The sequence below is a fragment of the Perissodus microlepis genome, chromosome 15, assembly GCF_051167445.1.
Source record: "Perissodus microlepis isolate ML-2025 ecotype Zambia chromosome 15, ASM5116744v1, whole genome shotgun sequence".
Taxonomy (NCBI): domain Eukaryota; kingdom Metazoa; phylum Chordata; class Actinopteri; order Cichliformes; family Cichlidae; genus Perissodus; species Perissodus microlepis.
This window is the reverse complement of record NC_140475.1, coordinates 26,998,342-27,286,699: the sequence shown is the minus strand read 5'-3', so window position 1 is coordinate 27,286,699 and position 288,358 is coordinate 26,998,342. Positions and strand designations below refer to the sequence as shown.

Genomic DNA, 288,358 nt, shown 5'->3' with positions numbered 1-288,358 from the left:
GGTGTCCACTGTTCATAGACATAAACTATACCTTTATTGGCTGCTATTTCCAAGCACAATGTGCGCTGTCGGTCCTACTTGCTACACAACAACATTCAACATTTAATATTTACTGCTGTTTACACTTAGCTAGATTAATGTGATGGTGTTGTGTTTAGTATGTTGCTCTGTTGTTGTTGTTTTTTTTTGCTTGTTTTCTCTTGTTTTTCTCTCAACAGGTGATCCAGGAGATTTTTTTTTATTTTTTTTTCTCTTCTTTCTCTTTTTAAGTGCCCTCTCTCACTGTCCCTCTTCCCTTCTGTTTTTCTTTTCCTTCATCTTTCTTTCTTCCTTTCCTATCCCTCAGTCATGTCTGTCCCGTCTGTAACAACTGAAAATATAATAAAATAAATAATAACAACAAAGGTTGATCAAATGGACCAATACGGCAAGGTCATGATGATCCATTTGGCAAAGTAAATCCATTGGGTATCCTTGTTGGTCTTCAGACAAAAATTCTGACGGCTAAAGAACCAAATGGGACAGGCAAAAAATAAAAATAAAAAAAATGTCTGAAATTACCATGTGCCTCGCATATCTTGAGAATATCACCTAATGAATTCTAAAGAAGGCAAATTAATTCTCTGAGTGTCCTCACTTGAAGGTATTCCCCTTACACTTTCCTCACCCTTTGATGGGGGGAGATCAGAGCCTGTGTCCGTTTAAGGGCTGGAGTGCTGTATGAGAGGTACTTCTGCCTGAGAGGCACAAGAGGATATTGTAACTAGGTGATGCTTTTGTATTAAAAAATAAAACCGAGATAGAGACGATGATGAGGGCTTAATATCTTAAGAGTGTGGTATTGCCACTACTAAACTTTGGTTCTGGGTCAGACGTTTGTACAGTATCCAGTAGTCCTGTTACCTTTAATTAGGTCTATCACTACTATCCAAGCAGTTTTTTAGAACTGTATGAAACAACACATCATCATCTTTAAGACGACCAACAGTCTCCTCTAAAAAGGACAGAGTCACAGGCTCAAATCTGTCAAAGACAGCAGAGCAGGAAACAGAGACTGAGAGGTCATGAGCACAAGGACAGATTTGAGCCCTTGTGGAGGAGACCTTCTCAATAAAAAAGTGTAAAAAAATTTCACAGGCTTCTGATGAGGGCTCGATACAGTCAGTATATGGTGCACTAAGAACAGAGTTAATAGTTTTAAATAAAACACACGGGTTGTGGCAGTTTGACAAAATAATGTCAGATAAGTGTTTTCTTTTGGCATCTTTTACAGTTCTTTGATATTGACGCCAACAGTCCTTCAGCATCTGGAATGACACTTGTAGTTTGTCCTTTTTCCACTTGCGCTCAGCTCGACGGCAGTCGCGTCTGACAGCTCGGGTCATGTCGTTCAACCAGGGCTCAGATTTAGTTTTAGGCAGTCTGGTTTTTAATGGAGCCACAGTGTCCAAAGCAGTCCGACAGGTGGAATAAAACCATCAGTTCCTCAGTCTGGCTGCATAAAAAATCCGGGATCTTACAGATCTGGTCAAAGACTGTTGAAAAGTGTTCAGCAGTGGAGGAGTTAAAAACACAACAGCGCTGAGCAGCAGCGCGAGGTTTAACTGAGGCACAGGCAAGAGGAACTTCAAACATCACAGGACTGTGGTCAGAAAACACAGCATCACAAACTTTCCCAGGTTTTTCACCCTGATCGTAGAAGGACTGTTTAAGTCGCAGCAGACTGGCCAAAGCTTTAGAGGCAGAAAGTTCATTGTATTGGGCCCGAAGCAGCACTAAATTTCGGTGTATTTCAGGGGACCTTGTTTGATAGTATTCATTTTGTAATTCCTTTATTTTTGTCTCTAACTGTTTTGCCTTTTGGAAAGTCAGTCATGCTTTAGAGCTAGTGATGCTAATTATTTGGCCCCTAATAAAAGCCTTAAAAGCCTCCCATCTTATGCTTGCAGAAGTTTCTGTTTTATTCATTTCAAAATAGAGGCTAATTTGTTCATCCAAAAGTGAGACAAAACTAGGGTCCGCCAACCATTTTTGTTTGCAACGCCAAATCCTAGCATCTTTCACAAGCTTTGAGTCCTGATATACCAATGAATTAGGAGCATGATCTGAGATTAGAATCACCTCATAGGAGCATTCTTTGATTTTATGTCTCAACTCTGCAGATATCAAAAAGAAGTCAATTCTTGAATATGACTTGTGTGCACCAGAATAACATGAGAACTTTAGAACGTCCGGATTTTCTTCCCTCCAGATATCTATTAAGTTCAATTCCTTCATAAAGTGCTGTATAGTTACCCTACTACGGGTGTGAGACTCTTCGGTTCCCGAGCTCCTATCTTTCACCGGCTCTAGTACACAGTTAAAATTGCCTGCCACCACACATTTACCAGGAAAAGAGGACAACATAAGGAATAAGTTTTGAAAAAAGATAGGGTCATCTGTATTAGGAGCATAGATGTTTGCCAAGATAATTTGTTCATTTAGTAAGTTCCCTTGAATGACAAGGTAACGTCCAAATTTATCTTTGGTGACTTTGTTTACCTGGAGTAGTATGGATTCGTGCACCAAAATGGTGACCCCTCTCGCTTGAGAGTTAAACGATGCAGACAAGACCTTGCCTCTCCACCTCCTCTTAATTTTCAAGTCCTCATTATGCATCAAATGTATTTCCTGAAGAAACACAATGTTAGACTGCAAAAATTTTATTCTGTTCATGACTTGTTTAACTTTCTTCAGATTTCGTAACCCTCTGCAGTTCCATGATGTGATTTTGATTTTTATCTCACTAGACATTTCTTGTAGATTGTGTAGTTATATTCCCCAAACAAGTGAAAATATATGTCAAAAAAATTACAAAAAGCTGAGAAATTTCATTATCAGCGTACAGGGTGCAGGATTGTTGTGGTTTCTCTGCCCAACTCTGTGAGCCCTCTCTACCGTTAGTTTTGTACGCCCCAGCGGCAACTCCAGTGAATCCGGCAGCCAACTCTCCAGAAAGGCACAGACATCCTCGCCCTCCACTCCCTCCATTTGGTTGACCATCCTCAAATTGGAGCGCCTTGATCTTGTCTCCAGGTCCAGCAGTTTGTCCTCCAAATCTTTATTTTTATTTTCAAGGACTTGTACTTTTGTTTCGGAGGGAGGCGACGTTATCCTCAGTTGTTGAAATCCTAGTTTCTGCTTCTGTGACGCGCTCTACGCAGTCAGTAATGTCTTTCCTCACACTCTCAACAGCGGACAATATGCCGTCAAACCTGGTGGAAAACTCTGTTTTCATGTTGTTGATAGCGGTCAGGATCATGGCCGATGTGGGGCAGGACTCTCCTGCCGCCATATCCTTGCTTCTGTCTGGCGTATTAATCTCTGGAGTCCCGCTAGCGTTAGCCGCACCGGAGTCCATGGCCTCACTGCTAGCTGGTGAATCCTTGCTAGCCCTCGACTTCGTAAAGTCCGACATTTTAGCTTGGAGAGTTTTGTTCCGCCCTTGACTGACTTTCTTCTGTGACACCAGCATAACCCTAAGTTTATTTGTCGAAATAGGGGTGATTCACCTACTCAAGTACAATATTTTAGCAGGATTTTGCCAACAGGGTAGCAGAGCAGGTTAACGCATGTCCGCTCAGCTCGCCACCATACTGGAAGTCACCCCACATACATATTTTATGAGTTTTTTTTTACTCAGAAGTACCACTGCAGGACTTGGTTGTGCATTAGCAACAAAAAGTTTAATCTGAGCCTGAGAGGGTTAAAAGTAACTTCTAGTAGTGGCTCCATAAAAAAATATGTTGTGGGTTGCCACTACTTTCACTCCAATTATTTTCTCTGCCAAAGGTCTTATCACTGTGTAGCTACAGATCAAAACATCCAGCAGTGTTTGACAGCTGTGGTCAGACTTAGTCATTCAATTTACAGCTTTACTTTTCCACAAAGAAACTCTAATTAATGGGGAAATTGATCTTTCCTCACTGTTTCCATCACTGTCTCTTTCATTTTCATTTATTTGAAAACTCCACCTACCCTATTCTTCACTCTTCTCATCTCTGCCTTAGGCTATCTCTCTAAACATTTCTCTTCTCACTGCTGTTGATACAGCAGTGTGGGGTTTTTTCCCCCCTTTTTTCCTTTATTCAGGATTATTTTATCCTGTAAAAGTGATTGGTAGGCCACTTCTTTGTTCCACATATGTGTGGTTGCAGGATTCTTAACATGCAGTCAAACGAGGACTGCTGTATAGCATATAATCATGCTCAGCTAAATAGCTGATAGGCATTTTGTTCTCCATTTGGGAGTAATATTGTTCAAGGCCTTAGTTCTTTCTTTTCATAATCACAGTATGAATGTGTGTGGGAGGAAGGAGGTCTCCTCTTTCTCCCTCAGCCTCAGCCTGTCTTCTTGTTTGCTTGATGCATCTCTTAATATACTGCTTTCCAGCCCTGCTATTTGTGCTTGGATAGAATTCTTATTTTATCCTATCATTACCATTTGCTTGTATTTAAAGCTAGATTTTTGGATGTTAGCAAACTCTTTTTCTAACAAAGGAAGAGCTTAACCCATAAATATTAAAGGCAAGTCTTAAAACTGAAACAATAGAATCCATGCCTCATTTCCACAAACCATTTCCACTGCGTAATGTTATTAACACATCTTATCTGCTGTGAACAAAAGTCAGTGGAAAAGTCAGAGAGAATTTACTGCTGATCAGCTAATTTATAGAGGATGACATTCAGGAAAAATGTCAGACTGTCATATATTTTATAAAGAGTGTCACTGGACTAATATGCTTAGTTGGGAAAGACAAAACACCAGCGTTTGCTTCTGCTTTAGGACACAGGGAACAATATTGAACAATATTGCAACAAACCTTTACTTGGATAAGAAAATAAAAAAAAAGATACAATACTGCTATATCAAAAAACGTTATTGACTTACTAAGGTTAAGGTTACTTTTACTCATTTATATAAAATATTTCCATAAATTATGTGGATAATCTTTGAATTGAGGTGTTCACAGCTTCATTGACACGAGCACCTAACCATGCAGCAGGCCTTTACAAACATTTGTGAAAGAATGAGTTGTTCTCAGTTCCAACATGGTACTGTGATTTTGTGAAATTTCTTTCCCCCTAGATATTTCAGGATCAGGTAGGAGGCATTATTGCAAAGCTGAAACATTTAAGAACCACAGAAAAGAATCAGCTGCAAATGGATAGACCACAGTCATCAAGTGCACGGTGTGTAAAAGTGTGTGACGCTCTGCTGACTCAGTAACTGTAGAGTTTAACACCTCCATTGGCATTAACATCAGCACAAAGACAGTGCACAAGAAGCTTTATGGCATTGCCAAGTATATTTGGCATACCCAAATGTACATCTTCTAACAGAAGGAGTCAAAAGTGGAATTTATGGCCCCACAAAGATAGCTTCTTCATTATTTGCTCCAGTCTGCCTGGAGAGCTCTGTTGCCAAATGGAGAAAGTGCTCAAGGTAAGTGGTACAACTGGTCTGTGGGTCACTCCTGCTTGTGCTGTTGTTGGTCAACGAGCTTCCTTGTGAAGAAAAATATTAAAAACAATCAAAAGTGTCTACTGCAGTCACTGTCTGTGCTTTTCGTGTGTTTTCTAAATATGTATTTAAAGTTGTTCTCACAGCTTTCCCATTCAAAGTATAATTTGTTATGTGCTAAGTATTTACCTGCTTTTAAGACCTGCTAATGACCAGATGATTTTTATGATGTTTGCTATATGTATGCTATTTTTTCAAGTCTAAATTGTAAGACTTGGTACTTTTCTTTTCCCTTGACTGGATAGAATGCAGAGAACATGGTTAAATCAGCAGCAGCAGCAGCCATATGCTCATACCTTCATGCTCTACCTTTTCATTTTGTTACAACATTACACTGCACACAGTCCCATAAATAGCTCACTGTGCATATTATACAAGCTTGTGCTGCAGCCTCTAGCCTGGTTATAAATCACACAATTATGGTGAAAGCGTGGAATAAAAACATCAAATGAATGCTAAGTCTGACAAAACATTCCATGAAGCGTATACTGACAGAAAGCATGAGGAATGTCAATAAGCAATTTGTGTACTTGAATGAAAAGATTTTCAGGGTGCTGGTTGTGATGATAGTTGGGATGTTCAAATGGCTTTCTGAATATGGAGATACAGCTCTTGATGTGTTTATGTCCCATAGACAATATGCAATGTGGGTTGTTACAGGCATGTGACATGATGCAGCACAGAACATTTTAGTTATTTTATAACTGTAAGGAATGCCTTTACACCAGTTCTATCACTTCCATTTTACATTTCTGACTTTTTGTTTGTGTGTTTTGTTCTTTTGTGTTTTTTTTTTTTTTTTAAGTTTTAAAGTATTCATCAAAACGCATTCAACTGTGGAGAATAGGAGCATCAGGGCTTTGTGAAATCTCTGGGGCCCCATGGATAAGGATGCCAAGCCCTAAGGCTCATCCCAGCTGGATGAGTAATTGCATAAAATTTTCAGTGTGGAGAGATGCAGAGAGCTTCTTTTGAGTGGTGAACACATATGGATATACCTTACATTATACAGTGCATTTTTATGCATCAGTTCGTATCCCGTGATGTCAGGTTTGCACAAGTTAAAATTACAATTTTTGGTGACAGAAAAGACACAGAAAAAAATTGAGAATTTATCAGGAGTAGACAAGTCCAGCTGTTGCCTGCTACCTTAACTGGCTGGTAGCTGTAATGTCCTATTGAACATGGAGATGTAAGATTAGTATCAAGTGTATCATTTAAACACTGAATAATTACACTCTTACCCAAGAACGTGGATTTGTGCTCTTTACACAAGACATAGCTCTGATTATGACTCATGGGATATATTGATAATATACAACCCAACCAAAACCTGATTCGCAGGTGATAAATAATGTTTTAGTGGTGTTAAGAGGTTAAGGGATTGACCTTTCGAGAGACACCCGGAATGGCTAACCGAAGGTCGGACGGTCCTGATCCCCAAGGACCCCAAGAAGGGACCGGTCCCATCCAACTACCGACCAATAACCTGCCTCAGTACTACATGGAAGCTCCTGTCAGGCATCATATCGGCTAAGATGAACAGGCACATGGGTCAATACATGAGCGGGGCACAGAAGGGATTGGCAAGAATACCAGAGGCGCAAAACACCAGCTACTGGTAGACAGAACAGTCAGCCGAGACTGCAAGACCAGGCTGACCAACCTGTGCACTGCCTGGATTGATTACAAGAAGGCCTATGACTCAGTGCCCCACAGCTGGATACTGGAATGCCTAGAATTGTACAAGATCAACAGGACCCAAAGAGCCTTCATCAGGAACTCAATGGGGATGCGGCGTACAACACTAGAGGCCAACTCCAAGCCCATAGCACAAGTCACCATCAAGTGCGGGATCTACCAAGGAGATGCTCTGTCCCCACTGCTGTTCTGCATAGGCCTGAACCCCCTCAGTGAGATCATTAACAAGACTGGCTACGGATACCAACTACGGAACGGAGCAGTTGTCAGCCACCTCCTGTACATGGATGACATCAAGCTTTATGCCAAGAGTGAACGAGACATCGATTCACTGATCCACACTACCAGGATATACAGCAATGACATCAGGATTTCATTCGGGCTGGAGAAGTGTAGTCGGATGATAACAAAGAGAGGGAAGGTAGTCAGAACTGAGGGGATCGAGCTACGAGAAGGCAAAATGGCAGACATAGAGGACACCTGGGGATCCCGCAGGCGAATGGGAACCATGAAGAGGCAGCTAGGAAAGCTGCAACCACCAAGTACCTGCAGAGGGTCAGGCAAGTCCTGAGGAGTCAGCTGAACGGTAAGAACAAGATCCGGGCTATCAACACCTACGCCCTGCCCGTGATCAGGTACCCAGCTGGTATAATAAGTTGGCCAAAGGAGGAGATAGAAGCCACTGACATAAAGACAAGAAAGCTCCTTACCATGCATGGAGGGTTTCACCCCAAGTCCAGCACCCTGAGGCTGTACGCTAAGCGGAAGGAAGGGGGCCGGGGACTGGTGAGTGTCAGCACCACAGTCCAGGATGAAACAACGAACATCCAAGAATACATTGGGAAGATGGCCCCAACTGACTGAGTGCTCAGTGAATACCTCAGGCAACAGAAACCCAAAAAAGAGGAGGGAGCCGAGGAACCATCATGGAAGGACAGGCCCCTGCACGGTATGTACCACCGGCAGATAGAGGAGGTGGCTGATATCCAGAAATCCTACCAGTGGCTGGACAAAGCTGGACTGAAAGACAGCACAGAGGCACTAATCATGGCAGCACAAGAACAAGCTCTGAGTACAAGATCCATAGAGGCTGGGGTCTATCACACCAGGCAAGACCCCAGGTGCAGGCTGTGTAAAGATGCCCCTGAGACAATCCAGCACATAACAGCAGGGTGCAAGATGCTAGCAGGCAGGGCATACATGGAATGCCATAACCAAGTGGCTGGCATAGTATACAGAAACATCTGTGCCGAATATGGCCTGGAAGTTCCGAGGTCAAAATGGGAGACGCCCCCAAGGGTGGTGGAGAATGACCGAGCTAAGATCCTGTGGGACTTCCAGATACAGACGGACAAAATGGTGGTGGCTAACCAACCGGACATAGTGGTGGTAGACAAACAGAAGAAGACTAGAGTCTAGAAATGAATATTGCTGTACTTTTAATTTAAAAGTTTTAGGTTTGAATAAAATGGATTCTGGCCTTGTCTTACCTTTTTTTAACTAAGGATTACATTGGGTTTTGAAGTCTGAAGTCTGGATGAATGAGGTTTTATTTAAAATATAATTGATTGTGGTTTGTCAGTGTTAACTTCCACTGTTAATGGAGAATGGTCTTGGTCCAGCCATCTGCTAGAAGCAGATATACCTTGTCTGTTGTCCTCAGGCTGCAGCAGAACCAATTTCTTTATTGGCTCTACTACTCAGATGCAAGGGAGAAGGAAGCCAGATAAATGAATTCCTCTCGGCTACAAGCTGATATTAACGCTCATGCTATCCTTTGTATCAAGGGCCATGCAAAAAACAATAGAGAGGCAATGAAAGACAGTTAGTGACTAAGAAAGTGGGTTGTGTTGAGGGAAGACAGATGGTAAAAGAGACTGTTTCTCAGTTTGCATGTTTGTTTATGTCTTTGATGCTTTGTAAATAAAAGCTAATGGCCAAAATACAACTCCAAAAGAAAAAAACAAGAGTGAGTTTAATTGGAATATAAGAAATCACTGAACAGGCAGATGAGTATTGAACTCATGAAGTTATTATATGGAGGAAAAGAGATGCTTGTTTTTTTTGGGGGGGGGGGGTTTAAGAGATTTTAATATCGGGTATTAAAATCTCTTAAAAAAAACAAAAAAAAAACAAAAAAAACCAAGCATCAAACCTCTGGAACTGTCAAGTACATTACTTCAAATTAACTGAAAACTGCAGTTCCTCAAATGGCCACTTGATTAACCTTATAACCTTTTTTCTTTTTCCTCTTTTAATTAAATTGAAACTCTATCAATTTTGCAAATATTGTCCAGTGTTCTGATTCAGGTCATTCACTCCTGCTATGTATTGCCAGCAGAGATGGGCAGTAATGCGTTAAAAGTAATGCGTTACTGTAATCCAATTACCCCTTTCAAGTAACAAGTAAGGGATAACTATTGCAAAAAAAAAGTCATTAGATTACTGTTACTTTCCAGTAAGCAGGCTGCGTTACTGCGTTACTAAACCGTGATTTTGTTTGTGAGAGTGTCTCATGGCAATGACGTACAAGTGTGCGACGTCCGTGGTTGCAACAGAGGTGTGTAAGTCAACAATGGATGACAAAAAAGTGACAAAAACATTAGCATCTGCTGTACACTCTGCGTGGGAAGAAAACTTTCTACAGCAAAAAATTAAACTTCAAATCTGAGCAAGCACCTAGCACACTGCCATGGGAATGTGAAATTCACAGAGAAACAGAGAAACACTGACATGACCGCTGTTGCATCAGGCAAACCTCCACCGGCCCCACTCCTGCTAAGCAGGTGAAAATAGATTTAAGAGCGACAAGACTTAGTGCTGCTGAATCTTTGATTTGAATTATTTTGAGTGTATACACAAAAACTTATTTTATTTTATATGCTGGAATATGCAGAAAATAGGTTTACATATTAAACAAATTTCTTCCAGTCAGAGAATGTTGCATATAATTTATTTTTTGCTTGATGCAATGTGCATAAAGTTAAAAAATTCAAACTAATAAAACAAGTTTTTAAAAGAGATTATTTCGTTTAATTCAATTTTATATGATGGATTATGCAGAAAAAACAGAATTGGGCTGAAAGGTCTATTGCTTTATTGTATATTCAGGTTGTGTATCATGTTTTAAAAAAGTAACAAAGTAATAAAGTAACTAATTACTTTTTAAAATAAGTAATCAGTAAAGTAACGGGATTACTTTCTTGGAAAAGTAGTAAATTGCTATTTTCAAGTAACTTGACCAACACTGATTGTCAGTGAGAGTTATTCCATAAGAAAAACTCCATAAGAAAAACTCCTGTATGTGAACCTCCTGTATGTGAAAGGGTTGTCTCAAATAAAGAAGAAAAACCTATTTAGAAATCAGCTCAGAGATAAGTGCCTGGGGGTTTAAGCTGTAAGTCAAAAATTCTATTGAAATCTATCAAGACCTCTATTTAAATTACTACAGCACATTCCCTGGCTTTTTAAAATGTTCATACCTATGACAAGCACAATGTGTGTTCTTACCTATTTTGTTGACAATAGTATGATCAAACACTTGGCTTACTTTAAACTATTATTGTTTTTTTTTTAAATTAAGCATAATTGGTAAACAGACTGGTTCTTGTATAGCACTTTTCTTGGGGTTGTATCTTGCCCAAGGATATTTAGCATGCAGACTGGAGCAGCCATGCATCACCACCAACCTTCTGATTTGTACATGACCTGCTCTAACTCCTGAGCTACTGAGCTATTGCCACCCCAAAAACTATAGCCCTTCAAAAATTCCAGCCTAAAAACCAAAAAGAAACAACTATAGAGAAAGAATAGCTGTAAACACTCTAGCCAAGATATCATAAAATTCATTAAATATGTGGCTATTAATATCTAATCAAATAAAAATGAAAAAAAAAAAGGGAACAATATTTTATTGGCATCAAAGTTTCGATGTCTTGTCAAACTCAAATGATGGGAACAAGTAAAAAGGCAGCAGGTTTATACAAATCTGACACAGTAACAGTCAGCCGCAGGTGATCCGTACTGTATTATTGTGATCTCTGCAGATAGAGAGGAAGACAGATTTGTTTCTCTGTTGGATCAATGGCTAAGCCTCCCATGGCACTCTCTGCCTCATTTATCTTCTCGACTTTGATTTCATTGTTGGAACTGAGTGGAGGGTGTCTCCTTATGAATGCTTGGAGCTCAGCAGTTCCAGCACTCATCCATCTCTGTTGGATTCTTTATTAGTTGTCTTCTTATCTCCTTAGTGAAAATGTCATGATATTGCAGTTTGGCTGTCACAGCACAGCTTCTAAATCCAATCGTACCCTTTAGATTTACTGGGAATCTAGATTACTGTATTGACCTTGTATATCTCTGGCACAAGGTATAGAAAGGGACTCTCCTTTGTGTAGGTATATTCGTATAAAAGGTCTTTCTAAAAAAAAAACCCAACAACAACAACTTTGTGCTACTAGGTGCTATAAATAGGTAAACTGCCATAGCAAAAAAAAGCAAGAAGAATGGCTTTGTGGAAATAGAAATTTGGTGGCAACCCCTTTCTATCATGCTGCTAGTCTTTTGCATTCCACCAGAGCATTTTGGAATTTACCCTTTTATTTTCCAAAATGGAAATGAGGTTATGTTAAAAAGGAAATAAAAAATAATTCAGCTAGATTGAAAGCACTATATATACCACGAGTTTAGTGAAAAACCATTTTTGACTAAGTGTCTGTCACTGTAATGTAAAGTACTCAGGACACAAACTCGAAAGACTACTGACTTATGGGACCTCATTTTTATATATTCCTAGGAAAATGGAAAATAGGTGCAGTGAATTATTGAAATGTATCTGCAAACATACATTGAAATCAAAGGTCAGTCAAAAACTGTGTCTGTACAATTCTAACAAGCTAGAAAGTCACAATTTGGTATGACCACTTTTACTCTTCTAAGCTCCTTTGGACTCTGGTTGGCTGCCTTTTCTATCCAAGTCTGCCTTCATAATTCCATCAAGTTTGACAAAATCCCCAACACCGCTGGCTGAAATGTAACCCCAGACCACGATAGAGCTTCCACCATGTTTTGCAGATGGCTGCAGACACTTACTGTTGTAGCTGTCTCCTGAAATACTCATAACATACATTTGAAGCAAAAATTTCAAATGTTTCCACATTTCAAAGCTGCTGTAGCTCTTCCTTAAGAATGGTTTCTTCATAGCCACCCTTCCACTATTTCTGATGAGGTTTCAGTGAAGAGTAGATGATACTTTTTCATAGATTCAAGTAAAGAAATTGGAACAAATGTATTTTTGTAACAAGCAGCTTGTAACTAAGTGCTTTGTTTTTCACTAACCTTTATGTTACGTGTAGAGACAACACTGGTTAATCCCTAAAGTTAGGTACTTTTTTATGCTTAAATAATTCAGAGGTCAGTGTAGCTTGTGTCTTAACAAATAAAACATTCATCTGAAAATGGGCTCGTACAAAGAGTGAAAAAAGGAACCAATGTCCAAAGCAAACCTTTAAAATATCCTCGGAATTCCTGGAGAACTATTGCTCAAGACCACTTTAAAAACTTAAAAGAAGATCTAAAGAACTGGTTGGGATTCCAAACTTTTGCATAGTACTCTACTGTATAGCAAACTTTTCTCTCAGTTATCTTGGCTGTGTCAGGTTGATTAACAAGATCTATCCACAATATCCATTCTAACTTTAGAAAGTGACATCTTCGAGGAAGACTCTTTAACCTTTTATGAATGACTACAAAGGATGATTGTAATTATGCATGTCCTCATCACTGCACATTATGTAAGCGCTACCTCCCAGCTGTCCCACACAAGGTCATTGCATGTACCGGATTAAGCTTTATCCACAAAAGACGTTACAGCAGGCCTCACTATGGACAAACAAAATATGCTGGATGGAACACATGCAAAGCATTTTAAAGTGGACCTATGATATGTTTTCCACCTTCACATGCTACACTGATGCTCATATTAAAAATGCCTACAGTTTTTTAAAAATTAGGTCAGCGTATTTACATGTATTCCCTGTGAGCCAAAACCTTTGGTTTCTGGCAGCTCGAACACTTGGTGATCATCTCTGGCACAGAGCTCTGGCTGTGAGCTCAGCAGTCCCACCCACCTGATCTGTCTGAGTCAGAAAGTTTGTTGACCATTTTGAAGCTGAGTACTTAGCAAGGTTTGGAAGCTGACCAATAATACTCTTGCTTGTGAAATATAAAACTAGACTGAGTCTTTTTTTATATCATCAACAGCAAAAGCCACTTGTTTACACCATGCACCAGAGAAGTCTTCAGTTATCAGGTAAGCTGGATTTTTATCTAGGCTAATGCTAAAAGACGGGCTGTTCCTTATATAAAGGGCATGGTTTAGGAGTGTTGGGGAGTCTGCTTTAGCAGACTGAAATACATTAGCTACATTCTAATGTATTTCAATCAGTGTTTTTTTCACCGCCCACTGGTAGCCTCTTAAATTGAGCACCAAACTTCACTGACCCTCTATAGTCTCTGGTTGGCCCATCATTGCTAGTCTGTGTCTTGTATCAAAATTCAGACAAACTGAATTGAGAATACAGTTTTAATGAAAATAATTAATATATTAACAATGTACCTAAGCTAGGCTGCTCATTTTCATTCTTCTTCTCATTCTTCGTGTGTGTGTGTGTGTAAAAATTTGATCTAAGTGGCACAAGTGAGATACTATATGTTCACAGCTTGTACAGACTAAAATTTTGCTCACTAGTACCTGAATCATGCTGCCACTGTTGGCTAAATTTAAATCAATAAAATAATACATATGAAAAAGGCCAGTTTACACCAGTCTGCTACTATGACTGAATTATTATGATGATAACAAATTGCCTCCAGTAGCAATAATTAGCTTACTAAACTAATAATTTTCTATAAAGGAAATAAGGTAATATTGGGTTGCATAGGTGAGCTAGCTAGGTTTCTGCTAGCAGTCAAAACAGATGAGCATCGCTATCTTTCTTCAACTGAAACTGAAACATTTCTAAACATTTCTAAAGAGCTAGAACTAAGCTGAGACTTAACTAACTTAACTAATAAGAATGATCAAGCCTGTAAGTCGAAAAATAATTATGTAACCACAGGGGAATTCATTTATTGTTTGCTTCATTAAAATAAAAATAATAAGTGAATAAAATAAAATGAGGCATACCATTCAGGGCAATGTTCCCTCTAATTTTTCATTTGTCTGAGCGAACACCCAAACTCCCTGAGTGGTCCCTTGGACCACTGTGAGCAACAGCAGACGTGTGCACTGTGGCCACGCCAGCATCGAATCCATCCAAGTTACATGGTTTATTAAAATAATCAAATTACAGCATTTACGTTCATGTTAGACTACTTTTAATTAACTGCTTTAGCCCACTTACAATTAAAATTAAAAAAAATCTTGACCTTTGTAATATGCTGACCCTATTGGAAGTAAAAATAACTTGAACTCCAGTTTTGAAAACACAACTTTCTCTTTCTTTTCTTTTTTCTTTTTTATAAAGCTCTGACTTGTATTGTGAGTATGAGTCTGTGGTCTGGGAGAGAGCCTGTAACTCTCTGTCTGCAAAACACAATATATAATGACCAATGTTGGGCAATTAATTATATAGTTACTTCTTTAAAAAAGTAACTGAGTTTAGCAAACAACAACGTTTTTTGCAGCTGTTTACCTAAAAATGCAGCCACGGCGTTTTTTTTTAAATAAACATTTAAAACTAACAATCAGGTGTTCTGCATCAAATTTGATGCCACACAAATTATTTGTGCCACTCCAAAAAATAATTTCTGGCCACTATGAGATAAAGGAGAACATCACAAGCCTGATACCTGCAGGCCTGACAACAGGACATGTATCACTCCTGTAACACCTGTAGCACTCAGTACGTGCTTCGGAGTTTGTACGTGCTATTAAGTTTTTAAGTGTTTTGGAGTTTTTACATGTTTTGGAGTTTGTGTGTGCTTTGTCTCTAGGGGCCACCGTAAATATACTTTTATTTATTCACTCCACATAAAATGTAATAAATAAATCATATATTACAAAAACCAACTATTCACAGTTCAGCTTTTAACTATTTAAATTTTCAGCTTTTTCCTTTTAAACAAATTTAAAGTGAAACAACACAAAACACTGCAAACCACAACACAATTAAATATAAATTAAAATATGAAAACAAAAAGAACATGCATATTCTCTGTCATATGGGACTGCATGAATAAACTTTCTGAATCCTTTATCATCCGCAACTGAAAATAGTTGTGGATGATCTCTATACCTTTCTAATGTGACGTTGTTGTCCCTGGCTCTCTTTATCTGTCTCTCCCTCCCGCTCTGTTCCAGTGCTACTGCGAGTGTAACTACCGCCCCTCCCCCCTCTTCCCAGCGCAAAGCACAAGGCTCGCTTGCGGAGTGAAGCGGAAAAAAAGTGCAAGAGAGAGGGTGAGAAAGAAAAAAAAAACCACGGCTCGCGATAAGGAGCCGGCTCTAAGAGCCATTTCGTTCGCGACTGACACATCACTAGTGGCTATGCGGTGCTTTCACAGATTCAGTAACATTAGCAAGTGGTGGAGGCCAGCAGGTGGATGAGGGAAAGGGGAGGCAGGAGGAGGAGAGACCCGAGGTGGCCTCCGGTCCGAGTGTCAGGTGAACTGAATTTCAGGTAAGAAGTTATGACCTGCAGTCTATCTGGGTCAGATATAAACCAAGTTTAGGTGTAGTTTATTTTCGTTATGCTGACTTTTTCGTACTGGGTACTAACTAGCATGACGGAGTTTCTATAGAGCTGGGTGGGTGCTATGTTACTGATGTTGAACTTTATTTTGTTCATAAGGTTATTTATTAGAGTTGCCAAATCTAATAAATAACCTTAAAAATCCCCTAAAAAATGGAATCATCTGGTATTCAGAGAAAATATTACATGTTTCGTATTGAGGTGAAAAGGAATGCAGTTTGTCCCGTACTTCAGCTAAAATGAAAAAGACACAAAGCTGGAGTTATTCTGTGTCTTTGCTACACAGCTGCCTCTTCTTCTCTCATTCTCTCCCCCTCCCTCTCCTGTTTCTACTTCAATCATGAAACAGATTAATGATCAGCTGATCGGCTTTTCTGTCACAAGTCCCATCTCTCTTGTTTGTTTATCACCCACTTTGCGCCAGAAAGAAGAAACCAGCGGAGGTCGCGTTAAACAACAGCAGCACGTTTAAGATTGATCAGCTGTTGTTAGAATGTATTTAATATTACCTTCTAGTATCAGCTGAGGTTTGCTGGAGCCACAGCTGGAAAAGTTGCTGGTCATGATATCGGTTTGGTTATCTGGTGAGAGGGAAACATGAAGATGAAACCAGGAGATGTCCTTACTGAATCATCAAAACTGAACAGGTGATGGAGAAACAGGTTTACCTTTTGGGTGACATGAATGAGTTGAAGGGAAGTTTTGAACTGTTTCTGAGAGACAAATAACACCAGGATCCTTTTCTAAGTAGCTGACAGCTGGTAACTGTGCAGGGGCGGGCCTAGCAAAGTTTTGCCAGGGGGGCCAGGTAGGGCATTAACAGGGAGAGGGGGGCACAAAGAAGTACTTTTCGTTCTTATTCTCATTTAAAATATGTAGCTTTTAAAAAATAATAATAATTATCTGAATCTTACAACATCGATTGATAGATTGATGCATATATACCATCAAAATAGTGTACATCACTGTCACAACAGCATTTGTTTTCATTCAAAGGCTTTATGGCTTTTCCTATAATGGCAGGCCGGTCTGGATGTGTGCAAACCTAATGACCAACTACAGCTGTGCTTGGCATCAAGGTTTTGTCCACCAATTACTAAATTATAAAATACTGATTTCACTCAATGACATGCCAATCAATGTATTACTTTTATTTAATGTGTTTTGGTGGGGTTTTCCAGATTTTTGTTGAGCTGTCTCTCTCCTTTTAAATAAAACTACCATAAGAATGAGAGACTGTTCATTTCTTTGTAAGTGAACAAACTTACAGATTCTTTTAAATTCCACAACTGATCAAACAATAATTTCCCCCACTGTATCCCAACAGGTATGGGGCGAGATGCAAGGTATATAGAAGGCATTTAAAGACTTTCAAATTTTAGCAAATTCATTCTTTTCTCTCAACATTCTTTTTCTTTCCACACTTTTTGCAGCGAGAGCCTTTCAAATCTGACCGGTCGATATTATTCAAACAACAGCAAGATTGCAAAGAAGAACCCGGTTCCCTTCCTTCCAAATCCTGCACTACATGTGTTTCATTCAATAATACAATGAAATCATCTGATTTTCAGACCCGTGATTTAAAATACAATACTACAATGTACAGTAGTGCAGAGCTTCACAAGAAGAGAGCCTTGAAGTGTTCAAAGTCAGGTAAAAACATTATCAGGGAAACTTTAATTACACCTGGCACTCCTGCCCCGCTCTATTTGGATTCTGACTCTTTTATTTGTACGTACCTGAAAGAATTAATACCTATGACTGCTACTATGGAGGTGGCTATAGCTCAGGTGGTAGAGCAGGTCACCTACTAACCAGAAGGTTGGTGGTTTGCTCTTCGTCTGCTCTAGTCTGCATGACAAATAGCCTTGGGCATAGAGTTGGGCGATAGAACGATAACGATATGTATTGCGAAATAACTTTTTCTCGATAGAACAATTTAACTATTGCGATAGGCCTCACCGCTCTTGTCCTCTTAAAAAAAAAGAAGAGCAGCCAATCCAAATTAACTAGCGCAGAGCCAAACCAATCACAGCCGCAGCGTCACATCACGTGACTTGTTACGTACAGCACAAGTGCCAAGCCGCACATGTGTATTTGTTTGGGAAGCAGCCAGCCGCCGTGCCGCCCAGGTAATGGAGGAAATGAGTGTGCCAACTAGAGAAAAATCAACCGAGAGCGTGACCGAAGGTTACCGAAGAGAAAACAGATGATGGTTCCAATGCCGGAGAGATTATCGAACGGAAGAGCCATAGAAGTTCTGTAGTGTGAAGGTATTTCGGCTATTTCAAGTCTGACAAAAAACAGAGTAGCGCGCACTGTAAATTGTACCGAAAGCAAGTCTGGAAATACAATAAACCGGTGCATGCTCAATCTCTGACTGGAAGCGCTAATTCGTTATTCGGCTTTTGTCAGACTAAAGTAACTGTTAAAACAGTTTGAAAATCTAAGCTATACAACAAGGAGAGATTGAGAATTTCCTTTTAGTTCTCAGTTTATTTGATATTGACAAAAGTTAGTCAATTTTGTCTGTTCTTCTGTAAAACAAACTAAGATTTATTTTTAGAATTAATATTTTGTTTCTAAGTGGAATTGACAATTTAGTAGTCTGTTTTGTTTGTTCTATTTTGAAACTTAAACGCTTTAGCGGCTGCCTTTTGTGTAGTTAGCAATATTTGCCTTTATTTATTGGAAAAAGTCTCATGTTCCTTAAGTACATCTACCTTGTTGAACTTATTATGGGAAATAAATATTTAAATCAAAACAAGCTGCTGATTATTTCACATTTTACTTGTGAGCAACGGCACATTTAAATCTTACAAATATAGTTATTTGGCTTATATCGTGATATATATCGTTATTGCCTGAAATAAAAAAAACATATCGTGACATGAAAAAATCTTATATCGCCCAGCTCTACTTGGGCATGATACTAACCCCGTGTTACTCTCTGATGCATCCATTGGTGTGTGAATGTTAGTTTGGAAGCACATGTTCATAGCCTGTACATAGCTTGTACTCACTACAGCCTGTACATACTTATAGTTATAGCATATTCATAACTTTCACTGTGTGTTATACTTGTATAACTATGCATGTGACAAATAAAGAACCTTGAACCTTGAACATACCTTCATACCGTGTACATTATAACATACCATAATAGACCCATTTCTGTAATATACTTAAATATCTCTATTATAGCTAATATATTTGTAATATATCTATATCATGGCTAAAGCACGTCTGGATGGATGCAAACTGCATTTCGTTGCCTTGTACCTGTGACATGTGCAATGACAATAAAGTTGAATTCTATTCTAATTCTATTCTGTTCTCAGAAACAATAGAAAAGGGTGAATGCACAAGTCAGGTGAACTGGTTCACCTGAGTGCTCAAGAGTAGAAAAGCACTATACAAGAACCAGTTCATTTACTACTGGCAGCTTTAGCCTCTTGGGCAGTGAAGCGTGTAATCTTCGAATAAAGCAAAGTGCAACCATGCATGCAGCACATGTTTTATTTGAACCTGTAGCTGTGAGTGAATTACACATATATGGGGGGGGGGGGGGGGGGGGGGGTTGTTGGGCTTCTTTTGTGGGGGGTGGTGGTTGTAAGAGCTTCTCTTAAATGTTATAATGATTAAAAAAAAAAAAAAGTAAAAAGACGTTCAGAGGTTTCATTCACTCTTATTAATTCCTGCTTTTATTTGATGGAAACACCAAAGGGGAAAATAATTATAAATATCCAGCATAGATGCCAAAAAGCATCAAACTGTGTCAATTAATTTGTTGTTGAAATATCTGAAATGAGTCATGATTCACTTTTCCTTTGTGAATGCGAAATGAATATTTGCTGCATGATTGTAGGAAGAGAAAGGTGGTGAAATTATGTTGATATGGATGAATTTTTAATGGGGCATCAGTGCAGCATATCGGTTTTTCAGCTCTCGGGGGAACAGGTGCAATCAGCTGCGACTGCTTCCACATGAGAAATTTGAAAATTAAGCATAGTTTAAATTGGGAGTATTCCTGATTAGACCGTGTAAATGAGAGGAGTATTCATAGTTTTAAAAGCCACATGCACGCAGCCAGCTGCTAATTAAAGTCACCTTCTATAGATCCGATTTTCTGCAGTTCAGTTATTCCTCATCAAGCCCCAATGAAGGCACTGAGGTCATTGCTGTGGATGTTAAAACACTATATGAACTAATGTGTGTGTGTGTGTGTGTGTGTGTGAATTATTTCAAGTCTCCTCCTCATGACAATATTAATATCAAGTTAAATTCAATTTGTAAAGCCTAGAGTTGTTTATCATGTGATGTTAGGCTCTTGATGCTTTCTCTGACATGTTTTTTTTGTCTTTTCTGTTCTTGCTTGTATTTTTGAGATCATTATTTGTGGAGGCCCTGAATAATGACACTTTTTTCTTATAATGCTGCCTCTATTCAACCTCACAGTGGATTTTAAATCAAGAAAAAAGAAATAAAAAAGCCAAGAAGAAGAAAATCAAAAGGTGAATGAAATGCAGACTTTTAGCTTTAATTCAAGGAGTTTGATAAAACCATTACATTAAGCTTTTAGGAATTTGAATACATTTTATACGTTTCCGATGTTCAGAAACTCAAAATTAATTACACAATCGACTATGCATGTATGGTGAGATGTTTCATAGGGATGTCAGGCAGCAGGTACAGCTGCTTCTGGAATCATTTCAAACAATACTCTGTGAAGGAGGATATGTTCTTTATTTGAGTCAAACATTTTTTTCTTTAAAAAAAAAAGGGGTCCCTGTTTCAGAAAAACTGTTTGTGGGCAGTAACAAACACAAACACCAATTTCCAAGATGATCTCTTGCGAATTATAGATAAAGCAGGGCGTGCTGAAGGGTTCTTGAACACTTGTGCATTGCTATTACAAGTACAAAATCTTTTGATTAGTGAATGTTGTCAAAAATGACAGGTCTCTGCACATTGCAAAGTTGGTAAAATTGGCCCCGTTTCTTCATAATGTGCCCATTTGTCTGCTTTTGTGTCAGATTATATGCACTCTCTTGCTCATCGAAAGTGGCAGCGGATGCTGCTGACTTATACAGTAGAAGAAGAGGGCTGAGATAAATGGCTGCATAAAAAGAGACAGACCTGCATTAGTAGATGGGTAATGGATCTGAGCTGCCCACTCAGCACTGCCCAATACATCAGAGAAGTCTCTGAGCCATTAATTAAAGCATGGATAAATAAATGAACAAAAGCCATTAGGATGATTTGGCTTGCAAATAAATATTATTAAAGATATTGCTTCTCCCTGATTTGTCATACTGTCATAACAGTGTCAAAAGATTTTATTAATTTTTGTTTGATCAACATGTTATGTGAGAGATAATATACTAGGAGTGATATATGGGAAAAATGTCCCAGCTTTATGTAAATAAAAGTTGATACTTTTCTAAATCCAGTACAATTCAAAGACTGTTGTGAACAGTTCTCATGAGAACCACTTTATTTGATATGTCTCAAGCTCAACTCATAAATCAGAAAAAATCCATGCAGTTTATTAATGTAGCTTGTGAACAAAGCTAGTTAGCTTTAGCTGATGACTTAGTAGTCCAACCTCACGTTTGAGAGCACCCAAAATAATGAGGCTTCAAAACACAAGAGTCCAGAAACTAACAGGTAATATTATGGTCCATCTTTTATATACAGTCTCTTATTTGGAGTTTGCTTTGTGTGATGCCTTTGCAAATCCCTGTAGTTTCTTTGTCTGTGTGTGTCATGTTGCATGTTTTTGGTTGTTTTGTATATTTTGTGTTCTTTCTGTGTCTATTTCTGGTTGTTTTACTTGTCTTTACTTGTATAGTTTATGTGTTTCATAGTTGTCTTTGTTGTTAAGTTGTTGTTACTTTAGTCCACCTGGTTTCCTTTAGTTTTTAGTTTTCATCTTTTTTAGGAGTCTTGCACCTCTGGCCAGGAGATCATTTCATACGTATTCATGAATAATCCATGTTACCAACAGGTCCAAGCTAACGTGGAACTCCTAAAACTTTATATATTATCAGGTACCTTTCATACTCACTTGTATTACTAGTACATTGAAAAAACACTGTTTATTACTAATTAAATCAGACACTATAATGCAGTACTTTACCTCTTCATTCTTTAATGTGTTGTTTTATGTTTTTGAACTGGAGTTTTTTTGCACAGGTGTTTTTATCCCTGCCTTAGTTTAACCTGCTGCTTACAAATGCGCAGCTTTTCTCTGAGATCCGCAGTGACAAGAGCTGTCAGCATCCCGACTGGGTGTGTTAAGCTCTGACTTGTAGTGAGCTTCTTCTCTTTAATGCCATAAACAGCCTACTTAAATTCCCTTTTTGGCGGTCCTTTGATCTCCACTTTGACAAACACCAAGTTAGAGAAAATGTTGCACTGTGATGCTTCGTGGATAATAGATTACCTGCTACAAATAAAGCTTAATAAATAATCATTAGCACAGCTGAGAATTTGGCTGCAGGTAGTCTATGTTACCATTTGTAAAATACTTAGAAATGAAGAAAATGATTGTTTTTATATCCTTACAGAAATCTTCCTCAACTCTACAACTGCTGTTTGTTTTCTTGCTTCCTCACACTCATCCTCACCACCGTCCTCGATCTTCGTTTAGCACTGAGTGTTCCTTTAAGTGTCAGACTGATTCTCAACATCAGGACCGAGTTGGAGAGCAATGAGGGCGATGTGTCACCATGGTAACCCGTGCATAATCTTGCAGATATTCACAGACAGTATGCAAACATGCATTCACATGCCGTCTGCTCGTGTTTATGTGGGTGAATGTGGCCATGCTTTTGTGCTGTGCCCATGCTTAGCTACTGTATTACATGCAGACACAGCAAAAACTATTATGAATCGAGGAGAGAAGGATTCTTTGAGAATGAGTCTGATAGAGAATGCAGTCATAGACAGGTGTGGGTGAAGGTCACTTTAAAAAGCCGTTAGTTGTCTCTATAATGAGAGTGGATGAAGGCCTCCGCTTTAAACAGCAAACAACTTTTAAGAACAGGGTTGCAGGTGGAGCAGTAATACTTAACAGCTCTTTAGTCAGAACTGATGTCTGATATGTCCACAACACTTATCTGTAAAAACAGGTGGAAAAAAGTTTACAAAATATAATCATTTTATTAACATAATGATTGTAAACATTTACTTTGTAGAGGACTTCCACAACATCTGATGTTGACTCCATAATCACTGTGATACTCATTGCATATTCAACCCTTTCAAAATCTGTTAATGCAAATGGTAATGACTTTCATTCTACAACCCAAAAGATAGATGTTTCATACAGATTGACTTTAACAGTCTGCCTTTGTGCCTTCATATGATAACAGCTTGTACCACAACTGTTAGGATACCTGGGTCTTTGACCCAGTGTTTTGTGCCGTTTGGTTCTTTGAATCTTGTTTATTTATTAGGTTCTCTGTGTGTTTTATATTTCCTAGTCCAGTATGTGTATATTCTTGAGTTTATTCTGTATTTCTAGTCTAGGTTTTGCCTGTTTCCTCCCCTGTTAGGGCAGTCTTGTCTTCCTGTGCATCTGTCTGTTCCCCCTAGTCATGTCCCTGTGTACTTCCTGTTTTACTTTGATAGTCTCCAGTCGTTGTGTGTCATGTTGTTTTTTGCTCTCCCCCATCTCATCTGTGCAATTAGTGTCAGCTGTGTTTACCAGGTGTTTCCTCTTTGCCCTGTTGTCCTCTTGTATTTAGTGTCTGCGTCTTCTCCAGCAATAAAGCTGTGTTTTTTGAGTTTATCTTTGCCTCCTCGAGCCTGCATTTGGGGTCCTTTCTGGCAGTCGCACACAGCACACTTGATAACAACATGCTGTAGGGTCAGTGTAGCATCCAATCTGCAAAGAAAAGAGAAAAAAGAAAGAAAGAAATCGAATAATCAAAAAAGGAAAAAGTGAATATCAATAATGCTATCAGTCAGATTCAACTATAACTTTTTTTTCGTCTGCACATCCATGATGATCCAAGAAACCAGTTTGAAACCAGATGGTTTTAGCTTTGAGTTTTATCCTCCTGGGAGAAGTAATCGGAAGATTGGTACATTGTGTAACAACCCTTATTATGGCATAGCACCGCTAGGGGGTGTCATTCTATTATTGTAGTAGTTAGAGTGTCTCCTAGTATGAGTGCAGCGATAGCCATTACAGCCAAGCATGCTGCTCTCCGTGCATGTGTTTAGAGAGACCGTACCAATGTAACGGCCTGGCACCGGCGACTACCAAACTCCAGCACATGTACATATGAATAGGGTAGAGCCATGAAGACCTGGCTTGTATGGTCTTGTTCTGTTAACACCAAATAAATGCCTGTTATTCTATCTAACTCAGCGATCCCCAATCCCTAGGCCACGGACCGGTACCGGTAATAACACGGTACCGGTGTGAAATTGATGGTTTTCAGGGTTTTTATCATTTTTTTATCGTTATTTTTTTTGTCATTTTTATCGTTAACTCTGTTTCCCTGGGTCTTTTCACGTGTGTTATGAATAAATCTTTTTTTTTTATACTGGTACTGATTTCATTTTGTTGTTTTCATCCGCAACACCTTGAAAGGAATGAGGGAATGAAAATATTTTTAGACATAAACCGGTCTGTGGCGCAAAAAAGGTTGGGGACTGCTGATCTAACTGACTGGCCTCCAAGCTTTCCGTCTAACCTCCGGACCGCTCGACCTGCTAGCCTCTTCTTCCTCGCCAGACCGCTGTTACAACTGCAGTCATAAAGGCATGGACAGCAGCAGTTCTCAGTTAGATAATGGCATTTAAACTAAAGGGCCCAAAGTGTGCCCATAAAATATCCTGACACTATTACAGGAGATGATCTGAACCTTAACACTATGCTATCCAAATATGAAACTTTTGTTCTTTTTAAAGTCTGAGGTGGGAAATAACAAATAAATTATTTACTGTACTTAAGAGGAATTACCCATGTTTACTTTTACTCTCTATATTTTGAAAAACACTTTTTACTTCTGACATTTTTAAAACAGCCTGGTTACTTTGGGTTTAGGACATTTAAGGAGTCTTATTATTTCAAGTCACTGCGCTCCTTTAAATATCAAACCCATCTGATTGGTGTATGAATCTGTAATTTGGTGTATGAATCACCAGGAGTTATTGATACAAATCGATAAAAAAACAGATAATTAATGAACAATTTCCAGCGCCATAGTCCGGGGTTAAAGTGGGCAAAAATATCTACTCTTGTTTCGCAGCTTGAATGAAAAGGCTGCTAAGAATTCTACGAATATGGGTTTCTCCAGTCCATGAAATGCTAAATAATGAAAAAAGTAATTTTACATGCACTGGAACTGCAGTAAATTATTGATTTTACCAGGCCTTAGCAGGAATTTCTTTGATGCTGGAACAATATGTCTGGTCTGCAGTGTGCACATGTGAACTTAAAAGCAAACCTACTCACAAAGGACCTCCTGACTTCCAAATACATCGAATTATTATCAATGTAAACCTTTTATTTATTTGTTTGTCGGTAAAGTTTTACATTTTTAGAGAAGGGTCATACAGAACAATCCACTGAAACACTCCTTCTTTCTTTAAGAAAGAAGGAATATATGAAAACACTGAATCACTGATTTGCTTTGGGTCTGAAAGGTTCCCTCCAAAATGATCAGCACTTTTTCTTAACTAAAGTGACAGATGGAAGGGCTGACTTAATTAGCATGTTCAGCTGTCACATAGTGGATGATACTTAAGCTCTCTGCACAGGTTGCGGTAAAGAAACGCTGACTGGAGTAACATTTTGTCTCCAGGGTCATGCATTTTTTAAAGTCTTGCTCTCTCTCTCTTTCAGGCCTTCCAGAAAGCGCATAGAGAAAGAGAGGGGCAAGGGAGAAAAACGAGCAAGAGCAAGTGAGCTCGCGGATAGAGGCAGCCATCTTGGACTGGGTTAAAAGCGTAATCCTGGTCACGCTGTATCAGCAGCAGAGGAGAGATAAGAGAGTGAGGGAATGCCTGGGAAACCCCTCTGCATAAAGAGAGGGAAGAAGAGAGAGTGTGTATGGATATTGCAGATACTGTTGCAGGCAAATGAAAAGCCTCAGTAAGAGGCAAATGGAAGTGTGGGGCCACTGCAGGCTAATGTGAGGAATCGTGAAATCTGCATCATATTTTGTACAAAATAAATGTATGAATAGATTAGTAGACCGTAAAGGACCAGAGTCACGATAATGCTCGATGCACGATCTCAAAAGGGGTTTTTGTGCCGAGCAGCAATTTTACTCTGGACTGTTACATTTGGATTTTATGTAAATACCAGCAGAATAATATTTTTAACTTTCACAGCCATTTGGATTAAAGAGTTCTCTGAGCACCGAGCAAGGAAGGTAAAATGTTTGTTTTTTATCCTCTGAGGATAAAAAACTTATCACAGTCTAACTCACCTGTTAGGGTAGGGTTGAGGGTTAAGGGTAACCACCCATGATTACTTCAACCTCAGAGCAAACATCTTAGGTCTAAGTCAGTAATAACAATAACAACAATAATTATTATAATTTGATTCAAAATCCAGCTCCTCACATACAATCAGGCCCCATCTTATTTTAATGACCTTATAGTACCATATCACACCGTTAGAGCACTTTGCTCTCACACTGGAGCCTTACTTGTTGTTCCTAGAGTATTTAAAAGTAGAATGGGAGGCAGAGCCTTCAGTTGTCAGGCCCCTCTTGTGTGGAACCAGCTCACAGTTTGGATTCGGAAGGCAGACACTATCTCTACTTTTAAGATTAGGCTTCAAACTTTTCTTTTTTGCTAAAGCTTATAGTTAGGGCTAGATCAGGTGACCCTGAATCCTCCCTTAATTATGCTGCTGTAGGTGTAGGCTGCTGGGGGATTCCCATGATGCATTGAGTATTTCTTTTTCAGTCACCCTTCTCACTCAACATGTGTTAATAGACCTCTGCACTGAATCATACTTGTTATTAATCTCTGGCTCTCTTCCACAGCATGTCTTTTTTCCTGTCTTCCTTCTCTCACCTCAACTGGTCGTGGCAGATGGCTGCCCCTCCCTCAGCCTGGTTCTGCCTGTTTGTATCCAAACATCATGTCACATTTGACCTCTGACCTCACTTTTACGTTTCACATGTGCCTTTCTTTCAAGTTGACCCCAAAATGTGTTATTTTACTGCAGTACAAACTTCCTGAAGTACATTTAAAAAGAACAAAGAAAACAAAATGAATATATATAAAATACAATAATATACCTTTAAAAGTAAATACATTTATTTAATTTGCTATAAAACAGTATGAACAGGCTGTTGTGTTTATTTCTCAGACAGAGAGTTACTTTATTGATTCTATAGTACGATCTCAGACCTCAATACCTGTGTGCCACATTTACTTACTTCCTATAATATGCCAAAACAAATTCAACAACTGCAAAGAGGATACTAAAATTCCTGTATTGATGAACAGACCGAGGCCAAGAGTTTCCTGCTCTGGCTGATCAGGAACAAAAAGAGCGTGGTTTCTACTGACAGCTGTGGACACGATGCTGGTAATGGGAGGTTTCACAGAGAAAACTACTCATGGCCATCGTGCCTGCAATGACTAATTAGCTTATTGTTTCCTCTGCAGTGTGTTTGATACTGGTGGACCATTTTATCATTACTATAACAGAGATGCACTGTAACCTTTTTAGCCGCTCATTTTAGTTGTCATATGGTCTAATTATCATTAGTGTTCTTTAAGCTGTGAGCTGTTTCCTAAGACAATAGGCACACACATTAAAAGCACATAGTAATGTGACTGCTTAAAGTGAACGACAAAGTATTGCTACTGCTTTTGAAATGTTCAGCCGCAGCCACAGGAGACTGTTGAAAAGGCAGAAGGAGCCTGTGATCACTATTATTTTGACTTGGCTTCTATTTCTGGGATTGGAGGCACGTCTCTTGTATTCCATTTTTACACACATTCTGTCTTCTTTTATCTTTCTGCTGCTATTTTTACCTCCCCACATTTGAACCGAGTACAGGCTGATGCAAACAGGAGGTTGAGAGCGATAGTGGCATAGTAGCACTGTGTTCTTATTGTGGGCTGGATCATCTGCCTTAGCACTCTTTATTTCCGCCTTTTGGAATTAGCCTTTGTAAAAGTGACAGCTCCAACCAAGAGGGCTGATAAATATATATTGCAGCAGTGCAGGTGGTTAAAATCCAAAACTGGGAGCAGAAAAGATTTCTGCACAGGGTTATGTATAGTGCTGTGTCACACTTAAACGTTTCAGATTATCAAACAAATTAGACAAATAAAAATGGAATAAATACAAGATTCATATTTTAAAAGATAATTTAATTATTAAGAGAAAAAACTGACCCACCCAAGAGCTGAAATCAAGTATTTGCTATAACATCTTTGTGGAGGAGTTTTGGCCGACTCTTCTATGCAGAATTGTTTTACAGTTTTTCTCAAATGCTAAAACACATGTCACAAACGTTACCACCAGGTCCCCCAATGTCCAAACACAACACCCTTCTCTAAAGCTACATAAACGCAACCACACCTTCCTACTGCAAAACTCAAACTCCCACACCAAGAGAGCAGCTCGAAGCTGTCAAAACTGTAAACACTATACACAGCATTACACACTACAGCAAAACAATTGAAAACACAATGCTCAATTTGTGAGAAGGTTCTTTGGTTCATAACTGCCAATGCATATTTTTATAAACTGTACAGTAACGGATCGTCATAGAACCCTGCAGAGGATTAGGCATTTAGATTTGTGAGTTTCACATGAAGACTATAAGTCTATAAAAACATCCTGCATGTACGTACACTACTGTAACACAACTCAATGCAAAAACAGAATCTATCGCACACAACAGTACTCTCGGAAACATGATCAGGGTGTGAAGTCTTTTTTTATTGTCTACACGGTCTTTTTACAGTATTACACACAGTCACTGTGCGGCATCATGTCGCCGAGCTGCATTGGGCCACATCACCTTATCCACATCACAGGCTATATTGTCCCTTGCTAGGCACCGCGGGAAAAACGCCCTGGAATGGCGAATCCATCCCTGGAAGGCCTCCACTGGGATGTCAGCACAGGCCAGCTCCATTGCCCGTACGAGGTTCTCTCTTGTGTATGGCTGTCTGTCATACACCTTCCATCTCCATGATGAGAAGAACTCCTCTATAGGGTTCAGGAAAGGGGAGTAGGGTGGCAGACAGACGTTTAAAAAGTGGTCACTGTTGGTGGTGAACCACTCTGATTTGGTGTGTTTTGTGGAAGCGGACGTTGTCCCAAATGATCACATACATGTGATGTGCTAGCCTAGGATGGTGTTGTTGACGGTCCAGGAGGATGTCTTTTAGCTCCTCTAGGAAGGTGAGGAGACGTTGGGTGTTGTAAGACCCAAGGACAGCATGCCGGTGGACAAGCCCCTCCGTACCCATAGCTGCACAAAGAGTAATATTACCCCCCCGTTGGCCAGGAACCTCAGTGATGGCTCTTTGGCCAATGATGTTACGGCCTCTTCGCCTTCGTTTCTGGAGGTTGAAGCCAGCCTCATCCAGGAAGAGGTACTCATGGGGTCTGGCCATCGCGTCCAACTGCATTATCCTCTGTGAACATGGAAAAGCGTACAGGTGTTCAGAACGGTCAATCAGGTAGCACAGTATTGTCCAGAAGTAATGTAGGCCACTAAGCAACACAGTATGTCCACTAACTGTACTGTGGACATGGATGTATACGTACTTGCACATACTCGTAACGTTGTTCTATGTGTCGCGCAGAGTTGCGCTCAAAGGGAACCCTGTAGACCTGTTTCATCCTCATCTGTTGGCGCCGGACAACTCGGTCTATTGTGGACACGCTGACAGCATCAATGTTCTCAAAGTTTACATTATCTGCAATGACTTTGTCTCTGATCTCTCGGAGTCTAATGCAGTTGTTCTCACGGACCATATCTGCAATGAGGGTTTCTTGTGCCGCTGTGAATATGGCAACCCTCCCAACTCTATGTGGCATCCTTTCAGCTCTAAAGAAAGAAACATGTGTTGTCAATTGACTGATTTATATGTAAAACTACATGTAAAGTAACAGACCACTTTCACAGGCCTGTAAAACTGTAGTGTGACAAAGAAAGCAATAGCGTACTATACCTGTTGTGTTGTCTAAATGCCTTGATAATGGTGGCCACGGTGAACCTACTCAGGTTTGGATGTACTCTTCGTCCCGCTTCAGCCATTGTCATGCCATGGCCAATGACATGATCAATTACTGTTGCTCGCATATCATCTGTTATGATGGTGCGAGGTTGTCTTCTTCTCCCACCTGGACCTTCTCCTCGCTCTTGTTGGCCTCCTTCTCTTCCTCCTCTACTCCGAACTCCTCTTCTTCTTAGGCCTTCACCTCTTCCTCCTCTGATCTCAACCCCTCTTCCTCTTTGGCCTGCAGCTCTTCTCCTTCCGCACGCTCGAATGCCTTCATCCATTGTGATTGTTTGGCATCTTCACCAAACTATGCTTTTATAGGTGGGGTCACATCATTAGCAACAGGTGTCTTCAATTTTGAGTCGTTGTGTGTAGTGACTGACGCCAGGTGTGTTCCCTGTGTTCAAAGATTGGTGACTGTGGCAAGCATTTTGCATCACATGGGCTTTCATTTGAGAATATGAGCAGAGTTGTTTTGCAACATGTGTTTTAGCAAGGAAAAATGTGTTTAGATTTATGAGTACAGAGGGTTGTGTTTTGTGAATTGTGTCTTCATGTGACATGTGTTTATGGTACTGGAATATGGTGGCTACATTTAGTAAATGTGTTTAGACTACTGGTCATTTGGGTTACAGGATTGGCTTTTGTGTTTTAACATTTGGGAAAACTGTAATTCAGCCACATTGGAGGATTTTCAAGCTTGAATGACCTGTTTAAGGTCCCTCAGCATCTCAATTGGATTTATAAACCCCCATTTTGCTTTGTTTTTTGTTTGGTTTTCTAATTATTTTGAGGGTTTATAACTTTTATGGAATGTTGTTTTTTTCTGGAATTTTGGCCGAAATTCTCTCTCCGTTAAAATTGAATTACCATAAAAATTCAAGACTTCATTTCTTTGTAAGCAAAGTTACAAATTTAGTAGTGAATTCCGCAAATAATTATTTTTCTCATTATATGTAGAGTTACCAAAAAAATAAATCAAAGAATGGGAAAAAAAAATCCCCTCAGAAAAGCCATTACTGCAGTTTTATTTTGTTTGGCAGAAAACTGTAGTAATGGCTTTTCCGAGGGGATTTTTTTCCCTTTATGTGATGCTTATATATACATATGTGTGTTTTGGTTGAGGTGAAGTACACATAGTTTTAAGAAGTATTCTGGTAAAAGCTGAAGTAGGCTACTGATTCAACTTAGTAGAGCCTCTGAAACTGCATGGTAATTGAACTTTGGGTCATATTAATGTTGATAAAATAATATTGATAAAAGCAAATACAAACTTTATCTTAACTTGATTTCTGATTCTAATAATAATAATAATTTCTACTGTGATCTCCGTTCATCTGCTGAGCTGGGATGCTGCTCTTTTGTGAGAAAATGCTACATAAGCTACGACGACTGATTTCCAAACCCTACAATAGTATAAAGCCAGAAAAGGTGGAACCAAATGAAAAACTGTCAGCGAGCAGTCCTCACCACTAAAACTAATCTCTCTTCGTCCTCTCCTATCTGTCTTAGATCTTTCTGCATCTCACATTGGAAAAAATAGCAACTGCACCAGAAACATTTTGTGTTTGCTGGGATTTGCTGAGCTGTTAAAAAAACACAAGTAATCTGTCTGAAAAAAGCATTATTCCAGATCATTCCAGATCGTGCTATACATGAGCCATAAAATATCTGTTTTTTCCACTTTCATCTCTTCGTGTGCAATAGGAATGAAGAGACTACAGATGAAAACAAGAGCAGAGTCGTCTTTTATGTTTCATTTTTACCTTAATTTCAGATTCAAAGTTCAAGCTCCAAATCAGCTATATCCGATCAAATGTCTTAAAGCTTAAAGCTGTAAAACACACCTGTGTGCTTAAAGCACACCTGAGTAAATATGGAAAATTGTCAGAAAAATAAATACAAAAGTAAAGCGCAGATATCTGAAATTTTTATTTTAGTTTTATTGTGGAAGTATGGTATTTATACTAAATATTTATACTTCATTACTTCTCAGCAGTAATATTTTTTCATTTTTAATATTGTACAGTTATACTCAACTGTACAATATTAAAAATGAAAAAGTATATTAACATGGGGCTCTATGGGAATTTGGAGCCAGCCTTTATTGGTCCCCGGAGAAACTGTTTTTAAAGTTTCCAGATCAAACAGAGATGCTGGGAATAAATAGTGGTTTTGCAGACAGTATACACCCTTGGCAATAGTCCTGCAGGTCTGTGAGTGGAGGTGCAGGTCGTAGCTTGGCTGGTGTCTGCAGCCTACAGTAGCTGTGTTTATCTGAGCATACAACAAGCCGTGCAGTTGGCAAAGTGGGAGGTAGAGCTTGTGAAACCTGCATGTTGAATAATTGATTGGGTACAGAAAGCATGGATGTGGAAGGAAACGCGGGGAAAGGACGAAGGGGAGATGTTTCTGGGGGAAGGAGGGACACTACTGGAAAAGGCCGATAAATACATTTACTTATTTGCCTGCCTACAATGAAGCCCCACTTCACTAGCCTGTTTTATCTGTTCTTTACATTTCTGACCTTTCTTTCCTCTAAGGAGCCCACACATTCAGAAATTAACTGAATGGTTCTCCTAATCTTTTTTTTTTTTGATAACACTGTCAGTGGACATTAAATGTATTGACTTCAGTTAGAAAGACTGGCCCTACATCTGCCAGAGCCTTTCTGAGGCTGTGGAAATGTGACACAGTTTACAGAGGGATCCTGGTGTTGTTACATTCACATAAATTATGAAAGATGTCTCATAAAATTGGCTTTTGGATGATATGAAGTGCAGGTGGATATGTTCGGAGAGTGTGAAGCCATTAATGGCGCTGCTAGAATGGCTTTCTCTCATTTGCTGCCTCAGGTAGAGTGAGGTTTGTGGATCATTATGAGATATTTGTGCAGGCAAATGTTTTACAGGGCTCACTCAGGGACTTCTGTAAATTGGTTTCAACGTGTTTTTGTGAAACAATGGTACATGTGCACATGAGTCTAAAATTCTAAAGCAAGGGGACCTTGATTGCTATTCTTAAAGGACTGGGATACACATATAAAATCCTACATACAGTCCTAGAATTGTATGTATTTGAACCCAGGTTCGTCTTACGTTGAGGCAATAGTACTAACCACCACACCACCACGCTGCCCTGTTTGTTTTTTCAGATGCTATGTAAAATGTAAGTGCGTTCAACTGCTGCAGACAGGCCATGCTGTTGTAACAGATGCAGCATGCAGTATGTCTTCAGAGGTAGAGTTGGGGTCATCATCAGTGATGACTCAGACCTCCTCTAGGTTATTGTTCAATTCAATTCAGTTTTATTTATATAGCATCAATTCACAACAACAGTCGCCTCAAGGTGCTTTATATTGTAAGCTAAAGATCCTACAATAATAGAAACCAATCACACAATCTCCTGTGAGCAAGCACCTGGCAACATCCATCCAGCCATCCATTTTCTTCCATGTATCCAATTTAGGAGCACAAGAAGCCTATCCCAGCTGCTATTGGCAGTCATAAGTACATCCTGGACGGGTCACCAGTCTATCACGGAGAAATAGGCAACCATTCACACTCACATTTGCATCCATGGGTAACCCATATGGAAAAGAAATAGTAAAAACTCATGAAAGTGGCCACTTTCATGAGTGGCCACTTTCATGAGTAAATCATATAAGGCTTACATGATTTACTCATGAAAGTGGCCACTTTCTCATTACTTTCATATATTGTTTTAGTAAGTATCCAAAACATACAAATTTCATTTATATAATTTTTCAAGGGATCTTATATCTGTTTTCACTCTTGTATGCTTTTCATACAAGTTTCACACAAGACAGATACAAACTTTATAAGATTTATATATATCTTTTCCATATGGGAATTTAGAAATTCTTTAGAATCTACAATTACCTACCCTCACCAACTGCAACTCTTTGAACTGTGGGAGGAAGCCAGAGTACCCAGAGAGAACACACACAGTCACAGGAAGAAGATGCAAACTCTATACAGAAAGACGCAGGACAGATTTTTTATTTGAACCAATGACCTTCTTGCTGTGACGCAACAGTGCAAAGCACCATGTCACAGAAGAAACAAGAAGAAACCTCTGTCAGAACCAGGCTCAGGGAGGGGCAGCCAGATTGTATTTAATTGTCATTTTGTCTGTGGTGTCTTCTTTATTACATCTGTGAAGTCTGTTTTGACCCCTCAACCTGAATGTAGGAAATAAACAATGCAACCTTCATGGGAAAATGCAGGTTTGCCTGCATGCCTGACCCGTCAGAGACATGCAGAGCGTGGAAGGACCCATCTGAATCGGTGAATATATAATTACAAACTTTAATAACACAATTTGTTAAATATATTACGTAGATGTCTTAACAGTAGTAATAACAGTAATATTAAGGCCACAACCAACTTTTGCAGATGGATAAGAGAGCGCAGACTGTCATTAGCATCACAGCTGATTCCTTTGTCACACATTAGGTGACCATTCAAACGGCTCTCCGACCATCCACAGCAGGCCAATGATTGCCAAACCCCGGCCCAAGTATCCTCTCTGTGATTTTGACACATGTAAACAGTATTCCAGGAATCACTGACAGAATGTATTTAAGGAACACAGTTATAAAAACATTCATTTTCTTTGTATTTTCCCCAACTTTATAACAAAGTTCAAATGAGGGATTTTTGAGTTTCTCATTTTGGTGCTTGTTGTTCAGCTGCCGCGCTTCATTTGCATATCGCCACCTCTTAATGATGTGAAATAAGAACCTTCTACAGACATGCAGCAACCCTCCATCTCTGCCTGTCTGTGAAACCTTCTTTGTGAATGCCATTAATGGTTTTTGTCCTTTAAAAAATATTCACAAAGGATTTTTTTTTGATTTTTACATTACTGTTAGTATGCAGTCCAGAGTATGTTAATAAAACTGTTGTTAATACATCTGCAAACTTGTTAACATCATGTTGAATTTATAACAGAGAGTAACTTAAAATATGCTTAAGTAATTTCCACTTGATTTAATGACCTGACCAGCCAGAACATGCCTGTTTAGTTTATGTCAAGAAACAGTTTTAAACACAAAGCTGCGTTCATGAAAACGCCGACGTCAGATATCAGTCTTTTTAAAAAATTCTGGGATAACTGTGAGAGCTTTATGCTTGAAAAAGTTGAAGGTTTTAACAGAAACAACAAAAGCTGAATATCAAGTTGGAAAACCTTAAATTTATGGAATTCACAAAGTAGTATAGATTGCTTTTTTTTGGTAGTCTTCTAATGTCCCGTTTTTGGGAAGGCACCATGAAGTTGCTTCGGTTGGCAAGGTCCTGTCCCAAAATTCCAAAGACAGCATTCCAGCCCCCATAACACTCAGCCCAAAAAGCTGATAGGTTACACACCCAGGCAGATGCATCAAGTTCACACTGGATTAACACACTTTCATTAATATGGTTGGAAGGTTAAAAAAGAGCTTAAACAAACGTTCCTCTCTAAGGTATGAGGACAGGACTGGAAATAATTTAAAAAGCAGCTAATGTTGAAAAAACTGGCTGTGAAACACCGCCATAAAGCCTGGAGAAAACTTCAAAAAAGAAAAACTAAGTGAAAGTCTGGCCTCTCTTTTGCAAAATAAAGTCATATTATGGGTCGCTCAAGACGTTTGCACAACATAGGAGTTTAAAAAATAAATGAAAATATGAAGTTGCAACCTACTACACTTCTGCTATATTTTTTTCGTATTTAACAAAATAAAAATGCAGACATAAGTGTACACATTAGGGTTTTTTTTTCAAGTTTATTTATTTATATAGCACTTTTAAAAACAACAGCTGTTGACCAAAGTACTGTACAATAAAATAGTAAAATCAGAAGACATACCAAATAAAATAAAATATAGATTAAGAGAAAATAGAATCATGGAAAGAACAATAGTAAAAGACTCATATTGATTTAAAGGCCAGAGAATAAAAGTTGGCCTTTAGACAGGTTTTAAAAGTATCCAGTGTTGGGGAGGTCCTGATATGCAGGGGCAGCGTGTTCCATAATTTAGGTACAGTCACAACAAATGCCCGGTCTCCTCTGTGTTGTAATCTGGACCTTGGGACAACCAAAAGCATTTGGTCCGCAGACCTCAACGATCTTGGGGGAGAATACCAGGTTAGGAGATCAGCAAGATATATAGGAGCTAGTCCATGTAACACCCGGACAACAAGTCCAGGTGTTTAACACTAAAGTTCCATTTAACACTAAAAACAAGTGTTAAAATCTTAAAATCAATTCGAAAGCTGACTGGCAGCCAATGTAATTATGCAAGTATGGAAGACATGAGATCCCACTTGCACGTGCCAGTTAGGAGCCGTGCTGCAGCCATTTGGACTAGCTGCAGTCGGCCAATTAATGTAGAGGTAATACCACAATAGAGGCTATTACAGAAGTTGAGGTTAAAAGTTAAAAGGTCATTAAAACCTTTTTTTTTAAAAAGCAGTTTCAGTGCTGTGGTGCATTTTTAAACCAGACTGGAATACTTCGCCAATGTCATGTTGATCTAAAAAGGTCTGGAGCCGTAGAAGGACAATTTTCTCCAGAACTTTTGACAAAAAAGGCAATTTAGAGATTGTCTGCAATTTGATACGACTGTTGCGTCCAGATTCTGCTTTTTAGGGATGGGTTCCACCACAGCATGTTTAAAATCAGAGGGGACGGACCCAGACTGAAGACTGCTATTAACAATGGAAAGCAAACATATGCCAACAGAATCAAAAACTTCTCTCAGTAAGCTATGTGGAATGATATCCAAAGTACAATTTGAAGGCTTCAAGTTACTGACTACTTCATTAAGTAATGAAAGGGACACTGGCTCGAAGTAATCAAAAATGGCTGAAGTTGGAGTATAAACACATGGGTCAAAAATGGGACCTAATGTCTACAATTTTATTAATGAAGAATTTCATTAGATTCTCGCATGTTATGTTCGCTGCTATATGAGAATCACTAGTGGGAAGATTAAGAAATGAATTTATAATACGAAATAAAATACGAGGTTTATGATAGTTGTTAGACACAACCTTAGAAAAACACTTTGTTTTTGCTGCTCTTACTGCTTTCTGGTAGCTTGACAAGGATTCTTGAAGTGCCTCAAACAAATCTTGGAGTCGGTCCTTTTTCCACTTTCATTCCGCTTTTCTACATGCCTGTCTGTATTTTCTGGTATCATTATTCAACCACGTTGGGTTTTTGGTTTTAGGTACCTGTTGGTGAACGGATCAATGAAGTCAAGTATTTCCTAACAAGCTGAGTTAAATTGGGAAAGTAGGCTATCAGTGGTCAAGTAGGTGGGCCACTTAGCAGGTAATGCATGATTTAGATTTTTATAGAAGCAGGCGAAATGATCTGCTGATCGTACGAGATCGGAGTTTGGGCATTGCTGATCTACTTGACTGACCTGAAGAGGAAACTCAAATAGTCAGTGTTGGGAAGGTTACTTTTAAAATGTATTCCATTACAGAATACAGAATACATGCCCCAAAATGTATTTTGTAACGTATTCCGTTACGTTACTCAATGAGAGTAACGTATTCTGAATACTTTGGATTACTTAATATATTATCATGCTTTTTACAACTACACGAATGTACTATTGCTGTGTGATTTATTACTTTTACTGAACATTATTCGCCATACCAATAGCAACTAGATTTTTAAATCTTAATATAAAATGAGTAACAGTAGGGTGGACAATAGGTAAGGCTGCACTTTTTGCAGCGATCTCATATAGAAAACTATCCGCAGCTTCGTACCGTAAAGGCATAAAACCGTAAAGAGACCTCTGGCTAATACGTCGGGTTCTGTGTCGGCTTCCATCTCCGTTTCTGGTCAGTGACATCTCTTACTTTTCAACTCTTTTTCGCCCTCCCTGGTGCTCACAGACACATAACGGGTATGGCAGTCCATTCTCCCTGCAGCACGGACTACACTGCCCATGAGGTTACATTCTTTAGGGCTATGCCTGTAACACTCTGCCTATTGCCTTCATATTAAATCATTTTTGTGAATAATTTTTAAAAATATTCACGTCATTATGCGGGCCGCAAGTAGAAGTGACATGGACCGCGAGATTGAGACACAGACATGAGAGCCTCTTAATGTGTGTTTTGTTTGGGTTTCCACCTACATGGACACCAAAAATATAGAGTTCATAGCCTCATGAAACAGGAAAATACCGCCGTGTAATCCATTCATTTCAACAAAGTAACTGTATTCTGAATACCACCTTTTAAAACGGTAACTGTAACGGAATACAGTTACTCATATTTTGTATTTTAAATATGTAACGGCAGTACATGTATTCCGTTACTCCCCAACACTGCAAATAGTACAGGCATATGGTCCGAAAAATTGATGTTACAAATTTCAAAAGTCAGAGAGTGACAGGCCGCAAGAAAGTACAAGATCCAGGGTATGACCGCGTTTATGCGTTGGGCCTGAACAAGATTAAAAGAGTCTATAAGATTTAAAAATCATCAGTCAGCAGAGCAGCGAAGCAAACGTGAATATTAAAATCCCCTATGATTAAAACACTGTCATACTTTGGTAAAATTCCTGCCAAGAATTCAGAAAAGTCTCGTATAAAGTTCTTATTATATTTAGGAGGTCGATACACCAATGCACATAGCACCAGTGTTGGCAGGTGCAATTCAAATAGCTGCAGTTCAAGCGTCAGCTGTTAAGTGTCGACAGTTAAAGCAATTTTTATAAACAGTGGCTAATCCTCTGCCTCGACCGGTCATTCGGGGTGAGTTGAGGTAGTTGCAGTCTGGGGTGACAAGTTCAGAAAATGGGCTCAACTCACCCAAGTTCAGCCAAGTTTCAGTCACCAAGAGAAAATCCAAGTTACGAGAGATGAAAAAATGAAGGTTTTATTGGCTAGCGACCTAGGGTTAACCAGGGCCAGGATTCCCTGCCAGCTGAGATGATCGACATAGGGGGCGAAGGTTTTGATAATCCACTCCACCCCTCCAAAACGTGGGGACCGATGGCATAGGCACTGGACATTAAGATGTGGAATCACTGGTATGATCCAACGGGGAGTTGATTCCAGGGAACGCCAGGAAATAAACCGCTTGTTGTCCAGGGCAAGGTTCTTGAGCTGGGAATGTAGCCGTTCATGTCGCCACACAATTTTTGAGCTTGACCAGTATTCCAGACCATTTCTTTCGGTGGGGTGGCACTTCAGGAGGCTGGCTGCGAAGCCAGCGGAGGCGACGAAGCACTTCAGGAGGCCGGCCGTGGAGCCAGCGGTGGCAATTGGGCAAGTCCTGGAAGGTGGCCGCCAACGCCAAACCAGAGGTGGACGAGGTTCAGCAGGCTCAAAAGACCCAGGATCGTGACAGGCGCCATCTTTCTTGAGTCAAAGCACAACGCTAAGTTATTTTTTTTAATAAATAACTCTCTCACTGAACTAACACAGCCAATCCCTCAACATGTTTGTACTCTCTGCTCATGTTGCCTTCATATTAAATAATTTTTTGCTTTTTAAAGAACTTATTTTAACATTGCACTCAACAAAAGACAAAAAAAGGGCCAAATTGCATTATATTTCTTCACGTCAAGTAGGGGTAACGTGGGCCACAAATGGCCCCGGGCCACAAGTTTGAGACCCCTGTTTTAAAGTAAAGAGCCGACAATAATACTGAAAAAATCATGTGTAGCTAACTATCCAAGTCCAATTTATTTGAAGAAACCGCAATCTCTTGGTGACACTCTGCAATTGAGTAAAAGTGTTGTGTTTATAGTGGAAAGTAGATACGCCTCAAAGAAAGGAGGGTGGTCTCCCAGCCGGCTGACCTCAGTTTTGAGTGGCTGTATCTGTAAGTGGACAAGGATGGATGGATGGATGGATGTTGTCAAATTTTTTTGCAATCAAGGGACAAATTATATTTGACATTATAAAAATACTGAAAACATTTTTCATTATTTCCAAGAAAGCACTTCCTGCTTTTCTCCAAAGGATGGATTGGGGGCTAGTGTAGGGGTTTTTGGTGCTGATAACTTGAACCTGACAGGATTAAAAATCCATTATCATTATTATTATTATTATTATTACAATTTTTCTCATTCATATGCATGTGGTGAAGTTATTCGTTGTGTAAGGATAAGTTTAGTCTTTACTCTTGATATATTTTAAACTGGCATGTTACAAAATTCATACGTGAGTAACAATCCTGATTAAATACCAGTAACCACTAACAGCAGTCAGGCAAACAGTACCCATGTTTAATTTCCCTGAGAGGCTGTGCTTGTGTCTGATAAAAAAAAAAAACAGAGATGTCACATAAACTACGCTCATCGATTACATATAAACATAAAAAAAAACATCCACATCACCCTCTATATAACCAAGCTGACACTAAGCAGAGAGCTTTTGGAACTAATGGAGTTCAGTGAGAGGTTTTTCCAAGATGTTTCCCCTGGGAGGAAGACAGCCGACAACAGTCCATCATTAATCACAGAGCAGGCCTGGGAATTTAGAGTAAAAGACAGTGTTACTTAATAATCTAGTGCATTAACAGAATTGTTTACTTAAATCAATGGTTGCATTTTTGAAAGCCATATGGACTGTAACACAATATATATATATATAAAACAGTAAACAGTTTGGAATGTTTTCTTCTTTTAGTAAATAAAACACGAATGCTGTTTTCCAGTCAGACTTACATTAATAAAGTTGCACTGCTTAACAATGTATTTGTTGCAGATGTTCAAACAAACTCAAATATGGACTTCGCAGGCTTCTCTGGAAAGGTTTAGTAAGCCTCAAACCGACCTGCTGCCAAACAACCAGGAGTCTAGAAATGCAGCCAAGCCCTTCAGTGAGCACAAAGACTGTTATGGGTGGGTTTGAAGGACAGCTGAGAGTAATGTGAAGACAAATCCTTCAATCTGTCTTAATGGGTTTTTTTTAATAAGCCTGTATTATGGATATTTGTTGACCATTGAATCTGCATGGATAGATGGTGATACTTTGTGATCCTTAAATTAATATTTTGGCTTTAATCAGTATAACAAAAAGCATCTATAGGTGGTACCTTTGCCTTTTCATTCTTTTTATCCAGGTTCACTATCATGCCCTTAGGAAGTGTGTGTTAATTATTACATCTACCTGGTCTTTATGGCTCAGCAGTAAAATCATCCCAGTGCTCAGAGAAACTGCAAAAAAGGCTAGTACTACATCTCAGAGTCTACAAGCCTCAGTTAGCAGATTAAATGTTAAAGTTCATCAGAGTACAATCAGAAAAGTCTGAAAAGAAATTGCCTTAAGGAAGCCGCTTCTTTCTAAAAGTTCCTTTGGACAAATGAGACCAAAGTAAGATGTCTGGCTATAATAGACAGTCCCACGTTTGTTAATAAACAAACAAATACAGCATATGAGAACAAATACCTCATAACAACTGCCAAGAACGGTGGTGGAGGGGTGATGACTTGGGCTTTTTTTTTTTTACAGCCACAGGACCTGAACACCTTGGAGTCATGGAGTCAATCACAAAATCCTCTGTAGACCAATAAATCAAAGGTGAGACCATCTGTTCAACAGCTACAGGTTAGACAAGTCTGACTCATGCAGCAGGACAATGATTCTGAATGAGTGAAAAAGAAAAAAAGTCAACATCAAGACCTTAAAAGAGCTGTACAGAGCCCAGAGCAGTACAAACACAGTGGCAAGGCCTGGTTCACTTGTTTTTAATATTTTCTTTTTTAAGGTTTGATATTTTAGAGGAGAATTCTATGGAGACAAGCTCATTTTTAGACCCAGCCTTAAATGGCCATTCGAGAAAATGCAGTTTGTAGTACGAACACTTTATATTTCAGCTCTGGAATTTGGCGCCTGTATTGGCCAGTTCTATTTTTAAACCTGCATATTTGTTGTCAGTTGGCTGCCTGTTTACTGACAAGTGACAGGAAGTGGTTGCTATGGTTACCTGCAGTTTAAAATAGTTTCACCATTGATTCTTAGTGGCTATGTGTAACATGTTCACATATATTATTTCTTAACTAATATCATATGAATAACACATGAAGGCCAAATCTCTAAAAATACACACAAACACACTCACATATAATCACATGCAATGAAATGCACATATTAATTTAACACATATTTACTGACATGTGCACACTCAAATATGCCGTACATACACAATTACACCACTGACATGTCACATTTTTCATAGGTGGGGAGCAGTGTGTGAGAGGCTTGCTGAGAAATGGCACACATCCCAGCCTGATCACACACTGGTGGGGCTATGTGCACCTATTTTCTGCTCCACTGTGATTTGTAAATTATTAATACAGTACTGTGGGAGGCTGTGCAATTTATTTTGACTGCTGCTGAAATTACATGTTTGACAGTGACAAATCTGAATGTGTTGTGTGCCACATGGAGGGATGGATGTGGGTCGCCAGCTTGGTGTTAGTTTAGCTGGGGGGTGTTTTGTGTGTGATTACATATAAACACTTTACTCGTGCCATTTTTTTCTCCTTACCTGTCCATATCTTATTTACCAAGTCATTTAAACGTGTTCACATGTGCATTAACATACATGAGCACATTTATCTCCTGGTTAAGAAGTCAAACAAGGGAAATCGCTCTCAATCTGTGCTTGTCTGAGGCTCACATGCACACTCCACCACCAATTCCACATCCCAACTTTTACACACATGTGCTTAAAGAGAAAGACTTTAATTGTAGCATTTCTTCTCTAATATTTCCCTAGAGCCAGTGTAATTTTTCAGACTCAGGGGAAAGCATACATTGTATTTCAACGTTAATAACTTGCAGCTGATGGACTTTGAATAAATAATTGCCCTTGTTACCTTGATTACTTCTGCATGAATTGCATCCACAGTATGATGTGCAGCCAAAGCAAACACAACAAAATACCTCAAGCAGAGAAAGCTTGATTCTTATGGAGTCAAAGTGCTATTCAATAATCAATTAATCATTAAAAAAAACAGAGAGTAGAAGTGGGACTAATGTATCACCTTGCTAATGCAAATCACTTTATTTAGTTCAAATTTGCAGCCACTTCATTCAGTTTTTCCTTAGACTTAGCATCCAGCAAGTCACTAATGAATTATTAAGAGCTTTGCTGCATTTTAGCCACATGTTAACAAGCATATTTTCAGATATTAGAAGATTTTAGCTTTTTAATCGTCTTGTATTGTATTGTATTCAATTTGTCCATTTCTTCTCATATAAGGTTTTCATTTGGGTATTTCAAAAGCTATGTTTTTACTGTATTTTATTTTAAGTGAGTCATCTAATAAATAAGGCTTGAATTTTGTATTTCAGAATTGAGTGTTTCTCCCTTAAATGCTTTGTATAAGCAAACCTTGGGGTATGGATACATCTTCTGAACTTACATTGCAGCCTGTGCTTGCATGTCTTCAAGTTAATATCTGTCTGTAGGTTAGCAAGAGTTCTTTAAACAGAGAGAAAATTTATACTTCAAGGAGAAAGCACAGATCAGACATCAGCCCACGTCTACAATGCTTCCAGACAGTGTTAATTTTGCTGACCAATAATTTTCCCCATAGTTTTCGTCAACGACCATTTTTGTTTGTTTTTTGGACAAAAACAACCACTGTGGGTTGCCAGCTCTTCTAAAAAAGCTTGCTAGCATTTGCGCCATCTTCTCCTCTGAATAGGGTCAATTCTGTATTTAAATTCTGTTATGGTGGCAGTCAAAATGCTAATGTTGCAGAGTCCAGAAATCAATGGGTGAAGTTAAAGTGGATTTTTCCATCTTTTATATAAAATGTTTTCTTAAAAGCTCGGGCAACACTCTGCAAACTTAAATAACTACATGCAATGTGTGAGATCACACTCCCCTACGTGACACCTTTGTTAGATAAGCTTTCAAAAAGTAACAACACCTTCATCCCCAACACCTTACTTTAAAAATGTGATACTTCCATGTATTCAGCTGGGTCTGACGGTTCCTAAGTCAGAAATAAATTCAACAGGAGAACAGCAGACTAATCTTGTTAACAAGGTAATAGAAACCTGCTTCAGGGGAAATCTGGATTGTAGCTGAATATGAATAAATTGTGTGAATGAAGGTGACGGGGAAGAGAAAATTAGAATCATAATGAGCAGTTCTTTGCTGAGAGAATGAAAGATATTTATAGACAAAGACACTTTATTAATAATTCTAAAGATGAATTAATGGCTGGTCAATATGTCATTTTGCAGAGCTTTTGAGTTAAACTTGCTTATTGTACCATGCAGTAATTTGAGCCTGTACTTGTGTTTTATTGTGACAACCAGATCACTCCCAAGCAGTGTGCGGAATGCCGCAAATACAAATTGATAGTTGTATAAAGCCATGAGTTAAGTGATCCTTAATTGCCAGCCTCGCCTGGCAATTTCATGGTTATTGGTTTTTCCTCTGGCTGTGTCTTCCACCTTGATTTGGTCCTTGACCTCTCCCATAGACCAACCTGTGGTCAGCTGGAGGTTTCTTGAGGCACAGAGCAGCTTTCCCAGAGGCTCCCATACAACACTGCTTCCCAGATGGTGTAGTTCATTAAAAAAAATAAATAAATAAATCAGGGGCCAACTTGGGTGAATTTAAAAAGGAGTAACAGAATATATTAAATCCACCACTCCATGTAAAGGAATAAGCTGTATCGCCAAGCTTCCTCCCACACTATTCAGAGATCAAAGAGAAGCAGGGAGAGCTGAGATTCCCTTTGTGGATATGAGTAGTAAAAAAAAAAGAAAGAAATATGTTCTAATTTAACAGGCTGCAGGGATGAGATAGGCATTGCCATCCTTTGGCAGCTCATCAAAACAAAATCACAATCTGCTGCATTGTCACTTCCTAAGGTCATACCAGTGTACTGTAGATAGCACACGGGCATCAAAATCTATGGAATGACATTTATGTCATAAGTATGCACAAGAAAAAACATAATCTGAGCAACTTAGTTCATTTCACAGGCTTACTTAAATTCCTTGCACGTAAATTTAACAACCCGTGTGTGTAGAACTCCAACCGCGCCCACAAAGAGGCCATTGCACACGCGAGTGTCAGCTTGCCACGCAATGCTGCAGTTTGACGTTCTCTGCGAACATTAATGCACAGTTGTTACGAGTTTTTTTTTTAATCGTAGAAGCTACATAATACCGTATAACAGATTAAAGAGACAGCAGTGCAGAGGGTTCAGAATTTGCCTTAGAACAGACCTTCCCAAAGTGTGGGGCCCGCCCCCTAGGGGGGGCGCAGAGCCATTGCAGGGGGGGCGCGGTGTGAAAAGGGAAAAAAAAACAAACAAGGCTTGGACACTGTTAGCACGGGCTCACACACAAACACAAAGCAGGAGATGAAGCATAGCTGAATATGTTTCCAAACCAACTTCATTTTAAGCCAAAGACTAGAAAATATAATGAAGCATATCTTCCCTTTGGCTTCACCTGCACAAGTGCCAAGGTAGGTCTCCCCTGCAGAATTGGTTTTCCCTTCCTTGGGAGCAGCGCTGGGCTCTCCAAATCACGGACAAACAGTGTTCCACATTCTTGATTTTCAGTTCACAAACACTTGTTGTAATGACTAACTACTCCTGACATTTTGGAGATGTTAGCTCTTTATACAGTAACGTTACAGTGGGATACAAATAACATCAGGCTGATCCTGCCACGATTTGTTCCCCCTGTCTAAATCATGGACAAACAGGATCCCACAGCTGTTTATGTTTTTAAACCCATTTTGCACAGAGAGGCATTTTTTGAAAAATGTATTGATAGCAATGTTGAACATTATTACACAGGAAAAAAACAACTACATGTAAAATAATTACACCGTGAAGCCTCTACCTTTCTAAATAGAGGGACAGTAACTGCGTGTGTATATGTAAGCGTGTAAAACCTGAAGATAGAGACAAAATACTGTTAATCTGACTATCTGCCATTCTGCAATTCATCTCATGTAAACAATAACGTGGCGCACAGCGTGACGTGAAAAAAGGCACATACCTTTGACGTTGCGTGACGAACTCTGTATTCCTCATCCACACGTAAATGCAAAAAAGGAATTTTCCGTTTTCGCTGATTCGAAACGCCGTTTACGTGTGGACGAAACAGCTGCGTTTTCAAAAATACCCGTGTAGGTGCGGACGTAGTGTAAAAGAGTTAGTAGTTTATTTTCTTACTACCTGTAATTTATTGCAGATTACTTGTATTTGCTTAATTATTTACTAAATGTTTGAGGTGTGAAATAAACCGCAATGGAGCAAAATATGGGTGTGTGTGGTTGGAGGATGTGTTTGTGTGCGCGCGGGGGGGGCAACATTTTTCATGTAAAACAAAGGGGGGCCCAGCAAAAGAAGTTTGGGAACCACTGCCTTAGAATCATCTTGTTTAAAGGATTTCTTGAGCAGTGAAGTAATCCTGTGACAGTAGTCAGTATTTCCACTGCCGTACAGCAAACCATAACTGTTGATAATTCATTCGGCAAACTTTATTTTTCAAAATATAAACAAATACAGTTTAAAAACAGCGTTTCTGTCGCTGCCACAGTGTAATGCAGTTTAACTGTCCGTCAAAGTGACCAATCACATGGTCACGTGTGCGCTGGCTTCCAAATTCTACAGGAGCGGTTTGTTGAAGTTATGCGCAAGGAATTTAATTGCGCCTGTGAAATGAAATTATTTGGTCAGATATTTTTGCTCGTGCATATGTTATGACATAAATATCATTCCATACAAGTCCTTTCATATATATTTTCTTATTATTTCTCCTATGTATGTGAAAACTGGGACTCAAACTAATAACTAATATGTGTTGATAATTTGATTAATAACGTATTTGTACAATTCTGCAAAAAATATTATAATTTTAAATCATGCCATTGTCAACTGTAATATGAAGATAACAATAGTATCATATGCATTCATATGAAATAACAGTGCAATAGTTCCCACAGCCACTACTATAGATGGAGAGTAAACACTTATGAGGTTAGCCTTTTAGGGTTAACTGCTAGCGTAGCAGCACTTTTGATAGCAGTTGGGAACAACTGCTATCAAAAGATTTGATTTATGTGTGCTATAGATCCCAAGCAAACCCAATCTAAACGACTCATTAACATAGTCAAAATTAAAATACTTCAGTTTTTTGTGCATAATGACATCAGAAATGAATATCACAGAGCCAAATTTGTTCTGAGCCTTTCATTATTCTTCCAAGCTTTTTTTTAACAAACTCTCAGTGACGGCATTAAAACATCCCAATTCAAGAAAAAGCAAAGACAAGAATGATGGATCCCTCTGAGATATTTTCTCTCATGACTTATTTCATCACACAGTCTCTATCGTTCCTCATGCCGCAGCTCCCCTGCTGTGTCCCTGTCTCGGGCGTACAGCTGACTGTATACTTTATCGCTTGGTGTTTTATGAAGAAAGAAGAGGATAATGCAGTGACAAAAAAAAGTCTGCCTGCCATCTATTTCTGTCCACCAAGTCCATCATCCATTCCAAAATTAGAATGTTTGAAATAGGAAGCAAAGGGCCTATTTAAAATTTAGCTAATTATAGGACAATCCATGAGTAAAAAACAAAACAAATTGTTTGCACAGTTTGCTTTTATTGATTGTTTTCTTAAGACTAAAGCTTGGATATTTAAATGCAAAATTGTTGAATAATGGTAATAGAGTACTGACTGCAGAATTTTAACTCAATACTAGCATTCAGTTTGTTTACATGTTTACATGTCATTTTCGCATAAAGCTTATGCACATGTAGGTCTGAACAAGTATAAAAGTATATTAGCATCTACAAAATTTAGTCAAGCCAAGTAGTTCGTTCTGATTACAGCTCTAGAGGAAGACTGCTATAAGGCAACTTCAAAGCAAACCTGTATTTATGGGGCAATGTGAGACATTTTTAAAAATCGTAATGCATCCCTATGTAAAAGAAAGCAATGAATCTCACTGGCCACTTCATTAGATACACCTTGTTACTACTGGGCTCAATTCTGCTGTCAGATTTGCTTTAATTCTGTGTGGCATAGATTCAAGAAGCTAATTCATTCCTGAGCTTCAGTTGTCCTGTGGTTTGTTAGATATCAGGATGTTTGCATCAGGAAGACCCTGTAGCTGTAAAAGGTGTAACACATGAATGAAGCAACCTAGCATCAAGAACAAAGAAAGGCAGAAATAAACTACATTATCTGAACGTTTAAAACAACCATAGCAGCAGTAAATATAACTTACCCCCTCCGAGTGTGTATCCTTTTGCTTTGAAGTGCAACCCTGGCATTCTCCCTGACTTCACACTACACAAACTATATCATTATGTTATCTGCAAACTCAAATGCAATATGTTTGCATTTGGAAATAAATATTTTCCCTCTTTATGGGTGGTCTGTGTCATTTTTCTGTTATGACTGTAGCTGAGTCTTGAGGTACTTTTATTTTTATTAAATGCTTATAAAGGCTTTATAAGGCAAAGTCCCCACTTTAGATGGCTTGCTTAACTAACAACTAGTAACTGCCTTATTAATCATGAATTTCACTATTAAAATGAGTATTAATAAAATCTCTAATAAGACACTCAAAATTTGCTCATATCTTAATCATTATATATGTAAATGTGCATCTAAATACTTATTTAGACTTTATAAATAATACAATGGTACAGTTATATAACAGTTTATTAAAAAAGAAGAGACATTTATATCTATATTTATAAATTACATACTAAGGAGGAGTAATGCTCCTTACTAGTACCTGACTGATGCTTATTAGTGTGACGTTATTCTAAAGTGTTACCGATTTTAAAACTACTGCTTTGTTCTTAGAAAACTCACGATACATGGACATGCAGGGCAAATGTGTCTGTGTTTCATAAAGGTTACATCATATCTTCAACAATGAATAAGAAAAAACATGACAGGCCTCTTAACAATACATGTAAACACACTCACTGACTGTGCAGCTCAGCAGCATGTCGGCTTCCACCAGCTGTTAAAAAATAGTACTGCTGCAGGAGGAGAGACTGATGTAAAAGTGGATACATCTGTGAACAGAGAGCACCTGACTGTTTTTAAATGGGTTTTGTCACAACACACAACAGAACCCCAAAACATGTGACCTGTTTGCTGTCAGACTTAATGATGTAATGGCAACATTTTAATCAAGAAACACTTTAGCTTTATGTGTGAGTTTTTTGCTCAAAATTAGTTTTTAAAAATGTAAACAAAATTGATTAAACTCTCATTTTTCCCAGTTTTAGATAAAAATAAAAACTATACAGGAACTTCTTCTTGTGGCGTTATCTTTATTACTTAGGTTTAGTTAATAGTAATTATCACAATAGATGTTTTGCCTCTTCATTTTTGTGTGATGGCAAACCTGAAAGTGAGACAGACAAAGCAATGAAGAGGACTGATGATGACAGCGGGCAGTAGAATCACGATGCATGAAGGTATATTGGATAAAATGGCAGTTTACTCATTAACTGAGAAACAACACCTACTGAAAATGCTGACATAAAACTGGTATGGGGAATTGTAAGACTAGGGGCTTACAGCGGAATAACAAAGCCTTTCAGGGAGCTTTTTAGAACAGCATGCTAATAAAAAGTTAGAATAGTTCAGGAGGTCACAAATAGATAAGCTACTTTTTTCGCATCATTTTGAGATTCGTATTTCATTTTAGAGGTATTGCACAGATGAAAGAAGACATATGTTTAAAAAGGACTCCATGGTTCCTCACAACTCTTTAGAAACCATCTTAATGGTCTTGGTGCCTCAAAACTATAAACACTGACTTTGACTCATGCTTTTACTGACTGTGAAGCACTATGGTCAACACTGTTGTTTTAATATGTGCTATATAAATAAATTTTGATTTGATTTGATTTGATTTGATTTGGTTGTTAGCTTTAGGGTCCATCTACAATAGGACAACAACAAAAAGTTGCAAACAAGAAAAGACTAGATAATAAAAACAAATAAACTGAATAAAAAAATTAAATCTAGCTAAGATATTAGTAAGCATTTAGCAGTCATTAGTTTTTGGTGCAAATAATTCTTTGCACAAAAATAATAGTGTTTCACACTAATAGTACCTAGTTGAATTATTAAGTTGATATTATGATTGTAAAACTTAACTGTAAAATGCTAACTGCTAACATTTCTCTGTGATTTAGTCCAGAGTTGGTGTGAAAATTTATATGCTTCTTTTTAGTGAAAGACTCCTCAGCAGGCCGATGACTGGTTAACAATATTTCAGAAGTTGTCTGGTTTAGAGACAAAATGTGTTATTCCATATGACAAACTATCGTTGTTACCATTTCCAAGATATTGAATTTTTTGTATTTAGACTCGTTTTAATGTAAATTTTAAGCTTTTACCTTCTCATCTGTTTACGATGACTTCATGTGATTACAGTGGTGAAAGTTCTTTGTACTTTCTTTGTGGAACCAGCTTCCAGTTTGGATTCAGGAGACAGACAGTATCTCTACTTTCAAGACTAGACTTAAAACTTTCCTTTTTGCTAAAGCATATAGTTAGGGCTGGACCAGGTGACCCTGAATCCTCCCTTAGTTATGCTGCAATAGACGTCGGCTGCCGGGGATTCCCATGATGCATTGAGTTTTTCCTTTCCAGTCACCTTTCTCACTCACTATGTGTTAATAGACCTCTCTGCATTGACTCATATCTGTAATTAACCTCTGTCTCTCTTCCACAGCATGTCTTTTATCCTGTCTTCCTTCTCTCACCCCAACCGGTCGCAGCAGATGGCCGCCCATCCCTGAGCCTGGTTCTGCCGGAGGTTTCTTCCTGTTAAAAGGGAGTTTTTCCTTCCCACTTTCGCCAAAGTGCTTGCTCATACGGGGTCATATGATTGTTGGGTTTTTCTCTGTATCTATGAAGCGCCTTGAGGCGATTTTTGTTGTGATTTGGCGCTATATAAATAAAATTGAATTGAATTGAATTGAATTGAATACTTTTACAGTACTTTCAATGTAATCGTAAGGGAAGAAAATGAAAAAAAAATAATGATAATTGAGGGACATTTTAATCTGCTTAAAGAAATAACATCTAACTTTGTAGCATTTTAAGTTCCCCACTTCTAGGAAGGTCAAATTCTGGTTAAATAAATTTAAATTTTTTCTCATAATTGATACAAGTCCTGTTTATACAAATTCAGTTACATCAAAACTACATGAATAGTTTAGTGAGATTTGCTATCTGAAAATTAGCGCCTAACACCATTTGGGTCAAAACATATTTTTTACATTCTCCTCGGAAGCATTTCGGCTGTAGGCAAGAGACCTGAAACTATGAGCTACAAATAGGCCCAAAAGTTTCACACAGCTCCCTGGAACGACAGAATTAGGTGATAATTGTCTGTGTTTTTTTGCAAGCTTTCTTTGCAAGCTCCTTTGACTACGATGACCTGGATGACTGAGAACCTTCACAGACATATCTGTGTTTTTTTGCTTCTATTTACAGTGCTTGCAAAAGTATTCGCCCCCCTTGAACTTTTCCACATTTTGTCGCATTACAGCCACAAACATGAATCAATTTTATTGGAATTCCACGTGAAAGACCAATACAAAGTGGTGTACACGTGAGAAGTGGAACGAAAATCATACATGATTCCAAACATTTTTTACAAATAAATAACTGAAAAGTGGGGTGTGCGTAATTATTCAGCCCCCTGAGTCAATACTTTATAGAACCACCTTTTGCTGCAATTACAGCTGCCAGTCTTTTAGGGTATGTCTCTTCAAACGAAAACGCATTAGTGTGGACGTAGTCCATATTTTTGTGTCATGCAACACAGAAACAGAGGTGTTCCCATGAAAGCCAAGTCATAATCATGATCTCTCAGTGGTCCCATTTCATTTAAGTTTTTATACCTTAAATACATTTACATACTATACTAAAACTGTCTTTATTATTGACTTTGTATGTTATTAGTGTGAATGCTTGTAAAAGCATTCACAGTATTGTTCTTCTACATCTTTATTAGTGTGAATGCTTGTAAAAGCATTCACAGTATTGTTGTTGTAATCTTTATTAGTGTGAATGCTTGTGAAAGCATTCACAGTATTGTTGTTGTAATCTTTATTATTAGTGTGAATGCTTGTAAAAGCATTCACAGTATTGTTCTTCTACATCTTTATTAGTGTGAATGCTTTTACAAGCATTCACAGTATTGTTCTTCTAATCTTTATACTATTTATACTATTATATACTATTGAGATCCTGTTTCTCTTTTTTCTTTATTATTCCTCTAGTTGCTTCCGTACGTTTTTTGCCGTTTAACTACTCCTTCAGTTTTCAGCCGATTTTCTCCGTTCAAACTCTAAACTGTTCTGCTCTTTCTGCTAATGCCAGCTATGACTTTTGGTGTTTATTGCTATTATACTTTTTAAAATATTACACTTTTTTCCTTTAATTTGTCCCATTGAAATGAATTGAAAACTTCCACAATTCTACTAAAACTTGCTTGTTTTTGAAACTTAACTACTGCCTCATACTTTCACCTAGAAACTCCATTCAAACTTTAAAATGTTCTCAAATTATTGGGCTATTCCTGTATGATTCAGCTTTTTCAGATCTTCTACCGTTTTAATCTTATCCCTCTTTAAGTCTTTAGTTGCAAAATTGTGATTTTTCAGAAAATACATGCGTTGCTATGGTTGCTATGCAATTAACTCACAATGAGCACTGGTGCGTTCTGAATTTTCTCTTCATGTCTAAACAACTTCTTGCTACTCGCTCAATTTCCACTCAACTTCCACAAATTATACATCAAAACGTAGGTATTTTTGCTGGCTTTAAGACAGTGTCACTATAATTATCGTGCGAGTTACGGTTTTTTCACAATTTGCCTCGAAGTGACACAAGGTCTAAAAACTCCCCATTCAAAGTCTATGGGGAGGTTGTGAAACTCAGAGCTGAAATACTGAAACTGAAGGCATTTTCAAATCGTCATATTGTTCTTCTAATCTTTATTATTATTATATTTTATCTATTCCGTACGTTTTTTGTAGTCCTACTCCTTCAAAACCGTTCAACTTAGAAAAACCATTCAAACACCATTAGATTCCTCTTCTTTTGGACATGACTGCTTCTATTTTTCTCATTTTTAACATTTATATTTTTAATTTTATTCAACTTTATTCAACAAAATTTTCCCATGTATTTCAATGGGGAGTCCCTTCAAATCCTCATTTAACTTACTCATTTTTATACTCTTACTACTTCCACATACGTTGACACAGAGCCACCATTCAAACTTTAAAACGAAGACAAGACATTCAACTATTCAACTTGTATTCATCTTTTCAATATCTATTATACTTTTTCTTCAGTTCCAGTTTAAGTTTCATGATGTTTTTTCAGCCGTTTCAGAATTTATAATGGGTGTGTTTGGGACGGAATGTTGGGGCTAGAGTGGGACAGCTCAACTGCTAGAGTGAGAGGAGCAAAAAAATTAATCTTAAAATCTGTTTTAAAACTGCTGCTGTGTCCGCAGTGTTTGCTCTACAGGTATGATTTTACCCTCAAAACGTAGCCATCGCTGTCCTCTTTCGTCCAATGTGTTTATTATTGTAATAGGTGTTATGGTTCTTTCATAAATGTCACCAATGCACAGCCTCCTCCTTCCAACTCTTCCATAGACTCTAATGTTAAAATGGCTCAGAAGGTTCGTTTGAAAATCAGAAGAGCATGGTGTCTTTCCACTGTCACCATGTCCATATAATAAACTCCACAGGCATGACAACTGAGAATTCAGTAGACTAGACATTTCTGTCGCTCACGGTGAAAGAATTTCGTCAATACGACTTGTACTTTTCATTTGGGAACGATTTGTTTCGGCCTGACTTTTCTGTTCATTTTAAGCAGCAAAAGTGAGGTGCATGTCTGTGTCCATGTGTATGGAGCCATTGGGTGCAGTCACTATAGCAACCAGGCTCACACCTGCCTGCTTAACGAGCTCTGCCTGCCACTGTGCCAAGATTCATCTTAAACACTTCTCTTTCAACTGCTGCTGTGTCCACAGTGTTTGCTCTACAGCCATCATTTTACCCTCAAAACGTCGCCATCGTTGTTCTCTTTCTAAGACAGTATCTTTGAAAGCTCAGAAATGTCAACTTTTTAAACTGTGTGGATCCAAGTGGATGGATCACATTTTAGTCATTCAGTGATTCAAAGAATATGAGCTTTTAATATTCATTCAGATATTTTCTGACTCTAAATTTTCTTTTCTCATTTCTTAGGTTTTTCTAATTTACATTTAAAACATTTTCAGCTATTTTCCAACTTCTTCTGTGTGGTCGTCAGCTTTTAGCAGTTCAGCACTTTGGTTTTCAGGCAATATTTCTGTATTTTTCATTTCATTCAACATTTTTAACTTAAATTCAGCAATTAATTCATTTCAGTGCATACATTCAGATTCAAGCATTCACACTGCAGTTTCTTCAGAAAATGCACTTTCTAGTTATTAGTGTGAATGCTTGTAAAAGCATTCACAGTATTGTTCTTCTAATCTTTATTATTGTGTGGATGCTTTAAGGCATCCACACTATTGAGTTCCTGTTTCTCTTTATTCTTTATACTTTATACTTTATACTTTATACTTTATTATTATTGTGTGGATGCTTTAAGGCATCCACACTATTGAGTTCCTGTTTCTCTTTATTCTTTATACTTTATACTTTATACTTTATTATTGTGTGGATGCTTTAAGGCATCCACACTATTGAGTTCCTGTTTCTCTTTATACTTTATACTTTATACTTTATTATTGTGTGGATGCTTTAAGGCATCCACACTATTGAGTTCCTGTTTCTCTTTATACTTTATACTTTATTATTCTTCTACTTGCTCCGTATTTCGCCGATTAACTACTTCCACAATTTTTGTCCGATTTTCACCATTCAAATTTTAAACTATTCTGCTATTTCTGCTAATGACTGCTATGACTTTTGGTATTTTCTGCTATTATACTTTTTAAAATATTAAGCTTTTTTCCTTTAATTTGTCCCATTGAAATGAATGGGAAATTTCTGCAATTCTGCTAAAACTTGCTCGTTTTTGAAACTTAACTACTTCCTCATACTTTCACATAGAAACTCTATTTAAACTTTAAAATGTTCACAAATTATTGGGCTATTCATGTATGATTCAGCTTTTTCATATCTGTTACCGTTTTCATCTTATCCCTCTTCAAGTTTTGAGTTTCATCTTTTTGATTTTTCACAAAATACATGCGTTGTTGTGGTTGCTATGCACTTGGCTTCCAGTGTGCCACTCTAGGTTTCGCCGTCTTCTCTTCATGTCCGAACAACTGTTTGCTACTTGCTCAATTTTCACTCAACTTCCACAAATTATACATCAAAACGTAGGTATTTTTGCTGGCTTTCAGAAAATGTCACTATCATTGTTGTGGAATTTATAGAATTTTGGCAAATCTCTTCAGACCAACACAAAGTCTCAAAACTCTCCATAGAAAGTCAATGGAGAGTTTGTTCAAAATCACCGCTTGATTTCTGTAATGAGAGGTATATTCAAATCGTCATATCTCCTTAACGAAGCGAAGTTCAAACATGAGGCTTGTCTCCGTATATCTTCAGACACTCCTGACGCTCACAATTCAAGAATTTTTTTCTCACCTATTACCGTTCTGAGATGAGTTGGACTTGTTTGAGGGTCGGAAATTCGTCCTTCGCTCAGATTTCTTCAGATTTCAAACTCTGGAAATGAACCACTTTTTTCTCTCGTCATATCTTTTTGACGGTTTTCCACAGAGACCTGAAAATTTCCATGACTGTTCACCAAAGCCTGCTGTCTCTTACGGTGAAAGAATGATATCGATACTCCAAATAGATTTAGAGTTAGAAAGCGTTGTTTGAGGGCAGGTCAAGGCAGTTTTTGCTTCGCCTCTACTCAGTTATGGTGCATTACAAGTCAAATATCTTTAATAATTCATATTTTAATGATAAATTGTCAACACTTGAAGATTCCCCCATCTCTTCTGAACAAAACGGTGTAAGAATGACCGTTCTAGCCCCTACGGTTAGGAAATTATGGTCATTTGTTTGAGGGGAGTCGTCACTATGAGAAATAGACTGCAAAAATCCTGTGTCTCTCTCTGTGCTGCATGCACCTGTTTTGGCGGGAAAAAGTACACAGCCTCTCTGATTGGTGGATTCAAATTCAGCAGCTCCCAGGCAGCTTGACTGAGCTAGAAACTTACTTCTCTCACCCTTTTTTCAGCTGTCCATTTTGCTTTTCCAATTTTTCTGTTTAAGTTATTACTATTGTGCTAAATCATACTATTTCTGCTATTTTATAAGATTTGTGCCAAATATAGTATTTCTGATTAATTATAATTTTTCTGCCAAATCATAGTATAGTATTTTTGCTTTTTATAGGATTTTTATAGGATATTTATATTGCTTAATATAGTATTTCTGCTTTTTATAGGATTTGTGCTTAATATAGTATTTCTGCTAAATTATAGTATTTCTTCTTTTTATAGTATTTGTGCTAAAACATAGTATTTCTACTAAATGTAGTATTTATGCTTAATTATACTATTTCTATATATTTCTGCCAGGTTCCCAGGCAGCCAATCTTCTGTGAGGACTGAGACATTCAAATTTTCAAATCAGGGCCTGCACGGCTTCCCAGCCAATCATATATGTGGGCTGAGGCATTCAAATTTGCATATTGGGGCCTTCATGGCTTCTAAGCCAGCCAATCATATCTGAGGGCTGAGGAATTCAAATCCACAAATCAGGGCCTGCACGGCTTCCCAGCCAGCCAATCATATATGTGGGCTGAGGCATTCAAATTTGCATATTGGGGAATTCGTGGCTTCTAAGTCAAGAAGTCAACCATGTCATATATCTCTAAAAATTCATATTTTAATGATAAATTGTCAACACTTGAAGATTCCCCAATCTCTTCTGAACAAAACGGTGTAAGAATGACCGTTCTAGCCCCTACGGTTAGGAAATTATGGTCATTTGTTTGAGGGGAGTCGTCACTATGAGAAATAGACTGCAAAAATCCTGTGTCTCTCTGTGCTGCGTGCACCTGTTTTGGCGGGAAAAAGTGCACAGCCTCTCTGATTGGTGGATTCAAATTCAGCAGCTCCCAGGCTGCTTGACTGAAAACTTGCTTCTCTCTCCCTGTGTGTGTGTGTGTGTGTGTGTGTGTGTGTGTGTGTGTGTGTGTGCTACAGAGAGAGAGAGAGAGAGAGAGAGAAAGCCTTTTTATGGGATGATCTCATTGTAAGATTCAAATTCAATATATTTAGACTGGTTGACTGAATTGGATCTTGTGTGTGTGTCTCTCTGTGCATGTGTGTAAATTTTCTTTTCTCATTACTTAGGTTTTTCTAATTTACATTTTAAACATTTTCAGCTCTTTTACAACTTCTTCTCTGTGGTTGTCAGTTTTTAGCAGTTCAGCACTTTGGTTTTCAGGTGCAAATTTCTGTATTTTTCATCTCATTCAACATTTGTAACTTAAAATTCAGCAATTAATTCATTTCAGTGCATACATTCAGATTCAAGCATTCACACTGCAGTTTCTTCAGAAAATGCACTTTCTAGGTAGTGTGAATGCTTGTAAAAGCATTCACAGTATTGTTCTTCTAATCTTTATTATTATTATATTTTATCTATTCCGTACGTTTTTTGTAGTCCTACTCCTTCAAAACCGTTCAACTTAGAAAAACCATTCAAACACCATTAGATTCCTCTTCTTTTGGACATGACTGCTTCTATTTTTCTCATTTTTAACATTTATATTTTTAATTTTATTCAACTTTATTCAACAAAATTTTCCCATGTATTTCAATGGGGAGACCCTTCAAATTCTCCTTCAACTTACTCCTCTTTAAACTGTATCTACTTCCACATATATTGACGTAGAGCCACCATTCAAACTTTAAAACAAAGACAAGACATTCAACTATTCAACTTGTATTCATCTTTTCAATATCTATTATACTTTTTCTTCAGTTCCAGTTTAAGTTTCATGATGTTTTTTCACCCGTTTCAGAGTTTATAATGGGTGTGTATGGGACGGAATGTTGCCGCTAGAGTGAGACAGCTCAACTGCTAGAGTGAGAGGAGCAAAAAAATTAATCTTAAAATCTTTTTTAAAACTGCTGCTGTGTCCGCAGCGTTTGCTCTACAGGTATGATTTTACCCTCAAAACGTAGCCATCGCTGTCCTCTTTCGTCCAATGTGTTTATTATTGTAATAGGTGTTATGGTTCTTTCATAAATGTCACCAATGCACAGCCTCCTCCTTCCAACTCTTCCATAGACTCTAATGTTAAAATGGCTCAGAAGGTTCGTTTGAAAATCAGAAGAGCATGGTGTCTTTCCACTGTCACCATGTCCATATAATAAACTCCACAGGCATGACAACTGAGAATTCAGTAGACTAGACATTTCTGTCGCTCACGGTGAAAGAATTTCGTCAATACGACTTGTACTTTTCATTTGGGAACAATTTGTTTCGGCCTGACTTTTCTGTTCATTTTAAGCAGCAAAAGTGAGGTGCATGTCTGTGTCCGTGTGTATGGAGCCATTGGGTGCAGTCACTATAGCAACCAGGCTCACACCTGCCTGCTTAACGAGCTCTGCCTACCACTGTGCCAAGATTCATCTTAAACACTTCTCTTTCAACTGCTGCTGTGTCCACAGTGTTTGCTCTACAGCCATCATTTTACCCTCAAAACGTCGCCATCGTTGTTCTCTTTCCAACACAGTGTCTTTGAAAGCTCAGAAATGTCAACTTTTTAAACTGTGTGGATCCAAGTGGAGGGATCACATCTGAGTCATTCAGTGATTCAAAGAATATGAACTTTTAATATTAATTCAGATGTTTTCTTTTTTGTTTTTCTTAGTCTAAATTTCTTTTCTCATTTCTTAGATTTTTCTAATTTACATTTAAAACATTTTCAGCTATTTTCCAACTTCTTCTGTGTGGATATCAGCTTTTAGCAGTTCAGCACTTTTGTTTTCAGGTGAAAATTTCTGTATTTTTCATCTCATTCAAAATTTTTAACTTAAATTCAGCAATTAATTCATTTCAGTGCATACATTCAGATTCAAGCATTCACGCTGCAGTTTCTTCAGAAAATGCACTTTCTAGTTACATTACAGTTACGATTATGTTGTTACTTGCGTAACAAAGGGTCTCACATTGATGCCTCACACCACCACAGACAATAATTTATATCATACATGCGACAGAGTTTTACACTCCATCTGTATTACTTTTAATTACTTTTAATATGTTATTAATATAAAATATCTTATTAATTATAAATACAATGACTTGGTTAGGTTTCAGTATTAAAAAATGACTTTGTTATTTTTAGAAAAACATCAGGTTTTAAACAGTTTTAAAACACAACTGGTTCAAGTTTACTTTCAGGATGACATGTCCCAAGTGAAGAGTCACTACACTACCAGTCAAAAGTTTGGACACACCTTCTCATTTAATGTGTTTTCTTTATTTTTATGACTGTTTACATTGTAGATTCTCACTGAGACTGGAGGAGCCAGGGATCGATCCAATGACCTTCCGATCAGTAGGTGACCTGCTCTACCTCCTGAGCTACAGCCACCCATAGATGGACACACCGAATTATGCAGTAAACAAAAAAGTGTGAAATAACTCAAAACATGTTTTTATTTTAGATTCTTCAAAATAGCCATCCTCATGAGGTAGTCTCCTGAAATGGTTTTCCAACAGTCTTGAAGGAGTTCCCAGAGATGCTGAGCACTTGTTGGCCATTTTGTCTTCACTCTGCTCTCCATCTCATCCCAAACCATCTCGAAAGGGTTTAAGTCAGGTGACTGTGGAGGCCAATCCATCTGGCACAGCACTCCGTCACCCTCCTTCTTGGTCAGGATGCTGGGTAGCCATGCTAGTTCAGTGTGCCTTCAATTTTGAAAGAATCCCCAACAGTGTCACCAGCAAAGCACCCCCACACCATCAACACCTCCTCCATGCTTTACAGTGGGAATCATGCATGTAGCGACCATCTGTTCACCTTTTCTGCGCTGCACAAAGACAAAGAACAGATTTGTGTGGGTGAAACGATAGATCTCAAATTTGGACTCATCAGACCACAGCACAGATTTCCACTGGTCTAATTTCTATTCCTTGTGTTTTTTGGCCCAAATAAATCTCTTCTGCTTGTCGCAGTCCTGTGTTGTTAACTTGTGATTTCCGAGGCTGGTGACTCGGAAGAGGGCGGTCATCATGTGAGCCAGTTTCATCGTCGCGCTTGATGGTTTTTGTGACCTCACTTGGGGACACATTCAAAGTTTTAGCAACTTTAGGCTTTTTAAGGAACTTCTAGAACAACCTGAATTACAATAGTCAAGCCTAGAAGTAATAAATGCTTGAACTAGTTTTTCAGCGTCACTCTGAGACAGGATGTTTCCAATTTTAGAGATATTTCCTAAATGCAAGAATGCAGTCTGACATATTTGCTTAATGTGTGCACTAAAGGATTGTGAAGAGAAAATTATTAGAAAGGCAAATGAAGTCACACTCAGATATCTAATTTTTACATGCGCATGGGCGGTCACGGTCCGATCTGCTCTGCTTTCAAAGTGCGCACAACAGATGTGACAGAAAAACCGCCCAGGGCTCTCAGCGCATTCTTTATTTATACTCCAAGTGAGCTTTCAAGGAAGTAGGAGTGGTATGTTCAGTATACAAAAACGTTTCCATAATAGGAGAAACCTTTAGCTTATCTGTTGAAACAGGAGATAGCTTGGTATGTATAGAAACTTAAACATTTCCTTAAAAGGAGAGTGAGAGAGGGGGGAGACCGTTAACTCAGGAGGTGGTATCGTATGTCCCCGCATTCCTCTACACATCTGGTTCCACTTTCCTTTCCTGTGGTGGTTCCAACTCACAAGCTCTCCTATCTTAAATGAAGCTACAACTAAACAATAATCACAAAACTAAAAAAATCTCTTATCAAGGATATATCCTGGTCAAAAACGACCAACATCACAGTGTTACTGCAGGCTAAGATAATGCCATCAAAAGTAAGCTGCAGTCAGACTGCCAGTAAGCTTCTCTGTTTTACTGCTTTCTTCATACAGATGCTACCTTCTACAGCCAAGCCTGTGGAATCACATCTCAACTACTGGTGCTGTATTGTAGTCAACAAGAAGCAGAAAATGCAACCAATATCAATTACTTAATTTATTGGAAGACTAAAATTTGGCAAAATAAAATTTGACATCTTTTGAGAAGTGCAGTGAAACAAAAGCTAGCTGCTGCTGACTTCATCAGACTGTAACCATAAAGAGATCATTTAGCAAATTAACCAACTGCTTTAGCGTTGCCACCTTTTAACAAATGGATAAAAGCTGAAGTTTTACTGGACACCTTCCTTGTGTGTGAAAGTGCGAAATGATTAAATTGGGAAGTTGAACGCTGCTGAAACACATGGTATGTGTATACTCAGCAAAGCTTCCCATCATAAATCAAAGTTAAAGGCATGCATATAATGCATCTGGGTAAGGATAAAAATATGAAAATATGGAACATTGCTGAGCAATATGGAGAATTAGTTTGTTCAATCTGCTTCAAATAAACTATAAAAATATGACTAATTTATGCCTCTATAATCACAGTAAGAGAGACTTAGTTTTTCCTTTCATTTACCTCCTGAGGCACATCTTCACATCTACAGACTGGATTTCAGTGAAACTGTGATCTGTTCTTAGTCTATAAAGATGAGCAGTTATGGCAAAAAATAATATATGCAAGGGTAAATAAATAAAATCTCTTCTGTCAAAAACAGAAGAAAGACAAAGAATTCTATATGATACTGGATCAGAATTACAATAGTAGCTGCACTGGAGATGTTTTTTTCCAACACATTGGTAACTCAACAGATAAATTCATGCTTGATCAGGCAGCCACCAATTTCCTGGCCACAAGGAGGATACTGTCCTATTTCTTCTCCAGTATGACTCACCCATTAAGAAGAAGATATTAAGAAGTCTCAGAAATGGTTTCATACACTCTTAAGTTTAGTTTAACTGGGTTTAGGTAGGTTAGAGTTAGGAAAAAAATAAATAATCGAGATAAATAAAATAATTGAGATGCTTCCACATAGACCTTCAGGTAACTGAATGGTTGGTGACTGTACAAATCACACAGCTGTAGCCTTCACAGCCACTACAAGTCAGCTCAGCTGAGCACCACCATCCAAACATCAAATCAAGGAACACATTTGTGGAAGAATGTTGTTCAAGCAGAAGAAATGAACTGGAAGGGAGCTCTGAGCTTTTTCTGGGGGCTCTATTTACCATTAAGTTTACACCACCTGCTTGCTTGTGTCCATGTGCTATAGTAGGGTCTATGCTAGGGTCTATGCTTTTTAAAAAGCAGTTAGATAATGAAGCTAGTCCATCTGGTTGGGGGAAAGGAGACAAGCAGATGAGAAGAGAGAAAGAGAGACAGACAGCAGCTGAAGCCAGCTGAAGCACCTCAATTTGACACTTTTTTCTTTTTTGCCCAAACTGCTTCTCATCCTCTCCCACCTCCTGCATCTCTCCCAAAATAAAATATTCATGGAAGCCCTGGATTTTATCTCCTTATCATCTCGCCAGCTTCCTGCTTTAGCTGGTACTGCTGCAATCGCCACTTCAAAACAACATTGGAGACAGGCGGTATAACTGCTACCTGTAGGTTCACACTGTTATTTAAAGAGCTCCGGCATTCATTCTAGGGCAGGCCTCCTTCCCCTTTTACTTTCTTTCACCCCCAACTTAAGAAAAGCCAAATAATGAAATAATAAACATGTTGGGGTGTGTGGAGGGTTTCTTGCTGGGAGCCAATATCACAGAAATTGGAAGGCGGGAGGGATGAGATAAGGGTGGAGAATAAGGATACTGCACATGGTGCTGTGGGAAGAGCACCGTTATGTGACTGTTATATCTCCTAAAATCACAGCAGCTCGTGTTTTTTTTCCTCCCAGCAGAGAAAATATGGAAAAATATTCAATCACTAGAGGGAGAGAACACTCCTGCTCCATTTTCAGAGCTCTTTTAAAGAAATACAGAGATTTTTCTATCAGTCATGCTGGGGAAGCTGAAGTTGCTTCTTCTGAGCATCAGCAGCTTTTGAGCTCAGAGAGGAAGAGCAATCGCACCACCTAGTGGATTCTCTGCACACTACCTGGTCAGTATGTCAACTGTTCACTAAGGCTCAGAGGTGAAGGAACAAATCAGGGCTGCCACAACGTCCAGTCCAGCCCACTGGATGGCTTCACCAAATATGAAAATTCATGTATAGTACTGCTAGCAAACCAGCAGTACTATACATGAAGCATTTCTGGATCTTAGGTTATCAGGTTTGAAATTAGTTTTATTTCCAAAAACAAGACAGGTGAAGACAGATCCACTCTGATCGATTCATTTTAATGACAGTAGATTGACCAGTTGTAAGTAAGTAAAGTTTATTTATTAAACACTTTTCATTGGCAGGCAGTCACAAAGCACTGTACACAAAAGGAAGAGATTATCTTCAAATATCGAGCTCTTAGTCAGCAGTTTTGTAAATTAAAGAGGTGGCCCTTTAATTTGACTCGATTAAAGGGCCACCTCTAGCCTTTTAAATGGCTGTATAATAACCATCATTAATAAACAGTAATTAGACAGTTTATTAAAGTTAATTATTAAGGAATCATTGTCCTGTTGACAAAAATGAAATGATAATTTTTAGTAAGCAGTTAAGGTTATTTGAAAGTGCAATTAATTTTATGACATTTTGTAAATGCTTAGTTTAACAAACCTGGGGTTCATGGACCAAATTAGTCCCTTTGCAGTTTTTGTCACTTTAGTTTTTTCATTCAGGTTTTGAGAAGGGAGTGAAAAGTTTTGAGGAATGTGGATAAGCAGCTAACTTTTTAAACTACATTGGAAGAAAAGCTATGGAGTCTTCAGTAAAGACACCACAAATGCATCAAATCTGTTTATCATATATCCAGAATGGCCACACAACAATTCTCTCCTTATAGAAATGCATTCAGACAGCATTTTATTCTGTGCAATTTGATCCTTTTAGAATCACCAGTTAACCTAACATGCATGTCTTTGAAGTGTAGGAGGATCCAGAGAACATGGCACATTGAGAGTAAACTCCACACAGCGTTACCGTTCTTGGAAGCTCAGTGGACGATGATCAAAACAATGACTTTCTCTGACAAGCACTGATAGCAGAGCTCATCAGTAGAGGGAACTGTGATTTGACTGATCTAACAGTATTTGTATTGCAACACAATCCTAAAACAGATGGAAGTTTGGGCCCTTTTATGTGAAGGCACTTATCACTAGGTTGAGACCACCTTGGTTAACTTTAAGAGATGATAACTGCTCATTCTGACTGCAGTTGCTTCAGTTACCCTGGGTAGATATCCTGGCTGGATGCTTGTTCCGCAGTCCAGGTTCTAACCTTGGTTGTAATCTGTACGTTGCACATTCCGTGAAGCTTGACACACCCGAGCCTATTTAACTTCATCACAGCAACGTCAGCAGGAACATTTACACTCATTACAGTTTTGCATTGCATCAGAGTTAAAGCAGATGTGATCTTCAGTGTTTTCACTGCTGATTTTTATTAGCTTTTTTCTAAAAAAAAATTCCTCCTCCTCTACTCTACCATTGCGAACCATTAATGTGTGCTGTATGTTTTATTGATCATTTGTCCAAAAAGAGCTGTAAAAAAAAAATTCAACAACCTCACATGTTATGTTATTTAAATGTTTGTTGTCTAAACAAGGTCATGTTGTTCTCCTGGGTGGCCACGAGAGGGCAGTGCATACAAAGCCCTGGTAACTCAAATAATACTGAACTATGTGGTCATTTTCTAAACAGGCTTCTTGTAGAAATGGAATGTAAATGTTTTCTGTATATGTATACCCACCTACGTACTTTAGATGTAGCTGTTTTTTGGGAATGGCCTTTCTTTATCCAGTAAGTTGACTGTTGTAAGACCTTTGAATTTTAAACATTTGTGCTCATAATCATTACTCTGCGCCTCTTACAATGCAACTAGCACTCTGACATGACTTGTTTTATATATTATTAGTATTTCTGCCTCAGAGTTGTGCTGAAAACTAGTTCATGCATTTATTACTTCTAGGCTGTACTGTAATTTATTATTACCAGGATGTCCTAAAAACTCCTAAAAACTGAAAAGCTTTCAGTTAATCCAAAATGCTGCAACAAGAATACTGACAGGGACTAGAAAGAGAGAGCATATTTCTACTATATTGGCTTTTCTTCATTGGCTCCCTGTTAAATCCAGAATTCAAAATCCTGCTCCTCACATACAAGGTCTTAAATAATCAGGCCCCATCTTATCTTAATGACCTTATAGTACCATATCATCCCATTAGAACACTTTGCTCTCACACTGCAGCTTACTTGTTGTTTCTAGAGTATTTAAAAGTATAATGGGCGGCAAAGCCTTTAGTTTTCAGGCTCCTCTTCTATGGAACCAGCTTCCAGTTTGGATTTGGGAGGCAGACACTATCTCTACTATTAAGATTAGGCTTAAAACTTATAGTTGGGGCTGTATCAGGTGACCCTGAATCGTCCCTTAGATATGCTGCTATAGGTGTAGGCTGCTGGGGGATTCCCATAATGCCCTGAGTATTTCTTCTTTGCCACCTTTCTCACTCACTATGTGTTAATAGACCTCTCTGTATTGAATCATACTTGGTATTAATTTCCGCTTCTCTTCCACAGCATGTCTTTTATCCTGTCTACCTTGTCATACCCTGACCGGTTACGGCAGATGGCTGCCCCTTCCTGAGCCTGGTTCTGCCGGAGGTTTCTTACTGTTGAAAGGGAGTTTTTCCTTCCCACTGTCGCCAAAGTGCTTGCATATAATTGTTGTTGTTTTTTCTCTGTGTGTATTATTGAAGGATCTACCTTACAATATAAAAGGCTTTGAGGGGACTGTTGTTGTGATTTGGCGCTGTATAAATAAAATTGAAATTGAATTGAATATTTCTTATTTGTAATAGGCATTTTACGCACTGAGCAGAATAATTCAATTAACTAAACAAAGACAATGATTGTTTTCTTAATAATTACTTGCCTAGGGGTCAAGCTTGTTTCATTTGTGAATAAATGTTATTTACTGGCTCATAATTTTGGTGGATGGAACACTCAAATTCAATAATCAAATAATAAATCATCTTTGGTCATAAATAACCTGCAGATCCATTCTTTCTTAGAGTCCCAGTACAACAATTTGTTCAACCTTTTTTACCCCTCATCCGTAATAGGCTGATAGGTTGTTGTCCTGGACGCTCAAGTTTGTGAAATTGATAACTTGAGAACAACACGATGTAGTGATAGGTGCATCTACAAAATCTCAGATGAGTTCAAAACCCATCACAATTCTGAACATCTTGTGAATATGTTAACGCAAGAAAAGGGCAATGTGGGATTTTAACATTCTTATCACAGACAAATCTACTAAAAATCTCAGACAACTTTGACTCTGACCCTGATCTCAAGGTCAAGGTCAGAGGTCAGGTTTTCTGAAATTTTGTGAACACAATGAATCAGGAAAGACCGAGGATTTTCCAAATGATGCCATAGGTGCATCTACTGGGAGGCTGAGGGGTAGCACCCCATTATTTTCTTTAGTTTACACACTAAATAACTTTTGCTCAAACACAGACATTCTGCACACTATTGCCACACAACAACTGTATTGCAGGTAGCATTATGTTTTCAGAGGTTAAGGTAGAATTATAATGAGAGTGCACAGAAAACAGGTTACTTTTTCTCAAGATATAGATATTAAAGAATCAAGCCAGAGGCCGAGCTGGAAAAAATGGACATATTTGTTTGCTCAGAGAACAAGGGGTGCGGACGGCTTTGATTTGGATATGGTTAAATTACCTCATGAGAATACAGAATTAGTCAGAAATTCCAAAAGCAATGAGTTTACCTCTGAGGATTTTCCAGTTAACCACTGAGGTCTCAGAGAAATTTATAATGTGTCCTTTGCCATCTGAGGCATAAATGGTAAAATTGCCCCTCAATTCAACATATCACATATACTAAATCACTAATCACTAAATCAGAGAAAATGACTCTAGAGTATTCAAGTTTGTGAAAGTCACTTCCATCCGAAAAGACGATGGCGGCATGATTTAGGTTTGCAAAGTTGCATCTGAACAAACCACACCACTTGAAAAATTTCCTTTGGACCAAAGATGTTTAGCCTTAATGCACAGTACCACACTTAGAGAAAACCAAACACAGAATATTAGCACAAATACCTCTTACTGTCAAGCACGGTGGTAGCGGAGTGGTGGAATCTGTTTTGCAGCCAGAGGACCAGAGCATCTTGCAGTCACAGAGTTTATCATGAACTACACCAGGTCAAAGTCACTTCTATGGCCATCTACTGACAGTTAAAACTTGCCACAAATCTACCAATTATTATTATTATTATTATTATTATTATTATTATGATGATGATGATGATGATGATGATGACGACGACTTAGATTTGTAACGCATCTTTCAAGTAACCCAATAATTTTTTACAAAAGAGTTTATAAAAACAAAAAGGTTACAGATTCAAATAGGAGAGAGGTCCAGAGGGTGGGGTCTGCCACAGTGAAGGCTCTGTCCTCAAAGGTATAAATGTTGGTCCAAGGGACAGGTACCAAACCCATAGCTGAGGACCATAGTGTCAGAGACTGTGTGGATGCAGCAGGTCAGACAGGTATTGAGGAGCCAGAGCATTGAAGGATTTATAAGTAACAAGTAGGATCTTGTAAGTAATGTGTGGCTTGACCAGGAGCCAGTGGAGATTTATGATGAGTTTTTCACAGGACTGTGTGTTTCTTAAAGTCACATTGTGCTCAGTATGCTCAAGTTGTAGGAAACTATCCCTCCTTAAGCTCAGAGCAGTATATTTTGCATCACCAAGACACATACTGCAGATGTCATTTAGATTTGGTTTATGTCAAATTCAGTCATGCAGTAACACGAGTATTAGCAGGAGACTTATGCTGACCATAAGACTCTCAATCCCAAGTGGTACAGTACGAACTTCTTTGCCCTGATTTGTTTCCTTGGTTTTTAGACAAGCACACATTCCTTCGTTTAGCTAGCTCTAATTCCTTTAACCTAATTTTGATTTTGTACACAGCATTTCTCACTGGTGTCATCAGGTCAATGGCAGAAGCTTTTAGAGTTAAGTCTGCCAAGTAGTCCATTTCAGGAAGATTTATGTTCACAAATCACCAGTGAGTTATAGAGGGTTATTGATCAGACATGGTCCAGTCAATAACAATAACAGAGAGCTCACCATGGGCCTCTTGGCTGCATTTCTGATCAGCGCTCTCCTTGTTCGGCCTGTGAGTTTAGGTGGACGGCCTTGTCTTGGTAGGTTTACATTTGTGCCATACTCCTTCCATTTCTGAATGATCGCTTGAACAGTGCTCCGTGGGATGTTCAAGGCTTGGGAAATCTTTTTGTAGCCTAAGCCTGCTTTTGTAGCCTAAGCCTGCTTTTGTAGCCTAAGCCTGCCCTGCCCTGCCCTGCCCTGCCCTGCCCTGCCCTGACCTGCCCTGACCTGCCCTGACCTGTCTGGTGTGTTCTTTGGACTTCATGGTGTTGTTGCTCCCAATATTTTCTTAGACAACCTCTGAGGCCATCACAGAGCAGCTGTATTTGTACTGACATTAGATTACACACAGGTGCACTCTATTTAGTCATTAGCACTCATCAGGCAATATCTATGGGCAACTGACTGCACTCAGACCAAAGGGGGCTGAATAATTACACACACCCCACTTTTCCATTATTTGTAAAAAATGTTTGGAATCGTGTATGATTTTCATTCCACTACTAACGTGTACACCACTTTGTATTGGTCTTTCACGTGGAATTCCAATAAAATTGATTCATGTTTGTGGCTGTAATGTGACAAAATGTGGAAAAGTTCAAGGGGGCTGAATACTTTTGCAAGCCACTGTACATAGTCCTCTATGTTCAGATGTAATTGGACAACTGACTAAAAAGGAGTTTCATAGCCAAGTGTTCCCTCAATATTTCGTTTAAAGAGCTGAACTTGGATTTGATAGCTGCTCATAGATATTGGAAAACTGAAATCATCTACTCTGTTCATCTGAAACTTCTCACATCTTCAGAATGCAAAGCAGGTCATTTGTTAAATGTAAGAATTCAACGCACATTAGTCAACGCTCAAAGCAGAGAGAATGTATTTGGCTGAGGGAGCAGTGCTGAAAGATATACACAGTGAGGGGAAAAAAACATTTTCATCACAATACACTGTTCCTTCTTTATTTGCACCATCTTTCAAGAAATCACATAACACAAGAGAGTTGCAAGTTACTGCATGATTGCAATATATAACAGGTGATCAAAACAAGGTACTCAGTGTGCAATACACTTGAAACACACAATTGTTACTCACTGGAATGGCACAGAACTATCGACACACATTTGTTATACAGTCTCATCACTACATGTGAGTCTTGATTAGGGATGGGTATTGTTTAGGTTTTATCCGATACCAGTACCAAACCGGTACTTTTGAAACGGTGCCGGTGCTCGAACCGGTGCTCGAACCGGTGCTTAAAGAATGGAGAACACAAAATTGGTCCAAAAACCTCTCATGTTCAGCTGTTTTTTGTAAAAAGATAACAATGTTAGCCTTTTCTGCAGCTATAGGGGATTTATGGCATCACTCTTGGCTGGAAGCAGTGCTTAAACAATGGAAAAAACACCAACTTTGTCCAAAAACCTCTCATGTTTAGCAGTTTCCCACTTTTTCTTTGGTCATTTTAGCCTTTTTGGCCAGGGTGAAGGGAGCATCTGCCATCAAACAAGAAGACAACCGCATGTAACTACAACGGTGTTTGCTAGTTCACCTTACATGCATTAATGTAATAACGTGGTTAGCCTACTCAACGTACATTACACACGAACACCATTAAGCTACTCACGCAGAGAAGAACGGCTGTTGCTGCCATCATCATCCAGGGCAGGGCTAGGGGCCAGGACTCTAATATTCGGGTTTTTGGGGGATGTTGCTAACTCCGGGTCGATAACAGGCAACCCACCCACAGTAGATGTGCTCGGTGCTCGGTCTCGCAGCAAGCTATCAAATACGGCGCATTTCTCGGCTTTTAACAAAATGCTATACGTCGCCAGGTGTTTCATCAGATTCGAGGTGTTACCTCCTTTGCACAGTATCACCTTAAAGCACTTGTTGCAGGCTGCTGAGTTTGCATCTTTTGCTGTGAAGTACAGCCAGACTTTTGACCGCTTCGCTTTGGGCATTTTTAATCTGTAGCTCTGCTCTAAAAGAACGTATGTACCTGGGCCCGCCTACTATGCTCGCAAAGGTAAAATGATTGGCTAGAATCCAAAGTGTGTGACATCTCAGGAAAAAAAGCACCGAAATGTGCGCTGCTTTTCGGTCTGGTTACTACTGTTTATGTCAGAACCGGTGCCATAATGGCACCGGATACCGGTACCCATCCCTAGTCTTGATGCATGCTCAATCATCCAGGTAAGTAAATTTCCAAAAGTCTTCTTTTCTTTTCTGTTCATCTGGACATCGTTTACAGTGGGAGAAACGTTTCGTCACTCATCCAAGTGACTTCTTCAGTCTCAGCTGACTGCAGGTTTCCCCAACCTTATAAACAGTACATTTGCACAATGACTGAAACATTTCTCCCACTGAAAATGCTATGTTCAGATCAATGGAATCAACTTTTTGGGCACTATATGTGAGCCTTTCGACAAGACATAGAAATGTATATATGTGCATACAGTGTTTATATTAGACTTACAGACCTAGAGACCAGTTGGAAACTGCACAAGAGAAAAATTAGTATTTGCCAACCAGTTGCAAGAGGTTGCTTACTGTCACTGTGAAATCTACTTCTGAACCCCAGGTTGCCATATGGTTGCCAAATGATCTATACTGTAGGTCTGTGTGACTGACACCTTAAAGAGCTTTCGAAATGAATCATTAGAATCACAATTTAAGAAAAATAAAAGAAATAAAAATAATTTAAGTTGGGCTTTTAAATTTAAGTTAGACTAAAAATGAATATAGTAAACCTACAAATTCTACTGACATTGGCATAAGATAAAGGTAATCTTTCCCACTGTAGAGTTTTGAAGGTAGTCAAACCAAGAAAACTGTCACGACCTGCGGGATCGGCAAGGCGCTGATCAGCATCTCTCCACTCCTAGCCCCCCTTCTCTTCTCTTTTTCCTCTCTCTCTCCCTCTCCCCTGTTTTGCCGGGGCGGAACTCATGGCGGGTTCACGCCCTCGGTCCACGCCTTCCCGGATCGTGCACACCTGGGCCTCATCAGACCAGCTGGTATATTAGAAGGAGGAGATCAGCTGTTCAACGCTGGATTGTTGTGAAGGCTCTTGTCAGTACACACCTAGCTCAAGTTTCCCGTGCCTCTGTCTCAGAGACTTAATGTGTTCCTTTGTTCCTAGATTCCCCGGACCCGTCCCCGTGTTTCCCCGTGTGGAGTGTGGAAGGAGTGACAGGTCGCTAGCGGAGTGGAGAGAGGCTGTTCTGAGCGCGTGTGTGATTTCCCCGTTTTCCCTGGAGCCCTGGACCCCTGCCCCTCACGTCTTGTATATAGCACTAACCTCACACTGTCTGTACATACACTTGGTGAAGATCTGTAATAAACAATCTCTGTTTGAACGCTACCCAGGAGTCCTGCGAGTGGATCCTCTAAGGAGTCCTGCGAGTGGATCCTCTAAGCAACCCGTGACACAAACAAAAAAACCACATGTGCCTTATGTATGGTGTCTCATTACTGCCAAAAATATCTCAATTTCTAAATATTTTGCTCTGGTATTATCATTATTAGTAGTAGTAGTAATACTGATAACCGTTTTTCATCTTTATCAATTGATTTAATGTTGTTTTGACTTTTTAATGTAGTTTTAGTTCTGTTGTCAAAGGAGCTTGCAAAGAAAAGCGTCTGGACTTCTTTAAGTTACTTGAAGACGTTTCACCTCTCATCCGAGAAGCTTCTTCAGTTCTAAGGTCAAATGGTGGAGAGTCCCAGATAATATCTGGGACTCTCCACCATTTGACCTTAGATAATATCTGGGACTCTCCACCATTTGACCTTAGAACTGAAGAAGCTTCTCGGATGAGAGGTGAAACATCTTCAAGTAACTTAAAGAAGTCCAGACGCTTTTCTTTGCAAGCTCCTTTGACTACGATGACCTGGATGACTGAGAACCTTCACAGACATTTAGTTCTGTTACTTGCTCAAAACCACATTACATCTATATTTTACTGTGTGCCAATAAACTGCATTACAAACATTCAAACGTTTCAAATTCCCTGTTCTTTCTGCAATACAATTTACACATTTTGACCCCATTCTGAAAAGTCTAGCAAAACACTAAAACAACTAACAGCCAATACCTGAGATTCATCTCTAAGCCAAACAAGACACCAATACAGTCACCATTATCCGACAGGCCAGGCTCCATTCCCAGCATTCAGGATTTCAAATAATTCATTTGTAAACTTCGTAATGGATGCGAAAGATTTTACACATGAATTGAGGGGCAACCAGATGACAACCTGTGTTCGAATTTTTCTCTGTGCATAATCATCAGCTGGATCATTCCTGACTCTTAAAGAAAACTCACCCATGCAGACACAACTGAAATCACAACATCTTTTCAAAAACAAAAAGAGGAATGAAGAAATAAAACAGTTCTCTCAAAAGTATTTAAATAAATTTAAGCCAATGTAATATGTACACTATAAGTCAAATAATTCATAAATACGTCAGCAAGCATTTATAGATGCAAGCAGGGAGCTAAAAACATACCAAGGAAACTGAGAACAAAGGAGAACCAACGGTAATCTAATACAACAGCTTGCAATAAACACCACGTTTTGAATACCTCTGTGAAGATTTTATCAAGAATATATATTGTAAAGTGCAGCTGGTTATGCACAATATAAAAATACATTAAAATACAAAAATACAATGCAGTCCCCTACATCTAATCGCATAAAAGAACGCCTTGATTGGGTTGATCAAACTGTAAAATTGTTGCCGACTGGCTTAAAACTAGTTTTCTCTGTGTTCTGAACTTAAAAATGGTCTAGTTATAAAGACTTGATAAAAAGAAAATAAGTAATAAAATAGGTACATTCTCTGAGTGGTAAACCTCATTTATTGGTTTTCAGCTTTCTAGCTCTACATGTGCCATGTTTAGATGACTTGTAGAGAAGCTAACTGTGATTGACACTGGCGTGTTTTTGTTGAGCACAAAATTGAACTGAATATTGTGAAACAAAAGGGTCAAATATGTCACTTGAACAACAGTAAACACGTACACACACAAAAAAACCCAGTGCTTTCAGAAGTTTCTTATACAGTCAAAGTCATCTCTGCCTGGTAAAACACAAACCGGCTTAGTTTTACATATTTTATAAAACTGCATTTTAACATTTATAAATCCATGTTAAAATTGATTTTTTTCCTTTGCTGAAGTGACACAATTTGACCAAAGGTTAAGTGAACTTGTGATCTTTTTTTTTAGCCAGCTCCTAAACGTGACCAGCATATTGGTTATGGGTGAAACTAACCACCTTTAAAGGTCATTTTTGTAACCATCATCTGCAAATTCTGACAAAAATGTTTACCACCAACGGACGTGTGCTGCTGTTCTTTTAACTTTACATGTTTCTTTTTAATTCTTCTCCCAGTTCATCGAGGGGCTTTGACTTTTCCTAGCACATTCTAAATAATATGTCTTAACAACTTGCTTTGACTCACCTCACGAACTGCAAAATCTTGTGGTAAAATTGGCTTTTACACTGAAATATGGCCCAGCTCTAGTTCAACTTCAGATGATTGACTATTGCGTTGATAGAATACACAGATGTTTCGAACATTAAGTCAGAGCAGCTTATTTCTTCAAATTCTATTGAGTAAAAATTAATTTCTTTAAAATCTCTTTTTTTACCACAATCCAACTTTTGGTGATCTGTTAAATTAAAGCCCTAAAAACTAAAAGGTACCTATAAGTCAAAACGAGGTTCCAGAATCCATCAACTGATCTATAACTTTTTTTTTTTGCTATTTTGCTCAGGAATCTGCTACATTAACCACGATAGGAGACATACATAATTAGCTCTTAAAGTCATACATTAAAGGTAAAAACAACAAAATAGTAAATGCCATTTTGTAACATGTCAATGTAAATAAGCCAAGACAAGTCCTTTTCAAAACTGCTATTAGTGCAGGGCGATATGGCCAAAAATATTTATCACGATGTAGATTTGAAAATCTGCGATAACGATATAACTGACGATATAATTGATGCGAGACTAAATACAACTCCACAACGTTACTAGCGCAAAAAAAACCCCATCCATTTATTTTCACTTAAACAAGCAGCTGTTTTTTATGTGCATTAAACCTATATAAAAATTTAACAGTGCAAATGCAAATTCTTTGCTGAAAGTTTAACCAAAAAACATTTCCAGTAGAAATGGGCTGACATATCCTGATAACCATAACCATGCATAACCATGTATAATATCCACTGAAGTCAAAAACAGGTGCTTTGCAACATTAAACTGCAGTGTGCCAAATAAAAAAGTCAAATACGTATTTTTCGGACCATAAAGTGCACAGGATTATAAGACACATTAAGCGGAACAAAGCAGTCAGATAAATCAAACTTAATCCAACTCATTCTTCTTGCTTCCTCCACTTCTGTACCATTGATTCATTAATGCTGTATTCTATCACAGCTGCTCAATTCCCATGTTGTTGCAGTATATTAATGACTAACCTTCTATTGTGGATGGATTATCTCAGTTATTCTCCTGACTGAAGTTTGGTCCGTTTACAGCATCCTGCCATGCAATTGCATTTGTCTCTAACCATCAGGAACCTTCACGTTAACTTTTATTGAGTGGAAAAGTGAGCGTTTATCCTCCAGCTTCACTGTTTATGTTATGCGAACATAGCTGTGTCGCTAGCAATCACGTAGCACATCATTATATACCAGCTAGCCCAACTTCAGTAACCTTACAAACATCACTGCTGTTTAGTTTCCTGTCTTCATTTATGTTGGAAATGATAGCAGAGCTGTACGTTTGAATTTTTTCAGAAATCTCTCAGTCAGAACATGCTATATCATGCTTAGGTAACTAGCGAAACTAGCGAGCTAACTTCCGCTAACTTACTGCTAACTTCTAACTCCGTTAAATGTAATAAATTCTGTTTTCATGGATGCCTGGATGTTAAACTTCATAGTTACGCCTGGTAAAGCAGCAATGCTGATCGTTTTATTAAAGATGAAAGAATTTAGACAGTTTTTTTGCAGTGTTTGTTTGACGGAGTTTAGGACCTAGATTACTCCCAGATTTACGAGCACCTTAGTCCGACAAATACGGCAATAACGACTGCCCGCTAGCATGTTCTACAAAAAAAAAAAGTGCTTTGGTGTGTATCTGACGGACAAACACCAAACCAGTTCCACACCACTGAAGTTGCACCATTTTTATAAACCAATTCTGGTTCATCCGTTTCACTCAACGATCCGCTTTCTCCCTTCTCATTCTCCGTTGCCGCCATGCTTTTTCGGCCATGTGCGTATGAAAACAAAGGCACTGCGCATGCGCCTTTTACCGATATTCTATCGCGATATTTTATTTTCTTATCGTTGCCTAACATTGTACCGGTATTACCGTGAACGGTATAATATGGCCCAGCCCTAACTGCTATAGTACTTTTTTAACGCAAAAAATGTAAAGGTCATTAGCCATAACCATAACTTTCATTCTAAAAAAAATAACAAATGTTAAAATATGTTAAAATATGAAGATACAGAGTTCAAGTATGCCTGACTCTCATGCAAGACTTTACTAATTCACAGATTGTTGCTAATCTATTTATCATAATTATTAGATTTATTTAATCAGAAATGATACCTCAGCCCATCTCAAAAGATAATTAACACTTCATTATGAGGACTTTCATCAGGTGTAAGACTCACATTATCAATTTATCAACCACTTTGTCTCCATCTTTGTTTGCCAGCACAGTGAAATTTGATTTACTCTAATGATGCAAGCAGATCTGATTCCACCCACTCCATCTATTTCATTTCCAGGTGACTGAATGTTCAGAGCATCAAAGAGATCCTGTGTTTGCCAGTGGAGAATCAACCATTTCAGTCTCATTCCTTCACCCATAACCAAGTAGCTATTGTGGAGTTAAGCTGTGTAAGCTATTAATGCTAAAACAAGTAAAGCACATTTCTTACCATTGGTTATATTCCATCCTGAAACATACATGTGACCTTTAAACATAAATTCCATAAACATTTTCATAAATGAGAGACTTCAAGTATGTGCAGAAACATAAAATAATAAAGCAAATACACCCAAGTTGAGAAGATTGCTGATAGCAACTTGCTTCTAGTCATAATTTCTTCTAGTCATAATCCCATTAGGCCCCCTCTGGGGCCTAATGGGAGATTCATGGTACCATGTTTATATCTCTTTGGGTAGGTATTTGGCTATGCTAAGGGAAGGAATACACAAACATGACTAAGGTCATCACTGATAATGACTTAGAACTCACAGAGTTACATATAAATGACTTCCCAATGCTTGGATGCAATTCCATTAGCATATTAGTAGCAATGGCAAGCAAGCAATTGCTAGCTAGCCAATTAACTGCCAGCAATAGCACTGTCTCACACGATCCTTAAATTAGATGTCTTCTCAGTCAACTGAGAGATGTCACTCTCGTGTATCTATAAGTATGAAGCTACAATTGAGAAACAAAATTAGCTTAATACAAATGTACAAAAAAAAATGCAGTCAAGGAGAAAAGGCTAGATGAAAAGTCTAAAAGTTGAAAATCTAGTCTACAGAGAAATCAAAAGCTGACTAACTGAAATCTCAAACTACATCTTTAACAAATGTTACAATTGGTTTTAGTACACAACTGCCCACGAAACAATAATTTATCACCTTTAACTTATCAACTGGTACCTGGATTAAACAAGTAGTAGTAGTGTTACTTGTTGTTCTGCTAAGATAAAGCTCATTGCCTCTGAGCTATAATTTCATACTTATTACACATATACAAGATTTTTTTAAAAATCTGATTCTCAGCATTACTCTTTAATGAATTTCTTGCATTAGCAAAAAAAGACACCCAACAATGAACACAATAAAAATGGTCCCTGATTTAACTATTATTATTTCTGTGCCCATTACCACAACAGTTAATATTGAAAAATAGAACTAAAAAAAACTTTAGGTGTTGTCACTTTAAATGATTGGTTTCTGCAAAAAATTCACTACAATTAGATAAATTGGCTTTGTTTTAAAAGTAACAATGTTAGTTTAACTACTTTTATGAATCAAAGTGACATAACCGGTTCTGTGTAGTAAAAAGCTGAAGAAAACATAGAAACTAAGGTGATCCAGTGCCTTTTGCCTTTGATATATATTTACAGTATAGAAGCCACACGTGTAAGAGTACGAAGGACAACAGTAAAGATACTTTGAGCTTGAGGCCACACTGGCACATGACTTACATGTGCTAAGGTTGTTGCAGTGTTAAATTGCAGTTGAGCATTTGAAATATGCTTAAATTAAACCTTTGAAATATTTGTAATAGTTTTACTTTTTTTTTCTCCACCAAAACAGGTATATCTTAAGTTTTGGGTTGACAGTGGCGAAGAGCTGGTAGCAAAAATGCTCGTAAGTCAGTAAGATGTGCATTGTTTGCTAATAACATTGACAAACAATGTGTCTGTAATAATGAGGGGGAAGCTGAAAGAGTAGGTTTATCACATTGCACACTGCCAATGTAAAACAACACCATTCAAGTGACCACATGGGAAGAACACCACATAGGAAAGATGTTTTCCAAGTAAGAAGTTGGGAGCTGAGGGTTACATGGATATCCAGTGTGGGTGCAAAACCAAGCTGTGATACTTGGGAACAAATGTATGCAGTCCATAATGTCACAGAAAATGTCGAGAATGATTGGTAGAGCACATAGGACAGGGAACAAGTCCAACTGTCCAAAATAGAAGCGGTAAAAAGAGGTCATGTAGCTTCACATTTGTCTCACACCTCAATGTGGACTTCTTTGGCTGGTGGTGTGTCTTTTAATGAGCCAGAGATGGCATAGAACCTGCAGAGATGTGAACATATGATAGAATAGTCAGACCAAAAAAAGCTCACCAATATACAAGCAAAAAATAAAAATTGTAAAGCAAACCTTTAAGTATAAAACTTTTAAACTATCTAAGGTCATTGTTTACCAGTAGGGTTGGCTTGGGTTTGGTTAATGTCCACTTTTCTGTCAATTTGAAACACCCATATGCAAAAGGTTTTAACAATAAAAACTAGAATCAAAAGATTTGGGATATTATCTGAAAGTTTAACTAGCTTCTTTTAGCTGCCCCCAAGTTCATAAGGGGTAGTCAAAACAGGTAGTTCCGCATATATGATCTGATTTTTTTACACCAGATGCCCATCCTGACGCAACCCCTAAAGGCTTGTGTCTCTACTTTATGAAATGTACCTATTTAGCATGTGGCTAAAATAAAACTCATTCCTAACCTTATAGAGGTTGCTCCAAAACCTAAGGCCCCAGTCACACAAACCTAGAGGTCAGTGGGCAACCAGACCACCTAGAAACCACAGGTCACAAGAGAAAAATGAGTATTCCCTGACCAACTGTAAGTCGTTGCAAAAGGTTGCTTTTCTGTGCAGTGCTGTGAAATAGATTGCTATGACCTAGTCACTCAGGCCTAGAAACCAGTCACTGGCCCTCTAATAAGCACTGATTACTAGGGAAAAATCTGTGGGGGCTGTTCCATACTGTCACTACATGAAACTGGTCACAAAAAGAATACATTGCAAAAATCTCCCTGTGATTGTTTTGGTCACTAGTAGTAGGTTGCTGAGGTTGCCCATAGTTGCTTGTACCCTTACCGCTGTAACCAACAAATTTCACAAGGTCCAACATTGACTTTCATGGTAAATGGTCTTCATGGTCTTTTGTTTCCAGTTTTCATCACATATTTCCAAGTTTCTTGCTGCTGCTTGCTGATTAGTTACTAAGTTTTACAGACATGCTGGCATGGCATGGCAGACAGGCTGTTATGTGCCATGCAAACTATCATTGACAGCAATCCGCTAGTCACCAAAGCAATTGCAAGGAGATTTCTGGTGCACCATACTCTTTGATTTGGAACCTGGGATTTCTCCCAGTAACAGCTAGCAAACTCTAACCACTAACAACTTGCCAATTAGTCAATGAATACACATTTTCTCCCAGTGACCGGAGGTTGCCAGAGAGTTGCTGACTAATCTCAAGGCCTCAGCATTAATCTTATATTTTGTGCTAAACACTTTTCTGGAAATAGTTTTGAGCACAGATTATTTTCTTTGAATCCTGATTGCCAAGGCTTTGTTCGACTCCATAAGAGGTTTTTGAAAGGGTGAAATCCTATAACCATGATCTGTTCTGGGCTAAAGATTGTTTCCTAGCAGAAAGCATCAAGGCAAAAATTTTCCCACTGCTAAAACATTTCAGAAAATGTCTTTATGTATGTATAAAGGCTAGTTTTACCTTGACTTTCTAAAATGCCTTCGTTTCTTCATAACCTTAAAACAGGAGGCTGAGATTTTCAGGTCCACAAGCTGGTAGATAATGGGATTGTACATTGCGGAGGATTTGGCCAGCAACGTAGGAACAACAGACACAGGGATGGGCACTGAGTCTGGCTCACCAAATGCTGACACCACTGACACCACTGCATAAGGGATCCAGGCTATCAAGAAGCCTGTGCAGATCACCATTGCCACCTGGACACAAAATAATATTCTGATCATAAATTTGGACTGAGTAGCACTCAAAAATCTTTGCTCTTTGTTCCACTTCCATGATCACTAATGTTGGACCTACCTTTGTGAGTTTCATCTCAAGGGTGTGGCTGTTTTTGATGCGTGTATCATAATGTGAAATTTCCTTTGCAGATGACTTGACCTTGAAGATGATCATAACATAAGAGAAGACAATGATCCCTGCAGGGAGTATAAGACAGAAGAACAAAATGGCCATGACGAAGCTCTGGCCAGACACTGAGGCTTGAGCCAACCACCAGTCCAGGGTACAAGAGGTCCCAAAGGGCTCCGGGGCGTAGTTTCCCCAGCCCACCAGGGGCATTGTGGCCCAGAAGGCTGCATACACCCATACAAAGGCCAGGCACAGGAACGCGTGGTGGCGTTTTAGCCATGCACCTAGGATTGGAGAAAGAAACCCCAAGACTAATGTTGGTTAAATGGTACATTTTGACTGCCAGACTAATTTTCTATGCCACAAATGAAAAGGATTCAGAGCATTAGATTTAGTAGGAGACACACAAAAATTCCTAGAAAAATACTGAGTATTAAAAAAAATAATCATCTGTAGTCAATGACTCTTCACATCAAAAGGTATGTTGTTGACATCAGTAAACAAAAAAAAAAGTATTAAACTACTGTAGTGGAATATTTTAATTCTGGGATCTTACACATTTGTATTATTGTGTTTGACTATGAATGACTGAAAAGGAATTTAATTTAAAAGAATTACAATACAGTGTTATAACGGCTTAGCTGTGGTTATAGGCTAATAACAAATACTATACTCCAGAGGCTAAAAGCCCCATCCCTTCACAAAACAGTGCAGTGCAGTGCTGCACTGTTTTGTTTCACAAAACACTGCAGGGATCAGATGATGGGGAGCCCCCTTAATCTGATGTTTATGATGGGGGGTTCCCACACCATTATAGTGATGTACACTATAATGGTGTGGGAACTGAATGGAAAATAAAAAGTAACAGGAGCACTTACAGTAGATCATGAACCTAGATATTTGTGCAATACAGGCTTACAGATGTTTTGTTAGAGCATCATTTATGGCCTATAACTCATGTGAAGGTAAATCTAAACCTTGTCAAGAAATGGCCAGTGATTTAGGAATAACTCATTTTATTAAATTGTGATAATTTAAATACGTAGTTATAGTCACAGGTTTGGATCTAGACTCCAGACCTATTCATATCTTTTTTACATGAAAGTCAACAAATTCAGTGGTCCCTTGTTTATCGCGGGAGTTACGTTCTAAAAAATAACCCGCGACAAGTGAAATCCGCGAAGTAGAGCCATTTTTTTTACAATTATTATAGATGTTTTAAGGCTGTAAAATCCCTCACTACACACTTTTCTCAGACAGGCATGGAAATGTTCACACTTTTGACCCCAGGTGCCTTTGACGGTGAAAAACGTTTTGTTGACGTTGTGTTTGTTGGACATAAAACTTACAAACATACAGTACAGCACTTCAGAAACACACTGCTAGCGATCAAAGATTTATGTAAATTTGACAAGCTGAACACATTCTGTACTGTACAGGAGACACAGCACGAGATTGATTGACAATGGTCTACAGCCAATCAGTACCCAGAACACCATGCGCTGTAAAACAAACAAACAAAAACAACATGCATAATTGCACAAAAAAAATCCGTGAAACAACGAGCCCGCGAAAGGTGAACCGTGTTATAGCGAGGGACCACTGTACATATTCCAGGTTTGCAACATCTGTACATGTTAAATGGAATTAGCATTGTAACTGTGACTGAAAGCGTTTATTACAGTTATTTGCAGGGGGCCCATCATAAAAACATTCAACAATAAACCTAATCAGAAACTTATATTACCTCACCCTGCTAAAAATTTACATTTTTAAGAGGCTAAAGGAAAAGTTGGTAAAGCTAAAGCTTCCCAAAGCTCAGAGCTCACAAGCCAGCAGCCTCAGTATGAGCAAAAGATCAAAGCAATTGTAAACAAAAAATTACAGAGATAAAACAGAGAAAAAAGGATGGATGTCTTGTTATGTGGTGAATTTATAAGCATACTGGTGAATTTATAAGCATACTGGAAAATTAAGTAAGTACCTGGTGGTTGCATCTGCTTTTGTTTGGTTAGGTAAAATCTGTCGAATAAGATTCATTTTCTGTTCATTTTTTTTTTTTTTGTATGTCTTTTTGTATGTTTACAGGGGTGGCTGTAGCTCAGGCGGCAGAGCAGGTCACCCACTGCTCGGAAGCTTGGTGGTTCGATTCCTGGCTTACCCCTAGTCTGCATGCCAAATATCCTTGGGCAAGATACTAACCCCATGTTGCTCTCCCAGTCAGGGTATTTTTAATTCTGAGCTACTGGCAAAATACTTTGGTTCCCTTTAAAGTATGTAAGTGTACGTGAACATCTGATGTTTATGAAAATTTGCTGAGTTGTTAGTTACGCACCATATCGGAGATGGCAAATCTTGAGATACCGGTCCAGGCTGACCACAGTCATTGTGATGAGGCTCCCACATCCAAAGAAGAAGCCTGCCCAGCCATAGACTCGACATCCCCCCCAGCCAAACAGCCAGCGGTGGGATAAACTAGACACAATGAAAAAGGGCTTTCCTGTCACTGTGAGGAAAAAAAAATAGGAGACAGAGTAGAAGGAGAAGTGAAAGGGAAATAGAACAGAAAAAGAGAGTGTGTGGGCAGAGAAAAAGGATGAAGACAAAGATCATAAGAGAAGGTAGTGTTGGAGTGGGGTGGGACAAAGAGAAATATTTGGTTAAGTATACCCCATGGTTAATTGGGTAGTAGAACCATCTTTAGCAGCAATGACTTGAAGTAATAGATTCCTGTATGACTTTTAGCCCACTCTTCTTTACAACGTTACTACATTGAGGCTTCTATTTAAGGTCCAAGTTGGATTGAGGTATGGACTTTGACTGGGCCACTGCACCACCCTGATTCATTTGTTTTTCAGTAATTCTGTTGTAGATTGCTGCTCTGGTTGGGATCACTGTCCTGTTGCATGGTCCAATTTGGCCAAAGCACTAGCTGTTGTATAGATAGTCTCACATTTGACTTAAGAATATTTTGGTAAAAGAGGTCAAATGCCTCTTTTTACCAAAATATTCTTAAGTCAAAAAGAGGTCAAATGCGGGCAGCACGGTGGCACGGTGGTTAGCACTGTTGCCGCACAGCAAGAAGGTCCTGAGTTCAGTTCCAACATCAGGCTGGGGTCTTTCTGTGTGGAGTTTGCATGTTCTCCCCGTGTTTGCGTGGGTTCCCTCCGGGTACTCCGGCTTCCTCCCACTGTCCAAAGACATGCAGCTTGTGGGGATAGGTTAATTGAATAATCCAAATTGTCACTAGGTGTGAATGTGCGAATGAATGTGAGTGCGAATGGTTGTCTGTCCCTGTGTGTTGGCCCTGCGACAGACTGGCAACCTGTCATAGGGTGTACCCTGCCTCTCGCCCTATGACAGCTGGGATAGGCTCCAGTGCCCCCCGCGACCCTGAAAAGGATAAGCGGAAGCGAATGGATGGATGGAGGTCAATGCAACTTTACAAATCTAACTTTACAAATCTAAGTCATGCAGCCATGCTGTCCTTGTTAGAGAGAACAGCATGGCTGCATGAAAACAAGCCGTATTTGTTCAGTATTATTCTAATAGCATGTTAAATGTTAAGCACTAACTGAGGCTGACAGACATGGATCTTGTTTTTGTTTTGTGTGTGTGTTTGTGAGTATGTTTTAATTGTGTCAACAGTCTGCCCTTGTGGTGAATTTCCTGGGATTTCCACTTCTGGAAACACTGGCAATCATCTGTGAATAATCTTTTCAGCTCTATAAAGATGGACTTCAAATAGTTTGGAGCTGGCCTTATAATCCTTCAGAGATTGATGGCTTTTTCTATTGGCTTCTTTAAGAACACTGCTCGTGTCGTTCTTTGTGTCTTCCACATCTAAAAACCCTAGACCAACAAACTGCCAAACTGTCTGCTTTGTTTTTACAGAGGTGCTCACACTCACTGATGTAATGATCTAATCAAGTGCATTTGATTAGCAGCATCTGGCTTCTACTTACTCTCTTAAATCTTATGGAAGCAGTAAGGGGGGACTTTCACTCACTGTTTCTGTATTTTGGTTCGATTTCTGTCAAATAAATAACGACGTGCTGTTGTTGTGTCAGCACACTGACACAACAGGATGTGTTGCTATGGCCCAGTACATATCATGTGTTGTTGTTCATCTGAGGTTCTAATTTTGAGACCTGCTAAAAGTTGATGATTTTCTCATTATGTCCTAATACATAAAGCCTCATACTTTCTTTATGCTGTGACTGTGAGTTTTTCTCTTTACGGCTAGCACAAGCCTAAGCAATATTTGCATAAATATCACAGCTAAAATAAATACAGTCATTATAAAGTTCCCAGAAGGATAATTGAATTTTTCCGCATATGCTAACCTCACATCCTAATATAGGTTTTAATTATAATACAGCAATCTAACATACTACTAAAAAAAGGAAGCCATTATATTTTTTTCATCATATACCCAGCAAGGGAAAATAATTTTGATTGCAGCCTTAACAACAGTTATGAGTGCTGCATGTTTAAGCAACAGGAGATAAAAGTTAAATGTGACTTTTCCCTCCATGTCCTGTATCACACATGAGACAGTTCTTGTAACAACTCACTTTAGTTTCTCATTACTGAACAGCAATAAGGAAAATATGATAATACTGACTTTAGCATTAAGAGTAATTCTTGTAATGAATCTTCCGTAAAATGCAGACAGTTTATGTGAAGGTTATGGTGGACAGATAATTGTCTTGGGATTTGAGATCAAAATATCCTTCACACACCACAAGGGCTACAGAGCTCAACACAAAGATCCACTGTATCGCTCACACCACACTGACTTCCTGACTGTTGTGTCAGATGTGGGCCCTCTTCCTAGATAGCTGGATGGGCAAAAAGCCACCGCGTTCCAAGAATCTCTAGTCGGGATTCCAGACATGATAACCCAAATATTCTCTTGGAATCACTGAAAGCCAGCAGGGGTTATACACACACTTCCACACCCCTGCTCACTTGCTTGTAGCCTTAACAAGACTTACATATATTTCTCAGTCATGACATGATTTCTATCCCCATAAACAAATAACATTTCTGTTTGCTCTTTGGTTTGTGTAATGTTGACCATTGCTGTCCTAGGTCACAAGGAAAGGATTAATATGTAAATTGTTATTCTATTCAGAGATATAGCAGCAAGGCTGTGGCATGGTTAGACAGCATAAGGACAATAACAAAAGTTATCTCTCAAAGCTTTACATTCTAAAATTCTGCTGAAATGAAACAATCAGTTGATTTTGGAGGCTGCTGGCTGCCATTAGGTGAAAATCTGTGATTGGTTAAGACTGCCACATTCAGTTTGCATGGAAGACACTGACTCCCCCGTAGCAAGTCAGTGTCTTCACTCACCATTTACTCTCCAAGCTGTATGAAACTTGGAAAAAATGCGATGCAAACTGGAAACCGCAATCTTTACAGAGCTCTCCCATACTCAGCCATCCTCGATAACCAATTCAAGATGCATGTTTTGTATGCAATCCATACTAGGATTCTTGTCCTCCCTCCAGCACTCCACATTAAGGTCAGTTCATTTAAAAGTTGCTCTCTTACATCAGAACAGAGTGAAGACCAAAATTATTTCAGGCCAGGCTCTCAACAGTCAGGGTGAGGACTCAGTGAAGACAGGGATAAAACTCTGACGTTGCACTTGGACTTCGAAGCAGACATCCCAAAACCCCTGTGCACTGGTTCTGATCACACTCCTCGTGGCAACTACCAGATAACATGATTTTTCCTTTATTAAATTAATGGGACATCTAAGTGTTGCTCATGAATATACTGAATATCTTTTAATTGTAATTCATTATGGCAACCAGTTTTTGATCCTACTATCCATCCTAGATTACAAGCACGTCTGAATGACCTCATAATCTTTATTTCTTGCACTGCAAAAAAAATAATTTCAATAATGGAGATTATTCATAATGTTAATGTATGTGTCCTCTAATCTAGAGAAACTGGTCCTGGACTCTTCTTCCATTATGAATATGACTAAATGTAAAGCTTTCTGTTTTATATTTATACTGACCATTGTGTTATCTTTCAAATGCCAAAAGCATAACTGTACTAGCTTTTGTTTATGGTGTATTGTTTTTACAATGATCAGGGAGACCACAGTATGTCCTTGTAAGGCCCAGTGAAAAAGGCTTAGTGAGAAAGCCAGTAAACCAAAGAGGAATAGTCAAGATTACAACACAGAGGATGGAGCATTATGGAAGGTATAAATATGTAACGATGTTTAAATGAATGTATATGATGGTGATGGAGGTGATGTAATAAAATTATATCACCTCCATCACCACAAATGGTGTCTGATAATGAATTATTTTCACTCATTTTCCATAGTTGTGTAAGCTGACAGGAAAGTAATTAAAAGCCAACAGTCAAATCAAAAACAAAAAACACTCTGAGGGCACTGAGGTCTTTTGCTGATAGTATATTTAAATAGTATATAGTATATATACTGACAGAAAGTTCCTTTTAAGATGAGTTAAAAATGCAAAGTATATACTTAGCCACAGTGACTTTGCATAATAGTTGTGAGTAGGGCTGTGCAATATGACCAAAATCTCATATCCCGATATAAGACATTTATCATCCCGACAATGATATATATCACAAAAATTTTACATTTTCTGTAACTTCTGTGAATCTCGGGCAACTCGATTTGTGGGCATCATGTGCCTGGAGGCAAGTGTTTGTTTTGATCAATGTATTTTCACTTAAACAAGCAGCTGTTTTTTATGTGCATTAAAGTTATATAAAAATTTTATATAATGTTTATATAATATTTATTATATGGATGTGGTGACAGTGGAAAGACACCATGCTCTTCTGATTTTCAAACGAACCTTCTGAGCCATTTTAACATTAGAGTCTATGGAAGAGTTGGAGGGAGGAGGCTGTGCATTGGTGACATTTACGAAAGAACCATAACACCTAGTACAATAATAAACACATTGGATGAAAGAGGACAGCGATGGCTACGTTTTGAGGGTAAAATCATACCTGTAGAGCAAACGCTGTGGACACAGCAGCAGTTTTAAAAAAGATTTTAAGATTAATTTTTTTGCTCCTCTCACTCTAGCAGTTGAGCTGTCTCACTCTAGCCCCAACATTCCGTCCCATACACACCCATTATAAACTCTGAAACGGGTGAAAAAACAACATGAAACTTAAACTGGAACTGAAGAAAAAGTATAATAGATATTGAAAAGATAAATACAAGTTGAATAGTTGAATGTCTTGTCTTCGTTTTAAAGTTTGAATGGTGGCTCTATGTCAACGTATGTGGAAGTAGTAACAGTTTAAAAATGAGTAAGTTGAATGAGGATTTGAAGGGTCTCTCCATTGAAATACATGGGAAATTTTTGTTGAAAAAAGTTGAATAATTTAAAAAATATAAATGTTAAAAATGAGAAAAGTAGAAGCAGTCATGTCCAAAAGAAGAGGAATCTAACGGTGTTTGAATGGTTTTTCTAAGTTGAACGGTTTTGAAGGAGATGGATGCCAAAAAACGTACGGAATATGATATAATAACTAGAAAGTGCATTTTCTGAAGAAACTGCAGTGTGAATGCTTGAATCTGAATGTATGCACTGAAATGAATTAATTGCTGAATTTTAAGTTACAAATGTTGAATGAGATGAAAAATACAGAAATTTGCACCTGAAAACAAAAGTGCTGAACTGCTAAAAACTGACAACCACAGAGAAGAAGTTGGAAAATAGCTGAAAATGTTTTAAATGTAAATTAGAAAAACCTAAGAAATGAGAAAAGAAAATTTAGAGTCAGAAAACATCTGAATGAATATTAAAAGTTCATATTCTTTGAATCACTGAATGACTCAAATGTGATCCCTCCACTTGGATCCACACAGTTTAAAAAGTTGACATTTCTGAGCTTTCAAAGACACTGTGTTGGAAAGAGAACAACGATGGCGACGTTTTGAGGGTAAAATGATGGCTGTAGAGCAAACACTGTGGACACAGCAGCAGTTGAAAGAGAAGTGTTTAAGATGAATCTTGGCACAGTGGCAGGCAGAGCTCGTTAAGCAGGCAGGTGTGAGCCTGGTTGCTATAGTGACTGCACCCAATGGCTCCATACACACAGACACAGACATGCACCTCACTTTTGCTGCTTAAAATGAACAGAAAAGTCAAGCCGAAACAAATCGTTCCAAAATGAAAAGTTCAAGTCGTATTGACGAAATTCTTTCACCGTGAGCGACAGCAATGTCTAGTCTACTGAATTCTCAGTTTTCATGCCTGTGGAGTTTATTATATGGACGTGGTGACAGTGGAAAGACACCATGCTCTTCTCATTTTCAAACGAACCTTCTGAGCCATTTTAACATTAGAGTCTATGGAAGAGTTGGAGGGAGGAGGCTGTGCATTGGTGACATTTATGAAAGAACCATAACACCTAGTACAATAGTAAAAACATTGGATGAAAGAGGACAGCGATGGCTACGTTTTGAGGGTAAAATGATGGCTGTAGAGCAAACGCTGCGGACACAGCAGCAGTTTTAAAAAAGATTTTAAGATTAATTTTTTTGCTCCTCTCACTCTAGCAGTTGAGCTGTCTCACTCTAGCCCCAACATTCCGTCCCATACACACCCATTATAAACTCTGAAACGGGTGAAAGAACATCATGAAACTTAAACTGGAACTGAAGAAAAAGCATAATAGATATTGAAAAGATAAATACAAGTTGAATAGTTGAATGTCTTGTCTTCGTTTTAAAGTTTGAATGGTGGCTCTACGTCAATGTATGTGGAAGTAGATACAGTTTAAAGAGGAGGAAGTTGAACGAGAATTTGAAGTGTCTCCCCATTGAAATACATGGGAAATTTTTGTTGAAAAAACTTGAATAATTTTAAAAATATAAATGTTAAAAATGAGAAAAGTAGAAGCATTCATGTCCAAAAGAAGAGGAATCTAACGGTGTTTGAATAGTTTTTCTAAGTTGAACGGTTTTGAAGGAATTAGATGCCAAAAAACGTACGGAATATATAATAATAATAATAATAATAAAGATTAGAAGAACAATACTGTGAATGCTTTTACAAGCATTCACACTAATAACTAGAAAGTGCATTTTCTGAAGAAACTGCAGTGTGAATGCTTGAATCTGAATGTATGCACTGAAATGAATTAATTGCTGAATTTAAGTCAAAAATTTTGAATTAGATAAAAAGAAAACAGAATTTAATCTGAAAACAAAAGTGCTAAAAGCTGATATTCACACAGAAGAAGTTGGAAAATAGCTGAAAATGTTTTAATTGTAAATTAGAAAAACCTAAGAAATGAGAAAAGGAAATTTAGAGTCAGAAAACATCTGAATGAATATTAAAAGTTCATATTCTTTGAATCACTGAATGACTCAAATGTGATCCTTCCACTTGGATCCACACATTTTAAAAAGTTTACGTCTCTGAGCTTTCAAAGACACGGTGTTGGAAAGAGAACAACGATGGCGATGTTTTGAGGGTAAAATGATGGCTGTAGAGCAAACACTGTGGACACAGCAGCAGTTGAAAGAGAAGTGTTTAAGATGAATCTTGGCAGAGTGAGAGAGAGCTCGTTAAGCAGGCAGGTGTGAGCCTGGTTGCTATAGTGACTGCACCCAATGGCTCCATACACACGGACACAGACATGCACCTCACTTTTGCTGCTTAAAATGAACAGAAACATCAGGCCGAAACAAATTGTTCCCAAATGAAAGGTACAAGTCGTATTGACAAAATTCTTTCACCGTGAGCACCAGCAATGTCTAGTCTACTGAATTCTCAGTTTTCATGTCTGTGGAGTTTATTATATGGACGTGGAGACAGTGTAAAAACAGCCTGTACTTCTGGTTTTCAAACGAACCTTCTGAGCCATTTTAACATTAGAGTCTATGGAAGAGTTGGAAGGAGGAGGCTGTGCATTGGTGACATTTATGAAAGAACCATAACACCTAGTACAATAGTAAACACATTGGATGAAAAAGGACAGCGATGGCTATGTTTTGAGGGTAAAATCATACCTGTAGAGCAAACGCTGTGGACACAGCAGCAGTTTTAAAAAAGATTTTAAGATTAATTTTTTTGCTCCACTCACTCTAGCAGTTGAGCTGTCTCACTCTAGCGGCAACATTCCGTCCCATACACACCCATTATAAACTCTGAAACGGGTGAAAAAACATCATGAAACTTAAACTGGAACTGAAGAAAAAGTATAATAGATATTGAAAAGATAAATACAAGTTGGATAGTTGAATGTCTTGTCTTCGTTTTAAAGTTTGAATGGTGGCTCTATGTCAACGTATGTGGGAGTAGTAAGAGTTTAAAAATGAGTGAGTTGAAGGAGAATTTAAAGGGTCTCCCCATTGAAATACATCGGAAATGTTTGTTGAAAAAAGTTAAATAAAATTAAAAATATAAATGTTAAAAATGAGAAAAATAGAAGCACACCATTCCAAAAGAAGAGGAATCTAATGGTGTTTGAATGGTTTTTCTAAGTTGAACGGTTTTGAAGGAGATAGTCGGCGAAAAACGTACGGAATAGGAAATAATAAGTAGAAAAATTAGCATTTCCTGCGAAAATGCTGTGTGGATGCCTTAACGCTGAAGATGTCTGCTGAAAAAAGCTGAAAAAGTTGAAAAAAAAAAAAAAAAGATTGCCCTGAGCAGGATTCAAACCTGGTCCTTCTGGTCTCAAGACTGCTACTCATCTCTCTGCGCCAAACTCTTTCTCACAAAGAAGAGGTGGAGAGACTGACAATTGTGCTGAAATGAGCAGAAGCTGCAGAGAATTGTGGTGATAGGAGGTGAAAAGGCTAAAACTTTGCAGAAAAGAGGTGAATCAGCAGAATTTCTGCTGAAAAGAGGTGAATGAGCAGAATTCTGCTGAAAAGAGGTTTTTGCTGAAAACGGCTGAAAAAGCTTGGAGAGACTGACAATTCTGCTAAAATGAGCAGAAGCTGCTGAGAATTGTTATGAAAAGAGGTGATAAGGCTGAAAATTCTGCAAAAAAGAGGTGAATCAGCAGAATTTCTGCTGAAAAGAGGTAAAGAAGCAGAAAGTTGCGCTGAAAAGAGATGAATCAGCAGAATTTCTGCTCAAAGGAGATTTTTTCTTAAAAGAGCTGAGATTTATGCTGATAAGAGGTGAAAAGGCTGAAAATTTTTGCAGCACAGGTGAATAAGCAGAATTTGGGCTGAAAAGAGGTGAAAATTCTGCTCTTTCTGCTGAAAAGAGTTCAATCAGCAGAATTTCTGCTGAAAAGAGGTGAAAGAGCAGAATTCTGCTGAAAAGAGCAGAAGCTGCTGAGAATTATGCTGATAAGAGGTGAAACGGTTGAAGATTTGGCAGAACAGAGGTAAATCAGCAGAATTTCTTCTCATACTCATCTCACATAACTGAAAAAAGGTGAAAAAGCTGAAAATTCTTATTAAAAACAGCAGAAGAGGCTGAGAAAACACTGAACTTTCTGGTGAAAAGAGGCAGAACAACCTGGTTCTGCTCAATTTCAGTCCACCAATCAGAGGTACTGCTTCTGTCTGCTTCATCAGGCTGTGTACTTGTATGTATTTCTGCCATGGAGCATTAACAAGAATCTGAGGTCCATATTAGAAAAGCTGCCAAAATCATAAAACGTTGCAGAATTGTAATAAATTATCAATATGAATTACAGGTCTGTGATAGTGTATCAATTTGTAGTGAAAAAAACATGTGGGCCAAGGTGGAATTGAACCCATGAACTTTGGTCTGAAGATCCGTTTCATTACCAATCGCGCCACTGGTAAAGAGAGCAGGCGCCTGGAAAACAGGGGGATGAGCAGTCAGAATTAGATCGCGGTGAGAGGCAAAAATCGCCGTTTTTTGGAGTTACAAAACGTCGTGTAACCCAAAAACTAGGTTGCACAGAAGCATAATTCTTGCACTGGGTGAATCAGCGGACTTTGGTGTACTTTGACTGCGATTTTCATAGCTCTTTGTATCTCCGTCGCGGAGATATGACGAGAGAAGAAACGGCTTCATTTTCGGAGTTTGAAAACTGAGCGAAGGACAAATTTCCTACCCCTCAAACAAGTCTAACTCATCTCAGAACGGTAATAGGTGAGAAAATAATTCTTGAATTGAGAGCGTCAGGAGTGTCTGAAGATATACGGGGACAAGCCTCATGTCTTAACTTCGCTTCGTTACGGAGATATGACGATTCGAAAATGCCTCTCATTACAGAAATCCAGCGGTGATTTTGAACAAACTCTCCATTGACTTTCTATGGAGAGTTTTGCGACTTTGTGTTGGTCTGAGGAGATTTGCCAAAATTCTATAAATCCCACAACAATGATAGTGACATTTTCTGAAAGCCAGCAAAAATACCTACGTTTTGATGTATAATTTGTGGAAGTTGAGTGAAAATTGAGCAAGTAGCAAACAGTTGTTCGGACATGAAGAGAAGACTGCGAAACCTAGAGTGGCACACTGGAAGCCAAGTGCATAGCAACCATAACAACGCATGTATTTTGTGAAAAATCACAAAGATGAAACTCAAAACTTAAAGAGGGATAAGATGAAAACGGTAACAGATATGAAAAAGCTGAATCATATATGAATAGCCCAATAATTTGTGAACATTTTAAAGTTTAAATGGAGTTTCTAGGTGAAAGTATGAGGAAGTAGTTAAGTTTCAAAAACGAGCAAGTTTTAGCAGAATTTTGGAAGTTTCCCATTCATTTCAATGGGACAAATTAAAGGAAAAAAGCTTAATATTTTAAAAAGTATAATAGCAGAAAATACCAAAAGTCATAGCAGGAATTAGCAGAAATAGCAGAATAGTTTAAAATTTGAACGGTGAAAATAGCACAAAAATTGTGGAAGTAGTTAAAGGACGAAAAACGGAGCAACTTGAAGAATAACTAGAAAAATTTGCATTTCCTGCGAAAATGCAGTGTGGATGCCTTAACGCTGAAGATGTCTGTTGAAAAAAGCTGAAAAAATAGAAAAAAAAAATGCTGCCCTGAGCAGGATTCCAACCTGGCCCTCCTGGTCTAAGGGCGGCTATTTAGCTCACTGAGCCAAACTGATTCTCACAAAGAAGAGGTGGAGAGATTGACAATTCGGCTAAAATGAGCAGAAGCTGCTGAGAATTGTGCTGATAAGAGGTGAAAAGGCTGAAAATTTTGCAGAAGAGGTGAATGAGCAGAATTTGGGCTGAAAAGAGGTGAAAATTCTGAAAAATCTGCTGAAAAGAGTTCAATCAGCAGAATTTCTGTTACCAGTAATACTATGTTTTGGTACAAATACTAAACTTTGTCACAAATACTATAATTGAGTACAAGTACTATAAGATTACAGAAATACTATGATTTAGCAGAAATGCAATGTTTTTGCAGAAACACTGTAATTTCGCTTAAATAGTATGAAATAGCAGTAATACTATGATTTGGCAGAAATACTACTTTTTAGCACAAATACTATTGTACAGAATGGTGTACGTCAGTTTAATGCTGGGTGGTGCTGCAATAGTAACTATCCTCGGTCGGAAGGAGAGGCTGACATCCAGGGATTAGATTACCACAGGTGGAGTTTATTGGCGGTCAGATGGATGGTAGAGGGAGGTATGGCATACAGTAGGAGGATGTGGAGAGGTGATATGGTGTGGTTTCTATGATTAAGAACAGGGTATGCATTACAACATGCATACAGATTAAAGATTAAGAAAACTGGCAACAAATTCCTACACTACAAATCAGTCTGATACCACTTCTTACAGGGTTCACGTTTACTAAGGCACTACCCAAAAGGCGCCACAAGAGGGCACTCCAACACAAGAGATGACCTATTTACACTGATGCACTTAGTAAACAGTCAGAGGTGAAAAGAGGTGAATGAGCAGAATTTGGGCTGAAAAGAGCTGAAATTTCTGCTGAAAAGAGTTCAATCAGCAGAATTCTGCTGAAAAGAGGTTTTTGCTTGGTTCACGTTTACTAAGGCACTACCCAAAAGGCGCCACAAGAGGGCACTCCAACACAAGAGATGACCTATTTACACTGATGCACTTAGTAAACAGTCAGCCCCCTAGTGACTATGATTTGGCAGAAATACTATGACTTAGTAGTAATATTATAACATAACAGATTTCCTAAAAAAACTATGAAATTGCAGTAATTCTATGACTTGGCAGAGATACTATGTTAAAAAAAAAAATGCTGCCCTGAGCAGGATTCGAACCTGGCCCTTCTGGTCTGTAGGCGGTTATTCATCTCACTGCACCAAACTCTTTCTCACGAAGAATAGGTGGAGAGACTGACAATTGTGCTGAAATGAGCAGAAGCGGCTGAGAATTGTGCTGATAAGAGGTGAAAAGGCTGAAAACTTTGCAGAAAAGAGTTGAATGAGCAGAATTCTGCTGAAAAGAGTTCAATCAGCAGAATTTCGGCTGAAAAGAGTTTTTTTCTGAAAACAGCAGAAAAAACTGAAAATTTTGCTGAAAAGTGTTCAATCAGCACAATTTCTGCTGAAAAGAGTTTAATCAGCAGAATTTCTGCTCAAAAGAGTTTTTTCTGAAAACAGCTGAGATTTGTGCAGAAAAAAGCTGAAAAAGTTGAAAAAAACGTTGCCCTGAGCAGGATTCAAACCTGGCCCTTCTGGTCTCAAGGCAGCTACTCATCTCACTGAGCCAAACTCCTTGTCACAAAGAAGAGGTGGAGAGACTGACAATTCTGCTGAAATGAGCAGAAGCTGCTGAGAATTGTGCTGATAAGAGGTGAAAAGTCTAAAAAATTTTCAGAAGAGGTGAATAAGCAGAATTTGGGCAGAAAAGAGGTGAAAATTCTGGAATTTCTGCTGAAAAGAGTTGAATCAGCAGAATTTCTGCTGAAAAGAGTTTTTTTCTGAAAACAGCAGAAAAAACTGAAAATTTTGCTGAAAAGAGTTCAATCAGCAGAATTTCTGCTGGAAAGAGTTGAATGAGTAGAATTCTGCTGAAAAGAGGTTTTTGCTGAAAACAGCTGAAAAAGCTGGGATTTGTGCTGAAAAGTGGTGAAAAAACTGAAAATTCTGCTGAAAAGGGGTGAAAAAGCTGAAATTTGTGTTGAAAATCAGCAGAATTTTGCTCAAAACAGTTCAATCAGCAAAATTTCTGCTGAAAAGAGGTGAATGAGCAGAATTTCTACTGAAAAGAGGTGAATGAGCAGAATTTCTGCTGAACAGAGTTTAATCAGCAGATTTTCTGCTGAAAAGAGTTTTTTTCTGAAAACAGCAGAAAAAACTGAAACTTTTACTGAAAAAAGTTCAATCAGCAGAATTTCTGCTGAAAAGAGTTCAATTAGCAGAATTTCTGCTGAAAAGAGTTTTTTTCTGAAAACAGTAGAAAAAACTGAAAATTAGATTAGAAGAAGATTAGAAGAACAATACTGTGAATGCTTTTACAAGCATTCACACTAATAATAAAGATTACAACAACAATACTGTGAATGCTTTTACAAGCATTCACACTAATAATAAAGATTACAACAACAATACTGTGAATGCTTTTACAAGCATTCACACTAATAATAAAGATTAGAAGAACAATACTGTGAATGCTTTTACAAGCATTCACACTAATAATAATAATAAAGATTACAACAACAATACTGTGAATGCTTTTACAAGCATTCACACTAATAATAAAGATTAGAAGAACAATACTGTGAATGCTTTTACAAGCATTCACACTAATAATAAAGATTAGAAGAACAATACTGTGAATGCTTTTACAAGCATTCACACTAAATAGAATAAAGATTAGAAGAACAATACTGTGAATGCTTTTACAAGCATTCAGCTTTTACAAGCATTCACACTAATAAAACTCAAAAAAGAAATAAGGGGGTAAATAAAGTAGATACTTCTGCCTACTCCTTTTCAAACTGAATGGAATGATATTATGGAATGTTGGTGAATGTATATGTTTGAAATAAAAATGAACTGAACTGAACATCCACCTGTACTGTTTTGGACACCACCTATCAACTCGCTGGTAGATTGCCGACAGCCAATATAGCTGCAATTAAGTATGTTCGAAAGTAGGGTTAGCGTGCACCTACAGCAATGAACAAATTTAAGTAGTGACCATACGGTGACAGGTCTTAACAGCTAAACTTTATAATGTCATAAAATCTGCCTGGTTCTTTTTTTTTTAGACCTATAGTTCAACTAATAAGCTAGTTAAGGCTGTTTTCATAAGTCTCTTCTCCACTCTTGAGCATGCCCTCCACTATACACACTTTCACACACAAACACACGATTAAACAACAACTTGAGATTAACTTCAGTCGCTGCAAAAAGAAAAAAACTGATCACCATAAACACACACTTACATCTTAGCTATCTACAAAGATGCAGTGAAACTATATACTATATAATATATGCATAATATTATCTCAATTAGCAAGATATCATAATAATCGATGCCTGAGGTGAGGGACACAACCCTGATCTGCAAAGCACATACTGTAAATTATCCTTGTAGTAGTTGCAGCAGTAAAATAGTGGCCTTTAAATTGACCATAGTTTAATGTGGTGTATGATATTCCTTTCAAAAATTAATACCTACAAAAAATATACATATTTTTAAATTGATGTTTTAACCACCGTGGCATCAGCCATTGATTTCTGAACTTTCAGAGTTAGTACTTTGAAAACTGTGTTAGCTTTTTGGAGATAGATATTTGAACTAGACTGTGATGCTATTGGCTAATGCCAGCTAGCTTACTTCATAAAAGCTGCAGTACATAGACACACTGCTGAGTACTAAACTTATAGACTGAACTGAAAAACCTCCATAGCTCAGTGGTTAGAACACTGGTTTTCTAAACCAGGGGTTGTGAGATCAGTCCTCACTAGGGCTAAGTTGGGTGATAGAGGATGTCCCCTACTAACTAGAAGGCCGGTGGTTTTTATTTGATCCCTGTCTGCTATAGTCTGCATGCCAAATATCCAAGATACTAGCGATGCATCCATTGGCGCGTGAATGTTAGAACAGAGTGCTTTGGCGAATGTGGCAAGATGTGTAAAGCGCCTTGAGTGCTCAGATAAAGTAGGGAAGCGCTATATAAGAACTACTCCATTTACCATTTACAAAGCAGCTTATTTGTCAGGTATCTCCACTGAAATCTTCTAAAGGCAACAACAGCACAAACACAGTTGAGAGGTCCAGTTAGTGGAGTTGAGGCCTTGCAGACAGCTATCAATTACATTTCTATAATGGAATAAAGCTTCATATTGCCCTCTTAGTCAAAGAGAAGCTAGCCTCAACCGGTCAGTAAAATAACAGGTGAATTTGACTTCATTCTTTTAGTCCCCAGTGTTGTGGCTTTTGGCAAACACACTTTCAGGAAGAATCAAATTTAATTAAATGTACACCTAATAAAGATGTATAATTAAGTCTTCCAAAACACTGCGAATCACTGCAGCATGATTCAGAATTCTTGGCTGATATGGTTCATAAGTGTAGCAAGACATTCTGACCTTTAAGCGAGTACTCAACTGACCCAATTTTGAATAAAAGTCTTAAGTTTTTCTCAATAGAGCGATGTCATCATTCATATCACAAGGCAGCAGAGGACAGCGGGATGGTTTGAAAAACACTTACTGTGAGGCAGGACAACTGCACAAGTAGCTAGAGGGGAAACACATGGGTTGATAAGCTGGCTCTGTTCACTTTCAGTGTGCACATGGTCTTTTTTGGTTTAACTACAGACTGTCTGCACAGCGTGGGGCAGACACAGGTCAGCATCCCACGCTAATATGTGCAAACAGAATCCATGCACAGCAGGCAGATGATGATCCAAACTCATCATATAAAAAGCACACTGAAGGTGTATGCCATTTCATCAATGTCAGTACTTTACAGCAGCGGTCCCCAACCCCCGGGCCTCGGACCGGTACCGGTCCATGAGTCGTTTGGTACCAGGCCGCAAGAGTTGAGGCTCAGGTGTGAAATGTATGGTTTTCAGGGTTTTTATCGTTTTTATCGTTAACTCGGTTTTCCTGGGTCTTTTCACGTGTGTTATGAATAAATCTTCTTTTTTTCACCTTAAAGGCCGGTCCGTGAAAATATTGTCGGGCATAAACCGGTCCGTGGCGTAAAAAAGGATGGGGACCGCTGCTTTACAGGCATTCTACAATCACAACTGGATGGTAATGGGCTGGTACTTATATAGTGCTCTTCTACTCTAAATAAGCACTCAATAAGCTTTTGACTACAAGAATCATTCACCCAGTTTAACGCACATTCATACAAGAGCTTCTTTCTAAGCACCTTTGATGCACTTGTGCAATATTCACACACACACACAAACGCACGCGGAGCATGTCACTGTTCAGTATGTTGTCCAAGGATAATTTGGCATGCAGGCTGGAGTAGCTGGGCGAATCAGTCTACCAACCAACCTTTGTAGCACTTACGCCAATCCTGCTAACACCCAAAAAGCAAGACCCAAGCTGCAGATGGATGGTTTGTGCTAGAAAGAGGGTATAGAAAGAAACATCTTAAAGGTTCTAGTGTCCCCTTGCATTTTGGGGAATGCTACCCAATGCACCACTCAAAGATATAACTTTTTTGTTTTGTTCTTTTATTTATTCGTTGCAGTTTATAAAGTCTACGTCTAATTGTTGAAGAAATCATGTGTGAAGATAAAAATCAAAAATGCACTTATCTCAAGTTTTCATTCAAAATGACAAATTTTTAAGTGTTTGAATTAAAGAGAATAGCTTGAAATCTCAAAGTATGGATCCCTCTAACTCCAAACAAGCAAAACAATATATAAACATACAGCTATAAGTAAAGTTTGCAAGAAGGCAATTGTTTTAGTGTTCTAAAGGCTGGGGTTTCCCATAACATTTTACATTTTTACTGTACAAAACTACAGGGTGGGCCATTTATATGGATACACCATAATAACATGGGAATGGTTGGTGATATTAAGGTCCTATTTGTGGCACATTAGTATATGTGAGGGGGCAAACTCCTCAAGATGGGTGGTGACCATGGTGGCCATTTAGAAGTCGGCCACTTATAAAATGTGTTCAATGTGCTGCCCATTGTGTTGGATTGTCAATGCAACCCTCTTCTCCCACTCTTCACACACTGATAGCAACACCACAGGAGAAATGCCAGCACAGGCATCCAGTATCCGTAGTTTCAGGTGCTGCACATCTCGTATCTTCACACCATAGACAATTGCCTTCAGATGACCCCAAAGATAAAAGTCTAAGGGGGTCAGATCGGGAGACCTTGGGGGCCATTCAACTGGCCCACGGCGACCAATCCACTTTCCAGGAAACTGTTCATCTAGGAATGCTCGGACCTGGCACCCATAATGTGGTGGTGCACCATCTTGCTGGAGAAACTCAGGGAACATGCCAGCTTCAGTGCATAAAGAGGGAAACACATCATCATGTAGCAATTTCAAATATCCAGTGGCCTTGAGGTTTCCATTGATGAAGAATGGACCCACTATCGTTGTACCCCATATACCACACCAAACATCACTTTTGTTGTTCCAACAGTCTTGGAGGGATCCATCCAATGTGGGTTAGTGTCAGACCAATAGTGGTGGTTTTGTTTGTTAACTTCACCATTCACATAAAAGTTTGCCTCATCACTGAACAAGATCTTCTTCGTGAACTGAGGGTCCTGTTCCAATTTTTGTTTTGCCTATTCTGCAAATTCTGTACGCTGATCTGGGTCATCCTCGTTGAGATGCTGCAGTAGCTGGAGTTTGTAAGGGTGCCATTTGTGAGTAGCTAATATCCGCCGAAGGGATGTTCGACTAATGCCACTCTCCAGTGACATGCGGCGAGTGCTACGCTGTGGGCTCTTGCTGAATGAAGCTAGGACAGCCACTGATGTTTCTTCATTAGTGACAGTTTTCTTGCGTCCACATTTTGGCAAATTCAACACTGAACTGTAGCATGGGAGATGGGTGGTCTCATAGGGTGTCTTGCATTGAAATCTGCTGCAGTGACCCCATTACTGCGTTCACCAGATATCAACACAATTTCGATCCGCTCCTCATGTGTTAAACTCTTCGACATGTCAATAGCTGTGAACAAAGAGAAACTTGTAAATAACTCATGAAAGAATAAAGTTACGTTGAAAGCAAGCGCACCATTGTTTTTCTTGTGACATTACCAATAAGTTTGATGTGTCACATGGCCCTCTTCCTATTGAAAAAACAAAAGTTGTATCCAAGATGGCCGACTTCTAAATGGCCACCATGGTCACCACCCATCTTGAGGAGTGTGCCCCCTCACATATACTAATGTGCCACAAACAGGACTTTAATATCACCAACCATTCCCATGTTATTACGGTGTATCCATATAAATGGCACACCCTGTACTGCTATTATTATTATTATTATTATTATTATTATTTGTTTAGGGTTGTTTGCTAGACGACTGAATTTACTCTATGGAAACTGGACAAAACAAACAAACAAACAAACAAACAAACATGTAAATATGTTTTAGTTTTAGTTTTATGTTCAAATTAATTACGTTTTGGTCCAAAATCTTTTTTTCATTAAAAATGAAAAAATGAAAATGATTCAAAAGAAAGAAAAGAAATGAAAGAATGAATATAGAATAAAATGTTTTTGAAAGTAGAAGTTATTCTCTGTCTTCTGACAGAGAATAACTGTCTTCATATTCCAAAATACGCAGTATCGAAACTTTAGAGAATATCATTAAAAATGCTGGCAGTGACTGGCATCTGGCAGGGAAAGCGATGAGTTTAACGATGCCCCCCCACTCCGCTCCCAATTGTTTTCAAATTCTGACAAGTATTCCTCAAGACACATGACCTTTCCATCACCTCCTACCAGCCGAACAAGTGTTAATCTGCAACATAATGTGACGGTCCCCAATGTTTAGAAGATCCCTAATAAAATTCTAAATGTCAGACATATTCGTCTGGCATCTCACATCAGTTTTCATTGGAAAACAAGTCACTCATCTGGAAAGAAAAAACACTAGTTCCTAAATGTTCTGAAGGGATTTAAACTAAACCTGATCTGAAACAGTTTCAGTCTGGACAACAACATATGGGATGCAGTGCAACAAAAAGGCCTAAAATCTTAAAATGAAATGTAAAGCCAGGAAACAGACAGACAGCCCAATCTCACCAGGAGAGGAAAGAGCTATTGGGATGGAAATTATTTAATTTATCCTGTGTCTGTGAATAAATGAATCAATGAAAATGCTAAGGGTGAGCTAATACAGCTTTAGTGAAGGTGGCCTGAGTGAGGTGGGGAAAGGAGCTGACTGATGCTCGGCAATTTATATTCAGATTGGGTTAGGGAAGCAGTAAGAAACACGATAAAAAATCCATCTTACTTCTTGCTTAAGGGGTTGTTGGACATTAGATACACGTCCACACCTAATATTTAATATCATTACTCTGGCCAGCCCAAATTACAAGGAATGTTGTAGAGAGGAGGAGCATGAGAAATACATGGACATGAAGGACCAGTTACATTTTGTAACACACTAGGATCACCTTCCTTTCCACTGAAGATGATTGACTTTCTAATGGTTTTCAAGGTTGCTTGTTGTTTGTTAGTTCTCATCACTTAGTTATACCAGTTCTCAACATTTCCTAACATTTTCACAGTAATATGCTGTCATTTTTCCCCTCGAATAGTTAAGTCTGAAATCTATTGTGCGTATCTGATACTTTAATATTGCTTTATATTTTTATAACCATGGAACAAGACTTTCCATCACCCCTTTATCAGGCAACTCAGGGGTGTAAACACTGTCCTGCTCACACTTTATAGTGGTTTTGTGGTGCTGCTGGCTTCAACTGAGGTTATAGTCGGGTTGTGGAAGGAAGGATCAAGAATTTCAATCCCAGTGACTCGAAAGTTCTTCATCACAGTACTGGAGAAGAAATTCCAGAACAGAGTCTGTTAGTCAAATTTCGGATTTAGGAGGAATATTGTGGTTTTCATTCCACTCGTGGAACGTTGGTCCGCGTCCTTTTTCTCTCCAAGATATCTGAGTATGTGTGGGACTTTGCCCAACCAGTCTATTTGTATTTAGTATTATGTATTTTGCCAACTTAAAGAAGTGGGGGGGAATCGCACTGCTGACAAAAAATTTGGCTCGCCACCCTTTGTTATCAGTTGTCTTCATAATGTTTATGGACAGGATATTTTGGTGGCTAGTGGCTGAAGGCTTAAGTGGTCTCAGGAACTCATCTCTGCTTTTTGCAGATGATGTGATTCCATTGACTTCATCAGGGAGATGGAGTTTTTATATCTTCTCTTTTTAATTAATTAAACTTTAACTGTAGGGTAAAAATAACTCTAATAAAGAAATTAACACCACAAATACAATTTGGCAGCATGAAAACAAACCCAACCACAGGGAAAAGCTATATGTTTACAAACTCATCCACTGATTCGGACCAGAATACACCAACTATAGCCCTAGCAGACAGTGAAATGGATGTGGAGTCATGAAGTGTTGTTTTTTTCCTGCCCTCTTGTCAGGAAATTGAAGCAGCATAAAGGGATGTCCTGTTCTTCACTGAGCTGGCTGAGCAGGGGCAGCGCTTGAGAGAGGAAATCAAAGCTTTCATGTAGGAGGACACATGTTTCACAACTCACTGAATCAAAGTGGGTCAAAATCTTTTTTTAGTTGACACTATACAGAGGTGGGACATGTTCATTTAGAACATGCGGGGTTCAAACAAACAAGTCAATGTGGCATTTAAGAGTGTAAAAACGTTCATCATAAAACTGAGATTAGGAACGCTGCTGCTCACTAAGAAAAGCCTTAGCATACAAGGTTCCTGCAAAACAAGGAACTGCATTCAGTACATCCACCACCCTCTTCATCACGTTTAAAAGGGTTAACAGCGGAGCACTTTTGACTACAGTCTCATCATGTCTGAAATGGACATTGAAAAACTCATGTTAGACTCTACTGGACTAATCTGTATATGAAAAAATACTCTGATGTTGTCAGCTAAAGGCATTTTATCATATCTATTGGTGTTTTTCCTTACTCTTTTGGCAGCTGAATGTGGTGTCTGTATTCATTTTAGATATAAGATTCTTATTCTATCATGTTTATGCTTTGATTTATTCAGCTCTTCTCTTTTAGTCTTTTTTTAACAAATAGAATTACAGCATGTAACAAGTGGGGAGTAGGACTTGAATCTCATTTCTGCCTTCAGGTCTCTTGCAGAGCCTTTCGCATGATGATGGTAGCCATGAATGAACTGCAGTGCAACACTGACCTGACAGTCAACTTACTTAGGCACGAGGTAAGCCTGAAATGATAGGACACGTTTCAAAGCTATCAAAACTCTTTAAGTACGAAACATGTCGGTTTGGAAGCACATGTCAAAATGTAATAAGTCACAAGACACACTACTGCTTATCTCCAGACTGATCTGGCTCGCTCAGTGTAACTACAATATAACTTGCAGTAGACACTAAAAACATGTAGGACAAAACGTAACTGGAATACTGCATATTGTTAAAAAATATAGTTTTCTTTTCATTTTAAGTGCATTAACACAGGTTAAAGCAACTTTCTAGAGCAATTGCAATTTAAAGTGTAAAATATCTGCCACCTTAAAGACACAGGAACACAGCAGCTCCTAATCAATCAACCACTGTACGATCTGTGTAGATGAGAGAGCAGTGACTTATATGTTTCACCAAGTTTAGATGCTGCTTTTAATGCTTGTATTAAATACAAGTTACCTTTTTGCTTTGGACTCAAATTATAAGTAGCAAATGATATTGCATAATTAATACTGAAGATTTTAAATTCCTAAACAGTGTCAAGCACAATCACGGTTGTTGTAGTACTGTTACTTGAAAGCAATATAATAATTGTATTTATTACTCAATGAAATTAGATGTATTGTATATGACAATAAGTACAAATTAAGGAGTAAAGACACATGAGTTGACTTGATGCAAAACAGTTTATAATCAAGTAATGAACAGTAGTTCTCATAGTTGAAAAATAATATGTGATACTAATAGCTACCACACAGTCTATATCTCCTGTAGACAAATATAGCTGCGTTGAGAGATGTAGTACCTGATATGCCAAAATCAAAGATGGCTAGGTTAACAGTCATGAGCTCAGGAGGCTTTAACTTGCTCTTCCGTTTCATGGTCATATAAATGACATATCCATTCCCTGTTGCAGACATGATTCCTGAAAAAGAGAAAGAAAGACTGCGATCATACCAATTATCCATTAGTTCAGATTCTTTCCCATCATTCTTCATGGTAGATCAAAATCAAGACAGTATTTTTAGTACTTTCCATCAGTTTTGACCAGATGCTCAATACCACTATTTAAACTGCAGGCCCAAATCTTGACAGAGCCTCTGTGTTTCACAAACGGCTAACTAATCTAGCTTGTTAGTTACCCCACAAGTTAGTTTGTGAGTATGATTTTCAACAGGAACACTGAGACTCAAACCATGAGTTTGTTGTTCCTAGTTTTAAAGCCCAAAATTAGACCTAAAACAGAGTGTTCATGTTCATTATTTCAACATGTTCAGAGCAGCAGGACAGGCTAAGTTCTCTCCTCAGAAATGTTATTCCCTCTTGCTTAAATTTTGGATTTTCTTTAATATGAAACTGACTTAAATGCATCTACTAAACACATCTACACTGACATGTGCTTAAAAATTGGATCCGGCACCACCCACACTCTTTATGGTTAATATCAAATATTTTATATAATGTTACATAATTTCAGTTCCATTTTATTCATGGGTTTGGATGCCAAGCGTAAAGACATATGTTTGTCTATTAATAGAAGGCATAATAACCCATTTTTTTATTCCTCACAAACTATGTCACAATGTAACATTCAATTCCCCCTGAAATAACAGCATTAAAACTGATCTCAGACGATGGTTAAATACTACAGCAGTAAACTCAGCCATAAGCACACTGTCCTTGAGTTAATCTGAAGGCCACATGAAGCTTAGAGTTATAGAACTAACAGCTGACTTTTCAATTTTTAGCAGCAAAGAAATTTTTAGGTGCCATCCTATTACGGTACTCCTAAGAGCCACCGATTCTTTCACAAATGTTTGTAGAAGCAGTTTGCATGCATAGGTTATTTGCATGCAGGTTTATTTAAAAATAAAACAGCGTCTCAAAGGCATTGGGGTATTTCCCAGTGGTCTGAGGGTCATTTCAATCTGCTGTGTGTCAAATTGACCAGTGGATGATACAGCTACAGGAAATGAGTTGGGAACTCAGAACACATTACTCTCTCACACTCTCTGTCTTTGACAGAGACACTCAGTACTTTCTTCCCTTTCTATGTCTTGTACAACATTTTCCCAATGATATGGATGATATCACAAGATGAAACAGGAACATGTAGATAAGGTTAAATAAGATAAGCCAAATGCAGCTTTATTCACTCTCTGGAATGCCTATGTATTGATGGAGACATAGCGAGATCTCTCCTGAGAGGGAATGCAGTTCAGTATGTTACATAGAATCTGATAGCAAGAAGATTTATGGGTTTGTTTGTGTGAAGGTGTGTGTGTGTGTGTGAGGGAGATTTTTATAATTAGCGTATAGTCAGAATGTCAGTTCTGATGATTTGTGTAAATAACTCCAGAAGAATTACTTCAATGGTTGCAGCAGATAACAGATTCCCAAAAGGCAGTTTTCTTCCTTCCTTTCAAACCTTGAAAATAAAGAAATTGACTTGTTTTTGATCTCTTATGCTTTGTATTTTCCAAAATCTTCTCAAATTCTGCCCTAATTCAGTTTGTCAAGTGGCGAGTGATAAGAGGAAAACATTTTTCTTCTTCCACACATCTTTTACCAACACATGTATATCTATAAAACTGTAGCTATATTCGGTAATCATAATCGGCTATGAATGAACAAGCTTCTGGCCAGTGCCTAATGCATAACCAAACATTGCACAAAAATTGCACTACATATCACTATGCTACAAACCGAACATATCCCAACTTTATAAAGTGTGTGAAGCTAAAACATAACAGTTAAAGACGTCAGGCAAGCAAACCAAACAGTGACCCATGAACATGTAGAAAAAATAAAATGAAACCTTAAAGCTAAAAATTTAACAAGCAAGTCCTGTAAAGCTAACACATTAGCCATGACAATTTTATAAGAGAATGATAAAAAAGTTTCAAAATTAACACCAGTTTCAGGACAATGTTGTGAGTTCCTTCTCTCCCTATTTAAAAATTAACATTAAATGTGCCTTCAAATTTGTAGTAAATTGCAAAGGGGTACAATGGCTCAATCTACAGTGGATGTATTTAAATTACTGTTAACTATTTTTTGTTTTGTTTTGTTTTTTAAAGTAAGAACACAAATACAAATATGAACATGCTGTTTTATGATTTGGGAATCAGTGTCACAACCCCATCAAAACTGCTAAAGTTGAATGCCAAAAAAGTCACTTTAACTTATCAATAAACGCTAATATGATTGCCTGGGTTGTCATAGAAATCCGACAGAACAATCAAATCCAAAAGTCTTTCGAATATTGTTTAACTATTAAAGAAGGCTCATGGTGTCATTAGCCTAGAGGCAGTCATTAACTCTATGTACTCTATTCATCACCACAAAATCTTGTTTGTGCAGGCTGTTCAACTATTCTGGAAATTGTAACAATAAATATGAAACACATAAAAACGAATATCAAAGAAAACTTTAACAAGAGAAAATATGTTTTACGAAGATTATTTTGACCCAGAGGTTTTTGTTCCTTCTTAGAAAAGCTACTGTAAATAGGAATGTACATAACACCTGGATTCAATTCCAGGGCTTTTATCTTCTTAATTTGTCATGGAATGAAAAGGGAACGTGTATCATCTGGTTATGGAACAGTTTGTCAGTCAACATTTACTTTTCAGACCCTAAAAAATGGGGGTTTATGTATAAAAATGGCTGTAAATCCAAAACAGCTAATCCACTGCTCTCTGGATAATGTGCATCCTGTGTCACATTTCATTTTAATAAAATCATCAGGATTTTTTAGCTATAGAATAATTGGTAGAAAGCTGGATCCCAGTTAATTATACCAATCATTTAAAGTTAACTACAAGACATACTTATTCTGCCAATAACTCTGCACTGACCTCAGCACAAACAGGCTTGGTTTTGAAAGAATAAACCATGACATAGACCCTTATTTTATCGTAATACATAATTATCTTCATTACGTGATAACCTGAGCCTACTCTGTATTACAAAAACAAAAGCAAGCATTTTGTATCAAAATCCATGTCTGTAATGTAAGCTATATAATTCAAACTTATTTATATAGCTATAGGAGTTACTATATAGCTGTTGTTAAACAGAAATTTAAATCAACTCCAACTCAGCTGGCTAGAATGTGGATAAATGCTGGAAGATCATAGTCACAAATTCTGAATTTGCATCTCCTTTGGAATGGAACTTTGGAAACAAACATCAATTACAGTTGTCAAAAAAATTGATACTCAGAAGTTAAAACTGATAACTCAACGCATCTTTGCCTTCTCCAGCTAACACACAACAACAGACACCACGGCTGTACTTTAAAGCAATGAAATAATCTAAATGATTTGTAAAATGAATACAACCTCTCAATTTAATCTTAAACACTTAATTTGTTAAGTATAATTGGGGTGAACTGGTTGAAAATTAACAAATTAACTTTCGAGATATGAATTTGTGAATTTGGATAATTGGATACTTTCCAGATGAATTTGTCCCACGGACAAATACCTTTTAAAGATCCTGCTGGCATTCAGCAAAAAATTCATCACTAAGGTCTGGTTCCAAAAAGACTAACCTATAAGCACCTAGTTTATTAAAATTGTTAAAAATGGGAGAAAAAAGGTGGGGAAAATGGTGTTGAAACTTTTTTTCTTTTATGAAAAAATGTTTGTGAACCTCCTCCATGACCTCATTCTGTTTTTTTCTTTTTGCCAGTTCTTGTGTGTGTGTGTGTGTGTGTGTGTGTGTGTGTGTGTGTGTGTGTGTGTTTTATTTATGAAAATCTAATTTAAAAAAAAAGTAAAAACCAAAAAAAAGAAGAAGAAAACTGTCATTTTCTTAATATTAACCAGGCCTGAATACAATGTCATAATGCAAATCTACTCCTCCACTTAAAAGCTCCACCATTTTAATCAAATGAAAAAGATTCACAAACAGACATTAACTCACTATTTTCATTAATTATAAAATTAATGAAAATAGCGAATCAGAAGAAGTGTCAAAGACATGCAGAAACCAGAGTTTAGTAACACTCCATCTCCCCACTGAAATGGCAGAGATTGTGTGGGATAAAGCGGCCACCCCGTCAGCTGCTTTCTATTCAGCATGTTTGTTTTGCACATACATTCTGTTCACTGCTGAATAAACCAGATTCATTTATGAGGGTTTATTTATAAGGGCACTTGAAGGAAAAATAATTTAACTAATAGCACAATGAGGAGAGTGTACATGTCCACATTTCCATGTACTCATATGATGCACAGCACCAGGAAAAAATATAATAGCAAAGACAGAGTGCCAAGAAGGGGCTGTAAGAGCATTCCTACAAGAATAAAAGGAACAATGGAAAACCACAACAAACAGAACATGAATCCCCCACGCTGCCTTTTGCTCTGTCCATCTGTTTCTGTCACCATACATTAAGCCGCTCTATTCTCCGGTATCTCAGTCACATTGTAAGATAGATGAAAATCAAATTAGGCCACCTGTCTTACTGAATTTACAAGCATATACAGTAACTCATCAGTGCCAGGTAAAAAAGATTATCTACTTCTCGTGTTTAAAAAATTTATGACATAAATGACTTCCCTAAACCTGCTGGTCTGGAAGTCCAGCAGTTCATCTAAACAAAAGGCACTTAGCCTAAAACAGATATAGATACGTTTATCCTACCATAAAACAATAAGACAAGGTATGACCTCTTCCCATGCTCCCAGGATGTAGGTGTGCACACAAAGTTTGCAGACTATTAAGGATCAAACCTCTACCAATCTAAAACTAATTATAAAACTCTAAGCATATATAAGTAGATATTTCTAAGCATAAATGACAATCAACAATACAAAACCTAACAAGGGATTTTCTCCTTATTTTGTGTTTTAGCACTGAACTATGGAATATCAAAGGTTTTAAAACCAGTTTTTGGGTAATTTGTAGTACTACTGTAGTACTACCTCCACTGTAAGAGGAACTTCTGAGTGACTTAATTGTACAGTGACTGATCTAGATCAGTGTGGATGTTGGTGTCTAAGCAAGTTAATGGAGCAACAGTGACATTCAGACTTGATTATGTTATTGAAGAAATACAGCAACATTTTCACTGCGCTATTTCAAACTGCTATTGAGGCATTGACACAGAGCAAAGAATTAATAGAAAAAGAATAAACAGAAATAGGGTTGCAAGAAAGTACAAGTTCACTCTGACTGTGAGTGCAAAGAGCTGCTCCAACACAGCTCCAGTGTCATCAAGTGTTCTACACGCAACCCGGTCTTCCTCCTCCCATTCTGATTACCGTTTTTACATTATTCTCCAGGGTCTTCACAGTAATGTGAAAAACCTATTTACATTAAAAAGAAATCTACTTAACAAGAAGTTAGGGTTCAGAGCTAAGGGTTGGGGTCATCACTGATGATGACTTAGACCTCAGAGGGTAAACAACATTTCTTGCTACTCTGTCATTATAAAAAACAGTAACACACAACAATCACACAGCTCCAATAACAATTTCCTCCTTCTTGTTGCAGCCAGTTTGCTAATTGTATTTCTACTGGCAATGGCAGTGCACATGCACATGCAGTTCGAGAAAGCCTTTAAAGGTGCTGAAGTTACATACTTGGAAGAATCTGTCAGAGAGTCTCCAGACCTCTTTGGTCCTCAAGTCACTTGGAGTACATAAATGCCAACATAAACTTTAATTCTGTTATTAGTTACCATCCTTGTGCTTAATGCTCCTTCTATTCACGAGGAGTTATGTTTGTGTGAGTTGTTATCATTTAATGACAGAGGCTGTCAAGAGAACTTAGCTAGCAATTTAAAAAAATTAACAGCCACAGACAGCCACAAACTCGGGTAATGTATGTTAATGTCATCAACGTATAATTACAAACACTGCAGAACTCAAAGTGAACACTATCAGCATGGGCCTGACATATAAAGAACAAGAAATGTTTACATTTCCAAAAATGTATCTAAACATGCGTTACTCATTTGGTTTCACTTTGCAGCTGTTTTTTTTTTTTACTTTTTCCTTAACGAAATCATGTCATGACAAGCTGACAGCAGTACCTGAACCCTGACAGTTCAACAGAGTCCAACTTAAGAAAATGCCTCTAAATAGATAAAGATGGGGGGAAACCATCAAGCTGGCAACACATAAGCTGAAAAGTGTACAAACAACAAAATACAGAAAAAAACTGCACATTCCTGAAATCAAAGAGCACAGCAACCTGAAATTAATTACAGAAACATCAGAGTCTGGCTGTGTTTCAGCCACAAGCTCAACAGGAACATTTTTAGAAACTACAAGTGGTTACTTTTCACTTAAGGTTTCACACATATATTTTGGTCTTACAGTTCTGAATTTACTGTTGGATTCAGGCAGGCAGATTTACCTCTAGTAAATGGTTTGGGGAAATCAAATCTCCTACTTCATGGAAATGAGCCAAAGGGAGAGCAAACAGACATTAACTTATTACACTGTGTTTTTATCTTCACTTTGTCCGATAACAGGCTATATTTGCCATGTGTTTCAGATTTGGGTTGTGGTTTGTGTTAGCAACTGTGTTCTGTGCTGGCACTGATGTCATTATTTGTTTCCACTATGTATTAGGGCATTCTGTGCTTGGTTGTTTTCCATCTTTCCATGTCCTTTAAAATCCTACACGTGTGTTGTCAATTTGGTGAAGATGTTTTTATCATGTGCATGTCTTTTGCAGATTAAGAGTACAGTGAAATCTACAGACACTGGTGTGATTGAAAATATGTGAGCCTGAAGGTCTCATGTGACTTCCAGCTGATGTTATCAGAACACATTTTCCTTTTGTGGGGAGTTCCAGGCACTGGCTGTGCAAACTGCTTCTGTGCACATTACCCTTTTGCTATTTTCAGCTTGTAAACAATGAAAATCTCACAAGAACAAGGGTAAGCAGTTAATTTTCCCAAGGGGCCACATGAGAAACTGGGACTGTTGTGAAGGGCCACGGCATAAGGTGAAGTGAATTGCGAGCTTCCTCGTACAGCCCTCCACAACATCCCCAGTCCTAGTTTCTAATATGGCCTCTTTGGAAAATTAGTTTCCCATCCTTGTTATAGGGCAGCATGTGTGTAAGTCTGTCATTGTTTGAAGAAATCATCAGTTTGAGCTGCTGTCACTGCTGCAAAGCAAGGGCAACTCTTTTCTGTGTATTAAAACTTCTTTGACTATAAGTTGGTCTTTGAAGCATTGTTAACATGTTATCCGAATTATAAGATTGGTCTCTGTTAATGACAAATACAAGGTTTCTTCCTCATTAACCCTTGTAGCTTAGAACAGGACAGGGAAGATGTGGGTGGCTGAAAGATTTAAATTCACACTCAAGTAATTACATTGCTAATAAGAAACCACAGATGGACTAATTGTGCATCTCTAAATACACAGTGGGGGATGAGAAAGAAAACAGACAGTGAGAAGTTTATTTCACTTATAGCCTATACCAGAGATAAGCATTCACAGTCAAGGGTGTTCTAGCCTTCTGTAATCCCATGTTTTCTCTTTAACATCTCAAGTTAGAGCTGGACTTTAAGCCACATGCTAAATAGGCATTTTTCCATCAAAACTAGAAGATGTTAAATTTCTAATTAAGTCTCATACACTTTAGTCTGACAATTTTGTGTTTAACCCTCTGGGGACTAATTACAACCTTACTGTTACTCTCACTTACTGCTTGGCTAGACTGTTTAGGCAAAAACTTCTAGGGCATACTTTTGTTCTTCACTTCCTATTTGTTCCATTTTATTCCAGTTCTTTCATTTAATACCTGCAATTAAAACATTTTTTTTTCATATAATAAAAATGTAACGTTAAAGAAAGAAGTAATTATGTGTAGTACAAGAATTTAATTACAGCTATTAGTGCTGTTGATATGCCCATTAATACTTAATAGATTGTGCATCTTCATTATGCGGCTCAAATATTATGCGGCTCAAATATCTCTAATGTCTGCATTTTCCAAAGTAGGGATTAAGCTAAAAGAGCAACAACAGTTGCCAATATTCTATTCCTTTAACATTTTTTTTTACACTTTCCCCCGGGTGACAATATGCACTCACAGCATGTAGACGATGACAGGAATTTTACTGAGGAGACTGTGGTTTGTTCTGTAGTTGTCAGGCCGAAATTCACTTACGAATTTCCCTTGCTCTTTGGCTAGATTTAGGCAAAGACTTCTAGAAGCAAGCCTTGTGACCTCGTAACAAATCTGGGTGGTTACTTTGAATCCCCCAATCTACATCAATCAGGAGAGAGCTACAAATTCAAATCTAATGATCAGTCCAATGTAAAAACAAACAAACACTTGAAGTGTAATCATACCGCCCATAATATGGTTCAAAAACATCCCCCAGACATGTACTTCTAATATGTCTAATATAAAGTGCCTGCCCATCCCACTAGACACTGAACAAAAATGTATGGTACAGTACAACAAGAAAAAGTAGAAACAAGAACAAGTCTGCAGTACTTTTTATATCCACTACACTAATGAGTAGTACATGACAGATTAAGAAAAGGACTTTTCTAATGTACAAATAATCCCTTTCACAAAACCTACCACATGTTACATGTTGAAGTGAGATGAGTCAATCTCAAAGCAAAAATAAAATATGAGTTGTTATTACTAATATTTGGAATATGTAGCAAGAAAATAAAAATAATAATGCAAAGCAAGACTGTTTCAAAACTTCCAGGTACCAGATCACAATATCACATATAACAGCTGCTTGCTTCATCGACGGTGCCACAGAAAAGACTTTCTTGTGTTATTTCACATGTTGCATCATTGTTTCAAGTTTCAAGTTTCATTGTCATGTACAGATAAACAGTGTAGCCACATTTACCCATAATGAAATTCTTTGGCTCGTGCTCCTCAGCTTTACATAAGCATATAGAAAGTGTGCAGTTATATTAAGAAGAAAATAACAGAAAATAGCAGTAATAATAATAATAACAATGATAAAAGAGAAAAAGAGAGAAAAAAGTACTAAATATTTAGAGAATTTAAGACAAGTTGGTATTTACAGTTTGTGCAAGAGTATTTACAGGTTGTGCATAACTTGTGCAAAGAGCATTTAATTGGCATTTGTTTAAGTGACAGTGTGTAGTCCTGTAATTGTAGTGAGTGTGTAATCGTGTGTATAGAATGTCAGCAGTTCAAAAGCCTGATGGCTTGTGGGTAAAAATGTCTCTGTGTCTGCTAGTGCGGGTCTGAATACTCCTGAACCGCCTGCCGGACAGCAGGAGTGTGAAAAGTCTGTGGCTGGGATCAGAGAGGATCCGCTGCATCTTCCTCATGCAGCACCGTCTATAGAGATCCTGCATGGCTGGCAGATCTCACCACCCTCTCTAGAGCTTTGCGGTCCAGAGCATTACAGCTGCCATACCAGGTGGTGATGCAGCCAGTCAGAATACTCTCAATGGTGCATCGATAGAAGTCTGTTAGTATTCTGTCCAGCCACTGGTAGGATTTCTGGATGTCAGCCACTTCCTCTATCTCCCAGTGGTACATACCGTGCAGGGGCCTATCCTTTCATGATAGTTCCTCCTCTCGCTCTTCTTTCTTAGGTTTCTGCTGCCTGAGGTATTCACTGAGCACGAGGTCGGATGGAGCTATTTTCCTGATGTACTCATCAATGTTCGTTTCTCATCCTGTGTCTCATCCTGGACCATGGTTCTGACACTCACTAGTCCATGCCCCCTTCCTTCCGCTTAGCATGCAGCATCTGGGTGCTTGACTTGGGGTGAAACACTCCAAGTGGTATCAGGAGCTTCCCGGTCTTGATGTCAGTGGCTTCTATCACCTCCTTTGGCCAGCTTATTATCCCAGCAGCGTAATTGATCAGGGCAGGGCATAGGTTTGATAGCCTGGATCTGGTTCTTACTGTTCAAGCTGGACTCCTCGGGACTGAATAGAATAAACCCTCATTATCCCACGGATGAGAAATTTCGGTGTACTTAGTGGTTGCAGCTTTTCTAGCAGCCTCTTCGTTGTTCCCATTTGCCTGCAGGATCCCCAGGTACTTGTAGCCGCCCTTCAATCCCCTCAGTTGTGACTAACTTCCCTCTCTTTGTTACCAACCCACTACACTTCTCCAATCCAAACATCCAAATGACATTCCAAGTGTAGTGTGTATAGAGTGGTGCTGTGGATCAGTGAATCGATGTGTCATTCACTCTTGACATACAGCTTAATGTTATCTATGTATTGGAGGTGGCTGACAACTGCTCCATTCCGTAGTCGGTATCTGTAGTAAGTCTTGTCAATAATTATGCAAAACACCAGTGGGGACCGCGCATCTCCTTGGTAGATCCCACACTTGATGGTGACTTGTGCTATGGGCTATTTCTTTCTGTGCCCCACTCATGTATTGAGCCATGTGCCTGTTCATCTTAGCTGCTCTGAGCTTCCATGTGGTACTGAGCCAGGTTATTGGCCGGTAGTTGGTGAGCCCAGTCCCTTCTGGGGGTCCTTGGGGAGGACTTCAGGTAGCCATTCTGGGTGTCTCTCACTGACTAGCACCTGGTTCGTTTGTGCTGCCAGACGCTCATGGGATGCAGTTAGCGTCTTCAACCAGTAGCCGTGTCGGGGCCTGGTGCTGCCCAATCCTTCATGCTGGAGACCCTTTCATGGATGCCTGCCATATATATATTTCACAGAGAGCAGACCCTGTCTGCCAGTGATATTCAGGTTTATAGACAACCCATTTTAACACACACTAATAAGCTGACTACATTTTTTTGTCAGACCAGTGACTTAATGACATGTCATTAAATGAGTCAGTGTGTGTGATATGTAAGATTGTGTAAAATGTGTATCAGCAACTAAACTAGTCTTCTGCTGACATTTTAATTTGGTGGCCTGTTAATTAGATCATATCCAATTTGCTCCCATTGCAAAATTTGACATTACAACAACATTCATTTCACTCAAAATGTGAATTTTAGTGAAATGGTTTTCACTACAAACAATAGTGTTGTAGTGTTCTTGTTATTTTCAACTAAAGTCATTTTGTGTGACCAGCAAGACCCCCTGCAAAGCAGCAAGACCCCCTGCAAAGGTAAGTTCTCCAAAACAGTGCTTCGAACAGCTAGGATACTGCACAGAACTCTCAAACTCTCAGGCCTCTGGTAGAAGCTGAGCAAGTTTTTTTTTTTTTAAAAGCAGTAAAAAGGTAATAACATAATAGCTACACATGGGTCATTTAACAAATGCAAAGTACTAAGCATCAGGGCCACACGTTAGTCCTAAAGTCTTCCTACCTTACACTTTCCTTGTAACTGGGAACGTCTGACTTATGTTATGTATTGTAGAAAACTAATTGAAACATACCAATTCTTATTTAGGGAATACTGCAGCAAAAATTATAGCAGAGATTTGATAAAAAAAAATGTTACGTATTTTTTTTCATACTGTCTACACCAGTCCATAAGGATGGAAATAGGAAAGAGAATACAGTTCATATTATTATGTACTCATGAAATTGTCCAGCTAAATAAAGTCAAAACTACAGAAGATAACTCAAAAGTTAGGATTCCATGGTAATGGATCACATGTTGAAGGTAATCAAAGGGCAGCAGCTTTCTCAGAAAATTAATTTGCTTGCGTCATTTACCTCAAAGTCTGAAATGTATTCTTTTAGTTTGCTGCTTACAATGAACCCTATTTAGCACAAATGGCCTCCATTACAAACCTGAATTTGTACTTCTGCGAAAACATAGTTACATAATTAAAAAAACGAAGGGACAAACAGTATGTCAGTTCACAGCTTTTACTGTGACCAAGTGTGATCTCAACAATGACTTTTTGTACTTCTGCCTGCTTGAGGCGTCTCCAGAAGGCCTTTGATTTTCTCAGAAAAAAGTCAGGAATCTGATATTCTGTTGGGCTTAAGAAATTGCAGTCACTCATCTTCACATTAAGAAAACATTCTTTGGGAAAAAAAGACCAGGAGACCAGCCTTTAACATTACACGCAAATGATACAATTTACAGTCTGCATACTTTCCAGTTGCTGGGCTACTCATTTCTCATATGTGTACCTGGAGAAAATACACAGTGCAGATTTACTAGCTGGGACGACTCATTGTTATACAGCAATCAAGCACATATAAGAGTGGATAGTTGTGCCAATGGTCCACTCACATAACACAAATTTATAGACACAGAGGCAACCATTTCATTACAATAATGACTCATGCAATCTAACAAACTCAAAAAGGAGCATCCGTAGGTTTAAGTAGAGACACTCAAAGGCTTTCGTACTCCCTGTATGTGTATAAATGTGACTGAAATGAGGAAACCTGAAGTGAAAAGCCAAACTGTAAGAGCAGTGTTTACAACTTAGAGACATCCTAATGCACCAATCATGTGCTCCTTCTGATAATGCTGTACCCCCAGTAAATGTAATTCAGTTTTAATTATAAATAGATATCTGCCCCGAGTTTATTCCTGTTGAATAATGGTTTCCATCAGTAATTGAAATCTCAATGAAGTATGATGCATCACCCTAACCCTAACCCTACCCTCATGCTACAGTTTTTTATTTGTCTCAGGTAGAACAATAATTTTGACCAGTTTCATAAAACCAAAAACTACTGATTTTTAGGTAGAGGGTTCACCTATGATACAGACGTAAAGGGCTGCAACAACGTCCGCCTCCCTGGAGAGTCTTGAGGCGAAAGGGTCACCACGGAGGAGATAATGTGGGAGGTATGAGGGATGTGGCCACGTTGCGTTCTCCATCACTGCCATCAGCAGAGAATGTCCTGTGAAATAGAGGAAAAGGCTAAAACAATGGAGCTGTTTTCTTTAAGTTGAAAATTGTTCACAAACAAACATGTAGACATCAGGTAAGGACACATAATCTACATTTCCGTGCTGCATTACGCAAACCTGAATGCTCCATATGCGCCTAAGTCAGCTGCACATGTCACAAGTGTCAACATTTCTGTTCAACATTAATGTAGCAGTCAAGGAAAACTCACTGCACATTTTTCCTGACTGCCAGAGAAAGAACAAAATTAAAACTCTCCCACAAAGAAGAGGAAAACATCAACTTCCATTAAATCAGTTCTAGTGCCTACCAAAAGAAATCAAATTTTAAAAAATAGGGGGGGAAATCGATAACAGTTGTGGTGTGCTCGCATGGGTTACAAACAGGGCAAGAACCTTGATAAAGCATTGTGACAGCATGCTGAAAATTCAGAGTTTTTGGTTTTTGAGTGCTCTGGTGTTTGCTGTGGTTGCCAACATGAAAATTGTCCACAGTCCACTCCCTGATTAATTTGGATAATTCAAAGTAATAAAAATAGGGGACTTCCGGTTGGCAGCGAGCAGAATGGCTGCGTAATTTCTGAGCTCCTCAGGGTCGAGCGAATTCCCCCTTAATTTCAAGTTTTCTGACTACTTCTATGTTTAAAACAAAGAACAAGAAGATACATGAACCAACTGAACAGTATTTTCCAGAAGAACGAGAGGACACACACGCTGATATGGCTAACGCAGATGAAGAAAATGGCGAGGGGGGCAATCTCGATTCTTTGCAAGAGGTCATATAAAATATCAGCCAACAAATCTTTGACCTCCGGACGGAGATGAAAGCTGACTTCAATGCATTCAAAGAAGTCTTCAGGCGTGAGTTGAAAGACAACCTGAAGAAATTCAAAGAAGATACGAACCAACAGCTAATAAGCTAGCGGTCCAAGAATACGACGAGAAACTTGAGGAAGCCGAAACACGAGTGGCGGGGCTTGAAAGCTGGTCAGCGGTGGCCTACGACGCGCTGAGAAAATCGCTAATGGAGCAGAGGAAACTAACCGAAAGGCTAGAAGACCTTTAGTCTAGATCGAGAAGAAATAACCTGCGAATCTACGGAGTCCCCAAAGGAGAAGAGGGCAGCTCGGTAATAAGCTTTGTTGAAAATGTGATTAGAAGAAAGAGGCTAATGGCTGATGGCACTGACCCACAAATACAACAGGCTCACCGATCCCTCGGTCCTAAGCCAGGTGCTGATGCTGCTCCCCGTTCCATTGTCGTCTGTTTTCTTCAGTTCAAAACAAAGGAAACTGTCCTCAGAAACGCATGGCAGAAGAAGATCCTCGTCAAAGACAAACCCATCGGTTTCGACCATGACTTTACTGCTACGGTAGTACAACAGCGCCGTGCACATAGAGAAGTGAAAAGCGCACTTAAACAAAAGGGCATACGATTCCAATCTCCATTTACAAAACTCCGGATCCACTGGGACACAGGCCCTCAGGTGGGACACAGGCCCTCAGGTGTACCACAGTCCGGCGGAGGCGGTACGAGAGATGCAGAGGAGAGGATTTACGGTGGAGGAGCCACACGAAAGAGGAGGATTTGACCCTACGTCTCTACTGGAGCAACTGGAGCAAGCGTCACCATGGCAACCCGTGACCCGGAGAAGCAACAACGGAGCCATTCAGAGAGTGCGCGACAAACTACAAGGGAACAACTGGTCTTCAGAGAAGGGTTTGACTTTATAGAAACTATTTCAGTGTGAGGGCAGATAACGTAATCACTCCAAATATGTATCTGGCTCTCTTGAATAATTAGTATGTTCTTCATGGTTCAAGTTGTTTATAATCGCTCTACCTTGAGGTAGCCAACAACTTAAGATAGGATGAGTGTGACTCAGATCGGGCTTCTCACTGATTCTAAGAGAGGGCCCTCACTTCCGGTGAGGCTCTCCCTCTCATCATTGTGTGGGGGTGTGTCATTTACCTCATATTGGGAGTCATATTGCAATGTTGTTCGAGTTTTGAATTCTACAGTTCTCTTTAATTGTTCATCTATTTGTTCTACCATGTTTTGGTTTAGGTTTTGTTTGTTTTTGAGGTCAGTGGTGGAGGATCATTTTATTTTCACAACAGTATACTATGTCACAGTGTCTGGAATTGATGTTGCTTAACGGCCTGGGAAATCCAATCAAAAGAGCCAGAGTATTAGCAAAAATTAAACAAGAATGCAAAAGGAAGAATGTCACAGAGTGTTAGGCTGTAGAATTGGGGTAGCAGATGTCTCAGATCATAATGAGATTTTTCTGACAATTCAGTTGGACTCACTTCCAAGGAAAACGGTTTGGCGCCTTAATGTAGGGCTTCTGTCACTGCCAGCGGGGGCAGACCGTGTGGAGAGTGTGTGTGGTGGACCCAGGCGCGAACATAGGCGAGGAGACGGGAGTGAACTTAAACTGAAAGCGAGCCTTTATTTGGGCTGATGCAGAAGGGAGTAGACAAAACATAACAGGGACAGAGACTGCAACTAACCAAAAACCTAAACTGGAAAAACACTAACCTGACTGAAAGGAATAACTATGACCACCGTGAACACAATGCTGTGCAGATGCATGGAAACTGTGAACCAAATGGCATGACGAAAACAGACATGAACATGACCTGCACGGAACCTCATCGTGCGGCTGCATGAAAAACAACATAAACCAAATGGCAAACATGAACTGCACAGAATCCTGAAAAACACTTAACTTGACCAGAGGGGAGGTACACAGACGACGCGACGACGAACAAAGGAAGACTGAGGACTTAAATACACACATGAGGTGATCAGGGGAAGTGGAGACACATGAGAACACAGCTGACTAGAATGAAACATAATGACAATACAGAGGAGAGTAACACTAACTACAATGAACAAAGAACACCAGACTCTTCCAAAATAAAACAGGAAACACAGAGACATAGACATGGAGATAAAACATGACATGAACTTAACCGCATAGACAAGAAACATGACATGTAGACGCAGGAACCAGGGAGACTGAGTACAGGGGGAGATGACAGAAACAACTAAGAAATGAGGACTAAACAGCAACCTATAAATTAACTAGATTGAAAATGAATACAAAAATACCTAAAACTCAAACACACCCGTGACAGCTTCTCAATAATGAATCTATTACAAATGAACATATTACAGTTTTTCTCAAATGCTAAAACACATGTCACAAACGTTACCACCAGGTCCCCCAATGTCCAAACACAACACCCTTCTCTAAAGCTACATAAACACAACCACACCTTCCCACTGCAAAACTCAAACTCCCACACCAAGAGAGCAGCTTGAAGCTGTCAAAACTGTAAACACTATACACAGCATTACACACTACAGCAAAACAATTGAAAACACAATGCTCAATTTGTGAGAAGGTTCTTTGGTTCATAACTGCCAATGCATATTTTTATAAACTGTACAGTAACGGATCGTCATAGAACCCTGCAGAGGATTAGGCATTTAGATTTGTGAGTTTCACATGAAGACTATAAATCTATAAAAACATCCTGCATGTACGTACACTACTGTAACACAACTCAATGCAAAAACAGAATCTATCGCACACAACAGTACTCTCGGAAACATGATCAGGGTGTGAAGTCTTTTTTATTGTCTACACGGTCTTTTTACAGTATTACACACAGTCACTGTGCGGCATCATGTCGCAGAGCTGCATTGGGCCACATCACAGGCTATATTGTCCCTTGCTAGGCACCGCGGGAAAAACGCCCTGGAATGGCGAATCCATCCCTGGAAGGCCTCCACTGGGATGTCAGCACAGGCCAGCTCCATTGCCCGTACGAGGTTCTCTCTTGTGTATGGCTGTCTGTCATACACCTTCCATCTCCATGATGAGAAGAACTCCTCTATAGGGTTCAGGAAAGGGGAGTAGGGTGGCAGACAGACGTTTAAAAAGTGGTCACTGTTGGTGGTGAACCACTCTGATTTGGTGTGTTTTGTGGAAGCGGACGTTGTCCCAAATGATCACATACATGTGATGTGCTAGCCTAGGATGGTGTTGTTGACGGTCCAGGAGGATGTCTTTTAGCTCCTCTAGGAAGGTGAGGAGACGTTGGGTGTTGTAAGACCCAAGGACAGCATGCCGGTGGACAAGCCCCTCCGTACCCATAGCTGCACAAAGAGTAATATTACCCCCCCGTTGGCCAGGAACCTCAGTGATGGCTCTTTGGCCAATGATGTTACGGCCTCTTCGCCTTCGTTTCTGGAGGTTGAAGCCAGCCTCATCCAGGAAGAGGTACTCATGGGGTCTGGCCATCGCGTCCAACTGCATTATCCTCTGTGAACATGGAAAAGCGTACAGGTGTTCAGAACGGTCAATCAGGTAGCACAGTATTGTCCAGAAGTAATGTAGGCCACTAAGCAACACAGTATGTCCACTAACTGTACTGTGGACATGGATGTATACGTACTTGCACATACTCGTAACGTTGTTCTATGTGTCGCGCAGAGTTGCGCTCAAAGGGAACCCTGTAGACCTGTTTCATCCTCATCTGTTGGCGCCGGAGAACTCGGTCTATTGTGGACACGCTGACAGCATCAATGTTCTCAAAGTTGACATTATCTGCAATGACTTTGTCTCTGATCTCTCGGAGTCTAATGCAGTTGTTCTCACGGACCATATCTGCAATGAGGGTTTCTTGTGCCGCTGTGAATATGGCAACCCTCCCACCTCTATGTGGCATCCTTTCAGCTCTAAAGAAAGAAACATGTGTTGTCAATTGACTGATTTATATGTAAAACTACATGTAAAGTAACAGACCACTTTCACAGGCCTGTAAAACTGTAGTGTGACAAAGAAAGCAATAGCGTACTATACCTGTTGTGTTGTCTAAATGCCTTGATAATGGTGGCCACGGTGAACCTACTCAGGTTTGGATGTACTCTTCGTCCCGCTTCAGCCATTGTCATGCCATGGCCAATGACATGATCAATTACTGTTGCTCGCATATCATCTGTTATGATGGTGCGAGGTTGTCTTCTCCCACCTGGACCTTCTCCTCTCTCTTGTTGGCCTCCTTCTCTTCCTCCTCTACTCCGAACTCCTCTTCTTCTTAGGCCTTCACCTCTTCCTCCTCTGATCTCAACTCCTCTTCGGCCTGCAGCTCTTCTCCTTCCGCACGCTCGAATGCCTTCATCCATTGTGATTGTTTGGCATCTTCACCAAACTATGCTTTTATAGGTGGGGTCACATCATTAGCAACAGGTGTCTTCAATTTTGAGTCGTTGTGTGTAGTGACTGACGCCAGGTGTGTTCCCTGTGTTCAAAGATTGGTGACTGTGGCAAGCATTTTGCATCACATGGGCTTTCATTTGAGAATATGAGCAGAGTTGTTTTGCAACATGTGTTTTAGCAAGGAAAAATGTGTTTAGATTTATGAGTACAGAGGGTTGTGTTTTGTGAATTGTGTCTTCATGTGACATGTGTTTATGGTACTGGAATATGGTGGCTACATTTAGTAAATGTGTTTAGACTACTGGTCATTTGGGTTACAGGATTGGCTTTTGTGTTTTAACATTTGAGAAAAACTGTAAACAAGAAATAGATACATTCATTAAAGAGAATGACAACAGAGAAGTGAACCCTCTAATTCTTTGGGATTCAATGAAAGCCATTCTGCGGGGAAGCTTGATAGCAAAAGCTTCTTTTGTTAAAAAAAAAAAAGAATTGAAAAATATAATCAGCTGACAAAAAATTTAAATTAATTAGGCTTTCCCGTCATATGCTTATGGCTGGCACAACCTTCATGGAAGCCCATTCTATTTATCCCGAAGTAAGACATGATATCAGCAAAACAAAAAGGAAATATAGCAGTTACAGAGAAGAACTCCCTTAATGTTGTTAACCAATGGCAATGGGAAGCAGCCAAGTAAGCCAAAACTACTATAGCAGGTGGGAAACCAGTAAACCAAATGGCAAAAAGACATGCAAAATAGCTCACTTAATTCCAAAAATTACATTAGATTATATACTTGCACTTTTGGAGGTAGAATAGGTTGTGTAGGCACTACTTGAAAACTTGAATTTGTAAAATTTTATACCTTACTGTCAAATATTCATTACAACTATAATGTAAAAATGAAAAATGTTATGCTGTCTTAGCAAATAACAACATCGACCTTGGTACAACAGATGGTTCAAAAAAACTCTTTCTTAAATCAGCCAATAATGTTCAGTATGTGTGGGTAGCCAATAAGCCTCTGAGATTAAGTGGGAATGCTGAGGCTTTCATGTCTCATGAACGTCTACTTAGGCTACGTTCACACTGCAGGTGTTAATGCTCAATTCCGATTTTTTGATCAAATCCGATTTTTTTGTCTGCTTGTTCACACTACAAATAAAATGCGACCAGCAAACGCTCTCTAGTGTGAACGCTCAAAGCGGCCCGCATGCGCAAAAGAAGATGTCACACACAACGCGGTCTGTTTAGACCCAGAGCAAACAATATTGTTTGACTGATGGCCCTTAATATAAAGACTTCGGACTTTACGTTTCCCAATTTTTGCTTTAAGTTATTTTGTTATTTACATAATAATGTAGATAACCTAATAATTATCCTTATTGCTGTTTAAGAGAGGAGCGGTGCTTCAAAGGATAGTTGCAGATTTCTGTCAGAATCTGCAGCTTATACAGTACAAATAAAATGTTCACGTTTCTCCAACGTTGTCTTCCCAACAGTTTCACTGACATCTACACGGGATGGCCAGGAAGCGTTCGCGATGTCTTCTCGGGCGCTTCTCTGGCGCTGATAATTGGCGTCTGTCTTGTGTCAGTGACGTAAAAGACGGATTTAATGCGACATGACCGTTCAAACAGCAGTCGCTTTCTAAAACATCGGATATGTATCGGATTCAGTACCACATACGAAAGTGACCCAGATCAGATTTGAAAATATCGGATTTGTGCCGTTCACACTGTCATACCATGATCGGATATGGGTCGCATAGGGTCAAAACAATCGGATTTGATGCAGTGCGAACGTAGCCAAAGATATTAGCATGTTTGTCAGTCAAAAGTCTAACGGCCATTCAAGTACAATGACAATACCATGAGAGATGTAATAAAAGGAAGCATTTTAGACAATGCCACTGATGGAAAAATCTTGACTGGAGGTCATAGTTTTTGTTACCTTAAAAAAAAATATACCAACCTGAAAGTCATGTTGTTATAAGCACAAAGCTTCATAGATACGCATATTAGGGCTATAATACAGTTCAAGTTTTGTTATATAGCACCAAATTAATTTGAACTGATCTGAATCAAGACCCAGTTTTATTTCATTCAAACGTGTCTTTTTAAACAACACTATTATAAAATGCATTTGCCTTAAAACACAGTGTTTAAAAAAAAACAGTGTGAACAAATACTCTCCCACACTCACACACACACCCCTCAAGAACATTGTTGCGTACCTGTATGTTTTATACATACATACATTATGCATTTCTATTTGTAATGTCCTTTTATCACATCTTCCCCTACCCCCCTACGGCCACCCCCTTTTTTTTCCTGCCTGTCCTGCCTTAGACATTGTCATACTGTATACCACATATAACTTTAAATAATACGAACAGAAAGGAAGAAATAAACAGATAAACCCTTAACAAGATGAGCCTATAGAGAATTTATAGAGCTGGCCTTGGAAAAGCAAAATGTGTTTCATTCAGATCATAATTCTGATTGCAAAAGCTATAAGGTAAGGTTTCAAAAGAAGAAGAAGAATGAGAAGACATATCTCTGCACTGTTTGTGCAAACATTTCTCATTCATGTGGCCTGAGATGAGGTGTCAAAGGAAAACGAATAAAACACAGCATACACAGTTAAGGTCAAGGCTCTAAAGGGTCTTTTAATGTGAGAGTATTTGTCTTTTGTGGTGCATCTGCTTTGTTTTTTTTCAGTCTCAAAAGTTGGGATATGGCTTCTATGTTAAGAATGTTTTACATAATAATGCTGAGAAAAGCCTAGGGTTATTTTTTTCTGACAAAATCAAGCTGGCAAAACACAAGCAGAGCAGTCAGAACTGTTCTTTGTTTCACTGTTTCACATTATAACCAAGAAAAGTAAGCAAAAGTATACACATTAGTCACTTAAGCCAAAGTATAGATACTAATGTTAAAACATTTTCTGGTAAATGCTGAAGTAAAAGATAAATGATGAATATAAAAATAAAAAGTAGGTCTTTGGACTCTTGATCTCTTGGTGGCGCTGTCACTTGGTGTTCGCTCGCTCTGCGGTAGAGTATCACTTCCTGTTCCTGCTCAAACACAGTGGTGTTTCTGAGTAGCTTATTTGCTTAGCAATTTAATTAACAACTTTTAAATACATTCTTCTTTCATAGTATAATCTTCACGTGCTTCATCCGAAGCACACTTTCTGTGTACTCACTACCTAATTTATAGCCAAAGTATTCACTCACTGTCTCTGTACTGTTTCGCTAGCTTAGCTTAGCTCGTAGCCGACTCGTTAGCACCATGGCTACTTCACCTGTCCCTCCTGCACTTTCTTGCTCATTGTGTCAGATGTTTAGTTACTCCTCGGCCTCCTTTAGCAGTAATGATATCTGTAACAAATGTAGCATATTTGCAGCTCTGGAGGCCAGGATTACTGAATTGGAGACTCGGCTTCGCACCCTTCATTCACCCGTAGCTAGCCAGGCCCCTGTAGCTGGTGCAGCCGAAGATAGCGTAGGCCCCGCTAGCTGTTCCCCGGCAGACCCCAAGCAGCTGGGGAAAGAGGGCGGCTGGGTCACGGTGAGGAGGAAGCATAGTCCTAAACAGAAGCCCCAGGTACACCACCAACCCGTTCATGTGTCTAACCGTTTTTCCCCACTCGGTGACACACCCGCCGGGGGTCAAACTCTGGTAATTGGTGATTCTGTTCTCAGACATGTGAAGCTAGAGACACCGGCAACCATAGTCAATTGTCTTCCAGGGGCCAGAGCAGGCGACATTGAAGGAAATTTAAAACTGCTGGCTAAGGGTAAACGTAAATTCAGTAAAATCATAATTCACGTCGGCAGTAATGACACCCGGTTACGCCAATCGGAGGTCACTAAAATCAATATTGAATTGATGTGCAACTTTGCTAAAACAATGTCGGACTCTGTAGTTTTCTCTGGTCCCCTCCCCAATCAGACCAGGAGTGACATGTTTAGCCGCATGTTCTCCTTAAATTGCTGGCTGTCTGAGTGGTGTCCCAGAAACGATGTGGGCTTCATAGATAATTGGCAAACCTTCTGGAGGAAACCTGGTCTTGTTAGGAGAGACGGCATCCATCCCACTTTGGATGGAGCAGCTCTCATTTCTAGAAATATGGACAAATTTATTAAACCCCCCAAAATATGACTATCCAGAGTTGGGACCAGGAAGCAGAGTTGCAGTCTTACACGCCTCTCTGCAGCTTCTCTCCTCCTGCTACCCCCCCAAAAACCCATCTCCATAGAGACTGTGTCAGCTTCCAAAAAGACAAAAAACAAATTAAAAACCAGCAACAAACAACTTAAACATAAACAATTACAAAGAAAGAACAGTACAGTATCCACATCTGAACCAAAGAGTAAAACAGTGAAATGTGGATTATTAAATATTAGGTCTCTCTCCTCCAAGTCTCTGTTAGTACATGACTTAATAATTGATCAACAAATTGATTTACTCTGCCTTACAGAAACCTGGTTGCAGCAGGATGATTATGTTAGTTTAAATGAATCAACACCCCCGAGTCATTCTAACTACCAGAAACCTCGAAGCACAGGCCGAGGGGGCGGTGTGGCAGCAATTTTTCACACCAGCCTATTAATTAATGAAAGACCAAGACAGACTTTTAATTCATTTGAAAGCCTGATGCTTAACATTGTCCACCCCAGCTGTGAAACTCAGAAACCAGTCTTACTTGTTATCATCTATCGTCCACCTGGGCCTTACACAGAGTTTCTGTCTGATTTCTCAGGCTTTATATCTAATTTAGTTCTGAGCTCAAATAAAATAATTATTGTGGGTGATTTTAACATCCATGTAGATGCTAAAAATGACAGCCTCAACATGGCATTTAGTCTGTTATTAGACTCAATTGGCTTCTCTCAAAATGTAAAAGAACCCACCCACCACTTTAATCACACTCTAGAGCTTGTTTTAACATATGGCATAGAAACTGAACATTTAACAGTGTTTCCTGAAAACCCTCTCCTGTCTGATCATTTCCTGATAACATTTACATTTACAATAATTGATTACACAGCGGTGGAGAGTAGATTTTATCAAAGTAGATGTCTTTCTGAAAGCGCTGTAACTAAGTTTAAGAATATAATCCACCCACTGTTATCATCTTCAATGCCCTGTACCAACACAGAGCAGAGCAGCTATCTGAACGCTACCCCAACAGAGGTCGATTATCTTGTTAATAATTTCACCTCCTCACTACGTACGACTCTGGATACTGTAGCTCCAGTGAAAACTAAGGTCTCTAATCAGAAGTACCTGACTCCGTGGTATAATTCTCAAACACGTACCCTAAAGCAGATGACTCGTAATCTGGAGAGGAAATGGCGTGTCACAAATTTAGAGGATCATCATTTAGCCTGGAGAAATAGTTTGCTGCTTTATAAGAAAGCCCTCCGCAAAGCCAGAACATCTTACTATTCATCACTGATTGAAGAAAATAAGAACAACCCCAGGTTTCTCTTCAGCACTGTAGCCAGGCTGACAAACAGTCAGAGCTCTGTTGAGCCAACCATCCCTTTAACGTTAACTAGTAATGACTTCATGAACTTCTTCACAAATAAAATTTTTATCATTAGAGAAAAAATTACCAGTAATCATCCCACAGATGTAATATTATCTACAGCTACTCTTAGTACCATTGATGTTAAGTTAGACTCTTTTTCTCCAATTGATCTTTCTGAGTTAACTTCAATAATTACTTCCTCCAAACCATCAACGTGTCTTTTAGACCCCATTCCTACAAAACTGCTCAAAGAAGTCCTGCCATTAATTAATTCTTCGATCGTAAATATGATCAACCTATCTCTAATAATCGGCTATGTACCACAGGCCTTCAAGCTGGCTGTAGTTAAACCTTTTCTCAAAAAGCCATCTCTAGACCCAGCAGTCTTAGCTAATTATAGGCCAATCTCCAACCTTCCTTTCATATCAAAAATCCTTGAAAGAGTAGTTGTCAAACAGCTAACAGATCATCTGCAGAGGAATGGTTTATTTGAAGAGTTTCAGTCAGGTTTCAGAGCTCATCACAGCACAGAAAAAGGTTTAGTGAAGGTTACAAATGATCTTCTATTGGCCTCTGATAGTGGACTCATCTCTGTGCTTGTCCTGCTAGACCTCAGTGCAGCGTTCGATACTGTTGACCATAATATCCTATTAGAGCGATTAGAACATGCTGTAGGTATTACAGGTACTGCACTGCAGTGGTTTGTATCATATCTATCTAATAGACTCCAATTTGTGCATGTAAATGGAGAGTCTTCTTCACACACTGAGGTTAATTATGGAGTTCCACAGGGTTCAGTGCTAGGACCAATTCTGTTTACATTATACATGCTTCCCTTAGGCAGCATCATTAGAAGACATAGCATACATTTTCACTGCTATGCAGATGACACCCAGCTCTATCTGTCCATGAAGCCAGATAACACACACCAATTAGTTAAACTGCAGGAATGTCTTAAAGACATAAAGACCTGGATGGCCGCTAACTTTCTGCTTCTTAATTCAGATAAAACTGAGGTTATTGTACTCGGCCCTGAAAATCTTAGAAATATGGTATCTAACCAGATTCATACTCTGGATGGCATTACCTTGGCCTCCAGTAACGCTGTGAGGAACCTTGGAGTCATTTTTGACCAGGACATGTCCTTCAATGCACATATTAAACAAATATGTAAGACTGCTTTCTTCCATTTGCGCAACATCTCTAAAATTAGAAATATCCTGTCTCAGAGTGACGCTGAAAAACTAGTTCATGCATTTATTACTTCCAGGCTGGACTACTGTAATTCATTATTATCAGGATGTCCAAAAAACTCACTGAAAAGCCTTCAGCTAATCCAAAATGCTGCAGCAAGAGTACTGACAGGGACTAGAAAGAGAGAGCATATTTCTCCTGTTTTGGCTTCCCTTCATTGGCTTCCTGTTAAATCCAGAATTGAATTCAAAATCCTGCTCCTCACATACAAGGTCTTAAATAATCAGGCCCCATCTTATCTTAATGACCTTGTAGTACCATATCACCCTATTAGAGCACTTCGCTCTCGCTCTGCAGGCCTACTTGTTGTTCCTAGAGTATTTAAAAGTAGAATGGGAGGGAGAGCCTTCAGTTTTCAGGCCCCTCTTCTGTGGAACCAGCTTCCAGTTTGGATTCGGGAGACAGAAACTATCTCTACTTTTAAGATTAGGCTTAAAACTTTCCTTTTTGCTAAAGCATATAGTTAGGGCTGGACCAGGTGACCCTGAATCCTCCCTTAGTTATGCTGCAATAGACGTAGGCTGCCGGGGGATTCCCATGATGCATTGAGTTTTTCCTTTCCAGTCACCTTTCTCACTCACTATGTATTAATAGACCTCTCTGCATTGAATCATATCTGTTATTAACCTCTGTCTCTCTTCCACAGCATGTCTTTTATCCTGTCTTCCTTCTCTCACCCCAACCGGTCGCAGCAGATGGCCGCCCCTCCCTGAGCCTGGTTCTGCCGGAGTTTTTCCTTCCCACTGTCGCCAAAGTGCTTGCTCATAGGGGGTCATATGATTGTTGGGTTTTTCTCTGTATCTATGAAGCGCCTTGAGGCGACTTTTGTTGTGATTTGGCGCTATATAAATAAAATTGAATTGAATTGAATTGGAGGACATTTATACCAGGTAATTTTTTTGTCAAGCTAACTGAACCTCATATTATGCCATAATAATGCTTAAATATCTGTTACAAAAACCAGAAAAACCAAAGGGAATCTAAAAAGTAGGTCTACTTTCTATACAGCTTCATTACCTTACATTTATACCCTAATATTGATCATGAACATCACAGCTGCTCTGCACCAGTCAAACACAGGGCTTCATTGCAAATTTCACCAAATTTCTTTCAGTGAACATGTGAACAACAAAATATTCTTATACTTCAACTTGTACTGCAAGATGTTAAAAAGAAAAAGGACCTTACATTTAAGCATTAAATTTACAGTTGGTCAGTCCTTTTGTTACTTTACATTATGTCTTTTTTCCATCTCTTAGTGAAGAAGTTTTCTCTCCAAGGGAAACTACACAATAACAGCTTATGTGTTCTTTGAGCTGTTAGAACGTTAGCATTTTTCTGTCACTTAGAAAATAATACTTTCTTAAAACCCACATCCTTTGTTTGGTGCATGCTAGCTGCTGAAATACTGCTGAAATACGGAAATACTGCTGAAATAGCTTTCCAGATAATTAAGCCCAAATTTAATAAGGTTTAACTCCTTTTTAATTTTGCACTGCCAGTTACTGGTATTTGATCTTCTACCTGAACTGGGAACAAAGATTAATCGACCCTCCATATATCTATAGGAGTATAATGACAAAACATGATGTGGTAGATTAGATTTGTTAGATGCATTAGATTAGAAGAAATTAGCAAATCTAAAAAAACAAAAGCCTAGAAATAGACTGAATTGCAGCAAAGAGAGCAGACATTTGGAAAGGAGCATATCAACTACTATTCACAGTGGGGCATATAAGTTAAAAAAAAAAAAAGCTTCACACAGTGCAGGTACCTGATGGCATGATTAAGACTACTGTTTTTCCTTTAGGCTTCTGCACAATCTATTTAGTCAGTGTCTCCTTACTAAAATCTCAAGTATTTCCTAATACAGCTCAGAGTATAAATCCCTCTCTCTGCAGCAGAGTTGAATTATTATTATTAAATTATTCCTGACCTAAAATGACTCCCGCTGGGTCAAAACATCTGCACATGATGTATTTTTAGGATGTTTTTTAGACACAAGTCACAACTGTTAAACAACTTAATGTTAACGTCATTAGCTATCTACAAACCCAATTTGGAAAACGTTGAGACGCTGTGTAACATGTAAAAACAAAACCGAATGCCATGATTTGCAAATCTCATAAAGCCATTTTTCATTCAAAATAGAACATAGAAAACATATCAAATGTTTAAACTGAGAAAAAGTTTGACTTTTGGGAGAGGAACATTGTGTCATTCTTGTGTGATATAGGGTACTAGCTGCTACACCCATGTTTTACAGATGGGCGTAGATACTCAATGTTGTACCTCTCTCCTGACATCTTCCATACATAGTGACGACTTGAACGAAAAATTCCAAATTTGGATTCATAACCCCATAAAAGCTGTTACCATTGATTTCAAGTCCAGTTGGTGAGTAATTTGGCCTCAGATTACCTCAGATTGGCTTCTTGGCAGCAAACCTCCCATTGAGACTATTTCTAAAACTACAGCCTCAACTGATCAACTGAAGGGCAAGATACATCTCCCAGGTCCCATATCATGATTTTGTTAGGATTTTTCAATTTTTCCATTTTACACTGCACACCATGCTGACATATGCCATGTTTTTGGCTAACAGCTCTTTGGGAATCACCTTGCTGGTACAAAAATAATATTTTATGCCTGTCAAACGGTGTTACTTTGAGGGCATTTTTTGTAGATTTAACTAAAGAAATGCTCTCAGGACAGGCTGCTAGTAACAACGTGTCTAAAAATACAATTTAAAATAAAAATCTCTACTACGTTTTCTGTTTTGTGTAGGCACAAAACTAGTCGATCCCTTGAGTTTGATAGCTTTTTTACACCTGAATAATTCATAGGTCAGTGTTAAGTGGCTTAACAAACAAGCAAAAAAAAAAAAAGTCCTCTAAAAATGTTTAAAACAAAATCCTAAGCCTCCAACAAGTCATCATTTTCTCACCAAACGGTTTTTCCCAAGGACTAAGATGGTTTGCAAATAATTTCTGCTACAAGAAACAGTCTCAGCTTTAAGGTCAAATTCTTAGAAAATCTTAAAACTCCAAGAATTTCTAAGAATTTCAGCTCTAGGAGCAATTCTTCATACAAGGAATCTTTGTGAATGCCCAACTGATCATAACGGCGTCATAATTTTCATCGGTGACAGTAACTTCAGTAGCACTTCATGTGTGACATCAATTCTTCTCTGAAATTCTTTGAAAGACTCATTTTCTCAGAAAACTGATATTTAGGGTCATTTCTAGTGAAAAAAGTACCAAAGAACTCATGCCTCACACTTTATTTTAGACCAGTACACTTTAGATGAGTTCAGGAGGCTAGCAACAACAATTCAAGTTTCCATACATACGTTTGAAAAGGTAAACAACTACTTGTAACTAACTACAATATATTTACACAAGTACTTATGTATTTAAACACAGCTGCGAACTACATTTACTGTAACTGAGTACTAGGGGTTTGTGCAACTTGCACTACCCAGTTATTACATTTAACTGACATTTGTTTGCAAAATCTTTGCCTAAAATAAAATCAACTGCAGAGCACACAAACAGGCTTCTTATGAGATAAAAAAAATAGTTCATCACGTGTCCATTGCCTGCTCCCTCTTTTCAAGTACTTTCTAAAACCAAGTTCAATTCTTCTTCCTTCTGGTACACCACCGTCTACAGATGAGTCTTTCTAAAGCAAAAAAATTTTTAAAATAATTACATTTTCCTTGCTCTTAGTTCTTCTATTTCAAAAAGCATTTCAGTGTAACTTGTAATATAGACATTTAGATAGATAGATAATTTATTTTCTGACAAATTAATTTCCCAAATATTCTCAGTCTCGTGTTTCCTCTCGTGATCACTGGGAATGGACTGGACTTAATACCAATTAGAACATGACTGATGTATGAGATTTAAAACCAATCCCAACACTGATACTTGGTGATATCAAAAATCCGATATGTCGGGCAATTTTTTTTTCTTTTAGACACACGAACCATAAACAGATTTCCCCAACATTTGTTACATGTAGTTATTTATGAGTCTTTACTAACACAATTCAATTTAAAAATAATCTTGTTTGATTGTCAGAACAGTTCATAGATTACTTGCTTACACTCTGCACGACTCTAATCAGATTAACTGGCTGTTCTGTTTGTGGGGTTCCGAATACAAGTGTTGTCAACTGGAAAGTTGCACACTGCTCTCTAGTGGAAAAGCTCAAAACTCAGAACACTACTTTTTTAAATTTTCATATTTCAGCTGTTATACAGTCCAATACTGACCTATTAGCAAATAGCTGATATCAACTCTAATTACAATATTAACTTATAACAGAATTGTTATTATAAATAAACAACATTATTATGAATTTTGTGAGCAAGTCGCAATGAATTTGGTGATCATTTCGTCGCAAAAAAGCACTAATTTTGAAATCACTGAAAGAAATACAGGTTGAAATTTACGTACATGCAGTCGCTGTATTTTCCATAATCCAGGAGTAAACTTGAAATAAGGCGGTATTTACATTTATATGATTTTCCACTACAAAGTATTACATAAAGTATTTCAGCTGCGAGTTAGAGTAACACCTTCAATAAATGAGTAATTCAAATTCAAAATCTGACAGGCAAGTTAATATGTAATACTGTTATCTTTACATGTGGTCCAGCTGATGTGATCCATGGAGATACTTCCTCAATAATAAAAAAATGACATCCTACAGCCTGTTTATACCCTCAAGACTCCTTTTTCAGTCTCATTCCTGTGATGCTTAAATGATGCAGTCAAAGTTGCGTTTGCGGTGCTTCAGCATCAGCTAGCACTACAAAAGACGAGTGATCATGAATAGAATAATATTTGGCAGATAATTTAAAATACAACTTTTCAAACAGATCAACAAATATCAGCAAAATCCAGCTATTCTCTGTAGAGATGCACTGATCTCCATCTCCAGGGTTATTGGTCCTGCCTGATGAACGGCAGGTAAGCAAGCCTCAAGTAAGACCAATTTTAAGCAAGTCCATTTCATGCATGTGCAACACGTGTACACCAGCACAGGGAAATAGTCATGCATACACACAGCCACACACTAGCATGTCCATAGTGTTGAAACTCCTAACGGTGTGTTCACACCAAACGCGATAGACGTGACCAGAGCATCAGGTTTACATGTAAAGTCAATGTAGAAGCGCGATGACCCGCAATCGATTGCGGGTCCCGCGAAAATTTTGAAGCAGATTTGCGTCGCGAGAAACGCGCGTCACAGCAGCGCGTCTGGCGCGTTTGACTCGCGAATAAAACCACGCGCGTCAGTTTTTGTGTTGCATTTTGTGCATACGCGCGTATCGCGTCTACCGCTCGAGTTGGAAAAATCTGAACTCCAGCGTCAATTCGCGCCGTGACAACCAATCAGGAGCCTGGTGACGTGGCTCTGACCTAGGTCAAAGGGGCAGATCCAGCCAAAGCCCTTCATACTTCATTCAATATGGAGGAAAGGCTAATCAACGTCGTAGCAAACCACCCGGAGCTGTACAACACCAGCTGCTTTCTGTACCGAGACAGGTATATAGAGGACCGTGCTTGGAGGAAGATATGTGAAGAGATCGGGCAACCTCATAAGTTCATTCATTTCTCTTTTGAAATTTTTCACTGACCCGGAGAAGCCGCACAAAAGCTAGAAAGCCACCGCTATTTTCCCACTGATACCGTACAAATACCGTTCTGCTTTTATGCATGTTGTCATATAGGAATATATTTTATTGTTTATTAATAAACAGCACACAGTGGTCCTGCTGTTCATCCGTCACTGCTTCATTTTTTCGCTGATTTTTTATTGCACAGTACAGCATTGCATTCTGCAGCCTGACTGACAAATCTCCTTCATGTCGTGTCTTCTGTACTTGCCAAATTTATCATGTTTGGTTTTGATAACCATCACGTCCAACAGAAAAAACAGCACAAAAACACCCATAATTATGACCCTCATTTAGAAATAGACACCTGCACCGCGACGGGAAAAGGCGCACGAAAGTGGCAGGCAGATGAAGACAAAACGCGACATAATAATACTTTTACGTTTTGCAATCTACAAAGGTTTGCACTTTGACAAACAACTTGTGAGAACTGTGACTAATGTTCATGTGTGTGGGGAAAACAATGTATAAAGTGTGTGGCGAGGGGCTAGTTATTCTGAGAACCCCTGCTGCAATAAATGAGGGACCACTGTATATACTTTCTCTATGATTATTGTATTCAACCTGTTAACATTTAATATTTTCTTGATAGAACCAACTTATTCTGCAGCAGAGCCATCCCCTGTTGCTTCTCCTGGCTCCCCAGTCTCTGGTCCCTGAGCTCCTGCTGCTGCACCCACAGGTATGTACAGCAAGCACTGATAACTTTTTACTCGGTGGCACAACTTCCTCCCACATTCCTCCGACATTTCCGGTTCACGCGCGATTGATTTGTGTTGGACACGCGTTGAAGTGCGAATGTGCATGCGTCAAATTAGGGGCGTCTGGCGCGTTTTTGTTCGCGTCAATCGCATTCGGTGTGCACACACCGTTACTGTGAGAAAATACAAAGTTTTCCTAATTAAACCATATGGGGAATGCCACAAAAGTATTCATAACAACAAATCTAACCAGACTCTTAAATTGACCTCACCCACATGAACATTGACATTTTAAAGAAGCTAAAAAAAGGAAAGTAGCTAAAGGTAAAGCTATCCAAAATCAGCAAGCAAGCTACAAGCCAGCAGCCTTGGTATAAGCAAATGTTCAAAGCAGTTATGAGAACAATTATGGAGACATAGAGACAAATCCTCTTATCTGGTGAAGTTATAAACATACTGAAAAATGATGTAACTGATACTTGTTTTGTTATAGAAATCTCCTGCACCTGCTTAAGTTTGGCGAGGTAAAATATGTCATATGGGGGTAAAGTAGGACTGGGCGATATATCGAGTTTTTTAAAAATATCAATATATTTTCATATGAGATATAAGATGTGACAATATCGTTTATATCGATATAGTATATGTTACGTTATAATTATACTCGTCCACTTTTGTCACTATGCAACGTTACTGGGCCTCGCCTCTCCTTCACTGAACATAACTCCCCCTCCCCCATCGCTTCACCTGCAGGCAACGACAAGATGGACACAGCAAATCTCCGTTAACGAGTTACCGCGGACCACCCCGTGCGTGGGGCTGTTCAGCGTCGACGTGTTAGCGAGCTAACCGCGCTAACGACATGCATGGCCTAAAATCCTTTCATTTTCTCAAAAATCGACAGTGTGCCTTATGTATGAATTCTGGTTGTGCTTACTGACCGCGAACCGATTTTATGTGGTACACGGCGCTCAGCAATCTGTCAATAAATGTTTTAGTTCGACTTTGGTAAGCTACGAAGCCGCACTGCTTAATGCATTGTCGAAGCATTATGGCTACCATAGTCAGGAGCCTCGCGGAGTAATACATACTGTCCTTCAACGTAATATTACCGTATTGTGTGTGTATAAGGACCATAAATGGCACCTGTTAAGAGATACGGTTATGAAGCAGATTTCAAACTCAGGCTGTCAGTCACACAGTAGAACTTGGGAACAGAGCAGCTCTGAAATCTGTCTATGTTATTATGCTCAGCGTCTTTTAGTTTACATTTTGACTGCACAATTGTGAGCTTTTTGTTATGCACAAAAACAACATTGTTTTCTTTTATTTATGGAGCATTATTATTTAATAAATGCTGATAATTTATTTTTGAGTAATTTCTTCATGTACATCTACGTTGTATGTTAATAAAAGTGCCTGTGTGACATCTGGGACACAGCTTTGACTAAGAACTCTCTTTTTGTTCTTACCTTATGGCTTAAAAAAAATATCGAGATATATATCGTATATCGCCATCCAGCTAAAAAATATCGAGATATGAATTTCGGGTCATATCACCCAGCCCTAGGGTAAAGCAACTAATTTTCAGTAAATTTTCTATATTTCTTTCAAGTAACATACTGGTTTTTATTTTGTATTGTAGTTTAATCATTAATGTTATTATGAAAATAAGTTTATTTGTGCTTCTATAGGTTGTCAGTTATAATTGTTAGATAGAAAATTAGCAAAAATACGTATCAGTGGGTCACACTTTCAGAAAAATTAAATCAGTGTATCGCTAGTTCTGTGCAATATGCCACACATGATGTCTTAAAAGCGAAATTTTGCTGTGTAAAAATGCTGTACATATCAGGGAAAGAAAAAAACCATTAAAGTGTGACACCCAAAAATGAAAAAAAAAATGTAAGAATGAGAGGACGGGAGAGGAAGATAAGAGATTATTATCAAAGGAAATAATGGCTCTTTGTGACACAGATCAGCTGATCACAGCCTGCGCACAAAGAAAAATCTACTGGAACTAAAAACATACATTTTTACATCTGTCATTTGTAAGAGATTCCCTTTCCCATGCTCCACTGCACATCTCCTACACCTGACAAATCCCACCTTAAACCCTAGGCTATACCACACTTCTGCTCATTTTAATACAATCACTTAATATTTTATTATTCTAAAAAAATTAAGTTATGGGGGAAAGAACTTAATTTTGCAATGTAGTGATCCCAGCTGTAACACACAGCTATAGTGAACGGATTTTCATCTGCTCAGTGACTGTGATGCACCACTTCCACCAAATCCCAGATGAGAATATTACTGGAGTTGCATGACCATCTGTTTATGTTTAACAAGGAGACAGACCTCTCTGGGGTCTACAGTAGCCGACCAACATCACTAAGGAATTATTATATTAATTTTGCCTGTGGATGACTTTATTTTGAACATTTTACTATGTCTGTAGTGGTCATGCCAGGTGACAAGAAAAACCTGTGTCTTTAAGGGGGTGGAACCTGCGGTCCCAGACTCAATGATGAGCAAGTAAAGAGAAAGAAACAAAAGCAATTAACAAAAAAGCTGTTGTTCATTTAAAAAATAAATGTAACAAAATTATTCAGAAAGGTTCTAGTGGTGTGTTCCTCTTGTTTCAAAAGGTAAAAACTAAGGCAAGAAAAAAAAATAGTAAAATAGACCCAGCTGATTGCAGATATGTACTTACCTACTTATTTGTGGAGGCCTAAAATTAAAAATTAAAAAAAAAAAGATAAATAAATAAAACCTTTTTTTAAATGAATGAGAAAAAGAATTGCTGTAATTACAGGAATATTCATTTAAAATGATTTGTAAAATGCTTTTTTTTTAAGTTCTAAAACATTTTTAACTGAGACTTTAAAGCTTTATGCATTTGTTATTAATATTAGATTAATTTTATTTTTATTTATTTATTTAATCCTGGGAATTCCCTGTGACTAAAACGAATGATAGGAAAATAAAAATTAGTAAAGTAAAAAAAATCCTTCTTTTCAGAAAACATGCTTTACATGAAGCACGTGCGTTTAACAGAAAAATGGTGTTAAAGGATTGGCTTTTTACTCACGCTTTGATCATCAGTCATCAGTCATTCCGAAGTCAGTGTATTTCCCACGGTCCCACGTTTCAATTTCAGTGTTAGAAAAGAAAACGCTCGGCTGCTGGGGCTGTAAACACTCTCTGAAGCTCCACTGCCGAGCAGCAGCCTTAAGTCAGGGAAGCAGCCCAGCTTTAACAAGCGCGTTCAACCAACTCAAGTTCCGTTCACGACTTTCAAAATAAAACATAAGAGTTCCCCCCCCCCCCCTTTTTTTTCTTTTTTTTCTTTTAGTATGGACTAGCCCATCTCCTGCCTGACTCCAGTGTATGTGAAAAAAAAACGTCAGCCTTGACTCTATATAATTTCATAGACCAGGGTTATGCCTAATATACCCAGGCACAAAGGAATGACTGTGCAGGTAGAAAGTACTGTAAACTCCTCAGGGTGGGATAGGAGCTAAAAACACATGAGTTAGACAGTAAATGAAGTGAAGAACTAAAGCCTAGTGAAGTACTAAAGCCTACTATTGAAAAAGGAATATTTATAACTGGGAATCGGGAACCGCTATTGTCTTGAATTCACTTTTATTTATGTACCACTGAACTCTTAAATGTCAGGTTTTTGCAAATCATACTGATTTTATTTTCTTGGGGGTAAATGGATCACCTATTTCTGGGACCACAAAGGAGAGCAAATATCAGTGGCAGGACGATGTGGCAGCTGTCAGACATGCAATGACTCTTCTAGGACACTTAGGGGAAGAGAGTTGCTTGAACCAAGAAACAGAATGACTAGACTAATGGAACTTCTTACTATCAACCAAATATCTACTTTTTTCCATCTGTATTTTCTGCTACTACTTTATTAGTCAAAAGGAGGAGGAGAAGTAGCAAAATGCCTTTGCAGAAAAGAACAAACATCAAAAGATGACAGTCATGGGATCTGAGCTTGCTGTGTTCATCATTATTAAATTTTCAGCAGTAGACTCTAAACCAGGGGTAGGCAACCTTTTTGATGATGAGTGCCATCTGTAATTTCCTCAGAAGTCAATGTGCCATATAATTGCATTAGCAATAAATATAATAACCAGTGTTGGTCAAGTTACTTGAAAAAAGTAATCAGTAACTAATTACTGATTACTTCCCCCAAAAAGTAATCCCATTACTTTACTGATTACTTATTTTAAAAAGTAATTAATTACTTAGTTACTTAGTTACTTTTTAAAAACACGATTTACAACCTGAATAAGTGATAAAGCGATAGATCCTTCAGCCCAATTCTACTTTTTCTGCATAATCCATCATACAAAATGTAATCAAATGGAAAAGTCTCCTTTTTTAAAACTTGTTTTATCAGTTTTAATCTTTTAACTTTATGCATCAAGCAAAAATTAAATTATATGCAACATTCTCTGACTTGAAGAAATTAGTTTAACATTTAAACCTATTTTCTGCACATTCCAGCACATAAAATAAAATATTTTTTGTGTTTACACTCAGTCTTTCAAATAGATACAAGTAAAACACAGCAGAAAATAAATAAAATCAAAATCTAGTGGTCCTGTTGCTCTATTTTCACCTGTAAAGCAGGAGTGAGGTAGGCGGAGGTGTGCTCTGGTGCAGGTGTGCCGCAGCGGTCAGTGGAAGAATCCGCGAGTTTCTCTGTGAATTTCCCATTACGTCGTTGTGCACTCGGTGCTTGTTTAGGGGTTTTTTTTTCGCTGTAAAAAGAAGTTTTTTTCCCACGCACAACGGACGCTAATGTTTTTGTCACTTTTTATGGAATCAAACTCAAAATAACGTCAGTACTTCCACGCTTTAAATGCTGCACGCTCATACTCTCTCCTGCACTCAATATATTATCCATTGTTGATCTGCACACAGCTGTTGTCACGAACGTCACACTCGCTTACGTCATTGTCATGAGACATTCTCGCAAAAAAATCACGGTTTTAGTAACGTATCAATCTAATTACCGTTTTTGCAATAGTAATCCCTTACTTTACTCGTTACTTGAAAAAAGTAATCAGATTACAGTAACGCGTTACTGCCCATCTCTGATAATAACCCTCTATATCAACAGTTACACACTATATAGAACAACTTTATAGAATTATATTTGTTCGCAGATGTTGGCAGCTTGATAGCTGCCAACATCTGCGAACAAATATAATTCTATAAAGTCAAAATCTATAAAAAATCTATAAAATCACCTATAAAAAAATAGCTGATAACTGTTCGCTGATGCGAACAGTTATCAGCTATTTTCAAACAAAAAAAAGACACTTTTTTTCCATAACAAGAACTCCATAGCAGCAAATGAACTGTACAACAGAAAATGCGTGTCTTGTTGGTATATGTATAATTTCTATACATTTTACATCAGATAAAAACTTTGGTTGTAAGATTCAGATAATTATTTTTTAAAAGCTAGACATTTTAAATGAGAATAAGAAAGAAAAGTATTTCCTTGTGCCCCCCTTTTCCCTGTTAATGCCCTACCTGGCCCCCTGGCAAAACTTTACTAGACCCGCCCCTGCACAGTTACCAACTGTCAGCTACTTAGGAAAGGATCCTGGTGTTATTTGTCTCTCAGAAACAGTTCATAGCTTTCCTTCAACCCATTCATGTCACCTAAAAAGTAAACCTGTTTCTCCATCACCTGTTCAGCTCTGATGATTCAGTAAGGACATCTCCTGGTTTCATCTTCATGTTTCCCTCTCACCAGATAACCAAACCAATATCATGACCAGCAGCTTCTACAACTGTGGCTCCAGCAAACATCAGCTGATACTAGAAATTAATATTAAATAAATTCTAACAACAGCTGATCAAGCTTAAACGTGCTGCTGTTGTTTAGCGCGACATCCGCTGGTTTCTTCTTTCGGGCGCAAAGTGGGAGATAAACAAGAGAGACGGGACTTGCGACAGAAAAGCTGATCAGCTTATCATTGATCAGTTTCATGATTGAAGTAGAAACAGGAGAGGGAGGGGGAGAGAATGAGAGAAGAAGAAGCAGCTGCAGCGTAAAGACGCAGAATAACTCCAGCTTTGTATCTTTTTCATTGTAGCTGAAGTACGGGACAAACTGTTCCTTTTCAGCTCAATACGAAACGCGTAACATTTTCTCTGAATACGGGATGATTCCGTTTTTTAGAATAGAATAGAATAGAATAGAATAGAATTCAACTTTATTGTCATTGCACATGCACAGGTACAGGGCAACGAAATGCAGTTTGCATCCATCCAGAAGTGCTTTAGTGATATAGATATATTACAATATATATTAGCAATAATATAGATATGTAAGTATATTACAGAAATGGGTCTATTATGGTATGTTTTACAGGACGGTTGGCAACTCTACTAACTAACCTTATGAATAAAATAAAGTTCACTATCAGTAACATCATAGCACCCACCCAACTGTATAGAAACTCCGTCATGCTAGCTAGTAGGCAGTATGAGTTAATGTAACTGACTGTAAAAAGTCAGCACAACGAAAATAAACTCCACCTAAACTTGGTTTATATCTGACCCAGATAGACTGCAAGTCATAACTTCTCACGTGAAGTTCAGTTCACTTGATACTCGGACCGGCGGCCGCCTCAGGTCTCTCCTCCTCCTGCCTCCCCTTTCCCTCATCCACTCTGTGGAAACTCCGCCATAGCCACCGCCAGAGTTATTTTTACACATCTGCCAGCACCTGGCCAATACACCAGCTTTCATTGTTTATACTGTTACTAAAAAAATATATATATATATCATCAGCCCATAAAAACGAAAAATCACCATCGGCCATGGTGGTGCCCTGTATGCCCGATGGCCAGTCCAGCTATGGTCGTGCCATCAGTTAACCCTTCGTGTGCCAGATGTTATTTTGAAGAGGAGTAGTGTTTCCTGTGTATTGTGAGTCTCTGTGTCTGTCTTGACAGTTTATCGAACTACAAGTGTGCAGGAGCTGCAGCCCTTGAGAGAGTGAGAAAGGAAACCCTTTGCCCTCCCTGCACACAAATGAGGATAATCACAAACACGTTGAAATCCAACTTTTAACCAAATGCCAACCTCTACTGTTCTTTGTTCGCCTTGATGCATGCTCAATCATCCAGTTAAGTAAATCTCCAAAAGTTGATTCTGTTCATCTGGATGTAGCCTTTTCAGTGGAAGAAACATTTCGTCACTCATCCAAGTGACTTCTTCAGTCTCAGCTGACTGCAGGTTTCCCCAGTCTTATAAACAGTACATTGCATAATGACTGAAACCAGCCCAGTGAAGGATACATGAAATTTTTAAATAGTATGATTGTTGATATTGCATAGTTTTCCACTAGAGAGCAATCTGTAACTCTCTAGTTGATGTTTGTATTTGGAGTTAGTGCTTCAGTTTGAGAAGCAGTGACAACTTTGTTTATGCTTATGTGCTGAGTGATAGTTCAGGGTACTAAGCTTTCTTGGAATCACTCAGCATGGTGTTTGACAGAGACGACCAGGAGCTCAGTTGTTCTTTTGGGGGACATCGACACTCACATGGGCAATGACTGTGACCTCAAGGGGTGTAACTGGGAGGAGCAGCCTGCCCAGTCAGAGTAATGTTGTTGGACTTCTGTGCTAACCATAGTTTCTCCATAACAAACACCATGTTTAAGCATAAGGGTGACGCTAGGTTATAGGTTGATGATCATTTTTGTAATTGTTTCATTGTTGCATTACAGCATGCAGCCTTGGATCCTTTGGTAAAGAGGAGCTGAGCTGCCAACTGATCACTGAGCACAGACCTAGTACACCCAAATGTGCACTGATTATGCTTTGGGAGTGACTTGCAGAGACCTGAGTAGAAAAGCGCTATATAAGAACCAGTCCATTTACCATTTACCTCAGAGCATTAGTATACAAGCTGCTTTGTGATTCTCCTCCACCCCAACTTCTCTTTTAATTCTGGGTAGATTTAATGTCACATCTCTTGTCACTGATGCCTGGTTTGTTCTGTGTTGGATTCTGCTCCTGCTCTTTGGAGGTCCCAGAACAGTGATGCTGCCAAATATAAAATTACATCAATTTGACTATAGTGTTCCTGACTATTTGTAATGTTGTGCAAAGAGCCATCAGGCATCCATTCCATTTGAATAGCATTGTTTCATATCCTCATGTCCATCATAGTAATCATGGACAAGAGAACGACCGCAAAACAAAATGTCCATCAATGAAGGGAAGACAACAAGTGTCAAACATCATCATCTCCAAGTTGGCCACAATAAGAAAACTGGCCCCAGATGTAACTGTGGTTAGGGGGGTTTAAAAAGGAAACTTCAGAAGAGTTTGAGCCTACCCACCACTCACGTAGTCACGTAAAACCTTGCTTTTTTGATTTAAAGTGAGCTGCATTAAAGAAGACACAGGATCATGGAGTTTACTAAAACGCACATTGGCAAAGCAAATAATTTTAGTGTAATATCCTTTAGACAGACTAAATAAAATGAAAGATGAGTTGCATCAGCTCTGTGTTGTGTGTGTCATACTCTTCCTCTGTCACAGGTCATCTCTCTTCCAACAATACATTGACTTTAAATATGTGCCTAAAAGCACCCAGTGAGGGTCTCTGAAGGTGCTGCAAAGATCTTAACCCAACTGATCATCATGTTTAAGAAATACCTTTTGCAAACTTATCCAGAATGTATTTGTTTTATCCTTGGAAACTAATAACATAAAATAAACTTCAGCAATCGACAAAAATCAAATGGGATGGTTGTAGGGCTGGGTATCGTCATTAATTTCTACAACTGATTCAATTCAACTTTGACTCAGACAGTCAGAAATATTATAATTATAATCATTTGTCAGTGCATATCCATATTTTTATATCTATGTATAAAAACAAAGCTGACTCTTCTGAAACTTCATCACATGGGAAAACATCACAGCAGATGCCTTTGTGTCAAAGTAACTGATGATAAAACAGAAAAATATGAAGGAGATTTTCCTGCCCTGGTCCTTTATTGCATATAACCCCCTTATTCTGTAGTAGATCAAAAACATTACTCAGCATATGAACATTACCTGATGCTGCTGAAGTGAAGCAGGTTTTATTGGAGACACAGCCAAGTGTTTTGTAATTTGGCAGAATTTGCAAAAGCTGAAATTTCCTCAGTATTAGGATTTGCTGTCGAAGGTCATTTTTAGAGAAAAAAGACCTGGCAGCCAACAACACTGTACACAACAGTGGACTGGTGCAAGCAAATAATGCAGAAAATAGAGATGGTAAAGTGGTCTTGAAGTACATTGAGAGAGAGCTGTGCAGGAAGTGTGATTTTATCATAGTGGAAGCAAAACAGCAAAGGTAAGAGGGAATTGATGACAATGTTTTTTCAAACATGAAGCGTAGTTTTGATATTCTTTTGCTGCTGGTTCAGTGAATTTTGGTTGGAGAGTGACAAAACCAAATCTTCTTGTGAAAACCTGCTCTTTGCAGTCATCAAACTGCTCTTCAATCATTTGCTGTTTTAGCTGTTTGGCTGTTCTTGAAATAGTTTTGTAAGCTTTAAGTTAAGATTCTGGCAAAATACATTTATATTTAAAAATTGATTACGGTATTTAATGAATGAATATCGCATTATTCATATTAAAATTGATTTGGATTCTCTTAAACCCACCCCCTGGGTGGCTGTAGCTCAGGAGGTAGAACAGGTCATGGGTCATCTACTAATCGGAAGGTTGGTGGTTTGATCCCTGGCTACTTCAGTCTGTATGCCAAAGTATCCTTGGGCAACATATTGAACTGTTGGTCAGAACATAAATGTTGGATAGGAAGTACTTAGCTATAGGGGGGTGAAGTGTTTAGGTGAATGAGGCACATTGTATAGAGTGGTTTGAGTACTCGAGTAGAAATGTGCTATATAAGAACCAATGCATTTACCAAAAGCATTTTTCAAGACAGGTTTTCTTTTTTTATAGTTTCATGTTTGGTTAATGTTGCGAAATCAGTTTCACCCCAGTTCTTTTATTCCTCGGGCATCCAGAGACGGCACCGGAACTCAGTAGTTATTTCACAAAACCACATCTTCTAGAAGGGGAGATGTGCCAGGCCGGTGTCCCTCTGCAGATCTTCCACCTCTTTGTTAGTTACAGCCAGCTTTATAGAAGTGACCCCATCATAAAACCCCCATGATGTGCTGCAAACTCTGTGTGTCTGTGTGTGTATGCACGAGCACGTGAGTGCCTGTGTGTGCGCGTACCCATGTGTCTACGTGAGTGCGTGTGCATGTAGGTGTGGGTGTGTCGTAACAGTTAAAGCACTGTGTGTGTCTCTGTATACGTGACTTCCTGGGGGTCATAAAAGTAATCTCACCCAAGCTAAACCAAATTCCTCTACACAACATAGAAAACAGAGTTAACATATTACAAACACTGAGACCCCCACTCTGCATCCACTGGGCCATTGGCCTCTTGTTGTTTTACATTTACAGATAAGCATGTGGAGAGTCTCCTGCAAACCTACTTCTAAGTTATGGCAATTATGAACTTTTATTAAAGGTACAAGCATCAGCATCAGCAACCCCCAACTGTAGCTTCCTGACTCCTTTTATGACACCAGACCCCCAGTGTCCATAAATTCCTTTCTCTCTAAACAATTACACACACTCTCAGGCTACTGCTAAGCCAAACTACAACACAGACCAATCCTTCCTTATTCCTGTGATCTAAACAAATTTAACACATCATATTATAATAATTATTTTCTTGTACTCACATTAACTTTCCCAGTACCATTAAAGAGACATGTATAACACCCTGCGTGTTATGCACCGCACCTATTTGTAGGTGAGATCTTCTCAAACAGGGCAGACTAGCTGCAAGCTATCCAATTATCCATCCATCTTCTTCTGCTTATTTGGGCCTGGGTTGCAGTGAAAGCAGCCAAGAGATATAATCTCTCCAGCGTGTCCTGGGTCGGCCTCGTCCCAGTGGGACATGCCTCACCTAGAAGGTACCCGGGAGGCATCCTTATCGGATGCCCAAACCTTTTGATGTGGAGGAGCACCAGCTCTACTCTGAGCCCCTCCCAGATGCCCGAACTCCTAACCCTATCTCTAAGCTTCCACCCTTCAAAGGAAGCTCATTTCTGCCACTTGTATCTGTGATCTTTTTCTTTCGGTCACTATCCAAAGCTAAACTTCTCATCTTGGAGCAGAAACTCGTCCCTCACCCGGAGTGGGCATTCCACCTTTTTCCTGTTTGAGGACCATGGTCTCAGATTTGGAGGTGCTGAGTCTCATTTCCACCACTCCACACTTGGCTGCAAACTGTTTCAGTCCGAGCTGGAGGCCATCACCTGATGAAGCCAACAGAACCACATCATCTCCAAAAAGCAGAGATGAGATTCTGACACCACCCAGGTGGATGCCTTCTGCCACTTGGTTATGTCTAAAAATTCTGTTCATAAAAATCATGAAATCATTCCATTGCTGATTTCTCTCTGTGCTGTCACTAAATTGGAGCTTGGCACGCTCTCTTTATCCCTGAGTTTCCGTTCCAACGCAGCTGTATGTTGAAATGGCAGAGCACATCGTACACCCTTGTTGTCTTCCTCAACGTCATGAAAACTACCCCGGAAAACCCTCTTTTGCCACGTGGTCCTTGCCATGCATCAATTCAATGCGATTAGAGATGCATAAGAAAGATGTACATTGTCTACTAAAAGATTCCAGGGTTTCTTCACTGGACTAGCTCTGCTTCAGGCCTGTAACCCTGTGTTTAAAAAAACCCAAAAAAACCCCACATTAACCAGTGGTGTGTCCTGCTGTAAATCACGTGATTAAATCATATGATTAACTCTCTGCTGTGAAAAATGTGATGTAGATGTTAGCACAGTGCATCTGTTCGCACACTTTCTCACAGTGACCTTTGCATTGTAAACAATACAAAAAATACAAGACAATACAAGATCATGAATAACACACCACTTGTAAATACACACAGAAGGTGGCAACTAAAAGGTTAAATCTACATGGCCCACAAGCTCATGCGAACCTAGGATGTTGCTGTCATGTTCCTGCTCCTGTAAAAAAAAACATACATACATCCACTCTTTTGTCATGTCTGGGTGGAGTAGGTGCAGTCTTGTGTATTGGTGTCAAGTCAGTCAAGCTTTCGTCCCCATTGTCAGTCAGTCCCCTCATGTTTATTGTTGATAGTGGAACATCTCATGTCGCATTAAGCTTCTGCTGCCAGCAATATGACGTCATTTCAAAAAAGAAAAAGAAGAATTTAGAGTGGATTACCTCGCTGAATCCTTTTAGAGAAGGGACTTACTATCTGATTGTGTCCCACATAAGTGGCTTTCTCCAGAGTCCATTGTAATGTGGAGAAGCTCACTTTGCGAGCTTTGTTTCCGGCAAAAATGTTGTGTAGCGCTTTCAGTTCCAATCGTGCCGGCCTGCTTAAAGGAGACAGATTACCACACAAAACTCTTAGTGCACTGTGAAAGTAAAAAATAAGAAGGTCTAGTTTAGGACATGTCCAAGCATACTTTTCTTTTTAGACAGATAAATCAGACCAAAACTAATTGGCAGGTTCAACTTGGTAACAAAAAAAAAATGCATCAGCCAAATGAATCCCAAAAACTCTCATCCACCAGCCACACACACCACACAACACTGTTGTTCTATTAGATAATGAGTTTCTTCCCATCTAACCAGGTGTGTGGTCCAAAGGTCCATTCATGCACAGTGAAGTTGCAGCTTGTTGGAATCGCATCTCAATCCATCCAGTCCTGATGATGGTGTTTTCTCCATGCTGATGCACATACTTGTGCTATTGGACTTCTCACTGCTCAGGATACTGCTGTTGTCTCTTGATGTGCTGTCAACTCTTGATGTCCAAAAACTGCATTACTTGTCTTCGGGGAGAGATTAGTGTCCTTGGAGCTTGCTTTTCAGGGTGAGGAGCACATGGAAGTGAAGCTGTAAACAATTCAGCCAAAACTTGGCCTGTGTGTTTCTAATGATGTTAACCTATTATTTTTCTCTGACAGCTGCACTTGTGGAGATTAATCCATGTCTGCTTCCCCAACCTGCAACTGACACACTGAGACATTTGATAATTCACTTCTTAATCATCATTGCTTAAACAACACATTTCCCCTCTCTTGGTTTTGAATTCTCCTTTCTTAAAAAAAAAAACAAAGAGTGAGATTTTAGATTATTATTGTTTATTTTCATCAACTACACTCCTATTTTGTTTCTTTTGTGTCCACCAAGGGCAGCTGGTGACCTGCAGTATCACCGTCTCACTAGTTGGAGACAATTTCCTTCTCACACACCACACTGTCTCCTCTTTTTTTTCTTTTCTTTTTCCTTTGTTTTCATTGTTTTTACAGTTTTTTACACCCACACATCAAAGTGTTAACTCACTTCTCCAACATCTCTTTTCCTTTCTCCTCAACTGCTCATCTAACTTTCAACTGATTCATGCTGAGTGAACCCTTTCCCACACAACCATCCCACAAAGCAAGCAGGTCTGGCCTGGATCTGGTATCAAGCCGACACTGCTGGCTGACTTCTGGCATGATAAGACGTATGTCATCTAGATATGGGCCAGGCCTGGCACTGATGGCACTGTCTGTGTGATAACGTGCCATATCTGGCTCGATTGTGGTTTGGTTTATGTGGCCCAGGCCCATAGAAAACAGGTCTGGCCCGGATCTGGCATCAAGCTGGCACTTCTGACTGACCGCTGTCATGGCAGGGTGTATGTCAACCAGATGTGGGCCAGGTCTGGCAATGATGGCAGAATTGATGTTCCTATTTTCCTATTTTAGTTAGAAGACCCAAATGCCATGTTGTAATACTATACTGCTATGGTAGCCAGTGTTTCAAATGCAGGTTTGACAGGTTTGTGAGTGTACACTTTATCCAAAACCCAGTGACGGTTTACTCATCTTTGCGAGTGGTTGGCTGTAGCTCAGGAGGTAGAGCAGGTCACCTACTTATCGGAAGGTTAGTGGTTTGACCCCTGGCTCCTCCAGTCTGCATGTCAAGAGTGTGAATGTGTATGAATGTAGTTAGAAAGCACTCAGTTTAGATAAAGTGTGTGATTGGGTGAATGTGGCATGTTGTATAGAGTACTTTGAGTAATCCGGGAGAGTAGAAAAGTGCTATATAAGAATCAGTCCATTCACTGTCTGAACAGAGTTTCATCATGTTACTTTTGCACTGTTTTGCATGTTCTGGCACATGTTGTTATTACATGGTTTGATTAAGGTACATATTAGGCTGACATCTGGAGCCAGAGCTGAAACTGTTCTGGGCCAGCACAGGGCCAGCCAGTGCGTCTACAACATGTGAGTGATGTCTAAAACTGGCCCGTGGCTGCACACAACTTACACATGGCCAACATACCGCAAAGAATGAATGCCCTTTGGTGACCCAGATCAGGTTTGCCAGACGTAGTCCACACATGGGCCAGCACAGGACCACCAGTGTGTCTGCAACTGGCCTTGTGCTAGCCCATGTGTCGGCCGCATCTGGCAAACCAGATCTGGGCCACCAAAGGGCCGTCATTCTTTGCAGTATGTGGGCCATGTGTAAGCACAATGCGTGGGCCAGATCCGGGCCATACCAATTTTGCTATGTGGGATTCTACCTATTCTCTGTCTCTATTCTCTGCCATCTCACAACATACTTTTACCCACAGTTCTTACCATACAGTCATACAGGAGTTTCTCATTTGGCCGAAGTGTAGTGCCTGCCCGCAGCCACCTCTTTAGCCTGCTAATTCGGTTCAGCTACGTACTGGATCCAGCTTCCCTTTACATTCATAGCATCCTCTGCAATTGCCTTCTTCCCTTCCCGGCAAAAAAGTGCTAAAATACCGTCATTACACGCACTGTATGCAGAAATGATTATCCCGACAGTGGACTCGAACTGCTGTCCCTGTGATGGACCTGAACAAAACACAAGCCTGGGATTTTCACTAAGGATTTTCCCTCCGGAGACTCAAACTGTTTTTGTCTGGCCGCAGTCGAGTGCCTGCAGTGATCCAGCTAAGTTATCCTCTCACTCATGAAAAAGACCCCTGAATATTTGAACTGTTCCAACTGGGAACCTTAACCATTTCTAACCTCAGACCCGAAGATGCTAATTCTCATCCTAGCAACTTCACTGTCTTTGAGGATTTGAATGCTAGTCAGAGCATGCTCTCACTGATCATCACCTGGAATAATTCATAGAAAAGTTAAAGAGGTTAAGGCTTTCCATGTGGTTTTGACAAAAAGATAATATAAAGTTATTTTTGTTCAAACTAACCCTTGCCAAAAAGTCCAAGAAGTATATATTGGCAATAGTTAAGAAAGACATCCAAACTGTAACTCTGGTTAGACTTGTAGTCAAGACCGCCTAATCCGAGACCAAGACAAGACCAAGACCAGAGGGTATCGAGACCAAGACAAGACCAAGACCAGAGGGTATCGAGACCAAGACAAGACCAAGACCAAGTTGAGACGAGACCAAGACCGAGACGAGACGAGACCAAGACCGAGACCGAGACAAAAAAAGTCTTTAAACTGCAGCCAGATGCTGCTTCGTTTACGGGTGTCAGGCATAATTATGTGTTTTTGCTTTCGCACAGCCCTCCTCTCCGCTGTCTACTGTCTCACTCACTTACTGAGAGGACAGACGGATGCTCCACTTGACTGTCGCGTCTCTCACCCTCTCTGTTTTTCACATAATGATATTATCCTATATCCTCGCATGTGATTGGCCACAATATGGAGTGATTGGAGCATAACTGAGCCACTTTGTGAGAGCTGAGCAGCGAAAGGAAATTAAGTGAGGGTAGAAATGATTGAAAGATTATTATGGTCTGTTTTGAGTTTTGTTCAAAAAAGAATGACTTCATATATATATACATATATATATATACATACACTTCTATATACATATGCAGGACACCTTAAACTAGTTTTTTAATTAAGCAGCAAGGCAGAACAAAGTCGGGCCTGTATCAAGACACAGGGACTAAACCCCAATTCAACCAGACCCAGAACTGATCCGGAATCAAAACAGGACTACAACAGTAAACAAGACAGAACCAGAATCAGAACTAGATGTTAGTAGCACTAAAAATCATCATAGACCTGCACTACACTTATTTTTTAATTGTACCAAAGTACAATATTTAGATTGAGAAATGTTTATATAATTATTTAGCCTTGTTGTGCAAACAAACCTGCATAACTTAATAAATATAGAATTTGAAAAGTAACAAATGGTATCTAAAAGAAACACTAGGTACATACATGTTCTGATGAGTTTTGGCAAACAACCATTTGACTAACATGTGTGTCTCACCTGCTCTTGTTCCATCTCTGTTCTGTCGTCATTCTCTCTCGCTCTCTCTCTCTCTCTCTCCCTTTCTCTCCCTCTCTCTCTCTGTTCCTCTCTCTCCCTCTCTCTCTCTCTCTGTTCCTCTCTCTCCCTCTCTCTCTCTCTCTCTGCTCCTCTCTCTCCCTCTCTGTTCCTCTCTCCCTCTTTGTGCTGACAATCAAGCCAAACACCAACATCATCAAATATACAGTTGAAACCAGATATTTACACACTCTTCAGATAAAAACACAAACACTTTTTTAATTGTAACATCAAATCAGACTAAATGTTTATTTTTTTAGATTGATAAATATAAAAACATATTTGTTAACTTTATTCTGAGCCACACTTATGGAGCTCCACAATTCTTTTCCAGGTGTTTTGGTTGACGTCTCTTGATTTTCCCATGTCACAGAAACAGGCTCTGTCTTATATGCATCCACAGGTGTGCCACCAATTTACTCACATGGACTCTACTAACCTATCAGAAGCTTCTTCAGCTCAGAATGGAATTGTCTGGAGTTTTCTTATTAATTAACAATAAACTTAGTGTATATGTACTCCTAAATTTGATGAAAGTGATTAAAATAGACAGCTCCCTCTTTTTATTCTGACATTTAACTAATTCAAAAGATATTTCAACATTTATTTATCTAAAACAAAAGTTTACTCTAAATTGATGTCTAACAGTAAAAAAAAGTTTTTATGTTTTCTCCCTAAAGCAGCGGTCTCCAACCTTTTTTGCGCCACGGACCGGTTTATGCCTGGTTTATTTTCACGGACCGGCCTTTAAGGTGTCGCGGATAAATACAACAAAATAAAACTAGTACCGGTACCGAAAAAAAGAAGATTTATTCATAACACACGTGAAAAGACCCAGGAAAACCGAGTTAACGATCAAAACGATAACAAAATAACGCTGAAAACCGATAAAAACCCTGAAAACCGATAAAAACCCTGAAAACCATACATTTCACACCTGAGCCTCAACTCTCGCGGCCCGGTACCAAACGACTCACGGACCGGTACCGGTCCGAGGCCCGGGGGTTGGGGACCGCTGCCCTAAAGTGTATGTAAATATCTGGTTTCAACTGTGAATATACTGCTGTGTATTGAAATTCCTCTTGTTTTGCATAGATATACTGAACAACATCCAAAGCATAATATATAAAATAACATCTACCTGAGTTTTTTCTTTGAAAGAAGCTCCTTATGTCCATTGTTGTGTTCATCAGTACACAATTGAAACCGATTTAGTGAGTTTGTTTAGCCGTGGAGGGTAAAAACTGAAAATATGAAATGTAAGCTAAGACTCTCTAAAAAATCAGCATTGCTGTTCGGCTTTTTATTTATCCATTTGTTGATTCACTCGAAGAGCAAGTAACACAACCAAGTGATCAGTTTGATATCAATCTTTTGTGATACACCGTCATATTTACATTATTAGTTCAGTACGAATGATTTGCTTTGGTACCTGGTCAAACTTAAGCTCTCCTCTGTCTGCAGCAAACTCGCAGGCAGCAGCTTCTCCCCCCTCGCTCACATGGGTGCTGTGCTCAGTCGCCTAGTGCCTGAGCTCGGATCATACCAAAATTAGGGGGAATTTACGACGGTGCGCTCTGTGCTTCGTGTGTTGTTTTTGTTTTATACAGTTGTCAGTCAGGCATCTAACTAACAAATTACACTCCAAAAGACCCCATGCTTCTGAAAAAATGACACCGGCCCAGTAAGTCACCCCCCCGCTCCGCTGATGGTTGACTCCAAATCTCCCGAACACTATGTCGATTTGAGAACGCAAGACCAAAACAGCGAGACCAAGACCGAGACCAAGACAAAAGTCTGTCGAGACCAAGACAAGACCAAGACAAAAGTCCGTCGAGACCAAGACCGAGACCAAGACAAAAGTCCGTCGAGACCAAGACCACGTAAAAGTGGTCTTGGTAAAAGACTGTCTCGAGACCAGTCTTGGTCTCGAGACCGGTCTCGAGACATCCAACTCTAACTCTGGTACAGCTTTCATTTTGTCACTATTTTTGAACCAATACTTGATCTTAACAACAAAAACTTTTAATTAAGTGAAATCCACAATTTCAACTGTTTCACATATTGAGTCTGTAGAGTCCTGAATGGCACCTTCAGACCACAAATGTTCTACCAAGCTTGGCACTTTGGTTTAGACAAATACAACGGCAAATATAGTGTATGCTCTAGTCTACATGCATATGTAAACAGTGTAAGACATTTTTAATGCAGTCACAGTCATAAATATTCGAAGATCCAAGCATTATATCATGTTTAAGGAAGAAAATAAATTATGCATTGACTATTGCTGCAGCTTTTTTTAAACCAGTTATTACCTTTGACACTTTCCTCTGATTCTTCCTGTGTTCACATCTTGGTCCTTTCTCCTCCACCTTCTCCATGTGTCTATCTTCACTCATCAGAAAATCCCAGGTAATGCTTCTCTAATAACTGGCTTCCCTACATGGCTTCATCTGCTTTCTACACTCCTTTGTTCACTTTTTACTCTTGTAGGCCAACACAAGCAATTTATTACTTGGCTCAATATCCAGCGTGTGCAAGGGGTCTGGTGTAATTCCTGTTGGTTTGTGCCTTTATTCTTGTTCTAGCAAGACGAACTAAAATCTTATAGAATATAGTCTGGATCTCCAACTAACTTGAAATTATCCAATGGCTTTTGAAATTATGTTAAATAAACTAAAAACACCCTTTCCACCATTCATGCTATCTAAGTTATGTAATGGTACACTCAAAAAATGTACTACCTCAAATAGCTTACATAAAACTCAAATAATATAATTTTACTAATTTATTAAAATTTTATGGCATAAATCTTTGAATGTTTTGATTCCTGGGGTCAATTTGACCCCAAGCATAAAATATATTATCATATTTCCTGTCAAATATGAAGGCTGCCATTGTTTGATTTTGAAATGTGAGTGGGCGGGATGGAAGACTCATTGAAAAGACAGAAACACCCATAAGGTTGCTCTACATGTTAACCATTACTGTTTGTATCACAGTACTGTTTGTGTCACAGTTAGTATTTTGAATTTTCTTTAGATTTCTCCTTTTTTTCACATTTTAGTGAAGTGTGAGCAAAACAATTCTCATTCAGTGGTGCCATTCGCTAACAGTTAATAATCTAACAGCTAATAAGCTAAGTCTGCCTCTTCACAAAGTTAGCTGATCGAATGAGTTCACGCAGTAGGTGAGACAGATTGCTAAGATTTTAAAATATAAACAGTATTTTATTCTGAGGTATTTGATTTTTTTTTTCTTTTTTGATACAATCCTCTCTATTGTTTACAGACATTATGATGAAGTCTCTTAAACTGTTTATGCTGTCGTTTTGCGACATGGTATTAAACTCGATTCTTTATTCCCCATGATAGAACAGAGAAAACCCGACTCAGGAGTGGTCAAAACATTTATTATTCTTTATTCAATCATCTTGTGGAAGAGAGAGCCCTGCACAGCCCAAAGCCAGTTGCAGAATCTCTAACATTAGAAGCTAAAAATGTGTCTCATATAGGTGTTATTTTGGTACTTTACACATCACACACAGCCTCGATACAAATAACTCCTTATATGTTAGTTCCTCTTTCTGTCTGGTTTCCTGTATTTATTAATATGTCTCTGGACTGAACTTCCTGTTTTTCAATCTGGCTAAGCACTTAGTTTGTGAGTCAAAACTGGCCTTGCTTTACAAGCCTTTATTATTAAAATACATAAAACAATATAATCAGAAAATAAGCACTAAGAATATATATTTATTTCGTAACAATGGTATAAAGTTATATCAACTTTAGATGGAAACTTTAGAAAGTGGAATTCACTCAATGAATCTAAGCATCATCCGCTAAAAATCATCTCTGCTACACTTGATGTAAACCAACTCTGACCATGAAACCATAGCCACTGTGTACCAGTCAAAGAACTGTGTACACTGTTCTAACCTGTTTATCCTGCACTAACCTGCAGAGAATTTTCATGTAGCTTTTAAATAACACAGTCTAATACCGTCTGTTTTCTCTGAGTGAGGTTAGCTCTCTTTCTTTTCTTTCCCTGTGAAATACAGCAGCTGGACCTTTAGCTAGTACCCTTCCAATTCAAAGAACGCATCAAGCCAACTACACTCAAAATACCCAGATGTGTTCTCTCTCCTCCCATTCTATCAAGCATGCATTAGTGGTGACTTGTGTGGACTTGGTGCAGTCAAATATTCCAGAATGCATTTCATCCAAAACTCAAATGCAGCGGCAGAGGAGAGTTGCTAAAAAGTTTGAAATATTACTGTTTCTGTGACACAAAATAAACTTTTGACTTAACTTCTGAACTCAAGGCAGGTTTACATGCAAAATATGAACACAGAAATTAAGTGAATATGTATAAAGTTGGCAAAAAGAATCTATCATCAGATGCAGTTTCATCCATTACTGTTACACAAAAGCTAGGAGTTCATTAAGGTCAAGGTCAAACAGTGTTGGGGAGTAACGGAATACATGTACCAGGATAACGTATTTAAAATACAAAATATGAGTAACTGTATTCCGTTACAGTTACAGTTTAAAAAGGTGGTATTCAGAATACAGTTACTTTGTTGAAATAAAGGGATTACACGGCGGTCTTTTCCTGTTTCATATGTTAGGCTCTGCTCTCTCTATTTTTGGTAATTCCACACCAGTGGAAACCCAAACAAAAGTGAAAAGTGTTTGTGCAGATCTAAGATTTAGGGGAAGACTATTCCAAAGCCTGGGACCTACCACAGAGAAGGCTCTATCACCACAAGATATGAGTGTAGTCTGAGGAATGGATAGCATTCATTTTGAGCTGGACCTCATGGTTTTTTCCTGGAGCATAAACAGATAGGAGCACAGACAGGTACGAAGGGGCTCGGGCATTGAGTGACTTAAAAACAAAAAGTAAAAGTTTGAATTGGATCCTGTAGGAAACAGAAAGCCAGTGTAGAGAAGCTAGAACTGGGGTTATATCCTCTCTTCATTTGGTGCTAGTTAGCAGATGAGCAGCTGCATTTTGGACCATCTGAAGACAATAAATGGAGGCCTGGTCGAGACTGTTACGACCCGTCTAGGGCCAGGCAATAACATGAGTGAGGCACTCGCTCCCCCCCCCCAAGACCCAAGCAGCCACAGGAAACAAATCTGTTCTTAATAATGTGATTTATTTATAAAGTGGAAAAAAGAGGAACAACAAAACGGGAGTGTCAACACTTCAGGGTGAGCCAAGGCCAAAATAATAAACAAAAACAAATCTACACAAATCCCGCACCCCTGACCTTCCCAAAACAAAGTCCAAAAATAAAGACAGAGTCTGACCTCCTTAACTAATTCAAAACAGGAGAAAACTGGTGATCAAAAGAAACGGCAGCTCACCCCTACCCACTCCACTTCCACAACTTTCAAACAGCACTGCAGCCAGCGGCTGCCACAGGTACACTGCTGGGTTGTGAGGAGAAACGCGAGGACCTCTCCCGCCGTGGCACTCCAGCCTCCTTTTAATGGGCGGGTCCTCCAGCTGGAACCAGTTACGACGGGGCTGTATATCCACGCACCAATCGGAGCAGGGCCAGGGCCCCAGCTGAATTAACATAAACAGATACATTACCTGCACAGAACAAACACATGAAAATGCAAGTTCGTAACAAGACCAAAATACAATGAATTGCAGTAGTCCAATCTGCAAGTAAGGAAAAGGTGAATGACATGTTTGAAGACGTTAGTCGGGAGGTATGGCTTTGCCTTAGCAAGCTGTCTTAACTAAAAAAAGCAGGATTGGACTACTGCCCTCACCTGCCTACTTAATTTAAAGGAACCATCAAGGTAGATACCGAGGTTTCTCACGTGTCTTGCAGTAGGAGGATAGGGGGCCCAGAGCGTTGTCAACATTGCCGAAAACGACAACTTCAGTTTTATTTTCATTTAACTTTAGAACATTTAAAGACATCCACTGTTTAATGTCAAGAAGGCAGCGTTGTAAAAGTTAGGGTTGATCTAACCCTGCTTTTAAAGGCAGATCGATTTTACATTAAGATATACGGCTGGTGCTAATTTTCCAACAAGTAAACCACTTCAGACATGTTCATTAAGGTTTTAATAGTTAACCAAACCTAATGGCACAGTCACATAGTAAAAAATAAGATGCCAACGTCCTTGCAACTAATAGAAAATTGTTGGTTATCCAGTGATTCCACTGTTTTTTAATTTGTTGCCTTCAGTGATCAAATACATCACTTTTTATCACAACACAGTTGCACATTTTGCCTGGTGGGAGGCAATCTGCAATCTGGACTTGGCTCAACTGGTTGCCAACTGGTTGTATTCCTATATAAAAGGAATGTTTCCAAGCTTGCTTTTACCATTTACTGTTTTGGTTCACTCCTGCAGCTTCTAATCAGGCTTGCATCCTACAGCTGGTAGCTATCAACATAATTATATGGATTTTTCCTGATACATGTATTCTAGTAAATACAAACTGCCAGTTTCTCAATTAAAATGTTATTTTCATGATATAATCGAATGGCATTGTCTCTGATATGCAATTAATAATGTTTATAAGCACTAATCTTTGTAGACCATACATATAACAGAGGCACTAAAAAGTGCTACATGGATTGACTGCTTTTCTTCAGCCAGGACCCGTAGTGCTGATGATCCAGAATGACAGTTCACCAATACTGACTAATGGATCTCTTTCTGTCCATGTTATCAACAGGTGTTTACACTTCGCGGTTCATTTCTAAAGGGTGAATAGAAACATGTGGCAGAGCGTAACTAAAATGTCTAGACACTTTGAACTGAAATACTATGTGTTTTGTGGCTTCTTGGTAAAAAAAAAATATCTTGGTGGGAATCCCTCATGGATCATTCTGGTTGGATCATCTTTTCAGGAAGTTGCATTTTAATCCTGATGGCATACAATTTATTCTGTAGCTGTAAGCCAGGTTTACAAAGCAAATGTGCACTATGTTGTTATTAATGTTGCATAACAGTCCTCCTGTGCAACTTAATGTAAATGAGGTCATTTAAACCTGAATCTATATTATCTTGAATGTTTAATCAATAAAAAGAAGGATCGGGAAACACACACACACACACACACACACACACACACACTTAAATAAAAAAAAAAAAAAAAAAAACAAAACAAGACAAAACAAAAAAAAAAATAAAAAAAAGGGGGGGGGGTGAAAATATCAATCAGCTGGTAAAACGTTTAATGACTTGCAATGGTTTACGAAGGGGCCCCAGATTCGATAAAATTCTCCATATTTGGCCTTTGTCGCTAGGCCTATCTTTTGCAATTTAAGAAATGACATCACATCTCAAAACCCAAAAGAAACTGAAGGTGGCTTTGAAGATTTCCAAAGGAGCAAGATACAGCGTCTGGCCAAAAGTGATGTAAAGGCTAATATTTTGAAGTGTGTAGGGTTAGTTAGACCAGTATTAACTGGAAGCCCCAAAATAGCCAAAAAAGGGTCCATGCAGACCTGAGTCCCAAGAGCCTTGGAAAGAATAACTGAATACTGACTCCAGAAGCCACGGAGTCTAGGTCAAAGAAAAAACATGTGACTCAGGTCACATGGGGTTGCATGACATCTCTCACACTGATCCACCACTTGTGGGTAAATCTCAGACAGACGAGACTTCGAATATTAAACCCTGTACAATGCCTTGAACTGGATAAGTTGTAACCTAGCACAGGACGTACTATAACGGACATTGGATACTGCTTTCTCCCATTGTTGATCCGAAAAGATTACTCCTAACTCCCGCTCCCAAGCCCTCCTAATTTTAACCACTGAATGCAATGGACATCTAATTCCATAAGTTGTTTACATATCAAAGATATAATTGATTTCTTTTTGAGTTTAAGGGACAACAATTCCTGCCAAGGAATCAATCACACATGATCGAACCATCATCAACCACCTTTCTTCCTCTGAAGAATTAAAGCTAGTCCAAAGAACATTTATTCTAAGAAGCTCTTTGTAGATGCCGAGCTGCCTCAAGTGATTGTCTGCTCATTTATTATACTGAATGCACAAACAAGTAGAACACTGTCCTTTGTTCTAAAATAGGATCAACTGATGCATCAAGTAAGGCATAATGGATTTGTATCCTGTGATCTCAGCTTGGGTCATGGTTTCACATAAATACAGGCACATCCTTTTTAGCCATCTGGTGTAACCAGGGGTCACAAATGTAACAATTTACATGCTGTACGTAAGTATTTAAATCTTTCCAGAGAGAGATCCTGGAATATTTATAAATCATCAGTTCCCAGCTGAATTTCTGAAGTGACCCAGTACTTTTACTGTCATACAATCAGCGACTCAATTTAGTTAAGTGTATAGAAGACTTCACTGACTTTATATGACTTAGGGTTTATAAGCAAAATGTTTAAAACTGTCCTTAAATTATTGGATTGCATAACACAGACTAAATTCTTGATTAAATGGAGAAGAAACAGTGACAATCACCCCAACCCCAATGAACTCAAAACAAAGTTCCTCTTATAGCCACATGAGGCTTGCTCCAACAGCAAGTCAAGCCCCGCAGGCTCCCATGTTAAACTTTAATCTGTTATGTAGTGTTTAGTCACGCTGGCCTGTTTCATCACCTTTCAGTCTCTCAGAGGTTCACTCTCAAGTCAACTCAGAGACTGACGCTGAGAAAACCCTCCTAATTTTTTAATTCCTAGCAGTACCAAGATAAAATACCAGACAGCAAGTGAAGGTGGAGAGGCACTGGGACATAATCATAAAACAACTATTACTACCATCCAATGGGACTCTCCACCATTTGACCTTAGAACTGAAGAAGCTTCTCGGATGAGAGGTGAAACGTCTTCAAGTAAACTTAAAGAAGTCCAGACGCTTTTCTTTGCAAGCTCCTTTGACAGTGACCTTTGTCCTTTAGATACAGATGGACTGCTGAGTCTTGTCCTGTGGAGGTGACTCTTCTATGTTGTGCCATGCACTTGTGAAGTGGCTGTCTGGTCTCTCCAATGTAGATGTAGCCCAGATGAAAAAATCATATTTACGCCAATGATAGAGAAGAGAAAGTATTTACTCTCTTTATTTTAACTGTCCACATCAACAAGCTTACTTACCTGCTGGAAGTCCGGAGTCGAGTGGCTGGATGAAGGAGAGAAGCAACGTCGGTAAGACAAGTGTTATTCCGAAGGAAAAAAAACTTGTAGAGACTTACCGTCGTGATCACGCTAATGCTAGCTCGGTGTCTCACAGGCTAACCACTCACCTTTCATCCGGAGAGCTGCTGCAATTCCGACACCAGTGTGTGTTGGGCATTTGCGAAACAAAGCAACGGTGAGCAACATGTTTCTTAGCCGCTCTAAAGGTAATTTTTGTCAGTTCACTGTGAGTTTAAAGTAATCTAGAGGGTAATTTTTAGTGCATTTCTCTCTCACGAATAGGCCTATAGTGTGGAGAAATTAAGCACACTGCTTTAATGTCTCTGAACTGAACTCACATGTATATTTTGTTGCTTATTTGCACATAGTTCTGAATTTGTTATGGTGTATTGTATTTTGAATGTCAATGGTTACTTACCATAAGTATTGTTTAATTAATTTTTACATGAATAGAGAAATATTTGAGCAACTTAGATGTTTAGTTCTCATATTTGATATACTTGAAAATTGAATGTTGTACAACAGAACTGTGATATTTGATAAGATTTAAGATGTTAATGCAATGAATATGAGGTTGATGCAATATTTTGATTTTGTATTTTAACCTTAAACAGTGCATCTGAAACAGACTGATTAGAATGTACATTTTATGACCTGGATTATAGGTCAGGTTTTTTGGAGAGGACAGAAAAGTCCGAGGACCAGGACAAAATTCCGGTCGTGATAGATGGCGAGCCAACCACTTTGAGGACGATCCGCCACAAAGAAGATACACACCACACACTCATACATTCCAGTTACACTCACAAGGACCTTTGAAGTTGGCTATCGCCAGCTTAATTCTAAATTCTTAAAGGGCCCCAACGAGTACTTGTATTTTTGTTTGAGTGTGCACACTATTTATTTTATTTTATACTTTATCTGTACAAATTGGACAAATATCTGTTATACCTTGTAAGAGTGGCTACTCAAAAGTTAACATTGTGTCCAGGTCATTATTGCTGCTCAATACTTTGGCTCCATACGAATTTGGTGTCTTCTGATTCTGGCCAGGGTCTTATTACGAGCCCAAGTAATTATTGCACTGTAATTCACCTTTATACCTTAAAGTTGGTTACATAGAGGTCTGGGCATTCCTCGCTGCACTGTACAGCATTATGCAGCATTATGCTGTACTCTTTCGAGGATGCCAATGTTCACATTTTGGACAGAGAGGACAGATGGCTTAAAGTATTCATTCCATCTCCTCAACACAGTCTCTTAACTCATTAGTACACTTACATCTCTATCTATCTATTGACCCTAACCTGCTCCATATCATTTCCAGCTCAATCTCTCTGCCTAGCCAGTCAGTATAAACCATTTTCTCCTTCTTTATTGTCAAGGCTTACATGCAGCTCACTATAAGCCTCTTTTATCATTGCTACCTCTTTCTTTGCTATACTCCTGACTGTACTCTTATTTACTTTTTTCTAACCTCTTTCTTTGAATACTTTCCTTTACTTCAACCACTAAATCTCCTTTACCTCCATCCTCTGTCTCTGGGGATACATCGAAGACCTTCATGGCATCCTCCCTGACCACCTCAGCTGTATGTTCCCAGTCACCATCCACCCAGACCCTCAAAACTCCTCAACTCCATGTTTACCTATAATTCTTCAACTTGCACCATTTAACTTTGAGTAAAAAAAAACATGGACATGACTTTTATTTTTATTGAACAAAAGGATGAGAGCGTAATGGTAAAGTGGAGACTGCTTCGGGACAAAAACAGCATGCTAACGCTAAGCTAGCCAATAGCCCAGAGTGATATTAAAGCTGAGTAAATGCTGACCCCAAGACAGCACCGTGATAAAGTGAGCTGCTATATGGGCTCAAAATGTGGTCATAAATATTTTGTACTTGTAAATCAGTTTCGTATGTGTAAAAAAGATTTGTATGTGTAAAAAAGATTTGTGTGTGTGTAAAAAAGATTTGTATGTGTAAAAAAGATTTGTATGTGTAAAACGAATTTGTGTGTGGACAAAAAACCCTGCAAGTTACAAGTACGAATTTTGACCCTATTTTTCTTCCTTTCATCTGATTGGTCAATGTCATGGCAATCACAAATGTAACAATCCAATCAGAGAACAGATGGGTTTGGCTGTCGGAGGGGCGCTTTTTTTGAACTGCAGGTCTATTGTAGATTTTCATGGATAACAGTAGTCCCTGGTGTATTCAATTAATAACTTATGATGTCCTACAGCCCTCGCGACCCACAGTTGTAAAATGAAATTTTTTTTCGCAGCACTCAAGGTGTTGCCCGTGGCCCACTTGGCCCCATGGTTAAGAATCACTGGTATAACTTGTGTTCATGCTGCCACATCTATTCTCCAGCAGTCTCCTCTGTATTTGCATCTCATTTCCATCTGTTTCTATTGTAGTCTATTCTATTATTGAGCAGTGTTGGTCAAGTTACTTGAAAAAAGTAATTAGTAACTATTTACTGATTACTTCTCCAAAAAGTAATCCTGTTAGTTTACTGATTACACATTTAAAAAGTAATTAGTTACTTAGTTACTTTTTAAAAACATGATACACAACCTGAATGCATAATAAAGCAATAGACCTTTCACCAAAATTCTATTTTTATCCATATTCCATCATATAAAATTGAATCAAATGGATAGCCTCTTTTTATAAATTGTTTTATGAGTTTTAATCTTTTAATTTTATGCACATTGCATTAATCAAAAATCTAATTTTATGCAACTATCTTTGACTTGAAAAAATGTTTTAATATTTAAACCTATTTTCTGCATGTTCCAGCATTCATAATAAAATAATGTTTTGTGTTTACGCTCACTCTTTCAAATAGATTCAAATAAAACACAGCAAAAAATAAATAAAATCAAAGATTCAGAGGCACTAAGTAGTGTTGCTCTTAAATCTATTGTCACCTGTTTAGCAGGAGTAGGGCAGGTGGAGGTTTGCCCGGTGCCGTAGCGGTCATCTCAGTGGAGAGATCAAGCCACCTAGCAAGCCACCACAGGAATGTGATATTTCCGTGGTGCCTTTAGAGTACAGTTTCATTTTTCACTGTACTGTACAGCGGACGCTAATATTTTTGTCACTTTTTACAGACTAAAACTTAAAGTAAAGTAAGTACGTCCACACTTGAAACGCTGCATGGTTGTACTCTCCCGCACTCCATATTATCCATTGTTGATCTACACACGTCTGTTGCTGCCACCGGCGTCGCAAGTGGTTACGTCATTGTCATTAGAAACTCTCACAAACAAAATCTCAATAGTTTAGTAATGCAGTAACACAGCGTGCTTACGGGAAAGTAATAGTAACCTAATTACTTTTTTGTAATAGTAATCCCTTACATTACTCGTTACTTGAAAAAAGTAATTGGATTACAGTAACGCATTGCTTGTAAGGCATTACAGCCTATCTCTGGTCAGGAGTGTCAGACAGAATCGAACTTCACCTCACAGAATTAAAACACCTGACCCTGATGTCAGAAGCTTTCCAGGGAACAACACATTGGTTTCGACCAGTGGTCAGATTCCCACTGAGTGCCCTCTCATCACCTGCTGATACTCCCAGGAAACCCAGCAGGTTCAGATGCCGTTTTTTCTGGCAGGCATCTTTCAGCAGTTCTTCTGCTTGCCAGCAAGAATTTTTCAGGGAGATGGTTTAAACATCAAACAGTTGGGAATGAAGTTGACAACCCCCTTTTTATAGAAAAGCATTTTTGGGGACTTCAGTGGCTAAACGATTGAGAGATGCTGAGAGAAGACGGGTACTTTTAAATGTTATTTTGAAGTTACAAAAAAGCATGTTTAAAAGAAAACAAAAAAGAAACATGGTTTCTTTCCAGCAATAGTTGACATTTTAGAATGGATGGTTACATCACTTAAAAGCCTCGTGTCTAGATTTGTGGCAAAGAGTAAAAAGTCTTTCCCTATAGTGGAGGAGTTGATTTTGCCTGCCGTTGTACATATGTGCTGTGAGATGATCGGAGAGGCTGCTGCAAAGAAGATACTGACCATCCCACTTTCAAACGACACAGTGAGCCAAAGTATCACGGACATGGCCTTAGACATACAGCATCAGCTTCTGGAAAGAATAAAAAGTAGTCCAGTTTTCTCTTTGCAGCTACAGTCTAAACAATAGAGGCCACTGCATTGCTGCTGGTTTTTGTTTGCTGGGACAAAAAACAAAAACACACTGGATCTGGGCTCCTTCTGGATTGGTGTCTTAAAGGAGTACCCATGTCTGGCACTAAGAACTGTGAAACTCCTTCTCCCATTCACAACTACATATCTGTGTGAATCAGGATTTTCCATTGTGGCCACAACCCCACAACCAAAGCCTGAAACAGACTCAGAGCAACATTGGAAGCTACTCTGAGAGTGAGCCTTTCCCCCATTCCACCCAGACTGGATCTGATCGTGTCTCAGAGGCAGGCTCAAGTTTCTCATTAAGAGGTGAAGATAAAAGGGGAGTTACCTGTTGTGGCTGTTTGTTGTTGTTCATTTGTCTCAATTATGAAGAGTAACTTCTGGTTCTGCCAATAAAAAAAAGGTTTAATGCTGAAGCAGCTTTCAGCTATATTTTCATTTGCACTTTATGTAATTTTTATAACAGTTTATTTATTTATTCATCCATTTAATTAGAAAGTTATTTTGAATTTATTTATTTTATTAGCACATTATTTATCCAATTTTTCCATTTTTTTTCTTGCCCTTTTGCTGTAGTAATATTGAATTATTAATTATTTTTGTGTTATTAAGCCTGACTTAAGCCTTTTAGTTTCTACTTGCCATTTGATTTGTTCCATGAATTGTTAACCTGTTTGGCATTTGTTTTATGTGCAGTTTCACATACACATAATAAATTAATATCTTTGTAATTGGATCATGTCATCATCATGTTTATTTGACAAGGTTTTAGTCATTTAGTTGGGTCACTTTATAGTGGAAGTGTTGTACCCTGAGGTAAAAAGCTTAAGAACCCATGAGTTATACTAAAGAAGGTAGAGCAGATTATTACAATTATTAAGGAAAACTAAAAATCGACAGGAAGTAAAAGGGACATCAGGGAACCTAAACATCACCAAAAAAAACAAGAAGATGAATTATTTAAAATGTAATAATAATGATAATAATCACTGGTCACTAAGACATAATAACCCTCCTAAAAATAAATTTACATGCCCCACATTAAAGTTTTAAAACTCTTTTATTCCCCTCTTGGATGTTGAACTTCAACCATAATCTTTGCTGTTTAGTTTTCGAATCATACAATAGATTTCATTACAATAGATTTATCTAGCAAACTAAAAAAATCCCTCAGTTTATATCCACAGTCATCTTAATTTCACAGTGAAGAGTTAACCGTTCTGTGGCTCATAACAACAGAGCTGAAAACCTCTCAAAACCTATGATTTGCAGAAGGCATAGCCACTAGAGGAATGAATTTAGATTAATGTACTTAGCCCTGCAGGATTACTTAGACTATATTGATGAAGACAGATCATGTGCAGTACTTTTTAAAACAGCAATGAATATAACTTTCTGAGCTAAAAGACCTCTTACAGCTAAAACCTGTTGCAGCACTTTCTGTACACAGTGGCTAGACCCTCAGCCCCATCAAGGTTCAAGGTTCTTTATTTGTCACATGCATAGTTATACAAGTATAACACACAGTGAAATGTAGCCTGACACGCTCCTCGACATGTGCAAAAATGGGGGGGGGGGGGGTAGAGGAAGAACATTATATATATATATATATATATATATATATATATATATATATATATATATATATATATATATAGTATATACATTGGGTGAATGTGCAGTAGTAGCAGCAAGCAGGTGAATTCTGTACATTAATATGAATAGACATCTGACTATTTTACAGAATAGACAATATAAACATATTTAAAATTAAAGGAATTTGGAATGTACATTGTGCCTTGGTTTAGAGTGTCTGGAAGAGAGTCCTGTCTCAGTCAATTATAGATGATGTGAGAGGGCGGGTGTGTGTGTGTTTAGGGCCCGGATGGCTTGGGGATAGAAGCTCCTCTTGAGTCTCTCTGTCCTTGCCCGGATGATGCGGAACCTTCTACCAGATTGCAGAAGTTGGAACAGTTTGTTGCCAGGATGGGACAGGTCCTTCAGTATCTGCGCTGCTCTAGTCCGGCATCTCCTGGTGTAGGTGTCCTGAAGCGGGGGGAGAGCAATCCTGCAGCAGCGTTCTGCTGTACGGATCACTCTCTGGAGAGCTTTTTGGTCCTTCACACAGCTGTTCCCAAACCACGATGTCATGTTCTGTGTGAGGATGCTCTCCACAGCGCCTGTATAGAAAATCTTGAGGATCTTTGGAGAGACCCTGAACTTCCTCAGTTGTCGTAGGTGATACAGGCGCTGCCTAGCCTTTTTGGTCTGGACCTGAATGTGGGCAGCCCATGTCAGGTCTGAGGAGATGTGGACACCAAGATATTTGAAGGACTGCACCCTCTCCACTGGAGCTCCATTGATGATAATGGGCTTGTAGTCTCTGTGCTGACCCCTTCTGAAGTCCACCACCAGCTCCTTGGTCTTGCCGACGTTCAGCTGGAGGTGGTTGTCCTGGCACCATGATGCCAGATTCTTCACTTCATCCATGTAGGCCGCCTCATCGTTGTTGGAGATGGCACCCAACACCACTGTGTCGTCAGCAAACTTCACAATGGTGTTGGAGCCATGGGTGGCCACACAGTCTGAAGTGTAGAGGGAGTAGAGCAGTGGCGAGAGGACACATCCCTGAGGTGCTCCTGTGTTGATGGTGATGCTGTTAGAGACGCATCTACCCACCCTCACCACCTGAGTTCTGCCAGTGAGGAAGTCCAACACCCATGCACATAGACGGCTGTTAAGTCCCAGATCCCTGAGCTTTGTGAACAGTCTGCAGGGCACTATTGTGTTAAACGCTGAACTGTAATCAACAAACAGCATTCGCACATAGTTACCCTGTTTCTTGTCCACGTGGCTGAGGGTGGTGTGCAGGACGTGGGCGATGGCATCCTCTGTGGATCTGTTGGATCGGTAGGCGAACTGCAGCGGATCTGTGGTGTCTGGGATGGAGGAGGAGATGATGTTCTTCAGCAGCCTCTCAAACACGTTCATTACTACCGAGGTCAGTGCAACTGGCCGGTAATCGTTCAGGGATGAGGGTTTGCTGTTCTTGGGCACAGGGATAATGGTGGATCTTTTGAAGCATGTGGGGACCACAGACTTCGCCAGGGACTCGTTGAAGATGTAAGTGAACACACCTGCTAGCTGGTCAGCACAGCAGCGCAGCAGACAGCCGGTGATGCCGTCTGGCCCTGCCGCTTTCCTTGTGTTCACTCTCCTCAATGCCGCTCGGACGTCATGCTCCGCGATGCTGGTCAGCGGTCTCTCGCTGATGACGTCACTGTCCTCGGTATTCAGGCGGTATATAGCATTAGCCGCCTGGCTAACCTCGAAACGGGCGTAGAACTGATTCAGCTCGTTGGTGAATGCAGAATGCACAGTGTCCCTGGCTTTGTAGTCCGTAATGGTGCGTAGTCCGTGCCACATACTCCGTGTGTCGCCCTGGTGGAAGCGGGTCTCCACACGCTCCCGGTACCGGCGTTTGGCATCTCTCACCGCGCGCCGTATGAGGCCGCTTTGTAGGCGCTCATATCGCCAGTGGCGAGACCCGCGTTGTAGGCGGCGGTCCTGGCGTTTACTGCAGTGCGGATCGATCTGTCCATCCACGGTTTCTGGTTTGGGAAGTGGGGATAATCTCCTCCGCTAGCATACTGACGAAGCATACTGCTACTTCCGTAAACTCGTTGATGTCGACTGCGCATGCTCTGAACATGTCCCAGTCGACGTCGTTGAGTGCGTCCTGTAGCGTAGCTTCTGATTGGGCAGTCCACCGTTTTACCTCCCTCGTGGTTACGTCTTCCCTCCGTATGTTTTGTTTATACTGGGGAATGAGGAAGATGGCGTTGTGGTCAGACTTTCCAAAAGCCGGGTGTGAGACAGCTTTGTAGCCCTGCTTGTATGGCGTGTAGCAGTGATCCAAAATTCGATCCCCTCTCGTTGGACACGAGACATGCTGGTAAAAGTTTGGCATGACTTGTCTGAGGTTCGCTTTATTAAAGTCTCCAGCTACAATGAGGGCTGCGCCCGGGTCTTTGTTTTGAAGCGAGCTCAGCACATTATGTAATTCGGACAAAGCCATACCTGTGTCCGCTTGGGGTGGGATGTAGACGACCGAGGTGAACTCACGGGGCAGATAGAAAGGGCTTAATGCTCAGGAACTCCAGATGTGGCGAGCAGCCGCTGGAGAGAGTAGAAATGCTCCTGGCATCACACCACTTTCTGTTTACCATGAAACATACTCCTCCACCTTTGGTTTTGTTCGACTCTGCCGTTCTGTCCGCGCGGAGCACAAAGAATGAATCCGACGGAGTTACGGCACGGTCCGGCACGGTGGGGGTCAGCCATGTCTCCGTGAAGCACAGAATGTTGCAGTCCCTCATGTCACGTTGGAAGGTGACCCTTGACCTACGTCATCGAGCTTGTTCTCCATGGATTGTACGTTGGCCAGTAGGATACTGGGCAGTGGTGCGCGATGCGCCTGCTGTCTCAGTCTGTTCCTAATGCCAGCGCGGTTCCCCCGGCGCTTCTTTGTTCTGCGCCTTGGATGAGCGGCCCGTCCTTTGTTGTTCTCCGCGCCGCGTAGAATCTCCGGCCAGGAAGGGTCGGGTTTAAAAGTGTCCAAGATTAGATGTGCAACCTTGTCACCGATGTTTACAAGTGATCCGCTGTCGTATACTATAAGACTAGAGGATTTTGGGATGTAAACCAGAGCAAAAAATAAGTAAAAAACAAGAAAAGTGGATAGTCGGAGCGGAGCGGTCAGGAAGGCGTCTGGACGTGGCCGCGCCATCTTGTCACTGGACTGTCTTTTTTTTTTTTTTTTTTTTTGCTTGTTTTTTTGTAAAGCCTCCCTATGCTTATTGAAATGCCCTATACAAAATTATTACTTTGTTAGTAGGAGGCTGTTGCAAAAAGAAATCATTCATCCTGGGGTTTTTTTTGTTTTTTTTTGTTTTTTTGTTAAGTCTCTGAAAATGACAAAGATAACACACTTTCACAGGCACAAAATAGTATTTTTGTCACTATTTGCAGAGAAGGTGAGAAGAGATTTACAGTTGTGTCTACTCTACAGCCATCAGTAAAATCAGTCAAGGTTCTGAGGCTGCATTTCAGCCAGTGGTATTATTATCAAAAGATAACCATCATATTTGATCCACCATGCAATGCCATCTGTCAATCAGCTGTCAATAATCTCAACACACTACCATTGTGGTAAAAGCCCACCTGAATAAAACTACACACAGTGGAACACTTTGAGTCATGGTGTGGGATTGTCTTTACAATGAGAAGAACAAAAGGCAGCCAACATCCAAAGAAGAGCTTTGGAAGGTAATTCAAGAAGCTTGGAGAATGATTCCTGAAAACTACAAATATAGCATAAAAAGGAATGACGGTTGGCTCAAGACTAACCCTGACAAAGCCACCTTATGTCAACAAAGTTTCCAGATTTTTATGAACAAACACAGTGTACTACTCCTGGTATTCCACTGTTCTTGATAAGCTAAAGTTGTTTATAGGTTTAAACTGGAAAAACCCAAAATGCATTACTTATTCTGAAATTACATAAAATAACAAATAAGACATGAATACGAGTGAGCAAAGGTCATATGGGGTCAAAGCAGACAGAGGTTGAATGGATGCCAGCAGTGACAGAAGCAGACAAATGCAGTGATCGTGCCACTCTATATCTGATGTATGTGTAGCTGTTCATATTTGGAAAATGTTTGTCTGCTTCCCCAAATGTATTACAGCTTTAAATTCTTTGGAGTTATTCTCTCTTTTTGTTGAATCACTTGTAAAATAACACATGTAAAAGTGTACATTGTAGCTTTTTATATCCCACCAAGTGCTAAAGTTACCTTGCAGGTGAATGATCTCTCCTAGTGTGAGGTACACTTACCAGCATTTTGCACTGTGACCCAAGGTTAGAAATGTTCTCAACAACATGTACTGAAACAGACACAAAACCTACAGGGCTATACCCCTTCCTACCTTGGACAGCCACACAGATGCCCAGTTATGATGAAATCACTTGGAATCAGACCCTAGTGGATTTGTGGATGTAGAAAGCAAATTATCAGCTTAAGTGTGTGGATGATATTCCCAGAACAACCAATGTCCAAACCCGACGTAAACCTTGGGCTACGTCTACACTAGCCCGGATAAATTTGAAAACAGCGCCTTTGTATGAAAACACTCCATGTCCACACTGTTGTTTTCACTCGTTTTCACAGAGTTGTGCATCCACATTGAAACGGCTGAAAATGCTTATGTTCCAGTACTGTGCATGCATGAAACGCAAGACGATTCGACCTACGTCATTTCTGTCTGCCATTCCTTTACTTTCCGTCTCTTTGAAACGTCGCAGCAAAATGTTGAGGAATAGCACTGAGTTTTTTAAATGGACAAATAATGAGGTGGAGTTGTTGCTGTGAGTACACAAAAGTACAAAGTTGCATAAGCAAGTGAGAATTAAAGAATATGAAGAAAAGCTATTGGAAGCATGTACAAACTGATATTAATCTTTAATAGGGCTGACAAAATTGAGAGCAAACAAAACGACTGCTGTATAATTGCCCTCCGCTATCTTAGTTTAATTGGTCACATGACTGCATCACATGACTAAAATGTGTCATAGTTTTTGAAAAGGCTCCGGGTTTGCTGTCCATGCTGCGACGCGAAGACCGCGTTTTCAAATGTATCTGCTTTGGAGAGCGTTTTCAAAACGCTGCGTTTTCCTTGACTGAAAATGCCGTCCCAATGTGGATGGAAGGCCAAAACGGAGAGAAAAAGATGGTTGAATGTAGAGGTCAGATCTTTTCTGTGAGTCCAGGTCTCTGTGTCCAGGTCTGGTGATGCAGTGGCACAACAAGAAAATCATTGCAAGCAAAAAAAAAGACAAATCTGTCTATACTCAAAAAAGGCGATGGCCACTTCTCCATCACTGAACTTCAGAGCATGCGGGCGGCCATTAAGACCATCACAGCAGAAGAGGTAACCAAATTCCCCAAAGGCCCAGCTGTTAACTCTTAACACCTTTTGAAGCCTTCGGCACTTCTTGGGGATCACACTCAGCCAACCACTAGGTGAGAAGCTTATAAAAGTATGTCAGAAGGTCCCTTATGACAGTGATGCCCCACCAGGTCACAGGCTTGGACAATGTCAGAGTTTCACCTCTGATACTGCTAGATAAACAAAAACTCACTCAGGAATGAGATCACTAAGACCTCAAGTTTTCTCTCACGAAAGGGAAGCAGTTGCCTCCAACCCACTTCAAGTTCCTTCCCTCTGCAAGCTGCTTTTATTGTTTACACTCACGAATATTCATAACATTTGTTGCTATGTTAGCTAAGGCAGATTACTATAAATGGTTACAAAACATGGAGCGGGGTGGCTGTAGCTCAGCTAGTAAAGCGGGTCACCTACTAACCGCAAGGTTGTTGTTTCGATCCCAGTCTGCTCTAGTCTGCATGCCAAATATCCTTGGGCAAGATACTAACCCCAGGTTGCTTTCCGCACAAGCGCTTTTGAGTGCTTGGATAGAGTAGAAAAGCTTTATATAAGAACCAGTCCATTTAGCCCTCCCAGGGTGTTCATTGTTATCTTGAAGGTCGTGCACGCACTCACATGCGTGGGTTACATAGGGAGCAAGCCAAGACATTTACAACATCAAAGCTAAGGTACCATCATGCTTTAAATCTGCCACTATCATCCCCTCTAAAGACTTAAGCAGTAACCTGCCTCACTGTCCACAGTGAAGTTAGGTTTACATCACTATGGACTGAGAAGGTGCCAACTAAGAAGGTTTTCTAAGCCCCCACTCCAAAATCAACACATTCACACACTCTAATGCCTGTTTCTCAATCTCACAGCCCATGTCACCTCTACTTGCAGCCACATAATGACGTAAAGAAATATTTCTTAAAAATCATTTTTCAAAAAAATGACCGACCTGAAACGGGAGATGGAAGCATGTAAATATAATAATAACCACTGCAGCCGAAAAGAGTGCCTGACGAGCCCAGTTGTAAGTAAGCTATTAAGACTCGACTGTACACTGTGTTCACGTTTTCCTCCGAAACAATAAGTTCCATTGGAGCAGCCTTTCAACACCTTTCTCTGTCTCTCACTACCAAAGTTGCTAGTAAGTCCCTTTACTATAGTTCGGAGCCACTGACCTGTTTTATATACGCGCGGAATAGTCTTCTAAACGAGATCACTGCAAAAAGTGCATCCTTACTCAATGTCCACCCTACTGTTACTCATTTTATATTAAGATTTAAAAATCTAGTTGGTATTGCTATGGCGAATAGCCTTCAGTAATAGAAATAAATCACACAGCAATAGTACATTCAGGTCGTTGTAAAAAGCATGACAATATATTAAGTAATCCAAAGTATTCAAAATACGTTACCCTCATTGAGTAACATAACAGAATGCGTTACAAAATATATTTTGGGGCATGTATTTTTTAATCTGTAGTGTAATACATTTCAAAAGTAACCTTCCCAACACTGTCCAGCTGTCACGCACGGATGCGGTAGCATCATGCTCTAGGCTGTTTTGCTACCAGGGGTGCTGGTACTTTGCACAAAATGTGGTGAATAATAAAACAGGATGACAATCTTCAGATTCTTCCATTTAATCTCAAAGCAACAGCTAGATTATTATACACAACTTATACACAATTGTTGTGTACAGTTATACACAAGACCCAACAGGACCGTGATTCCTAATCACAACTTGTTCTGGAATAGATAAAGCAGGCTAACATTAAGCTTCTAGAATAGTCTTCCCAAACCCCTGTCTTCAACCCAATTGAAAATTTTAGGACTAAACTGACTCTACACCAGGAAACCAGTTTAAATAAACTCTAACAATTCCAATTTAACAGGTCAACTATGCAGCGAGAATTATAATATAATCTTAATGATAGCTACCAAAAGCGACTCGCTGATGTGCAATTTGCTTAGGGACATTTAACTAAATGTTAGTGGGGGAGTATGTATATATGTACATGTTTGAGACTATATGTATATGTATGTTCAGAGAAATCATTAAAAGTGTCAAAAATTACCACAATATATATATTTTCAATATATACATTAAATGTATAAAAACTTCTGACAACAACAGTTGGCAAAAAAAAGTAACACATCATGAGACAATATAAAGAAATTCAAGAATAGATGAGAAAAAAAAAGAATACATGAGAAACAAAGTCACTGACATCTATCAGTCAAAGCCATTTCTAAGGCTTTTGGATTCCAACGAACCACACTGAGAGTCATTGCAGAAATAGGGTGCCTGGTGCTAAAATTAGGGGTAAAACTTTAGCACCAGCATTGCAAAAGTTACTGGGAAATATCCTACATGAGAGGTCCATAAAAAAATTATGATCAGGATGTTAACAGTCAGATATACAAGGAAACCATAACGGCCCTAATGAGTTGGAGGCTTTTCTTCCACATAGTGACGCTGCATGGATGATACGTCTAACCAGGAATACATTATGAATGTTTGACTGGTATATTCACCAGTGGCACTGACTGCCCTGTGAATCTGAACAATGAAATCAACAAATAGATTCCACCTGGCAACCATGTATCAAGTTCTTGCTGCAGGAAGAAGATGCCCAAACACCGGAGGATGCAATCACACAGGCAGAGGGAGAGGTAGCTTCAGAATATGACAATATAATTCAAACATTTGTAGTCCATGCAATCAAAGGGGGCGCTGGACTAGAGAGCACCCCAACAAGGACAACATAACTGGGTGATGGGTAATACCTTGCAGGAGAGGTCCTTCTGACTGCTGAGGTTGAAGGTATCACAGCTACAGTACACATAATAGTGCACAGCCTACGCTCACATAGTGATTTTCTATTTTGAAGATAAATTCATACACTGCGGGCACGTATCATGCTGATGCCATTTGGAAAATGGTTGAATGTGACCTGACAGTGCATGGCCAGAAAATCACCTTTCTTGTTGACAAAAGGGCAGGTTATTCCCAACTCCTTACTTTCAAAAAATAGATATAAAAAAGTTATTTTGAGAAAAAAATAAAACTGAGTGATTCTGAGTTTGAGTTTTATAAAATTTCTTGTCACAACTTGGCTGAGGCTTTGATGCAAATGCTTATTGAGTCTGACTGTTTTGGGCACTTTCAAAAGGTTCAAGTGAAGGATGCACACGCTGCTCCAGCTGACCACGCACTGCACGACTTCAAACCAGGAGACTGCCTGGTGGTTAGCAACCTGCCGAGGAAGCATTGGGAGATCCAAACAGTGGAGCGACCTTTTCCAGGTGCCTCTAATGGCACACACAGTGGTGACAGTGCAAAAAGGGAAACATGGGTGCATGCAAATTGTTGTCAATGTATTCCATTAGCAAGGGTGGATGAAGTAAAATCGCTTTGCTCCACTAAACACCAGGTTTGGGAGGAAAATCTCACATCAGCCTTGTTGTTTCAGCGGTGAATGGTAAATGGATTGGTTCTTATATAGCGCTTTACATAACTTGCTTCATTTTCCAATTAACATAACCACTTTCATCTATGCTCTAAGTGCTTTCTATCTAATATTCACACACCTTAATACTCCAATAGATACATCGGAGAGCAACTTCAGGCTATTATCTTGGCCAAAGATATTTTACATGCAGATTGGGATTGAACCACTAACCTTCTGATTAGGAGGTGACCTGCTCTACCACCCAGCAAGGAGTGCTGACTGAGTGCTCATATTCCAAGTTCCAGCCACTACACACCTCTAGGACAATACTGCAGTAAGGTGCGATGGACTAAAGGTGCCAGTATACCAGCCATAATGGTTGCTTTGCTCACCACTGCAACCTTGTCAGAGTCACTTGTGTGTATATCCATCATTAAGGTGCAGGAAGCCACTGCAGTGTTCTCCTGTATGATAGATATCACCACTCAGATAATACGGCCAAATAAGCCCTGATATAGGAAAAGTGTGAAGAATGCAAACCAAACTAGGCCTGAATTAAACCTTTTTGTTTTTTTTGGTCTGATGATTGTGTGATAAATGTGATATACTGGTGTCAGATTGGATGGATGAACAAAAATAAGAAATGCAATGGAAATGTTTGAGCTTCTGGTGCTTTTCTGAATCAAGCTGGCCTTAATGAATTAAAGACAGTCAGTTCGTGTGCACCTGGATTTCTAGATTTTCGCAACAGCAAAAGGACAGCAGCCGTAAACTAACATCAACTCTGAACTCCGGCACAAGTTCATGTCTATGTCTTGAGGCAACATTAGAAATGTAAATTTTTATCCTGCATCTCCAAACTCCACACTTGTGTCTACAATATCCTATTATTTAAACCCACCAGGTGCACACTTGCATATTTAAACGCACATACTCACGAGCAGACGTACTATTATAGACAGAATCTGTCAGCTGAGGATAAGTTCACTGGGAGCTGCATTTCCTCAGAAAACTCACTGACTCTCTCTCAGTGAGCGGTCAATATTTTCCACTTAATATTTCCCTGAATGTTTTAAAAGAACTCAAGCATGAAAAGGTCTCAGGATTGTTGTGGGTCCATGCAAACCTTTAAGTGAAATACAATTTCAAAAGCGACAAAAAAAAAAAAGAAAGAGGAAGCATCTGTGACAGTAAATAAAGATGTTTATTCATTTTTGCAAAGAATCTCAGCTCATGCAAGGATACAGCTCTTGTAAACAAAATCACTTGAAAATATGTTATAAATGTGCACAGATTTCTTATTTTCTTGGTGTCAAAATCTGGAATGTAAAATATGCAAAAGTCATATTACAGATGTTCCGTAAAGAGCCATCACCTAAAACGTCCCCTCTCTTGTTTCCCACATTAGCCTATTGCCTGGCCACACTGCATTAAGAGCCACGCTTGTTCAAAGCCAGGCATCCATGTATTATGTGAGTGCATGACCACTCGGGTCAGATCACAAAGCATCAAAGTGACCACTGTGGGGCTTAGATTCTTCTCCAAAACAATCATGGACAGTTACAGTCGAGCATTTGCACACAGAATCAGGCCCGGCAAAGACTTCAAAGTACAAAGAGATGCTTTTTTTTTAAGACATTTGTGAGATATGTACAACAACATTAAGACAAAGATACAAACAACAGTAACAGGTTTTTGTCCTTGTGGTAGCACAATGTGGAACATCTAACCTGGAAACAAAACTTATGAGTGTCAGAATTTAAACATCCCTGTAACTTGCAGTGAAGCCAGAGGTGGATGCACTTGGTACTGTGCTGCTCTCTGTTTCTCAGATAAGCTGTTGAACATTGTGAGAGTCAGGGCTACAGAATGGAGCTAGAGCGTAAGCAGTATGAAGACAGATATCAGCCCGACTGCTCAAAACACCTCAACTGCCTCCTTTCTACTTGGAGCAGTGCGCCCTCTCAAATGATTGAGCTCCTCATCCTAACTCTAACTTATTAATCTCCATTCATGAATACATTACAGAGGCACATTCATTCCCAAACTGCAGCTGGACATCCCCACCTTTTCCAGCTGAGAACCATTGCATCCATCTTTGAAGGTGCCAATATCTATCCCAGCCAATTTGCAATCAGCTGCAAACTGTTCAAACAATATAATACATGAAATGTTAAAACTGAGAAATCTGTTTTTTGTTTTGTTTTTTAAATTACAAGCTCCTTTTAAATTTGATACCAGCAATGAATTTTAAATAAGCTGAGAAAGGGCCATGTTTGTTACTAGGTTGCATTACCTCTTCTTCTTTGATCAGTGCACAGTGTATGGGAGCTGGCATGGCTAGTAGCTGTATATGTAAATTTTACTTCATAGAAATTCCAATTAATCCAAAACTCTTGTTAAAAAAATTCATTGTTTGATTTAAAATCCACTGTGATAGTGTACAGAGGCAAAACTACAAGAAGTACTCATGGACATAAAGTACTTTTAAAAAGGGTTCTCAGTTTCAACATTTGATGCTGTTTTTGCGCTCTTCTGCATTTTGTTTTTAATTTCCATTTTACACAGTGTGCAAAGGTTTCAGATGATTTGTGTACTCAAACATACAGTGAATCATGGAAACTATGGATGGTGCACCTCCCAACTCCACAAAAATGTTTTGTTATAATGATCCCTGCAGGGACAAGTGGACCCAAATTATGGCAGAAATATACTCCTATGAACAAATATATTCAGCTTCCAGTTAGAACTGACTGAGTTTGGCCTTCTGCGTTAGTGATACCATGCTCTACATTTCTGTACCCCTAAACATCATGACAAGTGAGAAAAATCCAGTTACTTTTCTTAACTGTAGCAGTACTTCCAGCTATAGAAACTGCCTGAGATTTAACGACAGTTGTTTGCTCAATGTCCAGTAAAAAGCAGTAACTTCTAATCTTTATTTAACTCCATCTTAAAACCCCTAATGTGTAATTTTTCAGATTGTAGACTCCCAGTGGTCAGCCCTGCTCACTTTATAAAGCATAATTTAATCATCAGTCAGTTAATTGACTGATTCATTTGATGCCTCATACAGCAATAGCAATTAGCCACTGCATTGAAACCACTACTGGGTGAAGTGAATGACACTGACCATCATGTTATGAAGAAATGTTGGATTTCTGGCATCATTACTGTAATAGACCAAACACATGAGAGGTGCTCAAAGTACTTCTCCAATCTGAAACCCGTTGAACACCGCCAACCCCCAGATGCCACAGGTCTTCCCTGGAGCTCCTCCTGAGCTCTTCTGTGTCACTTTGGTGGCACAGGCAGAAGTGACACCACATTGGGAAAATGGTTTTAATGTTATGGCTGATTGGTGCATGATAAACATGGCTGTGGCAAGTTGTGCAGGTATTTGAAGTGGAAATTTAGCCTAAGGTGTGGCAGCGCAGTGTGCTGTAACTATACACTGACAAACATGACAAACCAACTACTAGTTCAAATCATGGTAGTGCAAATCTGGTGGATGTATGTATGCATGTAACTTTAAGTCTGCTGAAACATTACGGATCAAGCTGCATGACACACCAGGATAATCTCATTCTTCAGCGGTGTTTTATCATCAGACGATTAAAAAGGGGGAAGAAAAAAAGAGGATGTGAGTGAATTTCGCCGCTTCATCATGTTCTTCCAGTTAGTTTAACCCATGTGTCTGAAATGTGGAGTTGTAGATTAAACATAAGAGGGAGGGGGTAGTTGGCTGAGCAAAAAGACACCAGACGATTTAGCAGGAAACAAAGATGGATGAGAGTAAGGAAGGCGGAGGTAGAAATGACAGGGATGGGAGAGAGCTATGAATAGACAAGCGAGTAGCAGAGATGATCGTAATGAGGCTGCCTTTTCAGAAGACTGTAGTCCCTCCTTCCTCGCTCCTCTCTTGCATTTTATGACTCTGGTTAAGTTTCTGAAAACATTCCCAACAGCTGAAAACTTTCTCACAAAAATAGAAGAGCCAGCATAGAAGAGGCCCTCTATATAATATTTGACTAAGCGTGTCAGTAGATTTAAAAATATAGATATACAATATCATGCTGCAAATATTCCAGATCCCATTACAAACATTTAATAGATTGTTTTTTTGTTTGTTTTTTTCTGAAACAGGCACAGTAGTGTTATTCTGGGTAGGAATGCTTGAAAACATCAAAAGACAACAAAAAAAGAAACGCAAGAGCTTGCTCTGACGCGCTGCAGCCATGTGGTGGTGCTGTGCTGACAGGCGCCGTGCAAGAAAGAAAAACGCATTTTAATCTGAAGATGAAAACTCAAATAATCAAATCTGTTTAAAATAAATTTTTGTGCATTATAAAAAAACAAAAAGAAATTAGGCAAGGAAAACGAGCACCCTCTGCTTTACACAAAGTCAGTAGTACTGAGAGCATCCCTGAGGAGTTCAAGGAACGCCAGAGTGATTGGGAAAGAGCCAGAGCAGCAGAGTTGTGAGTCCAGCGCAGTAGTTTGAAGTAAGGCCTCAGTTTTTTTTTCTTTTTGTATTGGCAAAAGAAAAGAGAGAGAGGAACATATACATCTGTAACTTACACCTAACTTGAAAAAAATCTTATGTGCAAAATGTAAATCTTACAAATATGGAGAGTGAGTTTGTTTGTTTTTGTAGATCACTGAACAAGAATTGTGCTTGAGGTGGGTGGATTTCTCCACCCTCTCTCCCTCCATTTGACCATCCATACGTCGCTGCCCTCCTGCTCTCCTGTTGATCGACGGGCAGGCCAGCAGCTGACCCCGAGGACTGCCGTTGATTAGATCAAGGAGTTTCACGTCGAGTGGATGGTTCGCTTTAGCTTCTCGATCTCCATCTGTGAAGAAAAAATAAACTTCTTACAGTTGGTGTGTAGGGTGGGGATGCATGGAGCTACACTGTGTCCAATGAAGTAGCTGTTTGGCTATGCAGAGAGAGGAACTATGGAACAACACTGTGCACAGCTCTCCAACGAGGCCAAAAACATGTTACCAAGGCTACAAATGTAGCACAATGTTTGTACTGTTGGAGAAAGAGGCAGTAAAAAAATCCTCAAAAGAAAGTGTAAATTATAAAACACAGATTTATATGCAGGGTCATCTGATTTCAAATTGGTTCAATTCCACAGCCGTTTACCGGGAACACTCCTTACTGTTAGAGCAGATTTGTAACTTTCACAATGATTTCTCCCATTTTATGGCTCATGCTCTGCAGGACTTTACATGACATGCTGCGAATGAGCCGCATGGAAGTCTCTGCGTGACCTCTGGAGGTCTCTGGCAGATAATGCCAGAGTGCAGGTATTCAAAATAACTTCAAATTAAGTGATTGGTCATAATGTTTTGCCCCGTATCACACTGAAAAGGCGCTGCAGCCATATTCAATTTGCCAGAGTAGATTGAGCTTGTGAGTCAGTCATTGTCATTATCCCTGCTGTGAGGTACAGTGGCATCCTGCTGTGGGGCTTTTCCACTGGTGGGGATTAGGAGAATTGAATGACAATGAAAGCACGAGCCGGAGGACAACCTGAGCCGCACGGCCAACGTCTTTGACGAGGATGAGGAAGCTGAGATGGAAGCTGAAATTAACTGCAGGGGAGCTTAAACTAATCTGCAGTTATGTTTCTCTGTATGCGAGTCTGACCCTGCGTGGGGCTCTCTGCGGCGGACCCCTCCTCCTGTGATGCAATTTATATTGGTGCCCTGTTGAAGACAGAAAGGTCGGCCGAGCAGAGTGGACCAACCTTCAATCTCTCAGTTTAACATGAGCAGCACATGGACGCTGAATGTGTTCACAACAGTCAGGGAGTGTAGTTAGCCTAGAGGCGTATCCTCGGTCATCAGTTTTCTTTCTTTGATTTTAAGTGAATGATTTAAATATTCATTCTTGACGTTCTGCACAGAACTTGATTTTTAAGAAAAAAAAAAAAAAGGATCCATCAGGTAGCTGCTCACCTGGTGAAACATCAGCCTGAAATTTATAACAAAACCAGCTAACAGAAAAACCCTCTCTACTAATGTCTCTCTCACAGACATCATGCTCAGAGAGCCTGTCTGTTTAAGGCAGAATTCCTGACAGGATCGGGGAAAAACCCAGGATTCCTGTGGTGTTTAATTCCACAATATGTGGGATTAAACACCACAGATGTTATACTACAGTTCTCTTTTCACCTCCAAAACCCTGGATCCCACAGTTCCTACGATGCAACTTAAACATGTTCGCTGAATAACCAACCTGTTTTAACGATAAACATTGTCCATTGTAGGTGCTTTTTGTCATTAGCACAGAAAAAAAAGGCCCAAATAATGCTGATCCATCCCAAACTCCTTTACTTTCATTATCTGAAGTTCAAACTGGAGCCGAGAAGAATCATAAACACAACTCTGAATAATCTGAGCTTAGAGTTAGCAAACACATTACACAACACTCATGCTTTTATGAGCTGATGGGACAACTCAGGACAGACAGTAACCGTTATGTGTATAGCTGGTGCAGTGTGTCCCTTAAGGGCTTAATGTGTTATTAAACAGTTACATTTCTTTACATGTGTAAAGGGAAAAAACAGAAGGCTTCATGTGTGCATGATGCTGCGGGGATGAAATCTTCAAAACTCGTAAATGCAGCCAGTTTTTTTTTTTATTATTATTATTTTGATTTTCATTAACGTGTGAGTGTTGACCAGGAAGGAAGAGGAAATAATCTGCTGCTGGTAATAAACTAAGGACACTCAACACATGCCAACGCATAGACTGCGAAATGAAACACTGCCTCAGGGTTGAAAGTGCAAAAACAGCATTATGTGCTTTGAGCAAAAATATTAAATTGGTACTGATGTCAGCAGATGAGGAGAGTTTAATGAAGACGGCACGGACTGGAGTGCTTTGGTGTTTTGCCGTCAGCAGGACTTGACATTAATGAACAATGACTAATTATTGCATGCATTCATGTGTTCACTCATTATTTAGTGGATGTAATAAGTTACATTTAGATGGTCCCAGCTGTGATCACATAGAACTTCTATTACTGAGTCAGTAGAAAGTCACTAGTGTACGAAGCTGGATGTGTGCACAAAAAGCATCAATATTTGTCTAAACTAATGGGTCTAATGAATGTGGACAGCTCAGCCTGTGTTTCAGTTGCGAGCCATACTACCTGCAGGGACACACGCTTTTGCCTTTCGTCATCCAGCTCTCCTCGAAGCTCAGTGATCTCTTTCCTGGAAATAAACGAACAGAGATGTGCAACCTTAGCATGTGGCTACCTTAGCAGCAAATATCATAAATATCTAAACACTTTCTTCCTTTAAACACACCTCAGAACCAGTTTCAGTGCCTCAAATGAACTTTGAGTTAATGTCGTCAGAATCCAAAAGACACATATTATAATACTTATTATAAAAAGCCAGGATGGTTTTAAAGAGAATGATGGTTGGAAAATGCTTGAGGCGATAAATCAGCTCGACAGAAACGGTAGCTATTGCTAATTCAGAGAGACAGGAGTACGCATTACCATTTCAGTGGTATTGGGTTTGGCAGTGGCGTAATAATTTGATGTAAATCATATATTTATGTATGTTTTATTTATAATAATAATGTTTTATTATTTTATAAGGTCAGAACCCTGAAGAACAATTTTAGCTTTCCATTCCTGTCCTGCCCTCAAACCTTATCAGGCTCATGTGTCCTTACATTTGCTGGGACTTGAGCAGTTCCACCGTGAGCTGCAGCTCCTTCATCTGGCTCCTCAGCTCCTCCAGCTGGGAGCTCGACTCCTCATGCTCCACCTTCGCCTTGCTGCCCAGAGAGGCTCCGAAGTCTCCGAAGTCAGGCTTGTGGAATGACGGTGACAATAAGGTGTTTGTGGAAGGCTATTAAGACATGAGAGGAGAAAAATGTAAGACAAGAATTTTCTGCAATAATTCTTTTTTGTGTGTCTGTTTTGACCTCCAATCTAAAACTAAATTTAATTGGATGTTTTTATCTTGTCATTATAATACCTGCACCCTCAGGGAAAAGTATCTGTGATGCAAGTTTAATGGTGAGGCTCTCAAATGAAATCCACTGTGACAGCAGAGCAGATGAGGAATTTAAATCCAATGCTACAGTGTAGGAAGAAAAACACGGGGCTGATTTACACAATGTGATTATGAGCCTGTTTTCCAGTGAAGGGGGATATTCAGTCTTTATCACCCCATCGCACAACCGTGTCTTCATGTAGGTAAACAACACCGACTTAAAGCAAAATAACATAAAGTGCTGCTTTTTGTAGCTCCTTGTATTCAGTGAGTGTTTGTTTTTGGGGAGATGGTGGCATCATTTCCACAGAAAGTTGAGCGTTTTCAGAAAAAGTCATGTAATGCTAAAAGGATTGTGTGACATGCAACAACTTTCCCTAAAAAGCCAACTTGGGGATAACTTTAGCTTTTAATTAGACAAATCTGAAAGCAGAGGACTTGAAAGGAACCAAACAGATGGAAGTCTCAAGATGAAAAAACAGACTGTAGGTAATGTGTCAGGAAATAATCGGAGTATGTGAACTGTAAATGTGTGATGGTGAGAAATAGGAGTAGCAGGGGCTGAGCAACAGCTTGTTTGACACGGGTGTGACAACTTCCACTATGGTGGTTTATTCTGACCATACAATCAAGACATTGTTTTTACTGTTACACTTAAAAGAATCTGTATGTAGCTGTGTACTCCAGATGTGCTGATGTGAGGCTTGCATTGGGTATTGGTCAGATACTGAGCCACAAAAGCTGAACTGGGTATTGGTGACGACAAGCTGATCCACGGTCCAATCACAAACAGCTTCTACTTGGTTTTTTTTCCCCCCAAAGTTTTTTATCTAACTGCAAACTGTGGTCAAAGTGAGCCAACATGACTGAAAAGGGCAGACAACAATGATGTTCCACTTCCTTTCGATTGTGCACTTGATTGCTTTCACTCTCGTGCTCGGTCAGAGACCTTATCTGAGAAGCTAGAAGCAATAATAACACATAGTAATACACTGTGACTGAATATCATTCACTTCAGCTATTTACTGCCAGCTGCACATCTGTGTGCAAACAGGAAAAGTGAAAAACATTAAATTTATTTTACTGTATTTATTCTGGGCCTGTTTTCATTTATCACTTCACTAACAAAGTACACAAAGCTGTGAGGATTCCTGACATATTCAATTCTCTTACTCACAGTGAGAGATGCAGATTATTAATTCAACACTGGCATCAGTAATGGAGCAAGACCAGAGTGGAGTTCCAAGTTATCACCTAATGTTTGCAACCTTGATTGTGAAGCAGCATCTATGAACTAAGAAACCAAATACCACAAACATGACTGAGAGGTCCAGTTGGTATGAAGGTTTATAGGATGCATCGAAAAACACCTTTTTGTACCAGGCTGAAAGAGCCGTGTTATGGTTTTGCAGACATGTCAGCATTAACCATGTGATATTGGCTTATCTGCTAGTTTGGATGTGTGACATTCATGGTGACAACATAGTGAATAAAAGGCTAGTCACCAAAGCCTACAGAGTGGTCACCACCAGTTCCTAGGAAAAAATATACAGAAAGCTCCTTATGATTGCTTTGGACCCTAGAGTCTTGTTGCAGCTGTGGTTTGATTAGACGTCTTTGATTTGTCCATAAACATTATCCACCTGCTCTCTGAGCTATAGGGAAACTGAAAAGTGTGACACAAACCAAGAACGGAGACAGTCTGCCTTAAAAAATGAAACAGCTAAAGAAAGAAAAAGACAAACCCTTTTCATTTCATTTTTGGTGCAGCATTCTCTGCAACTGATTTACTCAGCAACCTCAAACTACTACCAATGAGATGGTGACGACTTGCTTCCCTAACAACCAGCAGTTGCATCGCATCCAATATGGCGGACAACTTTTGACCAATGTCCACAATGTCACATTAGGAGCCTCAATGTGGACTGGAGTAACATGCTGACTTGATTTCAACATAAGCAGGCAGTGTGCTATACTGTTTAGTTCCTACCAGATTCACACAACACAAACCATCACTGCTGTGCTACCATCAGCAACGCCGCTGGCAACAGCTGCCATCACTTTCACAGGTTTATACCCAAAGATCTGCTAAGACCATTCATTCTTTGCTTCATTTCATGAGGCAGTTATGTCACTAAGCAGGCACCTGTTACTAAACTAAAGGTTTCCTCTAAACAGACATGAAATTAAATTACCTTTCTGGTTTCCGTTAGCTTTGGTTTGGCATCTTCTTCATCAATCTTAAAGGTTTTCTCCACACTCACTTCCTTGTTGGGCTGTAATGCAAACTGTGGAATCATGTTGGGATAAAATGTGCTGCTCGTTACAGGGAAAACAGGAAAAGCTGCAGAGTCCTGAAACGATTGCATCTGTCAATGACCGTTAACAGCTACACTATTAGCTCTAGTGTCATGGTAGGATTTGTAAGGAGTCTGCAGGTATAAAGAAGTTAGATTTTTAAAAGAAAAGACGCCAAACCTATGATACAAATGTACACCCGGCATGAAAATAAACTGATATAAAGACCTTGATGGCAATTTAATGATAACAGTATTTGGTTGCATTCAAGAATGTGGTCCAAATGTGGGAAAAGCCAAACACCTGCTATCTACAGCAGTTTGCTTTGTAAGGCACCAGCTTTGAGCAAAAACAAGGACTGCTGTTCTAAAGCCATTTGTCTTCGGAAGCCATTTGCTTTCGGAAATGGTAAGAATGATGAGAATAAGAGAGACAGCTCCTCATAATAACCATCCAAAGAAAAAAGGTCAGTGTCAATTTAAAGGGAGCGGGGGATTGTTAGCGCTTGAGCACATCCTCACCAATTGTCCTCCGCCAAACTGCGTGGGCAGCCTCCTTCCAGTCATCTTTGGTCGGTTGGTTGTGAGGTGAGAGAGCTTCTCCGAGGTAGACGACAAGTCATCAAAACTCATCAGATCTGTTGAAGCCAGATGAGAGAGAAAGAGGCGAGGGGAGAGAAATAATAGAATTATTTTTCAGCACAACATTTCAGCTATGACTAAACCCAACATCCACAAGCGAACTGACACTTTCAATAATTTCCTTTGATTCACTTTGAATGCACTGTAACTGCTCACAAACAGTTTGGCTTTTGGTTTATTTTTTGCCTCATTAACAACATTAATACACATACAGAAGCAGGAAATCAGCCAAACACAGGCACAAGGCTAAACAAACAACTAAAATATAAAAAGAATATATAAAAACTAGTGCTGTCAATAGATTAAAAAATTTAATTTAAATTAATCTCACAAAGAATGTATGCTTATATTCAGATAATTTGAATAGTTTTCTTCAATCTTTTAAAGGTTTTCTGATGTGACGTGCAACTTTTTAAAAAACCTATATACTAATAGGTAAGTATACACTTTTATATAAAATATATAAGAGCTGTCAAACAATTAAAATGTTTAATCAGATTCATCAATGGTTTTCTGTGGATTAATTTTGATTAATCACGATTAAATAGAATTTATTTTTATTCTATATTAACCACAATTCATTTTGCTTTAGCAAACAGACTCGAGAAAAAAGGGAAAATATACGCAATTAACATGTTTACTGAACATCTTGAACATTCATGTTAACAAAAAACTCTGTAAACGTTTATCCACCCTCTCTCTGTTACTCTTGGGGAGGCACTTCAAGTCCTTGAAACGAGGAACCAAAGCTATGTAAAGCGCGTTCTCAACGATATTAATAGGTCTGCAGTTTGTTGCAGTCCACTTGGCAATTACGTCAGTCAATAATTCCGAGGTAGACTCACTGAGTCCCTGATGCTCCGTGAGTGGTTTGTCGCAAGCTCGGTGATGCGTTAGCCAAAGTCCTAGCAGCATCCCCGACTAACGCATGCTTTGCGTCAATGTGACATTTTAAGCTGGAAGTGCTTCGGTGAAAAGAAAATTCCTTCTTGCACAATGTGCATAATACTTTATGTCGGTAGACTGTTCTGTCTTGTTATTTTTGGAATACTCAAATTTCCCATCAGAGGGCCAATGTGTGTTTATCATCTTCCAAACTGAGTTAATTGGTTCAGCCACCCATCACTACCAGATCAACTGTCCATTTGCGCATGTGAGAAGGTAACTCTACTTGGACAAACAGCCCGAAATGCGTTGACAGAAGCATTTCAGGGATTTAGAGTCAGTCTACACTCCAGATGTGTTAATTGCGTTAAAAATTGTAATTGCGTTGACCGTGATAGCAGATTGATGTGCGTTAACGCGTTAATTTTGACAGCACTAATAAAAACAGTAAAAAATGTCTTCTTTAAACACTTAAATCTACTGACACAAGGGGCAGCTTTCATATTTTTGGATGATGAAGTAACTCCTGTTTGATCCTCCTGTCTGGCCCCTGGAGAAACACGTGGGGTGCTTGACACAATATTGACCCTAAAACAGAGGAACAGCGAGGGAGGCTGAAAGGTCTCAGAGAAAGGACTCCTGAAATAGATTTAATAGAGCAGACCTGAATGGCTTTCACTCAGGGGTACTGTTTGCTACAGCTGAGGTGCTAAAAGTCGACAAGTCTCCAGAAGCCAGTCTGTCACGCACACCCATGAAACATGAAAGTTCAATCTCAGCTGCAATTCAAGCCAGCAGTTTACCGCTGAGTAGGTGCAAAATGCTGTTACACAGTACTCACTGTTTTTCACCGTTCATTTTAAATGCAGCAATAACTCCATTCTTCCTGGCCTGTAGTTCATTGTGTTGTATGTAAACAACCTCATGTCAAGTTAACATACACGTGCAGTTAAAAATGGATATCAGGCTTTTACTGATAAAACTGCTTGTAAGATCATTGTTTGTGTTGTGTTCTTTTTTTTTTTCCAGATCTGCTTAGCTGCAGTCACTAAACGACCTGAAGAATTGTTTTTAGATTAAAAGCCTCTGATTAGATCAAAGCTACTTTCAGCTGCTGCTTTGCTACAAGGGGGTCACCACAGCGGGTAGCTGTGCATGTTTGATCTAGCAGTTTTACGCCGGATGTCCTTCCTGCTACTACTCCACAGAACGTTTGCGCCTCTGGCTGAAAGTGAATCAGCAACCTTTTCCTTGCCAAGTGAATGTCTAACCCATGTGACACAAGAAATATACAGGTATTTATGAGTTCTTACTAAAACGCTAGGACAACCCAGTCTAAAAATAAGCTTATTTTGTTCTCACAGCAAGTCGTGGATTACTTGTTTAAGCTCTCCCCAACTTTGCTAAGATCAGCTGATTGTTGCAAGGCGTCCTCTGGCGGATTCACTATGGAATATCAACACAGAGAATGTGACTGAAGGGTGTTTTCTTCAGTCTCATCTTTTTTCTTTTTTTACATTTTTATGTGTTGGCCCATATATTGGCAAATAGCTCATAAAGGTAATATACAGGGAGTGCAGAATTATTAGGCAAGTTGTATTTTTGAGGAATAATTTTATTATTGAACAACAACCATGTTCTTAATGAACCCAAAAAACTCATTAATATCAAAGCTGAATGTTTTTGGAAGTAGTTTGTAGTTTGTTTTTAGTTTTAGCTATTTTAGGGGGATATCTGTGTATGCAGGTGACTATTACTGTGCATAATTATTAGGCAACTTAACAAAAAACAAATATATACCCATTTCAATTATTTATTTTTACCAGTGAAACCAATATAACATCTCCACATTCACAAATATACATTTCTGACATTCAAAAAACAAAACAAAAACAAATCAGCGACCAATATAGCCACCTTTCTTTGCAAGGACACTCAAAAGCCTGCTATCCATGGATTCTGTCAGTGTTTTGATCTGTTCACCATCAACATTGCGTGCAGCAGCAACCACAGCCTCCCAGACACTGTTCAGAGAGGTGTACTGTTTTCCCTCCTTGTAAATCTCACATTTGATGATGGACCACAGGTTCTCAATGGGGTTCAGATCAGGTGAACAAGGAGGCCATGTCATTAGTTTTTCTTCTTTTATACCCTTTCTTGCCAGCCACGCTGTGGAGTACTTGGACGCGTGTGATGGAGCATTGTCCTGCATGAAAATCATGTTTTTCTTGAAGGATGCAGACTTCTTCCTGTACCACTGCTTGAAGAAGGTGTCTTCCAGAAACTGGCAGTAGGACTGGGAGTTGAGCTTGACTCCATCCTCAACCCGAAAAGGCCCCACAAGCTCATCTTTGATGATACCAGCCCAAACCAGTACTCCACCTCCACCTTGCTGGCGTCTGAGTCGGACTGGAGCTCTCTGCCCTTTACCAATCCAGCCACGGGCCCATCCATCTGGCCCATCAAGACTCACTCTCATTTCATCAGTCCATAAAACCTTAGAAAAATCAGTCTTGAGATATTTCTTGGCCCAGTCTTGACGTTTCAGCTTGAGTGTCTTGTTCAGTGGTGGTCGTCTTTCAGCCTTTCTTACCTTGGCCACGTCTCTGAGTATTGCACACCTTGTGCTTTTGGGCACTCCAGTGATGTTGCAGCTCTGAAATATGGCCAAACTGGTGGCAAGTGGCATCTTGGCAGCTGCACGCTTGACTTTTCTCAGTTCATGGGCAGTTATTTTGCGCCTTGGTTTTTCCACACGCTTCTTGCGACCCTGTTGACTATTTTGAATGAAACGCTTGATTGTTCGATGATCACGCTTCAGAAGCTTTGCAATTTTGAGATTGCTGCATCCCTCTGCAAGATATCTCACTATTTTTGACTTTTCTGAGCCTGTCAAGTCCTTCTTTTGACCCATTTTGCCAAAGGAAAGGAAGTTGCCTAATAATTATGCACACCTGATATAGGGTGTTGATGTCATTAGACCACACCCCTTCTCATTACAGGGATGCACATCACCTAATATGCTTAATTGGTAGTAGGCTTTCGAGCCTATACAGCTTGGAGTAAGACAACATGCATGAAGAGGATGATGTGGACAAAATACTCATTTGCCTAATAATTCTGCACTCCCTGTATAGCCTGGAAATAGCAAGCAAAACAGAAAACGTTTATGACTGGCCTCCTAGCATTCAAGTCTTATACAGACTAACAAGCTTAAGCTAATTAGGTACACATGCCATACATGAGAAAATTATCATCTATAGTTACAATTTTGCACTATACTAACAAATCAGAAATGAACTGAAATTAAATTATTATTTTTCTTTGGTTTAATAAATGGTGTTGGTATTTTGGTGACACCTTTTTGGTGCCCTTCACAAATTTGTCGTGATTTTCTGACCAAAAATTAAAAATCTGTGTTCAGAAATGTTATTTACCACGGTCACAAAAAAGACTTACTGTCAAAGCAAAAATCTTCTGGTGAAGTCATTTATTGACTTCTTATAAGCAACCGACAATAATTAAAGTAGGAAACAAAACTATAGATACACTTTAATTTTTATTTTTTTTTTAATGTGGCTACAGTGGAAATAATTTGATACCAGGGGTTATGACTGTAGCAATCTGACATGCATGTAGTAGTATGGACATACCTGTACCCGAGTTCTCCACAGAGTCTGCAGACACCGGTTTGGTGAGAGGTAATGGCTCGGAGTCAGACTTTGGTCGTGTGGATGGCACCTCCCCATTGTGCCTGTGGTTAAAAGAGAAAAACTTGACTTTAGCAATATCAGCTACAATTTAGCTGATATTTTACATTTTATTTTAAATGAATAACAAAATTAATTGTTCTCATCATCCCATCGGATTTCTAAAAGTTATTAAAGTCTGTACTGAAGAACATCACAGTGTGTTCTGGGGATCACTTGGTGGGAAGCACTCACTGTAAGGCTGGCCTGTGGAGCTAAATACCTTCCAGTGCATTCACAAATACTCATGGGTAATGTAACAGCTGCCTCTGTGGTTGGCTGGTAATGTCACCTCTTATACAGATCGAAAATATGACATCAAAACCGCAAAGGATTGTAGGTACGAGTGGCAAGTGGTACTAGCGCACGCAGGCTTTCACAAGAAAACAGTCACACAGCGATAAAAAGAAACACAAATAATGGCAAGAAGCTGTTGTATGCAATAGCCGGTCGCATGACAGCCACGGGAAGCTGACGGGTAAACAGATCGGTTTTTATTGGATTCCGTCGTGGAAGAGAAACTGTTCAAGCCATGTTTCCGAAGTAACAAAGAGCCGACGGATGGCCTGGATTGCAGCTATTCGAAGACCAAATATTTCAGCACACTCCAGCTCACATGTTAGTCTGCTCCAAGCATGTCCACAAAGGTAAGTCTTTTGTTGTAGTTATTAAGTAATTTATAACATAATAGTTGATGTAGGTTACAAATAAGTCTTATATTGATTTGAATTGAATTCGTTGCGCTATGCTGCTTTGTTTACTGTGCCTTTGCGGGCTAATGTTTGTTGTGTTTTGTAGGAAAACCAGCCTTCAAAATGCTGGAATGCGATCCAGACTGGGCTCCCTCTATCAACCTGGGTCATACCGAGTTTAAAGCTGCTACCACAGCGAGATTTGATCGGTTAAGAGAGAGAGCGATATCAAAACAGCCACGAAAAGTCCCGCATATATGTGCCCAAGTGTTGTATTGAAGCAATCAAGTGATGAATAACCGTTTTCCAGTATGTTGTTTTGATATGGTTATTTTTTTTCCCCCCATTGTTAATTTGTTTTTCACCGAAGCAGCTAATAAAGCACAATGGAATACAATTTTGCCTCTTTCTTGTAAGATTCTATAATAGAATGAAACAATAATGCCAGTTATAAATAAAGACAATAAATTGAATGAATTACGAAACTCTTATTTTATTTCTATTGGATCTGAAAATGTTGTGTAATACTACAAACTGAAACGACAAATAGATTGCGTTGGCCTGTACAGGAGATAAAGAAAAAAAAAAATTAACAACAGCTGTGAAATGGAATAGTCCAAATCACCAAAGTAAACTGGACCTGGGCTTGTTGCAGGGATCTGAAGTTACTAAACATTTTGTGAGTGTATGCACTCACACTTAGGACCATATAATTATAAATATGTGCGTGATGAAGTTGGGCAGCACGCCAACGTCTTTAGTCCACAAAGTCTGTCTTTGTACGGACCTGCCGTGTTCTCCTTCGTTTTGTACATGACTGTTTTGGGGCAAATAAAATGCAAGTATGGATTAAAACCACAGAATTAATGGTTACCGGTGCTGGAAATGCTAGCGCTTGATGCAGTGTTTTGATTTTGCTGCCACTTGTACCTACAATGCAACGCGTAAGTCACGTGGTCTGTCAATCTCTATTGTGTGCAATTAATTTTCTTGTAATTCTGTGCCAGCTTCTTTATTTTCTCTCTACAAGTAACAAGCTGAGGGGATGCGTTCTCAATACTCAAATCTCATTTCTCTAATTATCTGTTCCATTTTTTAAGCCTAACATTAGGAGCTGTTCGCCCTGCATAGCTTTTGTTTTACCAACTCACATTTTATAAATTTTATTTTTAAGCATTTGCTTTTTCTGGATGTGCAAGCGTTTGACTAATCACAGTACACCTAGATTTCCCAAAGTCTCTCACTTGCCGAGGAAAAAAAAAAAAACTACTACAGAGGTGTGTATTTAACCCTCCGGGCTCTATCCTGGCCATTTGTGGCCACTTCACTTTTGTTTTTTCAACCATTTTTGTTCTGTTAATGCAAATGGAATGAAACTTCCCAAAGGTGTGTATTTTTTTCAGATTTTTTAATTTTCAACATCAGCTCCTTAATAATGTCAATAATACAGTGACTTGCAAAAGTATCCGGCCCCCTTGAACTTTTCCACATTTTGTCACATTACAGCCACAAACATGAATTTTATTGGAATTCCACATGAAAGACCAATACAAAGTGGTGTACACGTGAGAAGTGGAACAAAAATCATACATGATTCCAAACATTTTTTACAAATAAATGACTGCAAAGTGGGGTGTGCATAATTATTCAGCCCCCCTGAGTAAATACTTTGTAGAACCACCTTTTGCTGCAATTACAGCTGCCAGTCTTTTAGGGTATGTCTCTACCAGCTTTGCACATCTAGAGACTGAAATCCTTGCCCATTCTTCTTTGCAAAACAGCTCCAGCTCACTCAGATTAGATGGACAGCATTTGTGAACAGCAGTTTTCAGATCTTGCCACAGATTCTCGATTGGATTTAGATCTGGACTTTGACTGGGCCATTCTAACACATGGATATGTTTTATTTTAAACCATTCCATTGTTGCCCTGGCTTTATATTTAGGGTCATTGTCCTGCTGGAAGGTGAACCTCCGCCCCAGTCTCAAGTCTTTTGCAGACTCCAAGAGGTTTTCTTCCAAGATTGCCCTGTATTTGGCTCCATCCATCTTCCCATCAACTCTGACCAGCTTCCCTGTCCCTGCTGAAGAGAAGCACCCCCAGAGCATGACAGTGGGGATGGTGTGTTCAGAGTGATGTGCAGTGTTAGTTTTCCGCCACACATAGCGTTTTGCATTTTGGCCAAAAAGTTCCATTTTGGTCTCATCTGACCAGAGCACCTTCTTCCACATGTTTGCTGTGTCCCCCACATGGCTTGTGGCAAACTGCAAACGGGACTTCTTATGGTTTTCTGTTAACAATGGCTTTCTTCTTGCCACTCTTCCATAAAGGCCAACTTTGTGCAGTGCACGACTAATAGTTGTCCTATGGACAGATTCCCCCACCTGAGCTGTAGATCTCTGCAGCTCGTCCAGAGTCACCATGGGCCTCTTGGCTGCATTTCTGATCAGCGCTCTCCTTGTTCGGCCTGTGAGTTTAGGTGGACGGCCTTGTCTTGGTAGGTTTACAGTTGTGCCATACAGAAATACTTCCATTTCTGAATGATCGCTTGAACAGTGCTCCGTGGGATGTTCAAGGCTTGGGAAATCTTTTTGTAGCCTAAGCCTGCTTTAAATTTCTCAATAATTTTATCTCTGACCTGTCTGGTGTGTTCTTTGGACTTTATGGTGTTGTGTAACGGACTGATTCTTATATAGTGCTTTTCTACTCTCCCGGAGTACTCAAAGCGTTCTATACAACATGCCTCATTCACCCATTCACACCCACTCATGCAAGCACTTCTAAACGCAAGTGCAAACTTAATCTACATTCACACACATTCACACTCCGATGAACGCATCGGAGGGCAATTTGGGGTTAGTATCTTGCCCAAGGACACTTGACATGCAGACTGGCGAAGCCTAAGATCGAACCACTAACCTTCTGATCAGTAGCTGTACAATTTAATTGGAATTCCACGTGAAAGACCAATACAAAGTGTACACCACTTTGTATTGGTCTTTCACGTGGAATTCCAATAAAATTGATTCATGTTTGTGGTGGTAATGTGACAAAATGTAGGGGCCGAATACTTTTGCAAGCCACTGTATACACTATACACCAAATTGTTCCTCTTGGCTCTATCGTGGCCATTTTTGGCCAATTGAAACCCATTATAACCACCTTTTTTGATTCCTTGTTATTGACAGTACTATATCATGCGATTTAGGTAAAATTGCTTTCATTATAAACTCAACACATGAAAATTGTAGTTTTTCATGTTCTTTACCAAATTTACCCATTTTTGGCCAAACAAGCAATTTCATGTAATATTCCTAGTTTCTAGTAGCGGCCTTTGATGGCTTACCACACTCCAATGGACCAAAATAATGAAACAATTTTGATATAGGGGCGATCGTGGCTCAAGAGTTGGCAGTTCGTCTTGTAATCAGAAGGTTGCCGGTTCGAGCCCTTGCTCGGACAGTCTTGGTCGTTGTGTCCTTGGGCAAGACACTTCACCTACCGCCTACTGGTGATGGCCAGAGGGGCCGATATGGCAGCCTCGCTTCTGTCAGTCTGCCCCAGGGCAGCTGTGGCTACAGCTGTAGCTTGCCTCCACCAGTGTGTGAATGTGAGAGTGGATGAATAGTGGAATTGTAAAGCGCTTTGAGGGTCTCGAAAAGCACTATATAAATGCAATCCATTACTACTATTATTATTATTATTACATAGGTTTGATCTTAAGGATCTAATAGTTTGTGTTTGTGCATGACATTGCAGCACAAACATGTATTTGCCAGATAGACTGAAATAAATAATGACGCATCAAATATTACATAGGCTGCAGTGAATTTCTGTCGATGCAGGCTATTGAGCTTTGAGGTTCCCAGTCAAACTTAGCTTCGAAGCACATGCTAAAAGCACTTTTACTCTTGTATTTTTCATAAAAAGATACCATACCCAAAATATTAACTCTAAAAAAACCCAAAACCCAATCACAGGCCATTTTGCAGAGTTCAAACCTGCAGCTGCAGCTTAAACGACAACAACACTGTTTGTAAACGTGTCCTGGAGTTTATGCAAGTGCAGTCAGTGCTACTGCTGTAAGTAAGCCTAACAGCTTCCAGATAATTTATTCAGGCAATATGGCAATAAAGTCATCACTGCTTCAAGCACTGTCTATATGATCTGGTCAGAGAGCAAGGACAGTAAGCAGTCCTCTGCCCTTGAAGAAAAGACATCTGCCCAAGATGAGGAAACTTCCTCTCCAGAAGATGAGGGGACAATCTCCAAAGAAGCTGACTGCATCACCACTGATGAAGAGTACTAGCCAGTGCCTGAATCCTCTTCTTTGGGGAAGGATTGGGGTTGGGGGGCATGGAGGTGGAGGCCGAGCAGCTGATGGAAAACAACATAGGAGCATTTTCTGAGACCAAGGAGCAGGCGACTAAGTGGATCCCTCATGAAAGGAAAACCATGTGGGTCCCACTACTGAAGAGAGACTGCTCTACAATCCAGTACCCACTGGTATCAAACCAGGGCTCACCCTGTATGCAGTTCCCTGCATTAACAGTCTGAGATCTACTTTCAACATTTTTATAACAAAGGAGATCTTTTAGCTGCTGTGCACCCTTACAAACCTGCACGGGAGGTGAAGGTGTGAGGATTGGAGGATTATAGATGAAGTGGAAATGTGAGCCTACAACAGGATAAAGCAATACATAGCATGTTGGATGACAACACTGGAAGTATCAGGAAGTAAAAAATGGCATGAGATCAGACTCCAACTGATGGAGGAGCTCCGAGGACAACGTCTTTCCTTCGGGCACCTTGGCAGAGGAACTCCTCAGATAAAAACTGGCACAGGGGAAACAACCCAGAGCTCCCTCCCCAGCTTCTCCAGTTGCAACAGAGGAAGATTTTGTTGTCTGTCTTTAGCTTCACCAAAACCACCACGCCGATATCCCACATGCCAAAGCAACGGAGGAATGTGCTTCTTTTGACAGCAACTCACAGGGAACCAGCAGTCAGTGATGGGGAATAGAGGACGCCTGGAAGCAAGAAGCAATCCTGCACAACAATAGGCACAAATACAGCTTGGATAACATAGAGAGGATGTTGGCACCTCGAGTTGTTGAAGGAAAACTAACTGATGGCTGCTGGCTCTTTTCTCCAATCTCCTGGATGTCTTGAGATACGATGCCTTTGTCCCGCTGGAAACAACTTCACTGAAGTGGGGGAGTGCTCTACAACCTACAAATGAAGAGTGATCCTGGAAGAGCTGGGGCACATGCTGGTGACCTCAACAACTGCAAGACACCCTTGTCCCTGATTCTCAGCCACTTCTGCCATTGATCTCAAGATACAGTAGTCTGAACCACAGTGTGACCCACACTCCACCAACAAAATGAGAAGAAGGTGCAAAAGGCGCACCTCCAGGATTGGAACAGCAGCCCCTTGCACTGGGTGTAGAAAGTGTGCCTACAAAAACCACTCTACTGTGTTAAGAACATCTTTCTGCTAATGAGGATGCACACAGAAGCACACACACTGGAATATAAATTTTGATCATTTTTGTGGTCATTTCAGTGGTTATTTGGTCATTAAATGGCCTTTCTGGCCACTAACACACCATGTGTGATTTTCTTTTTGGCCATTCATCCCCCGCAAAAAATAAAATAAAGTAAAAATAAATCATTGTTACTGTTACTGGTGCCTGCAATGATGATTAAAAAAATATTAGGTTTCATCTTTCATATTCTAAAAAATGTTAACTTTATTGCTATTTTCCCCCAAAAGCGTAGTAATAATACATAATCTGACTGGTATTCAAAGGGTATAATTTCTGATTTTGAATTATATTTTGGTTTTCATGAGTAGGACCAGTGCGAATTTAAAAACCAAGTCAATGAAAGTAGAATTTTATAGCATTTTGTAAACATAAACAGGGGGTGGCCATTTTTGGCCACGAACAAGCTGAGAGGGAGATTTTTTTTGTTTTTCTGTCACTGCACAAAAAAACAAAGATGCATAGAACTCATTGATACTTTTAATTATTGCTACGCATCTAACCTCCATCATGGTTAGAAAATAAATCAATTTGCATGTATTATCTAAAAAAAAATAGGGATTTTATGCTTTTATCCCTATGTAAATCATTACAATTATGTGATTTAACTGGTATTTAAAGGGTTAAAATTCTGAATTTGAATGAAATTTTAGTCTTGATGAACAGCACTGATGCTAATTTAAAAAAAATCAAGTCAATGAAAGTAGAAAAATGTTTTAATATATATTAATTTATGGCATTTTTTAAATGTAAACAGGGGGTGGCCATTTTTGGCCACGAACAAGCTGAGAGGGAGTTTTTTTGTTTTTCTGTCACTGCACAAAAACAAAGATGCATAAAAGTCATACTATACTACTGTTAATTATTGCTATACATCTAACCTCCATCATGGTTAGAAAATAAATCAGATGGCATGTATTATTTGGAAAAAAAATGGGGTTTTATGATTTTTTTCCATTTATGAGTTCCTAGGATTATGTGATTGAACTGGTATTTAAAGGATTAAAATTCTGAATTTGAATTAAATTTTGATTTTCATGAACAGCACTGATGCTAATCTAAAAAATCAAGTCAATGAAAGTGGAAATTTTTCTTAATATATATGAATTTTATAGCATTTTGTAAACGTAAACAAGGGGTGGCCATTTTTTGGCCACGAACAAGCTGAGAGGAAGTTTTTATGTTTTGGCTCTCCCTGCACAAAAATAACAATGCATTATAATCAATGTTGATGTGAATCAATTACATGTCCCAGACACCAATTTTTTTTTTTTAACCCAAAGATGCAGTGGAGTTCATCAGTGGTGGTCAAATGATGAACAGATACTTACTTGAAGCTGGGTGAGGAAGCAAGAGGCTTCTCAGGCCTCTTTGGTGGGATCATTCCTGGTCGGCCTTTCCCTGGAGGAGGGACCGGCTTCTTGGGCGGGACTAAGGGCGCAGCTGGTTTAGGTTTAAGATCTGGTATGGGTTTGTCAACTGGTGAGAAAGAAGGGGTCAGGTAGATGTTAGAAACAGGAAATATGAACCAAAAAGAAAGGAAATGGGCAGAGAAAAAAACAAGAGGGGAAAAAAGATCATTTACTGGCTGAATGAACTATTTTACCATCATGTTATGCTGCCTATTCTACAATTACACACTGTAACTGAGAGTAACTGATTGAAATTCAAGCCTCGTTCTTCTGGGAAGCAGGACAAAATGGTGTACATTCATCAGCTGATTCTGTTTGCCCTCAGCTGAACTTTAACATGCTGATGACAGAAACTTTAAACTGCCCAACACCCTAACATGGGAAGCACAAGATAGACCAGACTAGATTACATACACAGATAGATAACAGATTTTAAAGATGGGCAAATAATGTAATACACATAGCACGACATGTGTCCTGATCTGTCGCTATTGCTTTCCACAGATCTGTTGTCATACTGATTAGAAAACAGTGATGTGATTGTGTGTCATGTTACCTACCTATTAACCAGGAAAAGCATTTATTGCGTGAGCAATCATCTGTGACAATGCAACATAATTGAAAGTATCAGCTGTAATGTCAAGCGGCAATGTTTTCTGGAAGACCAATTAGCTTTACTTCCACAACAGCTACTGTGATTCATTCTTTTCCTGTTTGTCTGCTGGTTCCTTTACTATGAACATAAATAACCCTGTGTGATTCTTAGATTTTTCCGTTACCTCCCATGAAGGACCTCCTAGGACACAAATGGAGAGAAGAAAACAAAAAGAAACAAATACGAAGAAGCACTAGGATGAAAGACAATAATGTCGAGGGAAAAAGAGATTAGTGTTACAACTTGTGTGTGTGTGTGTGTGTGTGTGTGTGTGTGTGTGTGGGGGGGGGGGGGGGGGGAAGGATTTGAGACATAGAAAGTAACCCAAAGTGAGCAGACACATACTTTGTGAAGTGAAGACTTGAGGAAGAAATTTAAGTTGGAAAAAAATGACAGCAGGAGGTATTGCTGATCCTGCTGACCCCCTTATATCACTGTTGCTGTTATTCAGTCACACACTGTTAAAACCCGTATAAATACTTCTAACACACATGAAGCTGAAACTTCAGTCGGCATCATTTTACCGCTTGTACTGCAGATAAAGCCCTTCAAGTCTATATAAACAGAATTGCATAACAATTCATTAATTATTAACTTTTGGTATCACTTGTCCTTGACATCTACCTCCTGAGAGGCATGCTACAAAGCCAAAGAAGCCTTACCATGTTGAACTGATGATGTACTGTGGACCTTAGAGGCTATTTTTCCCTTTATTATGGAAAGGATCCAGTGATCATCTACCACTATTGTCCTCTACTCTTCCACTCTTTATTTACAGAATGTACTAACATGCCTGAGGCCAAATGAGCTAATATGTGTATCCAGACATTTCCAGATCCAACTGCATTTGCTTTTGGGTTTTTATTACAGATTTTGGAATCTCTACACAATCACAATGAAGATTATCTTCTATCCATAAAGCTTTAATCCTGAACACCCAATTAATTACATCTAAAATGATTACATAAGACAGACACCAACTCAGCAGTACGGGCAGCTTCTAGCAGGGATGCACACACACACACACACACACACACACACGTTCATTTCTTGCATTCAGCTCAGCAAGAGAAACTGCGTTGACAGCACTAGAGCTTGCTTCAACATGTGCTGTGATTAAGGAGCTTGCAAAGAAAAGCGTCTGGACTTCTTTAGTTGCTTGAAGACGTTTCACCTCTGAAAGACCCAGCAACACGCTCAGACAAAAACTGGTTCACACTGTGGTGTATGCGGTACAGTGCAGCGAGGAATGCCCAGACCTCTACATCGGAGAGACCAAACAGCCACTTCACAAGCGCATGGCACAACATAGAAGAGCCACCTCCACAGGACAAGACTCAGCAGTCCATCTGCATCTTAAGGACAAAGGTCACTTTTTTGAGGATGCCAATGTTCATATTTTGGACAGAGAGGACAGATTGTTTGAAAGAGGAGTGAAAGAAGCCATCTATGTCCACTGTGAGCGACCATCTTTGAACAGAGGCGGTGGTTTACGACACCAACTCTCTGCCATCTATAATCCAGTTTTGAGTTCCCTCCCCAGACGACTTAACGCCCACTCACATCCTGGGCCATCTGACCTCAGGAATTCGCATGATAAGGTGGGGCCAGGTTTCACAATGAGCTCACCCAAAACCCTGGCTGATTGGGACCCACACCCAGTTTCACACCTTAGCTCAGGCGATTAGAGGATCATCAGGGGGTCCTTTTGTCCCTCTGCGGGGGGATACTCCCACTAGGTTTAAATCTGGGACTCCCCACCATTTGACCTTAGAACTGAAGAAGCTTCTCGGATGAGAGGTGAAACGTCTTCAAGCAACTAAAGAAGTCCAGACGCTTTTCTTTACAAGCTCCTTTGACTACGATGACCTGGATGACTGAGAACCTTCACAGTCATGTGCTGTGATTATACCATAAAAATAAACTGACCTCAGGTGTACAGCAGCCACCACACAAGTAAACTCATTAAATGCATCCACCTCCCCCACAAGTTGTGAAGCTAGCTAATTTTTTACTATAAACGTATTTAAGTTTGAAAATCTTATAAACCTTACCTGAATATTATTTAAAAGAGAGACATTAAACCGAGAAAGTGTTGTTTTGTTGTTGTTTTTTTAGCCCGTGGGACAGTTTTCCACCTACATACATCCTAATGAATCTGGACCCAGGACCTGGATCTTGGGTCATATCGTTTTTTTTGTGTATGGCAGTTTTTATTTATATTAAATGCAAATCACTGCTTTCTGTTTATCTTCAAATAGTGCAAGTGTTTTAGCCTTTTCTAGAAGCAGTACTTTTTGGAAGGGAAAAAAAACAAAAACAAAAAGAACCAGTGTATTTTGAAACCTAATTTCCATCGATGAAGGAAAAACATTCAAATGAACAAAAAAGTAAGCAAAAAGTAGAAGGGAGACACAATATATAAGACCCCACTAAGTCAGAGAACAAAGGCTTTAAAGAAAGTGAAGACTCGAGACAAAAACAGCAACAACAAAACAGACAAAGGAACCACAAGAGGCGCTTCTAGTAGACACAAACTCAGACTTTTGTCTTTTAGAATTTTCCATAAAAGCCATCAGAATATGAATCAATGTCTTCTAAACTTTTGAACACTAAAGTTAAACCTGTGGTTAAAGCTTTTATTGACTGTGTTCCAGTCTACCCAACATTTTTAGCAAAGTGAAGTGAGCTAGAAGGAGCTGGTGACAGTGAGGTGCTGTCTCAGGCATACCTAGTAGGGCTGCCACGATTAGTCGACTAGTCACGATTACGTCGACTATCAGAATCGTCGACGACTGATTTAATAGTCGACGCGTCGTTTGAAGCTTTGTAAGATCACTAAAGACGCAGGAATAAGTAGTGGGACTTAAGAGTGTAATAAAGGACTGAAACAGAAGATGGCAGCACTGCATGTACAAGGATGCCAGCTGCCGTTAAACCCCGAAGAAGAAGAAGTAGCTCTGTCCCAGAATTCATAGCGCAGCCCAGCTCAGTTTCCAACAATGGCGGCAGCTAGTTAGTTTTAATATTACTCTTATTATTCTTTCTGGGTCACAAAATAAACGTTTAACATATTTTCAGGCGAGAATGTAACTGTGTAAACCTCAAATATCTGCTCAGTTTATCAAGACACCACATATTTTCAAAAGCGCTCCGACGTTTTCGGAGACGTCTGTTACCCACTAGCTCGATAGCTAGCCGGGGGCAAGGCTCACTAGAGCCCGTGAGAACAACGGACTCCCGGCAAATCGTTTTCAAACCCACCGCCGTCTTTCGCTACTCAGGTTAAACATATATAAGTCACTTAGATAACTTAATGTTATTGTTTGGCTTTTTGTAGTATTTTATTTGTTCCTGAGTCGATCGGTTTGGCTGAGATTAAAGTTATAGTTTTTACACAGCTGAATAAACATCAAGCAGACAACTGATTATCAGAAGTGTGAGATGCTCAAGAATTTACTCCAGTGTCCCATTATATTTTAGATAGCAAGGAGTTTATTAAACTTCACGGAAACAATCTGCAAATTTCATTAAAATTTAATAAACTATCATCTTGTCTTTATTTTTAGTTAGGACATACCTTAAACACTTAAAGCTGTAAGCTAATGATAGTTATATAAGAGCAGATGCATGCTGCAATAAGCTGTACGTCCAATGGATCCAATGGATCTGATTAGTCGACTAATCGCAAAAATAATCGGTGACTAGTCGACTATCAAAATAATCGTTTGTGGCAGCCCTAATACCTAGTAACATTAGCTTCTTACTTCATAAATCCTCTGTTAACTTGTGTTTTTTTTTTTTTTTTCAATTTAAACCAAGTAGAGAGGAAGGCTGCTTATCCAACAGTATGCTGAGTAAAATGCCATGTGGCAGAAGTAGGATGGAGTTATGCACCGAGTGAAAAGGCCATAACAGGAAAGTAATATCGGATGGAGATCTGTGTTCAGTGCCAAATTTGGAGGGAAATGTAAAAAAAAAAAGTATTTTGATATGTGGAGCAAAGCTGTGAGCAATGTGGGGAAATGGGAACATAAAGAAGGATGCGAGCAAAGACGGAGTGCAACCGTACCTCTGTCCTCTGGCCTGACCAGATGAGGCTTCTTGTCAGCACTGGGGATCTCCGGCTTAAGAGCTGAAAAACGAAACATGGTCCACACAAGAGTCACCTCGTCTGTCTGACACGACTGACTTGAGACTCACACAACAGAAAGGAAGACACTTTCTCAAGTAAACACAACAAAGCACTGACACAAATACACTATCCTCTACCAGACACTTCCAGGCGGGTATGAAATTAGCACAGAGTTGCCAGATGACTATTACACTGTGTATGTATTGGTGGGTGCACACCAGTGTGGTTTGGTTATGTTTGACATCTACACATTAAGAAAATGTGTACGTGCACGCACACACACACACACACACACACACACACACACACACACACACACACACACACACACACACAAAAGTGCAGTCCTAGCAGGATATGAATACAAACCCTGTGGTAAAAAAAATGATGCAAATGTGCATTTTGCAAACTGTAGATGTTGCTGCTGATACCAGGGACTGCTGTCTCTATACCCAAACTCAGTCACCACACGGCCTTCTACTTGAAGTAGAAGTAGATCACACACTTTGGGCTTTCATGAATGTTTCCTCAATCAGTTAAACGTAAACAAAGAGTACATGGCAGAGGATCCAATCCTTTTTGGATTTTAATCTACTTTCTACCATGTGTATATATACTTCTTTTTTTTATGAGTTGCTACAGTTACAGGATCCCAGCATGTACACAGGTGCACTCAATGGGACATGATGATGGAAATATCCTGAGTACACAGCTGTTTCTTTTGCTTCCTTGATGATATTTCAGCAATGAAACAGCACAGACGCTGGGTATAAAGAAGGATTGAAACCAAAAAATTAACAGATTATTCTAACAATAATCTATATATTTTTTCCAAACAGTAATATTAATGCACTTCATATTTTTGAGGCGGTGTACAATAAATGCAAACACCTACTAATTCTACTTAAGAAACGAGCTGCTCAATAGCAAGAAATTTAAAGTAAGAAGCCCGTTTTCACACTTCCCACTGACTTGAGAGCAGATAATAAGACAAAGAGGTTAAACTGCTCCTTACCCGTGCTTTTAGATGGTGGAGGCGGTTTCTTCGGTTTCTGACAGGAAGACAAAAGTAGAGAGTTAATAAATGTTAGTGTGAGGATGACACAACAAAGTGATTATCTTTATTTAAAAAAAAAAAAGCAGGAGTTAAGGAGAAAGGTACAAATTCGGTTTGGTCTCTTGTTGCACTAGATTCAGTCCTGCAGTGAAATGTTGTGATTGCCTTCTTATATTAGGAGAGCAACACAGGCAGTTTAAATATTTTGTCATTTTACAGCACAGCCTTCTTTGATTACAACTCAATATATTAATTCAATGAAGATTAACCACGAGTCTGACTGTCTAACATGATTAACGCCAACACAAGTCAATATATAAGACCTACATTTTAAAGGCCTTACAATGCTGGTTTCAACCATTATTAACAGACGCACTACACAAAGTATTGCACTAATTAAAAAAAAAAAAGAAAAAAAAAAGACGAGGTTCCATCTGCTGTGAAACGGGGTGAAATAGGGTGGGAGGAGAGGCAAAGTACAGCGAGTGTCACCCGAAACCAACCCGGGCACTGCAGTATCACACTGGACGCATTTAGCACTTAGCAGGTTTACTTGCTCAGACATGTAGGTGTTGGCTGCTACTTTCAAAATGCTAAAGGTTATTGGTGTTTACATACACAGACTTAAAAAGGTTTCTCTTTATATTAATACTGTGTCTCTCATCTAACTGTTCCCAACAATAAACTTTGGCATAATTATGACAATAATGCCTGGGAACCAAAAAGATTATGTTTGAGTACGGGCAATATTTCAGTACAAGATTCGCCAGCTGACTTGTGTTGCATTAGTTAGACTGCCGCTTTGTGACATTTAATAGCTTAGGCACTGGTATCCTAATACCCATTAATAAAATCTATTTCCATAAAAATATTATGGCACTGGAGGCTAAGCAGTCAGCAGTGATGGGCTTACAGCATTCATTGAGTGAGTTATTTACTGTCCAGTCATGTTATATAACCCTAACATGACAAACACAAAAGCAGTTCTCAAAATTAATGGGGTATATATCTTTTTTTTCCCTCTTTCTTTTTTTTTTGCAAATACACACCAACATCTCTGGAAAACACTTTTAATTACTCGTCAGCATTACAATAAATCTTATATACAAAGGTGCATATGTATTGTATTGTTCCAGTTGACATTAAAGTGTGAGAGCGGGTGGCTGAAATATGTTCAAGACTTCTCTTGTTGTGTTATTTCAACATGTGCAGTTAAAGACGATTCTACCTCCCACGAATTAAATAAAAACTGATTTCATCCCAGCAATTCACATCTAAAGTAAGAGTCAAATATGGAAGGAGAGAAGGGATTATGCAGGGATTTGAGGTCACGCATGTTACATGTCAATGATAAAAGTCACACAGTGGCTCTTTTCTCAAGATTTTTATAGATTCAGTGAACGTAACAGGCTTTTATGTGTGTGTCTGATTTATAATACAGTCATGTTAAAAAAAGAAAGAAGACACACACACACCCACACCCCCACCTTGAGCATTTCAGTCAGATTGAGGTCTGGACTTTGGGCCACTGCAACACCTGGAGTCTTTCCTTTCCATTATAGATTTGCTGCTGTGCTTGGGATTATTGTTCCTGTGCGTAGCAAAGCTTTAACTGTCAGATGACTTCACTCACTCATTCATGAACATTTAACACACTAAGGCCTGATTTAGATTTAGGGAATCTTTTTAATTGTTGCAGGCTGCGTTGACCCGATATGTAATTACATTTCTTGGTGTGTGTCATAGGTTTGCTGCTGAAGCATAAATCAGGTGTAACAGAGGCCTGTAGAGTCTGAGCTGTAATTCTTGGTCACTCTTGTTTCACATGACTGTATATCTAAAGATATGGTTCAATCATCAGCATGATCCATGATTATAACTCACCTTTATGTGTATTTAAGAAAAACAAAACACGAGTCATAAGTGCAATAAAATAATCTATTAAGTGGGGAAAAAAATCCCGACTGCAAGAACAAGCAAACAAACCTAGTCTATCTTTTTATAGATCAACGTTGTTCATGTGAACAAAAAGGTAAAGATGTCATTTTAATGCAACAACGCATAGCAGTGACTTTTTCCTGTGCATATATGCATTTTCACTTGTGCCGAGCAAACAGGCTTTGTGGTACAGATCATGCAGCAACAAGCAGCACACAGCAACAGTTTGAAATGTAAAACAGAAATAGTTTTGAATATATCAGTGTAGTTCTGCTATTTCACTTCTGCTTTCCTCTGTTTCTGCGATTCAAGATTTGAATAGTTGTGCGGGGACTTTGAATTTAAAATGTGCTCCACAAAGCAGGAGCCAGAAGGTGGGGCCACAAAATGTAAGGACATAATGTAAATCAACAAAACACCAATGAGCACCAAAATACAAGAATAAAACAGTAAAGAATAATAAAAGCCACAAGTTGAAACCAGTAAATAACAAGGAATTAAAATTAAATAATAAAGGTGAGCAGCAGACCTGTGAGCGAGAAAACACCAAAACTGAAAGCAAAAATTAAATCAAATGACTCAAAACAAATCAAATTTGCACTGATTGATCTCCTATAGTAATCACTGAATGTGGCCATGGATGATAAACATAGTGTAATTTAAATAGCACCAATTCACAACAACAGAAAATTTGATGTGAATTCCTCAAGAAAGTGTATCTCAGAATGTTGACCCCTGCAGTATTAGACAGAAACACAGATCTAAAAATCTCTCATCAGCAAGCACTGTCAACAGTGGGGAGGAAGACCACCCTTTCAACAAGAAGAGACCAGTAGTAGTCACCTGCTGCGACTGTTTGGGATGGTGAGAGGAAAGTTAAGAGAAAAGGAGGAACATAATCCTGTTTTCCATCACAGGAACTATGATAGCTGCACCCATCCTTTACATACAGGCAGCTAAGGATGAAAAGAAGTGCTTGTGAATAGTTCGGGGTACTCTGGATGCTTACCTCTTCTGCCTCTGGCTTTGGTGATGATTTGATGGACCCTCTTGATGTGGGAGCCTGAACAAGAACAGAAATCTGCTAGAAAGTCACTCCAACAGCTTTCTCTGATGAGATCAATCAGTCAGACTTTCACACTATTTTACACAACCTGACGGACTGTTTAAAAACTGTCCACTGATCTCAAAAGGCTCCTTTGTACTGTAAAAAGCATTTGGACGATCACCAACAGTTACTTGCTGCATTTGGGACGTGGGAAATTTAATCCGACTTCAAGCTCCATAAAACTAATTGGTAGATGTAAGATACAGTACGCCATATGTCAAAACTGGGATTGAGTGAGCAGTGTGAAGCAGGGAGTCCTTATCTAAACCTCTGTGTTTAATTTCATGGGCAGGAAAGACCAAAAGATTTTCACACTGAAAACCAATAAAATGTAAGAAAGCTGCAGAGTTTACTACACAGCTGGGGATCAAACTGTGTAGAAAGAGCAAATCCTGAACTGCACATTCAGGAGATTTTTTGACATGCAGAGACAGATGTGGGAAACACAATGTGGAACGCCAGAGTGGTGATGTTACGCATAGGTAGAGTGGTGATTGCCTGAAAGGTAGGTTTGTACAGGAATCGAAGCATAAACAGTGCAAAGTTTTTGTTTTACCCCAGGCTACATCAAGCTGAACTGAGCAGATGAGGGCAAGAATTAAAACACAGCAACAGGAACTAGAAGCCAGGAAATTTTCAAAAAAGAAAAAAAAGAATGTGTGTGGATTAAACAATTCACTTTGGAAAGTCTCCTGGAGTCCACTGAAAGCATCCAGAGGATGAAACCAAACTGCAATGTTTTCCTTAAGAGGAGTTTAGATGACTTAATCTATACATCTAACCATCATAGTGACTTTGCAAAGGAACTGAACAAGACTTCAGGACACAACATCTAAAAACAGTTTTAGAGTTGCACATGGAGATGACCTCAAATGATACGGAAAACACCACAGTGCTACATCCCTGTGGGGCTCATTCTCATGCGCAGCATTAACGTGCTGTCAGTCACCAGAATGTGATTTTCCTAAGTGTACTGATAAGCTGATGAAGAGATGAGAGTTTGAATGACATCATATTTACTCCTCCTGATTGGTCCGTGTGAACAGAAAACAAACCAGGACTAAAACATAGTACTGCATAATTTCTTTTTCATTGGTCCAAATCAAATTGAGTTCAGGTTAAAAAACTGAATTAATTTATTGACGTTTGGTTTTAATTTATACGCACAGTATATCCGCTGTGACTGGTTAATGGATGAGGGGGAATGGAAAGATGATTTTATAGTAGTATATAAACACATGGGGAAGTTCAGCAAAAGGACTGAGTGCATCATGGGAAGTCCCCCAGCAGTCTAAGCCAATAGCAGCATTACTACGGGATAGCTAAGTGTTAACTGCTCCAGAATGAAGAGAATGAAGTAAGCCTCTAAGGATCACTCTGGATGTTTCTAAATTTTGCATCACTGCAAATATAAAGAACATATCCTTGTATCTTGTTTACTCTCATATTTTGCACCATGAACACCACCCACCACACCCTCCTGAGTCTCATGAGTCCCTCGGTTAACTTAAAGAATCTATAACAGATGATCTAGTAACGAATGACTAGGAATGTTGACTGTAGACCATAATGAGTTCATTCTGTTCTTTTTCCAATCCCACCTCTTTCTCTGCTTCAGAAATCATGACGACGAAGTTGTCAGGGAAGACGCCTTCTTTGCCTCCAACTTCGCCTCGCCACCAGCCCGGCTCTCCTGTGTCCTGTGACAGAGGCAACAGAAAACAATGAGTGGAGGTTAGCATGACATCACACGTATGTCCAATAAGGCTGTTGTTTTTTCTTTATTTAAAACTAATGTAATTTCTTTTTTGAAAAAAAAAAAAAGTTTTTTATTACTTTGAAAACTACATAGCCTGAACCCTGACCCTACGCCATCAGGAGTCTTGGCAATCAAGGAGTCAAAGAAAATATGTAAAACAGGACAGGGAAAAACAAAAAGACCAGCTTAAAAAAACAAAAAAAAAAAAAAACTTAACTCCCTCTACAAATATATCAAAACTTGTTTTCATTTGAATGCACTTTTCTCGTTTCACCACTAGATGGCGGCAGCTTCCCAAGAATTACAAGAAACCATGTGTTGCTTCCACTTTTCTCTCTTGCAATGCAGCTATAGGGCTGTTATGAACTCCCCACACCTAAATAATTACATCCAGTTCTGAGAGCTAGGTTATAAGAGTGTAACTGGTTTGATACAAGTCCATGCTACAGTATTGTTTGTGCGGTTGGCTGCAAAATGAAAGCAGTACAATGTTCATGTTGTAGATGCGTAAATGGTAAAAATGGGTGATTTCAGGCAGCATGAAGATTTTATAATGTTGCTGTGAAACAATAACTTGTATGAGGTGCTGAAAACAAAAGCAAAGAACAGTTTGTTTTTTGCCAGGCAACATAACAGTATCATCATACAACAAGCAGAAATGAAATGTTATTATTGCTAAATTACAGTGATATAATGCTTTTATACAGTGTTATATGTGCCTAAGTGCTAAGCACAAGCTATTTTAGCCTGTTGCTACATTGCTGCTAGGCAACATTATGACATTATGATATCAGATGATACACATTTAGCTGCTCAACTCCTGATCATGTGAGAAGAGTTGGTGCACACAGACATGTAACAGGATTGCACATTGCCTTTTTGCTAAAGTTCCCTTGTTCTTCACCTGTTCTTCTGCTTCACATTTTGGGTTGTGACACTGACGAAAAGGTATTTCATTACACAAGTTTACAGCATGAGTCACCTGGAAGCTTACCTTGCTCAGCACGTGGACAATATCGCCTTCGTTCAGGGTGAGCTCGTCCTCGTTTGTGGCTTTGTAAGCGTATGCCACCTTACAGTACTCTTTAGCTGTGGAAACCAAAACATTGGCTTCTATTATAGATTGAAGACACAAAGAAAAATCACCAATACACTACTTTATTCACCTTGTCACCACATTTGTCTCTTTACTAAAAGACGAAAAATATTAAACAGTATCTATATTTCAAGAGCAACCTCGGGAATATTTTCATGTTTCTCAGCCAGATAGTGTGATGTGAGAAGCACGGGAAGCCTGCCCAGTGTTCTACATCAATTTCTCACTCAATTTCTAACTCCGAGTTACATATAAAACAAAAAAATATAAACCTATAAACAAAAGCAACATGCATTAGCTAGTAGCAAACAATTGCTATCAATTTTTATTCATATTTTATTCAAAGTGAGGTGCTAAGCAAACATCATGTTGAATACGTAAAGGCAAAAAAGGAGCACATAAAAACTTTCAATAATCTCATTTACACTTATCCAGACCAACAAATATGCTAACCCTTCACCCAAAAGGCAATCGACTTTTAATCATTCATCAATCAATCATCAATCGATCTATGACAATATCTGTGGCAGTTCTGCAGGGGCAGCAGGATGAGCAGTGACCTCCCTTTCTCCACCTGCTTCCTCCAACTTTCAGACATTAACAGGCCAGCTGAGAGTTACAACCTCTGTAGTTTGTCCTAAGACCTCCTCCCTGCAGGATAACACCTCGGCCTGGAGGCGTCCATCCCATCCCATCCCATCCTATCCCAGCTCACTCTTTTTTGACGTGGAAGAGTAGCAGCTCCACTCCAAGCCCCTCCTGAAAGACCAAGATCGCCGCCCATCAGGAAAGCAGAGCCTAGCCACAATTCAGAAAAAGCTAATTTCTGCTTCTTTTATCCATGACCTCAAGCCAGCACCTGTCTAACTGCTGTATATGAATGACCTGGCCAGGACAAACAGCTGAATTTGAGATTCATCACCTTTTTCCTCTCAGGTTTTGTGCAAGTCTCTTTTTACCTTTTTTTTCTTCAACAATGGGATTCTAATCATTCCTGCATTTATTGGACACACTCGTTAAACATTCCCAGTGCCGACGGTAAAAGAATGCTCGGCTTTAATGAGCTGTCAAACATTTTCTGTAGCACAAACAAATTCCCAGCAGCTACAGATCAGGCAAGCAGAAACCTCGAAAAGGAAGTTTAGCCCATTCTTGTGAGAACTGTTTCAGCTCAGTCACATTCTCGGGATGTCAAGTGTAAACAGCTACTGAGGTCAATCCAGAGGTTCTCTACAGGGTTTGGGCTCCAACTGAATCGCCTCAATCGGTGAAGGTTGTCGGTGATGTCATTCAGTGCTCTTACTTAGATATTTATTTTTGTTTTTAAGAAAAATAAGAGCCACATATGAGGATATTCGTTTAAAATTTTGATAGAACAGTAGCAGTATAATGTCCTCGTAAGTGAACATCAGGCCCTTGTAGAGCAAAATTGAGTATTTTGGTCTAAATAACCCAAAATGTGATGTCCACATATGTGGACGCCAGGTCCTAGGAGGTTAAGGATCATTCACAATAGGAATAAAAAAATAAAAAAAAACAGCAGAGAGCACAGAACCTCAGTGAAACTCAGTAACTTGTACTTGAATGACAGGGGGAATACCTGGTAGGATTGCTAAGTGACTAGAACGCTGAATGACCAAGCAGCTACTAGCAATACTGTTACTGTTACTTTCAAAGCAGTGTATGACAAGGCCGAGTACAATTCAATTCAATTTTATTTATATAGCGCCAAATCACAACAAAAGTCGCCTCAAGGCGCTTCATAGATACAGAAAAAAACCCAACAATCATATGACCCCCTATGAGCAAGCACTTTGGCGACAGTGGGAAGGAAAAACTCCCTTTTAACAGGAAGAAACCTCCGGCAGAACCAGGCTCAGGGAGGGGCGGCCATCTGCTGCGACCGGTTGGGGTGAGAGAAGGAAGACAGGATAAAAGACATGCTGTGGAAGAGAGACAGAGGTTAATAACAGATATGATTCAATGCAGAGAGGTCTATTAATACATAGTGAGTGAGAAAGGTGACTGGAAAGGAAAAACTCAATGCATCATGGGAATCCCCGGCAGCCTACGTCTATTGCAGCATAACTAAGGGAGGATTCAGGGTCACCTGGTCCAGCCCTAACTATATGCTTTAGCAAAAAGGAAAGTTTTATGCCTAATCTTAAAAGTAGAGATAGTGTCCGTCTCCCGAATCCAAACTGGAAGCTGGTTCCACAGAAGAGGGGCCTGAAAACTGAAGGCTCTCCCTCCCATTCTACTTTTAAATACTCTAGGAACAACAAGTAGTTCTGCAGAGCGAGAGCGAATAGCTCTAATAGGGTGATATGGTACTACAAGGTCATTAAGATAAGATGGGGCCTGGTTAGACATGCAGCTTGTGGGGTAGGTTAATTGGATAATCCAAATTGCCACTAGGTGTGAATGTGCGAGTGAATGTGAGTGCGAATGCTTGTCTGTCCCTGTGTGTTGGCCCTGCGACAGACTGGCGACCTGTCCAGGATGTACCCCGCCTCTCGCCCTATGACAGCTGGGATAGGCTCCAGCGCCCCCCGCGACCCTGAAAAGGATAAGCGGAAGCGAATGGATGGATGGATGGATGGGGCCTGGTTATTTAAGACCTTGTATGTGAGGAGCAGGATTTTGAATTCAATTCTGGATTTAACAGGAAGCCAATGAAGGGAAGCCAAAACAGGAGAAATATGCTCTCTCTTTCTAGTCCCTGTCAGTACTCTTCTGCAGCATTGTGGATTAGCTGAAGGCTTTTCAGCGAGTTTTTTGGACATCCTGATAATAATGAATTGCAGTAGTCCAGCCTGTAAGTAATAAATGCATGAACTAGTTTTTCAGCGTCACTCTGAGACAGGATATTTCTAATTTTAGAGATGTTGCGCAAATGGAAGAACGCAGTCTTACATATTTGTTTAATATGTGCGTTGAAGGACATATCCTGGTCAAAAATGACTCCAAGGTTCCTCACAGCGTTACTGGAGGCCAAGGTAATGCCATCCAGAGTAAGAATCTGGTTAGATACCATATTTCTAAGATTTTCAAGGCCGAGTACAATAACCTCAGTGTTATCTGAATTAAGAAGCAGAAAGTTAGTGGCCATCCAGGTCTTTATGTCTTTAAGACATTCCTGCAGTTTAACTAATTGGTGTGTGTTATCTGGCTTCATAGATAGATAGAGCTGGGTGTCATCTGCATAGCAGCGAAAATTTATGCTATGTCTTCTAATGATGCTGCCTAGGGGAAGCATTCATAGTGTAAACAGAATTGGTCCTAGCACTGAACCCTGTGGAACTCCATAATTAGCCTCAGTGTGTGAAGAGGACTCTCCATTTACATGTACAAATTGGAGTCTATTAGATAGATATGATACAAACCACTGCAGCACAGTACCTGTAATACCTACAGCATGTTCTAATCGCTCTAATAGGATATTATGGTCAACAGTATCGAACGCTGCACTAAGGTCTAGCAGGACAAGCACAGAGATGAGTCCACTATCAGAGGCCAATAGAAGATCATTTGTAACCTTCACTAAAGCTGTTTCTGTGCTGTGATGAGCTCTGAAACCTGACTTAAACTCTTCAAATAAGCCATTCCTCTGAAGATGATCAGTTAGCTGTTTGACAACTACTCTTTCAAGGATTTTTGATATGAAAGGAAGGTTGGAGATTGGCCTATAATTAGCTAAGACTGCTGGGTCTAGAGGTGGCTTTTTGAGTAAAGGTTTAACTACAGCCAGCTTGAAGGCCTGTGGTACATAGCCGACCATTAGAGATAGGTTGATCATATTTAAGATCGAAGAATCAATTAATGGCAGGACTTCTTTGAGCAGTTTTGTAGGAATGGGGTCTAAAAGACACGTTGATGGTTTGGAGGAAGTAATTATTGAAGTTAACTCAGAAAAATCAATTGGAGAAAAAGAGTCTAACTTAACATCAATGGTACTAAGAGTAGCTGTAGATAATATTACATCTGTGGGATGATTATTGGTAATTTTTTCTCTAATGATAAAAATTTTATTTGTGAAGAAGTTCATGAAGTCATTACTAGTTAACGTTAAAGGGATGGTTGGCTCAAAAGAGCTCTGACTGTTTGTCAGCCTGGCTACAGTGCTGAAGAGAAACCTGGGGTTGGTCTTATTTTCTTCAATCAGTGACGAATAGTAAGATGTTCGGGCTTTGCGGAGGGCTTTCTTATAAAGCAACAAACTATTTCTCCAGGCTAAATGATGATCCTCTAAATTTGTGACACGCCATTTCCTCTTCAGCCTACGAGTCATCTGCTTTAGGCTACGTGTTTGAGAATTATACCACGGAATCAGGTACTTCTGATTTGAGACCTTAGTTTTCACCGGAGCTACAGTATCCAGAGTCGTACGTAGTGAGGAGGTAAAATTATTAACAAGATAATCGACCTCTGTTGGAGTAGTATTCAGATAGCTGCTCTGCACTATGTTGGTACAGGGCATTGAAGATAATAACAGTGGGTGGATTATATTCTTAAACTACCAAGTGTAAATGTGTGAACGTTGGACAGAAAGCACTGACATGTAGAAAAAGTGCTTATGAATGTTATAGAATGTGCTTTGAGCGCTATAAAACAACATGACTATTTACCATTTAACACGTTTATTAGACACACAAATATTTTAGAAAAATGCCAAAAACGTTTAAAAAAAATGTTTAAAACTATAAACACTATTTTGACATTTGTGGGCGATTAACATGGTCCTTATTCACACAGTGTGACCATAGAAATATTTTCATACAACCTCCTCTGGCCTTGATAACATCTGGTATTCTGGCATTGTTTTTATGCAGTTTGACAGTTTCTTTTATTAGTTCCCATAGGCTAGCTGTCTGATTATCTTTGAATCCACTAAATTCCAAATCTGTTTAATAGGACTCAAGTCCAGACTTTGACCTGGTTGGCCCATCAGTTCCAGCACTCCAGATTCCTTCTTCTGGGTCTCTGCACAGCTTTGAAGCCTGCTTGGGTCATTGTCTTATTGTTATATGAACCGACAACTGATCTGATCCTTCTGTGTCTAGTACTTATAGCTTCAGTACATTTAATCAAACAGAATATTCAAACAAAAAGGCTATACTTTCTGTCCAAGAATGCAAGCAAATAACTCATTTGGCATTTGAATCAAAAAATAATCATGTGCTTCATTATTTACTCTGTAAATTCATGGATAATAATAATACTTATTATTATATTTTAGCATTAAAAAAAATTCAGATGAAAGCACCTGTGCATACTGGTGGATTGACCATGACAGAAGCATAAAAGGGATTTCTTACCAATACTGTTAATGTGGGACAGCTGTGGCCTAAATCCTACACTGGGGGGCAGACTAATACATCTATCAGGTACTGCGCGAGGCCAGGTTTACTCTGGGCTTAATGATGTACACTTAAATTCATTTCACATAGTCCTTTTCGTAGAAAGTTAAGAACCCACTGCCACCGAGAAACAAACTCACCTCTACCAGATTTGTTGCAGGTTTCCTGCTTGTTAATTTTCTGAAATAAACTACAGAGCGTTAGTGCATGTGGGAAATAGTTCCAACTACATCTTGTCAACAAATGCAAAGCTGCATCAGATCCACCAATATACCAGTAGCTCACAGATATGCTGAACGCTTTAACAACATCACCAGTAATGCACTAATGCTTCATTTAGGTTCATTAATATAAACACGCACAGGTGACTCTTTTTTGCATGTTGGCAGCTAAATGGTCAGTGCTGCTCCATACTCCTCCATAATCAATACCCCTTAGCAGAAAAGGGATGCATGTAGATCACACTTCAGATTTTACAGTACATTTTAAGGCTTGCAATTCCACTCTGTAGACAGTTTTGAACCAAGGTTTTCAGTATTTAAAATCAATAAATCTCACAACAAGATAAACAAAAAGACAAACATCACTCTCATACAGATCTATAGACTGGTGACAGAAATAACACTAATGCACCTGAAGTATGTTTGTAGTGTGTTACCTTTGGCTTTGCTGTCTCCATCCGCTTTCTGTGAATCTGTCGTGTTGGGAGGGGCGGGCTTTGCAGCAAGGGGTATTGATGGGATTGGCTAAAATGAAGCAAACCATACAGATGGGAATGATTTATCAGACATGAGTGGACAGTGTTTGGAGGCGTGTTGTCTGTTGAACAGTGTGTCTGAACTGAAATGAGTGGAATAATCCAAACAGCTTTCCCTTTTTTTTTTTCTTTTTCTTTTTTTAAAATGACATCGGATGGACTGTGTTGCTAATTATGACGTTAGTAGTTACGGATCATAGGACGCAGCAGGAAAGAAGAATGACAAGTGCTTCAGTCACAGGCAAGAAAAACAGAGCATGAAGATAAAGAATCCTGAGAAATGTTTGAAAGCCAGCAACAATGAGGTGCTAAAAGGAATAGGTATGAATCAGTTTTTAAGGTTTTGGGGGTTTATTTGAGTGGGGTTGGGGGGGTCCCCTAAGAGGTGCAATAAGTCAAAGTCAGACAGTAGTGTATGAGGGATGATGAAGGTCACATGAAGATACCTGAAGCTGTGAAAAAGACTGTGGGAGAACATGTGAAATGTGGTGGTATGTAAGGAGTGGAGGAGAGTGGGGGAAGCTGAGCTAGTGATAAAGACAGAGTGTGAAAGCTGTTGTGAAGAAGAGAGAGAGAGAGGCAAAGTTTCAGAAAAACAATAAACGCTATACTAATTATTCACTGAGCTTATGCATCGAGTTGTTTATCAGGAGCCGGCTGAGATTTACTCTTTCCACATTTGAGAAAATTATACTTAACACAAGCTGTGGCTTAAAATAGTGTCAGGTGAAGGTGAAAGTTCTGGCTTGGATTTACTGTGATGATAGCAACAAGTGTGTTCATTAAAATAAACATTAATGTAGGTATGGTCCTTCAGTGTCCACAGTAACATATTAGCCTCATGAGTGTCAGACTGAACAGAAGAGCTGACAAGCTAACATAAAAATAATCATTACAGATATGACTTGAATCACACATGGGGTGTCAACCAACAGAAACATACAGCACACTAAGATCATGTAATAATACTGTCCTAATATAATCCTATCATGGCCTGATGTTGTCAAGATATGACACAATATTTTCGCAATGTGATACTTTTAGGATAGAATATTGTGACAACATGATACTATCACAATAGGACATGATACTATTACAGTACAATACTGTCACAATATCAAGATGTGATATTATCACAGTAATATAAGGATTTGATGTTGTTACGATATGGTTACCAGAACGAAGTCAAATAACATAAGGATACAACACTAAACCACTTGGATACAATTCTGTCATGTCACAATAATATTATGACACACTGCCCTCAGTAATGCATGGTATTAATCAAACACTGATTCTGTGATGCTTGATACAAGGAAATCCACAATATCACGATTTCTATAACTGCAGGAAAAACGGGAAAAAAACGTGTGGCAGTTCGATTTATGGCGAGCAGCTTTTGCCTGATGTCTGCCATTACTGTGGTGTAAATCGCACTTACATTTTCGTTCTTCTCCTCTTTGTCAGGGGTTTGCACTGAGTGCCGTTTTTTGTACGAAGCATCTTTGAAAATATCTCCGAAGCCGACTCCTTTGATCTTCTTGGGCTGGGCAATGCCTCCGTTCCCTGGAGTGGGCAATGGTGAGGTGGGTGTGCCAATGCTTTCCGCTCCATTTCCATCTGATTGAGACAGAGTTTGAGTTAACAGGGGTTCATTTTACTATTACTGTAGTACTTTATAAGACACCAGAAGAGTCTGTTTTCAGCCGCCAGTCAGTGCTGCAACTGTGATTTACTTCTTAAACAGGGTATTCCATCTCAAATCATAGTGGGGCTTCTGCTTGACCATCACAATAATAATACTTTTAAAGTGAAATTCTTAGTTACAAAGTCAAGGAAATGCTGTTTTCATCCAACTTTCATAGTGAATTAAGCACCTATGACAAGCGGTACCATAAAAACAAAAATATCCGTCAATGGTCTAATCCAAAGCCAGGGAAGATTAAAATCAGTCTCAGCTGAGCATGATTCATTTAGGAAGTGTTCAGATTAAAACTGGTCTGGTCTGGTCACAAATCTAACAATTGCATGCAGTGTAGATCAGTCATAGCTAGCTGGATAGTCATTTGTTCGGCTTCATTGCTAACGTTATCACTAGCAAAGTCATATCCCGGTAGAAATGCTAGTTTATCAGCTTGCCAAATTACTTCAGCAGCTAACATGATCCATGTTACTAAATTCTGTACAATATGAAATGGTGTTGATAGTTGAGCTAAGCAGCTCTGTCAGTAATGCAAACATTTACCTTTCACAGTCACAATCAACATAAAAGGTAGTCACCCAGCTAGCTGTGGTTTAGCTACACAACATATCTGGCTTTTATCGTTTCATAAAAAACGTGTTAACTCTGCTGTCATTGTCCTACAGTATACACACACACACACACACACACACACACACACACACACACACACACACACACACACACACAAACTGACTGATAGAACTTTCCTCCAATACGCTCACTGACTGCCATCAATCTGTGGATCCTAAATTGACTTTTTTTTAAAGAGCTGCTGTATCTCTCAGTCATAGAAGAACCAGGCAGAAGGCTTAAAAACATGCAGCTGTAGACTAAACAACTTAGCCTACTGGCTTGTTGAGGCTTTTTTCAGACGGACTGCATTCTAAACTGAACGGCTTCATTAACTGCACTTAATTCTACTAACAATGAAGTAATGACCTTTAAATACAGAAACAAGACAGCTCAACTAACAAGCTCTAGATTTAGAAAATAACCAGCAGTGTTCACTGTGTCTGATGAATGCAAAACACACTTCAGTGTGTTTTGCTGTGTAGCAGTGTGCAAAACAGTGAAAACCGAGTGATCTCCTGTTGCTTCCAACTTTCTCTGATCATTTTATTGTGGTTAAAATCATATCACACTCCTACCACCACAGCTCTGAGGTATTTGTACCATAAACACTATTGTATAAGTGGTATTTATGGTTTATTAAATGATTAGCACACTGACTAAAGACAAATTACACAAAGTTAGTAAATTCAAGACAAAACACTCAAACTAACTCAACATAGCTTTGCTCAACTCTGCAAAAACCCACCTTTCCAGCTTTCTTTCATGTCCTATTGCCTAACTTGCCTAAGCAAACATAAAATACCAGCACGCCAAATGTTTTTAAATTCAGCTGCACCCTTTTTTAAAATTTTTACCAGTGTCATCTGCTCTGCTGGTGTCATTGGACTCTCCGACGTCTCCCATGGGCTCCAGCTCTTTGACAAAGTTGGAGGGAAAAAGGCCTGATTTACCGTTCAAGGTGCCGCTCCACCAGCCCTCTTCTACCTGTGCACATGTCAAATAAAGCAATCAGTCCTGATTGTGTAGAGAGATTGAGAGGTTCAGTCAGAACATTCTGATGCCATGAGGGCAACAAGAAAGGTCCAAAGCAAAAGGAAAAGTGAAAAACTTTTCCCACAGCACAGCCACTGACATCTCTCACTTGCCAAAATGTGTCTGCACTGCAAAACCATAACATTCATGTAACACTACACCTATACACAAGGAAGCAGTTAGACTAAAAAGTGTCTTCAATGGGGCCTGGTTTTTCACAGTACCTCTTCAGTGATCTCTACGATGTCTCCAACTTTCAGCTCCAGCTCGTCTTCGTTCTGCGGTTGATACTCAAATAGAACCTTGCACTGTCTCTTCTTAGGCTCTGAGAAGAAGAAGAAAAAAGCAGACCTGCGTTTGCTGTTTGTAAACCTGCTTGCCTGCAAAGTAAAAGTAAGCGATGCAGGAAAGCAACAAAGGCGTGGACACAGCCAGTGGGATGGCCTTTAATGAAAAGCTCGCCCATAAGGAACTCTTCTACAAGGTGATCATACAGCATGAAGTAGCCCCGCCCTATTGATCAAGCAAAGCTGTGCAGAATATTCAAAGAATATGGATATTCACATAGGTCATTTAGTGAAATGTTTTTAATCAACCTTAGAATTCTTTTTTTTTTTTTTCTAGAAAATATCACTTCTAATAGAAAGGTGCTGCTAGTAGCATTAGCCTTTATTTAATAAACGAATGGTTTAACCAACTTACTGACAGTATGCAACATTTTAGAGTTTAAATTACCGTTTATGATTACACATTTAACTGTCTTTAAAGATGCCAAGTAATCATTGATTCCAATAGTCCAATACATTGGCCAATATTTTACACGAGACTTTCCTCATAACGGTTGTATTTGTTTGTTCTGCTTTTATTTACTTGTTTACACTCTTGCCCAACTGTCTTCTGTGTTTGTGACATCATTTATATGTTATAAATGCAGCTCAGCAAACAGCCAATATTGGCTAATAACAACCAACCATGGATAAAGAAATCAGTCAAGCTCCAAAAGAGACGTTTATATATGAATTTGTGTTCTTGGCACCACAAAAAGTATCAAAACTATAAAGCCCAAAGACTGTATATCAAAGACAATGTAGCAACTGTGACCTCACACTAGGGCTGCACGATTAATCGTTAGAAAATCGCGATCTCAATTCATACTTATGTGCGATCTCATTTCCAAATGACAACGATTTAATAAAATAAAATAAAAAAGACGACGACGATTGTACCGCATTTTGATCCGGGACGTAGTCTGCGTGAAAACAAGCGCTCACTCTTCCTGCTCAACAAATGACAAGGGCGGAGCCTTATACCACGTGATACAGAAGCTGGCTGCTAAAATTGGCAGGGAAAAAACAACGGAGAGCACGTCAGGGATGACGAGAAAGTGACAGGAGAAAATCCGTCCCGGTCAACCACCCAAACATCAATAACGGGAACCTTATACAGTGCTTCCCTATACCCGTCGAACTCCCGCAGGCACAAAGAAATTACGGAGGCTATTACTTATCACCTGACCAAAGATATGGCTCCCATCAACACTGTGCAAAACGAGGGATTTAGGAAAATGATCAACACCCTAGACAAACGCTACACAGTGCCGTCCCGCAACTATTTTTCTATTGTTGCACTACCTGCTCTATACACGCAGTGTCGAGCAACGGTGGAGATGGAATTTCAAGCAGTAACACATTTTGCAGCAACGACAAAATGTGAGACATTTGTTGTTTTTATGTTTATTTATTGTTTTTATGTTCAGTCTCAACTGTTACGAAGTTGATGTGCAGTTAATAAGTGCAATAAATATTTATATTGGAAAAGAAAATCGTGAGAGAATCGTGATCTCAATTCTAAGCAAAAAAAAAATCGTGATTCTCATTTTATGCAAAATCGTGCAGCCCTACCTCACACACTGGGTTTCAAGTTTTATTTTTTAAAGCTGGAGCCTTCTCCATCTTCTCCAGGCGTGACAAGGGGAGGATCATACTGAGAACTGAGAACCCAAAGGATATGGCACACTCAGCTAGTCAACTCAATCAGAAGGTGGGTCTATCCTATTCTCTACCACATTACTTTCTGACCTCGTGCTCTCCCTGCCTGCTCTGTGCAGCTCGATGTGGTTGGACACTGAATAATATCATAAATTCAGTTAGGCCATGCATGCCATCTCCCTCTGGGTCATATGTCGTTACACTGAGTTCACTGTGGTTGCAGAGCAGGACAAGGACTACAAGCAGCACAATATAAACTCCAACAACATAAACAACCCTCTGTCACAAAAAGAATCCAAAGAATACAGATTTATTTTCTATTACAGTTTTTCAATTTATAATAAATCAAAATTGTAATAAGAAAAAAAAAAATCAAAGAAGGAAAGTGGAAATAGATTAGCTCTACGCTTTGTTTCTATTTCATTTTAATTCACCACTCAGTAAATGAAACCTTGATGGGTCAGCTGGCACAAGCCTTTCAGCTTTAATTAAACTACTTCAAGGTTTTCTATATCAGTGTCTCAGGGCCTTTTTGAAAGAATGACCTAAACAGGTGGATGTATCGACGCAGTCTCTACTTAATGCTCTGAAGCTGCCTTTACCTGCCTGTAACATGGACACTTTGAGCTCTCCACTCAGAAGAATAGATAGATACGTGCAGAAGACAAAGATCTGTATTCAGTTAAAGAGCGAAACGAGACACAGTGAAGATGTGGAACGTACAGCTGAAAATAATAAAAGGAAGCATCAACTTCTCTTAACCTGCCAGATGCTACATGAACAAGTTTTACCAGAAGTCCACGTTGCACTCATCCTGGACACCAAGCACTTTAAAGTCTCATTCCCTCCAAACATGCAAACACCAAACTCGGGCTCCTTACTCTTTGAAGCTGCGGGCACTGGTGGCTGGAAGGCACCGGTCGGGATGCCAAGAGTGCTTATTCTCTGGACCAGGCCGGCCACGTTCCCCACCTTCTCTCTCTTGTGAGGCTGCTCTTCCTTTGGCTCATCTGCTGTTTGACTGCCCTCTTTAGGGTCCTTTTTCAGTTCCTATGAATACATATACAAACACATACATACATATATACATAAATGAGTAACAATCACACACCAGGCAGCTGGTAGTAAGTGGGAAGCATTTCTTCACACCAAGTTTAAGCAATAATCTAGTACTTCACTACTTAGAGATCAACAAACTGAAGCCATTTTGTAGGTGTCTGCTTATGAATTTTACAACAATCCACTGTTTATTAAACGGAACTTCTTGAGCTTTTCATTTCCTGTTACATAAATGTTGTTACGTTGGTAGACGTTGTTGTTGTAGATGGCCAAAGTTTCAAATAATGAGGTCCGCATATGAACAAGTAAATCCTGTGAGACAAGACCTCAGGCCAAACACATAGTTTCACACAGTTTTTTTTTTCCCTGCTATTGGAAGTGTAGTGTGAGCAGGCATTGCTAATATGATCAGATGTGCCACCCATGTTCTATTCAAATCAGTTTACAACTTTACAAGGAGCAGCCATCAGAAAAAAAAAAATATGAAGGAAGTAGGGCTGCTCAATTAATCAAATTTTAATCTAAATTACGATCTGGGCTTTCAACGATCATTAAAAATGACTGAGCTGATTATTAGCACCTCCCTCGTGCTTTACTCTCGCGCTGCTCCGTGTGGCAAATCGAGCGCGCCTCTCTGCGTTTCGAACACGCATCACAACAATAAAGAGGACTCGAGGGAAGCTCGGAAAGCTAAGTAGAAGTTATTTAGAGAGAAAAGGATAATGGCTGCTAAAGAAAGAATACCATTGGTTGAAAAGAGAGATAAAACGACTTCAGTGGTGTGGAAACATTATGTGTTTGTGGAGTCAGACGTGGATCAAGTAGACATAGTGTGTAAACTTTACTACGGTGTCGTGGCTGCACCATGGAGCAACACTACAAATTGACATACCTCAATGTCAGTTTGATGCAATTGTGCATTGTGTGGCTACACAGCTTGCCTTGATGTTTGGTTATTTGTATGCATAAATATTATGCAGTATTTTGAAGTTATATATGCTGCCATCTTCTGTTTCAGTCCGTTATTACACTCTTAAATCCTACTACTTATTCCTGCGTCTTTTGTGATTTTACAAAGCTTCAAACGACGCGTCAACGATTGATTTAATAGTCGACGCGTCGATTTTGATGTTCGTGACTAATCGTGGCAGCCCTAGGGCTGCTCAATTAATCGAATTTTAATCTCGATTACGATCTGGGCTATATACACACACACATATATACAGGGAGTGCAGAATTATTAGGCAAATGAGTATTTTGTCCACTTCATCCTCTTCATGCATGTTGTCTTACTCCAAGCTGTATAGGCTCGAAAGCCTACTACCAATTAAGCATATTAGGTGATGTGCATCGCTGTAATGAGAAGGGGTGTGGTCTAATGACATCAACACCCTATATCAGGTGTGCATAATTATTAGGCAACGTCCTTTCCTTTGGCAAAATGGGTCAAAAGAAGGACTTGACGGGCTCAGAAAAGTCAAAAATAGTGAGATATCTTGCAGAGGGATGCAGCAGTCTCAAAATTGCAAAGCTTCTGAAGCGTGATCATCGAACAATCAAGCGTTTCATTCAAAATAGTCAACAGGGTCGCAAGAAGCGTGTGGAAAAACCAAGGCGCAAAATAACTGCCCATGAACTGAGAAAAGTCAAGCGTGCAGCTGCCAAGATGCCACTTGCCACCAGTTTGGCCATATTTCAGAGCTGCAACATCACTGGAGTGCCCAAAAGCACAAGGTGTGCAATACTCAGAGACATGGCCAAGGTAAGAAAGGCTGAAAGACGACCACAACTGAACAAGACACTCAAGCTGAAACGTCAAGACTGGGCCAAGAAATATCTCAAGACTGATTTTTCTAAGGTTTTATGGACTGATGAAATGAGAGTGAGTCTTGATGGGCCAGATGGATGGGCCCGTGGCTGGATTGGTAAAGGGCAGAGAGCTCCAGTCCGACTCAGACGCCAGTAAGGTGGAGGTGGAGTACTGGTTTGGGCTGGTATCATCAAAGATGAGCTTGTGGGGCCTTTTCGGGTTGAGGACGGAGTCAAGCTCAACTCCCAGTCCTACTGCCAGTTTCTGGAAGACACCTTCTTCAAGCAGTGGTACAGGAAGAAGTCTGCATCCTTCAAGAAAAACATGATTTTCATGCAGGACAATGCTCCATCACACGCGTCCAAGTACTCCACAGCGTGGCTGGCAAGAAAGGGTATAAAAGAAGAAAAACTAATGACATGGCCTCCTTGTTCACCTGATCTGAACCCCATTGAGAACCTGTGGTCCATCATCAAATGTGAGATTTACAAGGAGGGAAAACAGTACACCTCTCTGAACAGTGTCTGGGAGGCTGTGGTTGCTGCTGCACGCAATGTTGATGGTGACAGAATCCATGGATGGCAGGCTTTTGAGTGTCCTTGCAAAGAAAGGTGGCTATATTGGTCGCTGATTTGTTTTTGTTTTGTTTTTGAATGTCAGAAATGTATATTTGTGAATTTGTGGAGATGTTATATTGGTTTCACTGGTAAAAATAAATAATTGAAATGGGTATATATTTGTTTTTTGTTAAGTTGCCTAATAATTATGCACAGTAATAGTCACCTGCACACACAGATATCCCCCTAAAATAGCTAAAACTAAAAACAAACTAAAAACTACTTCCAAAAACATTCAGCTTTGATATTAATGAGTTTTTTGGGTTCATTGAGAACATGGTTGTTGTTCAATAATAAAATTATTCCTCAAAAATACAACTTGCCTAATAATTCTGCACTCCCTGTACACACACACACACACACACACACACACACACGTATATATATATATATATATATATATATATATATATATATATATATATATATATATATATATATATATATATATATATATATATATATATATACACACATACACACATACATATACACACATACACACATACATATACACACATACACACATATATATACATATACACATATATACATATATACATATACATATATATATATATATATATACATAGAGAGAGAGAGAGAGAGAGAGAGAGAGAAAGAGAGAGAAAGAGAGAATGAGAATCAAATGGAAATGTACTCTTGCCTCCTGCTCTCATGGCCAAGATTTTTTTTTTTTTCCCCCCACATAGCAGCATTTACTAAAATACAAGTTTAAAATCTGAACTCAAGGGAAATCTCTTAATTTCTTTTCTTCTCCTTCTTACTGCAGCAAAAAAAAAAAAAAAGCAAAAACAAAACAAACAAAAAACAAAACACAGTTTGGCCATTTAAACAACTTCTGAATGTGTTCTGAAAAACTCTCAACATACAGAACCCATGGATGTGAGCCACGCAGGATGAAAGCAGCTGAGACAGTTCCAGTGTCACCGAAAGGGACAATAAGACATTAGGTTCCATTAGGTGGAAATAAAAAAAAAAAACAAAAAAAAAAACAGTGTGTCAGTTTCACACAACATAAGGGGAACTGAAACGTTGTAATCTAAAAATGTTTAACGTGAAACCATAAGCATGGAAACCAGCATCAGCCTGCAAAGTAAGACTGTACTACTTACAGCTGAATGTAGCAATTGCTAATGATCCCAACCACGCCATACAGTCGGGCTGTAAAACAGCTGCCACATTCTGCCTGCCTGGGAAATTCCCTGACAACAGCACGAAGTCCCGGTCACACCTTCACTAAATACTGTCACGAGTGCACAGATGAAGGGACACTAGCCAGTATGCTGAGTAACATTGCTTAGAGGTTTCAATGTATTGTACCATTTATCACAAGAAGTACTGAGGTGTAAATTGCTAACGAGTCAGAACGTTTTAACAACAACTGCAGATCATCACCAAACAACTGCTACTACACCAACAACAAATGCACCAACAAAGACTTTTGTTTTACTAAAGCATACTGAATCTCTGATCCACCTCTTAGTGTGTGTACAGGTGGAATTATTTCAAATGACAGCATCTGGGCCTTAAAACAGGAGCCAGCATAGAAACGCAGAGAGGAGGTAGCGGATCCAAAAAGCAGCTCAATTCCCAAACACTTAGTAAAGTTAAAACTTTACAGCATTAAAAAGCAGGGCACCAGTCACAGCTTCTCTATATAATCGAGTCTGTGCATGAAGTATGTCAGGCCAGTTGATTGTGCAGCAAATACAAACTGAGGACTAAATTATTGCAAAATTTGACTCTGCGCTGCGGTTGATGAAAACAATTCTGTTTTTCCTCTTCTCTCTTGGTGCTTAAATTTGAACCAATGAGTCTTTCACAGAAAAACCCCTCAACAGAAGCTTAAGTGTGATCACACTTTTAAAGTTCCTCAAAGCTTCAATGCACCAACTTCCCACATTTAACATAAATGAAAGCAACTTAACTGTTCGGAGGAGTTTGGACTGTCCTTGGTGGGACTGATCTGGAGACCGCCACCCCACAGGACTTTAAAGCTGTGCTGATTAAAGAGTGAACAGTTCACCACATGCTTCCTGGTGCACAGACACTCACTTTACTATTCTGCAGAAGAGGAAGCCCAGCTGTGTGTCTGCCTCAAAATATATATATATATTTTTTTAAAAGTTTCAACTTCAGCAAGCTGAGATATGACAAATGGAAGAAATGAACACGATGTACGCTGCTTCAACAACACCTCTCCTCTGACCTCTGCTGAGAACTTAAAACATGTGACCTCACACAGCCAGAGTATTAATTGGAGGGGCTTTTTTACATTCACTGTATGAACAAACATCTCCCTCCAGCAAAATCAGCCATCCAAGCAGCCGTCTCTGTGCACTTCTACTCAACAACTCTTACAGATGCTGCACTGAGTGCACAAGTTTGAATTTATTTAGGATTTTTTCTAATCCACAAAGGGTCACAATTATTGGGTGGCTGTGGCTCAGGAGGTAGACAATCAAATCAGAAGGTCGATGGTTTGATCTCTGGCTCCCATAGTCTTGCATGGCCAAGTATACTTCAAAATACTAAACCCTAGGTTGTCCCAATCAATCATTGTGTGAGTGCATGTGTCAATTCAAGGACGCATCCGGGCTTAAAAGGAAGTGCTGGTAAATGTGTGAATGGGTGAATGAAGCATGTAGCAGAAATCGAGTAGAGAGTAGAAAAGTGCTATAAAAGTACAGTCCATTCAACATTATACATAGATTTGGTAATATGCATACATCCACACAAATATTTAGTTTGACCAAAGGCTTTTGCTAAGCATCAAGTTTCTGACACAATTCTGGCTGGATATCTGAGCACTCTCCTTGGCTGCACTCAATTAAATTGGAGGCCTGGACCCCAATTTGTAAGTATAGGACGCAAATGTTGAAAAAGGTTGAGGTCGGGGCCTTGGGAAGATGATTCCAGAAACCAGTTTTGATATGCGTTTGGAATCATTGATGTGTTGGAATGTCCCAGTTATGTACAAGTTTCAACCACCCCTCTGTTAATTTCAAGCAAAGTTGAAGAATTGGAAGGTAGTCCTTCATTATTCCATCCACTCTGTGCAAAGCAAAACAGTCCGAGAGCATAATCCTACCACCTCCATGCTTGACAGTAAGTACAGTGTTCTTAGGTCTGAAACCCTCCTATCATTGTTTCCACATAGCTCAATCTTTGTCCTGTCTGAATATAAAACATTTCTCGAGAAGGCATTTGTCTGTCTATGTGGGAAATTGCAAATTGTTGATTTTGGAGTAGAGTCTTCCTTCCTGGACGGCAACCCTCAGCCCATGGCTATGAAAAGTTTCCTCAATATGCAAACCAATTTCCTCTCATCTGAGGATGACAGTTTTCCAAAGTCTACAAGAAGACCCAAACAAACTTTTACTTATGTCCAGCTTGTCGATGGCATCTGATCAAGTTGCAACTTGCAAAGGGACATTAAACCAAATATTACTGGGATGTAAGTATATATTTGACCCTCTGCAATAAATAAATTCTAAGCTGTGAACCCACTTCTTGGTTTTTAAAATCATTAAACATGTATACTGTACAATTAATCCACCCTGACGGGGGAAAAAAAGTCAAAGAAATCATTGAAAGACCAAAATTTCCATGGCATTCATGCCTGTGATGAGTGTACATAGAATTTTGAACTTTAATTCTCAGCTGTAGACTGTGAACAAATATTTTACATTTCCTTAAACAATTGACTTAAAAACAAAAAGAATGCAAAGATTGATTTTAACTAGAAAAGGATTTCCTGATTGTGAAATTCATAGATGTTAACATTTTAAAAAGAAAAAAAAGGAATCAATGAGTCTATTTGTTGTAAGTAATCGTTTTTGTGTCAGGAAAACAGTGTTTTTAATCTATGAGCTGAATTTAAATGACTTTCAGCTCATTATCAGACAGTCTTAACGCATTTATCCAAAATGAAACCATTGCTATCAGTAAATGTTACAGACACTTGTGACCATAATTGACTGTCAATAAGTCCTTCCCAATGAAGACAATGAGTTTCAAAAAAGTTAATATTGCGAGAAGCTGCCAACAGACAGGTATCAGCTAGCTAGTACAATGTAATCTAAAAGTCTGAGACCATACAGTTGTATTCCATTTACAAAAACACAAACACTTTCAGAGCCTGAAACATTTAAACCAGCAAAACCAGGAGAAAGTGAATAACTGGAAGAGAGAAGCTTCCAAACCCTCCACTACCCATACGCAAAAAATGATCAATTACAAAATTCCTTAAAGCATTCCCATTATTGTGAGAGTCTTTCATTCAGCCAACTTCCTTACCATGCCTCAGTTTCACATCCCTCGGATCACACAAGTATGACTCCAGTTAAAGGGAGGAGGAAGAAGAAATGCAATAAGTCATACCACTGTTATGTCATAAGGAGCAAAGTTCAACAGCCAGCAGGCTCCTTAAAGGATTAAATACCTGAGCACAGTGACTAGACCAGGCTGATTAGCAGATTACCTATCACTACATAGGATTGTGTGATGGTGGAGAGAGGAGAGAAGATTAGCTGTGCAGAAGGAGAAGCAGTCAGATGCAGACAGCACGAATAAGTAATAAAAAGTGAGTGAGCTACATTAAAACCACAGAGCTGACTGACGGCTAATCCACAGCTGTGAATTAGCTGTGTGTGAATGCGTGAATGGGTGAATGACTGAATGTAGTGTAAAGCGCTTTGGGGTCCATAGGGACTAAGTAAAGTGCTATACAAATACAGGCCATTTACTACTAGTAGCAGCATCACCCAAATCCAACAGCAAAAGGTGGACCACTAGCATTAATCAACCAATTTTAGCCCTCGCTAAATCAGAGGCCACTTTCAATCATTCACAGTCCAAGCTCATTCATAATGACAAGCCACAATACAAAATTCTCTATTGGAAACCAACTGTATCTGGGCTGATCACCCTAATTTGATTCAGCAATGTAAAGTGTGCCAAAAATTGGCTCAAAAAGCAAGTTATCCCAATACATAGTAGGTGGGCAGAAAACAATACTCGTGGCTCTCCAGCCATTCTTTAAACGCCTCTAAGTTTATCTTTGCCAAAATGCCAGAAAGTTGCTGTGCTATCAAATGCACTAAGCAGCACTTGTTTATTGGTGGCTGTAAATTCATTGGCTCATTCAAACTGTGGGAATGATTTACCCGACCACTGGAGAAATACTCAGTGAGCTTTACTATTATCATGCGACATTAATGTAATAAATTAACACTAGTGGAACTTTCCAGTAGGGCTGCACGATTTTGCATAAAATGAGAATCACGATTTTTTGGCTTAGAATTGAGATCACGATTCTCTCACGATTTTCTTTTCCAATATAAATATTTATTGCACTTATTAACTGCACATCAACTTCGTAACAGTTGAGACTGAACATAAAAACAATAAATAAACATAAAAACAACAAATGTCTCACGTTTTGTGGTTGCCGCAAAATGTTGCACTGCTTGAAATTCCGTCTCCACCGTTGCTCGACACTGCGTGTATAGAGCAGGTAGTGCAACAATAGAAAAATAGTTGCGGGACGGCACTGTGTAGCGTTTGTCTAGGGTGTTGATCATTTTCCTAAATCCCTCGTTTTGCAGTGTTGATGGGAGCCATATCTTTGGTCAGGTGATAAGTAATAGCCTCCGTAATTTCTTTGTGCCTGCGGGAGTTCGACGGGTATAGGGAAGTGCTGTATAAGGTTCCCGTTATTGATGTTTGGGTGGTTGACCGGGACGGATTTTCTCCTGTCACTTTCTTGTCATCCCTGACATGTTCTCCGTTGTTTTTTCCCTGCTAATTTTAGCATCACACGGCACAGCTTCTGTATCACGTGGTATAAGGCTCCGCCCTTGTCATTTGTTGAGCAGGAAGAGTGAGCGCTTGTTTTCATGCAGATTACGTCCCGGATCAAAATGCGGTACAATCGTCGTCGTCTTTTTTTTTTTTCTTTTTTTTTTTTTTTTTTAAATCGTTGTCATTTGGAAATGAGATCGCACATAAGTATGAATCGAGATCGCGATTTTCTAACGATTAATCGTGCAGCCCTACTTTCCAGACACTACACTGTGAAAACCCAAGTCAAGAGAATGTAAGATCATTATGTGGCAATTTGTTTAAGCTATCTATGTAGCACTTTTGCTTAATTTCTATATTAAAATGTCTAGTTTTACTGCATTAAGAAGCATCTTTATAGCAAAGTTTTAGCCTCCATGGGGAGTCCCTGGCCCCATTAGCAGTTGTATGATGGGTACATTTTGTAATGTTATTTAAATTATTTGCCTTAAGATTAATTTTGATCCTGTCAAAATGCTTAAAGGCAAGGGCAGAGCCGTTTAGAGTAACAGGATTGCTAGTGCAGGCCCAGATAACAGTTAGCTGTTCACTAGACAACTTAACTGTGTTCGACCCATTGGTACCTTTTGGAAAACTATTAATGGCAATATCTTAGAAATATTATGGCTACATACTATTTTACATTGCAGTATTACAACTATCTGATAAACACCACTAATTAACAGACACGTATACAGGTTATACTGTGTTATCAGTGTGTGCTTTAGATCTGAAGTAGTGTTTATGCTTTAAGAATGACTTTGCAATTGGCAGTTCCTACTGTTAAAGCAGCACAAAATTATCTTTCAAAGAAAGGTCATCATAGACCGGACACAGCTCTGCAGACAACAGTTTAATAACCAGTTTCACTCCAGAAAAAGAAAAAAAAAAAAAGTCAACACCCTAATCCCGATACTGCTCCTCTGCATTTGTTTCTATATCAGACTGTTTGGTGACAGACTGAAGTACTTCTCAGTCTTATTTTTATCTTTTCATCTAAAAAGGAACCTTTCTAAGGGCTACAAATCTTTAAATTAGTATTGCAGTGTCGATACCAATGCTTTCAGCTCAGTGGTATCTGTTCCTTAGAGGCTAAGGCCAGACACATAAGGTACAACAACAACAAACTTTATTTATAGAGCACATTTAAAAACCAGTGGTATACCAAAGTGCTTAACATAAGAGAAAGAGAAGTAACACGAGAGGACAGAGGTGCTTTTAAATACAAGATACCTCACGTCCAATGTTCCCTCTAAGCTGTGCACGTGCGCAATTGCGCACTGCTGGCACGGTCTCTGCGCACAGAAAATCTGCGTTGCGCACAAAAAAAAAAAAAGAAAATTAACCTGAATTGTAATTAAAATTAAAACTTAAACAATTCTGTTTTGCAGTGTTAGTCAGTAAGTGACTGGCTACTCCCATATGGGATAAGATATGGGAACGATGCCAACTTATCCCATAGACCAGCCAATAATGCGATTCACATTCGTATATATGCAGCTAATCAACGTCGTTCACAGGCTATGACAGCGTCCTTATGTGCCGACACCAGTGTTTTAGCTAGCAAAGCAGAGTGGCTGATGTGGAGTGAAGCCACGTTAATGACAACGTGTACAACCATTAGATATGTGAGCAGGACAGACGGAACAATTGACGGGAAAAAGTGTGGACTTTATACCAGTTTTTAAATTGTGTTGATAGGCCACGTAAAACCAGAGTTATGATAAAAATATATGCAATGTTAGGTTTGCTTCCTGAATACTATCGTTGTTTATATTTACTGCGGGAAGAAACAGTAAAAACAGCGTTTTATAAGGAAAGCGCTTGAAAGCACTCTCTGCCTGTGAGCAAAAACAAAACCAAATTAAAGCTGCAAGCAGCGTTGTGAGGGCCCTCGCACCCCGGCGTGTCGAGCCACGCCCAACACCCAAAACCAGCACGTCCAATCTGATGTCACGTTGATGGAATTCTTGCATTTAACCACCAGCTAACATTTCATCTTATTCTACCAGGATTATAGTCGTCCCACTAGGTGGCGCTCTAACCATTATGTACAAATGGCATACCAAACATTTCCGAGCTCGAGTCTCATCAAGCCTGCGACCTTTGGGAGAGACTGGACGTTGTGTTTTTGAGTGACAACAGATTACTGCTTTTTGGCGAGTGACTGAAACTCCAGATGCCGCCATGACCACCCTGTTTCCCTGAACGTAAAAAGCTTCGCAATTTAACATCACAAATGTCTTTAGATGCCACGCACTGGAGATCGGGTCAATCTGATGAAATCCCTTGGAGGAGTTCGTCAAAGTACGGTGCCTGAAAAGAGGAGAAAATGTCGCCAAAATTACACATTAATTTTAAAATGGCTGACTTTCTGTTGGATTTGGGATATTGCTCCAAGAGACTTTTTTGTACATCTCGATATCTTCCATAAGCTTACCAGGTTTCAGACTGATACATAAAACACAGAGCAGGGGCTGATGATTTGAAATTTTGTAGGGGGCGCTGTGGAGCCATTTTAAGCTATTCAAGGAAAATGATCACATAACAAGAAAGCTTTCATCGAATTGAGGCAGTGCGCCAAATTTCAAGACTTTTTAAACTTTCCAAGCCCCTCAAAAGCCACTTCATCTTTCATGGTGAACTGCGCTGCCACCAGGGTGCGCCGTTCAGTTTAAAGTCACAATTTTCGCACTGAAGCATCACGAGGGACCCATGTTAATATTCAACGCTTTTGAGGTGTCCACGATGAACCTGTGAAAATCAGTACAACAAAGTGAAAGACATGACATTTCCTGTTGCCACTAGGTGGCGCTCTGCGTATTCCTGACAATGGGCACATCAATCTGTTCAGGGCGGGTCTGACATCATGCCTTTAAAGTCTGGTACTGATCAGACTGGATTTCATGGAGTTATGCTAATTTGTTTCTTCATGGCGAGACATCAAAGTTCGCCATGCTGTTGAGGTCACACCCTTTTGTGAAAAGTCACAGTTTTCACTGTAACCCAAGACCAACTCCTTAAGGCTTTCCTGGAGAAATTTGAGGCTGCAGATGTCACCCATCACTATACTGTACCCCAAAGTGTAAAACATGACATTTCCTGTTCCCACTAGGTGGCACTGTCCCTGATGTCAAATATGGCAGTTGAAATATGTTCAGGGTGGGAGCCTTATCATATGTGTGCTATTTGGTCCAGATCGGAGAATGTATGACAGAATGAGAGGCAATAAGATTTTCATGGCGAGTCATCGAAATTCGCCGTGGCGCCACGGCGTCACCGTATTGTGAAAACTCAAAAGCTCCGCAATTTAACATGGCCCAGGTGTGTAGTTGGCACTGACCAAATTTGAAGTTTATAGGACCAAATCCCAAGGAGGAGTTCGCGAAAGTACAAGGCATGGAAACGGTAAAATCAGAGCCAAAATGTCACCTTCAATCAAAAATGGCGGACTTCCTGTTGGGTTTGCGTCAATGGGCCCACAGACTTTTTTGTTCGTCTCGGCATGGTACACATGTGTCCCAGATTTCATACATGTAGGTCATACCCACACGGGGGGCTCGCGTTTTTCATTTTTCTAGGTGGCGCTACTGAGCCAATTTTCCCTGGCCATGTCTGAGGACATTAAAATACGTAATTTTTCACCAAACCTGACGCGTGTGCAAAATTTCATGAGTTTTTGAGCATGTTTAGGCCCTCAAAAGGCCGATTCATTTGCCGAAATAATAATAATTAAAGCTGCAAGCAGCGTTATGAGGGCCCTCGCACCCCCGGCGCGTCGAGCCACGCCCAACACCTGAAACCAGCACGTCCGATCTGATGTCACATTGATGGAATTCATGCATTTAACCTCCAGCTAACATTTCACCTCGTTCAATCATGATTAGTTAGTCGTCCCACTAGGTGGCGCTCTAACCATTAATGACAAATGGCATAACAAACATTTCCGAGCTCGAGTCTCATCACGCCTATGACCTTTGGGAGAGATTGAACATTGTGTTTTTGAGTGACAGCAGATTACTGCTTTTTGGCGAGTGACTGAAACCACGTGCCGCCATGACCACCCCGTTTCCCTGAATGTAAAAAGCTTCGCAATTTAACATCACAAAGGTCTTTAGATGCCACACACTGGAGATCGCATCAATCTGATGAAATCCCTTGGAGGAGTTCGTCAAAGTACGGTGCCTGAAAAGAGGGGAAAATGTCGCCAAAATTACACATTCATTTTAAAATGGCTGACTTCCTGTTGGATTTGGGATATTGCTCCAAGAGACTTTTTTGTACATCTTGATATCTCCTATAAGGTTACCAGGTTTCAGACTCATAGATAAAACACAGAGCAAGGGCTGTGGTTTTGAAATTTTGTAGGGGGCGCTGTGGAGCCATTTTGCGCTATTCAAGGAAAATGGTTACATAACAACAAAGCGTTCATCACATTGGAGGTGTGTGCCAAATTTAAAGCCTCTATAAACTTTCCAAGCCCCTCAAACACCACTTCATCTTTCATGGTGAACTGCGCTGCCACCAGGGTGCGCCGTTCAGTTTAAAGTCACAATTTTCGCACTGAAGCATCACGAGGGACCCATGTTAATATTCACCGCTTTTGAGGTGTCCACAATGAACCTGTGAAAATCAGTACAACAAAGTGAAAGACATGACATTTCCTGTTGCCACTAGATGGCGCTCTGCTTACTCCTGACAATGGGCACATCAATCTGTTCAGGGCGGGTCTGACATCATGCCTGTAAAGTCTGGTACTGATCAGACTGGATTTCATTGAGTTATACTAATTTGTTTCTCCATGGCGAGACATCAAAGTTCGCCATGCTGCTGGGGTCACACCCTTTTGCGAAAAGTCACAGTTTTCACTGTAACCCAAGACCAACTCCTTAAGGCTTTCCTGGAGAAATTTGAGGCTGCAGATGTCACCCATCACAATACTGTATCCCAAAGTGTAAAACATGACATTTCCTGTTCCCACTAGGTGGCGCTGTCCCTTATGTCAAATATGGCAGTTGAAATATGTTCAGGGGTGGAGCCTTATCATATGTGTGCTCTTTGGTCCAGATCGGACAATGTATGACAGAATGAGAGGCAATAAGATTTTCATGGCGAGTCATCAAAATTCGCCGTGGTGCCACGGCCTCACCGTATTGTGAAAACTCAAAAGCTCCGCAATTTAACATGGCCCAGGTGTGTAGTTGACACTGACCAAAGATGAAGCTTGTATGATCAAATCCCAAGGAGGAGTTCGAAAAAGTTCGAGGCATGGAAATGGCAAAATTAGAGCCAAAATGTCACCTTCACGTCCAAATGGCGGACTTCCTGTTGGGTTTGCGTCAATGGGCCCACAGACTTTTTTGTTCGTCTTGGCATGATACACATGTGTGCCAAATTTCATACATGTAGCTCAACTGATGTGGTCGTAGGGCTGCATTTAACAAGGCATAGGTGGCGCTCTAGAGCCATTTCCCAGTGCTCATATGTAAAACCATTAAAATACAAAATTTTTCACCAGACCTGACGCGTGTGCAAAATTTCATGAGTTTTTGAGCATGTTTAGGCCCTCAAAAGGCCAATTCATTTGCCGAAATAATAATAATAATAATAATTAAAGCTGCAAGCAGCGTTATAAGGGCCCTCGCACCCCCGGCGCGTCGAGCCACGCCCAACACCTAAAACCAGCACGTCCGATCTGATGTCACATTGATGGAATTCATGCCTTTAACCACCAGCTAACATTTCATCTCATTCAATCATGATTATAGTAGCCCCACTAGGTGGCGCTCTAACCATTACTGACAAATAGCATAACAAACATTTCCGAGCTTGAGTCTCATCACGCCTATGACCTTTGGGAGAGATTGAACATTGTGTTTTTGAGTGACAGCAGATTACTGCTTTTTGGCGAGTGATTGAAACTCCACGTGCCGCCATGACCACGCCGTTTCCCTGAACGTAAAAAGCTTCGCAATTTAACATCACAAAGGTCTTTAGATGCCACATACAGGAGATCGCATCAATCTGATGAAATCCCTTGGAGGAGTTCGTCAAAGTACGGTGCCTGAAAAGAGGGGAAAATGTCGCCAAAATTACACATTCATTTTAAAATGGCTGACTTCCTGTTGGATTTGGGATATTGCTCCAAGAGACTTTTTTGTACATCTTGATATCTCCTATAAGCTTACCAGGTTTCAGACTCATAGATAAAACACAGAGCAGGGGCTGTGGTTTTGAAATTTTGTAGGGGGCGCTGTGGAGCCATTTTGCGCTATTCAAGGAAAATGGTTACATAACAACAAAGCGTTCATCACATTGGAGGTGTGGGCCAAATTTAAAGCCTATATAAACTTTCCAAGCCCCTCAAAAGCCACTTCATTTTTCATGGTCAACCGCCTTCCCACCAGGGTGCGCCGTTCAGTTTAAACTCACAATTTTCGCACTGAAGCATCATTAGGCACTGATGGTGATATTCACCGCTTTTGATGTGGCCACGATGAACCTGTGAAAATCAGTAGAACAAAGTGAAAGCCATGACATTTCCTGTTGCCACTAGGTGGCGCTCTGCGTATTCCCGACAATGGGCACATCAATCTGTTCAGGGCGGGTCTGACATCATACCTGTAAAGTCTGGTTCTGATCAGCTTGGATTTCATTGAGTTATACTTATTTGTTTCTCCATGGCGAGACATCAAAGTTCGCCATGCTGCTGGGGTCACACCCTTTCGCGAAAAGTCACAGTTTTCACTGTAACCCAAGACCAACTCCTTAAGGCTTTCCTGGAGAAATTTGAGGCTGCAGATGTCACCCATCACAATACTGTACCCCAAAGTGTAAAACATGACATTTCCTGTTCCCACTAGGTGGCGCTGTCCCTGATGTCAAATATGGCAGTTGAAATGTGTTCAGGGGTGGAGCCTTATCATATGTGTGCTCTTTGGTCCACATCGGACAATGTATGACAGAATGAGAGGCAATAAGATTTTCATGGCGAGTCATTGAAATTCGCCGCGGCGCCACGGCGTCACCGTATTGTGAAAACTCAAAAGCTCCGCAATTTAACATGGCCCAGGTGTGTAGTTGGCACTGACCAAATTTGAAGTTTATTGGACCAAATCTCAAGGAGGAGTTCGTTAAAGTACAAGGCATGGAAACGGTAAAATCAGAGCCAAAATGTCACCTTCAATCCAAAATGGCGGACTTCCTGTTGGGTTTAGGACATGGCCATAATAGACTTTTTTGTTCGACTCTGAATGTTATATATGTGTACCGACTTTCAAACATGTAGGTCATACCCATACCGGGGGCTCGCGTTTTTCATTTTTCTAGGTGGCGCTACTGAGCCAATTTTCCCTGGCCATGTCTGAGAACATTAAAATACGTAAATTTTCACCAGACCTGACGCGTGTGCAAAATTTCATGAGTTTTTGAGCATGTTTAGGCCCTCAAAAGGCCGATTCATTTGCCGAAATAATAATAATAATAATAATAATAATAATAATAATAATAATAAACAGAGCAGATACAATAGGGCCTTCGCACTGTCAGTGCTCGGGCCCTAATTAAAGCTGCAAGCAGCGTTATGAGGGCCCTCGCACCCCCGGCGCGTCGAGCCACGCCCAACACCTGAAACCAGCACGTCCGATCTGATGTCACATTGATGGAATTCATGCATTTAACCACCAGCTAACATTTCACCTCGTTCAATCATGATTAGTTAGTCGTCCCACTAGGTGGCGCTCTAACCATTAATGACAAATGGCATAACAAACATTTCCGAGCTCGAGTCTCATCACGCCTATGACCTTTGGGAGAGATTGAACATTGTGTTTTTGAGTGACAGCAGATTACTGCTTTTTGGCGAGTGACTGAAACCACGTGCCGCCATGACCACCCCGTTTCCCTGAATGGAAAAAGCTTCGCAATTTAACATCACAAAGGTCTTTAGATTCCACACACTGGAGATCGCATCAATCTGATGAAATCCCTTGGAGGAGTTCGTCAAAGTACGGTGCCTGAAAAGAGGGGAAAATGTCGCCAAAATTACACATTCATTTTAAAATGGCTGACTTCCTGTTGGATTTGGGATATTGCTCCAAGAGACTTTTTTGTACATCTTGATATCTCCTATAAGCTTACCAGGTTTCAGACTCATAGATAAAACACAGAGCAGGGGCTGTGGTTTTGAAATTTTGTAGGGGGCGCTGTGGAGCCATTTTGCGCTATTCAAGGAAAATGGTTACATAACAACAAAGCGTTCATCACATTGGAGGTGTGGGCCAAATTTAAAGCCTATATAAACTTTCCAAGCCCCTCAAAAGCCACTTCATTTTTCATGGTCAACCGCCTTCCCACCAGGGTGCGCCGTTCAGTTTAAAGTCACAATTTTCGCACTGAAGCATCATGAGGCACTGATGGTGATATTCACCGCTTTTGAGATGGCCACGATGAACCTGTGAAAATCAGTACAACAAAGTGAAAGCCATGACATTTCCTGTTGCCACTAGGTGGCGCTCTGCGTATTCCCGACAATGGGCACATCAATCTGTTCAGGGCGGGTCTGACATCATGCCTGTAAAGTCTGGTTCTGATCAGCTTGGATTTCATTGAGTTATACTAATTTGTTTCTCCATGGCGAGACATCAAAGTTCGCCATGCTGCTGGGGTCACACCCTTTCGCGAAAAGTCACAGTTTTCACTGTAACCCAAGACCAACTCCTTAAGGCTTTCCTGGAGAAATTTGAGGCTGCAGATGTCACCCATCACAATACTGTACCCCAAAGTGTAAAACATGACATTTCCTGTTCCCACTAGGTGGCGCTGTCCCTGATGTCAAATATGGCAGTTGAAATGTGTTCAGGGGTGGAGCCTTATCATATGTGTACTCTTTGGTCCAGCTCGGACAATGTATGACAGAATGAGAGGCAATAAGATTTTCATGGCGAGTCATTGAAATTCGCAGCGGCGCCACGGCGTCACCGTATTGTGAAAACTCAAAAGCTCCGCAATTTAACATGGCCCAGGTGTGTAGTTGGCACTGTCCAAATTTGAAGTTTATAGGACCAAATCCCAAGGAGGAGTTCGTTAAAGTACAAGGCATGGAAACGGTAAAATCAGAGCCAAAATGTCACCTTCAATCCAAAATGGCGGACTTCCTGTTGGGTTTAGGACATGGCCATAATAGACTTTTTTGTGCGTCTGCTAACGATAGATATGTGTTCCAATTTTCATACATGTAGGTCATACCCACACCGGGGGCTCGTGTTTTAGATTTTTCTAGGTGGTGCTACTGAGCCAATTTTCCCTGGCCATGTCTGAGGACATTAAAATACGTAATTTTTCACCAGACCTGACGCGTGTGCAAAATTTCATGAGTTTTTGAGCATGTTTAGGCCCTCAAAAAGGCCCTTGTTTTACCTGAATAATAATAATAAGAAGAAGAAGAAGAAGAAGAAGAAGAAGAAGAAGAAGAAGAAGAAGAAGAAGAAACGGAGCAGATACAATAGGGCCTTCGCACTCTCGGTGCTCGGGCCCTAATAATAATAATAATAAACAGAGCAGATACAATAGGGCCTTCGCACTGTCAGTGCTCGGGCCCTAATAAGAAACGGAGCAGATACAATAGGGCCTTCGCACTCTCTGTGCTCGGGCCCTAATAAGAAACGGAGCAGATACAATAGGGCCTTCGCACTCTCGGTGCTCGGGCCCTAATAATAAGAAACGGAGCAGATACAATAGGGCCTTCGCACTCTCGGTGCTCGGGCCCTAATAATAATAATAAGAAGAAACGGAGCAGATACAATAGGGCCTTCGCACTGTCAGTGCTCGGGCCCTAATAAAAAGAGCAGATACAATAGGGCCTTCGCACTCTCAGTGCTCGGGCCCTAATAAGAAACGGAGCAGATACAATAGGGCCTTCGCACTCTCGGTGCTCGGGCCCTAATAATAAGAAACGGAGCAGATACAATAGGGCCTTCGCACTCTCGGTGCTCGGGCCCTAATAATAAGAAACGGAGCAGATACAATAGGGCCTTCGCACTCTCGGTGCTCGGGCCCTAATAATAATAAGAAGAAGAAACGGAGCAGATACAATAGGGCCTTCGCACTCTCGGTGCTCGGGCCCTAATAAACAGAGCAGATACAATAGGGCCTTCGCACTCTCGGTGCTTGGGCCCTAATAAGAAACGGAGCAGATACAATAGGGCCTTCGCACTCTCGGTGCTCGGGCCCTAATAATAATAATAAACAGAGCAGATACAATAGGGCCTTCGCACTGTCAGTGCTCGGGCCCTAATAATAATAATAATAATAATAAACAGAGCAGATACAATAGGGCCTTCGCACTGTCAGTGCTCGGGCCCTAATAATTTTTTGTACATCTTAATTAGGGCCCGAGCAATAAAAGTGCGAAGGCCCTATTGTATCTGCTTTGTTTATTATTAGGGCCCGAGCACCGAGAGTGCGAAGGCCCTATTGTATCTGCTCCGTTTCTTATTATTATTATTGTTATTATTAGGGCCCGAGCACTAAAAGTGCGAATGCCCTATTGTATCTGCTCCGTTTATTATTAGGGCCCGAGCACCGAGAGTGCGAAGGCCCTATTGTATCTGCTCCGTTTCTTATTATTATTATTATTAGGGCCCGAGCACCGAGAGTGCGAAGGCCCTATTGTATCTGCTCCGTTTCTTATTATTATTAGGGCCCGAGCACCGAGAGTGCGAAGGCCCTATTGTATCTGCTCCGTTTCTTATTATTATTAGGGCCCGAGCACTGACAGTGCGAAGGCCCTATTGTATCTGCTCCGTTTATTATTATTAGGGCCCGAGCACTGACAGTGCGAAGGCCCTATTGTATCTGCTCTGTTTATTATTATTATTATTATTATTATTATTAGGGCCCGAGCAATAAAAGTGCGAAGGCCCTATTGTATCTGCTCTGTTTATTAGGGCCCGAGCACCGAGAGTGCGAAGGCCCTATTGTATCTGCTCCGTTTCTTCTTCTTATTATTATTATTATTAGGGCCCGAGCACCGAGAGTGCGAAGGCCCTATTGTATCTGCTCTGTTTATTATTATTATTATTAGGGCCCGAGCACTGACAGTGCGAAGGCCCTATTGTATCTGCTCTGTTTATTATTAGGGCCCGAGCACTGACAGTGCGAAGGCCCTATTGTATCTGCTCTGTTTATTATTATTATTATTATTATTAGGGCCCGAGCACCGAGAGTGCGAAGGCCCTATTGTATCTGCTCCGTTTCTTATTAGGGCCCGAGCACTGACAGTGCGAAGGCCCTATTGTATCTGCTCTGTTTATTATTATTATTATTATTATTATTATTTCGGCAAATGAATCGGCCTTTTGAGGGCCTAAACATGCTCAAAAACTCATGAAATTTTGCACACGCGTCAGGTCTGGTGAAAATTTACGTATTTTAATTTTCTCAGACATGGCCAGGGAAAATTGGCTCAGTAGCGCCACCTAGAAAAATGAAAAACGCGAGCCCCCGGTATGGGTATGACCTACATGTTTGAAAGTCGGGACACATATATAACTTTCAGAGTCGAACAAAAAAGTCTATTATGGCCATGTCCTAAACCCAACAGGAAGTCCGCCATTTTGGATTGAAGGTGACATTTTGGCTCTGATTTTACCGTTTCCATGCCTTGTACTTTAACGAACTCCTCCTTGGGATTTGGTCCTATAAACTTCAAATTTGGACAGTGCCAACTACACACCTGGGCCATGTTAAATTGCGGAGCTTTTGAGTTTTCACAATACGGTGACGCCGTGGCGCCGCGGCGAATTTCAATGACTCGCCATGAAAATCTTATTGCCTCTCATTCTGTCATACATTGTCCGAGCTGGACCAAAGAGTACACATATGATAAGGCTCCACCCCTGAACACATTTCAACTGCCATATTTGACATCAGGGACAGCGCCACCTAGTGGGAACAGGAAATGTCATGTTTTACACTTTGGGGTACAGTATTGTGATGGGTGACATCTGCAGCCTCAAATTTCACCAGGAAAGCCTTAAGGAGTTGGTCTTGGGTTACAGTGAAAACTGTGACTTTTCGCGAAAGGGTGTGACCCCAGCAGCATGGCGAACTTTGATGTCTCGCCATGGAGAAACAAATTAGTATAACTCAATGAAATCCAGTCTGATTAGTACCAGACTTTACAGGCGTGATGTCAGACCCGCCCTGAACAGATTGATGTGCCCATTGTCAGGAGTAAGCAGAGCGCCACCTAGTGGCAACAGGAAATGTCATGTCTTTCACTTTGTTGTACTGATTTTCACAGGTTCATCGTGGCCACCTCAAAAGCGGTGAATATCACCATCAGTGCCTCATGATGCTTCAGTGCGAAAATTGTGACTTTAAACTGAACGGCGCACCCTGGTGGGAAGGCAGTTGACCATGAAAAATGAAGTGGCTTTTGAGGGGCTTGGAAAGTTTATATAGGCTTTAAATTTGGCCCACACCTCCAATGTGATGAACGCTTTGTTGTTATGTAACCATTTTCCTTGAATAGCGCAAAATGGCTCCACAGCGCCCCCTACAAAATTTCAAAACCACAGCCCCTGCTCTGTGTTTTATCTATGAGTCTGAAACCTGGTAAGCTTATAGGAGATATCAAGATGTACAAAAAAGTCTCTTGGAGCAATATCCCAAATCCAACAGGAAGTCAGCCATTTTAAAATTAATGTGTAATTTTGGCGACATTTTCCCCTCTTTTCAGGCACCGTACTTTGACGAACTCCTCCAAGGGATTTCATCAGATTGATGCAATCTCCAGTGTGTGGAATCTAAAGACCTTTGTGATGTTAAATTGCGAAGCTTTTTACATTCAGGGAAACGGGGTGGTCATGGCGGCACGTGGATTCAGTCACTCGCCAAAAAGCAGTAATCTGCTGTCACTCAAAAACACAATGTTCAATCTCTCCCAAAGGTCATAGGCGTGATGAGACTCGAGCTCGGAAATGTTTGTTATGCCATTTGTCATTAATGGTTAGAGCGCCACCTAGTGGGACGACTAACTAATCATGGTTGAACGAGATGAAATGTTAGCTGGTGGTTAAATGCATGAATTCCATCAATGTGACATCAGATCGGACGTGCTGGTTTCAGGTGTTGGGCGTGGCTCGACGCGCCGGGGGTGCGAGGGCCCTCATAACGCTGCTTGCAGCTTTAATTATTATTATTATTATTATTTCGGCAAATGAATCGGCCTTTTGAGGGCCTAAACATGCTCAAAAACTCATGAAATTTTGCACACGCGTCAGGTCTGGTGAAAATTTACGTATTTTAATGTTCTCAGACATGGCCAGGGAAAATTGGCTCAGTAGCGCCACCTAGAAAAATGAAAAACGCGAGCCCCCGGTATGGGTATGACCTACATGTTTGAAAGTCGGTACACATATATAACGTTCAGAGTCGAACAAAAAAGTCTATTATGGCCATGTCCTAAACCCAACAGGAAGTCCGCCATTTTGGATTGAAGGTGACATTTTGGCTCTGATTTTACCGTTTCCATGCCTTGTACTTTAACGAACTCCTCCTTGGGATTTGGTCCTATAAACTTCAAATTTGGACAGTGCCAACTACACACCTGGGCCATGTTAAATTGCGGAGCTTTTGAGTTTTCACAATACGGTGACGCCGTGGCGCCGCGGCGAATTTCAATGACTCGCCATGAAAATCTTATTGCCTCTCATTCTGTCATACATTGTCCGAGCTGGACCAAAGAGTACACATATGATAAGGCTCCACCCCTGAACACATTTCAACTGCCATATTTGACATCAGGGACAGCGCCACCTAGTGGGAACAGGAAATGTCATGTTTTACACTTTGGGGTACAGTATTGTGATGGGTGACATCTGCAGCCTCAAATTTCTCCAGGAAAGCCTTAAGGAGTTGGTCTTGGGTTACAGTGAAAACTGTGACTTTTCGCGAAAGGGTGTGACCCCAGCAGCATGGCGAACTTTGATGTCTCGCCATGGAGAAACAAATTAGTATAACTCAATGAAATCCAAGCTGATCAGAACCAGACTTTACAGGTATGATGCCAGACCCGCCCTGAACAGATTGATGTGCCCATTGTCAGGAGTAAGCAGAGCGCCACCTAGTGGCAACAGGAAATGTCATGTCTTTCACTTTGTTGTACTGATTTTCACAGGTTCATCGTGGATACCTCAAAAGCGGTGAATATTAACATGGGTCCCTCGTGATGCTTCAGTGAGAAAATTGTGACTTTAAACTGAACAGCGCACCCTGGTGGCAGCGCAGTTCACCATGAAAGATGAAGTGGGTTTTGAGGGGCTTGGAAAGTTTATATAGGCTTTAAATTTGGCCCACACCTCCAATGTGATGAACGCTTTGTTGTTATGTAACTATTTTCCTTGAATAGCGCAAAATGGCTCCACAGCGCCCCCTACAAAATTTCAAAACCACAGCCCCTGCTCTGTGTTTTATCTATGAGTCTGAAACCTGGTAAGCTTATAGGAGATATTAAGATCTACAAAAAAGTCTCTTGGAGCAATATCCCAAATCCAACAGGAAGTCAGCCATTTTAAATGAATGTGTAATTTTGGCGACATTTTCCCCTCTTTTCAGGCACCGTACTTTGACGAACTCCTCCAAGGGATTTCATCAGATTGATGCGATCTCCTGTATGTGGCATCTAAAGACCTTTGTGATGTTAAATTGCGAAGCTTTTTACGTTCAGGGAAATGGCGTGGTCATGGCGGCACGTGGAGTTTCAATCACTCGCCAAAAAGCAGTAATCTGCTCTCACTCAAAAACACAATGTTCAATCTCTCCCAAAGGTCATAGGCGTGATGAGACTCGAGTTCGGAAATGTTTGTTATGCCATTTGTCAGTAATGGTTAGAGCGCCACCTAGTGGGGCGACTATAATCATGATTGAATGAGATGAAATGTTAGCTGGTGGTTAAAGGCATGAATTCCATCAATGTGACATCAGATCGGACGTGCTGGTTTTAGGTGTTGGGCGTGGCTCGACGCGCCGGGGGTGCGAGGGCCCTTATAACGCTGCTTGCAGCTTTAATTAGGGCCCGAGCACCGAGAGTGCGAAGGCCCTATTGTATCTGCTCCGTTTCTTATTATTATTATTATTATTCAGGTAAAACAAGGGCCTTTTTGAGGGCCTAAACATGCTCAAAAACTCATGAAATTTTGCACACGCGTCAGGTCTGGTGAAAAATTACGTATTTTAATGTCCTCAGACATGGCCAGGGAAAATTGGCTCACTAGCGCCACCTAGAAAAATCTAAAACGCGAGCCCCCGGTGTGGGTATGACCTACATGTATGAAAATTGGAACACATATCTATCGTTAGCAGATGCACAAAAAAGTCTATTATGGCCATGTCCTAAACCCAACAGGAAGTCCGCCATTTTGGATTGAAGGTGACATTTTGGCTCTGATTTTACCGTTTCCATGCCTTGTACTTTAACGAACTCCTCCTTGGGATTTGGTCCTATAAACTTCAAATTTGGACAGTGCCAACTACACACCTGGGCCATGTTAAATTGCGGAGCTTTTGAGTTTTCACAATACGGTGACGCCGTGGCGCCGCGGCGAATTTCAATGACTCGCCATGAAAATCTTATTGCCTCTCATTCTGTCATACATTGTCCGAGCTGGACCAAAGAGTACACTTATGATAAGGCTCCACCCCTGAACACATTTCAACTGCCATATTTGACATCAGGGACAGCGCCACCTAGTGGGAACAGGAAATGTCATGTTTTACACTTTGGGGTACAGTATTGTGATGGGTGACATCTGCAGCCTCAAATTTTTCCAGGAAAGCCTTAAGGAGTTGGTCTTGGGTTACAGTGAAAACTGTGACTTTTCGCGAAAGGGTGTGACCCCAGCAGCATGGCGAACTTTGATGTCTCGCCATGGAGAAACAAATTAGTATAACTCAATGAAATCCAAGCTGATCAGAACCAGACTTTACAGGCATGATGTCAGACCCGCCCTGAAAAGAATGATGTGCCCATTGTCGGGAATACGCAGAGCGCCACCTAGTGGCAACAGGAAATGTCATGGCTTTCACTTTGTTGTACTGATTTTCACAGGTTCATCGTGGCCATCTCAAAAGCGGTGAATATCACGATCAGTCCCTCGTGATGCTTCAGTGCGAAAATTGTGACTTTAAACTGAACGGCGCACCCTGGTGGGAAAGCGGTTGACCATGAAAGATGAAGTGGCTTTTGAGGGGCTTGGAAAGTTTATATAGGCTTTAAATTTGGCCCACACCTCCAATGTGATGAACGCTTTGTTGTTATGTAACCATTTTCCTTGAATAGCGCAAAATGGCTCCACAGCGCCCCCTACAAAATTTCAAAACCACAGCCCCTGCTCTGTGTTTTATCTATGAGTCTGAAACCTGGTAAGCTTATAGGAGATATCAAGATGTACAAAAAAGTCTCTTGGAGCAATATCCCAAATCCAACAGGAAGTCAGCCATTTTAAAATGAATGTGTAATTTTGGCGACATTTTCCCCTCTTTTCAGGCACCGTACTTTGACGAACTCCTCCAAGGGATTTCATCAGATTGATGCGATCTCCTGTATGTGGCATCTAAAGACCTTTGTGATGTTAAATTGCGAAGCTTTTTACGTTCAGGGAAACGGCGTGGTCATGGCGGCACGTGGAGTTTCAATCACTCGCCAAAAAGCAGTAATCTGCTGTCACTCAAAAACACAATGTTCAATCTCTCCCAAAGGTCATAGGCGTGATGAGACTCAAGCTCGGAAATGTTTGTTATGCCATTTGTCAGTAATGGTTAGAGCGCCACCTAGTGGGGCGACTATAATCATGAGTGAATGAGATGAAATGTTAGCTGGTGGTTAAAGGCATGAATTCCATCAATGTGACATCAGATCGGACGTGCTGGTTTTAGGTGTTGGGCGTGGCTCGACGCGCCGGGGGTGCGAAGGCCCTCATAACGCTGCTTGCAGCTTTAATTAGGGCCCGAGCACTAAAAGTGCGAAGGCCCTATTGTATCTGCTCTGTTTATTATTATTATTATTATTATTATTATTATTATTATTTCGGCAAATGAATCGGCCTTTTGAGGGCCTAAACATGCTCAAAAACTCATGAAATTTTGCACACGCGTCAGGTCTGGTGAAAATTTACGTATTTTAATGTTCTCAGACATGGCCAGGGAAAATTGGCTCAGTAGCGCCACCTAGAAAAATGAAAAACGCGAGCCCCCGGTATGGGTATGACCTACATGTTTGAAGGTCGGTACACATATATAACGTTCAGAGTCGAACAAAAAAGTCTATTATGGCCATGTCCTAAACCCAACAGGAAGTCCGCCATTTTGGATTGAAGGTGACATTTTGGCTCTGATTTTACCGTTTCCATGCCTTGTACTTTAACGAACTCCTCCTTGGGATTTGGTCCTATAAACTTCAAATTTGGACAGTGCCAACTACACACCTGGGCCATGTTAAATTGCGGAGCTTTTGAGTTTTCACAATACGGTGACGCCGTGGCGCCGCGGCGAATTTCAATGACTCGCCATGAAAATCTTATTGCCTCTCATTCTGTCATACATTGTCCGAGCTGGACCAAAGAGCACACATATGATAAGGCTCCACCCCTGAACACATTTCAACTGCCATATTTGACATCAGGGACAGCGCCACCTAGTGGGAACAGGAAATGTCATGTTTTACACTTTGGGGTACAGTATTGTGATGGGTGACATCTGCAGCCTCAAATTTCTCCAGGAAAGCCTTAAGGAGTTGGTCTTGGGTTACAGTGAAAACTGTGACTTTTCGCGAAAGGGTGTGACTCCAGCAGCATGGCGAACTTTGATGTCTCGCCATGGAGAAACAAATTAGTATAACTCAATGAAATCCAAGCTGATCAGAACCAGACTTTACAGGTATGATGTCAGACCCGCCCTGAACAGATTGATGTGCCCATTGTCGGGAATACGCAGAGCGCCACCTAGTGGCAACAGGAAATGTCATGGCTTTCACTTTGTTGTACTGATTTTCACAGGTTCATCGTGGCCACCTCAAAAGCGGTGAATATCACCATCAGTGCCTCATGATGCTTCAGTGCGAAAATTGTGACTTTAAACTGAACGGCGCACCCTGGTGGGAAGGCGGTTGACCATGAAAAATGAAGTGGCTTTTGAGGGGCTTGGAAAGTTTATATAGGCTTTAAATTTGGCCCACACCTCCAATGTGATGAACGCTTTGTTGTTATGTAACCATTTTCCTTGAATAGCGCAAAATGGCTCCACAGCGCCCCCTACAAAATTTCAAAACCACAGCCCCTGCTCTGTGTTTTATCTATGAGTCTGAAACCTGGTAAGCTTATAGGAGATATCAAGATGTACAAAAAAGTCTCTTGGAGCAATATCCCAAATCCAACAGGAAGTCAGCCATTTTAAAATGAATGTGTAATTTTGGCGACATTTTCCCCTCTTTTCAGGCACCGTACTTTGACGAACTCCTCCAAGGGATTTCATCAGATTGATGCGATCTCCTGTATGTGGCATCTAAAGACCTTTGTGATGTTAAATTGCGAAGCTTTTTACGTTCAGGGAAACGGCGTGGTCATGGCGGCACGTGGAGTTTCAATCACTCGCCAAAAAGCAGTAATCTGCTGTCACTCAAAAAAACACTGTTCAATCTCTCCCAAAGGTCGTAGGCGTGATGAGACTCAAGCTTGGAAATGTTTGTTATGCCATTTGTCAGTAATGGTTAGAGCGCCACCTAGTGGGGCGACTATAATCATGATTGAACGAGGTGAAATGTTAGCTGGTGGTTAAATGCATGAATTCCATTAATGTGACATCAGATCGGACGTGCTGGTTTCAGGTGTTGGGCGTGGCTCGACGCACCGGGGGTGCGAGGGCCCTCATAACGCTGCTTGCAGCTTTAATTATTATTATTATTATTAGGGCCCGAGCACTGACAGTGCGAAGGCCCTATTGTATCTGCTCTGTTTATTATTATTATTATTATTATTATTATTATTATTATTATTATTTCGGCAAATGAATCGGCCTTTTGAGGGCCTAAACATGCTCAAAAACTCATGAAATTTTGCACACACGTCAGGTCTGGTGAAAATTTACGTATTTTAATGTTCTCAGACATGGCCAGGGAAAATTGGCTCAGTAGCGCCACCTAGAAAAATGAAAAACGCGAGCCCCCGGTATGGGTATGACCTACATGTTTGAAAGTCAGTACACATATATAACGTACAGAGTCGAACAAAAAAGTCTATTATGGCCATGTCCTAAACCCAACAGGAAGTCCGCCATTTTGGATTGAAGGTGACATTTTGGCTCTGATTTTACCGTTTCCATGCCTTGTACTTTAACGAACTCCTCCTTGGGATTTGGTCCTATAAACTTCAAATTTGGACAGTGCCAACTACACACCTGGGCCATGTTAAATTGCGGAGCTTTTGAGTTTTCACAATACGGTGACGCCGTGGCGCCGCGGCGAATTTCGTGGCTCGACACGCCGGGGGTGCGAGGGCCCTCATAACGCTGCTTGCAGCTTTAATTAGGGCCCGAGCACTGACAGTGCGAAGGCCCTATTGTATCTGCTCTGTTTATTATTATTATTATTATTATTAGGGCCCGAGCACTGACAGTGCGAAGGCCCTATTGTATCTGCTCTGTTTATTATTAGGGCCCGAGCACTGACAGTGCGAAGGCCCTATTGTATCTGCTCTGTTTATTGTTATTATTATTATTATTATTATTATTATTATTATTATTATTATTATTATTATTATTTCGGCAAATGAATCGGCCTTTTGAGGGCCTAAACATGCTCAAAAACTCATGAAATTTTGCACACGCGTCAGGTCTGGTGAAAATTTACGTATTTTAATGTCCTCAGACATGGCCAGGGAAAATTGGCTCACTAGCGCCACCTAGAAAAATCTAAAACGCGAGCCCCCGGTGTGGGTATGACCTACATGTATGAAAATTGGAACACATATCTATCGTTAGCAGACGCACAAAAAAGTCTATTATGGCCATGTCCTAAACCCAACAGGAAGTCCGCCATTATGGATTGAAGGTGACATTTTGGCTCTGATTTTACCGTTTCCATGCCTTGTACTTTAACGAACTCCTCCTTGGGATTTGGTCCTATAAACTTCAAATTTGGACAGTGCCAACTACACACCTGGGCCATGTTAAATTGCGGAGCTTTTGAGTTTTCACAATACGGTGACGCCGTGGCGCCGCGGCGAATTTCAATGACTCGCCATGAAAATCTTATTGCCTCTCATTCTGTCATACATTGTCCGAGCTGGACTAAAGAGCACACATATGATAAGGCTCCACCCCTGAACATATTTCAACTGCCATATTTGACATCAGGGACAGCGCCACCTAGTGGGAACAGGAAATGTCATGTTTTACACTTTGGGGTACAGTATTGTGATGGGTGACATCTGCAGCCTCAAATTTCTCCAGGAAAGCCTTAAGGAGTTGGTCTTGGGTTACAGTGAAAACTGTGAGTTTTCGCGAAAGGGTGTGACCCCAGCAGCATGGCGAACTTTGATGTCTCGCCATGAAGAAACAAATTAGTATAACTCCATGAAATCCAGTCTGATTAGTACCAGACTTTACAGGCGTGATGTCAGACCCGCCCTGAACAGATTGATGTGCCCATTGTCAGGAATACGCAGAGCGCCACCTAGTGGCAACAGGGAATGTCATGTCTTTCACTTTGTTGTACTGATTTTCACAGGTTCATCGTGGACACCTCAAAAGCGGTGAATATTAACATGGGTCCCTCATGATGCTTCAGTGAGAAAATTGTGACTTTAAACTGAACGGCGCACCCTAGTGGCAGCGCAGTTCACCATGAAAGATGAAGTGGCTTTTGAGGGGCTTGGAAAGTTTATATAGGCTTTAAATTTGGCCCACACCTCCAATGTGATGAAGGCTTTTTTGTTGTGTAACCATTTTCCTTGAATAGCGCAAAATGGCTCCACAGCGCCCCCTACAATATTTCAAAACATCAGCCCCTGCTCTGTGTTTTATCTATGAGTCTGAAACCTGGTAAGCTTATAGGAGATACCAAGATCTGCAAAAAAGTCTCTTGGAGCAATATCCCAAATCCAACAAGAAGTCAGCCATTTTAAAATGAATGTGTAATTTTGGCAACATTTTCCCCTCTTTTCAGGCACCATACTTTGACGAAAATCCTCCAAGGGATTTCATCAGATTGACGCGATTTCCTCTGTGTGGAATCTGAAGACCTTTGTGATGTTAAATTGCGAAGCTTTTTACGTTCAGGGCAACGAGGTGGTCATGGCGGCACGTGGTTTCAGTCACTCGCCAAAAAGCAGTAATCTGCTGTCACTCAAAAACACAATGTTCAGTCTCTCCCAAAGGTCATAGGCGTGATGAGACTCGAGCTCGGAAATGTTTGTTATGCCATTTGTCATTAATGGTTAGAGCGCCACCTAGTGGGACGACTAACTAATCATGATTGAACGAGATGAAGTGTTAGCTGGTGGTTAAATGCATGAATTCCATCAATGTGACATCAGATCAGACGTGCTGGTTTCAGGTGTTGGGCATGGCTCGACCCGCCGAGGGTGCGAGGGCCCTCATAACGCTGCTTGCAGCTTTAATTAGGGCCCGAGCACTAACAGTGCGAAGGCCCTATTGTATCTGCTCTGTTTATTATTATTATTATTATTATTATTATTTCGGCAAATGAATCGGCCTTTTGGGTGCCTAAACATGCTCAAAAACTCATGAAATTTTGCACACGCGTCAGGTCTGGTGAAAATTTACGTATTTTAATGTCCTCAGACATGGCCAGGGAAAATTGGCTCAGTAGCACCACCTAGAAAAATCTAAAACGCGAGCCCCCGGTGTGGGTATGACCTACATGTATGAAAATTGGAACACATATCTATCGTTAGCAGACGCACAAAAAAGTCTATTATGGCCATTGCCTAAACCCAACAGGAAGTCCGCCATTTTGGATTGAAGGTGACATTTTGGCTCTGATTTTACCGTTTCCATGCCTTGTACTTTAACGAACTCCTCCTTGGGATTTGGTCGTATAAGCTTCATCTTTGGTCAGTGTCAACTACACACCTGGGCCATGTTAAATTGCGGAGCTTTTGAGTTTTCACAATACCGTGAGGCCGTGGCGCCACGGCGAATTTCGATGACTCGCCATGAAAATCTTATTGCCTCTCATTCTGTCATACATTGTCTGATCTGGACCAAAGAGCACACATATGATAAGGCTCCACCCCTGAACATATTTCACCTGCCATATTTGACATCAAGGACAGCGCCACCTAGTGGGAACAGGAAATGTCATGTTTTACACTTTGGGGTACAGTATTGTGATGGGTGACATCTGCAGCCTCAAATTTCTCCAGGAAAGCCTTAAGGAGTTGGTCTTGGGTTACAGTGAAAACTGTGACTTTTCGCGAAAGGGTGTGACCCCAGCAGCATGGCGAACTTTCATGTCTCGCCATGAAGAAACAAATTAGTATAACTCAATGAAATCCAGTCTGATCAGTACCAGACTTTACAGGCGTGATGTCAGACCCGCCCTGAACAGATTGATGTGCCCATTGTCAGGAGTAAGCAGAGCGCCACCTAGTGGCAACAGGAAATGTCATGTCTTTCACTTTGTTGTACTGATTTTCAAAGGTTCATCGTGGACACCTCAAAAGCGGTGAATATTAACATGGGTCCCTCGTGATGCTTCGGTGCGAAAATTGTGACTTTAAACTAAACGGCGCACCCTGGTGGCAGCGCAGTTCACCATGAAAGATGAAGTGGCTTTTGAGGGGCTTGGAAAGTTTATATAGGCTTTAAATTTGGCCAACACCTCCAATGTGATGAACGCTTTGTTGTTATGTAACCATTTTCCTTGAATAGCGCAAAATGGCTCCACATCGCCCCCTACAAAATTTCAAAACCACAGCCCCTGCTCTGTGTTTTATCTATGAGTCTGAAACCTGGTAAGCTTATAGGAGATATCAAGATGTACAAAAAAGTCTCTTGGAGCAATATCCCAAATCCAACAGGAAGTCAGCCATTTTAAAATGAATGTGTAATTTTGGCGACATTTTCCCCTCTTTTCAGGCACCGTACTTTGACGAACTCCTCCAAGGGATTTCATCAGATTGATGCGATCTCCAGTGTGTGGAAACTAAAGACCTTTGTTATGTTAAATTGCGAAGCTTTTTACATTCAGGGAAACGGGGTGGTGATGGCGGCACGTGGTTTCAGTCACTCGCCAAAAAGCAGTAATCTGCTGTCACTCAAAAACACAATGTTCAATCTCTCCCAAAGGTCATTGGCGTGATGAGACTCGAGCTCGGAAATGTTTGTTATGCCATTTGTCATTAATGGTTAGAGCGCCACCTAGTGGGACGACTAACTAATCATGATTGAATGAGGTGAAATGTTAGCTGGTGGTTAAATGCATGAATTCCATCAATGTGACATCAGATCGGACGTGCTGGTTTCAGGTGTTGGGCGTGGCTCGACGCGCCGGGGGTGCGAGGGCCCTCATAACGCTGCTTGCAGCTTTAATTATTATTATTATTAGGGCCCGAGCACTGACAGTGCGAAGGCCCTATTGTATCTGCTCTGTTTATTATTATTAGGGCCCGAGCACTGACAGTGCGAAGGCCCTATTGTATCTGCTCTGTTTATTATTATTATTATTATTATTATTATTTCGGCAAATGAATCGGCCTTTTGAGGGCCTAAACATGCTCAAAAACTCATGAAATTTTGCACACGCGTCAGGTCTGGTGAAAATTTACGTATTTTAATGTTCTCAGACATGGCCAGGGAAAATTGGCTCAGTAGCGCCACCTAGAAAAATGAAAAACGCGAGCCCCCGGTATGGGTATGACGTGCATGTTTGAAAGTCGGTACACATATATAACGTTCAGAGTCGAACAAAAAAGTCTATTATGGCCATGTCCTAAACCCAACAGGAAGTCCGCCATTTTTGATTGAAGGTGACATTTTGGCTCTGATTTTACCGTTTCCATGCCTTGTACTTTAACGAACTCCTCCTTGGGATTTGGTCCTATAAACTTCAAATTTGGACAGTGCCAACTACACACCTGGGCCATGTTAAATTGCGGAGCTTTTGAGTTTTCACAATACGGTGACGCCGTGGCGCCGCGGCGAATTTCAATGACTCGCCATGAAAATCTTATTGCCTCTCATTCTGTCATACATTGTCCGAGCTGGACCAAAGAGTACACATATGATAAGGCTTCACCCCTGAACACATTTCAACTGCCATATTTGACATCAGGGACAGCGCCACCTAGTGGGAACAGGAAATGTCATGTTTTACACTTTGGGTTACAGTATTGTGATGGGTGACATCTGCAGCCTCAAATTTCTCCAGGAAAGCCTTAAGGAGTTGGTCTTGGGTTACAGTGAAAACTGTGACTTTTCGCGAAAGGGTGTGACCCCAGCAGCATGGCGAACTTTGATGTCTCGCCATGGAGAAACAAATTAGTATAACTCAATGAAATCCAAGCTGATCAGAACCAGACTTTACAGGTATGATGTCAGACCCGCCCTGAACAGATTGATGTGCCCATTGTCGGGAATACGCAGAGCGCCACCTAGTGGCAACAGGGAATGTCATGTCTTTCACTTTGTTGTACTGATTTTCACAGGTTCATCGTGGACACCTCAAAAGCGGTGAATATTAAAATGGGTCCCTCATGATGCTTCAGTGCGAAAATTGTGACTTTAAACTGAACGGCGCACCCTGGTGGCAACGCAGTTCACCATGAAAGATGAAGTGGCTTTTGAGGGGCTTGGAAAGTTTATATAGGCTTTAAATTTGGCCCACACCTCCAATGTGATGAACGCTTTGTTGTTATGTAACCATTTTCCTTGAATAGCGCAAAATGGCTCCACAGCGCCCCCTACAAAATTTCAAAACCACAGCCCCTGCTCTGTGTTTTATCTATGAGTCTGAAACCTGGTAAGCTTATAGGAGATATCAAGATGTACAAAAAAGTCTCTTGGAGTAATATCCCAAATCCAACAGGAAGTCAGCCATTTTAAAATGAATGTGTAATTTTGGCGACATTTTCCCCTCTTTTCAGGCACCGTACTTTGACGAACTCCTCCAAGGGATTTCATCAGATTGATGCGATCTCCAGTGCGTGGCATCTAAAGACCTTTGTGATGTTAAATTGCGAAGCTTTTTACGTTCAGGGAAACGGCGTGGTCATGGCGGCACGTGGAGTTTCAATCACTCGCCAAAAAGCAGTAATCTGCTGTCACTCAAAAACACAATGTTCAATCTCTCCCAAAGGTCATTGGCGTGATGAGACTCGAGCTCGGAAATGTTTGTTATGCCATTTGTCATTAATGGTTAGAGCGCCACCTAGTGGGACGACTAACTACTCATGTTTGAACGAGATGAAATGTTAGCTGGTGGTTAAATGCATGAATTCCATCAATGTGACATCAGATCGGACGTGCTGGTTTCAGGTGTTGGGCGTGGCTCGACGCGCCGGGGTGCGAGGGCCCTCATAGCGCTGCTTGCAGCTTTAATTATTATTATTATTATTATTTCGGCAAATGAATTGGCCTTTTGAGGCCTAAACATGCTCAAAAACTCATGAAATTTTGCACACGCGTCAGGTCTGGTGAAAAATTTTGTATTTTAATGGTTTTACATATGAGCACTGGGAAATGGCTCTAGAGCGCCACCTATGCCTTGTTAAATGCAGCCCTACGACCACATCAGTTGAGCTACATGTATGAAATTTGGCACACATGTGTATCATGCCAAGACGAACAAAAAAGTCTGTGGCCCCATTGACGCAAACCCAACAGGAAGTCCGCCATTTGGACGTGAAGGTGACATTTTGGCTCTAATTTTGCCATTTCCATGCCTCGAACTTTTTCGAACTCCTCCTTGGGATTTGATCATACAAGCTTCATCTTTGGTCAGTGTCAACTACACACCTGGGCCATGTTAAATTGCGGAGCTTTTGAGTTTTCACAATACGGTGAGGCCGTGGCGCCACGGCGAATTTCGATGACTCGCCATGAAAATCTTATTGACTCTTATTTTGTCATACATTTTCTGACCTTGACCAAAGTGAACACATATGATAAGGCTCCCATCCTGAACATATTTCAACTGCCATATTTGACATCAGGGACAGCGCCACCTAGTGGGAACAGGAAATGTCATGTTTTACACTTTTGGGGTACAGTATTGTGATGGGTGACATCTGCAGCCTCAAATTTCTCCAGGAAAGCCTTAAGGAGTTGGTCTTGGGTTACAGTGAAAACTGTGACTTTTCGCGAAAGGGTGTGACCCCAGCAGCATGGCGAACTTTCATGTCTCGCCATGAAGAAACAAATTAGTATAACTCAATGAAATCCAGTCTGATCAGTACCAGACTTTACAGGCATGATGTCAGACCCGCCCTGAACAGATTGATGTGCCCATTGTCAGGAGTAAGCAGAGCGCCACCTAGTGGCAACAGGGAATGTCATGTCTTTCACTTTGTTGTACTGATTTTCACAGGTTCATCGTGGACACCTCAAAAGCGGTGAATATTAACATGGGTCCCTCGTGATGCTTCAGTGCGAAAGTTGTGACTTTAAACTGAACGGCGCACCCTGGTGGCAGCGCAGTTCACCATGAAAGATGAAGTGGTGTTTGAGGGGCTTGGAAAGTTTATAGAGGCTTTAAATTTGGCACACACCTCCAATCTGGACCAAAGAGCACACATATGATAAGGCTCCACCCCTGAACATATTTCAACTGCCATATTTGACATCAGGGAGAGCGCCACCTAATGGGAACAGGAAATGTCATGTTTTACACTTTGGGGTACAGTATTGTGATGGGTGACATCTGCAGCCTCAAATTTCTCCAGGAAAGCCTTAAGGAGTTGGTCTTGGGTTACAGTGAAAACTGTGACTTTTCGCAAAAGGGTGTGACCCCAGCAGCATGGCGAACTTTGATGTCTCGCCATGAAGAAACAAATTAGTATAACTCAATGAAATCCAGTCTGGTCAGTACCAGACTTTACAGGCATGATGTCAGACCCGCCCTGAACAGATTGATGTGCCCATTGTCGGGAATACGCACAGCGCTACCTAGTGGAAACAGGAAATGTCATGGCTTTAATTTTGTTGTACTGATTTTCACAGGTTCATCGTGGCCACCTCAAAAGCGGTGAATATCACCATCAGTCCTTCATAATGCTTTAGTGCGAAAATTGTGAGTTTAAACTGAATGGCGCACCCTGGTGGCAACGCGGTTCACCATGAAAGATGAAGTGGCTTTTGAGGGGCTTGGAAAGTTTACAAAGTCTTGAAATTTGGCGCACACCTCCAATGTGATGAGGGCTATCTTGGTATGTGATCATTTTCATTGAATATCCCAAAATGGCTCCACAGCGCCCCCTGCAAAATTTCAAAACCACAGCCCCTTCTCTGTGTTTTATGTATGAGTCTGAAACCTGGTAAGCTTATAGGAGATATCAAGATGTACAAAAAAGTCTCTTGGAGCAATATCCCAAATCCTACAGGAAGTCAGCCATTTTAAAATGAATGTGTAATTTTGGCGACATTTTCCCCTCTTTTCAGGCACCGTACTTTGACGAACTCCTCCAAGGGATTTCGTCAGATTGGCACGATCTCCAGTGCGTGGAATCTAAAAGACCTTTGTGATGTTAAATTGTGACGCTTTTTACATTCAGGGAAACAGGGTGGTCATGGCGGCACGTGGAGTTTCAATCACTCGCCAAAAAGCAGTAATCTGCTGTCACTCAAAAACACAATGTTCAATCTCTCCCAAAGGTCATAGGCGTGATGAGACTCGAGCTCGGAAATGTTTGTTATGCCATTTGTCATTAATGGTTAGAGCGCCACCTAGTGGGACGACTAACTAATCATGATTGAACGAGATGAATTGTTAGCTGGTGGTTAAATGCATGAACTCCATCAATGTGACATCAGATCGGACGTGCTGGTTGTAGGTGTTGAGCGTGGCTCGACGTGCCGGGGTGCGAGGGCCCTCATAACGCTGCTTGCAGCTTTAATTTTTTTTATAATTGCGTGGAATGAGTCTTGAGTTGAATGTTTTTAACAGGCAAAACATACTTCAATAAGTAAATAAGTAAATGTTAAATTTTTGTCTTTTTTCTTTTTTTGCTGATCCAAAAATTGATCCGATCCGTGACTTAAAATCGTGATCCGATCTGAACCGTGAGATTGTTGATCCGTTGCACCACTAGTTAACATACTACACAGGTCATGAACAAGATTTTTTTAAATTTTCATTGTAAGTGGGCTAAAGCAGTTAATTAAAAGTAGTCTATCATAAATGCTGTAATTTGATTATTTTAATAAACCACGTAACTTGGATGGATTCGATGCTGGCGTGACCACAGTGCACATGTCTGCTGTTGCTCACAGTGGTCCAAGGGACCGCTCAGACACATGAAATATTAGAGGGAACATTGCTCATGTCTCTGAAATAATCCATCAAAATGATACCAGGTCAAGTTACCCCTTTAAACCTTTATTCCAATAAAAAGGTTCTGCTTTTCCAAAACACAAATCTAACTTCGCAAAAGGAATTCTGTAAACACTTTCTGATCTTTAGTTCTATCCTTTCTATTCTAAAATGTTTACATCATTCATCAAAGTAATATTAAATATAAAGCACAGAAATTCTTCTGTGTAGTAGACTGCTATACTGTGATAATGCTCCCAGTTTCAATAGGATTATCACTAACAGTATGATAGACAACACGGTTAGCTCTACTCCAACAAACAAGCTGCAATTTGATATAAGCCAGTTGACAGATGAACACTAATCTATCTCTCACCTTGACAAAGTTGTCGGGAAAGAGGCCCCTTTTCCCATTGAGGTCCCCCTCCATCCAACCATCCTCCTCTATGTAGCGCACGTTTTTGATGATGTCGCCAGGTCGCAGGGTCAGCTCGTCATCATGGAGCGCGTCATAATCATACTCCACCACAACTTCTACTCCAGACAAGGATGATGAAATGATAAAGAGGGGGGAAAAGCGGGGGGGGGGGAATGGATGAGCCAAGATGAAGTCCAAATTTAATGAAAAACTGAAAATTCGATACTTTTGTAAAATTGCTTATTACACGTAAATCTCTTAAACACCCTTGAGTGAAATGTTTAACTGATACATTTAAAGAATTTTAAAGGAAAATATCACTACTACCCCATAACACACACACACACACACACACTAAAACGTTTAATCTCAAAAGTTAAAATTCTTATTTTGAGAAATGTAGCGAAAATAACGATGGCTAACAGCCGAGTGTTGTTTTCTTAAACGTTTAAATAAAATGGTAAAAGTCACAATTATTAGCTAAATGTTCTCATTTGAAAAGGGAAAAAAGAGTCCAAAATTCAGGATTTTACATCATTTGGGGGGGGGGGGGGGGGGGGGGGGGGGGACCAAACAAACAAAAAAAAAGAAAAAAAGAAAAAACAAAACAAAACACCCACACTGGCACAAATGGGCTTCCATAATAATTCAGAAAGAATGTGATTCTATGAATGTCTGGTCCTACCAACAATCAGTTTAATTGGCAAACTAAATGATTTATGCAACTTCAATGTTTCTATCTACATCTGTAATTGCAGCAAGCAAGATTTTTCAACAGAAAAATACAACACATTAAAAAGTTTAGTCTGAGACCAAACTGAAATATATGAAATATGCTCCACACACCACAAAAAAGACGAAAAAAAAAAAAAAAACAATAGCCACAGACTGTACAGACTTCTACCGTATACTGCAGCGTAATTACTGAAATAAAATAAAAAAGACAACAACAAAAAAAACAAAACACTCATGCTGACACATGAATACATGTTTGACTATACTGACTGAGTGAAAAGAGTGCTCTTTCATAGTCAAAACCAAGACCTTTAACAACTTGCCTTACAAAGCAATTACTTTGTATAATATGGAATAAAAATATGGAAAATATGGTGCTGACAACTGAGCTTCCAACATCTGTGCACAGCTAAGCTAACAGAGTTTTTCACAGATGTATATTCTAGTTGTGGCAGATGATTAAATAGACAATCATTGTCACCCTTTGGTTAGTGAGGTCTTGTTGTGAAGCCTTGAGCAGAGAAGATGCAACACTCAAGGGGTGGATCTGACATACTTTACACTCATAGTTTAGTAACTTGTATGTACACTATAGCATACAATGCTTCATCCCCCTTATTGACTCTCACAGGATTGTGTTTTACTAAATAACCACCACAATGTTTCCACTAAGAACAGAAATTAGCAACTGAGCCCATGAACTCATCAGAAACATTTACCCAGGATTGAAAGAAGAAGAAAGAAAGAAAGTGTACTTTATTGATCCCCGTGGGGAAATTCCTCTCTGCATTTAACCCATTCACTCAGTGAAGCAGTGGGCAGCCATTGGGCACCCGGGGAGCAGTGTGCAGGGACGGTACCTTGCTCAGGGGTACCTCAGGGTAGCTGTTCAGGGGAATCAAACCCCCGACCTTCCGATCATGGGGCAACCACTGTACCTACTGAGCTATCCCTGCCATTTATAAGTCAGCCAAAGGCTATCACTCATATGTAACCAGGCTTCTTTATATAACCAGGGGGATTTCCTCCTTTCTTGCCACACAGAAAGAATGTAGATTTGCCCATCTTTTATATACAGTCTAGTCAGTTCAAAACGTCATACATAACCGTTACAGTTAATGTTTCTCCTCTGCAAATATTTTATTGGCTATATAACATTTAATATCTGAGTAAAATAATTAGCTCAGTTTCTTTGATTAACTCCAACTTCACAATCATCTGCTAAAGATGGTGATGAAAGTAGTTAGATGGAGACATTAGTCCTCTGGATATCTGCTACAAGCTGAAGGGCCACTCCAAGTCCATCAGAACACAGGAGGACATCGTCAGTGACGCAGGTCCACAAAAACCACAGCCAGTGACCCAACCAGGGGGCAAAAACAGGTCCAGGGCTAGCAACTGTATTTTAATGAAGTTCTATTAAAATATGAGTGTACAGTAAGGTTTAAAGGTAGACGTGTGGCCACTCTGACGCTGCTGTTAGTTTCAGCCTCTAAAGTAGACCTCTTAATGGCAGACACTATGGCTTGCTGTGCAGCACAGACTGTACAAGAAGTTACACTGCCCTTAATAGCAGATATGTGGGTCTGTGTATAGCACTTCTACAGTTTGTATGCAATATTTTTGTATTAGTTTTGGACATACCTTGTCACTAATTTAACTTTTGTCAAGATACAGTCACCTCTGGCCACAAAATACCAATATGGCAGCAACCAAAACACTAATACTAACATACCAAGTTTCATTGCAGAAACCAATGATGGATATCACAGTGGTTACAGACATTTTTTTTAATCTTTTAAGTACATGCTATGACTAGTCCCTCCAATTGCAGTATTTAGCAACAAACTGACACGAAAATGCACAATAAGTAAAAGGAGGTCAGAAAAACAGATACTGAGAGGCTGCCTGACTGAATCCAGCACAGCAGGTTGAACTGCTTCCGACAATAAACAGTCTTAGGAGGAGTGATAGGTTGTGAGGTATTCCAGCCACACAGGGTGGCCTTTTAACTCATGACTCATAGCGGAAAGGTTCCGCTGACACGGCTGGGTTCGCACCAAGCAGAAACAAAAACATGCAGAATAAGTAGAGTTTCCTGACCAATGATCTCACAGCAGCTTTTCCCCTCAGCATCAAACACCAAGCAGAAGAGGAGGAGCAATGAGGTAGGTAGGATCTTCTTAAATGCCTGCTGGACAGCCTCACTGATGGAAACACTTACATTGCACCACAGAAACCTAACCAGGAATTTTTAAGGCTGATCACCAACAGATATGATTCGGTTGTACTGTCATGGAAAATGGTCAGACAAATGCCAGATTCACATCAGCCTCCTACTGATTTGACTAAAAACAGCAGGGACCATACTGGTAGATTTATGTTCACTATCCCCAGTTAGAAGAAGTTTATTTCCTGTTAGGCCTGCTCTGCTGACACTGCTAGAATGACACTAGAAAGGCTGATGAGACTTGTTTCATGAGACAGCAGGTTCTCTCCATGTTACATCTTATTTAGTCACAAGAACAGCTGTAGGCCACACCACCCAAACTAATTTCTGCTGCAGTTACCTCACTGCATTTTCTGCTTTGTTAAAACCCAAATAGTTTACTACCATGCATCCCATGTGGGTCTGTTTTGCTTTTTCCACATCACTTCATGCTGCATTCCTATTGGCTGGCTAACAAAAGTGTGTCTACCAGCATTAACCATGTGTGATTGTTATCATAAGTTTCTGACATTACAATTCTTCTACTGTACATTTAGAGTGCCCCAATTGCCTGCTGACCTCTCACTGTATTACATGGCAGCACAGTTTTTGAGCCACATCCCGAAATGTCACAGTGATTAACATCAACCCTGACACCAGAGTCACATCAGCGTTTTCCACACATAGAACTTACTTGAGCAGGAAACACTGATGTGCATCTTTAACTTTAGCATCTTTTAATCTACTCAGGACGACAACGTCATCCACGACTTACTAGGGGACCATCCCTGTCCTTTTAATTTGATATTTCAGATGTTCCACCCCTCTGTGGGTTCTTTCCTCTAGCCAGCTCATTGGCCAAATTGCTTTCGAGTCACTCAGCTGTTACACGTAGGATCTCTCACTGTGGTTGCCATACTCCAGCTCCACTGTCTCTGCCTGTACTGGTTTAACCAGAATCTACACCAGAAGAATTACTGCTTCATATCCTGCTATAAAAGAAAATACAATCTAAAGCCTTAGACTGCCCGTAAAAGCAACAACGTGGCACCAATCATTCTTTTTGAAAATATTCATCCATCTCACTATAGCTAAAAATAAATACCACCTTTACTGAAAAATCTGTTTACTTGTAAATACAATAATGACTCAGTGTAATTGCAGTTACACTGAATAGAGTTTCTGTCAGTGTGTTGCAAGCTAAGTTAATGGTAACTAGGGCAGGGCAATATGGCCAAAAATATTTATCACGACATATATTTGAAAATGTGCGATAACAATATAACTGACGATATAATTGACGCGAGACAAAATACTTATGTGCATTAAAGCTATATAAAAATGTAACTGTGCAAAACTGTGCAGAAGTGGATGTAGCTGTGTGTAATGAGAAAAGATGAAAAGAACGATTGATAACTTTTATGTTAAGCCCCGATCTTATCTTTCTTGTAGAACTGTGTTCCAAATAAAGAACTTAGTGTTGTTAATCATTTACAAATCAATATTGTCTGTATGGTCAGCAATTACTCCCCCAAAAAAACAACAAAAAAAGTGAACATATAAAACTGTGGTGTTAAGCGATGCGGTTGAAAATTTTGGGTGCACCTAACTTTTGTGGTGGTGTGCCTAAGAAAAAAAACGTTAGGTGCACCAGTGCAACCATGGCAAAAAGTTAGTCTAGAGCCCTGGCACAACTGTGACTTTATGCAGTTTACCGTTGGCTATTCAACTGATATCCTTCCACACATGTTAGCTAATTACATTCCTTCCTCTTCATGGAACTAGACAATAAACCACACAGTGTTGGCTTTTATCAACATTTGTAATTTAACAAAAGCCTATAAGAAATCTAGTCTGCATTTACACTGTAAACGACAGTCTAAACACATTAAATGCATAAAAGAAGCACAAGCCGAGCAACAGAAAAATAAACAGCTTAGCCGAGGCCCCAGACCATAATTTAGGAATATCTGTCTGTGTAACCACAGGAAGAGATACGAACTCCGGTAGTAAACAAACAATGGAGAGCTCCGATAGGCAGAAACCTACCCTCAGTTAATTCAATACACAGGGCACAAGACTGGATGTCGAGCAAAGGGACTTTAAAACAGCCCCTCAGAGATCACACAAATAGACCCTGGCTGAGAGCAGCACAGCTCCTCAATCAGTCTGACTCAAATCTCTTCTGAACACCACTTATATGCCAACGGAAGTCAGCTTAAGATAATTATTGCTTTCATAGTCTTCAGTGGAGAGAAGGCAACCAAGAAACTGTTTTATTTTGCATCTTCTTTTAAAATGTGTGTTACTGTAGGGTGAGATCAACAAAACACAGGGCTATCAGGTTGTGAGTTAAGCCCAGAATACAAGTTTTTCTGTCAGATGACCAAACACGTACAACATAAATTTAGCCTGTGATGACCAATGACCACTCACTTCCAAGCTGTTCCTGTGCACTGCTAAAACACTGAGAATCCTCTCAGCATGGAAATATCAGCAGGAGTCCCAATTTAAAGGGTTTTTCCTGCGCAGAAGACAGACTCCTTTTTTCGTCAGACAACTGTAACACAACAAAACAGTCACACACAAACAGCATTTGAAGTCAGTATATACAGGAATATACTTAAAGTTACTGGATCCGTGTTTGCTTTGGAGCAGACAGTTGTTTAGAGCAGCGGTCCCCAACCTTTTTTGCGCCACGGACCGGTTTATGCCCGACAATATTTTCATGGACCGGCCTTTAAGGTGTCGCGGATAAATACAACAAAATAAAACTAGTACCGGTACCGAAAAAAAGAAGATTTATTCATAACACATGAGAAAAGACCCAGGAAAACTGAGTTAACGATAAAAACGATAACAAAATAACGCTGAAAACCGATAAAAACCCTGAAAACCATACATTTCACACCTGAGTCTCAACTCTCGCGGCCCGGTACCAAACGACTCACGGACCGGTACCGGTCCGAGGCCCGGGGGTCAGAGACCGCTGTTTTAGAGGACTACACTGGTTCTACACACTGCTGGGTTTACAGGCATGCAAGCATAATTGAAAATCATTTTAGCACTTCTTTTGTCTTGTTTTTTTACTCCAACCGTCTAAGAATGTCCATGTGTGACTGTTTTACTAGTCTACAGTTTGCTTGCTTTTATTTCTAAGGTTTAATCCATTCCATTTAATCCATTAATAATGTCCAACTAGCTGCAGCCCTGCCCACCTTGTATTTCAATACAGATAAAATAAATACAATAAATTTCAATACAAAGCCCAATTCTCACAGTCCACCATCATTCAACTGCTCGTACAGCGAAGACGCCATCCTACAATCAGACTGCCTCCATCTTCACCACCTCTGACTACAGCTGATACTAGCTCTTGTTCTGATCACCCCCTGCAGCAGGTGTCGATCATACTACACAGCAGAATGATGACTGTCATCACAAACTAGAGCTAAAGTCTGTGAATTCAGAGCTAATGCACATGGTGTGATGGAGAGCTAGGGCAGTATTCAACATATAAATGGCAATGATATCAGCTATACAAATACTATAGTATAGGATAGTGGAGGACTATCGCTGCCGTCAAGATTACAGCTATTTCTAAAATATACCGTCTAGGGTTGGGCCATATTATACCGTTCACAGTAACACAGTGTTAAGCAATGATAAGAAAATGAAATATCGCAATAGAATATGGGTAAAACGCTCATGCGCAGTGCCTTTGTTTTTATTAGGCACATGGCGGAAAAAGCATGGCGGCAACGGAGAATGAGAAGGACAAAAGCGGATCGTCGAATGAAACAGATGAACCAGATGAACCAGAATTGGTTTGTAAAAATGGTGCAACTTCAGTGATGTGGAACTTGTATGGTTTTTGTCCGTCAGATAGCCACGATTGACGGAGCATTACGGCTACCGCAGTCAAGAGCCTCGAGCAGTAATACGTACTGTGCTTCAACATAATATTACCGTGGACTTCCGGAAGAGCTATGATGGAGTAGGATGCGAGTCTGGGAGCTCCCGCCGATTTCGATTAAATTGTTATTCATTCGCGCTTTTCGGCTATATTTCCAGTCCTGTTTTGGTTTGTGGATTGTTTTGTTGAGAAGTTTTACTCGGGCCTGCGTAAAATGGCAGCAAAAAATGTTAAAACTACTACTATTCAAACACAACTGAGGCCTAGTTTGCAAACCGCGACCACACCCTCGAGTGAGCCGCCGTCTCCTGCAAAGCCCCCCTCGTGCCAAGCTAATCCTGATATTGAGGCTCTCAAGGTCGAGTTGCTGGCTTCGCTGAGGAAAGATATCGCCGACATCTTTAAAAAGGAACTTCAGAACACTCTGGGTGATGCTTTGTCTACCATTAAGTTCGACCTGCAGGCGGTGAAGACGCGATCGATAAAGCTGCCAATGACTCTACCATGTCCGAGCTAAAAGGTACGGTCAAGGAGATGAAGCACGCACTTACTGTCTGCTCTGATGATATAGCTGAGATGAAAAACACTATCAAGGGCCTCACAGCTCATGTAGCCAAGCTGGAAAATAAGTGTGAAGACTTGGAGTCCAGGTCGCGGCGTAACAATGTTAGGATAGTGGGAGTACCAGAGGGCCCTGACACGTGCACCACTGCTGCTGTAGCCTCCTTGCTAAAAGAAGCATTTGATCTGGGGAAGGAGCCGCTTTTGGATCGTTCGCAAAGGACCCTCCAACCCGCACCTAAGCCTGGCGACCGTCCACGAGCCATTGTATGCAGGTTTCATTACCACACTGACTGTGTTGACATTTTACAACGTGCTAGAGAACGCCGACAGATTAAAGTTGGAGACCGGACCATCTCAGTCTGCCCCGACTACACCGCCAGGGTGGCACGGGCTCGTCCTGCATTCAACACTGCCAGGCAGCAACTCTGTGGCATTGAAGGTGTTTGGTATGGCCTGCTTCATCCAGCGCGACTCCGCATCACATATAAGGGTGTCGAGAAGGACTTTGTTTCAGCAGAGGAGGCCAGTGATTATGTCAAAACTTTGATCTCTGGGTGAGCCTCGATAGCCCCTCAGTTTGATGCTGTAATGCTAATAAGGGTTCACGCTCTCGTTAGGTTTAACGCCATCTGTGCATTGTTTTCTTAGGCCGTTGTGCTAGTTATTGTACTGTTGGTGTGCTGGTTCCTTTTATTTTCATTGTTATATAATGAAACTGAATCATATAATATACTCTTGAACTTCGGACCAGTCCAGCACAATCTTCTCCAAGCTTGCTGCATTGATTTGCACGGGACTGGGTTGTTTTTTGTTTCTGTTATCTTTTTTTGGTTGTTTTTGTTTTAATTTTTTTTTAATTTATTTTTTATTTTTTTAATTTTATGCACTTTCGGTGTTTTGTTGTAAAGTTCTCCATCTGAGGAAATCATATTTTGTACTGTGAGAATTTTTTTTGTTTGTTTGGGGGTTTTTTTTCTTTTTCTTTTTTCCCTTTTTTTGAAAAATAAACAAAAAAAACATGTTTATTGTTACGCGCACACTGTTATACTGTAGAGAAGTTGGCGAGAGGTTGTTTTTTTTTTTTTTCCTCTCTCGCTTTTATTTTTATTCGGACTCCAATTAGTCCAGTCACTTTGGTGAATCATTTTTGCTACGTTGGGGTACACTGCTGTCTCCTTTGTTCTGTTCTGTGGAGACTTGGGGTCTATTTGTGTTTAGGGTTGGGGGGGGGGCTGTCCCATTTCAGCTCTTCATGGCCACTGGCATTTTGGTTTGGTTCTTTTCTTCTTCCTTTTTATGAATGGTTAATGGCAATATAGACCCCAGCATTGCTGGGTCAGGCATGCCTCTTAGATTCATTAGTTGGAATATCAGAGGTATGGGTAACCCTGTTAAGAGATCTAAGGTTTTTACTCACTTGAAACGTCTAAATTCTGACATAGCATTTTTACAGGAGACTCATCTTTGCATTAAGGATCATTATAGGTTATATTGCCCTTGGGTAGGTCAGGTCTTTCACTCAAATTTTAATTCGAAAGCTAGAGGAGTGGCCATTCTCATTAATAAGAAAGTTGAATTCTCTTCGACCAATGTTATCGCTGATAGGAATGGTAGATACATCATTGTTGATGGTACCCTAATGCAGAAAAAGGTTTTGTTGGTAAATGTATATGCCCCGAATTTTGATGGTGCAATCTATTAGATTGCTGAGTAACATCCCCTTTCTGAATACTCATTTGCTTATCCTTGGTGGTGATCTGAATTGTGTTTTTGATCCAATCTTGGATCGATCTAGTCCTCGTAATTTGACTCCATCATCTATGTCTAAAACATTCTCAGATTTTATGAAACGGAATGATCTTGCTGATCCATGGAGATTTCGCAACCCTTCAATCAAAAAATTTTCGTTTTTCTCCCAGGTCCACCAGTCTTATTCCAGGATTGATTATTTTTTCATCGACAGAACTCTTAATTCGTGTGTTAATTCTTCCGACTATTCTGGTATTATAATATCTGATCACTCACCTCTGCTATTGGATGTTCAACTTTCTACTAGGGCTGCCACAAACGATTATTTTGATAATCCAGAATACTGTTTTAAGTATTCTGGAGAACTTCAGTTCGTTTTTAGGTTATAAATTAAATTTAGGGAAAAGCGAGTGTTTTCCTGTTAACACGGCAGCACGTCAACTTCAACAGTTGACAGTTGTCTACCCTTTCGTCTCAGTCCATCTGGGTTTAAGTACTTAGGGATTAACGTGACTTGCTCTCTATCTGGCCTTAAATCAGCAAATTTGTCTCCTCTTATATCAAGGATTACATCTGATATTCAAAGATGGGGTAATCTCCCCCTTTCTTTAATCGGTAAGACTAATGTTGTTAAACTGAACATCTTACCAAAATTTTTATTTCAGTCAATTCCCTTATTTTTGCCGAAACATTTTTTTGTTTCACTGGACAAGATTATTGGTTCTTTCATTTGGGGAGGGAAGCCACCTAGGGTTTCTAAAACTTTGAGGACTTGCATTACCTAATTTTCTAGCCTACTACTGGGCCGCTCACATCCATAAACTTTGCTACTGGCTAAAATCTTCTGGTTCCTCATGGTGTAAATTGGAGCTATCATCATGTAAGGGCTCTTCTTTACCAGCTTTGCTCTATTCCTCTTTACCCGTAAAACCCTCTCTGTATACTGATAATCAGGTGGTTCTTAACACACTCAAAATCTGGTTTCCGTTTAGACGTGTGGTGTGACAAGGGTATAAAACAGTTCAAACATTTATATGTGGATGGTGTTTTCGATAGTTTTCCCAATTTGTCTTCTCGTTATAATCTCCCTATTACCCATTTGTTTCGCTATTTTCAAATTAGAAATTTTGTTGCCAAGTGTTTCCCAAATTTCCCCTCTTTACCTCCAGAACAGCAGTGAGAAACTACGTTATCATTTATTCTTCATCAGAGAGGAACCATTTCGAAACTCTATGATGCTATCCTGTCTTTTAGTAAGCACTCTAATGTTAAGCTTAAGTGTACATGGGAAGGAGAACTAGGAATTTGAATACATGAGAAGTCTTGGGAACAGGCTATAGTGAGGGTACGAGCTTCCACCTCCTGTGCTCGTCTTGGACTTATTCAATTTAAGGTCATACACAGGGTGCATTTCTCTAAGTCTAGACTTTCTGAATTGTATCCAGAAGTAGAAAATAAATGTGATAAATGCCATGGCTCTCCTTGTCACCTTAGCCACATGTTTTTCTGTGTCCTGAGCTAGAAGGTTTCTGGACAGGGTATTTTGCTATTATGTCAACTGTTCTTGGGGTAACTCTTCATCCTTGTCCTCTGATTGCTGTATTCGGAATTCCTGATCACTCACTTACACTTGATTCCACACAAAAGGATATTATAGCCTTCACATCCCTTTTAGCGAGACGTCTAATATTGTTGCATTGGAAGTCTGTTAAGTATCCTACTATTTCCCGGTGGCTTAAAGATGTCATGTTTTTTTTAAAAACTTGAAAAAATTAAATATACGTTGAGAGGTTGCACAGCCAAATTTTTTCACAAGTGGCAACCCTTTATCTCTTATTTTACTAGTCTAGAGGTATTGCCTGTTTAAATGTACTTCTGTTACTGTTATACAGGGAGTGCAGAATTATTAGGCAAGTTGTATTTTTGAGGAATAATTTTATTATTGAACAACAACCATGTTCTCAATGAACCCACAAAACTCATTAATATCAAAGCTGAATGTTTTTGGAAGTAGTTTTTAGTTTGTTTTTAGTTTTAGCTATTTTATGGGGATATCTGTGTGTGCAGGTGACTATTACTGTGCATAATTATTAGGCAACTTAACAAAAAACAAATATATACCCATTTCAATTATTTATTTTTACCTATGAAACAAATATAACATCTCCACATTCACAAATATACATTTCTGACATTCAAAAACAAAACAAAAACAAATCAGCGACCAATATAGCCACCTTTCTTTGCAAGGACACTCAAAAGCCTGCCATCCATGGATTCTGTCAGTGTTTTGATCTGTTCACCATCAACATTGCGTGCAGCAGTAACCACATCCTCCCAGACACTGTTCAGAGAGGTGTACTGTTTTCCCTCCTTGTAAATCTCACATTTGATGATGGACCACAGGTTCTCAATGGGGTTCAGATCAGGTGAACAAGGTGGCCATGTCATTAGTTTTTCTTCTTTTATACCCTTTCTTGCCAGCCACGCTGTGGAGTACTTGGACGCGTGTGATGGAGCATTGTCCTGCATGAAAATCATGTTTTTCTTGAAGGATGCAGACTTCTTCCTGTACCACTGCTTGAAGAAGGTGTCTTCCAGAAACTGGCAGTAGGACTGGGAGTTGAGCTTGACTCCATCCTCAACCCGAAAAGGCCCCACAAGCTCATCTTTGATGATACCAGCCCAAACCAGTACTCCACCTCCACCTTGCTGGCGTCTGAGTCGGACTGGAGCTCTCTGCCCTTTACCAATCCAGCCACGGGCCCATCCATCTGGCCCATCAAGACTCACTCTCATTTCATCAGTCCATAAAACCTTAGAAAAATCAGTCTTGAGATATTTCTTGGCCCAGTCTTGACGTTTCAGCTTGTGTGTCTTGTTCAGTGGTGGTCGTCTTTCAGCCTTTCTTACCTTGGCCATGTCTCTGAGTATTGCACACCTTGTGCTTTTGGGCACTCCAGTGATGTTGCAGCTCTGAAATATGGCCAAACTGGTGGCAAGTGGCATCTTAGCAACTGCACGCTTGACTTCTCAGTTCATGGGCAGTTATTTTGCGCCTTGGTTTTTCCACACGCTTCTTGCGACCCTGTTGACTATTTTGAATGAAACGCTTGATTGTTCGATGATCACGCTTCAGAAGCTTTGCAATTTTGAGACTGCTGCATCCCTCTGCAAGATATCTCACTATTTTTGACTTTTCTGAGCCCGACAAGTCCTTCTTTTGACCCATTTTGCCAAAGGAAAGGACGTTGCCTAATAATTATGCACACCTGATATACGGTGTTGATGTCATTAGACCACACCCCTTCTCATTACAGAGATGCACATCACCTAATATGCTTAATTGGTAGTAGGCTTTTGAGCCTATACAGCTTGGAGTAAGACAACATGCATGCAGAGGATGGTGTGGACAAAATACTCATTTGCCTAATAATTCTGCACTCCCTGTATTCCTAGGGCTGTTCGATATAACGATATATATCGGATGATGATATAAAAACGTCTATCGTTTCATTTTACGCTATCGTTTGTTTCGTGGTGTCGCAAAATTAACTGTTTACGGCAATATATTTTCATCATTTTGATGGTCACTGTAGTGGCTATATTAATTTGTTAAAGTTCTCCATTTCTCTTATATTTAATATAACTACACTACAGACAGACAAGCGCTTGTTTTTATGCGTTGTCGTTAGCAACAAGGACGGTAAAACCACGGCGTGTCCGCTTGTTTATTTTCCACATAAACCTTTCACAATAAAGCTCAAGATCCTGTTGAGACTTTTCGAAATAAACTGAATCACGTGAAAGATGCAGAGTATTTACGGATGAGAAGCAAAAAAGAGCCGTCAGGTGCTAAAAAAATAAACCTTAGACTCAAACGTTAGAACAGGCTTTTCCCCGCAGCACGCCATGTAATAAATACTCACAAAGAAAACGGCGGCCGTTACAACCTATGTCTAAAAATGTATAGTTTCATGCATCAGTTAAAACACTCGACTCTAGGTCCATGAACGCCCAGCTGGAAACACTTCACGCAAGTCGAACTGCCTGAGATTCACAGAATTTACAGAAAATGTTGCATCATTGTGATTTATATAGTTATCGGACGATAGATGTCTTAATATCGGGATATGAGATTTTGGTCATATCGCACAGCTACGGTGGCCCCTAGAGACAAAGCACGTACAAACTCCAAAACACTTGCAAACTCCAAAACACTTGCAAACTCCAAAACACTTGCAAACTCCAAAACACTTGCAAACTCCAAAACACAACGGAAGTGCTCCAGGACGCTAGGGGCAGTGTTGAGCTTTTGTTACCTAGTAACTACACAAGCCAGGAAGTACCAATGACCGGATTTGGGCTGTATCCCAATTCAGGGTCTGCAGCCTTAAAGGCCGCATTTTAAGGCCGATTACGTCACAGCGACACGACAAAGGCTGTCCCAATTCAAAGGCTGCTCGAAATGCGGCCCTCAAATGCGTCCTTAATTTCCCTGAATTTTAAGGATGGGCCCAACATATCCCAGACTTCATAGCGCGGCGGTGGTGTGGATAATTTTGCCGAAAAAAACGGCGGAAGCGGAGCCGCCGAAGAGTAAACTTTCAGAAGTAAGTACTGAATATTATGTCACTTATTTATGCGCAAATGTTTTTATAATGAAGAACATTAAAACATTACTGTTGGCCACATGTCGGGAAAGTTATGTGACATTAGCGATGTTTGTACTAACTTGGTTTTAAAGCCTTTACTTCAAAATATACGCCGTTCAATAGTTGACTTTAATCTTACAGAGAATGTGATGATTTTATGGATAATTAAAGTCAGTCATATATCCACAAACACAACAAGCTGAAAGTCAGTGATGCTGCTCGGTTTGCAGTCCTGAATATCACGGCACAAGCAGGATTCACTGCACTGTTAATGTTAGCTATGTTATATTGCTGCCTCTGTTCGGTGGTGTCGAGCCAAACGGACTTTAGCGTGTGTTTGAACGAGCTGACGGTTCACTCGTTAAGCTGAAAGAAAGATGCTTTAATCACAGGAGTCACACACTTGTCCACTGTACCATCTGGGAACTCTTTTTGTTTCGTAATAACACAAACTAAATCCTCCTTCTTTTGTGCTGTTTTGTAGCAGTGTGTACACCTGAGACTGTCACCTGTCTGTCTGTCCTTCACTCTCTCTCTCTCTGTTTCTTTCTCTCTGATTGTGTAATAAAAGTATAAACATTCATTTATAAGTTACACTTGTGTTTGAATCCTGCAGCTTATCACACATTTGATTTCCATGTGTGACAACTGCAAGTGTCCAGAGTGAGGACAGACTGAGGGACCCACTGCTGCACATCATCTGTGAGGCTTTGCATCCCTGATGATCCACCAGGACAAACTCAGCAGTGTGTGAGGAAGAGGAGGAGGAAGAGCCAGCAGCAGCTGACAGATGGAGAGAATAGACTGTTCCCTGTTTGTGAAGGACTGCTAGAAAAGTTTAGAATCACTAATTGTCTGTCCTGAATCAGTCTTATTAGGTAATGTTCAAATAATTTTATCCTCCCAGTGTTTTCAGTGTGGGAGAAAGTACTCAGGGCCTTCAAGTTACACACTATGAAAGACAGCAACAAGTTTAATGTTCAGAAACCTAAAGTATGTATCAGCAGCAGAATGGACCTAAAAATAAATGTTTGTTTCAGTTCTATGAAGCTTTGAGTATTTTGGATTAGTAGTACTGCTGTGTTTGTTGCATCATATTGCTGTAATTGTTTATATGCTTTATATATTCTGAGGTAAGTTGATCTATAGTGTTACATCATATTTTATAAGGATGTTATGTGTTTGTATACTTTCTGCCCAGTTTGACCCATTTAGCAGAAGTCAGCCTGTTTAAGGCTCTGATATCTATTCTGTATGACTTAAAGCAGTTATGACATGGTCTGATTTTCTCACCCAATAAAGGAATATTCAATATATCAGTCTACTCTTCATTTTATCAGAAACAGTTATCACAGCTTGTACATTTTCTTTTTATAAATATATGTAAGCAATGAGCCAAATTTAGTAATGCCAACATACTGAAGGAACAACATTTGTCTCTTATATATGATACACCTATATATGCACTGTCAAAGATACTTGTCTTTGAGTGAAGATTTAAGGTGATAAGACATAAATAACTGCAACTTGAATCTGTACTGAGGCTCAGTATTTGACAGAGTTCATGTTCACTGCTGTAATAGCTAATAATGATTAATATAATAACTATAATATTGGCCATATTATATTTACATTACCAAAGTGATATGACTTTAGTCTCATGAACAACATTAGCTAATTGTTATTTACTAACTAATCTTAAATGACTGTTCAGTACAGAAATGAAGCCCAAAAATCATGTTTTACTGTCCTGTGGTCTCAGCCTCAGATACTTATCAAATCACACAAAGCTCTTGTAGAAACAAACAAACAAATTAACAAAATATGTTCTCCTTCATTTCTGTCAAACAAAGTTGTATGACACGTTTCCAGCGGTTAGTATCATGGTTGCTAGGCAACCTGGGAAGCGAGACGGAGACTAGACCGTCCCATACAGACAAACTTGCCGTTTATTTTGCAAATCGAGCTCAACACTGCCCCTAGCGTCCGGGAGCACTTCCGTTGTGTTTTGGAGTTTGCAAGTGTTTTGGAGTTTGCAAGTGTTTTGGAGTTTGCAAGTGTTTTGGAGTTTGTACGTGCTTTGTCTCTAGGGGCCACCGTACACAGCCCTATATATTCCTGTAATATGTTTGATGGTTGTTGGTTGTGTTGATCTGTGTGGGTGCTCTTATATAACTATCATTAGCTTACAGCTTGAAGTGTTCAAGGTATGTGCTAACTAACTAACTACTGGAGTAAATTCTCTACCATTTCACACTTCTGTTTAATCAGTTCTCTGTTTGACATTTATTCAGCTGTGTAAAAACTGTAACTTTAATCTCAGCCAAACCAATTTACTGAGGAACAAATAAAACACTGAAAAAAGCCAAACAATAACATTTTTTAACTAGAAAAATTTGCATTTCCTGCGAAAATGCAGTGTGGATGCTTTAAAGCTGAAGCTGTCTGCAAAAACTAGCTGAAAAGGCTGAAAAGTTGCAGAAATTGTAAAAACTTTGCAGAAGCAAAGGAACTTTGCTAAAATGGAATAACTTAGCAGAACTGCAATATCTTAGAGGAAACATAATACTTGGCAGAAATACAATAGCATAGCAGAACTTAGCAGAAATATTGTAACTTACCAGAAACATGATAACTTCTCAAAAATACAAGAATTTAGGAGAAATAGTATAAGATAACAGAAAGAATATATTTAGCCAAAAATACTTAAGCATTACAGAAACACTATGATTTAGAAAAATAGTACAACAGAGCAGAAATACTGTGATTTACCAGAGACACTGTGATGAACTATGAATATTGTAATTTTAAATCAATACTATGTTTTAGCACAAATACTATAATTTGACAGAAATACTATCATTTGGCAGAAATACTATGTTTCAGCACAAATACTCTGGTTTAGCACAAATATTATAACATAGCAGAAATACAATTATATAGCAGAAATGCTATATTTAGAAAGAAAAATATAATATAGTAGAAATAGTATGATTTAGCAGAAATACTACAATATAGCATAATAACAATGATTTAGAACAAATACTATGATTGAGCAGAATAGTAATAACTTAAGTGAAAATACTGGAAAAGTAAGATGACAAACTGAAAAAAAAAAAACGGAACATGGTTAAGTTCCCTCAAAACTAATTGTTGTTCACCTGTGAAAAAAAAATAAAGAAATAAAAATAAATTTAAAAAACAAGAAGGAACAGCCAACAGATACACACAAAATCAAATATGTATACACAAATGCACAGAGAGAGAGAGACACACGGAGGGTCTATGCCAGTCAACCAGTCTGAATATATTATATTTTTTTCCAACAACGAGATGCTGCCCTAAAGAGGGTCTCTCTCTCTCTCTCTCTCTCTCTCTCTCTCTCTCATGCACACACACACACACACACACACACACACACACGCACACAGGGAGAGAGAAGCATGTTTTCAGTCAAGCAGCCTGGGAGCTGCTAAATTTGAATCCACAGAGGCTGTGTACTTTTTCCCGCCAAAACAGGTGCACACACGCAGCACAGAGACAGGATTTTTGTAGTCTATTTCTCATAGTGAGGATTCCCCTCAAACAAATGACCATAATTTCCTAACTGTATTGGCCAGAACGGTCATTCTTACACCGTTTTGTTCAGAATCGTCAAGTGTTGACAATTTATCATTAAAATATGAATTTTTAGAGATATATGACATCGATGACTTGTTGGCTTAGAAGCCACGAAGGCCCCAATATGCAAATTTGAATGCCTCAGCCCACATATATGATTGGCTGGCTGGGAAGCCGTGCAGGCCCTGATATGTAAATTTGAATGCCTCAGTCCTCACAGAGGATTGGCTGCCTGGGGACCTGGCAGAAATATATAGAAATACTATGATTAAGCATAAATACTACATTTAGCAGAAATACTATATTAAGCACAAATCCTATAAAAAGCAGAAATACTATATTAAGCAATATAAATATCCTATAAAAATCCTATAAAAAGCAGAAATACTGTACTATGATTTGGTAGAAAAACTATAATTAATCAGAAATACTATATTTAGCACAAATCTTATAAAACAGCAGAAATGCTATGATTTAGCACAATAGTAATAACTTAAACAGAAAAATTGGAAAAGCAAAATGGACAGCTGAAAAAATGCTGAACATGCTAAGGGTCCCTCAAATATACTTGTTAAATGAAAAAAATCGGCAAAAAAAAAATATAACAGCCACACAATCACAAATATGGACACATATGGAAACACACATGCACAGAGAGAGACACACACAAGATCCAATTCAGTCAACCAGTCTAAATATATTGAATTTAAATCTTACAATGAGATCATCCCATAAAAAGGCTTTCTCTCTCTCTCTGTCACACACACACACACACACACACACACACACACGATCCAATTCAGTCAACCAGTCTAAATATATTGAATTTGAATCTTACAATGAGATCATCCCATAAAAAGGCTTTCTCTCTCTCTCTTTCTCTGTCTGTCTGTCACACACACACACACACGATCCAATTCAGTCAACCAGTCTAAATATATTGAATTTGAATCTTACAATGAGATCATCCCATAAAAAGGCTCTCTCTCTCTCTCTCCCTGTCACACACACACACACACAGGGAGAGAGAAGTAAGTTTCTAGCTCAGTCAAGCAGCCTGGGAGCTGCTGAATTTGAATCCACCAATCAGAGAGCCTGTGCACTTTTTCCCGCCAAAACAGGTGCACGCAGCACAGAGAGACACAGGATTTTTGCAGTCTATTTCTCATAATGACGACTCCCCTCAAACAAATGACCATAATTTCCTAACCGTAGGGGCTAGAACGGTCATTCTTACACCGTTTTGTTCAGAAGAGATGGGGGAATCTTAAAGTGTTGACAATTTATCATTAAAATATGAATTATTAAAGATATTTGACTTCTAATGCACCATAACTGAGTAGAGCAAAGCAAAAACTGCCTTGACTTGCCCTCAAACAACGCTTTCTAACTCTAAATCTATTTGGAGTATCAATATCACTCTTTCACCGTAAGAGACAGCAGGCTTTGGTGAACAATCATGGAAATTTTCAGGTCTCTGTGGAAATCCATTAAAAAGATATAACGAGAGAAAAAAGTGGTTCATTTCCAGAGTTTGAAATCTGAAGAAATCTGAGCGAAGGACGAATTTCCTACCCTCAAACAAGTCTAACTCATTTCAGAACGGTAATAGGTAAGAAAATAATTCTTGAATTGTGAGCGTCAGGAGTGTCTGAAGATATACTGGGACAAGTCTTATGTCTTAACTTTGCTTCGTTAAGGAGATATGACGATTCGAATATGCCTCTCATTACAGAAATCAAGCAGTGATTTTGAACAAGCTCTCCATTGACTTTCTATGGAGAGTTTTGCGACTTTGTGTTGGTCTGAGGAGATTTGCCAAAATTCTATAAATCCCACAACAATGATAGTGACATTTTCGGAAAGCCAGCAAAAATACCTACATTTTGATGTATAATTTGTGGAAGTTGAGTGAAAATTGAGCAAGTAGCAAGAAGTTGTTCGGACATGAAGAGAAGACTGCAAAACCTTCAGTGGCACACTGGAAGCCAAGTGCATAGCAACCATAACAACGCATGTATTTTGTGAAAAATCACAATTTTGCAACTGAAAACTTTAAGAGGCATAAAAGTAAAACGGTAAAAGATTTGAAAAAGCTGATTTATACCTGAATAGCCCAATAATTTGAGAACATTTTAAAGTTTGAATGGTTGTTCTACGTGAAAATATGAGGAAGTAGTTAAGTTTCAAAAACAAGCAAATTTTAGCAGAATTGCAGAAGTTTCCCATTCATTTCAATGGGACAAATTAAGCTTAATATTTTAAAAAGTATAATAGTGAAAAATACCAAAAGACATAGCACACATTAGCAGAAATAGCAGAATAGTTTAAAATTTGAACGGTGAAAATCGGCTGAAAATTGTGGAAGTAGTTAAGTGCCAAAAAGTGTACGGAAGTCCCAAGAGGAACTCAATAGTGTGGATGCTTAAAGCATCCACACAATAAAGAGAAACAGGAACTCAATAGTGTGGATGCCTTAAAGCATCCACACAATTATCTGAGTGACTTATATATCATGTTTAACCTGAGTAGCAAAAGACCGCGGGGGGTTTGAAAATGATGTGCCCTGGGAGTTCGCTGTTCTCGCCAGCTCTAGTGGGCCTTGAACCCTCTAGCTATCGAGCTGGTGCGTCTCCAAAAACGTCAGAGCACTTTTGCAAATATGTGATGTCTTGATAAACCGAGCAGATATTTGAAGTTTACACAGCTACATTCTCGCCTGAAAATATGTTACAAGTTTATTTTGTGACCCAGAAAGAGTAATAAGAGTAATATTAAAACTAAGTAGCTGCCGCCATTGTTGAAAACTGGAATTGGCTGGGCCGCGCTATGAACTCTGAGACAGGTTGGGCCACGACGGATACACCCGACCCATCCTTCAAATCTGGGGAAATGAAGGACGCATTTTTCGGCCACATTTGGGGGAGTCTTCGAATTTGGACAGGCTTCGCCGTGTCATTGTAACGTAATTGGCCTACAAATGCAGCCTCCGAAGGATGTGGCTGCTAAATCTGGACACAGCTATGAAACCGGACACTGCTTCTTCTTCTTCTGAGTTTAACGGCAGCTGGCATCCCTGGACATGCAGTGCTGCCATCTTCTGTTTCAGTCCGTTTTTATACTCTTAAATCCTACTACTTATTCCTGCGTCTTTCGGGATCTTACAAAGCTTCAAACGGTGCGTCGACTATTAAAATCGTCGACGTAATCGTGACTAGTCGACTAATCGTGGCAGCCCTACAGACAAGGCATATCTTCAAGTTCTCTAGTCCTGGCCTCTACCCCAGAAACAGCTACACTGCTTTACAGTTTATATTCATAACACCTCATAACTGGGCTCTGCCATACAGCACATCTGAACATACACTCACTGTTTGCTAGGCGTTGACAAACAACTTTCAGCACCGAAGCAGGAAGCTGACGAGCCTACAGGTGCCTCGCCATCTTTGTATTGCTGTGTAGATGTAGGTCAGCAGGTCTGCTAGTCCTTCATGGCCAGGTGACACCAGACTACAACAGATTAGCTCAGTTACTGGTGCACAGCTATCCTACTGCGTCAATGATGTGAAATTAACTGGACCTTAGTTTGAATCATTTACCAATCTAATGTGAACACAGTATCGATGGTGGTGGTGGGGGGAAAAGCACCTCAAGTTTTTAGAATACATCAATAATGTGGCCAGCGGCAGCCACATCCCTGCTGCAGGAGTGCTTCTACTGTCTTGCTCTAAATGCACAACTGGAACGGAGAGACAAGAGCTCCCAGAAGCACAGCAATTAAATGGTAGGAATAGTCAAAACAGAGGAGCTCCAGCTGATGACAGAGAGCACCTCCTGTTTGGTGCCACAGCTCATAACAGTGTTCATCTCCTCTTAACCACCATTTCCATAACCCTAACCTGTTTCCATTAATTGGGTGTCCATCCCAAACGCCCTGCAAAGTGACCACAATACCCATAATACCAGTGTCGTATTTGGATTCTGCACATCAAAATCCATAAGAAACAAATCCATTTCATCTACAAAACAGACAACCGACGAGCATAGTCTATGTGTGGGAAACTGTATGTGTGTACTGATATGGGCAACTGCACACTGTCACACCACCTCTCAGCATTCTGTATGTTATCTGGGTGGGTGAAAAAAAAAAGTGTGTAAATGCAGCAGGATGTGTCTGGATGAGCCAGACTGCACTTGGTAAGCCAGGTGTAAATCCAAGACAAAACAGCAGGTCCAGCTGCTGCTGACTCACCGCGCTTACGGACATGTGTGATAAACCCCTTTCCCTCAGGCCTTTTCTTGTCTCTAATAGATATGGATCATGATACAGAATGGCTGGAAACATTAACATTTACAAACCACTTAACGCTGCTTGGCTGTACAACAGACCCACGGAGCCTCACTCTCACAGCCAACAGACGGCATTTCTATGGAGATGCAACCACATCTCTGAGTGGATACAAAGCACACATCCACGCTGCTGCCCTACTGACTACTGAGCACGGCCACACAGGGAAAGCAAAGTCAGCCGTCTCTGATGTGGGTGTGAAAAAACTAGCAAAAATAATGTTAGGAAAGAAATTAAAAAAAAAAAAAACTGTAACAGTGTGATGACACCTAGGCGTGGTGGAGCAGTGTTTAAGGATTCTTGACATATTTGCTGCTGCTGTGACATTAGTGAGAGAGGGAGGCGGCTTATGTTTGAGGACTTGATCCACTTTGGAAACACATACACGGCAGAGTTTGGGACTGTGATATAAAAGAAACGCTGACTCAGCAGGTCCCCTTTATAATTCACTGCATTCAGCTCTGATCTGGGTCTTTAAATATTCACTAATACGTGAAACGACTCCACTTCATTCAAATGTAGCTCCGCAGTATTTGGGTCATTTGCTACAGCAACTGATCCAGCTGAACACTAAAACTAGACTTGCATTAACAAACATGTATTTTTTTAAAATCTGAATATTAACTCAAACAGCTGCTTCTTGTTTGTGTGTCATGTGTATTCAGAGGTTATACTGGAATGCAAAAATTGTACATCTGCACAGCAAAGTGTTGAAGTGGGTCAGGGTTTACAGAGCCAATAGTCACTAGATGCCAAGCTCAGTTCCAGTCTCATGTAAAGGATCAAATTTAGGACAACCATAATGGCATTAATGAATATTGACACCTTAAAACTGAATCCAATGATGATCTAAAGGCCTTGAATTTTACCGCAGTTAACAAGAGATTTTTAAAATGTCTAAGTTTCTTTCTTCTATTTAAATCTTCTCATATCAAGAGACAAGAGCAACACTTCCTGATGGACTAACTGAATGGCTGCTTTGTTACTGGCTTGATCATTTAAAGTATTTAGTCCCAGCAAGTCAGCTCTGAGTAACTAGTAGTCCTGTAAGCAGTAACTAGCAATCCAGTCTAGCGCTGTAGGATAAACTGCATTTAACTGTACCATGACACACTGCAGATGGCATGAGCTAACACAGATAGGATATTTGTTTTCTATTCAATCAGGAAGCTGTCCATTTCGCTTTACCTCTAGCAATTTCCAGTTATAGAAGAAGGAGTAGCTACTGGCCACAGCAGGTATTGTCTGCATGTTTTGTTTGACAAGAGTTTTTATGGCGGATGTTCTTCCTTACGCAACCCCAAAGGGGATTTCCATCTCCGGCTGGAATAGAACCAGTGACCTTTTGCTTACCAAGTAAAAGTACTGACTTGGAGACTAAAAAAATATTTTTGAAGTTGAACTAAATTAATTAACTGAAATTAAACCACACGACTTCATTATACTTTTTCAAGCATTCATTACAAGGTTTTAAAACATACATAAGGAAAATCATCCCTTAACCCTCCAAACTTAACATTTAAAAAAAAAAAAGAGGAAAGAACCCAGACCAGGTGAAGTGTCCGTCCACCTCTGCTGCAACTCTGGTTAGTCATTGCGCATTCTGATTCAACTCAGCTGGGGAAAAAAAAATTATTCAATCTAAATATACATATCCCAACTACACTCATAGCTATCGAATTCGTAAATGCAAAGAGCAGCAAATTCCCACCATATGTTCTGTCTGTGTGCTCACAATCAATAGACGAGCTATACTTGTTTGACTCTCCTTGCACGGCGCAGGTGAAGACTTTGGGATCTTATATAAGCTGATGACAGAGAGGAGGATGTTACAGGGGAGAGAGAAAAGGGGGGGAAAGGAAGGAAGGAGCGAGGGGTGTTGGGGGGTACACAAGGCCACGCAAGCGAGCCGACTGCCAGGCAGGCTGCGTGCTTCTCTCAGTCACTCACACACGATCAGTAAGGAGGAAACTCATAACTGCATTCCTTCCCCCCGATCTGAGAGGTGGCTGATACAAAGAGCAGTGTGCTGCCAGGAGAAAAGACACTCACTGCCTGGATTCTCTCCCCATTTAACAGCTTAACAGGTTGTTTTACTGACGCCCTAACACACATTAAACACAAATGGAGTTTAAGTTTCAGTCAACTAGTCAAACTCGCCTTCAGTGGGACCCCTATTTTAAGCTAATATTTAAACAGGTCCTGCTCTACTAGGGACTTAACCAGTAGCTTTATAAGCAAACAGCAGGTATGCGTGTCAAACAGGTCCCGGCAGTCTGAGATGGCTTACATCAATGCTAACTATTGATGTTAAAGTGACACATACTGAAAAAGTACTATTTAAACACAATGTAGGAGAACTTGTTCTATCAGAAACCCCCAACACTGGATTAGAAGCTGGTTGTTAAGTCTAAAAGACAACCAATAAGATTACCTCAGGTCTTTCCAACTCTTCCACATTAAGATGCTCCTCTTCCACAGCAAGCCCCACTATTCAACACTGGTTGGGTTTTTTGGCTCCCAACAAATTAAGCTCAGTAAAATGTGGGGCTTGGCTGAATAACCAAAACTTTTCCCAGGGGATGGGAGCAGTCACAACAACAACTTAAATCTTATAACTACAACAAAGTCCCAATAAATATGAGCAGAAGACAATGGATGTGCTATGTGTCTTCAGCTATATTTATGTACAACGTTTGCACTCAAAGAGAAGAGCTCTTTTGTTTTTCACTCTCTCTCTGGCTGTTGCTCTCCATGGACAGCAAGACATTGTCTTGAGGATGGAGGATGTACCACACAGAGTTTTTTGATGAACCTTAAAAAACAAACAATGCAGTTAGAATTTTGCAGTAAGTTAGCTAGCTAACTGATAAACCATGCCTGATTTGTTTCCTAAAGGGAAAAAAAAGACAGAGGACTGCTGGGTATTAAACATCTGCAACATCTGGAGGATCAGTGAAGTTGGACTTCACAATGATGTGTTACATTGCTAGCTAAACAGATAACATTAGAATAGATGTTAAAACTAGCTTTAAAAGCTAAACTAAAGATGCCTCACGCATGAACAGTGCTAACACAGCTGTAAAGACTAAGGACGACATTGGAGAACAGGGATGCATGTGTCCATTTGGAAATCAGGAGACCCAAAGCACGGCAGCACAGTAAAAAGACAAGAGTTTCATCCAACGTTCAGAGCCAAAAACAAGTGGATACCAGTGAAAGAGCACTGATAGTCAACGCTCTCCATATGGCCATGAATGATCCAGTCTACCTTAATCCCTTACTTGTGACAGATATCAGCTGACAGGTGACAGCATTTACATCTGTCTTTAGATGTTTTCAAAGGCTGACAACAACAGCAACATATTTAGACACGGCTCTAGAGAAATGATCGTTCCCAACGCCACCAACGCCAGGGTGGGAGGTCAACACTGACGGCAGACTGTTAAATACTGGCTGAGGCCAGCAGAGATTGGGTTTAATATTAAATCAAACAGTTTGGCCCGTGTCCAGACTGATAAAGGCTCTGCTGTGGAATTCACATCCTGCTGCTCCAGTTATGTGTGTAATGAAAAGTTCTATGCTGGTATCTGGGGACCGCTTTTTCTTTGTCATCTCAGGCAACCCATCTTCCTTTCTTTCTTGTCATAAAAAAAGCTAAAAGTTAAAGACCAGGAGATCTGTCACCTTGAGGCTGACTGCTTGTAGCCTAAACTAAGAGTAGGGAAAGCAAACAGCGTGAGTGAGGGGGCTCACTCACATAGCTGGGACATGTTCAAACGCAGCTATGAATGAGCTACCTGATCAAAGGCATAGCAAAGCCAGACACAGTGACTCTAAGCTAGTTAAAAGCCCTGTGGCTGTGGGTCTTTTTAAGCATCTCTGTCACTTGAAAATCCCAAAAAGTCCCAGACACCCAAAGCTGCAAAAGCCTGAGCTTAAAACCGGTTTTACAGCATACAGTAAATAAGTAAAATTTCACGTAGAGCTAACAAGTGCACACCGCTACACTAACCACAGCCTACAGAGAGCTGCAGTCTGATGATACAACAGGGGAGGTCTGCACTGTACACATACACACACACACATCAGAGGTTTGCTTTGCATGCTGACAGCAAAAGCAGCATGGCGGTCACAACAGCAGCACCACACTCTCCGTGACAGAGATGTGTGCAACATCAAAAGCTGCAGTTACACAGTTGTTTAAGTCTGGAAGAATCCACTTAATTTTTTCTATCATATTGAGTCCACCTTAAAAAAAAGACCCTGGTGTACGATCACGCAAGACGAAGCAGAGGAAACTGGAGGATGGCATGCATTAGGGTGTGGGAAGTCAAGGAGAGTATGCCACGGAAAACTTCCAAATCACATCAGGCTTAGAGCAAACATCAGAAGAGGAAGTTATTAATAACCTTTCAGAGCCAAAGACGCCAGGTTCACGTCACGAGTTTCCACTCTGTGCACTTCTATCCTCAGTTTGGATAATTGCCTCTGCCGGGTGGGAATAAAATGGGAATTCCGAGCTGGTACGCTATTTTCAGCACAGTGAGTGTTTTCGCGGAGGCCGTGTGGACTAGAGCTCACTCGAAGCTCCTGGTAACATTAGCTACAACCACAGCCAAATCCGTAGGTGGGATGGAGGTGGCGTTATCCAGCCAGGCAGTCAGCTAGCTGGCTAGGCTAGCTTCCAAGGCTGGCTAACTTTAACTCCCTGCTGGTATAAAAAAAAGGGGGGGGGGGGAGGGGGGACGCTGACAGCGTAACTTAAGACCCTTAATTTGAAGCTCAATCTGGGTTACGATAGCGGGCTGGGTGGGGAAATAAAAAGCCGTTAACGTATGAACACAAACAGAGACACACTAGCGCCACATCATGGAAACTCACCCATTCCTGTCCTTCTCGGCGCCTCGCGATCAAATGCTGGGATTCTGTCGTCCAGCAGCCTCGCTGCTAGCTAACTACTACCCAGGTAGATGAGCACGGCCAACCGCCAAGAGTTTTCTAGTCGAGTTACTGATGAAAAAGAAGCCAGATGAGGGGTATATCCATTCGTCTTCGCTCCAGCAGCGGCAGCAGCCTCCCTGGTTGTGTCTCTCGGTAGTGCTTCTAGAGTTGAGTGCAGGAAGTTACCCAGGAGTCTCCACCTTTCTTGGACTTGCCTCCACGGCTCGCTGCTACTCCGATTGCCTGATTCTTGCTGCTACCAAAACACTACATAGCAGGAAACTTCGCGATGTTTCATTCCCGCGAGAGGAATGGTTAATGGAATGTTTACACCCCAACCACCACCTCCTCCTGTTAAACGTCCCATTCTGCAAGTACAGTAACTGCATTAGTGCGAGCCTGGCAGAGACACCACTGCAGCTCCTTCCACTCTGCTGTTGGGGCTGTCTTTATTACACACTATCAATCTTTAGGCTTTCAGGGACTTAATGGAAGATAGATAGATAGATAGATAGATTATTCTAAACAGTTTAATTCAGTTTTATTTATATAACTGCCTCAGGATGCTTTATATGGTAAGGTAAAAGACCCTACAATAATACAGAGAAAAACACTGAACAGTCAGAACAAAAAGGATAACTTCTTACATTTGCTTAAAT

The 288,358-nt window shown here is 39.8% G+C and overlaps 2 protein-coding genes across 8 annotated transcripts; both read right to left on the bottom strand.

Annotated features, from left to right (window-relative positions):
• Nucleotides 1-72,510: 72,510 nt before the first annotated feature.
• On the bottom strand, nt 72,511-139,152 carry opn5 (opsin 5). The gene is made up of 7 exons (XM_084953963.1): nt 139,029-139,152; nt 117,356-117,502; nt 104,528-104,647; nt 82,741-82,911; nt 80,355-80,689; nt 80,019-80,254; nt 72,511-78,572 (listed from the first exon to the last, which is right to left on the bottom strand). Exons 2-7 carry the CDS (start codon nt 117,486-117,488, stop codon nt 78,506-78,508), a joined length of 1,062 nt encoding a protein of 353 aa, XP_084810089.1. The 5' UTR covers nt 117,489-117,502; nt 139,029-139,152; the 3' UTR covers nt 72,511-78,505.
• Nucleotides 139,153-177,365: 38,213 nt separating this feature from the next.
• cd2ap (CD2-associated protein) lies at nt 177,366-288,079 on the bottom strand. Of its 7 annotated transcripts, none has more exons than XM_084953970.1 (19): nt 287,640-288,079; nt 260,917-261,074; nt 223,522-223,690; nt 220,877-220,977; nt 220,475-220,604; nt 218,745-218,923; nt 217,205-217,292; nt 211,085-211,179; nt 209,933-210,031; nt 208,233-208,304; nt 205,244-205,280; nt 204,166-204,228; nt 199,358-199,505; nt 191,691-191,791; nt 187,033-187,148; nt 186,409-186,489; nt 183,888-184,066; nt 183,352-183,415; nt 177,366-181,036 (listed from the first exon to the last, which is right to left on the bottom strand). In XM_084953970.1, the coding sequence occupies exons 1-19, from the start codon at nt 287,641-287,643 to the stop codon at nt 180,995-180,997; spliced, it is 1,926 nt and encodes a 641-aa protein (XP_084810096.1). In that variant the 5' UTR covers nt 287,644-288,079; the 3' UTR covers nt 177,366-180,994. The 7 variants fall into 7 exon arrangements, with proteins under 7 accessions (XP_084810096.1, XP_084810101.1, XP_084810095.1 ...); XM_084953975.1 differs by having other exon boundaries at nt 208,233-208,286; nt 211,085-211,203; nt 287,640-288,077; XM_084953969.1 differs by having other exon boundaries at nt 186,409-186,501; nt 287,640-288,075.
• Nucleotides 288,080-288,358: the final 279 nt, after the last annotated feature.

What these genes read in the sequence shown, in the direction of transcription:
- opn5 (XM_084953963.1), bottom strand. Translation starts at nt 117,488, where the DNA reads ATGGCAGTGATGGAGAACGCAACGTGGCCACATCCCTCATACCTCCCA. An exon ending in CTTTGATTTTGGCATATCAG is followed by an intron (nt 82,912 to 104,527) that starts GTACTACATCTC and finishes TTTTCCTCACAG; the next exon opens with TGACAGGAAAGCCCTTTTTC. An exon ending in TTGAGATGAAACTCACAAAG is followed by an intron (nt 80,255 to 80,354) that starts GTAGGTCCAACA and finishes TTTTGTGTCCAG; the next exon opens with GTGGCAATGGTGATCTGCAC.
- cd2ap (XM_084953969.1), bottom strand. An exon ending in TTGTCCACGTGCTGAGCAAG is followed by an intron (nt 210,032 to 211,084) that starts GTAAGCTTCCAG and finishes CCTCTGTCACAG; the next exon opens with GACACAGGAGAGCCGGGCTG. An exon ending in AAAAGCGTGTGTCCCTGCAG is followed by an intron (nt 181,037 to 183,351) that starts GTAGTATGGCTC and finishes TTTTCTTCACAG; the next exon opens with ATGGAGATCGAGAAGCTAAA.